Source organism: Hypanus sabinus, chromosome 2 (genome assembly GCF_030144855.1).
Source record: "Hypanus sabinus isolate sHypSab1 chromosome 2, sHypSab1.hap1, whole genome shotgun sequence".
Taxonomy (NCBI): Eukaryota; Metazoa; Chordata; class Chondrichthyes; order Myliobatiformes; family Dasyatidae; genus Hypanus; species Hypanus sabinus.
Genome location: NC_082707.1, coordinates 94,696,213 through 94,940,005, shown reverse-complemented (window position 1 = coordinate 94,940,005; position 243,793 = coordinate 94,696,213). Strand labels below are relative to the sequence as shown.

At 44.3% G+C, this 243,793-nt stretch overlaps 2 protein-coding genes and 1 long non-coding RNA gene across 9 annotated transcripts; 1 reads left to right on the top strand and 2 right to left on the bottom strand.

The window, feature by feature from the left end:
• Positions 1-973: 973 nt before the first annotated feature.
• Positions 974-24,747, bottom strand: LOC132381233 (uncharacterized). Of its 2 annotated transcripts, none has more exons than XR_009507985.1 (5): positions 24,086-24,747; positions 22,653-22,701; positions 14,877-14,969; positions 6,896-6,954; positions 974-3,103 (listed from the first exon to the last, which is right to left on the bottom strand). It is a non-coding gene; the product is annotated as an uncharacterized LOC132381233 (long non-coding RNA). The 2 variants fall into 2 exon arrangements; XR_009507986.1 differs by lacking the exon at positions 974-3,103 and adding an exon at positions 4,357-6,700.
• Positions 24,748-26,162: 1,415 nt separating this feature from the next.
• LOC132381197 (cilium assembly protein DZIP1L-like) lies at positions 26,163-188,196 on the top strand. 6 transcript variants are annotated; one of them, XM_059950518.1, is made up of 18 exons: positions 26,163-26,480; positions 42,223-42,311; positions 45,122-45,706; positions 53,928-54,012; positions 56,983-57,107; positions 57,912-58,073; positions 65,481-65,591; positions 65,976-66,038; positions 70,161-70,301; positions 75,131-75,161; positions 76,347-76,388; positions 77,623-77,756; positions 82,603-82,795; positions 84,168-84,342; positions 85,021-85,232; positions 87,341-87,489; positions 118,944-119,121; positions 187,757-188,196. In XM_059950518.1, the coding sequence occupies exons 3-18, from the start codon at positions 45,197-45,199 to the stop codon at positions 187,846-187,848; spliced, it is 2,403 nt and encodes an 800-aa protein (XP_059806501.1). In that variant the 5' UTR covers positions 26,163-26,480; positions 42,223-42,311; positions 45,122-45,196; the 3' UTR covers positions 187,849-188,196. The 6 variants fall into 6 exon arrangements, with proteins under 6 accessions (XP_059806501.1, XP_059806490.1, XP_059806476.1 ...); XM_059950507.1 differs by lacking the exon at positions 42,223-42,311; XM_059950493.1 differs by lacking the exons at positions 26,163-26,480; positions 42,223-42,311 and adding an exon at positions 26,586-26,721.
• On the bottom strand, positions 126,286-150,863 carry LOC132405247 (claudin-18-like). Its single transcript, XM_059989934.1, has 5 exons — positions 150,644-150,863; positions 139,151-139,315; positions 138,472-138,577; positions 136,208-136,318; positions 126,286-128,150 (listed from the first exon to the last, which is right to left on the bottom strand). Exons 1-5 carry the CDS (start codon positions 150,861-150,863, stop codon positions 127,970-127,972), a joined length of 783 nt encoding a protein of 260 aa, XP_059845917.1. The 3' UTR covers positions 126,286-127,969.
• Positions 188,197-243,793: the final 55,597 nt, after the last annotated feature.

The window sequence follows — 243,793 nt, the reverse complement described above, 5'->3', positions numbered from 1 at the left end:
AATGTTCCCATTTGGTTGAAGCCCAAATCATACTGACGCTAGACATATATTGCTGATGCAAGATGGTTTTCTCACTGCTGAATCACGTGGCTGTTAGCAGAGTTAGCTAATGAGCCAAGTTTGTATACGAGCTCCCGTGAGATGGTTACAACTATATGCAACTGAATAGAAAAACATTGAAGGGAAGTAGGAAATATCTTTTTACATTTTGTATGAATGAAATTATCTGTTTCATATTAGCATCTCAAAGTATAACTCATGGTGACTCAAATTTCACCATGATAATTCTTGATGTTATCTTTAATGCAGTTACATCTGAGTTTGTGGTACCAGTTAAATTCAGACCTGCATCAGTAGTTAAGTTTGTTTTGTAGAGCATAGATGAAATTTGTGAAGGTCTGTGGCTTCAAGGATATGTTATCTACACCCAGAGAGATAGCACTGTATGTGATCAGGCACCAAGAGCAAATGAATCCTGTATATTTCTGAAGAAGATTGCTACTGTGCAAATAATGAAATGTGAACCAAAAAGTTTCCTTCTGTATTGCTCAACACCACACCTGATGATATGTTAATTCTCTGTCTCTATGTAGCTCAGGAAACCAGCTTGGTTGGCATGGATAAGTTGTGCTGAAGGGCTTGTTTCCAAGCTGTATAGCTCTAGCACTCTAAATGGAGTCTAACCTTCTGAATCGTATACATAAAGAGATACGTCATTGAAACTGGCCCTTTGGCCAACTGAGTCATTGATGACCATTAAACACTTATTTTCACTAACCTTAAATTATCAGCATTTTTTATTTTCCCCTGATGTTCATTAACTTTCCCCCAGACTCTACCACCCAGCTTCACACTAAGGTTAACTGCAGTGGCTAGTTAACTTACCAAACCATCTTCGTGATGTTGGAGGAAATGAACCCCTGGAAGAAATTCACACGGTCACAGAGTGAACAGATAACCTGTGCAGAGAAAACATTAGAGGCCAAGATTGATCTGGGTTTCTGGTGTTGTGATAACCACCCCACTGTGCTGTAATTTATATAGTTCATATATTTTCTGTTTACATTACCTAACATTTTCTCCAACAGCTAAAGTCCTTCTTTGAAACAGTGAACACCAAGCCAGTTGGCCTAACATCGACTGCCTTGAAAATGATTCATTCTTTATTAAGAAAGTCACAATAGAACACTTCAAACATAGTTTGTAAAATCAGGATAATAGTACGAAAGAGAAATTGTGCTTAGCAGGTTTATCAAAGTTCTATGAAGATTTAAATGCAAGCCAATATTGGTCAAAGGTGATAGATTTGGTAGGAAGACCAAAAAACAGAGTATCCTTTGAGTGGTGTGCAATCATTAAATGTCGATGCTCAGAGAGAGCTGAGTGACCTTTCACATAAAACAGGGAAAATTGAACAGTACAGCACAGTATAGGCGATGATTTCTGACCTTTTAACCTACTGTAATATGAATCTAACTGCAGCGTTCTTGCTTGGGTGTAATGAAACGCCGAATTAAATGCCGAGATAAACCGTAGTCAATGAAACAAGGTCGCAGTAAGATTAACCATTTACTGTTCACTCTTCACATTAACGTATGGTGAAAACTGTTGATAAAACAATATAAGATTGATACAGTATTTGTTCCCTTCTTGATATCACATTTACATTGTAAATACTTGTAAAAGTAAACTACAACTACATTGCATTAAAGTGCAGCATACAGTCAGTGTCGACCTACGCCATGGACCGCTTTAAATACACTTCAACACAAACTATCCGCAACTCTTTAACTAACGAAAACATAAACCTCATCGGCCGTCGTTACTTTTAACGGGATTGGCGTTAACATTTTAATTCAATATATCGATTATTAACTCAGAGCGTTGCTCTCACTGTGATTTCTAATGCTTACAAACAACTTCTTGCGTGGGTCTGCCTCGTGCGAGCCCCCGCCCTTGCGTTGATCCCAAACCGGTATTTTCCCTCAAGACGCGGCGAAACCAGATGTGACGTCATCGCATGCCGATATATTTTACAGGCAATGAATATACTTTAAACAATTCTAATTCTAACTAGAAAATACTAACAAATGAATTACTAAGCGAAAATATTATAAACTAAATAACTGCCATAAAGGCAACACACTAACTCTTCCCACCCCATAACCCTCTGCTTTTCTTTTATCCATATGCTTATCTGAGATTCTCTAGTGTGTCTGCCTCTACCACTATTCCTGACAGCACGATCCACTCACCTGCCACTGCTCCAGCTTTAAATCCACAAATGTTCCTGACTTCTGGTGTTCCAGCCGCAGACTCACACTGGGACATACCTACCTGCATTCTGGATGTCCAGAAGACAATGACTGATCTAGATGCCATACTATCTGGATTTCCATACCAAGGGAAGCCAGCTTTTCAGAGTTTAACTGTAACACTCTAACACACTTCTAATTCAGTTTTGTTTTAGATGTTATGCGATAATGTAAAACATTTTTTTTCAGTGAAGCTAGTTCATTCAAAGGGAGCCCTGGTGAGTTTAAATTATGCATGGGAATCAAATTCAGGTGTATTTCAAAGGAGCTTGCCAAAGAAGGCCCCAGTGATGCTAAAGGAAAATGGAAACCAGCCCTGGTGAATTTCAAAGTAATGCAAAGGAACATGGGCCCAGGTGTGTGTGCAGGAACCAGGGTCCTAGTGTACTAAAGACAGAACAATAATCAGGGCCCTGATGAGTCATATGTTGAACCATCAAGATTTCCAAAAGATACTATAACAGACTGTTTTTAGAAATCTACCATTAAATCATTGTAATGGTGTAGCAAGAGTCTGTTAGGAGGGTAAAATATACTGCTGGTTAATATTTATATTTTTATAAACAATATAACTTTTAGGAATGAAGGGTCTCAACCCGAAAATGCCGACTACTTACTCTTTTCTGGACATGCTACCTGACCTGCTGAGTTCCTCCAGCATTTTGTGTGTGGTGCTTTGGATTTCCAGCATCTGCAGATTTCCTCAGGTTTATAACTTTCATAGTCTAATGCATTTCTTTGAAGGAGCATCAGGATAGGGAAATTCATTTTGATTTCATCAACAGCAACTGGTACAGACAAGAAGGGCTGAATTGGCTTCCGTAAACAGATTCTGTGATTTGAGTATTTTTCTGAAGCAATCTTAATTCCTGAACAGTCAAATGAAAGTAAGAAATGTATAGAGAAAAAGGAGAGGCAGATGTATAGCAAACAATCTGTAGAAACAAAAGGATTATGACAGAGATATCCAATGATGAAAATTGCAGGAGGGGCGTACCAGGAAAGTAGCAACTCACAACCAACAGGAATTAGGATTTTAACAGCCCTATTGGTAGAAATGGAATTGTTTGAATCGGAAGTCCAATTTATTTGTGACCCATGTTTTCCATTGAAATGTGTATTTGATAATAGGGTAGATATAATTTTATATACCTCAGTTCAATCTCCATTTTTCCATATTACCTTTATAAAATACCAGGCCCTCTGAGCCAATGCCAACTCTTAGAACATTCCCCATAATTCCACTTCCCTCTAATGTCCTTGTTTAGAAGCTGTAAATGTAAATAATTATCCTTACCTCTGATGAAAGGTTTATTCATGAAGCTGCTAATTATCTTTGGAGCTTTGACAAGCCTGAGGATTTCCCACTGTATTGTACCGGAGCTGGGATGATTGACTGACGATCACCTCAGTTATCTTTCTATGCACAAGGTGTGTACTTCTCCATTGGATATCTATTCCTTAAGCCTATTGACCTCTTTTTTTTACCAGGGAAAGCATTCTCAATTTACCATTGGAAGTTTTTTGTCCATGTTTACATTAAGGCTTTAACAAGGTGAGGTCCTGTGAAACCAAAAGTAAAAAGGTGCCAGTTGACTACGTCCTAATACTTTGCTGATGATTCAGTATGGACTGATTAGGCAGTAATTAGTTGGATTTTATTTATCCCGCTGCTTGTATTGGTTATGGTATTGGAATTGGTTTATAATTGTTTCATGTACCAAGGTACAGTGAAAAGATGGTCTTGCATACTATGTACTCAGATCAATCCATCACATTGCACTGAGCTAAATAAAGCAAAACAATAACAATGCAGAATAAAGTGTAAAGCTACCAAAAATGTCCGTGTTCATTTTCAAGTTTTAATTGTCATTCAACCATACATGAATACCAATGAATACAACCAAATGAAACAGTGTTACTCTGGGGCCAAAATGCAAAATACAGCACCAAAAGTCATACACAGCATAAGGCACTTATAGTACATATAAGACAGCAGTAAGATACAGTCGCACATAAAAGTATAGTCCAAGTCCCTGAGTCCATGAACATTGCAACTGTCTACAGGTGAATACAATACAGCTTGTCTTCTGTGGAGTAAACACTGGGGGATAGCACTGACTCCAGCATGGAAGCTGTACCACACTGCCCCCAGCACTCTGGTGGAGCACCCGATTTCGATGCCTCCCTCTGGGTGGATACAAGCAGGTAACACTGTGGCTTTGGCCTAGTCCTCACTAAGACCAAGACCATGCAGCTCTCCTGCTGTTCTCCAATAAACCAATGTATTGGACATAGACCGTGAGACATAGGGGCAGAATAAGGTCACTTGGCCCATCGAGTCTGCTCCACCATTCAATCATGGCTGATCCCTTTTTTCCCTCCTCAGCCCCACTCCCCAGCCTTCTCCCCGTAACCTTTGATGCCATGTCCAATCAAGAAGCTATGAAGCTCTGAATTAAATACACTCAATGACCTGGTCTCCACAGCTGCCTGTGGTAATAAATTCCACAAATTCACCACCCTTTGGCTAAAGAAATTTCTTCACATCTCTGTTTTAAATGGATGCCCCTTTATCCCGAGGCTGTGTGCTCTGGTCCTTGACTGCCCCACTATGGGAAACATCCATTCCACATCTACTCTGTCTAGGCCTTTCAACATACGAAAGGTTTCAATGAATTCTTCTAAATTCCAGTGAGTACAGATCTAGAGCTGTTAAATGTTCCTTATATGATATCCATTTCATTCCTAGAATCATCCTTCTGAACCTCCTCTGAAACTTCTCTAATGCCAGAACACTTTTCTTAGATGAGGAGTCCAAAACTGTTCACAGTGTTCAAGGTGAGGCCTCACCAGGGCCTTATAAAGCCTCAGCATCACATCCCTGCTCTTGTATTCTAGACTTGCAGCATTCCACACCACCAATGTCCAACAGGGTCTTGCGATTACAAGAAGAATGACTAAGACTCGCTGTTATACTGCACACCTCCTTCACTCACCAATGCCTCTCTGACGCAAGCAGCATTATGGCCTGCAACAAGTCCAGCTCCTTCAGTTTCTCCACCAATGAACAACTCGTTGATGGGATAGACCTGCAGTACTTTAAGTTCTTAATATCCAGCAGTGTCTTGTGGTTGTAAAAAATATATTTTATAGGACGATAACACCTTTGGTTGTCCTTAAAGATGCCACTGCTTCTGAGTGCACTGTCATCTTACTGGTGCAGGTAAATAATAAAGTAGAAAATCATAACGACATAGATTATGAGGTCAAGAATTCATCTTATGGTACAAGGAGTCTGTTGTGCACTATTTTCTGCATTGGCAGCTGGATATCAATATAGCTACACTATAGGATCAGCTTGGATGGAGGCATGGCTTTTTCATTACAAGGCTGGGATCTTTTCTGCCCTTAGCCTGATTTGTATCCATTGCTTTCATATTTTTCTTGCTATCATGCAGAGTGATTCAAATTGTCTAAAGATTGTCTTCTGAATGTTGGGGGTGTTAAAAGGATAATGTGATGGGTCATTCACTCCACACTTCAGCCTAACAATTGTTGCATTTGTACAGGCCTTAAGACCAGTGGTGCTCCTGGAGCCGTTGCCTAACCTGAAGTTTAATTAGATTAGATGTGACTATGAAGCTTTGATTTGTTGGTTGTAGGATTGATTACTGCATGTTGGTCTTATTGTTTAGGGCACATGTAGTCCTGTGTTAGTGCTTTGCTAGACTTTCCTCATACTTCCCACCTGGCTTCATGGTTCTGTTGTCAACATTTTAGCCTTCTTTATTCTGCCTGTATTGTCAATTCCAGTTACTCTCTTCTGACAGTAGGACTAGGCACACCCAGGGAATATAGTGAAGGAATTTGGCACAATATATAGGAGCAGAATTAGGCATTCAATCATGGTTGACTTTTATTTCCCAACCCCATTCTTCTGCTTTCTCCCTATAACCCTCAATCCCTTACCAATCAAGAACCTATAAAACTCTGTCTTAAATACACCCAATGACTTTGCCTTCACAACTCTATGGCAATGAATTCCACAGATACACCATCCTCTGGATGAAAAAGTCCCTCCCTAGTTTTAAAGGAATGTCTTCAGTGAATGGGGATGGGAAAAAAATCAGCTATGACTGAATACACAAGCAAAATTGCCAATGCCAGAAATCTGGAGTAACACATACAAACTGCTGGAGAAACACAATAGCTGAAGCAATATCTACAGAGGGAAATTAACGGTTTCGGGGCAAGACCCCTTATCAGGATTGGAGAAGGCGTCCCTCAGTCTAATGAATGGTCTTCTTCCAAAGCGTCGACTGTCCATTTTCTTCTTTTGATGCTGCTTGACCTGCTGAGTTCCTCCAGCATTTTGGGTGTGTCTTGAGCCATGATTAAATAGCGAAGCAAACATAGAAGGAAAAGGTAGAAATGATTTGTGGATAAAATCACACAAAGAGTCTATACTTAAAACTAGACAGGCTACCTGGTCCTGCTCTAAGTGGCCAAATGGAATGCATTATTGTTTGCTGAGAGATTTAATGGTGGATATAACAAAGGCTTTATCAATCACTCACTAGTCTTCCTCAGATATGGCCATGAGTCAGGAGACTGAAGGATTGCAGATGTCCCAATGCTGTTGGAAAAAAGAGGATGTAGATCAGTAGCTGAACCAGTGGTACAAATTTAGGGAGATTAATCCAGGACAAAATTAGTTATCACTTGCAGAACATAGATAGATCTACTACAAATCTTGAGGTTTGTATTCACTGGAGTTAATAAGAGGGAGGGGTTGGCATAATTACACAATGTAAGACACAAGAAACTGCAGGTGCTGAAAATGGGAGCGACAAACAATCTACTTGAAGAACTCAGTGGGTTAAGCTGTATTGGTGGGAGGAAAGAAATTTCCACCATTTCAGCACTCTTCCTCAATCCCAACTGACTGGTCCTTCTCAACTGGGAGGATGAAGCCCAAAACAAACTGGAGGAGAAACAAGTTATATTTTGTCTTGGTCATCTACAACCTATTTTCATGAATACTGAGATTTCCAATATTAGGTAAACCACCCCCTTCTTCTGTTCCCCTCCCACTGTGCTCCCCCACCTTCTCCTTCTGATGATCTGGTCCTCTCATGTTTGACCCTCCTTTATGCTTCCCCAAGCCCCTTTCACCAGCTTTGTCCCTTCTTCCTCCTCCATCCACCTAATTCACACAAAGGTTTGTCCTCACCACCTCCCACCTGTTTCCAACTTTTCCCTTTTCTTCTAATGGTCCTATTCTCACCTCCTTTACTTATCAGTATCCAGCACTGATGTTCCTGCTTAACTCCTTCCAGCAGCAGTCTCCCTTTTCACACTCCACTCTCCCACCTTGCTCCAGTGATTGTATTTTCTCGCTATCTGTCTGCCTCCATCTATCATTCACCTCTCCTGCAGGGCACACCCCTTCATGGTACAAGCAGACTTTGAATATTTTTAAGCTAGAAGCATATTGAATTTTGGTAGGCAAAGGGGTGAAAAGTGAGCAGGGGAGAATTCAGAGTTTTTGTTGCAATTAGTGTTGATCTTATTCAATGGTAGAGTCCCCCTCCTGATCCTTATTTGTATGTTTCTATATTTACATAATACAGTTTAGCTAGTCGTCTCTCATAGATAAAAAAAACTTCAGTCCTTACATTTTCATAAACCTCCTCTGTGTCCTCTTGATTGCTAATAAATCCCCCTCAATCTAGCATCTAGGACTATGAACTATAGTTTATCATTGGCCCAATGAGTGTTCACGCAGTGTAAACCATAAACTACTTGTTAAAATTTCAAGGGAGCTAAAGAAACTGAGAGATATGATGGTTTAAGGGTGGCAAGAATCGCAGACTGTGGTGATTGGCAAAAATAACCAGAGAGTAAGAGACATACAGTTAGTTGCTATTATCTAGAATGAATTGCCCCAGGGCTGGTGGATGCAAATTCAATAATAACTTTTAAAAGGGAATTGGATTCATTGATGGGGAATAAATCTGGTGCCAAAAAGAAAGAATGGGTGAATGAGATTAAATAGATACTTTACAACAAAAACACAAGAGGTTCTGCAGATGCTAGAAATCCAGAGTAACACACACAAAATGCTGAAGGAACTCAGCAGGTCAGGCAGCACCTATTGAAAAGAACAGTCAACATTTTAGGCTGAGATCCTTCATCAGGACTGGAAAGGAAGGGGGAAGAAGCCAGAATAAGGAGGTTGGGTAGAGGCAGGAGTACAAACCAGAAGGTGATAGGTGAAGCCAGGTGGATGTAGGAGGAGGGTTGAAGTGAGAAACTGGGAGGTGGTGGGTAGAAAAGATAAAGAACTGAAGAAGGAATCTGAAGAGAAAGGAGAGTGGACCCTGGGAGAAAGGGTAGGAGAAGGGGGCACCAAGTTGAAGTGATAGGCAGGTGAGGAAAAGAGAAGAGGTAAAAGCTAATACAGGCAAAAAGGGGTGATTGGCCTCCTTCTGTGATTATTTTAAATCATGGAATGGAATTTAATATATTTTTAACATAGGTGGTTAAAGATTAACTATTTGAAATGTACATCAAAACATGTCACTGTATGAAAACCTGCAGATGTTGGACCTCCCTCACTACCACTCACGGCCCCAAACAGTCCTTCCAGGCGAGGTGACACTTCACCTGTGAGTCTATTGGGGTAATATACTGTATCTGGTGCTCTCAGTGTGGCCTCCTGAGATCCGACGTATATTGGGAGCACCAGAAAAACAGGGATCACCCAGTGGCCACTCATTTTAATTCCACTTCCCGTTCCCGTTCCCATGTTAATCCATGGCATCCTCTGCTGGCGCGATGAGGCAGCACTCTGGTTGGAGGAACAACACCTTATATTCTGCCTGGGTAGGCTCCAACCTGATGGCATGAACATTGATTTCTCAAACTTCTGGTAATGCCCCCCCCCCCTCACCGTTCCTGTTCTCCTCCCTCATCTTATTTTCATCTTGTTCATCACTTCCCTCTGATGCTCCACCCCCTTCCCTTTCTTCCATGGTCTTCTACCCTCTCCTGTCAGAATCCCCCTTCTCCACCCTTTTATTTCTTTCACCAATTTCCCAGCTCTTTGCTTCACCCCCCTCCCAGTTTCGTATATCATCTACTACTTTGTACTTCTTCCTCCCTTCCCCCCACCTTCTCATCTTTTTTCCCAGTCCTGATGAAGGGTCTCAACCCAAAACATCGACTGTTTACTCTTTTTCCTATATGCTGCCTGGCCTGCTGAGTTCCTCCAGCATTTTGTGCGCATTGCTTGAAAACATACAGTGAAATGTGTAGCTTGCATCAGTGAAGACTGTGCTGGGCAGCCACACTTCCGGCACCAACATTGCATGCCCACAACCCTAACTGTACATCTCTGGAATGTGGGAGGAAAACAGTGCACCCAGAGGAAACCCATGTGGTCACATACTAACTCCTTACAGACAGCAATGGGAGTTGAACCCTGATCTTACAGCTGGTGCTGTAAAGCATTGTGCTAACTGCTATGCTACCATGCACAGGGATGTGTTCTTAATATGACGATTACATTGTAGAAAGTGTATATGTATTGGGGCTCTGATGAATTTAAAGTGAGAGTGAGATTTCACACACAGCTTTAAGCAATAAAATTGCCATAGATTTATTCACTCCAAAATACTTCTCATCTTTTATTTCCCTTGCTGGTAATCTTGGCTGAATTCATGCTAGTTTCAATTTGAAGGTTCTCTGTTGCCTTTAAATATGAGACAACAACTGCACTGAATGCAGAACCTGAAACATATGATTTCTCATGCATCTGAAGATTCTCGTCCGGGGGTCTCGTATTAAAAGGCAACAGAGAACCTTCAAATTGAAACTAGCATTTGTGATACAGGTTGTTTGTTGATCGTCCTATTAGGCTGCTGGGATGACAGAGACATGATGAGAAAAGGAGGTGAGGGGTGAGAGAATAGGTATAGCCAGGGTGGCCTCACAAGGTGATAAATAGTTCAGGGAACAGCAGCCATAAGCCAGTCTTTCTGAGGAATAATGCAGGTGGAGACTGAGGTTCTGGAAAATACATCTACTTCATATTGCAGAACAGAATTACAGTTGTTGATGCTGGAGAGAGTGCAGAGGAGATTCCCCAGGACAGGCAGTTGTGGAGGCCGGGTCATTGAGTGTACTTAAGGTGGAAGTTGATAGGTTCTTTATTAGTCAGGGCATGAAAGGTTATGGGAAGAGAGAATGGGATTATTTCAGCCATGGTGAAATGGCAAAGAAGACTCAATAGGCCAAATGGCCTAATTCTGTTCCTATTTCTTATGGTCTTATGTTGTCCGGTCTGGAGGATTTAGTTAGGAGAAAGTATATAAGGTGAGCTCTTTTTCCCTGGAGTCAAAGAGACAAAGTGGGTAACTTGACAGAAGTATATAAGATTATGAGTCAAAATAGGTGGGATAGGTAGTAAATTTCCTTATATTAGTGATGCACCATCAATAACTCTCAGAGACGTGAGGCGAGATATAGGCTTTTATTGGTTGGAAGAAAGAACAAGCAGCAAATGACCACCACACTACATCCTGGAGATTGAGACCGGGACGGTGTCCCCAATCGCCTTTATACCGGGGTCAGTGGGAGGAGCCACAGGAGCAGTCAGTTGGGGGGGGGGGCATGTCCAGACAGGTATATGTAGTTCACCACAATTAGGAGTATCAAAAATAATGTGAGAGGAAGGAGTTTAAAAGGGGACTTGAGTTTTTCACAGAAAGAGTGTAAAAAAAATTGGCTGGTGATCCTAATGTCAGTAGTGGGTAAATTATTGGAAGGTATTCTAAGGAATAGGTTATATAAATATTTGGGGTAGACAGGGCCTGATTAAGGTCTAGTCAACATGGCTTTGTGCATGGCAGGTCATTTCTAACCAATCTTAAAGAGTTTTTTGAGGAGGTTACTGGGAAAGTTGATGAAGGCAAGGCAGTGGATGCTGTCTACATAGACTTTAGCAAAGCATTTGACAAGCTCCCACATAAGAGGCTGGTCCAGAAGTTTCAGTCACTTGGCATTCAGGACAAAGTATTGAATTGGATTCAACATTGGCTTAGCGAGAGAAGCCAGAGAGTGGTACTGAATGCTTTCCTCTCTGACTGAAGGCTTGTAACTAGTGGTATGCCGTAAGGATTAGTACTGGGTCCATTGTTGTTTGTCATTTATATTCATGACTTAGATGATAATGTGGTAAACTGGATCAGCAAATTTGTAGATCAGACTAAGATTGGGGGGGCATAGTAGACAACGAAGAAGGTAGTCAAAGTTTGCAACAGGATCTGGAGCACTAGAAACATGGGTCAAAATATGGCGGATGGAATTTAATGCAGACAAGTGTGAGGTGTGGCACTTTGGGAGAACAAACCAGGGTAGGTCTTACAGAGTGTGGTAAAACAAAGGGATCTGTTTCTAAAAACACTCAAATGTTTGACCTCAGCTAGGATTAAGCACCTTATCCATTACCCCGATCATTCCTTTTTTGTTCTGCCACCCCATTATGACTGACATGTATGTCGTTTACAAAATGCATTACTCAATTCACCAAGGATTATTTGAAAGCATCCAACAAACCTGTAATATCAGTCATTCAGAAGTACGAGAAGCTACTGTATAATTAGATCACTCTGTCCTGTTAAATAGATCTCTGATTCTCAATTGTCACTGGTAAAACCTGACCAGACTGTGAGATCATCCTCACCATAGGCATGGAAGTGGATCTAAAACTGATTCACTACCATTTTTGGAAGGCTACTTAGATGATTAGGATCATTAAATGCTAACCTAGAGCTCCAAATGAATATAAAGTTCTCTAACATCCACATCTTTTATTCTTTGCCTTTGATTATCTCTATCTCACAACACTTCATGAATACAAAATAGAACCAAGTCATGATTTCAAACTGTACTTATACATCTGGTCAAAACCCATTGATGGTCAATTATCCTAGTAGTGCTCTTGCGTCTAAGATGCTGGAAGGTTACTCTCTTTTAGTGGAGTTGGTTGCAGATGGTCCTGATAAACATATGTCTTTACAATGCAGGGATAAGGCATCCTTGATATTTAATGATGTATGCAGTGTTATTCTTCAAACATGTCACCTGTCCTTTTCCAATTTATACATCTTAATGAGGTTAGATTGACCTTACTTAACCTGCATAGCCATCCATTTTTGATCAAAACAGTTGGCTTTTGATTAAATTGTTCTTACACTTATTTCAGTTTCTTTATTTTCTTCCCTCATTGGGGTTTTTTGCACAAAATTCTACAAGAGTGAACATACTAGGCAGAATTATGAGACTTTCTATGTAGAAAGTGTTCACCATCTCAGACTTCAACCAGACAGTATTAGGCTATGTCAATACAATAGCCATATATGTTTTTAATGTTGAAAAGGATTGTCAGCCAGCCAACAATTATTATGTTATTGCATTAGTTCTTACTTACTGTAAGTATCCTTGTGGAATATAGAAGAAGTGGGTGTGATGCTTGCTTTACACAACTTTTACTTTCTACTGATGTCAACAGAGACCAACTTAGGACAATGTATAAACCCAGATTTCTACACAACTGTATTACTATTCTAGCAATGGGCTAGGTTAAAACCATTACCTAAATCTGAATCCCAGCCATTGATAGTCATTATAACTAAAAACATACAAAGGAAGGAAATACTGACAATAGACATAATCACAATATGTCCCAAATCATTTTAAGCTATTCAAGTACTTTTTTAAACTTAAGGTGGCAGACAATTTTTACATAGCATGATCCCAGAAAGAGAAATGTAATATATATTCCTGTTTTAGACGTTACTGAGTATGTTATGACATCTTCTGGTTGTATGTGCATATAGTGTATTTTATTTCTGTGATCTGTTTTGGACAATGGGTTGTTAGACATCTCTTCTTGAACAGTGTTATGGGAACTTTACACCTCACCTTGGGGAGGAAGGTGACATCTTGATTAACTTCTCCACAAGTGCAGGGCTTGAAAATAATTGCATAACCATGTAATGATAGTCCATCTGAAGCTCTTTTAAAAGCATCAGAAATTTCCAGGGTGATGGTGATTTACTAGAACTGTTTAAAAGCAAAAAAAAATCCAATGGATCACAACATAGACTAGAAGATTATAGTGGGACAATCATTCAGAAAGCTATTCTGCTAATGAAGGGTTCCAGCATTTCACTAAAGGCAATGCTGGAATAATTATCCCTGCTCATTTCTTCACTCTTCACCCTAGCTATTTGCTGTTTGCCAACAACATTGTAATTACATCACCACATGGGAAATGTTCACCCCTGTGAACCAAACCACATGAACCAGCTTATCATCTTCTGATTCGATTTAGCTCCTTTCGGAGTGCTGATCTGATGCTTGCACTGGGGCACATGTTCAGCTGTTTTTATCTGCTGATGGAGTACGCTCAACAGGAAGTTTGTGATCTTGTGATTTTTAATGTTTTCCCGCCTGCTTGAGTTATATATCTCGGTGGTATTGTATCTGAAGCTCATTAAATCATGGTTCAGACATTAAACCTTTACGAATGCTCCTAGTCATAATTCTACTTCTTTCCTGTCTTCCTTTAATTTTCTTGCTTCACCTTTCCTAAACTTTTCTCAGCTCTACTCTGATGACGCCAATGAGTGAATTAAATCAGTTTGTGATTATTACTTACTTGACCGTGAAAGTGTAAAATGGTGAACCTAATTCTTTCAGCCAATGTATTGCAGGCAATGAATAAAACTATTCCTGTTTCCCCCACCGCCCCCTCCACCTCATTTCCAGCTCAGGTGCATTGAAAATTGTTCTATTCTCTCAAACTATACTTTAGCTAAGGTCAACTAATGGGAGAGATTAAAGAGCTTCTTATGGATGTACTGCTCTCAATGATGAGACATTAATCAACCATTAATGATCTTGGGATGATTAGGGCTACGTTCAGAACAGCAGAACCATGCACCAAATTTAGAAATAGCTTGCCTTCCTGTATTTGATCACTCTTGAGGTAATTCTACAGCAAAGAGGTAGCTGAAACCTTGACAAAATAAAATTATTTCTTTCCTAATGAAACCTTCCTTTAAATTATATAAACTATTATTTAATTCATTTATACAGTCATTTTTGAAGGAAGCTTTGCAGAATCAAGTCTATGTAATCAGATCCAATTTCACATTGAATGTTTTAGTGAAATAAGGGTTAAGTTTCAAAAATGCCAAATGCACAGTGACCTATGTATTTAAATTGACCCATGATCAGTTAACTATTAGGAGTAATCACTGTGTATGGGACAGTGTGAAGAAGTCATTCACAGTACCCATTTTTCCCCTTTTTAATATTAAATATGTTAGTTAAACATTTTTAATCAACTCTAATAAATATGACCTTAACTATGTTTATCCAGTTACAGGTATCAATTATTTGCCTGCCATTAAAGCATTTTCAGCCAGAATGTGAACACTAAGATTTCTAACTCTTGTCTAATTCTACAAAAGTTTGATTGAATACCTTATGACACATGCAAATAATCTTCTTTCTTTCCATCAGTCTGACAACTTTATGGTTTCTACTTTTCCAAAGGCATTGATTGCTGAAATAGAACTTAGAATGATAAAACCTATTATTATGTGAAATGCTAAACACTATAAGTCAATTTTTAAATAGATAAAATTAAAACAATAAACAATGGCTATTATAAGCTCATGAGGTTGCAGTCTTGCTGAATTACCTTTAGTATTTTCAGAGACTGAGACAAAGGAGGTTGTTGACAGTTGTGTGTGTGGTGTTCTTATATTCTAGAAAAGATTTTGAGATGCATTGCTGTGGAAATTAAGTAAAGAATGTTGATGTCAGTGGAAATATTTTGCAAATGACATGCAATTAGGCAGTGGATGGCAATATGAAGTCAACTTAGAACCAGTAGGATATGGAATTTGGTTTTAGACTTTCTTAATTTATGTCTTTCTATACTATCCTGAGCTCTAAATCACAAGCTCAGTGACATGTCTGGAAGCCAATCAGTCAGTCAGCCATGGTGGGTGACCTTACGTCCTTAAGAGCCCAGCTGTGAAATGGTTCAAATTTGCTGCAGAGTATTCTAGCCCAGTGAGTTGAGTAGCATTGGCCACATTTTTAAAGGATTCACCCAAGGTTATCAACTTAATGCAATCAGTGGAAAATGCAATTGTTAATAACACCACAATGAATGATTAACAATGGCAAAGACATGACCATTGTATTATCATTCACTTGTCTGGATTATATATTTATTTACTGCAGCAAGGAATAACCCCTTCAGTCCCTTCAAGCCATATTGCCCAGCAATCCCTGGATTTAATCCTAGCCTAATCACGGGACAATTTGCAATGACCAATTAGCCTACCAACTGGTACACCTTTGGACTGTGAGAGGAGAACCCAGAGGAAATGCACGCAGTCATAGGGAGAACGCATAAACTCTTTACAGACAGTGTTGGGAATTGAACCACGGGTTGCCTGTACTGTATAGCTTTGTGATAACCAGTACGCTACTGCGCTGCCATTTTAAGGAACAGGTGCCACATAATGAAGAAAAAGAACATTTGTGAAACCAGCTGTGAGCTTCAGACATCTCTCAGTTTTTATCTGCCATTTTAAATTAAAGCAAACAAGTGAATATGTTAACTAGAATGGTATTTAGGATCATTGATTCCTGTGAGTTAATTTTAAAAAATGCAACTATTTCTTTAATAGCTTTCAAGAGTTATGCGCTTGAAATTAAGAAAGCAGACAAACTAAAAAAAAGATAATTGCGGACTATGTTGCTGTAACCTTAAAGGATAAAAAGGTTATTTAAGCTTACAAATTCCATGAGCATTGTGTTATAATTGTTGGTTTGGTTGTATGTTGCATTTTTTTGTTTCATCAAGAGGTCAATTCTGAACTTCCTGTGCTCAAGTGTTTGTTGAGAACACTGTTTGATCTGTTTTCATCTGCCTCTATGCAAGCCAGGATTAAAGAAGTTGTTTCCAGCATATGGAGCAGAACCCTAACTACTACAGTTTAGCAACAATAGACTCCTTTATGTTCTAATTATGTCCTTTCTTGTAAAAACTCTGTTTGATTTATGGTTAACTTGCTTTTTCTTGTGAATGCTGCTCATATGCTGCGATGTGCCTGTGATGCTGTGCAAGTGAGTTTTCATTGCACCTGTGCACGCATGTATTCCTACATGACAATAAACTTGACTTTGAGTTTGACAGACAAGTTTAATAGTGGGAAAGTGAAGATAGAGAGAGAAGGAATTTAGTAGGTAGACATATGCCTAAGTTAAGAAATACCCATTTCCTGCAGGCAATGGGAGAGAGGGGGCAGGATACTTCAAAACCCATGACATCTTCCTTGTTATGAAGAATTCAAGATTGAGAGTGGGAAATGGAAGTGACTCTTTAGCCTATTGTTGACTGGAGAGATTCCCAAGTACCAAAACAGAATTGTAATGTATTTCAATGCAAGGGGTATTGTAGGAAAGGCAGATGAACTCCAAGCATGGTAGCCATTCGTGAGACTTGATTGCAGGAGGGGCAGGACTGGCAACTCAATGTTTGGGGGTTCAATGTTTCAGATATTACAGAGGGGGGAAGGGGTATTACTCATCAGGGAAAATATCACAGCAGTGCTGAGACAGAACAGACTGGAGAGCTCATCTACTGAGACAGTGTGGGAGAAAATGAGAAATAAGAAAGGGATAATCACATTAATGAGCCTATGTCATAGAGTTCCAAATAGAGGGATTTAGAGGAGCAAATTTGTATAGAGATGGCAGACAGTTGCAAGAGATATAAGATTGTGATAGTTGGTAATCATAACTTTCCAAATATTGACTGAGACTCCAATACTGGAAAGAAATTGGATGGTATTGAAGTTTGTCTAATGTGTTCAGGAAAGTTTCATTAATCAATATGTAGAAGTCTCAACTAGAGAGAAAGAGCGATACTGGATCTCCTCTTAGGGAACATGACAGAGCAGGTGACAGTGACAATGAGTGTGCAGAATCTAGTGATCATAATTCCATTAGTTTCATGATAATTAAGGAGAAGCATAGGATGGGTCATTGGGTTGAAATTCTAAATTGGAGTGAGGGCAATTTTGATGTCTTTAGAAGGGATCTGGCAAGCTTCGATTGGGGTAGGCTGTCTTCTGGCTAAATGATGTTTGCTAAGTGGGAGGTTTTCAAAAACTAAAATATTGTGAGTAAAACTCGTGTTGGAATAAAAAGCAAGGCTATTATTTTTTTAGAGAGCCTTGATTATAGAGAGGTAGTGAGACCCTAGTAGAGAACAAGAAGGAGGTGCATATCAGGTACAGGCAGTTAGGAGCCAAGGAGGCACTTGAAGAATAAAAGAAATGCAAGAGAATATTAATGAGAAAGATCATACAAGCTGAAATAGGACACAAGATTACTCTGGCAGGTAAGGTGAAAGAGAATCCCATGGGTTCCTTTACTTATATTAAGCGTAAAATGATAGCAAGGGACAAAGTTGGTCCTCATGAACATTAGTGTGGTCATCTATGCATAGAGCCGAAAGAGATGGGGGAGATCTTAAATAATTTTTTCACATCTGTATTTATTCAGGATACAGACACAGAGACTATAGAACTGAGGCAAAAGGGTAGTGAGGTCATAGGCTATATATGGATTATGCAAGAGGAGGTGCGGCTGTCTTGAGGCAAATTAGGGTGGATAAATCCACAGGGCTTTACGAGGGTCTTCTAACACTCTGTGGGAGACAAGTATCGTAGTTACAGGGGTGCTGGCAGAGATATTTAAATTGTCCCTTGCCACGATTGAGGTGCTGGAGGACTTGAGGAGGACTGGTTGTTCAAGAAATGCTCTAAGAATAGTCAGCAAATTACAGACCGGTCAGCCTGACGTCAACCATGAGTAATTTATTGGAAATATTCTAAGGGAATGGATATTTGAGTAGCTGGATAGATAAAGCCTGATTAGTGATAATCAACATAACTTTGTCCATGGTAGGTTGTGTCTAATCAATCTTAATGAATTTTTTGAGGAGGTTACCAAGAAAGTTGATGAAGGAAAGGTACTGGATGTTTTCGACACGGACTTTGATAAAGTTCCATATGGGATGCTTATCCAGAAGGTTAAGTCACTTAGCATTCAGGAAGAACTAGCCAGTTGAATTCAATATTGGCTTGGCAGAAGCCAGAGTGTGGTAGTAGATGGTTGTCTTTTTTTAAATTTTTTTTTATTAGTTTTTCAAAACATTTTACAGATTAAAAACCCCAAATCCCAATGAGGAACATTAAAACAGTGCAAAATTAAGCATACAATAAGAATATGCTACAAGGGAAGAGAATTAAGCAAAAAAAAAACACCTAAATTAAAGACAAGTAAGCTTAGTGTCCTCCCCAAGCCCCACAACACAAGAAAAAACAACAGCAACTCCAGACCAACCACAACACAATATAGAGAGTATAAGTCAGGACAGCCAAACTCCCAGACTGTGAATACACTCGGCAACAGAGGATAATAATGCCTTCTACCAGAAATAAAAAGGAGCTGAAAACAAGGGACCAAAAAGAAAAAAAAACCCTAGTCAAGAGGAAGGTTATGAAAGTACTCGATAAAAGGTCCCCAGACCTTATGGAACTTTAGATCTGAATTGAGAACTGAATAATGAATTTTTTCGAGGTCCAAACAGGCCATGATGTCGTTAAGCCATTCAGCATGAGTGGGCGGGGCAGCATCTCTCCATCTGAGGAGGATCAAGCGTCTAGCCAGGAGAGAGGCAAAGGATAATATTCGGCATTTGGTCGGACCCAGACACAAATCTGTCTTGCCCCAAAAACCGAACAGAGCAATTAAGGGGTTTGGTTCTAGGTGCTGATTCAGAATATACGATAACGTAGTGAAGACATCTTTCCAGAATTTCTCCAAGCTAGGACAGAACCAGTACATATGGATGAGAGAGGCCACGCCCCTCTTGCATTTATCACAGAGCAGACTAACGCTAGGGTAGAATCGAGATAGTTTAGATTTAGACATATGGGCTCTATGAACAATCTTAAACTGTAAAAGGCAGTGGCGAGCACAAAGAGAGGTTGAGTTAACCGATTTGAGAACTGAATCCCAGCTCTCCTCAGATAAGGAGATATTTAAATCCTGCTCCCAGGACATTTTGATTTTATCCATGGGGGCCCGTCGTAAGGCCGCTAGTTTATCTCGGATGATTGATATTAAGCCTTTACCTAGTAGATTCATGGAAAGAAATAGGTCCATAGCATTTTTCGCAGGCATTTCAGGGAAGTTAGGAATTAAAGGAGCAATAAAGTGTCGGATTTGGAGATATCTGAAAAAATGAGCATTGGGCAGATTGAACTTAACAGAGAGCTGCTGAAAAGAAGCGAAGCGATTATCAATGAAAAGATCTTCAAAATGTCTAATGCCCTTCCTATACCAAACCTGGAATGCTGAATCGTATGTAGTAGGTAAAAAAAGGTGATTATGAGCAATAGGGCTGGAAACGGAAAACCCCTGGAAACCATAGCATTTCCTGATCTGAGCCCATATACGCAAAGTGTGTCTAACAAGAGGATTAGCTATTGATCTGGGTAACTACTAGGGAGTGCAGAGCCAAGAAGTGCAGAGATAGATAATTCTTTGGTGGAGCTCAGCTCCATCACCACCCAGTTAGGGCACTCGGGTTGGCCATGGAAGAAAGACCAGAAGGTAACACAACGTATATTAGCTGCCCAATAATATAAACGAAAGTTAGGTAAAGGTTGTCTCTCTAAATGGAGTCCAGTGACTAGTACTGTACTGCAGAGTCTGGTGTTGGGTATGTTGTTATCATCTATATTAATGATAAGCTCTATCCTCAAATTTGAGGATGACACCAAAATTGGGGGCATAGTGGACAATGGAGAAGGCTATCAAAACTTGCAGTGGGAGCTGATGCAGTTGGGAAAATGCTAAAAAATGGCATATGGAATTTAATGCAGACAACTGTGAGGATTATGGTCCAGGTACAGGTAGATGGGACTAAATAGAAGTTCAGGTTGGCATGGACTAAATGGGCCAAGGGGCCTGTTTCACTGATGTAGTATTCTATAACTCTATATATAAGGAATTCTGGATTTTTGCTGCAAAGAGGGAAGAATGTTATAAATTTGTTTATAATTTGTAGAATTATCACTGTGTTACCATAGTTTTTTAATTCTCTCACCATCTTTCACAGATTTATCGTGCCCAGTAAATTTTCACATAACACACACAAAATGCTGCAGGCCAGGCCAGGCAGCATCTATAGGAAGAAGTACAGTCGATGTTTTGGGCCAAGACCCTTTGTCACATCCAGCTTCTTTGTTCATGTATCAATGGCTTTCTTCTGCCCACCAGCACCCACAGCTGAGATTTGAAAATTCTTTTCAAGATTCATAATTCCAAAAAAATTGATAACAAGATTAACCATTCAAAGGTTAATTCTACAAATTGAAATTGCTTCCATCAGTGTTAACGTGTGGGAAATGTATACATATATGGTATTTGATTTCCTTATTTATTAATTAATATTATTTTCTCTATATTATGTATTGCATTGAACTGCTGCTGCTAAGTTAACAAGTTTCACAACACGTGCTGGTGATAATAAACCTGATTCCGAGAAACCAGACCATTATGTCAATGTGTCTCAGTGATTCCCCTTCCTCTGGCAACTTTTGAGGTTTGCTAGGCTTTCTACATTCCCCTATTCTGTAATTTGTTGACTGTGTCTGCCCACTCTCTCAATCATTGATTCAAAGTAAAGAAGTGACTTGTCTTATCTTGCTCAGTCCAGATAAGTCATTTCACTTGCATTCTGTAGCCTCTAATTTAAACATGGCTGCAGTTTTATGCCAAGAGACTCAGAACAGATTTCTTCCTGTTGGTTTTGCATCAAGGATGTTGACAAGGATGGAGAAGACATATAATGCCTGAAGCAGACATTTATTTGCTTTGTTTTGGCATTTTAACCTTTATTTGTGATCTACAGTTGCTGAGTTTTTTACTCTGTTTGTACTTACTCCTTTGACTGTCCTAATCTGATATTTGTTTCCTCTGGCACAATGAGCTGTTGGATATTGTTCCTGGTGACATGATTCTTACCTGAATAAATCAGTCTTTCTATCACCAATTTTATATGATCTAGTGGGATGGAGGTGGGGAAGGGTGATATATCATGCTCAATTGAACAAGTTATCCTGTTCTGAAGGAACTACTGTAACATGTTAAAGATAGTTGTCATTGTGAAATGATCAGAAGATATGTTGTCTGAACTCCCAACCACGTTAGTAGTCCCATTTTCAGCTCAATGATACCCAGCTCACTGAGTTTTGATTGTTCTCTTTAGCTTCTCAATAACATTTGGTCAGGTGATGCCTATAGTTAACACCAACCTCCATCTCCCCCACTTCCCTGTTTCTATCAGGTTAGCATGAGACTGGCATTAAAATGCAACTGCAGACATTGAAAATATGAAGTAAAAATGGGAAATGCTGAAAACACTTAGCAGCTCAGGTAGCATATGTGGTGAGAAAAACAGAATTAACATATTTTTGCCCCAGTTTATTTATTATTTCCTTCTTTACATTTGTTCAGTTAGAACAGTAGGGATACTAGACAGGATAGTTGAATGCTCCTCTTGTGGGAGGTGTCAGGGAGACCTCCAGTGTCCCTCATGACTTCACCTGCATTCAGCTGCAGCTTCTAACATTCTAGGTTAAGGAGGTGGAGCTGGAACCAGATGAACTTACCAACCCATTGAATCCCTCTTTAACTCTTTTTAACAATTAAACTACCAGCACGTCTTTGGAATGTGGGAGGAAACTGGAGCACATGCGGGAATTGAATGAGTTATGGAGAGAACATGTAAACTCCACAAAGTCTGAACTGGAGATCAGGAAATCCAGTGGGCCTGTGTAGTTTTAGTCAGCAATCACTGTGCCATTTCAGATGGCAATACCAATTTTTATAGTCACAGGGTCATACAGCATGAAAGTAGGCTCTTTGGCCCAACTCATCCATGCTGAGAAAAATGCTCTTCTCAGCTAGTCCCATTTGCCTGTGTTTGACCAATGTCACTTCAAATTTTTTGTATCCAGGCACCTGTCTAAACGTGCTTTTTTTCAGATCTCAGCCCAAAACGTTGACTGTACTTCTTCCTATAGATGCTGCCTGGCCTGCTGCGTTCCACCTGCATTTTGTGTGTGATGCTTTTTAAAAAAAAAATTTTTGTTATCTTACCTCCCTCAATCTCTTCCTCTTACAGCTCGTTGCATCGACGTATCACCCTCTGTGTGAAAAAAATTTGTCATTCAGGTTCCTATTAAATCTTTCCTTTCTCACCTTAAACTTATGCCTACTATTTCTTAATTCCCCAAACCTGAGCAAAAGATAGAGCAATCATCCCATCTGTGTTTCTCATACACCTTGGTCAGATCACTCCTCAGTATCCAATACTCCAAGGAATAAAATCCTAGCCTGTACAAAACTGATTTGTTAGGGACACTGCCAAATGGAACTGGAACAACCCAGATGTATTAATCAGGTATGCAGAACCCTACATTTAACAGCAAGAAGAATCACTCATTTCTTTCACTATTTCAAAAGAATCTTCAGTGATGGAGAGGTTCATTGCAAGAAGAGTTGGTTGGGGAGAAGTGGTGCTCTACGTTTTATAAATAACAACAAAGTTTCAGGAGTCTTGAGGGAGTCCTGTAAAGAGAGAACAACTTTCTTCTGTCTATAGTGTAGTGTATTTAGTAAAAAAAAAGAATCATCAGCATTTTCTGCAACAGTTTGCAACTGCACTGCCTACTTTGATACTGACTCACATGGGTCCTGAAAGGTCGCCAGTTTATGCCTCACTTTTTTCAGTTATGTAGGCTTAATTGTTAGAAGTTGGATCACTGGAGTTAGGTAAAGAACTCCTGGAGAAAAGAATTAATCAAGGTTTGTATTCTTGCTCCCGGTATAGAAGATCCTGAGAATTGTTTGTGTGTACATGCTGTATGCAGGCAGGTTCTGACTTGGCTATGATTCAATGCTTGCAAAATGTATGCACAACTATTGCAATTTGGCTGCTTTTCAAACAACACATTATATAGATATGTACTGCAGATATGTATGGTTGTGTTAAATGATTATTAAGTGGGGAGGGGGAATACACAAGAGTTCTGGCTCACCCTCCTCACCGGGCTCTTTGCTTGCTGATAGGCTTTCTATCTCTGGTCACAATATTTCAATATTTCCTCTCTTCATCTCATCCTTCATTGTCTATTGCTCTTACTTACCACCATACTCCATCCCTCATAGTCTCTATTCCTTCCTCCCACTCTGCCCCACATACACTCACATGCTGTCCATCCCTAATACCCCTCCTCAATCCCCCTTTCCCAATAGCTCCCTTTATTCACCTCTCTCCATAATCATTTTCACTGTCCTCTTTCCATCCATCTCCCTTCCCTTAAAGTGCACTTTTTAACTCCCTAGCTCTCCTTATTCTCCCTTTTCAACCTTCACTATCACTCTCATTTCTCTCTGCCTCTCCATCTTACTTATTGAGATACAGCACGGAACAGGCACTTCTGGCCCTTTGAGCCGTGCTGCCCAGCAACCCCCTGATTTAACCCTAGCATAATCACAGGACAATTTACAAATACCATTAACAAACTAACCATACGTCTTTCGACTGTGGGAGGAAACTGGAGCACCAGGAGGAAACCCACGAGGTGACACTCCTTACAGACAGCAGTGGGAATTGTGCTAACCACTACGCTACCCTGTCCATCCCCTTCTCTTTTCTCTCATTCGTCTTTATCCATCCTTAGTGTGATTCTATCAAACCCAGTCTGTCTGCTTTTTCCTCTCCACCCACCTTATTATCCTCCATGTGTCCACTCTCTGTCTATATTCACATTCATTAAGCTTCCCTCTTCCTGCCTCCACCCCCCTCTAGCCCCTCACTGCATTTGCCATCTATTCTATACCTTCATCTTCTCTTTGCTTCCTCCAGTCCCTCTTCATTCCTGCTCTCTACCCCTTCCTCACCATCTCTGCTTTCCAATTCTCTGTTCCACTCTCCATTATCCATCTCACCTTTCTCTATCCTCCTTATTCCATTCAGACTTTCTCTCATGCCTTCACCCCTTCTCAATCCACAGCCCACTCCCCTTCATTCCCTTCTCTCTCCATCCCCCTTTCTCCACCAACCCTTTCACCCCATCAAAACTTTTTTCTCATTCCCCCATTATTCTCCAGCCTCTCTTTCACTCTTTGAACATCTTCCTGTCTCCTTCCCTCATAGTCCCCTTTCTCTTCCTCTTTCCCTCAACTCCACTCCCCTTCCACCCATCCTCCCCATCCCCTCACCTTCCCTCCTCTCCCACTTCCTCCCCACTACCACTTCCCTGCCCTACTCTCCCTCTTCCTATTCTCATCTCATTCTCTCTCCTCCACCCTACACTTCCTCTTCCTTTACCCTCCATTTCTCTCTCCCACCCATTCTCTCCCATCAACCCCCTTCCTTTCAACCTTCCATTCCACTCCCTTGCCTCTATATCCTCCATTTTCTACTTTCCCTTCTCACCTTTCCCCTCATCCTGTCTGCCTCAAATGCCTTCACCACCCTGCTGCACCCCTCCCCTCCTTCCCCTCATCCTCTCCCCTTCTGCCTCCTATCCCTCCCCTGCACCCTCCCCACCCCCTCTCTCTCTTCCCCTTCCCTTCCTCCTCTCCCCTTCCCCTCACCCTCTTCCCTTTTCTTTCCCCCTCTCACCCTCTCCCCTTCCCTCCCTCACCCTCACCCCTTCCCCACCCTCCCTTCCTCTCCTTCCCCTCCATCTCACCCCCTCCCTCCGTCCCCTCACACTCCCCTTCCCCTCTCCCACCCACTTCCCCCCTCTCGCACCCTCCTTACTCCCCCTTTCCCCTCTGCCTCCCCCTCCTCCTCCCCTCTCCCACCCACTCATCCTCTCCCTTCGCCCACTCACCCTCTCTCTTCACCCACTGCCCCCTCCTCCCCATCACCCACCCTCTTCCTCCCCCTCTCCCTCCCCTTCCCCTCTCACCCTCTCTTCCCCTTCCTCTCTCTCTCACCCTCTCCCTCCCCTTCCTCCTTCCCCTGTACCTCCCTCTCTACCCCCTCACACCCTCCGCCCCCTCCCCCTTTACCACCCCACCCTCTCCGTCTCCCTCCCCTTTCCCTCTCCACCCACTAACCCTTCCTCCCCATCTCCTCACCCTCCCTCCCCTTCCCCTCCATTGCCCTCTCCCTCCTCGCCATCTCCTTCCCCTTCCCTCACTCCCTCCCCTTCTGACTCTCCCTCACCCCCTCCTCCCCTTTCTCTCCTTCCCTCTCTACCCCTTCACACCCTCTGCCCCCTCCCCCTTTACCACCCCACCCTCTCCGTCTCCCTCCCCTTTCCCTCTCCCACCCACTATCCCTCCTCTCTCCGCTCTCCCTTCCCATCCCCTCTGATCCCCTCCCCTTCCCCTGTTCTCCCCACCTCCCCCTCTATCTGCTCCCTCTCTACCCCCTCACATCCTCCGTCCCCTCCCCTACCCCACCCTCTCCCTCCCCCTTCACCCACTAACCCTTCCTCCCCCTCCCTTATCCTCTCCCTCACCCCTTCTCCCCTCTCCTTCCCACTCTCCGTCACCCCTCCTCCCCCTTTATCACTCCCACACTACCCCCTCACACTCTCCGTCCCCCTCCCCTCCCCTCTCTCCCTCCCTCTTCGCCTCTTCCCCCTCCCCGCTCACCCTTCACCTCTCGCCTTTCCCCTCACCTCTCCCTCTTCTCCCCTTATTCCCTCCTGTCTCTTTGTCTTCTTCCCTCTCTCTCTCCCCGTTTCCCCGGCGCCCTTCCTTCAAGTTCTCCATTATTCTCTCCTTTCTCGTTTCCCCCCACCCGGCTTCTTCTCTTCCCCCTCTCATCCCCGGCTGCCTCCGCTCTCCGGTTGCTGAGCTCACTTCCTGTCGCTGGGTGAGCAACAGTGGTCGGGATCGGGATCCGAATCCGGATCGGGAGGAGGACTGGAGAGCGGTCGGGATTGGGACAGGTGCTGAGTGGTGAGGATCGGAAAGGAGGGAGCGCAGGATACGGGTGGTCGGGTTCAGGAGCGGGATCGACGCCGGGACTGTAGGATGAGAGTGGTCGGGATCGGAAAGGAGGGAGCGCAGGATACGGGTGGTCGGGACTGTGATCGGAATGGGGTAGGGTTTCCCGTTCGAGATTGTGAGACGGGAGCTCCAGCAGCGGCGGGCTAAGAGGGAGCTCCCGGGGTCCGCTGCGAGTTGCACAGGCGCCATGGTAATGCGTTTGTTGCCAATTCTCTTACTGCCCTCCTTTCCCTTGCCCCATCTCCTCCCTCACCCCTCCCCTTCCCCTCCCCTCCTTCCCCTCCCCTCCCCCTCCTTCCCCTCCCCCTCCCCCTCCTTCCCCTCCCCCTCCTCCCCCTCCCCCTCCTCCCCTCCCCCTCCCCCTCCTCCCCTCCCCCTCCCCTCCTCCCTCCTCCCCCTCCCCCTCCTCCCTCCTCCCCCTCCCCCTCCTCCCTCCTCCCCCTCCCCCTCCTCCCTCCTCCCCCTTCCCCTCCCCTCCTTCCCCTCCCCTCCTTCCCCTCCCCTCCTTCCCCTCCCCTCCTTCCCCTCCCCTCCTTCCCCTACCCTCCTTCTTCCCCTCTCCTCCTCCCCATCTCCTCCCTCCCCATCTCCTCCCTCCCCCTCTCCTCTCTCCCCCCTCCTTTCTCCCCCTTACCCCTCCCCACCCTTTTCCAACCCACTCGCTCCTCTTCCCTGGAGTAAGAAAAGCTGGAAATTTACTGTATGTCTGGGGTGAGGTGTAGCCCTTCATCGGAGGCTACACCAAAACTCTTGGTGTGAGATAAGTTACAAACTTCATGGTCGCAATTGTGGGCTGGGATTTATATGGGCGTGTGTGACTGGTGTCTTGAATTGAGAAGTTAGTAGGTAAGGTGGTGTGTCTGATTAATTGGAAATGCTGAGTGGCTATAGTGATTGGTGTAAACAACATCTGGTGTTGTACTGTTTGTCCGGCCCTGATCGGACTGAACCTCTTCTTGTATTCATGGATTAGTAACAGGTTTGTGGCTGTTTTACTTCTTTCTATATGCTTTATCTCAGTGAATATTGTCTCCCAACCTTTATATTCTACCTCCCAATCCAAGTGTCAGTTTCCATTGTTGCTATGACAACATAAATTGAAACTATCCTGGAGTGTGCCAGAAAGGCTAATCAAGTTTGTCAGCTTTTTTGAAAAATTACTAATTTTTGTTATAACTCCAAGCAGAATGGCAGTAAATGGATACCTGCCCTTTAAAGGCTGCCCCAGAGCTGTCCGAATTCAGTGGTAGTTTCCAAAATGGAGGAAATTGTTTGTATGTATCAGAAAGAAATGACTGGAACAGACTGTGGAGACACAGGCCTGGTGGTTTTGCCCCATCAGCTCATGGATCAGTGAGTCCCCCTGCTTGATGAGCTGATGAGTGATGCAATTTGATTTCAGGATTGACAATAGTTGCTGTTTGCAGCCTGTAGTCACAGCGATGTGAGTTTATCCTCATTTCCTGCCAGATCATTATAGTTGGTTGATTACTTCCTGTATACTCTGAAATACATTGACCTCTGCTCTCTCATCCTGCCTGATCTGAAAGGATTTATCTGGAATTGGCTCCATAGACCCCTTTGGCCCATTGAGTGAGTCAACTCTGACCATGAACTACCCATTTCCACTAATTCCTTGATATTCTCAGAATCAGAATCACAGTCAGGGTTATTGTCACTGGCATATGTCATGAAATTTGTTGTTTTGCAGAAGCAGTACATTGCTAATAAACTATAAATTACAATAAGAAGTATAAAAAAGAAAAATAAGTAGTGCAAAAGGAAGAAAAAAATACTGACCACCAACAGGAAAAAATCTGCGGATGCTGGAAATCCGAGCAAACACACACACAATGCTGGAGGAACTCAGCAGGCACAGGCAGCATCGATGGAAAAGAGTACAGTCAACGTTTTGGGCCGAGACCCTTCAGCAGGACTGCAGAAAAAAAGCTGAGGAGTAGATTTAAAAGGTGGGGTTGGGGGGAGAGAAACATCAGATGATGGGTGAAACTGGGAGGGGGAGGGATGAAGTAAAGAGCTGGGAAGTTGATTGGTGAAAGAGAGACAAGACCACGGAAGAAAGAAAAGTAGGGTAGAAGCACCAGAGGGAGGTGATGGGCGGGCAAGGAGAATAGGTGAGAGAGGGAAAAGGAGATGGGGAATGGTGAAGGGGACATTACTGGAAGTTTCAGAAATCAATGTTCATGCCATTAGGTTGGAGCCTATCCAAACGAAATATAAGGTGTTGTTCTTCCAACCTGATGTAGCCTCATCCCGACAATGGAGGAGGCCATGGATAGATATATCGGAATGGGAATAGGAAGTGGAATTAAAATGTGTGGCCACTGGGAGATCCTGCTTTTTCTGGCAGAGTGTTTGGCAAAGTGGTGTACGAAGGAGTGCTGAGGTAGTGTTCATGGGTTCATTGTCCATTTAGAAATGTTGATGGTGAATGGGATGAAGCTGTTTCTGAAAAGTTGAAGCTCCTGTACGTCCACCTTGACAGTAGCAATGAGAAAAGGGCATGTCCTCTTCACATTCTTACCCACCCACCCCCACCACCCCTTTAGATTTTACACGACCTAGCAAACTGCACGAGTTTGGAACGTGGAGGAAATGCACGTGGTCACGGAGTACGTGTGAACTCCACACCAACAGCACCCGAACTCAGGGTTGAACCTTCATCGCTCGGCCTTGAGGCAGCAACTCTTCTACTGCTTTGTGTAGAAGTTTGCAAATAAATCTGAACTAGCCCCTGACTTATATTTGGTGTTCCTGCTTTCTAACATGTAAAGATGTATTGTATATGGTGAGGGCCTTCCTTTAGTTTGCAGGTCAGGCAGCATGTGTGGAGAGAGGAATAGAGTTAACATTTCATTTTGCCTATTCCTCTCTCTATTGATGCGGCCTGACCTACATTCCCTATTTTTTGCCCAGTTTTATGGTATCTGCAGCTTCCAAAGCCAAGTTATAGACATGCCCAGACGTTTGAGAACACGTTGGATGAACCGTGGTGGGACAGGGATTGTTATCGACATTTGGTGTCAACAGTAGGAAGCCAGAAATGAATGAAACCTTCACACCCCCTCCTTTCCGGCAGTCTCTACATCGGGGGTCACCAGGTGGAGTTGGCACTGAAGCTCCCTCAAATTCCACCAGCTCTCCTCGTCAATTCTCTTTGAAATGTGCTATAAAACTGGAGGCACGTTGGAGGTTGAGGGACTGCTATTGTACGTAGCCAGGCTGTCAGTGATATTCCCCACCCTTGTCTGTAAGTCAGCATTTGAAGAGATCTTTGGAGGAGAATTTCACCTGGAAGGATTAAGACCAGGAATTGGCCACTTGAGCATTCAAACCTGCCTTAGAGTTACAGGTCCTTCATTCCATTATGTCCATGCTGCCCATCTATTACCTATCCCCTTTACCCGTGTTAGGTCCATAGCTTACTCTGCCTTGGTGATTCAAGTACTTGTCTTGATGCTTTTCCACCCCATCTTCAGACAGTATATAATCAGCTTCCAACCACCCTTTGGGGGAAAAATGCCTCCTCAGAAACCCTCTGAACCTGCTGCTCCCTTGTGCTACCAGGGGGCAGAAAATCACTAGCTATCTACCCTATCAATCACTCTCATAAATAAAGAGAATTCTTAGAAGGTGCTATTCACAAGCATATTGAACTGGATACAATTTACAAACCTGTGCTTCTGCGGGATCAGGACTGAAGGGTGAGCTGTGGACACTCGAGGAACCACGCTCACAACGGCCGATAACCAGGGATACGGGCCAGCGGCCATCACTCTGCTATCCAGTTGGCCAGGGCCCAGTGGAGACTAGTGGCCAGTGCTGCAGCTAATCAACCGGAACAACAAGTTGGAGCAGTATAAATGCGAGCACTCTGCAGAAACAACACTCAATTGCACACTGATGATATCGCCTCGACTGGCGACGAAACGTTTGCGACATATACTCCAGGCTTGGCGAACAACCTTGTAAGCAGGCACTCTCATAATCTTGTAAGTTCATCACTCCAAGTGATGGAGTGGACTCTCCCACTCCAAGGAAATCAAACTCAGCCCAACCAGTTTGTCCTTACAATTGAAACATGCTAAACCGGGCAACATCCTCTGCTCCCTCTCCAGAACAATCGCATCTTTCCCATATTTTCCCTTGGCAACAGCTGACCTTATAAGTGACATATACGTATTTCCCTCTTATCTACAGTAGAGCCCTGGAGAGTGTTGGAGAACAGAGAGATCTAGCAGTGAAGGTACATAGTTCTTGAAAGTGCAACAGTTTCTTCCCCCAAGCCACCAGACTCCTCAATAGTCTAGACTGACATCTACATAATTTATTATTATATTGTAATTTGTCCTCTACTGTGCCTATTGTCCTGTTTATTAATTATTGTACTGCCCTGCACTGTTTTATGCCCTTTATGTAGTCCTGTGCAGCTCTGTGGTCTAGTGCAGTTTTTATGTTGTTTTACTTGTCTAGTGTAGCCTTGTGCTGTCTCAGATAGTCTAGTGTAGTTTTGTGTTGTTTCATATAGCACCAGGGCCCTGGAGGAATGTTGTTTCATTTTAACTGTGTACTGTACCAGCAATTTATGGTTGAAATGATAATAGACTTGACTTGACCTGTAGACATTGTGGTAGAGAAAATGTTTGGCAGGCTTGCTTTCATTGGTCACACTATCGAGTACAGGAATTGAGACAGCTGCACAAGATGTGCGTAACACCAAATCTGGAGTACTATGTACACTTCTGGTCACCCTGCTTAGGAAGGATGTTAAACTGAAAAGGGTATAAAAAAAGATTTACAAAGATGTTGATTGGTTCTGTAGGGTTTAAGATATAATGGATAGGCTAGGCAACAACACAAAATGCTGGAGGAACTCAGCAGGCCAGGCAGCATCTATGGCTGCTTGCTGAGTTCCTCCAGCTTTTTGTGTGTTGCTTGGATTTCCAGCATCTGCAGATTTTCTCTTGTTTCTGAACAGATAGGCTAGGACTATTATTCCTGGAGTGTTGGAAGTGGAGGGGTGAACTTGTATCATAAGGGGCATAAGTAAAGTGAATTGCCAGTCTTTTCCCCAGGGTTGTGTAGTTCAAAACTAGAGGGCATAGGTTCAAACAGAGAGAGTAAAAGTTTAAAAGGGACTTAGAGGCAACAGTACGTCCATGGAATGAGCTGCCAGAGGAAGAGATAGAGACAGGTCCATTCACAATGATTTGAGAGTTGGGCCTGATTGAAATGGTCAGGGAGGTGGGGTCAGAGGGGAGAGATGGGCAGGTTGGCCCATTGCTCTGCAGGGTTTGCTGTTATCTGTGCTGGACTCGGGATGCGGCCTGCAACTAGTGGACTTCTGAAATCGCTGCAGTGATGTCTGGTGTTGTGAGCCTCAGTTCTGAATGCTGTTTGCTTGCTTTATAGTTTTCACAATTTGTTTTTTGTTTTTATTTCTCTTTGCACACTGGCATCCCTTTTTGGTTCTATTGGGTTTTTGTTACGTGGCTGCCTGTAAGCAGACAAATCTCAATGTTGTATAAAGTATACATACTTTGATAATAAAATGTACTTTGACTATTTAACAGAGATTTAGACAGGTACATGGATGGCAAAAGTTTAGGTGGATAAGTAATACACAGGCAAATGCCGTTAGTTTGGTTGGCAAGGACAAGTTGGGCCCAATAGCTTGTTTTTTTTTGTGCTGTGTAATTCTGTAACATTTGAAACTCTTGACTAATGGAAGCCTTGATGGATGTTGTTACTCTTGTATCTATCCCTGGGGAATGAGTTCTAGGTTCTAAAATATGTAAGGAAAACGTGCTTTCTGATGCCCTTGCTGAACAAGCTCCTTTCTTACTCAGATTCCCCTACAGAGGAAATTCATCCCAGGGCTCTGGCTTTAAACATGTTTGTTGTAGCGGTCACAACTCTTCCAAACTGCTCTTACTGACTTTGCTGGAATTGAATTTTAGAAATGGAATTACGACTGCATGGGGGCTTTTAGCAGTACAGGGTAGAGCTGAATTTCCGGACAACTCTGTCAACTTTATCGATGATAACACCTTAACCCTTATAAGTTACACGCAAGGCCTTAGTTGGAGGATGCTCTTCTGTTCATTCAACCCCAACTTACCATCAAACCCACAACAAGTGGGTGGTGTTGTAGTGTGTTGGACTGTCTTCTACCTTGCAGAGGCCAGGCGGCAACTCTGAGACGCCTCTTCATACCTACCCCATGAAAAGGAACCCACTCTGGACCATCAGGCCACTGTCTGCCGCACCATCACTAACCTCATCAACCCTGGAAATCTCCCATCTACTGCCACCAAACTCATAGTCCCTTCTGCCACACTCTACGGTATGGGTCCTACCCAAGATTCGCAAATCTGACTCTCTAGGTAGGCCCATTGTATCTGCCTGCTCCTGCCCCACTGAACTTGCGTCCTCATACCTCAACTCCTTTCTATCACCCTTCATCCATGACACTTCTCATGCTGTCGATTTCCTCGACAGCTTTCAAATTCCCTGGCTCTGATCACCTCATCTTCACCACAGATGTCCATTCCTACAATCTGTCCCCAATAAAGAAGACCTGAAAACTCTCTGCTTCTCTCTCAATAGAATACCCAAACAGCTCCTCTCAAGAACCACCCTCCTCTGGCTGGCAGAACTGATCTCCACCCTCAACAATTTCTCCTTTGGTTCTACCCACTTCGTCCAAACTCAAAGGGTAACCATCAGCATAGGCATGGGCCCCAGCTATGCCTGTCTTTTTGTTGGTTATGTGGAACATAGTCTATGTTCCACGTTTTCCCTGGTAATGTTCCCAGACTCTTTCTATGCTACATTGACAACTGCATTGGTGCTACTTTAAGCACCCATGCTGAGCTTGTCAATTTCATCAACTTTGCCTCCAACTTCCACTATGCCCTTAAGTTCACTTGAACCATTTTTGACACCTCTTTTCCCTTTCTTGGTTTTTCTTTCTCCATCTCTGCGACAAATCGTCACAGACTTCCTTTATAAACCTACCAGTTCCCACAGCTATCTTGACTGTATCTTTTCCTACCCTGGCTTTTGTAAAAATGCTATTCCCTTTTTTCAGGTTGCTTGACTCTGCCACATCTGTTCCCAGGATGAGGCTTTCCTTTCCCCTCCTTCAAAGAACAGTGTTTCCCATCCTCCACCATTGACGTTGTCCTCACCTGCATCTCCTCCATTTCCCAGACATTTCACTCACCCCATCTTTCCGCCACTTTAACGGGGATAGAGTTCTCACCTTCCACCCCATAAGCTTCCGCATCCAATATATCATTCTCCACAATTTCTGCCATCTTTGGTGGGATCCTACCACCGAGCACATCTTTACTCTCCCTGACACCCCCCGCCATTCTCTGCATTCCGCAGGGATTAATTCCTTTGTGATTCCCTTATTAATCTGTCCTTCTCCACTAATCTCCCTCCTGGCACATATCCCTGAAAGTGGCCAAAGTGCTACACTTGCCCATTCACCACTTCCCTCACCTCCATTCAGGCCCCAAACAGTCCTGCCTGGTGAGGCACCTGTGTATCACCTGCCTATCTGCTTTTTTGTCTACTGTGTCCAACTTGGTGCTCCTGATGTGGTCTTCTCTACACTGGTAAGACCCGAAGTAAATTGGAGGACCGCTTTGTCGAGCTGCTTCTCTCCATCTGCTAAAAGCAGAATTTCCCAGTGGCCAACGCTTCCTATTTATTTATTTATTTTGTGACGCAGTGTGGAAATGGTCCTTCCAGCCCTTTGAGCCATACCGCCCAGCAACCCCACAACCCTAAGCTAACCTCCGGACAATTTATAATGACCAGTTAACTTACCAGTACGTCTTTGGCCTGTGGAGGAAACCGGAGCACTCGGGGAAAAGCCACGCATTCCACGGGGAGGATGTACAGAGACTCCTTACAGAACAGCGCTGGAATCAAACTCTAAACTCCAGAACACCCCGCGTGTAATAGCGTCACGCTAACCGCTATGCTATTGTGGCTTTCAATTAATTCCTATCCCCGTTCCTGTTCCGACATGTCAGTTTATGACCTCTTCTGATGACACTGACAGGGTGGAACCTCATGTTCTGTCTAGGTAGCCTCCAGACTGATGGCATGAATTTTGATTTCTCATTTCGGTAATTTTTCTTTCTTTTTTCCCCTCTCACTTCCCTTTTCTTCTATTCTCCACTCTGGTCTCATACTTTCCTCAGCTGGCTACCACCTGCTTCTGGTGCGCTTCCTCCTGCCCTTTCTCCCATGGTCCACTCTCCTCTCCTATCAGATTCCTTCTTCTCTAGCCCTTTACATTTCCCACCCACCTGAATTGACCTGTCACCTGGCTTCTCCTCCTTCCCCTACCTCCACCTTTTTATTCTGATGTTTTCCCTCTTCCTTTCCGGTTCTGAAGAAGGGTCTCAGCCCGAAACGTTGACTGCTTATTCAATTCCATAGATGCGAGTTCCTCCAGCGTTTTGTGCGTGTTGATCTGACAGTTTCTCACAGTCCAGGTAGGTTTCACATTTAAAGGGACATCTAATAGTGTTACTCTCTCTAAAACATTTAGCTTACGTTTTCATATTTGAGCCCTGGTTTTGCATGTTGTTAAATGCTTTTACGTGTGTGTGATTGTTCTGAGCAGGGGACAAAGATTTGGGTGTGTCCAAGCACATAGCTCCCTTGTTTCCAGGCACTAGGTAACTGATACAAATAGCCACACTGAGGAGGGAGTTTGTGCTGTTTGCTGCATTTGGAAGCTTTCAGGTTTTTTGATCGGAGTGTGTGGTAGATATGGTAAGCACTGGATAATGGACTGTGGATTTATGTGTGTAGTTTGACTGCTAGCTGTTATGTACAGGTCAAAAAGCAACTGCAAGCCACTTAAAACAGTAGGATATACAGTATTGTGCAAAAGTCTTAGGCAGCCTAGATTTTTTATATGGTTTCAGGTGGTATGGCCTCCAAAGAGCCCTGTTTTGAACATCTTTGTGGCTGTCTGGGGTTACCTGGAGCGACAGAAGTAAGCGAGACAGCCAAAGTTTGCCGAAGAATTGTGGCAAGTTCTCCAAGGTGCTTGGAACAACCTCTCAGCCGATTTTCTTACAACATTGCACAAAAGTGTTCAGAGCATTGAATATAGGAGTTGGGATGTAATGTTAAACGTACAAGGCATTGGTAAGGCCAAATTTGGAGTATAGTGTACAGTTCTGGTCACCGAATTATAGGAAAGATATCAACAAAATAGAGAGAATACAGAGAAGATTTACTAGAGTGTTACCTAGGTTTCAGCACCTAAGTTACAGGGAAAGGTTGAACAAGTTAGGCATTTATTATTTGGAGCGTAGAAAGTTGAGGGGGGACTTGATAGAGGTATTTAAAATTATGAGGGGGATAGATAGAGTTGACGTGGATAGGCTTTTTCCATTGAGAGTAGGGGAGATTCAAACAAGAGGACATGAGTTGAGAGGGGGCAAAAGTTTAAGGGTAACACGAGGGGGAATTTCTTTACTCAGAGAGTGGTAGCTGTGTGGAACAAGGTTCCAGTAGAAGTGGTAGAGGCAGGTTCGGTATGGTCATTTAAAGTAAAATTGGATAGGTATATGGACAGGAAGGGAATGGAGGGTTATGGGCTGAGTGCGGGTCAGTGGGACTAGATGAGAATAAGCGTTTGGCACGGACTAGAAGGGTGAAGATGGCCTGTTTCCGAGCTGTAGTTATATGGTTAAAAGTGTACCCAACAAAATTGATGGTGGTCACATCAAATATTGATTTGATTTAGTTTTTATTGCTTACTGCTCTTTATAGTAAGCTTTTTGATGTTTAGAAACTCTTCATTTTATTATTTTCGAAAGCATGTTTGCTTAACAGAATTTATTTAAATGTGCCTAAGGTTTTTGCACAGTACCGTACCACACATATCCCTCCTGTCGTTTTCATCTATCAGCATAACCCTCACTTCCCTTCTCTTATGTGTGCTTCTCCAAGTCCCCCTTAAATGCATCTTTATTATTTTCTTCAACCGGAACATGCGAGTGAGCTCCACATTCTCAGCATGAGAATTTCCTCTGAAATCCCTTGGATTTCCTGGTGACTGTTCTATATGGACAGCCGTTTATTTCCTCTTCCCAGAAATGGAGCTATTCTCACTGCATTCACCATTGAAGCCAGTCATCATTGTGAAGACCTCCATTGTGTTAATTCTTGGCCACACCTCTCAAGGGTAAAAGAGTCAGTACATTTGTCCTTTGTGTACCCTGACATTTCTTTCCTGCAATGTTGTTGTACCAAGAGAGGATAGACAATTTGGGTTGTATTCCTTGGAGTTTAGAAGAATGAGAGTGGCGTTTAAATGTATAAGATCCTAAGAGAACTTCTGGGCATATGGGGCTCATCAGTCATGGTTGGCATCTCATCTAGAAGGAAAACTCTGATCCCAACCCACTTATGGGGAAGGCTTTGGGGGTAAACCCCAAGGAAAAATCCGGTGATGGAGTCCCTTAGGCAGTATTACATTGAGTTCAATGTTGACTGGCAACTCCTGTAGTGCCACTGGTGACAAACTGTATCAGTCTCTGTAAATCATTTGGATTTGTCAGCTGCTTGAAGAAGGTGCGCCTGTTGCATGGGCAATAGCTTGCTTTCCATATTGTACTGCCCTGGCCTGCTTATTGATTGTGTAGGTAGGTAGGACGTAACATCCATGGTCGACTCTTGACTAATGGAGGGCCTCAGAACGGAGTGTGACAATGTAGAGGTTTTCACCAGTGGGAGAGTCACAATAAGGGCAGGAAGACCCTGATTGGGGTTATTTACAGGCCTGTGAACAGAGGATTGGATGTGGTCTACAAATTACAGCAGGAGATAGAAAAAGCATTTCAAAAAGGCAATTTTACGTTAGTTATGGGAGATTTCAATATACTGATAGATTTGGGAAATCAAGTTAATGCTGGATCTGGAGAGAGAGAATTTACGGAATGCCTCTGAGATGGCTCTTTGGAGCAGCTTGTGGTCGAGCCTACTGGGGGATCAACAATTCTGGATTGTGTAACACACACAAATTGCTGGAGGACTCAGCAAGCCAGACAGCATCTATGCAAAAAAATATAGTCGACGTTTTGGGCTGAGACGCTTTAGCAGGACTGAGCCTGAAACATCGACTATGCACTTTTCCATAGATGCTGCATGCTGTGTGTTACTTGGATTTCCAGCATCTGCAGATTTTCTCTTGTTTGTGATTCTAGATTGGGTTTGTGTAATGAACCGGATATGCTGAGGGAGCTTAAGGTAAAGGAACCCTTTACCATAATGTAATAGAGTTCACCTTGCAATTTGAGAGGGAGAAGCTAAAGTCAGATGTATCTGTATCACAGTGGATTAAAAGGATTTTCAGAGGCATGAGGGAGGAGCCAGCAGAAGTTGATTGGAAGGGGACACAGGCAGGGATGACAGCAGACCAGGAATGGATGAAGTTTCTGGGAGCAATTCGGAAGGTGCAGGTCAGATATATCCCAAAGAAGAGAAAGTTGTCTAAAGGCAAGATGATGCAAACGTGGCTGACAAGGAAAGTCAAGGCCAACATAAAAGCAAAACAGAGGATATATAATACAGGTAGTCCCTGAGTTACAAACGTCTGACTTACAGACAACTCGTACTTACAAACTGAGGAAGGAGAACGCCGTCCACCATTTTAAGTCAGATCCTGACACCGTCCTCCATTTTAAGTCGTTGCCGTTGACGCTGTGTTGAGTGGTTAACTTTGTATTTAGCTTAAAATTTTCTTAGTAAGATTCACTCTGATCCCCCCCCCCCCCCCCCCCCCCCCCCCACCGTTCTGGTCGGCTGGTGGCGCAGTGAGATCAGCGCCGGGATCGAGAAAGGAGGTTTCTGAGTTCGATCCAGTGACAGACCACTCCCATGCCGGGTTGATGTCGATCCAGTGACTTCCGTACCATCTGTGCCGGGTTGATATGGAGTTCACAACTTGACCTGCCACCTCCAGTTTAAACGCGGAATATTGTGGATGATCAAATACCCAAACCCAGCACAGCCCCACTTGTCCCATTCAGCCTGTCTCAGCACGGTGGTCTTTAGGACGCAATGGAATTCAGGAGCCGGCGGAGTTCGGGACCAGCTGCCCACAGTGTTTCTCTTCCATTGACGGTGTGCGGTGGTCGTTAGGACCCAGCGGATCTCGGGAGCCGAAGGAGGTCGGGACCTGATGACAGCAGTGTTTCTGTACCATTGACGGTGTGCGGTTGTCCTTAAGATCCAGCGAACTTCGGGAGCCGGCAGAGGTCGGGACCCGACGCTCGCAGTGTTTCTGTACCATTGACGGGAAGCGAACACGATTGAAATTAAAGTGGAAATAATAAAGCGTTTGGAAAGAGGTGAAACGCCATCGGTCATTGGAAAAGCATTAGGCTACAGTCGGTCAACGATCGGAACAATTTTAAAGGATAACGGATAAAGTGAGAATAATGGAGCGTGTGAAAGGCCCTGCCCCGATGAAAGCTACAATTGTTACTAAGCAATGCAGTGGTTTAATTATTGGAATACATACGTTTCTTAAATGTTTTATATGCATAGAAAGGTAAAATATATACTAAGACAAACATTTGACTAACTGTCGCTAAATAATACTGGATGTACTTGTTCTGACTTACGTACAAATCCGACTTAAATACGGACTCAGGAATGGAACTCGTACGTAACCCGGGGACTGCCTATATAGCAAAAATTAATGGGAAGTTAGAGGATTGGGAAATTTAAAAAAACCAACAGAAAACAACTAAAAGAAAACATGAGGTGGAAAGATGAAATATGAAGGTAAGCTAGCCAATGTTAACAAAAATTTTTCCAGATATACAAGAAGTAAAAGAAAGGTGAGAATAGATATTGGACTGCTGGAAAATACCGCTGGAGAGATAGTAACGGGGGCAAGGAACTGACAGACAAACTAAATAAGTATTTGGTTCAGTCTTCACTGTGGAAGACAATAGTAGTATGCCAGAAGTTTGAGAGTGTCTGGGGACAGAAGTGAATGCAGTTGCTGTTACTAAGGAGAAAGTGCTTGGGAAACTGAAAGATCTGAAGGTAGATAAGTCACCTGGATATGATTGTCTGCACCTCAGGGTTCTAAACGAGGTGGCTGAAGGGATTGTTGAGGCATTGGAAATAATCTTTCAAGAATCACTAGATTTTGGAATGGTTCCAGAAGACTGGCAAATTGCAAATGTCACTCCACCTTTGAAGAAGGGAGGGAGGCAGAAGATAGATTATAGGCCAGTTAGCCTGACCTCACTGGTTGGGAAGATTTTGGAGTTAATTGTTAAGGATGTGGTTTTGGGGTACTTGGAAAGCACATAACAAAATAGGCCAATATCAATATGGTTTCCATAGGAGAAAATCTTGTCTTACAAACCTGTTGGAATTCTTTGAAGAAACATGAGCAGGATAGACAAAGGAGAATTGGAGGATGATGTATACTTGGATTTTAGGAAGGCTTTTGACAGGATGCCACACATGAGGCTGCCAAACAAGATAAGAGCCCAGGGTATTACAGGAAAGATACTAACATGGATAGAGCATTGTCTGCATGGCAGGAGGCAAAGAGTGGGATTAAAGCGATCCCTTATGAATTGACTGCTGGTGACTAGTGGTGTTTCACAGGAGACTGTGTCGCAACCACTTCCTGCTATGTTATATGTCAGTGCTTTGGATGATGAAGTGGGTGGCTTTGTGGCCAAGTTTGCGGACGATATAAAGCTAGATGAAGGGGCTGGTAGTGTTGAAGAAGCAGAGAGGCTGCAGAAGGATTTAGATTAGGAGAATAGGCAAAGAGGTGTCAGATGGAATACAGTCTTGACAAGTATATGGTCATGCACTTTGGTAGAAGGAATAAAAGCATTGACTATTTTCTAATTGGTGAAAAAATTCAAAAATCCGAGGTGCAAAGGGACTTGGGAGTATTCATACAGGATTCCCTGAAGGTTAATTTGCAGGTTGAATCAGTGGTCAGGAAGGCAAATGCAATGTTAGCATTAATTTCAAGAGGACTAGAATATAAAAACAAGGATGTAATACTGATGTTTTATAGGACATTGGTGAGATCTCAGTTGAAGTATTGTAAGCAATTTTGGGCTCCTTGTTTAAGAAAGTATGTGCTGACATTGGATAAAATTCAGAGGAGGTTTACAATAATGATTCTGGCAATGAAAGGGTTATCATAAGAGCAGTGATTGAAGACTCTGAGCCTGTACTTGTTAAAATTTAGAAAACTAAGGGCGGATCTCATTGAAACCTATTACATGTTGAAAGGCCTGGATAGAGGGGATGTTAAGAGGAGATTTCCTTTGGTGGGTGAGTCCAGGACCAGAGGGCACAGTCTCAAAATAGAGTGACAGTCATTTAGAACAGACATAAGGAGGAACGAGGTGGGTGGTAAATCTGTGGAATTCGTTGCCACGGTTGGCTGTGGAGGCCAGGTCATTGGGTGCTCTTAAGGTGGAGGTTGATAGGTTCTTGATTAGTCAGGATGTTAAAGGTTATGTGGAGCTGGCAGGAGAATTGGCTTGAAAGGGAAGTGGTCTAAGTGACATCTACTTTTGGACCTTTCAGCTTTCCAAGTATCTTATCCTCCCTTCTGTTCCCCCCCCCCCCTCCCCCGGACTCTTTTGAATTCTGGCATACTTCTAGTGTCTTCCACAGAGAAGATTGACACAAAATACTTATTAAGTTCATCCGCCATTTCGTTGTCCCCTATTACTCTTCTTCAGTGTCATGATCCAGCTTTCTGATATTCACCATCACCTCTCTTTTTCTCTTTGTATAACTGAAAATATTTTGGTATCCGCTTTGAAATTATTGGCCAGCTTACCTTCATGTTAAAACTTTTCTCTCCTTATAGATTTTTTTAGTTGCCTTCAGTTGTTCTTTAAAAGCTTCCCAATCCTCTAACTTCCCACTAATTTTTGCTTTATTATATACCATCTCTTTTGCTTTTAATTAATCTTTGACTTCCCCGTCAGCCACAGTTTCCTCATCCTCCCTTTAGAATACTTCCTCACCTTTGGGATGTATCTAAATTGTGCCTTTATAGTTCCCCGCAGAAACTCCAGCCAATCTATTCTGCTATCATTCCTGCTAGTGTCCCCTTGCAATCAGCTAATTGAACAAGACATGATAATCTGATAGCAAACATGAAGAAATCTGCAGATGCTGGAAATTCAAACAACAACACACGCAAAATGCTGGTAGAACACAGCAGGCTAGGCAGCATTGAAGGATCTCGGCCCGAAACGTCGACATCGCTTCTCCCTATAGATGCTGCCTAGCCTGCTGTGTTCTACCAGCATTTTGTGTGTCTTGATGATAATCTGATAGCCAGTTTGCGGTTTGCATATTGTCATGCTCTTTGCATCCTGCGGGAATGATGCACACTACTTAGAAATTGCAATGCCACCTCTCAGAATTTATGTTTATGGGAAAAACTTGTCCCTTGCTTTCCCTACTAGAGTTTTTATTACATGGTTTTAAGAAATTTAACAACAGTATTAAGTAAACTTTATTACATTTTTATTTTATTTGTTTTCTTATGCCTCTAAAAGTGAGCAAATTGCCAGTCTGCTCCTAACTGTATTTTCTCTTTCTAAACCTTGGTGAGACTGGTGACCCTAATAGAAGAAAAATGCCCAAAAGCAATTAATAGAGTCTGAACTGGACGCGAAGCAAAGTGGAGAAAAGTTGTGGGAGGTGAGTGATTTGTGGTTAAAGATGCAGATTTTGAGCAGGTTCCTATCCGTGAAATAAGGAAGTAGGGTTTAGTGCTTGCTGCAGATGGATTCAACATGTGCACCAAATGAGTCTGATAACTAGCGGATGAGTTATGTGGGTGATTGTGGGCAATAGATGGTATGTGAAGACATGCCTAGAGAGGTTGTAAAAATAGGGAGTGATTAAGACATGGAGGAGGTTGTAAAGACGTGGAGGGGGTAAGCAAATGGAGGAGATTTGGGAAAATAGGGAACAATTGAATTTGACATTTTGTGCCAATTAGAGTTGACAAGGTCAAGGACCAAATGGGAATAAGCCTTAATTCAGGATTGCTGCAGATGAGGGAATCCTTGTATTGCATATGATTAAGCTTTTGGCAGTCTGGAGATTGACACAAGGATGATGGTGGAAAAGAGACTGGTGGTCTTGTGGTAGTGATGCTGGGCTAAAAGTACAGTTACTGTTGCTAAGATGAGTTTGAAGGTCCACCCGGTCCAAGAGAATGTTGCGGTTGGGATGCAAGGAAAGGAGCAAACGTAGTGTCCGGAATTTTACTGGAAGTTGGAAAGGAAGGTTGGTCAACTTGGAGATTTTTGTTCCTAATTCAAAGCAATATCAAACTTGCCACTGGGTAGAATGTGACTTTGATGGCGAAGTAGAGCTGTTGTCTGATGTATTTTGTGGAGGGAGCAGAGTATCGACAAGGACCATCATGAGAAAAGAAAATATATTAGCGCTCTTTACTTAGATGGTTGCAAGACAGAGGAAGGTTGGCTGAAGGAGACAATTTCATTGTGATGAAGAGTTTGAGATCTTCCTTACTTCCGAACAGGTATCCAGAGCAGAAGCATGATTTCTCGGTTTTAAACATACGGAAAATGCTGGAGAAACTGTGGAGAGAGCAACAATTGTTAATGTTTTGGCCCTGGGACCAGTCTTCTTTATTTGTTTTCCATTATAGTTTCTCTGTGGCATGCCAGTAGATCACTAAATGGTTTTGCACATTGGTTGTTTGTCAATCTTTGATGTAGTTTTTCATTGTTTCTATTGTATTTCTCTATTCTACTGTGATGTCTGTAAGAAAATGAATCTCAAGGTATTACGTGGTGACATATACATATATTCATAATGAATTTACTTTGAACTTTGGAATATGATCCAGCCAGATAGAGTAACGAACAAGCATACCACCATTGCAACCTTCAGTTTGTAGTCTTTACAGCCAGTAACCTTTTAAAATATGTGCATCCTTTAACTGTATTGAGTATTACTATGAGTATAATGAGTATATTATGAGTATAAACGTGCTTAACAAGGGTGAAAAATACTTTATTGTTAGTAGCTTCAACCAACAGAATTCAGCATTCACCAGTATCAAGGAAGTGGAGTTCCTTTGCTACTGGTCCCAATACTACCATCCCTTCCCCCTCTGCACAAATCCACTGCCCCTCCACAAAGGAGGACTTCCCACCTGTGCAAAGCTCTCAGCATTGAGAACAGAATGAAACTGATGACAGCAACACTAAATCATTGTTGATTACTGTCCGGGCTTTAGAGCTCCTTGCAGGCAAAGGCAGTTGAATGAATTAATTTTCTTGGAGCAGCTGTAAGTGAGAGGTGATAGAGACAAGGACCGTCTATTGGTTTAAGCTGTTCAAAGGGATGAATAGGTGTCTTGTGACTTCTTCTGTTATCATATCAAACAGCGCAGTGATCTTCCTGTGTCCTGCTGAAGGGTTTCGGCCTGAAATGGCAACTGAACTTTTTTCCATAGATGCTGCCTGGCTTGCTGAGTTCCTCCAGTATTTTGTGTGTGTTGCTCGGATTTCCAGCATCTGCAGCTTTTCTCTGGTTTGTCAGTGATCTTCCTTGTTTTCCTGCCTCCTCTCTTGAGCACCTCAACTTATTGCCTTCTTTTCTGGGAAGCACCTACTGTCCATTATTTGCTGCCTTCCTGTGGGAACTCATTTGTCCTCCCATTTAGTTCCCAATTGGTGATTTCCCTCTCAACACTACTTCTTTGGCCCCTCTGGCAATTTTTCTGTACTCCTGTAGTGACTCAGTCTTCTCCCCACACCATCCCCTGCCCCAAACTTGCTTCCTTGCCATACTTTGCCTCAAAAGACTATATTTATAAAGAATCCAGCTGCACTTCTGACTTGTGGTGCCAAGTAATGGGATTGTCGTGGAGTCGAAGTGAGATACAGAATGGAAACGAGCCCTTCTGCCCACGGAGTCAGTACTGACTCTTAAGCATTTGCACTAATCCTACAAACCCTTCAAAAATCACCCGGAATTCTACCTCTCATCTGGGGACAACCTACCTACCCACAAGCGAAGTTTTACAGTGGCTAGTTATCCAACCAGCCCACATGTTTTTAGAATTTGGGAAGAAATCAGATCATCTGAAGGAAGCCCACACAGTCACAGGGAAAACATATGAACTCTGCACAGAGTACTAGAGGTCAGGATTGAACCAGGTCCCTGGTGCTGTAAGGCAATGGCTCTATTAGCTATGTCACAATGTCATCCACAGGTCTTGTCGGTGCGGATGGTTCATGAATTGTGCAGCGCAATTTAAGATTAGACGTAAAGAAATTCTTGCGTGCAGCCTCCTTAATGGATGGGGATGAAAGGTGAAGTATTGCCAAATGCTGATTGTTTTTCTGATTGGGAAAATAAATGATTAGGTAGCTTGTGAGAATGGGGTGTGTTATTCATGGGTCCGTGGAGATGGTAGTCTTAAAACAGGAGGGTTTGATAGTGATGTTTCCTTTTGTTCTCCACAGCCTTTCCTCAGCAATGTCTATTACCGACCTCAGTTCCACCGCCTGACACCACAGCTTTATCACCAAGCAGAGTTAATGATATCATCGCAGAGCCAGTACACGGGATTTGGAATGGGCTTTGGGAACTTGCCATTGGGCACTGGTGGGTTGCCCGCCTTCAAATTCTGTTCAAGACATGAAAGCATAGACTGGAGGCGGTTCAGTGCTATAGATGTGGAGCGAGTGGCCAGGGAACTGGATATTTCTGCCCTCCAGGAGAACATCATGAGTGTGACCTTCTGTAACCTGGACTCTGAAAGATGTCCCTGCTGTCAGAACCCGGTTGACCCAGTCTTATTGAAGGTATTCAAGCTAGCCCAACTAAACACAGAATACCTTCTTCACTCTCAGGACTTCTTCACAAGCAGCATTCAAGCACTGGAGGAGCAGCTGCAGTTAACCTTGGAAGAGCTGGGGAAGAGCAGGGAGGAAATAGCTAAGAAGACGGAGGAGCTGAAGGCAGTGAAAGAGGAGGGCCGACGTCGCAAGAAGATGATTGCCACTCTTCAGCTGCTTGTACAGGCAGGAGCCAATAACTATCATAAGGTACTTGTGCCTTCAATCTCAGTCCTATTTGTAAAGATTTGCCTGTTTGTGCGTGAGAGTAGGTCACTGGCTCCTCAAGCCTTCACCACCTTTCAATATGATCTTGGCTGATCTGCCCCAGGCCTTAACTCCTCTACTTAGCCATTTGCTCACAATTCCTTGGTCTCGGAACAATCTACTTCCTTTAAATACACCCAATGATCCAGCTTCCACAATCCTCCAGGACAGAGAATTTCAGAGATTCACCACCTGCTGTGAGAAGAAATTCCAGCAGACCTCAGTTTTAAATGACATCCCCCTGTCATAACTGTGTACCCTCCTTCGTCTAGTGGAAACACTTCCATATCTATCCTGTTCCTTAAGGATATCCCAATAAGATCAGTCTCATTCTTCTAAATTGGAAAGGATACTGATCTCATTTCTTTAGCCACTAATGATTGGACAGCCTTCTTATCCCTGAATATAGCCTAGTGGATCTGTCAGAAAGAAAGAAGGAAAGATTCACTTTATTTTTCTCTTATAGACTGTGTCCAATGATGTACACCCTTATGCCTTTTCCGAAATAAGGGGACCAAAACTGCACACAGTACTTCAGACGTGGCTTCACTGTGTACATCCCAACTTCAAAACAACAATCCTTTCAAGATAACCACAGTTGTTTTTCTTACTAACCACTGGATGCACCTGCAAGTGGTCACTTTTTTTGCAGCTTATGAGCAAGAACATTTAGGTTGCCTTGCACATTACTCACCCCCGTTATTTCTTCATTTGGATAATATGAAAGTTTATTTCAAATCTGGCTGATGCCATGGTTAATAGTAGGGGTCCATGGCATGTGAATGACTGGGAATCCCGGCAGTAGAGCCTTGACAGGATTGCAAGAAGCAGTGTCTCTGGGATGGAAAGCAGTTAATGTTTTAGATTTGAGACTCTAAATCAGAGCTATCAGACTCAGGAGTAATATTACCATGTATTGTGACATTTATTGTCTTTGTGGCAGCAGTACAGTGCAATATATAATAATAGAAAAAAATCCATGAATTGCAGTTAACATATGTATGTGTGTGTGTGTATTTTTGTTGTTTAACATTTGACTAAAAAATAGTTAAATAAGTAGTGCAAAAATAGAAATAAAAAACTCGTGAGGTAGTGTTCATGGGTTCAATGTTCATTCAGAAACTGGATGGCAGAGGGGAGGAAGCAGTCCCTGAATCGCTGAGTGTGTGCCTTCAGGCTTTTTGATGGTAGCAGTGAGAACAAGCCATCACCTGGGTGATGGGGGTCCTTAATGATGGATGCTGCTTTTTTGAAGCATCACTCCTTGGAGATGTCCAAGACACTATGGAGGGAAGTGCCCGTGATGGACCTGATTAAGTTTACAACTCTCTGAGCTTCTTTTGATCCCGTTCCATAGATGCCCCCTCCCGTACCAGATGGTGATGCAGCCAGTTAGAAAGTTTTTAAACCTTTTCTCACAAATGCTGCCTGATGGTGAGTGTTTCCAGCATCTTTTGTGCCGATTCACAAAATTGTCTGCATCCTTGGCTTTATTTTTGATTCCCAGCAGTGTTATGTGAGCTTGTTGCCGGCTGTGCTTTGGCATAGAGCAGTAAAACAAAGATGAATAAGTGCTTAAAGAAGATTGCAACAGTCTTGTTCTATTATTTTTCTTAATTTGGATTCTGACCTATTACCCAGTTTTTTATGTTTCTATTACAGACAGCCTTTCCTTGTGAAGCATTCACTTAAAGGTGCTGTTCCAGTAAAAAAAACCCATGCCAATTCCATAGAATGTTTGTGCTCCAAGCTGATGTTGTATGCTGCTTGCAGGTGTAATTAGGTAACCTAGCAGCCAAATAGCACACTGCAAACTCTCATTAGCAGGGATGTTAATTATCTGACTCTGTTGTTTGAGCAAAGATACCAGCTGGGTGTCTTGGGAAATTTGCCTCTCTAGATAGAGTCACATCTACCCAAGAGGACATTATGTCATCTAACAGGCATCATCTTTGACAAGGTCTCCTCTGGGATTCTGACTTGGATTACATTCTCATGTTTCTGGTTTAAGACATGATGCCGCAAACAGTTGCTTGGTAAAACAGTTTTGAAGCACGAAATTTAGAAGGACATTATTGTTAAACCATTTCTGTTTACTCAGGGGATAGAACCGGCCAACACTAGAGAACTGAGAGAAACTGGACCCAACAAATTTGCTCCATGTGGTATATCTTTGGATGCTTGAAGCTACAAGTGTAGATGTAGAAACTTTGTGAAGAAGTGGGGGAAAAACTGAAGCCTATTTGGGTAAAACCTATAAATTATATTTCTTGCCCCTGAGTTAGAGCACAGGGAGATTGCATAAATGAAATTCAATAGGTTCAATAGGTACATTCAACGTCAGAGAAATGTATACAATATACATCCTGAGATTCTTTTTCTTTGCAACCATCCACGAAAACAGAGGAGTGCCCCAAAGAATGATTAAGAGTTAAATGTTAGGACCCCAGTTCCCCCCTTTTATGCACAAGCAGCAGCAAGGCAACAACCCCCCCCCCCCCCACCAGCAAATAGACATTGACGTCCTCCACCGAGCACGCAAGTGTGCAGCAAAGCATCAATAAAGACACAGACTTGCAGCACCCCAAAGACTACTCATTCACCTGGTAATTGGACATACCACAGGCTCTCTCTCTCTCTAATAAGGAAAAAAGAGGTGTCCCTGATTTTACAGGGAGAGGGGAGACATAACAAACAGATCGCCGGTTTATAATGTTAAAAGTCTGTTGTGTCACTTTTTCTGAGCAGCTGTTTGCCCAGAGAATTGGCCCCAAGGCTCTAGTCTCTGGACACACAACCACTGGCAGCTAACTAGCTGCTCTCGATGTTCTGTGTTCTCCCGTAACGCCGCTGTCATAGGCACCGGCCTTGAATCAGCCCGTCTCCAGAGGCACGAAAATCCAGCACCCTGAAGGCCCAAGTCTTCCAGGCCGCGTCCTTGGGATATCAAGAAGTGTCCAGTCGTGAGACCCTGAGAGCGGGTCTCATTCCTGCAAAGAGCCAAAGTAAGGGTGTAACTCCAGGTCAGGGTCTTCAAAAGACACTGGAAAAGGGAAAAAGAGATATCAAAGTTAGAAATAGGGCTGTTTCCGAAGGAGAAAGCAGAGGAGTCACCGTTTCGAGGCATCTTGACTTTGCTCTTCACTCTGATTGATAGAGTTTCTGCTGTTCTGAAAATTAGACCTTAAAATGCCCACCTTTAATATCCCAGTTATACAGTACATGCATGTGGAAAAACACAATAGGTAGTACTGTAACTGCTTTTACACTGTGAGCCCTGTACAGCTCCCAGCGGGCTAGAGAGCAGTTTTTGGGATGTTCAAACAATGAGGCCATAAGACCATAGGAGCAGAATTAAGCCATTCCTCCCATCGAGTCCGCTCCACCATTCCATCATGGCTGATCCATTTCCCTCTCAACCCCTATTCTCTTGCCTTCACCCCATAACCTTTCACACCCTGACTAATCAAGAATCTTTCAACCTCTGCCGTAAAAGCATTCAATGATCTGGCCTCTACAGCCGTCCGTGGCAACGAATTCCACAGATACACCACTCTCGCGCTAAAGAAATTCCTCCTTATATCTGTTCTAAATGGATGTCCCTCTGTTCTGAGGCCGTGCCCTCTGGTTCTAGACTTCTGCACCAAAGGAAGCAACCTCTTCATGTCCACTCTATCTAGGCCTTTCAATGCTCGGTAAGTTTTAATGTGATCCCCCCCATCCTTCTAAATTCCAGCAAGTACAAGCCCAGAGTCTTCAATTGCTACTCATAAGATAAACCTTTCATTCCTGAAATCATTCTTGTGAACCTCCTCTGAACCCTCTCTAATGTTAGCACATGCTTTCCTTAAATAAGGGGTCCAAAACTGCACTCAATACTCCAAATGAGGCCTCACCAATGCTTTATAAAGCCTCAGCATTACCTTTTTGCTTTTCTATTCTAGTCCTCTTGAAATGAATCCTAACGTTGCATTTACCTTCTTGACCACTGATTCAGCCTGCAAATTAACGTAGGGAATCTTGCACAAGGATTCCTAAATCCCTTTGCACCATGGATTTTTGAATTTTCTCTTCATTTAGGAAATAGCTTAAACTTTTATTCCTTCCTCCACAGTGTATGACCTGTCAGTGTATTCCATGTGCCACCTCTTTGCCTAATCTCCTAATCTGTCTAAATTCTTTTGCAGCCTCTATGTTTCCTCAACACTACCTACCCCTCTGCCTATCTTCATATCATCCACAAACTTGGTCACAAAGCTTTCAATTTCATCATCTCAATCTTTGACATACAACATAAAAAGAAGTGGTCCCAACACTGACTCCTGTGGAATATCACTAATCGCTAGGAGCCAATCCGGAAAGGATTCTTTTATTCCCACTCTTTACCTCCTGCCAATCAGCCAGTGTTCTATCCATGATAGTATCTTTCCTGTAATATCCTGTGTTCTTACCTTATCAACAGCCTCATGTGCAGCACTTTGTCAAAGGCCTTCTGAAAATCCAGGTGCTCAACGTCCTCTGTTATTAGCTCTCCAGTGTCATTTTCCAGCGGTCCAATATTTTACTCTTTATATATCTGAGAAAACTTTTGGCATAATTTTTGATTTTATTAGTTGGCTTACCTTCATATTTCATCTTCACCCCCTTTATTTTTTTTAGTTGGTTTCTGTTGGTTTTTAAACATTTCCCAATCCTCTCACTTCCCACTACATTATGCTGTGCTCTCTTTCTTTTATGTTGGCTTTGAGTTCCCTTTTCAGGCGGGTTGCTTCTTTGAGATGTATCTAACCTATGCCTTCTGAATTACTCCAGAAACTCCAGCCATTGCTGCTCTGCCATCATCCCTGTTAGTATTCCCTTCCAGTCGACTTTGGCCAACACCTCTCTCATTGCTCTGTAATTCCCATTACTCCACCAGCTGTAGTACTGATACATCTGACTTCAGCTTCTCCCTCTTAAGCTGCTGGGTAATATCTATAATATTATGATTATTGTTTCCTAAGGGTTTGTTTACCTTAAGCTCCCTAATCATATCCAGTTCATTACAGAACACTCAATCCGGAATTGCCTTTCCCCTAGTGGGCTCAGCCACAAGCTGCTCTAAAAAGCCATCTTGGAGGCATTCCACAATTTCTCTGTCTTGGGATCCAGCATCAATTTGATTTTCCCAATCTATCAGTATATTGAAATCCCCCATGACTAATGTGACATTGTCCTTTTGATGTGCTTTTTAAATCTCTTTCTGTAATTCATTGACCACATCCTGGCTATTGTTCAAAGGCCTGTAAATAATTCCATCAGGGACTATTTACCCTTGCAGTTTCTTAACTCTGTGCACAATATTCTACATCTTCCAATCCTATGTCACCTCTTTGATTTAATTTTTTTTACCAGCAGAGCCACTCCTCTGCCTACCTGCCAGTCCTTTCAATTGATTGTGTACCCTTGGATATTAAGCTCCTAACTACAATCGTCTTCCAGCCGTGATGAATTCATGATACCCACAATGTCATACCTGTCAATCTCTAACTGTGCTACAAGATCATCTACCTTACTTTGTGTACTGTGTACATTCAAATATGACACATTCAGTCCTGTATTTGTCACCCTTTTCAATTTTGTCCCTCCTTTTACACTGCAGCTCATCCCACTGACTGCAATTTTGCATTATCATCAGCCTTTCCTTATTGACAATCTCACTATCCACTACCTCTGCTTGTAAGCCAATATCCCTCTCCTCAGCCCTATCACTCCGGTTCCCATCCCACTGCCAAGTTAGTTTAAACCCTTTCTAAAAGTTCTCGCAAACCACCCAACAAGGATATTGGTTCTCTTTGAGTTCAGGTGTAGCCTGTCCCTTTTGTACAGGTCACACCTTCCCTGGAAGAGATCCAATGATCCATAAATTTGAATCCCTGCCCCCTGCACCAGCTCCTCAGCCACGCATTCTGTTCTTGTGCATGGCACAGGCAGTAATCCAGAGATTGTTACCCTGGAGTTCTTGCTTTTCAGCTTTCTACCTAGCCCCCTAAATTCGCTCTTTAGAACCTCCACTCTTTTCTTTCCTATGTCATTGGTACCAATATGTACCAAGACATCTGGCTGCTCACTCTCCCCCGTTTGAATGTTGTGGGAATGATCCGAGATGCCCCTGATCCTGGTACCTGGGAGGCAACATACCATCTGGGTGTCTCTATCGAGTCTACAGACTCTTGTATCTACTCCTCTGACTATGGAAACGCCTATCACTACTCCAGCCCTTCTCTACTCCTTCTCTCTGAGCCACAGTGCCAGACTCAGTGCCTAGGGCCCAGTTGCTGTAGCTCTTCCCGGTAGTTTGTTCCCTCCCCACGGTATCTAAAACAGTATGCTTGTTATTGAGGGATATGGCTAGAGGAATACTCTGTACTGGCTACCTATTTCCCTTCCCTCTCTTGACAGTCACCCATTCACCAGCTTTCTGCAACTGAGGGATGACTACCTCCATGCATCTCCTATGTATCATCTCTTCAGTCTCCTGTATGAGCTGAAGGTCATCGAGTTGCAGCTCCAGTTCTTTAACATGTTCTCTGAGGAGCTGCAGCTCAGTGTAATTAGTGCAGGTATGGTTATCTAGGAGATTGGAGCTATCCCAGGATTCCCACATCTCACACACAGAACAAGACACAGCGCCTGAAGCCATTTCAATCCCGTAACTCTACACTAACAGATGAAGAATGAGCAAGAAAAAGCTTACCAGATACTTACATTGCTCACGCCTGTTTTTGCCCGAGCCTGTTGAGCTGAAGCTGGAAGTTTTCCTACTCTAACACTGTCCCACTTCAACAATAGCCACTCCGCTTACCTCTGCCTTATTTTTATTTGACCATGCTAATGAATCCTCAAACTCTGGATGGCCACTGTTCAAGCTCCACAAAAAAAGGTTACGAAGCGTTGATTTTTAAAGCTCTCTCCTCGACTTGTGTGAAGTCACCTCTGAACTCTGATTGGTTGCTGTTCAAGCTCCGAAAAAAATCAGCTAATGGTTATTAGACTTTCTACTGATTTGTATCAGTGAACAGCAACTGGATAAACCAAAAACACAAAATGCTGGCAGAACTCAGATTGGTGAATCTGTAGTTAATGATGGAATCATGTAGCTTGGTTTAAAAAAGGAATTTTAAACACAATCAGTTCCAAACTTTTTAATATAACTTTTCCTGAGAGAGAATGTGGTCATTGATACGTGATTGAAGATGGATATTAGTTTTATCAATTTAGAAGAAATGAAGGGAAGCTCTTTTCAAGTAAAGTTTTGAGCCAAATGATGTAATTTGATTGGATGTATCTGTTTTTAAGTAAACAATACAGTTTTCATAATTTTTGATGTAAGTGTGGGAAAAAAATCAAATCTGAAATGTAGTCTTTAACAATTGGGAAGAGTATTAGTTAATTATGCTAATCTGGAAGTGATGAAGTGAAGCTCCTGGAGTTGAAGACATGAAACAAGACAATTAACCAAATTAATCTTTGAATGTACATAAATGTTTTTACCAATAAACCAATACGTAATTCTCCAATTCTGGCACAAAGGCTTTTCTTGTAATGAGTTTGTATAGTATTAATCCAGCAATGATTTTGCATTGATTTACAGCTATTAATTCTATTTTAAGTTGGCATTACACCGGGGAGTTTTCAGGACGGTTGGTGTGAGAGTAAGTGACAGTTGGGTGTATTTTACTGGGATTTGCATTTAACCATGTTGATTCTGAACTGGAGATAGCCGATGTTTAGATTGTATTCTTGAATTGGTGGCACAGTTATGAGAGCTGCTACCTCATGGTGCTAGTGATCTGGATTTAATCTTGACATTGGGTATTATCAGTGGAGTCTGCCCATCCTCCCACATATCTAAGATGGTTGGTAGGTTGATTGGCTGGAGTAAATTGCCCCTCGAGTGTAGGTAAAATCTGTGAGGAGAGTTGATGGGAATGCAGTGAGAATGAGTGTGGGGGATATTAATGGGCAGACTACATTGTTAGGTGAACCACACAACCTTGATAGACTGAATAGTCACCTTCTATGTTGTAAGTGAGTATGGATATATGAAAATGGTTCCATTGTCCAGCTTAACTCGATGAGCATTACATAAATCCCAGTTTCTGATTCAGTTTCTTCTTTGCAGTGCCGACTCTGCGACAAGGCATTTGTGAACTATTCCTTCCTGCAAGGACATGTCGAGCGGCGCCACCCAGAGGTCACTCATGCTGGTGAGGAGTCTTTCTCAGCTTTCCAGTCAGGATCTAAAACCGGAACCAAACGTGCTGGAATTGTTTGGCATATGACCTACGGTTCCAGGACGCATTGAGCTTTCCTCAGGATTCCTATGGTTTTGTTTGCTTACTCTTTCCATTTGGAATTCAATAGATGAACTGCTGTTACTTACTCACTGCCCAGCACGCTGCTGTGTTTGTTCTCCCCCTCTTGTTGTGTTCAGAGCTTCCTTCATGGTGTCAGTGGCTTCTTCTCGGTTTTCACCACTGTCAGCCATGCACGTTCTGGGTAGAGACTCAGCAATACCCTCACACTCAGATATAGAAGGATTCTTCATTGCTGTTTCAGTAACAAATTTGTTTTGCCAGTCAGTGATGTTAGCCCTGAGCAGAACCCCTGAACCTGGAGGACTGGGGGACTTATTCTGGCCTCATTGGTATGGGTGACCCGATTAAGAGCCAAAGCATAAATCCCTGACTCCAGCCAGCATAGCTTTCTGGATCATTGAGGTATGCAAACCTCCAAACCACGTCATGCTTGTGGTCCTCTTGGAGGATGAACTGTTGTCGTTGCCATTTAATAGCTTCCTGAAAATTGGTTCTAGAGATGTTGTTGAGACAGGAAAAAAAATAGTTGTGGAATCATAGAATAATACAGCATAGAAACAGGTCCTTTGTCCCAGTTTGTTCAGGGTGATCAAAATGCCCATCTAAGTTAGTCCCATTTCAACACACACAAAATGCTGGAGGAACTCAGCAGGTCAGGTAGAATCCATGGATGCCTATTTGCTTGCATTTAGCCCATGCCCATTTAAACCTTGACTATCCATGTACCTGTCCAGATCATAGTTACCTCAACTATTTACTCAGGTAGCTCGATCTATATATGCACCACCATCTGTGAAAAGATGTTGCCCCTCTAGTCCCTTTAAATTCTTTCCATGGATTTCACCTTAAATCCATGCCCTCTAGCTTTTGATTCTCCTTCGCTGGGAAAAAACGATGGTATACATTTACTCTGCCCATGCCTTTCGTGATTTTAAACACACTCCTGCACTCCACTGTCCTGGGCTACCCAACTTGCCCTGTAACTCAGGGCCTTGACCCCATCTACATTCAAAGAACACTTATTATCAAAGTCTGTACACAGAATTCAACCCTTGAGATTTGACCTACCGTGGGCAGCCACAAAACGAAGAAGTACCTTGGAACCTGTTCAGGAAAACATCATACAGCCAACGTGCGCAAACAGCAATAAGTGAACGAACAACACATAGAATATCAAACGTCAATCCAGGATTCCAGGAGGATTCAGTTGAGCTCAGTTCATCACTGCCACCAGCCCACTACCTGCTGCAGGGCATTCTTTGCTGAAGTGCCTCAGTCTGTATTGATTAAACAACTCGAAAACAGCAAAATAAAAGAGTAGCCAGAATTCAAGAACCAATGTATCATGAACCTCAAAGTCCCCCACAGCCTCGCCAATCAATCTTTGAACTGTGGATCCCAGGACTGCTGCATTTTGCCAGCAGCTAGTGAGAGGGAGTGGAAGACCGGTTAAACACAGGCAGATGGCACTGTCAGTCCTCCACCCTTGTCCTCAACGACTTCAACCTTGCTCGACGCCTGAATTGAAGTGAAGCAATGGAGTCGATCATGGGCTCGTACCTTCAATGCCCCAGTCAGAGAGAAGCAATAGAGTTGATCAAGGGCTTGGACCCTCAGTGCCTCAATCAGTGAGAAGCAATGGAGTTGATTTAACATTTAATATGTAGTGGGAGCTTATCTCCACTACCCCCCTCTCCCACCCGGCTATTACAGCCTTAGGAGCCTTATTTACCTATACTCATCCCATTTACCCTTTTATGTCTGTAGCCTTATATGCATAGGTGATTCAAGTACCTGTCTAGAAGTTCCTTAAATGTTATGAGAATACCTGCCTCTACCACCTCTTCAGGAAGCTAACTCCAGCCGCCCTCTGTGAAGAATCTAACCCTCCTACCTCTCACTATTTATCAATGTCTTCTTATTTTAGGCACCACCATGGGAGGTAGGTTTTTATGATCTATTACCATCATAATGTTACTACCATGTCATCCCTCAGTCTCTTCTGCTCTCTCATATCATCCCTCAGTCATTCCTGCTGTGTCATATCATCCCTCAGTCATTCCTGCTGTGTCATATCATCCCTCTGTCATTCCTGCTGTCATATCATCCCTCTGTCATCCTGCTGTGTCATATCATCCCTCAGTCATTCCTGCTGTGTCATATCATCCCTCAGTCATTCCTGCTGTGTCATTATCATCCCTCTGTCATCCTGCTGTGTCATATCATCCCTCTGTCATCCTGCTGCGTCATATCATCCCTCTGTAATCCTGCTGTGTCATATCATCCCTCAGTCATTCCTGCTGTGTCATTATCATCCCTCTGTCATCCTGCTGTGTCATAGCATCCCTCAGTCATTCCTGCTGTGTCATATCATCCCTCTGTCATCCTGCTGTGTCATATCATCCCTCAGTCATTCCTGCTGTGTCATTATCATCCCTCTGTCATCCTGCTGTGTCATAGCATCCCTCAGTCATTCCTGCTGTGTCATATCATCCCTCTGTCATCCTGCTGTGTCATAGCATCCCTCAGTCATTCCTGCTGTGTCATATCATCCCTCAGTCATTCCTACTGTGTTATATCATCTCTCTGTCATCCTGCTGTGTCATATCATCCCCCAGTCTCTTCTGCTCTCTCATATCACCCCTCAGTCTCCCTGTTCCAGGAACATGAAAACAAACTTATCCAGTTCCTCCTCATAACTGAAACAGTACATGCCAAAACATCTGAGTGAACCTTCCCCGTGTAATCAGATTCTTCCTGTGGTGTGGTGATTTGCCTGGCCTTTATTGGATGTGACGAATACAAGGTCTGTCGGCAGGATCTTGCTTTTGACATATTTGTGTTATGTTGTCCTCCCAGAAAGGAAGACGAAGCAGCAAACCGAGCAGATCGTGGATGAGATCGAGGAGCTCAGGGAGCGGTTGCGCATCAGCCAGTCACAGCTGGAAGTCGAACGGGAGGCTGATTCTATCAGGCGAAGCCAGGTCAGTGCCTGTCAAAAAATATATAGTGGTTGAGGTCTTGTCATGCTGGGCTGCGACAACAATGATGTTGAGATGTCCATGATACCACAGAAATAACTCACTATATTCTACTGGGTCATATTCAGATTCAGCTGGAGGAGAGGACTTTATGATTGGAACTAGCTTGGGTGAAGGGAAACTTAACGGAACAAGTCATAGATTCACATGGTATGGAAACAGGTCCTTTGGGCCTCCTTGCCAATGCCAGCTGTTATGTCCACGTCTGTACTGTGTGTTGCCTATTCAAGTGTTTGCTCAGATGCTTCTTAAAGATTGTGAGATACCTGCCTCCACCACCTTCCCAGGCGGTGCATTCCAGATTGCCCCGTCATGTGGCTTGCAGTATCAGTCCTATTAGTGGACCATTGCCAAATGATCATTTGACTGATAGCTGTGTCGCTTGGTTAGGGAGTTAACTTACAGTTCAGTGACTCTACTGAAGCAGTGCCCAGGATTGTTGAAACTTGAATTGCACATGATGCTGTTTATCCTTGAAGCTCAAGGAAGGTTGGATTGTTAATCCCTGGCTCTGCAACTGTTCCATCCCTCCATACCAGTGATGGGGTGGTCAGGGAACTTGGCCCGGCACATGGCATGACGTATTACAGCTCCACATTGCACATGGATGCTGGTGGAGTCATGGCTGTCCATGTGATCAGATCCACGATGGTGGTCCTTCCACTGAAGTTACCCATTACTGTTGACTTTAAATGAATGAAGCCATTTGAGTTTGATTTAGAGAAGTGGTCCATGTGTCTCAACCAGGAATCGGAAAATATCCGTAGGAGAGAGGAAGAACTGAGGAAGGAATTTGAAAGTTGGAAAGAGGAAGAAAGGAAAAAGATCTTTCAAGAAATGGATAGCCTGCGACAGCAACTTCTAATGGAGTTCCAGGGCGTGGCATCAAAGAACCTGTCTATTGAAGCAGTAAGTGAAATGTCTTTGCAAAAATTTGTTGCATTTGGTGCGACATTCCATGAATGCACTGGGTACATTACTGCATTGGGTGTTAAAGGTCAACAGCACAGAAAAGGGTCTATGTTAAACATGCTTCATACAAAAACAGGAATGAGCCATTTAGATTCTTGTACTTGCTCTGCCATTCAAGAATATCATGGTTGACTCTTTTGCCAAATGACACTTTTCGGCACCAACCACACAACCCTTAATTCCCTTGTATCCAGAAGTCATTGACGGGTCTCTGTCTTCTGAGCCTTTGGAGCACACCCAGGACGAGAGTGCAAAGGTTCATTACCCTCTCAGTAAAGACATTTTTTCTCATCTCTCTCTTGAATAACCAATCCCTTATTTTGAGACTGTGACCCCTGCTTCTTGACATCCTAGTCAAGGCAAATGTCATCCCTGCATCTAGGCTGTTAAGCACAGTGACACAGTTGGTAGAACCTCCCCCTCAGAGCTCCAGCAACTAAGGCTCAATATAAACTCAATGAGATTTTTGCATCAGTCTTCATTGTGTAAGGCGCCAAAAGTTTGCCAGAAATTTGAGTGTGACAGGGGCAGAGTGAGTAAAACCGTCATTACTAAGGAGAAGGTGCTCTTGAAGCCAAGAGGTCTGAAGGTAGATAGGTCACCCAAACCAGATGGACTACACCCCAGGGTTTTGAAAGAGATAGTTGAAGAGATTTTGTGGATGCATCGGTAGTGATCTTTAAAAAGCCACTAGATTCTGGAATGGTTCTGGATGACTGGAAAATTGTAAATGTTACTCCACTTTTTAGGAAAGGAGGGAAGCAAAAGACAGGAAATTATAGGCCAGTTAGATGGACATCAGTGGTTGATAAGGTGTTGACTCCATTATTAAGGATGAGGTTTTGGGGTACTTGGAAGAACACGATAGAACGGGCCAAAGTCACCCTGGTTTCCTTTAGGTGAAATATATGTGACAAATCCAAAATCTCTGGACAGAACCTGTGGTCAATGGAAGTAGAAAGGCTTTAGTTGAGAACTGGTTATGAGTGATTAATGAAATTAGAGCTGTATTCTTTACCATTGGAAGATTTACAGGTGATCTTATTGAAACGTATAAGATCCTGTGGGAGCCTGACAGGGTGGGCGTTTCCACTAGTGGAAGAATCTCGAATGAGGAGATAGTTACAGAATACTGTGGTAATTATATAAAACTCCTGTCAAGCAGTTCAGACAGAGACTGATGGGTTTTCTGTCCCAGGGAGTTGCAGAGGCTAGATCAGGCATGGGCAAACTACGGCCCACGGGCCATATGCGGCCCGTTAAGCTTTTTAATCCGGCCCGCAGAACTTGATGAAATTATATTAATAAACCTTGTTAACGTTTTTTCCCCGCAATACTGGCGTTTTCCCAATAGATGACGCACTCTATATACATTTGTGGCGACCCATTTCCTGGCACATTCGAACCAGCTCACAATTAGCCAGCATTCCGGCTAAGGGAGATAGCCTGCGGGGATTTGCGAACACAGAGTTTTGGAGCCTCTGCGCAGGGGGGCTGGTTGAGGGAGGCTTAAAAGTGAGGCTGGGGATTTCGAATAAAGTTTTTTTCTTCGACTGCAGTTACCGGCTCCGTGTCGTAATTTTAGTGTTGCATGTAGCACACCGCTACACATTGACCTTTGTTGAGGTGCAGCGTATTACTCCACATTTGCGCTTTACTCTTTGTTCGGCTCGACCTATTTGTGTGAACAGGTGTTCAGCGTCATGAACATCAACAAAGCCAGCCACAGATCCAAGTTAACTGACCAATACCTCAGATCCATCCTGAGAATCGCCACAACAAAACTAAATCCAGACTTTGATGCGCTGGCTAAAAAGGGAGACCAACAACACTGTTCCCACTGAAATTAAAAATGAGTTTCTTCGTTGTGTTATGTAAAAAATGCATTTGAAAATATTTTTTTCAATAAGCCTTACATGTTACATGTCATTTCTGTTAAGTGATGGACATGAGTAGTGCGCAGGTGCACGTACGTTCTCAAAATAAAAAATGCGCTCCAGATCAAATAACGCGCTCCGCATACTGGCGCGCTGTCACTGTTCTGTCCTTGTGCTGGTTGTTGTTGAGTTTTGGCACAGGGGACAATTGAATAAGAAGGAGCAGGACAAGTAGACCTGCACCTCCTACCGTTTTTGAAATAAAGACAGTCAGGAGGAGAGTGATGATGATAATATCTTGAAGGATAACATAATTTTCAGTGCTTTAAAATAATAAATGTTACTATTAAAAAAAGCTGTATTTTATTCATTTAATTTTCAGTGTTTTAATAGTCATTTCAATAAATAGCTAAATACCATGGGACTTCAAAGACAGATATTTTGTTGTAATGCATTTGTTCATTTTCAATTGAAATTAAAGCACATGTTTTCTACATATCCCATGATATTTTATTTTCTCTTATGAGGTGTATTACCAAAACACTCCGTCCATCTGCTCCTGGTCCGGCCCCCCTGTCAAATTTTAGAACCCTTTGTGGCCCTCAAGTCAAAAAGTTTGCCCACCCCTGGGCTAGATGATAAGGGTAAGTTAGAGAGGAAGTAGATAGATTTTTGGATGATCGTGAAATTGAGGGCTTAGGGAAAATGCACAGAAAAGAGGAGATGAGGCCTGGGGCAGATCAGCCATGGTTATATTGAATGGCAGAGGAGGCTTTAGCAGACCATTGGCCTACTACTCCTATTTTCTTTTGTTCTTGAATGGTGGCTGACTCGAGCTACTGAAATACATGGTCATCTTGACACCTCTCTGTTCATTCTATCTAAGCATTCCATCTGTTACTAAAGAGTCCTACAAGATATTAGACTTCATTCTCTTCATGGATATAAATTGACAATGTTATATTGAAAGTGTATTGGTACCACTGGAGTTGCTCTGTAATTCCAGTGGGAGCCCTGAATCCAATACTGTCATTGTTTGCTATATTTACTATTGTCAGTCATTCAATCAGTGTTGGAGGGCTGTGTAGTCAGTCAGTGACAACTGAAGACCAGTGTTTGACCCCTGTACATTTGACCTGTCTTCTGTTGTGAGGCAGACTTGTAATGAAGATTAGGAGTGGCCAGTAAGCAAGGAACAGTAGTCCATGAGTGGTGACTAGGCCTCAGGGGGTGGATCCTGCAGCCAGTTCTTTAATCTGCCCTGCCAGTCTTTGACAGACATGTTGAGAGCCTTTTGAAGTGCTATACAACGTACCTTTAAAAATAATTTAGTCTATTTATATAATTATATTTAAAAAATGATATATCTATTTGACAAAAACGTTTTATTGACAGAAACATTAACATTAATTAGAATCATTAATACTAATTAGAATCATAATATTAATTGGAGAAGTTAGCCCAGACTTAGCTTTTCCATTTAGTTTGGTGACACCAATTCAAAGGCCCTGTTGGACACTCTAAGCTTGAAGTGTGATGGGTCCTCAAAGCTGAGGGGTCAGATGTGAAGTGTGTCGGGTTCCTAAAGCTGAGGGGTCAGATGTGAAGTGTGTCGGGTTCCCAGAGCTGAGGGGTCAGATGTGAAGTGTGTTTGGTCCCTAAAGCTGAGGGGTCAGATGTGAAGTGTGTCGGGTTCCCAGAGCTGAGGGGTCAGATGTGAAGTGTGTTTGGTCCCTAAAGCTGAGGGGTCAGATGTGAAGTGTGTCGGGTTCCCTAAAGCTGAGGGGTCAGATGTGAAGTGTGTCGGGTTCCTAAAGCTGAGGGGTCAGATGTGAAGTGTGTTTGGTCCCTAAAGCTGAGGGGTCAGATGTGAAGTGTGTCGGGTTCCCTAAAGCTGAGGGGTCAGATGTGAAGTGTGTCGGGTTCCTAAAGCTGAGGGGTCAGATGTGAAGTGTGTTTGGTCCCTAAAGCTGAGGGGTCAGATGTGAAGTGTGTTTGGTCCCTAAAGCTGAGGGGTCAGATGTGAAGTGTGTCGGGTTCCCTAAAGCTGAAGGGTCAGATGTGAAGTGTGTCGGGTTCCCTAAAGCTGAGGGGTCAGGTGTGAAGTGTGTCGGGTTCCCTAAAGCTGAGAGGTCAGATGTGAAGTGTGTTTGGTCCCTAAAGCTGAGGGGTCAGATGTGAAGTGTGTCGGGTTCCCTAAAGCTGAAGGGTCAGATGTGAAGTGTGTCGGGTTCCCTAAAGCTGAGGGGTCAGATGTGAAGTGTGTCGGGTTCCCTAAAGCTGAGGGGTCAGGTGTGAAGTGTGTCGGGTTCCCTAAAGCTGAGAGGTCAGATGTGAAGTGTGTTTGGTCCCTAAAGCTGAGGGGTCAGATGTGAAGTGTGTCGGGTTCCCAGAGCTGAGGGGTCAGATGTGAAGTGTGTCGGGTTCCCAAAGCTGAGGGGTCAGATGTGAAGTGTGTCGGGTTCCCTAAAGCTGAGGGGTCAGATGTGAAGTGTGTCGGGTTCCCTAAAGCTGAAGGGTCAGATGTGAAGTGTGTTTGGTCCCTAAAGCTGAGGGGTCAGATGTGAAGTGTGTTTGGTCCCTAAAGCTGAAGGGTCAGATGTGAAGTGTGTTTGGTCCCTAAAGCTGAGGGGTCAGATGTGAAGTGTGTAGGGTCCCTAAAGCTGAGGGGTCAGATGTGAAGTGTGTCGGGTCCCTAAAGCTGAGGGGTCAGATGTGAAGTGTGTCGGGTTCCTAAAGCTGAGGGGTCAGATGTGAAGTGTGTCGGGTTCCCAGAGCTGAGGGGGTCAGATGTGAAGTGTGTTTGGTCCCTAAAGCTAAGGGGTCAGATGTGAAGTGTGTCGGGTTCCCAGAGCTGAGGGGTCAGATGTGAAGTGTGTCGGGTTCCCAGAGCTGAGGGGTCAGATGTGAAGTGTGTCGGGTTCCCAGAGCTGAGGGGTCAGATGTGAAGTGTGTCGGGTTCCCAGAGCTGAGGGGTCAGATGTGAAGTGTGTTTGGTCCCTAAAGCTGAGGGGTCAGATGTGAAGTGTGTCGGGTTCCCAAAGCTGAGGGGTCAGATGTGAAGTGTGTCGGGTTCCCTAAAGCTGAGGGGTCAGATGTGAAGTGTGTCGGGTTCCCTAAAGCTGAGGGGTCAGATGTGAAGTGTGTCGGGTTCCCTAAAGCTGAGGGGTCAGATGTGAAGTGTGTCGGGTTCCCTAAAGCTGAGGGGTCAGATGTGAAGTGTGTCGGGTTCCCTAAAGCTGAAGGGTCAGATGTGAAGTGTGTTTGGTCCCTAAAGCTGAGGGGTCAGATGTGAAGTGTGTTTGGTCCCTAAAGCTGAAGGGTCAGATGTGAAGTGTGTTTGGTCCCTAAAGCTGAGGGGTCAGATGTGAAGTGTGTAGGGTCCCTAAAGCTGAGGGGTCAGATGTGAAGTGTGTTGGGTTCCCAGAGCTGAGGGGCTCAGATGTGAAGTGTGTTTGGTCCCTAAAGCTGAGGGGTCAGATGTGAAGTGTGTAGGGTCCCTAAAGCTGAGAGGTCAGATGTGAAGTGTTTTGGGTCCCTAAAGCTGAGGGGTCAGATGTGAAGTGTGTCGGGTCCCTAAAGCTGAGGGGTCAGATGTGAAGTGTGTCGGGTTCCCTAAAGCTGAGGGGTCAGATGTGAAGTGTGTCGGGTTCCCTAAAGCTGAGGGGTCAGATGTGAAGTGTGTCGGGTTCCCAGAGCTGAGGGGGTCAGATGTGAAGTGTGTCGGGTTCCCTAAAGCTGAGGGGTCAGATGTGAAGTGTGTCGGGTTCCCTAAAGCTGAGGGGTCAGATGTGAAGTGTGTCGGGTTCCCTAAAGCTGAGGGGTCAGATGTGAAGTGTGTCGGGTTCCCAGAGCTGAGGGGGTCAGATGTGAAGTGTGTTTGGTCCCTAAAGCTAAGGGGTCAGATGTGAAGTGTGTCGGGTTCCCAGAGCTGAGGGGTCAGATGTGAAGTGTGTCGGGTTCCCAGAGCTGAGGGGTCAGATGTGAAGTGTGTTTGGTCCCTAAAGCTGAGGGGTCAGATGTGAAGTGTGTCGGGTTCCCAAAGCTGAGGGGTCAGATGTGAAGTGTTTTGGGTCCCTAAAGCTGAGCGGTCAGATGTGAAGTGTGTCGGGTCCCTAAAGCTGAGGGGTCAGATGTGAAGTGTGTCGGGTTCCCAGAGCTGAGGGGTCAGATGTGAAGTGTGTCGGGTTCCCAGAGCTGAGGGGTCAGATGTGAAGTGTGTTTGGTCCCTAAAGCTGAGGGGTCAGATGTGAAGTGTGTCGGGTTCCCAAAGCTGAGGGGTCAGATGTGAAGTGTTTTGGGTCCCTAAAGCTGAGGGGTCAGATGTGAAGTGTGTCGGGTCCCTAAAGCTGAGGGGTCAGATGTGAAGTGTGTCGGGTTCCCAAAGCTGAGGGGTCAGATGTGAAGTGTGTTTGGTCCCTAAAGCTGAGGGGTCAGATGTGAAGTGTGTTTGGTCCCTAAAGCTGAGGGGTCAGATGTGAAGTGTGTTTGGTCCCTAAAGCTGAGGGGTCAGATGTGAAGTGTGTCGGGTTCCCAAAGCTGAGGGGTCAGATGTGAAGTGTGTTTGGTCCCTAAAGCTGAGGGGTCAGATGTGAAGTGTGTCGGGTTCCCAAAGCTGAGGGGTCAGATGTGAAGTGTGTTTGGTCCCTAAAGCTGAGGGGTCAGATGTGAAGTGTGTCGGGTTCCCAAAGCTGAGGGGTCAGATGTGAAGTGTGTTTGGTCCCTAAAGCTGAGGGGTCAGATGTGAAGTGTGTCGGGTTTCCAGAGCTGAGGGGTCAGATGTGAAGTGTGTCGGGTCCCTAAAGCTGAGGGGTCAGATGTGAAGTGTGTCGGGTTCCCTAAAGCTGAGGGGTCAGATGTGAAGTGTGTCGGGTCCCTAAAGCTGAAGGGTCAGATGTGAAGTGTGTTTGGTCCCTAAAGCTGAGGGGTCAGATGTGAAGTGTGTCGGGTTCCCTAAAGCTGAGGGGTCAGATGTGAAGTGTGTCGGGTTCCCACAGCTGAGGGGTCAGATGTGAAGTGTGTCGGGTTCCCAGAGCTGAGGGGTCAGATGTAAAGTGTGTCGGGTTCCCAAAGCTGAGGGGTCAGATGTGAAGTGTGTCGGGTTCCCAGAGCTGAGGGGTCAGATGTGAAGTGTGTCGGGTTCCCAGAGCTGAGGGGTCAGATGTGAAGTGTTTTGGGTCCCTAAAGTTGAGGGGTCAGATGTGGTGTGCCTGGTCTCTAACGTCAGTATGATCAGGTGCTGTCCCCGGTTTTGAAGCTGATCTCAGTGGTGTAGCTGAAGGTCCAGTGTGGCAAAATTAGTTTGCTTGTTTCTGAATTGCTGCCTGAAGGTCAGTACGTTTCAGATCTGAGCCAATTACTCTGTCACTATATACCACTTCCCTTTACCATGTTAAAATAGCACCCTAATAAACATTGTACCAATGAGACAATTTGAGCTTAAAGTCAGATTTTTTCTGTTTGTTAGAAACTGCAGGAGATTCAGTCAAGAAGTCCAGTTATTTCCAAAGTGGAGACGTTTCATGAGAAGGATCAAACAGATGAACTGAGAAACTTGAAGGAGAAATATGAGAAATTGGTAAGTGGGTACAATTTGAAATATTTCCGGGGCAGCTGTACTGCCCCTGAGAGCCAGTAAATGTGCTGTTATTGGGAAGATGTACCACTGGGAAGCTATGGTACGATTGGAAATATGTACCTGTTACCGTTGGAAATATTGTATGCACCTCAGGGTGACTGTGGGCACCACTGGAAAGATCTGCCACCGGGTGACTGTGACACCACTTGGTGACTATAGTAACACTGGGTGCCTGTGGTACCATTGAGAGTACTGCAGGCCATTGGGCAGCTGCTCCCACTGGGAATCTGTATGTTTGGGTGACAGTGACCTTACAACACTGCTGAGTCATTCATTTGGATCACAAAGTAAAGTTGTAAAAGATGAGTTATTTTTTACTTCCAGAAAAAGGAATCCAAAAAAAAACTCAAAGAACTTCAAGCTGAGCATGTGACTGAACAGGAAGAGGTATGTGTAAAATTTGTACTTGAAAGTTTATTTGCTAAATTATTTTTATTGTTGTACCTGGCAAATGGTACCATACGGCTAGAAGATGATCTTTGGGTAGTTAGACCTTCATCTTGTGTTGAGGGCAAAGCTGTGACCTGAAGTAAATGTGGGGTATGACTAAAACTGCAGTCCAAAACAATCACATGCTCAAACCCTTGGAAGATCTTCAAGGCTGTATGAGAGCTCCCTTGATTATTTTTAATTTGGATTCCAGAGCCACCTTTACATTTTGTTTCCATTCAGCACTACCTTTCCAGTGTGGTATTGGTTATAACTCACCACATTTGGGAGCATTTCTTCAACTTGAGGTTTTGATATCTACACTTTGAGGCTCTGCATTAATTATTATGCTATTACTCTGCTAATCTGCTCCCCCATTGTTTGGAAATCTTGACGGTTCGGCATATGATTCTGTGGATTCCCTGTGGTCTACTGAGTTTAGTATATGCCTGTATATATCTATATCTATATATGGCTGTATATAGTATATATCTTTTATTTATTACACTAATGCATAACATGCAAAAATGTAAATAATGTTAGGTGTTAAAGAGTTTTCTGTATTTAGTCAGAAAATCTGCCTGTCCAGTACTACCAACATCCTGACGATGCTGGATTATTCGGGATTTGCTAATAATCTCTAATTAATGCAATTGTTTTGCTGTACTTTTGTGTTGAAGTGTTATTATGCTGCACCAAAGTATCGAAAGAATGGTGCTGAAAGATATCAGATGGAAGGTAGCTCTGGATATCAGCGAGTAACTATAATTGTTTATTCTTGCTGGTCTGTGGTGAAAGGGTGGAAAATGAGATTAACGCATGGCTCTTTCAAAAAGTTCATTACAACGTTTTAAACTGTTTGTTCTTCTCTGCTACAAAGAGTTTTGAAGGGTGTTGGGAGAATCAGTGTACTGTTTGGAAGTCTCCAGGAGAGAACTGATGTGTGTCAGTCAGCACTGGGAATCATAACCCCCTAAAACATGGATCATAGACCAGAACAAGCATAGGAACAGGCCTTTCAGCTCAAAATATTGTGACAAGCAATTAAGATAATTAAGTGCCTTAGTAAGATAATTTTTCTACCTACACAATGTGCTTATTCATGTGCTTATCTAAGTGCCTCATAAATACCTCTGTCACATTTGCCTTCATTATCATTCCTCGCAGCACATTCTCATAACTTTGTAGAAAGACTTGTCCCCCACCTTGGAAATAACCCCTCTCACCTGAAATGCATGCCCTCTAATATTTCAAACCTGGGGAAAAGATACTGGCTGTTATTCAATCTATGTCTCTTGTAATCCTATAAACTTCTATCAGATCTCTACTGGCCTCCGCTGCTCCAGAGAAAGCAATCCAGGTTTATTCAACCTCTCCTGGAAGCACACGTCCTCTAATCCAGGCAGCATCCTTGTAAATCTCTTCTGGCCCCTCTCCATCTATAGTCGACTGTATCCATGGCAACCTTCTAGCTACCCACAATCACAACCAGAATCAGGTTTATTATCACTACATACTTTGTGAAATTTGTTGTTTTGTGGCAGCAGTATCGTACAATCCATAAAATATACTATAAATTGCAATAAGAAATATATATTAAGGATAAATAAAGTAGAGCAGAAAGGGAGCAAAATGCCGAGGTAGTGTTATAGGTTCATTGTCTGTTCAGAATTCTGATGGAAGAAGCTGTTCCTGAAACATTGAATGTGTGTCTTCAGGCTCCTATACCTCCTCTCTGATGGTAGTATGGAGAAGAGGGCATTCCCTAGGTGGTGACGTCCTTAATGACGGATGCTCACTTTTTCAGGCACTGCCTTTTGAAGATGGCCTTGATGATAAGGAGGCTAGTCCCCATGATAGTGCTGGTTGAGTGTACAGCCCTCTGCAGTATTATCCATTCCTGTGCAATAACCCCTCCATACCAGACAGTGATGTAGCCAATTCGAATGCTCTCCACGGTACATCTGTGGAAACTTGTTAGAGTCTGTAACATCCACATGGGCCCGAGCTATGCCTGCCTTTTCGTTCGCTATGTGGAACAATCCTTGTTCAAAGTCTTCCCTGGTCATGAACCTGTGCTACGTTTATATCTGCTTCATGCAGCTATGCTGAACTTGTCAACTTTGCCTCCAGCTTCACCTTGCCATTAAGTTTACTTGGTCCATTTCTGACACCTCTTTCCCCTTTCTTAATTTCTGTGTCTCCATCTCTGGAGATAAACTGTGCACAGACTTCTTTTACAAACCTTCCGATTCCCATGGATATCTTGACTATATCTCCTCCCACCCTGTTTCCAGTAAAAACTTCTTTTCCCTTTTTTCAGTTCCTTTGCCTCTGATGCATTTGATCCCTTTCCAGGACATCGGAGATGTTCTCCTTCTTCAAAGAATGGGGTTTCCCTTTCTCCACCATTGATGCTGCCCTCACCCACATCTCTTCCATTTCCCACACATCTGCACTAACTCCATCTTCCCACTGCTTTGACAGAGATAGAATTCTTCTTGCCTCATCATGTACAACTGCAGTATGACATCCCAACGTCCATACTCATTGTCTTGAGTGATGAAAGCCAGCAAGTCAAGAGCCTTTTTCATCATCCTGCCTACCTGTGACACTACTTTCAGGGAACCACATGCTTATTTATCATTAAAGCTCCTTGTCCAGAGTGTGCATTCTGGTGCCATTGTATGCTGATTTGTTGCTATTCCAACAAACTTTGAGAGGGCATCTGGTAGAGTAGGTTCAGGGGAAAGGTAGCCAAGACACTGGTTAGTTATAATTAATTTTAATGATAGATGATGTTAGGGCTTTTTTTGGGGGGTTAGCAAATAACTTCAGCCAGCAATCTGAATATGGATTGTAGATTAAATTTAAAATGCAGCTCTGAACAATGGGTTCCTGAAAGTCGTGAATCACAGTTAATGGAAAGACCAGACAATGCTAATTAAAATTCATTCAGATGTTTTTGGTGTGGGTGCAAAGTTTGTATGTACTCAAAGGAAGCAATGTGGGTGCATTGTAAATATGGAATTGTCCTTTGATCTTTAGCAGATAAAATGTCATGGGTCAGGCAGACCTCTTGCTCTGAAAGGGTCTCAGTATGATACCTGCCTTGTCTCATTTTTTCCAATAAAGAAACTACTTCATGTCTACCAATACTTCTCTGTTAACATTGTTCAAATGACAACAGATGACAGTAATGTAATTAAATTTGCTGTTGACCCAGTGATGTGGGAATCAGAGCTGAGGGGTAGGCACAAAGGGTGTGCAAGGGTATATGAAGAGATTCAGTAATAAAATGAAATGTGGAGCACCGTGTGAGGGTATTTCATTTGGAGGCAAGAAGGTAAAATATTGAGGATGAACATTGGAATGTTGGCATTTATCAATATACTCTAGGGATTTGGAAGGACATTGGCATTGAAGGATATTAATGAGAAAAATAATCAAATCTTATTGAAATTCTATAACTGCACTTTGCGTTTGGTCAAAGGAAGGAGAGTCATGAGCTTAGGGATACTGCAATAAAGGTTTACAAAACTGAATGTGGAAACAAGGTGTGTTCTAATTTTGAAGCATTAAGAAGTTTGGGACTTCATTCACTGTTAAAGAGGTTTTGAGATAATGAAATCTGCTAAACAAATGATAAAAAGACTAAGCTACTCAATGTTCGATTGAACATAACACAAACTAAAAACTTTGCCTTAGTAACATTGAAGGACACAATTTAGGTCACACTGTATTGAACTCTGCATGTTACTCCTTTGTAACATCCACTTTCTAAAACCCTCAAACCTCTCCATATATGCATGTCTCCAATTGCCACTATCCTAGTATTAGCAGCAGTTGACTAACAAGGCGGGAGAGAGGGAGAAGATGGAGGGAGAGGGAGAGGGAAAGGGAAATGCTGTGACAGTGGGAGAGTGGGCAGCCATGAAGAAATGGGAATATGTTGTAGGTGAAATATTCATGGCTGCTTTGTGATCAGATCTTGTTGAAGAAGCAATCATAAGTGGAAATGAATGTTAAATTTTAGATGTTGATTGAGGTTCTGAAGTTGGTTTAATCTTCCCCTCACAGATGAGGACTGAAAATGAGAGGCTGAGGTCTACTTTATCAGAAGACCAGCGAGCAATGTCGGATTATTTCCAGAAACAAATCAATACGCTCTCTGCAAAGGTCAAAGAACAGGGTGCGGTCATCTCATCTCAGAAGAATCAGGTAGTCCCTTTACAATATCTGCTTGACATTTTTCATCTGTCTTTGAGATTTAAGCACCACTAGCTTGACCACATTTAACCACAGACTCACACAACAGGGAAATGAACCCATTAGCCCACTGAGTCTGGGCCTCTTCTGACCGATCTGCTCGTTCCACTTTCCCATTTGCTCCCTCCCCATATTCTGCCACTTACCTCCATTTTAGCACAATTTACTGTGTCCAGTTAATCTTTTTTTTATTATTTTTTTATACATTTTCTACATAGTTACAGATAAAAAACCCCAGATCAAAATGAAAAACATTGATACAGTGCAAAAAAAACCATACATATGATACAAAGAAAGATAATTGAGAAAGCACCCAAATTGAAGACATGTAAACTTAGTATCTTCCCCAAGCCCCGCAACAAAAAAAAAACTCCAGACCAACCACAACACAATATAGAGAATATAAATCAGGTCAATCAAACCCCCAAAACTGTAAATACACTTAGCAACAGAAGCTATTAATGCCTACTACCAAAAAAAAGGAGCTGAAAGCAAGGGACTGAAAGATTCAATCCCTTTACATTCCAGCTCACAAATTTAAGTGTATTAACCATTATCAATTATTAGTGCATAGAAGGCAGCAGGCATATAAAAAGTCAAGCAGTACAATAACAGTCTGGGAGCAAAAATGTAAACATGGATTCGTAGAATCAAAACAGAAACATGTCCTGAGTAACAAAGGAAAGCAAAAGAAACAGTGTGTAGTGTTGGAACTGGAGAATCCACTCCACCCTCGCAACCCAAAACTAGACGGCTACAAAAAAAAAGCAGATAGCTCTACCAAAAAAATTAACCCAAGTATGACTTCCAGTTCTGTGTCGTTAACAACAGTTCCGTATAAATACTATAGCAAATGGTAACTAGTTTATGCACTAGAAAACATAATTACAAATAGGAACAACTTCAACAGAAGTATAAAACTTAATACAAAGAAAATCAGAAGAAAACCAAAACTAACCTACCTGTGAAAAATTATAGAAGATTAAAAGAAAAAAAAGGGAGTGAGAAAAGGGGGAAATTATAGATTCGAAGAGAGTACTTATTAACCATTTACAGAAAAAAAAGAAGCAAAACTTAAACTATGAATCAACCAACAGGGAGGCCTTCAATAAAAACTCCAAACCTCCAAAACAAGATTGAGTCAATTGTAGATCTCTATAAATAAAGTTATACAAGAATAAAATAGATTACACTAGTACAATCTAAATGTCCACAGGGAAACATTAAACTCAGATTATCTATTTAGGAAAAACGCACCAAGTCCAGGGAGAGATTGTCTACAGCCCTTAGAGTTTCAATAGATAATGTCTGAATTATTCAAGTAAAGTCTGAGTCTGGAAAAAATAGCTTTACTACGAGAGGTACTTATCCACCATTTTAAAAGGTCAGACCGGGTTCCGAAAGAGAAGGGATGACCGGGAGACTTCCAACAAATGCCTCAGCCTCCTTCACTGATTTAAACCACTTATATTCTCCAGTAGTAAGCGTAATTCGAAGATCGGCTGGGTTTCAAAGGGAGGGTCTGAGGCCGCGATCAAAAAGCACTGTCATTACACCTTTAAACTCAGCACGCATCTTCAGAACCTGGGGGGCAAAATCCTCCACAAAATGAATGACTGTATTTTGAAAAGCAAAAGTACCTCTGCGGCGTGCCTCCATAATCAAACGGTTTTTCACCTGGTATTGATGAAAGCACAAAATTACCGGCCGTGGGCGGGAGCCCAGAATTGCACGGGAACGTAGATCCTGTGTGCCCTTTCAAGCTCAGGTGGAGTCGGAAGAAATTCTTTCCCAAAATTCTCACAGAGGAAATCGGAAAAAAATTTCATGGGAGAGCCCTGTTTGGTGGCCTCTGGCAAACCAAGAATTTGTAGATTGCAACGTCTGCTCCGGTTTTCAAGATCCACCATTTTGGAAAAAAGTTTACAATTCTTCTCCTCTAGGCTGGAACAGAGAGTTTCAAGAAATTGAACGCGGAGTTTTAAATCTTCAGAAGTTGAGTCGTTGCGAGATAAATGTTCAGCATGTTTGTCCACTCTAGCGTTGATCCGATCCAATTTGACATCCAGCTGGTTGAGAGAAGTTCTAAATTCCTTTAAAATATCTTGTCGATGCTGTTCCAAAGCAGTGAGAATGTCAGCCGGCAAAGCCGTAGAAGTTTCCTTTTTCCGGGTTTTGGTACTTTTGGTAGCCATTATAAAATAGATGTGTTCGCAGGCAGGTAAAAGAAACCTAATAAAATACCTAACTAAGGTTTAAGAATGGTGACATATAGTGCAAAGATAGGGAGAATGACGGAGCAAAAGTTCAGAGCAGCTAAACAATCGCCTTCTTACCGGAAGTCGATGCCCCGTGTCCAATTAATCTGACCAGCTGCCTGTCTTTGGGAGGTGGGAGGAAACCGTGGAATCATGCATGCGGTCACAGGGTGAAAGTGCAAACTCCACAGACAGCACCGAAGGTCAGGACTGAACCCGGGTCTGTGAAGCTGCAACACTCTGCTGCTCCTTGTCTGATTGAGCCTCAGGTAGGATTTGCCAAATTTCTCTTTCTTTCTTTCTTTGTAGAACTGAGTGGTTGGCTGGGTCTCATCACTGGGCATTGAGGGTCAGTGTGACTTGAATTATGTGCAATTTTGATTAATAAAGGGTAGTGGGATATTGTTCCAGTGAGTCATTAGTCAACAAAGTTGTTTATTTCATGTATCCCTGCTGGAACTGATTTCCTTTAACTTCCTATTTCCATCCAGCACCTCTTTCCCATGGTTCCCTGTCCCTTGCCCCATGTCCTTTATCTTATTTCCTTCAGCCAATCCCACTAAGTCTTCCCCTGCCCCATATATCACTTGACCCTTTCCTCACCAGACATTTCCCAATCCACTGCTCACTCTACCTACTTCCCATTTAACACTTTACACACTTACAATAGAATTGGTCCTATATCCCCCTTTCCACTGCACCCCCACACTGCCTACCAAGTCTGGGTGGCTCTCAAACCATCCTTGGCGAGATCTCTTGTCATTTGCTTCCACACAGCCTGTTGTCTTTCGTCCAAACCTCCTTCTGCCATGCTTGTGACTTGGCTGTAAAGATAAAGACCATATTGCCATTACTCATTCCTGGCATTGTTGCTTGCACTTCAGGGTTCTGCTTTTGGGGAAACTGGATCCCTGTACTGGTAACTATTCTGGATGTTACCCAAATGTCATGTCCACTTCTTTTAAAAGCTTTGCCTGAATTCTCTCATCAGCTGGTCCACACTCCAAATGATCCTGTGACTTATAAGCTGAAATGATGTTGAAATTGTACCTAGTCCCACTGCTCTTTGCTCAACTGCATTTTCACCAGCTTTCTCCTCTAGTCCCTGGTTGCTGGTGTGTGAGGTACAGTAGCTTTTTTAAATCTTTAAAGATATTGGATTAAACTGCCACTTCAGAGTTTTTACTATGCTCTCCTTGCTGCCACTTGTCCTGCATTCCCTCTTGTTGCCTCTTGGTGGAAATAATAAAGCGTTTGGAAAGAGGTGAAACGCCATCAGTCATTGGAAAAGCATTAGGCTACAGTCAGTCAACGATCAGGACAATTTTAAAGGATAACGGATAAAGTGAGAATAATGGAGCGTGTGAAAAGCCCAACCCCGATGAACGCTACAATTATTACTAAACAATGCAGTGGTTTAATTGTTAGAATACATATATTTCTTAAGTGTTTTATATGCATAGAAAGGTAAAATATATACTAAGACAAACGTTTAATTAACTGACGCTAAATAATACCAGATGTATTTGTTCTGACTTACGTACAAATCCGACTTAAAGACGGACTCAGGAACGGAACTCGTATGTAACCCGGGGACTGCCTGTACAGAACAAAGACACTATCCAGCAACACCACTTTGTAGAGAGTTCACCAATAAACTGAAGAAGCATACAGACAAAGCAGGCAAACGCCATTTAACCTAGAGGAGTGAAGTTACACCTTTTGAAATGAATAGTGAGAACCAACATAAGCTAAATGCTTCAACGTTAACGGAATGGAGGAATTTAAAAGCTTGTGGTGGTCACATGAAAATATGTGTATGACTTTTTAAAAAAAGGCTTAATCCATTCTTTGCAAATCGGTTGCAAAGCTAGGAATTGATGTGCCGTTGTAGATCACTTGGCTAGGTTATATGGTTCCCTTCCAGCAAGCATATTTTAACATGGATATTGTGTGGTTACAAGGGAGACCCATGAGAACAATGTATACAGGATGAGGATATGTGGTATGATCCATTTTCTAATAGAGAAGATTAAGGAGAAAACTGTTAGTGTTCAAACTCTTTTCAGAAGTGGTGGAATTATTGACAACAGAAAAATAGCTTAAACTACTCTAACCTGTTGCAGTCTTGCCCCAGATGTGCTTGGTGGGATTATGTGGAAACAGCTTTATATTGCAGCCAACCACACCTCTTGAGAGAACAAAGAGAGGCTTTTACTCCAATTTTAACCCATGGTTTACCTGTTGTAGGTAAGTCTGGTTTGGATAGATCTGAACTCTGACCTGGCTTAACTGGAACACCATGGAATTAAACAGCTGAAAAGGAGGTTACCAATTCAACGGTGCTTGTGACTGAATCCTTTCAGGCGATGCATCACTCAAAACTCCTTAAAAACTATTCACCTTCCCGTTTACCTTGATTTCCTCCTTATAGGGAAAGAACTGTAGGAATCTCAACGTGTAGTTTGTATTGACAAGGTGATTAAATTTCAAGTTGTGACTTTCTGAATTGTTTTATTGCAGATCAAGAATCTTTCTACTCGACCAATTCAAGGTAAGAATTAAAATTTTCTGTCTGAGTCCTTACCTGTTTGTCCTTCCATCCCACTGTATGTATGGGCTGAGGGAAAGTTAGAGCCGGGAGCTGGACACTCTGGTTCACCACCTGCCTTCCTTTACTGCATTCACATGTTTCCAAGTATTAATAAAATTCTCCCTTGACCAGCTACCTATGAATGGGTACCCCAAATTGTAACCACTCAATTCATAAAGCCACATTTCTTTCACGGCAGCTTTGATCCATTTTCTATTCACTCAAATATTTCCCTGTAGTTGTTGGCCTTTCTGTCATTGAGGACAGTTTCCCTTTACTTATTCAATCTGAAACTGATTTTAAATAGCTTTCTTGTCTGTCCTGATGACCTTCCCTGATCTACAATATCCCTAGTTACCATCAGGAAGGAGGTATAGAAGTTTGAAGGCACACGCTCAATGATTCAGGAACAGCTTCTTCCCCTCTGCCATCCAATTTCTGAATGGGCATTGAACCCATGAACACTACCTCACGACTTTTTCTTCATTTCTGTTTTTGCACTTATAGTACTTGTTTTAATCTAACTATTTAATATATAAACACATGCACACATATACATATATATTTACTGTAATTCAGTTTTTTCTATATGATGAATTGCATTGTACTGCTGCCACAAATTTAAGAAATTTCATACGCATACTGGTGATATTAAATCTGATTCTGATTCCTTATGTAACTGGAATTTCTCGTTTATAGTCTCATTCTGGTGAATCCCTCTCATCCTTTTTCAGAGGCCATTGCATCCTTCTGGTGGATATGAACTGATGCGCTATTTTAGCACAACCTCCTCCCTCAGGATCCCATCATCTCTGTTAACTGCTGATTTAACTTCTGCAGACTTTAGCTGTTACCTCTGGCCTTCCCTCTTGAACACTGTTTAAAATTGAACTGCTATCTTTTTCCACTTTAACCTCAGTTGAATCAGAGCTGGTAACCGGTGATTATTAGAGCTGGAAATGGGCAGGCTTTGTAATGGAGTGCAGCATTAGTCAGAAGCTCATCTCAGTGTCAAAGGGAGAGTTCACAGCTAGCAGAGTGGTGATCAAGGGGATGGCTTCTGCTTGAAGTGGTTTAACATGGCAATGAGAGAGTTCGAATATCGTAGACTGCACGACTTTTCTAAAAATGTGCTTTATGTTTTAGCTGCTGCCGAGAGCCAAGATTCAGAATCTGAGAAAGATGATGGTAGGTTCCAGCTGAAGATATTTCCACCATCAGGGCAACCCAAGGCTGTGTGAGTGCAAGTAAGAGACAACCAGAAAGAAAGAGAGCTGTCACAATATTGATACCTGAGTATCACTCAGCAGAGAGCAGGAAGTTGGTAGAGTCAGGCTGAACTCTTCACCTGTTGCTCTCTAAAGCCACACAGTCTGCAGGACACAGCTCGTTCATCTTCCATTCTGACAGATGTTCTTCTGGCTGCTGCCCAGCAGAGTGTGCAAGTGGCCTGGTAAATCCACACCCTCATTGCCACATTGCCACTCCTGCCACCCTCAATGCCACTCCTGCTACAAGAAACACGACATCCTCCAGCAGGACCGCTCCCATGCCCCAGATCCCCTGAGCCACTCCACACAAATCACTCCCCGTGCGGCCAGGAGAGGGCGCTTTCAGGAGAGCAGGGCTATGAGTAAGTGCTGATGTAACTGTACGAGAAGCTGAAAGGAAAGCAGGCCTCTGGTTTTTTTAAAGAGTATTAATGAAAATACATATTTCAGACAAAATTATATAAATAAGTGTTGTGACAATCTTGTCAGTTCCTATTAACATATTTCATCTTCCTCCACTCTTTCACTGTCACTAATACCCATTCCCCCACTCTCTCATTGTCACTAATACCCATTCGCTCACACTCATTGTCACTAGTACCCCTTCCCCTCTCTTGTTGTCAATAATACCTATAACCCCATTCTCTCATTGTCGCTAATACCCATTCCCCCACTCTCTCATTGTCCATAATACCCATTCCCCCACTCTCTGATTGTCACTAATACCCCTTCCCTCCACTCTCTCACTGTCAATAATACCCCTTCCCCCCCACTCTCTCACTGTCAATAATACCCCTTCCCCAACTCTCTCACTGTCAATAATACCCCTTCCCCAACTCTCTCACTGTCAATAATACCCATTCCCCCATTCTCTCACTGTCAATAATACCTGTTCTCCCACTCTCACGTGCTTTCCCACTGCCCGGTTTCTCCTCAATCCCTCTCATTCTCCTACTCCTTTCCCCTGATCCTCACCTTCCCTTGTTCCACTCCCTCACCCTTGCCTTTATCTTCATCATCCTCTGCCTCTTCTTCCCTGTTCATTGAACTTCCCCCGTAACCCTGCACTGCACAACAGTTTCCTCCCTCTTCCACCTGGCTGTCTGTCTCACTTCCATTCTAACTTTACTTCAATGATGATTGTTGTACAGATTTGGAGAGTACACTAGACCGCAAGCAGCAGCTCCTGGACACCCTGAGGCAGAATCCAAAATTCATCAAACAGTTTCGCCCCATCCTGGAAGAGTCTTTACAGGAGAAGTTGGAAAGCATGGGCCTTAAAAAGGTAAAGGTGGGATTGATGAGATCAGTCTGAGAGCTGGCCTGGTGAATTGGTGAGGCATGTTCAAAGCTAGGTTAATGAAAAGGCTGTCATTGATGATAAAGAAAAATCAAAGCATTTCATACTGGAAATCTGAAATGTGTGCAGGGACTCTTAGGTACACTGGTGCTGGCTGAACTGCTGTTGTTCTCCATTAATTTCCAGTTAAATTTTTGACTCTCATTATGATGTTGCTGCAGAGTGTCAGGAGGTTTAATATTGATGTTGGGTGATGTCTGTGTGGACTTTACACGTTTTCTCTGTCACAGGGATCAGTGCTTGTTAAGTGCATTAATGGATGGTAAGTTGACACATGGCAGAAAAGTTGCTTGTGTTCTTCATCATGAGGAGAATAGTCACAGAGAACAGCATGATATTGATCATTTGGTAATAATATAGGGCATTTATTCCCCATTACAGACTTATCTGAAGGTAGAGGTCAAGGTTAGGGTAGGAGATTCAGAGGGGACCTGAGGAAGAATGTTTTCATCCACAGGGTGATTGCATTGATTAGACAAACAATATCCTGTATTCTGTCTTGGTATAAATCTGTAATGTGCTGTAATGGCTTCTCTGGAATGTTTCACTGGTGAGGTAACAGTTTCTCTGTAGTAGTAATATCTGGGTTAAGGCTAGAGAGAACAGGACTGTGGTATGCATGTTAGCCAATCGGAGATTGTTGCTTTGTCTTGTGTATCTGGAAGGATGTTGTTTCTGTGGCTTTTTTGTCAAGGAGAGATGACGCGTGTGGAGAGAGCTGGTAGACCACCGGACGGAGTGGACTCGGAGTGAGGGTCCGAAGGACAGTGACAATTGGAGGAGGTTGATTGTGAATGATTGATTTATCAATGAGCTTCAACTTTGTGTAACAGACTTTAATAAGACTGAGCCCTTTTTTTTCTTTTATTTAGTTTCTCTACTAAACATATAGTCAAAGTAAGAATTATAAAGCTTAATCGTTCAGTTGCATATTGTGTACTGTTTGTTATTTTGGGATACCGATTTGTAACAGGGTAACACCTTGTGCAACATCCTTCCAAACGAGATTTCTTAAGTTTGGCCAGGGTGGGGTTTCTTATCCCCTATATTAACCCGCTAGCCGAAGTGAGAGTTGCAATTGTGGGGGCTACGTTTGGGATTGATTCCGTTGGATTCCGTTGTGTGACTACCCTGAGCAATGAACCAGTGGGGCAGGTATTTGTACTCTGGATGAATTGTTAATTCCACTGTTAAAGTTGTGATTGGGGGTGGAGGTTTGATAAAACGGCTGTCGCAGCTCTCGTTTCAATGCGGACCAGCGCTGAGTAGTGGTAGCTGGGGGTGGAGATTTCAAAGACAGGGTTCTATCATTTCTGAGGAGTGAGCGGAAAGAGTGGTGGGATTTGGAATGTCCACGTCCCCCGGTGATGAGTGAGAATACTCCGCCCTTACCTCTCTGGCAAATAAATGGAAAAATGTCCAAAGTCCCACCTATGGCAGGCTCTGCCTGTTCTCTGGAATGACGCCCACCCCTAAAGGGGAGGAGCAGTATGAGACTTGGGTGGAGTGGACCTCTCAGTTGTCAGATGAGTGGCAGTGCTCTGACGATGAAAAGTGACAGAGATTGGTTGAAAGTTTGACTGGGCGGGCCGCTGACATTGTGAGAGCTGTCAGGTTGAAATCTCCCGTAGTGACAGCTGTCAATTACATTCAAGCACTGGGCAATGCTTTGGCCTGACCGGAAGCCCAGTGGAGCTCCTGGTGGGGTTTCAGAACATGCATCAGGAGAAGTGGGAGAAGCTTTCTGCTAAATTGCTTGCAGCACAGAGGAGTCATTCAGGTGGCTGAAGGGGATCAGTTAAGAATGGACCAGATAGCCAGGGGTGCCCAGTCCCATGACCTGATTGCTTGGGGTCTCCAACAGTCTCGTAAGACGCACCCCCCTCCATCTTCTAGTGAGCTGATCAGAGGTACGGGAAGAGGAGAACACAGTGGAGGTGCGGGAGGACTCAGTCAGCAGGGTGCAGTCCTTGGTAGTAGTCCCCTGTGGTGAAGTGACCACCTGGGGAGCAGTAGAGGAGATCGCGGCAGAGTGGAGACTGGAGATGTGTCATCTGTTATTAGTGGGTGTGACCCCCCCTCCATATGATTGAGCTGATTTTGGGGGACGGATCCCCCAAAGGGAAGAAAAATGCGGAGGGATGCTCAGGTACCTCAGCAGGGAGAGTCATTGGGAACCCAGTGAGGGAACGGCCTGGTGTCTCTGGGGGACCATGATCCCAGCAATGTACCAAGGAACCCCTGAAAGTGAAAGGCCCAATTCCTGAATGCTTAGTGGGACCATGCTCCAGTGTGTCGCTACGGATATTTATGCTGAAAGCCATACTCGACACTGGGTCGCAGGTCACGTTGTTATACGTTTGTTTTACAACCGGTATCTGAAGCATTTACCATTGACACCATTCAGGGCACTGGAGATCTGGGGGCTTAGTGCTGGTGATTATCCATGGATAATGGATACTTGTCAGTGAAGCTGGAGTCCTCAGAGGCCGATGTGGGAGTGTCTGGTGCTGGTTTGTCCGGACCCTGTTGAGAAGGGTGGCGTTTCAATTCTGGTGGGGACCAACACCCCTCTTGTGAAGAGGCTGGTGGGGGCCTGCAAGGAGAAGACTGATGAGAGCTTTCTGGGAACATTGTCCGTGCACCCAGTGTTTCGAGCTGCTTTTGAGGAAGTGTGTGGCTGCATTGAGCCGGATACCGAATTTAGATGAGGGACTGTGCTGTTCACCCAGTCGAAGCCGATGGTGGTACGGCCCTGGGAAGTAGCGAGAGTGATGGGGTCCTCCAAGTTTCCCAGAGTGCCTGAGGGTGAGGCCCTCTTAGTGGTTGAGGAGGAGTTGAGACCATGAGGAGGAGTTGGGATTTCTGGTTGGGCTACTGGTGAGGCCTGAATTGCAGAAGCCCTCAGTTGTACAGGAACGCAGGATGGCAGTGATTGTCCGGAACACTATGAAGAGGGAGGTTACCTTCAAGCGGGGGATGACCCTGGTGCATCTCTTCCCGGTGATGGTGATGCCTAGTGCCCCTGTGAGACAGACTGGGGGGAAACTATTGGAAAAAGAAGGAAAGTTGACCGCTGAATCATTCAACTTCGGTACTCCCGGTTCCTGTGGGTTGGAAGAGGAGGCCGGTAGAGAAGATATTGATGCTGGAAGGCGTCTTTTCCACTGACGAGTTTGATATGAGTTGTTCCAAGAGCATGCGTCACACTATTGTGGTGACTGAGGGTACCCCGTTCAGAGAAAGGCCGTGGTGACGGGCCCCTGCAATGCTGGAGGACTTACGGCAGCATTTGTGTAAGCTGAAGGAAGCTGGGATCATCACGGAGTCCTGAAGCCCTAATGTGTCTCCAATAGTAGTGGTCCAAAAGAAGAATGGGAAGGTACGGATGTGTGTGGTCTATAGGACTCTGAACAGGCACACCATCCCTGACCAGTATACGGTCCTGAGGATTGAAGACACGCTGGCCTGTCTGAGTGGTGCAAAGTGGTTCAGTGTGCTGGACTTGAGGAGTGGTTATTACCAGAGCCCCATGAGTGAGGCCGATAAAGAGAAAACGGCATGATGGAATCGATGGTTTTGTTGCAAAGTTTGCAGACAATATGAAGATAAGTGGAGGGGAAGGTGATTTTGTGGAAGTAGAGAGGCTAGAGAAGGACAGACAGATTGGGAGAATGGAAAAAGAAGAGGCTGATGAAATACGTTGCTGGGACGTGTATGATCATGCACTTCATAGAAGAAATAAAAGGGTTGAGTATTTTCTAAATGGAGAGAAAATACAAAGAACTGAGGTGCAAAGGGACTTGTGAGTCCTTCTGCAGGATCCTTTAAAGGTTGAGTCTGTGGTGAGGAAGGGAAATGGGATGTTAGCATTCATTTCAAGAGCACTGGAATAAAAAACGCAAGGGTGTAATGTTGGGATTTTAAGGCATTGGTGAGGCCTCACTTGGAGTATTGTGAACAGTTTTGAGCCCCTTGTCTTAGAAAGGATCTGCTGAAACTGGAGAGGGTTCAAAGGAGGTTCATGAAAATGATTCCAGGATTGAATGGCTTGTCATATGAAGAGCATTTGATGGCTCTGAGCCTGTATTCACTAAAATTTTGAAGAATGAGGAGTGACCTATTGAATGGTGAAGGGGGTTGATAGAGTAGAGGGACGTCCTTTTAGAACGGAGATGAGGAGGAATTTCTTTAGCCAGAGGGTGGTGAATCTGTGGAATTCATTGCCACAGGCAGCTGTGGAAGCCAGGTCTTTATGTACATTTAAGGCAGAGGTTGATAGATTGTAGATTATTCCGGGCATGAAGGGATACAGAGAGAAGACAAGATATTGGGACTGAGAGGATAATTGGATCAACCATGATGTAATGGTGGAGCAGACTCGATGGGACAAATAGCCTAATTCCCCTCCTATGTCTTATGGTCTTATATAATTCCGATTAAGGAAGGTTGTGTCTGATGAGATTGATTGAAATTTTTGAGGACACAGCAAGAAAGGACAGAGAGGGTATTGTTTTTGATGCAAGTTCTTAGCAAGACTTTTGACAGGACATGGACCTGAGTTGAATAAGGGTGTGTTTGAGTTTATCCTTTGTGTGTAATTAGACTGCATTTACTCTGCACAGTCTCAGAGCCTATAGTTGTCCAAAGAGTAACTCGGAGGGTCAGCCCTGTTTTTGAGCGTAATGCTGCAATGGGAGTTTCATTTTCCTCCAACTCCCTCTCCTCACCTCGTTCACCTTTAACACAGACACTCTGGGTTCTTCTGCAGGGTTCAAAAGGAATCCCAGCTCAGACCATGAAGAACATGAGCTTGACAGTGGAGAAACAACGCGAGAGCAAGGCCAAGCACTTCCATGAGTTCACCAGCCTCCGCAAGCACTTTGCAAAGATCGTCATTGAGAAGGTTAAAGAGAAGCAACACAGTGAAGGTTACACCTCCCCCCCACTTCAGTCAGGTAAAGGTGTGTGTGAGCAAGGTGACCCATTTCACTGTTGTCTTTGGCCACACAACTATTTCCTGTCCTGTTCTGTCTGTTGTGTGCATTTGGGTGGACCTATGTTTTGTTTGGAGTTCTTCTCTGGAGACCTGTTTCCCACCTTGGTATCATCTGTGCTCTCTGGGTCACTGTTTCCTCTTCATTGTAACTGTGGTCCTGCTGGGGATGCTGAACTGAAAAACTATTTTGGTTTCCCCGCCCTCACAGAAACCAATTCAATTCTCTCTACTTGCTATCAAAAATGGTTACGAGCAATGGATGCAGCAAAGCTACTGGGACTAGGTAGCATTCCAGCTATAGAGTTGAAGATCTGCACTCCAGAACTAGCTGTGCTTCTAGCCAAGCTGTTCCAGCAGCTGCCATAATGGAATGTTGCCCAGAGAGGGTCTTTTCACAAAATGGACGAGTCTAATCCAGTTAATTACTGCCATAACAGTCCACTCTCAGTGGTCAGCAAAATGAAGGAAGGTGCTGTTGTGGTTTCAGTTGGACGGTACTTGTTCACCGGCCATCTACTCGGGAACCCCTAGACCCAGACCTCATCACAGCCTTGCTCCAAAGTTGGATTCCAGAAGAGGGGTGAGAGTGACTGCATTCAGTGTCAAGGCAGCATTTGACCAAGTGTGGAATCAAAGAGTCCTGTTAAAAGTGGACATCAAAGGGAAAACTGGCCAGTGGTATTACTTGGATAAAGGAAGATAGTCATCGTTTTAAGAGGTTGGTCATCCAAACCCAAGGAGTCAGAGCAAGAGCTTCTTAGTGTCTGGGCCCAACCACCTTCAGCTCTTTTATCATTGACCTTTCTTTCATCGTAAGGTCAGAAGTGGGATGTTTACACAATGTTCAATTCAATTCTCAACTCTTCAGCCAATGGAGCAGCCAATGCCTGTATTCAGCAGGGCTGAGACAATATTAATGAGTGGGCTGATTAACATTCAAGCCACAGATGTGCCAGGCATTGAGCATCTCCAGCTTTTCATTTTTCCTTGCCATTGCCAAGCTTCCACACCATCAACATCCTGAGGGTTATGACTGATCAGAAGCTCGACTGATTTCTAAGCATTCTAAACACCAACTATATTCACCAGTCCTTCCCGTTCTCTTCTCCAAAACTGTGGAAACTAGGGGCCATTTTAATCTCTTAAAGCTAACATCGATGGATTTTGTTAGCTAAGGTTTTTGAACAGGGTAGACTATAGGCACATTATATCAAGAAATTTCTGGGAGTGCTGGGTATCCAAGATGGGTTAAATATTGTGTATAAGCTATGATTTATTGAGGTGATGAAACAGACGTCTACTGGTCTGTCTATAACACTCTGCTCTTTTAATTACAGCGCGGAGACGCACCAGCTCATCACCGAAACCAGTGGCTAACAGCAAGCGCCCTAGGGCTGTCCTGTCAAAACCGTCTCGTGTGATTGACCCAAAGGTCTATCAGACTGAAACACCCAAGCCTGCTGCACAGCACTCAACTGCCAGTCCTTCCCATTCAGCTGCACTCAGCACCAGGTATGACTCTCCAGCTCCACTGTCACCCAACGAAGGACGCTTGGGGATCGTTTTCCCAGCTTCTCAACACAGTCCAGAGCAGACAGTTTAACTGTTTCATTCCCTTGAACCCAGTGGTGTGAATTTTCATCCTATTCAGCGGTTTGAGTACATACTCTGGCCTGAAACTTCAATGCATTTCGCAAATGGCTGCCTCCCCTTTCTGTGGTGGTTTCCATCTGTCTAGCATTCATGGGAGATACAGATGCCTATTCAGTCATCCAAGATGGTCCTCTGCCACAGTGTCGCTTCCTTGTATCCCATTTTCCCCAATCTCCAGACTTCTGTGGGTCTCCATCTTGAGTAGCTGAGCCTCCAGAGCCCTCCTGTGTAAGGAATTCCACGGATTCACTGAAATTTCCTCTCAAGTCTAGAATGGCAGATTGCTACTGTAACCTCCACTAATTGCCACAGTAAGAGGAAATATCTATGCTGCAATGCCCTTGTGAATATGAATGCCCTTGCCTACTGTCGGGCACGGAGTGACCTAGCACAACTGGAGCCCCAGGTTTTCTGCGTGGATGGATCAGTTTATTGATACAACATTCCTGAATGTAGTCACAGAACAGGAGGCGGGTGACAGGTTGCCACACTGTATTTTGCAGCTGAATGTTCTTCCCTTTTCTTCCCTTCCTGCAGCACACCTCCGTTCTCTTCTGACGATGAGTCCATTGTGGACAGCGCCTATGTCACCAGTGTGGGTGTCAAGGATGCACCAAAAGTTAACGTCATCCTGTCTAGGCAGAAGCAGAAGCAGGCTACTATGAGTGACGATGACAACTGGTCAGACACGGACGTCTCGACTGGGGCCCCAAGTCCACTTGCAGCCCCCACAGTCCGCAGCCCACCAGGTATTCTGCTGCCACGTGCCTATTGATGCTTCCTTTGAAAATCCTTCCTACCTACCCTTGTAGGATTTTGTGCAGATGTACATTCAGCGGCCACTTTATTGGGCACATTCTGTACCTATTAAACTGGCCGCTGAGTGTATGTCCGTGGTCTTCTGCTGCTGTAGCCCATGTTCAATGTGTCGTGCGTTCAGAGATGCTTGTCTGCTCACCGCTGTTGTAACAAGTGGTTATTTGAGTTGCTGTCGCTTTCCTGTCAGCGTGAACCAGTCTGGCCATTTTCCTCTGATCATTAACAAGGTGTTTTTGCCCACAGAACTGCCGCTGACTGAATGTTTTTTGTTTCTACACCATTTTTTGTAAACTCTGGGGACTGCTGTGTATATTAATCCCAAGAAATCAGTATTTCTGTGATACTCCAAAACCCAGACACCAACAATCATTCCACCGTCGAAGTCACTTAGATCGTGTTCCTTCCCCATTCTGATGCTTGGTCTGAACTACAATTGAACTTCTTGTAACAATGGAGGAACTCAGCAGGCCAGGCAGCATCTATGGAAAAGAGTACAGTTGACATTTTGGGAGAGACTCTTAAGCAGGACCGGATTAAAAAAGATGAGGAGTAGAGTTAAGAAGTGGGGCTTGCTGAGGTCCTCCAGCATTTTGTGTGTGTTTTGCCGGATTTTCTCTTGTCTGTAACCAAACTGCTCGATGGTGTCTGCATGCTTTTATCCATTGTTGCTATCACATGATTGGTTGATTAGATATTTGCATTGTGTACCTAATAAAGTGGCCACTGAGCGTATTACCTTGCTGAGTCTAGATGGCTGTGAAATAAGTATAACTTGTGGGAGACCAGTGGCTGTTCCCCAGTGAATATCTGAAATAGAACATCACTTCCTGCTGACTCACTAAGCTCTGGAGACTGGTGCGTTATTGGAATGGGCATATTACTGGCCTAGTGATCCAAAAGATTGGATTAACAATCTAAAGATTGTGAGATAAGTTCCCAGCATGGACCTCTGAGGGTTTGAATTCAATATATTAAAAAATGAATTTGGCGATGTAAAACTAGTCTCAGTGAAAGAGCAGCTCTGTGGCAGGCCCAGTAAACTGCTGCTTCACGGCGCTAGAAACCTGGGTTCAATCCTGACCCCTGGTGCCCCTAATTCCTTTAACATAGAAGAAATTTTGTGAATATGCACAGAGCCTCCTCTGTGCATAATATACCTTTAGGTAGTGAATTCCATACGTTTGCTAACTGCTGGGTGCCAAAATAAAAAAAAAATCTTATGGCTGTGCTGAATATCTAACTCCTTATTTTGAAACTGATCCATGGTTCTAGACATCCTAGCCAGGGGAATCATTTTACCCACACAGATCCCAGTTTTGAACTTTCACCTTAAAGTTTGTCTTCTAGTTTTGGAAGGTCCTACTGTGTGTATAGGCTCTGGCTATCTACCCATCTATGCCTCTTTTATGTCACTTCTCAGCCTCCTTTGCTGCAGGGAAAATAAACCTAGCCTATCCAGTATCTCATGATAATTCAAACCTTTCAATCTTGAAACATGATTGTGAATCTTTTCTGCACCCTCTCTCGTTTATTACATCCTTTTTGTTTCCTAAATAATTCCTGAGTCTATCCTGTCAAGTCCTGCAAGATTTTTTTATATCTCCATAAGAACCCCTCTAACTGTTCTATACCTGAGGGAGTATAGGCCCAGTGTTCTTAATCTCTCTTCAAAGGACAGCGCTGTCTGCTCATCAAGTCATTCTAGTGACTCCTTGCTGCGTTCCTTCCATGCGTATATCCTTCCTCAGATAGGGACACCAGACCTGTGCCTCTGGGCTCTTTGTAATTCGAGCAAGGAATTTCTGCTCTTACATCCACAACCACTTGCAATAAAGACCAACCTAAAGTTTGTCTTCCTCTTTCGTAACACAAACCGCATGTTAAATTGGACAATCCCTCTGAACACCAACACTTTCAACCTCTCACATATAGGCAATGATCATGATGGTGCCAGTGGCGATCCCATTAATTCATGTACGTTGACAATGTCACAAATGCCTTCTGTGTCTGAGGTGTTATTTTCTCTGCTGTTTTCTAGGGACTATGGTTCAAAGTTTGGCTAGGACTTTAGAGAATCAGCTGAGTTCTTCGGCGAAGAAACCCATTGGGGGTGTTAAACTCCTGCCTGCAGCACAGGCTGCCCTTCGAACCTCCCCAAAGAACAGCACCATGGTGACGAAGTTGCAGGTATTTGCTCGATTTTTACACCTCTGACACACACTGCAGTCCAGTGTACTTAATCAGGCCACTGTCAGGTTGGGGCCAACCTTCCAGCTTAGGGCTTTGTGCCTCAGCTGATCCAACAGGATGATCACTAAGTTAAAACAGAAGTCAAAACAAGTTAATGTTCATGACTGTCCTTCAGAACGGGTAAAAGAAGCTAGTTTTGTTGCAGGATACGTGGAGGGTGAAAGGTGTGGTAAAACCAAGGGAATATCTCTCACAGGGTTGAGACCAAATCTCCTTCTTTGCCCATGTTGAATGTTACTAATAGTTTATTTTCTCAATCAGAACTGTGAATGGTCTAGAAAACCTCTATCCTAACGTTTTCAACTTTGTATTTTCTACCAAGTATCCATTTTAACCCTTCTGCTCCGTGTCCAAATGTCTTGGCAAACTCCCAAACACCTGGAACTGCACATTAGCTGAGGTATAAGCAATATTTTATCCATATTTCTCTGAGCTTTATTGTTGTGAATCTAGTAATGAAGCTAAAAGAGATAGCTCTTTCAACAGACCTTCCCATTTGCCTACTACTGTAAAGTCTGCTTTTTACCGAGAGCTTCTCACCTTGAACACCTCATACATCTTTTCCCAACATACTGTAGTTACATAGAAAGAGGCCTTTTGGCGCAACCAATTTTCCTTCCCGCCTATTCTCTCCAAACTTCCATCAATTGTCCCAAGATTTTAGCACTCATCGCACACTGGTGACAGTTTGCTGTGGCCAATTACCTGCACATTCTGAGATGTGGAACGAATGTAGAGCATCCAGAGGAAACGCACTTGGTTATAGCGAGGACATGTAGACTCTACACAGACAGCAATGGAGGTCAGTCCCTGCAACTGTGAGCAGCTGCTATATGAGTTAGACTACAGCGCCACCCCAGACATCATGTCTGAGAACACTGCTCTAACCTCAAATCCAGCTGTGAATGTTGACATTGTGGATAGGTGATTAGATATTGTCACTGCTGAGGTTTAGAATTTCATTGGGGATACCATCTACACCAAGGTCCTGTTATTTTTGAATTGAAAGTTGATTCCCCAATCTTTAGTATGTCATGACTGACAGTAAGGCTTGGTACTGAAAATTAAGGGTGTTCAAGTCAAAGAGGTGAGCTACTCTGATTGCACTCCAGAGCGTAACTGCCACTCCTGACTATTCTATTCAGCTTTACTGCCACTCCTGACTATTCTAGACAGCCGTGCTGCCACTCCTTACTATTGTATTCAGCCTTACTGCCACTGCTGACTATTCTAGACGGCCTTACTGCCACTCCTCACTATTCTAGACGGTCTTACTGCCACTGCTGACCATTCTAGACAGCATTACTGCCACTCCTGACTATCCTAGATAGACTTACTGCGACTGCTGACTATTCTAGACAGCCTTACTGCCACTCCTGACTATTCTATTCAGCTTTACTGCCACTCCTGACTATTCTAGACAGCCGTGCTGCCACTCCTTACTATTGTATTCAGCCTTACTGCCACTGCTGACTATTCTAGACGGCCTTACTGCCACTCCTCACTATTCTAGACGGTCTTACTGCCACTGCTGACCATTCTAGACAGCATTACTGCCACTCCTGACTATCCTAGATAGACTTACTGCGACTGCTGACTATTCTAGACAGCCTTACTGCCACTCCTGACTACTCTAGACTACGTAACTTCCACTCCTGACAATCCTAGACAGCATTACTGCCACTCCTCACAATCTTAGACAGCGTAACTGCCACTCCTTACTATTGTATTCAGCCTTACTGCCACTGCTGACTATTCTAGACAGCGTAACCTCCACTCTTGTGTATCCTAGACAGCATTACTGCCTCTCTTGACTATTCTAGACAGCATTACTTCCACTCCTGAGTACTCTAGACATCCTTACTGCCACTCCTGTCTATCCTAGACAGCCTTACTGCCACTCCTGACTATTCTAGACACCCTTACTGCCTCTCCTGACAATTCTAGACAGCCGTACTACTAGTCGTTGTTATTCTGGACAGCCGTTATGCCGCTCCTTACTATTGTAGACAGCCTTACTGCCACTCCTGACTATTCTAGACAGTCGTACTGCCAGTCGTTAGTATTCTAGACAGATGTTATGCCACTCCTTACTATTCTAGTCAGCCTTAGTGCCACTCCTGAGTACTCTATTCAGCCTTTCTGCCACTCCTGACTATCCTAGAGAGCCTCACTGCAGCTCCTAACTATTCTAGACAGCCTTACTGACACTCCTGACTATTCTAGACAGCCTTACTGCCACTCCTGACTATTCTAGACAGCCGTACTGCCAGTTGTTAGTATTCTAGACAGATGTTATGCCACTCCTTACTATTCTAGTCAGCCTTAATGCCACTCCTGACTATCCTAGAGAACCTCACTGCAGCTCCTGACTATTCTAGACAGCCTTACTGCCACTCCTGACTATTCTAGATGGCCTTACTGCCCCTCCTGATTTTTCTAGATGGCCTTACTGCCACTCCTGACTATTCTAGACAGTCGTACTGCCAGTTGTTGGTATTCTAGACAGATGTTATGCCACTCCTTACTATTCTAGTCAGCCTTCTCCTGACTATCCTAGAGAGCCTCACTGCAGCTCCTGACTATTCTAGACAGCCTTACTGCCACTCCTGATTATTCTAGATGGCCTTACTGTCACTCCTGACTATTCTAGATGGCCTTACTGCCATTCCTGATTATTCTAGGTGGCCTTACTGCCGCTCCTGACTTTTCTAGACAGCCTTACTGCCGCTCCTGACTATCCTAGACAGCCTTACTGCAGCTCCTGACTATTCTAGACAGCCTTACTGCCATTCCTGATTATTCTAGATGGCCTTACTGCCGCTCCTGACTATTCCAGACAGCCTTACTGCCACTCCTGATTATTCTGGATGGCCTTACTGCCACTTCTGACTATCCTGGACTGCCTTACTGCCCCTCCACACTATCCTAGACGGCCTTACTGCCACTCCGACTATTCTGGACAGCGTTACTGCCACAACTGCCTCTTCTAGTCAGCATAATTGCCACACCTGACTGTTCTAGACAGTGTTACTGCCACTCGTGACTATTCTAGATAGCCTTACTGCCACTCGTGACTATTCTAGACAGCGTAACATCCACTGATGACCATCCTAAACAGCATTACTGGCACTCCTGGCAATTCTAGACAGACATACTGCCTGTCCTGACTATACTAGATGGCCTTACTGCCACTCCTGACTATTCTAGTCAGCATAACTGCCACACCTGACTATTTTAGATAGCGTTACTGCCACTCGTGACTATTCTAGACACCCTTACTGCCTCTCCTGACAATTCTAGACAGCCGTACTGCCAGTTGTTACTGTTCTGGACAGCCATTATGCCGCTCCTTACTATTCTAGACAGCCTTACTGCCGCTCATGACTATTCTAGACAGCCGTACTGCCAGTCGTTAGTATTCTAGACAGATTTTATGCCACTCCTTACTATTCTAGTCAGCCTTTCTGCCACTCTTGACTATCCTAGAGAGCCTCACTGCAGCTCCTGACTATTCTAGATGGCCTTACTGCCACTCCTGACTATTCTAGATGGCCTTACTGCCTCTCCTGATTGTTCTGGATGGCCTTACTGCCACTTCTGACTATCCTGGACTGCCTTACTGCCCCTCCACACTATCCTAAACGGCCTTTCTGCCACTCCGACTATTCTGGACAGCGTTACTGCCACAACTGCCTCTTCTAGTCAGCATAATTGCCACACCTGACTGTTCTAGACAGTGTTACTGCCACTCGTGACTATTCTAGATAGCCTTACTGCCACTCGTGACTATTCTAGACAGCGTAACATCCACTGATGACCATCCTAAACAGCATTACTGGCACTCCTAACAATTCTAGACAGACATACTGCCTGTCCTGACTATACTAGATGGCCTTACTTCCACGCTTGACTATTCTATACAGCCTTACTGAATCTCCTGACTCTTCTAGACGGCCTTACTGCCACTCCTGACTATTCTAGACAGCTTTACTGCCACTCCTGACTATCCTGGACTGCCTTACTGCCACTCCTTACTAAGCTGGACAACGTTACTGCCACTGCTGACTATTCTAGACAGCCTTACTGCCACTCCTGTCTATCCTGGACAGCATTGCTGCCACTCTGACTGTTCTGGACTGCATTACTGGCACTCCAACTGTCTGGACAGCATTACTGCCACTCCTGACTATCCTGGACAGCATTACTGCCACTCCGACTGTCTGGACATCATTACTGTCACTCCTACTGTCTAGACAGCATTACTGCCACTCCTACTGTCTAGACAGCATTACTGCCACTCCGACTGTCTAGACAGCATTACTACCACTCCTACTGTCTAGACAGCATTACTGCCACTCCGACTGTCTGGACAGCATTACTGCCACTCCTACTGTCTAGACAGCATTACTGCCACTCCTACTGTCTAGACAGCATTACTGCCACTCCGACTGTCTGGACAGCATTACTGCCCTCCTACTGTCTAGACAGCATTACTGCCACTGCAACTATTCTGGGCAGCATTACTGCAACAACTGCCTCTTCTAGTCAGCATAATTGCCACACCTGACTGTTCTAGACAGCGTTACTGCCACTCATGACTATCCTTGACACTCTTTCTGCCACTCGTGACTATTCTAGACAGCCTTACTTCCACTCCTGACTATTCTAGACAGCGTAACATCCACTGATGACCATCCTAACCAGCATTACTGGCACTCCTGACAATTCTAGACAGACTTACTGCCTGTCCTGACTATACTAGATGGCCTTACTGCCACTCCTGACTATTCTAGATGGCCTTACCTCCACTCTTGACTATTCTATACAGCCTTACTGCCACTCCTGACTATTCTAGACAGCCTTACTGCCTCTCCTCTGTATTCTAGACGGCTTTACTGCCACACCTGACTCTTCTAGTCAGCATAACTGCCACACCTGACTGTTCTAGACAGTGTTACTGCCACTCGTGACTATTCTAGATAGCCTTACTGCCACTCGTGACTATTCTAGACAGCGTAACATCCACTGATGACCATCCTAAACAGCATTACTGGCACTCCTGACAATTCTAGACAGACATACTGCCTGTCCTGACTATACTAGATGGCCTTACTGCCACTCCTGACAATTCTAGACAGACATACTGCCACTCCTGACTATTCTAGATGGCCTTACTGCCACTCCTGACTATTCTAGACAGCCTTACTGCGTCTCCTGACTATCCTAGACAGCCTTACTGCCACTCCTGTGTATTCTGGATGGCCTTAATGCCACACCTTAATTCTAGACGGCCTTACTGAAACTGCTGACTATCCTAGAGAGCCGTACTGCCTGTCGTTGCTATTCTGGAAAGCCATTATGCTGCTCCTTACTATTCTAGACAGCCGTACTGCCAGTCGTTAGTATTCTAGACAGATTTTATGCCACTCCTTACTATTCTAGTCAGCCTTTCTGCCACTCCTGACTATCCTAGATGGCCTTACTGCCACTCCTGACTATTCTAGACAGCCTTACTGCCACTCCGGACTATTCTAGATGGCCTTACTGCCACTCCTGACTATCCTAGACAGCCTTACTGCCGCTCCTGACTATTCTAGACAGCCTTACTGCCGCTCCTGACTATTTTAGATGGCCGTACTGCCAGTCGTTAGTATTCTAGATAGATTTTATGCCACTCCTTACTATTCTAGTCAGACTTTCTGCCACTCTTGACTATCCTAGAGAGCCTCACTGCAGCTCCTGACTATTCTAGACTGCCTTACTGCCACTGCTGACTATTCTAGAGAGCATAATTGCCACTGCTGACCATACTCGACGGCCTTAGAACCACTTCTCACTATTCTAGACAGCATAATTGCCACACCTGACTATTCTAGACAGCCTTCCCTCCACTCCTGCTTATCCTGCCTATTCTAGATGGCCTTACTGCCACTCCTGACTATTCTAGACAACCTTACTGCCTCTCCTGACTATTCTAGACAACCTTACTGCCTCTCCTGACTATTCTAGACAGTCTTACTGCCACACCTGACTCTTCTAGTCAGCATAACTGCCACGCCTGACTGTTCTAGACAGCATTATTGCTACTCCTGACTATTCTAGGTGGCCTTACTGCCACTCCTGGGTATTCTAGACTGCATAATTGCCACTCCTGACTATTCTAGACAGCCTTACTGCCTCTCCTGACTATCCTAGACAGATTTATTGCCAGTCTTGACTATTCTAGTCAGCATAACTGCTACTACTGACTAGCTGAGAGAGCCTTCCCTCCACTCCTGACTAATCTAGACGGCCTTACTGCCACTCAGGACTATTCTATTCTGCGTTACCGCCAGTCCTGACTATTCTATTCAGCTTTACTGCCACACCTGACTGTCCTAGACAGCCTTCCCTCCACTCCTGATTATTCTAGATGGCATTACTGCCACTCCTGACTATTCAAGACAGCCTTACTGCCACTCCTGTGTATTCTGGATGGCCTTAATGCCACACCTTAATTCTAGACGGCCTTACTGAAACTCCTGTCTATCCTAGAGAGCCTCACTGCAGCTCCTGACTATTCTAGACGGCCTTACTGCCACTCCTGACAATCCTAGACAGCCGTACTGCCTGTCGTTACTATTCTGGAAAGCCATTATGCTGCTCCTTACTATTCTAGACAGCCTTACTGCCACTCCTGACTATTCTAGGCAGACTTACTGCCGATCCGGACTATTCTAGAGAGCCTTACTGCTGCTCCTGACTATTCTAGACAGCATTACTGCCGCTCATGACTATTCTAGACAGCCGTACTGCCAGTCGTTAGTATTCTAGACAGATTTTATGCCACTCCTTACTATTCTAGTCAGCCTTTCTGCCACTCTTGACTATCCTAGATGGCCTAACTGCCACTCCTGACTATTCTACACACGTAACTTCCACTGTTGACTATCCTAAACAGCATTACTGGCACTCCTGACAATTCTAGACTGCTTTCCTTCCACTCCTGACTATTCTAGACGGCCTTACTGCCACTCATGTCTATTCTTGACAACTTTAATGCCACACCTTAATTCTAGCCGGCCTTACAGCCACTCCTGACTATTCTAGACAGCTTTACTGCCACTTCTGACTATTCTGGACAGCCTTACTGCCGCTCCTGACTATTCTAGATGGCCTTACTGCCACTCCTGATTATTCTGGATGGCCTTACTGCCACTCCTGATTATTCTAGATGGCCTTACTGCCACTCCTGACTATTCTAGATGGCCTTACTGCCTCTCCTGATTGTTCTGGATGGCCTTACTGCCACTTCTGACTATCCTGGACTGCCTTACTGCCCCTCCACACTATCCTAAACGGCCTTTCTGCCACTCCGACTATTCTGGACAGCGTTACTGCCACAACTGCCTCTTCTAGTCAGCATAATTGCCACACCTGACTGTTCTAGACAGTGTTACTGCCACTCGTGACTATTCTAGATGGCCTTCCCTCCACTCCTGACTATTCTAGACAGCCTTACTGCGTCTCCTGACTATCCTAGACAGCCTTACTGCCACTCCTGTGTATTCTGGATGGCCTTAATGCCACACCTTAATTCTAGACGGCCTTACTGAAACTGCTGACTATCCTAGAGAGCCTCACTGCAGCTCCTGACTATTCTAGACGGCCTTACTGTCTCTGCTAACTTATCTAGACGGCCTTACTGCCACTCCTGACAATCCTAGACAGCCGTACTGCCTGTCGTTACTATTCTGGAAAGCCATTATGCTGCTCCTTACTATTCTAGACAGCCGTACTGCCAGTCGTTAGTATTCTAGACAGATTTTATGCCACTCCTTACTATTCTAGTCAGCCTTTCTGCCACTCCTGACTATCCTAGAGAGCCTCACTGCAGCTCCTGACTATTCTAGACAGCCTTACTGCCACTCCTGACTATTCTAGATGGCCTTACTGCCACTCCTGACTATCCTAGACAGCCTTACTGCCGCTCCTGACTATTCTAGACAGCCTTACTGCCGCTCCTGACTATTTTAGATGGCCGTACTGCCAGTCGTTAGTATTCTAGATAGATTTTATGCCACTCCTTACTATTCTAGTCAGACTTTCTGCCACTCTTGACTATCCTAGAGAGCCTCACTGCAGCTCCTGACTATTCTAGACTGCCTTACTGCCACTGCTGACTATTCTAGAGAGCATAATTGCCACTGCTGACCATACTCGACGGCCTTAGAACCACTTCTCACTATTCTAGACAGCATAATTGCCACACCTGACTATTCTAGACAGCCTTCCCTCCACTCCTGCTTATTCTGCCTATTCTAGATGGCCTTACTGCCACTCCTGACTATTCTAGACAACCTTACTGCCTCTCCTGACTATTCTAGACAACCTTACTGCCTCTCCTGACTATTCTAGACAGTCTTACTGCCACACCTGACTCTTCTAGTCAGCATAACTGCCACGCCTGACTGTTCTAGACAGCATTATTGCTACTCCTGACTATTCTAGGCGGCCTTACTGCCACTCCTGGGTATTCTAGACTGCATAATTGCCACTCCTGACTATTCTAGACAGCCTTACTGCCTCTCCTGACTATCCTAGACAGATTTATTGCCAGTCTTGACTATTCTAGTCAGCATAACTGCTACTACTGACTAGCTGAGAGAGCCTTCCCTCCACTCCTGACTAATCTAGACGGCCTTACTGCCACTCAGGGCTATTCTATTCTGCGTTACCGCCAGTCCTGACTATTCTATTCAGCTTTACTGCCACACCTGACTGTCCTAGACAGCCTTCCCTCCACTCCTGATTATTCTAGATGGCATTACTGCCACTCCTGACTATTCAAGACAGCCTTACTGCCACTCCTGTGTATTCTGGATGGCCTTAATGCCACACCTTAATTCTAGACGGCCTTACTGAAACTCCTGTCTATCCTAGAGAGCCTCACTGCAGCTCCTGACTATTCTAGACGGCCTTACTGCCACTCCTGACAATCCTAGACAGCCGTACTGCCTGTCGTTACTATTCTGGAAAGCCATTATGCTGCTCCTTACTATTCTAGACAGCCTTACTGCCACTCCTGACTATTCTAGACAGCCGTACTGCCAGTCGTTAGTATTCTAGACAGATTTTATGCCACTCCTTACTCTTCTAGTCAGCCTTTCTACCACTCCTGACTATCCTAGAGAGCCTTACTGCCACACCTGATTATTCTAGATGGCCTTACTGCCACTCCGACTGTCTGGACAACATTATTGCCACTCCGACTGTCTGGACAGCATTACAGCCACTCCGACTGTCTGGACAGCATTACTGCCACTCCGACTGTCTGGACAGCATTACAGCCACTCCAACTGTCTGGACAGCATTACTGCCACTCCGAATGTCTGGACAGCCTTACTGCCACTCCGACTGTCTGGACAACATTATTGCCACTCCGACTGTCTGGACAGCATTACAGCCACTCCGACTGTCTGGACAGCATTACTGCCACTCCTGGCTATCCTGGACAGCATTACTGCCACTCTGACTGTCTGGACATCATTACTGCCACTCCGACTGTCTGGACAGCATTACTAGCACTCTGACTGTCTGGACAACATTACTGGCACTCTGACTGTCTGGACAGCATTACAGCCACTCCGACTGTCTGGACAACATTACTGGCACTCTGACTGTCTGGACAGCATTACTGCCACTCCGACTGTCTGGACAACATTACTGCCACTCCGACTGTCTGGACAGCATTACAGCCACTCCGACTGTCTGGACAACATTACAGCCACTCCGACTATTCTGGACAGCATTACTGTCACTCCGACTGTCTGGACAGCATTACTGCCACTCCGACTGTCTGGACAGCATTACTGCCACTCCGACTGTCTGGACAGCATTACTGCCACTCCGACTGTCTGGACAACATTACTGCCACTCCGACTGTCTGGACAACATTACTGCCACTCCGACTGTCTGGACAGCCTTACTGCCACTCCGACTGTCTGGACAACATTACTGCCACTCCGACTGTCTGGACAGCCTTACTGCCACTCCACTCTATCCTAGAAGGCCTTACTGCCACTCCGACTATTCTAGAGAGCATAATTGCAACTGCTGACCATTCTCGACGGCCTTAGAACCTCTTCTGACTATTCTGGACAGCATTACTGCCACTCCGACTATTCTAGACAGCCTTACTGCCACTCGTGGCTATCCTGGACAGCATTACTGCCACTCCTGACTATCCTGGACAGCATTACAGCCACTCCGACTGTCTGGACAACATTACTGGCACTCTGACTGTCTGGACAGCATTACTGCCACTCCAACTGTCTGGACAGCATTACTGCCACTCCGACTGTCTGGACAGCATTACAGCCACTCCGACTGTCTGGACAGCATTTCAGCCACTCCAACTGTCTGGACAGCATTACTAGCACTCTGACTGTCTGGACAACATTACTGGCACTCTGACTGTCTGGACAGCATTACAGCCACTCCGACTGTCTGGACAACATTACTGGCACTCTGACTGTCTGGACAGCATTACTGCCACTCCGACTGTCTGGACAACATTACTGCCACTCCGACTGTCTGGACAGCATTACAGCCACTCCGACTGTCTGGACAACATTACAGCCACTCCGACTATTCTGGACAGCATTACTGTCACTCCGACTGTCTGGACAGCATTACTGCCACTCCGACTGTCTGGACAGCATTACTGCCACTCCGACTGTCTGGACAGCATTACTGCCACTCCGACTGTCTGGACAACATTACTGCCACTCCGACTGTCTGGACAACATTACTGCCACTCCGACTGTCTGGACAGCCTTACTGCCACTCCGACTGTCTGGACAACATTACTGCCACTCCGACTGTCTGGACAGCCTTACTGCCACTCCACTCTATCCTAGAAGGCCTTACTGCCACTCCGACTATTCTAGAGAGCATAATTGCAACTGCTGACCATTCTCGACGGCCTTAGAACCTCTTCTGACTATTCTGGACAGCATTACTGCCACTCCGACTATTCTAGACAGCCTTACTGCCACTCGTGGCTATCCTGGACAGCATTACTGCCACTCCTGACTATCCTGGACAGCATTACAGCCACTCCGACTGTCTGGACAACATTACTGGCACTCTGACTGTCTGGACAGCATTACTGCCACTCCAACTGTCTGGACAGCATTACTGCCACTCCGACTGTCTGGACAGCATTACAGCCACTCCGACTGTCTGGACAGCATTTCAGCCACTCCAACTGTCTGGACAGCATTACAGCCACTCCGACTGTCTGGACAGCATTACAGCCACTCCGACTGTCTGGACAGCATTACTGCCACTCTGACTGTCTGGACAGCATTACTGCCACTCTGACTGTCTGGACAGCATTACTGCCACTCCGACTGTCTGGACAGCATTACTGCCACTCCGACTGTCTGGACAGCATTACAGCCACTCCGACTGTCTGGACAACATTACTGCCACTCCGACTGTCTGGACAGCCTTACTGCCACTCCTGGCTATCCTGGACAGCATTACAGCCACTCCGACTGTCTGGACAGCATTACTGCCACTCCGACTGTCTGGACAGCATTACAGCCACTCCGACTGTCTGGACAACATTACAGCCACTCTGACTGTCTGGACAGCCTTACTGCCACTCCGACTGTCTGGACAACATTATTGCCACTCCGACTGTCTGGACAGCATTACAGCCACTCCGACTGTCTGGACAGCATTACTGCCACTCCGACTGTCTGGACAGCATTACAGCCACTCCGACTGTCTGGACAGCATTACTGCCACTCCGACTGTCTGGACAGCCTTACTGCCACTCCGACTGTCTGGACAACATTATTGCCACTCCGACTGTCTGGACAGCATTACAGCCACTCCGACTGTCTGGACAGCATTACTGCCACTCCTGACTATCCTGGACAGCATTACTGCCACTCCGACTGTCTGGACAGCATTACTGCCACTCCGACTGTCTGGACAACATTACTGGCACTCTGACTGTCTGGACAGCATTACTGCCACTCCGACTGTCTGGACAACATTACTGCCACTCCGACTGTCTGGACAGCATTACAGCCACTCCGACTGTCTGGACAACATTACAGCCACTCTGACTATTCTGGACAGCATTACTGTCACTCCGACTGTCTGGACAGCATTACTGCCACTCCGACTGTCTGGACAGCATTACTGCCACTCCGACTGTCTGGACAGCATTACTGCCACTCCGACTGTCTGGACAACATTACTGCCACTCCGACTGTCTGGACAACATTACTGCCACTCCGACTGTCTGGACAGCCTTACTGCCACTCCGACTGTCTGGACAACATTACTGCCACTCCGACTGTCTGGACAGCCTTACTGCCACTCCACTCTATCCTAGAAGGCCTTACTGCCACTCCGACTATTCTAGAGAGCATAATTGCAACTGCTGACCATTCTCGACGGCCTTAGAACCTCTTCTGACTATTCTGGACAGCATTACTGCCACTCCGACTATTCTAGACAGCCTTACTGCCACTCCTGACTATCCTGGACAGCATTACTGCCACTCCTGACTATCCTGGACAGCATTACTGCCACTCCTGACTATCCTGGACAGCATTACAGCCACTCCGACTGTCTGGACAACATTACTGGCACTCTGACTGTCTGGACAGCATTACTGCCACTCCAACTGTCTGGACAGCATTACAGCCACTCCGACTGTCTGGACAACATTACTGCCACTCCGACTGTCTGGACAGCATTACTGCCACTCCGACTGTCTGGACAACATTATTGCCACTCTGACTGTCTGGACAGCCTTACTGCCACTCCGACTGTTTGGACAACATTATTGCCACTCTGACTGTCTGAACAGCCTTACTGCCACTCCGACTGTCTGGACAGCCTTACTGCCACTCCACTCTATCCTAGACAGCATTACTGTCACTCCGACTGTCTGGACAACATTACTGCCGCTCCGACTGTCTGGACAGCATTACTGCCACTCCGACTGTCTGGACAGCATTACAGCCACTCCGACTGTCTGGACAGCCTTACTGCCACTCGTGGCTATCCTGGACAGCATTACTGCCACTCCTGACTATTCTGGACAGCATTACTGCCACTCCGACTATTCTAGACAGCCTTACTGCCACTCGTGGCTATCCTGGACAGCATTACTGCCACTCCTGAGTATTCTAGACAGCCTTACTGCCACTCCTGACAATTCTAGACCTTGTAACTGCGACTCATGACTTTTGTAGATAGCGTTACTGCCACTCCTGACTATTCTAGAGAGTCTTACTGCCACTTCTGATTATTCTAGACTTCCTTACTGCCACTGCTGACTATTCTAGACAGCCTTACTGCCACTCCTGACTATCCTAGACAGCCTTACTGCCACACCTGACAATTCTAGACCTTGTAACTGCGACTCATGACTTTTGTAGATAGCGTTACTGCCACTCCTGACTATTCTAGAGAGTCTTACTGCCACTCCTGACTATCCTAGACAGCCTTACTGCCACTCCTGACAATTCTAGACCTTGTAACTGCGACTCATGACTTTCGTAGATAGCGTTACTGCCACTCCTGACTATTCTAGAGTCTTACTGCCACTTCTGATTATTCTAGACTTCCTTACTGCCACTGCTGACTATGCTAGACAGCCTTACTTCCACTCCTGACTATTGTAGACAGCTTAACTTCCACTCCTGACTATCCTGGACTGCCTTACTGCCTCTCCTAACTATTCTAGACTGCTTTACTGCCACTGCTGACTATTCTAGACAGTGTAACTGCCACTCATGTCTATTCTAGACAGCCTTACTGCCACTCCAGTCTATCCTAGACAGCCTTACTGCCACTCCTGACTATTCTAGACAGCCTTACTGCCAGTCCTGACTATTCTAGACAGTGTAACTGCCACTCCTGACTATCCTAGACAGCCTTACTGCCACTCCTGACAAATCTAGACCTTGTAACTGCGACTCATGACTTTTGCAGATAGCGTTACTGCCACTCCTGACTATTGTAGACAGCCTTACTGCCAGTCCTGACTATCCTGGACAGCTTTACATCCACGCCTGTCTATTCTAGTCAGCGTAACTGCTATTCCTGACTATTCTATTCAGCCTTACTGCCACTCCTGTGTATTCTAAATGGCCTTAATGCCACACCTTAATTCTAGACGGCCTTACTGAAACTGCTGACTATCCTAGAGAGCCTCACTGCCGATCCGGATTATTCTAGACAGCCTTACTCCCACACCTGACTATTCTAGACAGCCTTACTGCCACTCCAGAGTATTCTAGACAGCCTTACTGCCACTCCTGACTATCCTAGACAGCCTTACTGCCACTCCTGACAATTCTAGACAGTGTAACTGCCAGTCATGTCTATCCTAGACTGCCTTACTGCCACTCCAGTCTATCCTAGACAGCCTTACTGCCACTACTGACTATTCTAGACAGCCTTACTGCCACTCCTGACTATTCTAGACAGCCTTACTGCCAGTCCTGACTATTCTAGACAGCCGAACTGCCACTCCCTACTATTCTATTCTGCCTTACTGCCACTCTTGACTATTCTAGACAGCCTTACTGCCAGTCCTGTCTACCCTGGACAGCTTTACATCCACACCTGTCTATTCTAGTCAGCGTAACTACTATTCCTGACTATTCTATTCAGCCTTAATGCCACTCCTGTGTATTCTGGATGGCCTTAATGCCACACCTTAATTCTAGACGGCCTTATTGAAATTGCTGACTACCCTAGAGAGAGAGCCTCACTGCCGATCCGGATTATTCTAGACAGCCTTACTCCCACACCTGACTATTCTAGACCTTGTAACTGCGACTCATGACTTTTGTAGATAGCGTTACTGCCACTCCTGACTATTCTAGAGAGTCTTACTGCCACTTCTGATTATTCTAGACTTCCTTACTGCCACTGCTGACTATTCTAGACAGCCTTACTGCCACTGCTGACTATTCTAGACAGCCTTACTGCCACTCCTGACTGTCCTAGACAGCCTTACTGCCACACCTGACAATTCTAGACCTTGTAACTGCGACTCATGACTTTTGTAGATAGCGTTACTGCCACTCCTGACTATTCTAGAGAGTCTTACTGCCACTCCTGACTATCCTAGACAGCCTTACTGCCACTCCTGACTATTCTTGACAGCCTTACTGCCACACCTGACTATCCTAGACAGCCTTACTGCCACTCCTGACTATTCTAGACAGCCTTACTGCCACTCCTGACAATTCTAGACCTTGTAGCTGCGACTCATGACTTTTGTAGATAGCGTTACTGCCACTCCTGACTATTCTAGAGAGTCTTACTGCCACTTCTGGTTATTCTAGACTTCCTTACTGCCACTCCTGACTATTGCAGACAGCTTAACTTCCACTCCTGACTATCCTGGACTGCCTTACTGCCTCTCCTAACTATTCTAGACTGCTTTACTGCCACTGCTGACTATTCTATTCAGCCTTACTGAACCTCCTGACTATCCTAGAGAGCCTCACTGCAGCTCCTGACTACTCTAGACGGCCTTTCTGCCACTCATGATTATTCCGAGGAGCCTTATTGGCACCTCTGACTATTCTAGACATCCTTACTGCCACTCCAGACTATCCTAGAGAGACTTACTGCCAGTCATGTGTATTCTAGACAGCCTTACTGCCATTCCTGACTATTCTAGACAAAGTTTCTGCCACTCTTGACTATTCTAGACAGCCTTACTGCCACTCCTGACTATTCTCAACAGCCTTACTGCCAGTCCCGACTATTCTAGATAGCGTAACTTCCACTGTTGACTATCCTAAACCGCATTACTGGCAGTCCTGACAATTCTAGACTGCTTTCCTTCCACTCCTGACTATTCTAGACTGCCTTACTGCCACTCCTGACTATTCTAGAGAGCATAATTGCCACTGCTGACCATTCTAGACGGACTTGGAGCCACTTCTGTCTATTCTAGACAGCATATTTGCCACACCTGACTATCCTAGACAGACTTCTCTCCACTCCTGCGTTTTTCTAGATGGCCTTACTGCCACTCCTGACTATTCAAGACTGCCTTACTGCCACATCTGACTATTCTAGACAGTATAACTGCCACTCCTGACTATTCAAGACTGCCTTACTGCCACATCTGACTATTCTAGACAGTGTAACTGCCAGTCATGTCTATCCTAGACAGCCTTACTGCCACTCCTGACTATTCTAGATAGCCTTACTGCCACTCCAGTCTATCCTAGACAGCCTTACTGCCACTCCTGACTATTCTAGACAGCCTTACTGCCACTCCTGACTATTCTAGACAGCCTTACTGCCACTCCTGACTATCCTAGACAGCCTTACTGCCAGTCCTGACAATTCTAGACCTTGTAACTGCGACTCATGACTTTTGTAGATAGCGTTACTGCCACTCCTGACTATTCTAGAGAGTCTTACTGCCACTTCTGATTATTCTAGACTTCCTTACTGCCACTGCTGACTATTCTAGACAGCCTTACTGCCACTCCTGACTATCCTAGACAGCCTTACTGCCACACCTGACAATTCTAGACCTTGTAACTGTGACTCATGACTTTTGTAGATAGCGTTACTGCCACTCCTGACTATTCTAGAGAGTCTTACTGCCACTTCTGATTATTCTAGACTTCCTTACTGCCACTCCTGACTATTGCAGACAGCTTAACTTCCACTCCTGACTATCCTGGACTGCCTTACTGCCTCTCCTAACTATTCTAGACTGCTTTACTGCCACTGCTGACTATTCTAGACAGCCTTACTGAAACTCCTGACTATCCTAGAGAGCCTCACTGCAGCTCCTGACTACTCTAGACGGCCTTACTTCCACTCCTGATTATTGTAGACAGCTTAACTTCCACTCCTGACTATCATAGACAGCCTTACTTCCACTCCTGACTATTCTAGTCAGCCGTTCTGCCACACCTGACTCTTCTAGACAGCGTTACTGCCACTCGTAACAATATTTCACAGCCTTTCTGCCACTCGTGACTATCCTAGACAGTGTAACTGCCACTCCTGACTATTCTAGGCAGTCTTATTGCCACTCCTGAGCATTGTAGACAGCATAACTGCGATTCATGACTATTGTAGATAGCGTTACTGCCACTCTTGACTATTTTAGAGAGTCTTACTGCCACCTCTGACTATTCTAGACTTCCTTACTGCCACTGCTGACTATTGTAGACTGTGTAACTGCCACTCATGTCTATCCTAGACAGCCTTACTGAAACTCCTGACTATCCTAGAGAGCCTCACTGCAGCTACAGACTTCTCTAGACGGCTTACTGCCTCTGCTATCTAATCTAGACAGCCTTACTGCCACTCCTGTCTATCCTAGAGAGCCTTACTTCCACTCCTGACTATTCTAGACAGCCTTACTGCCACTCCTGACTATTCTAGACAGTGTAACTGCCAGTCATGTCTATCCTAGACAGCCTAACTGCCACTCCTGACTATTGTAGACAGCCTTACTGCCAGTCCTGACTATTCTAGACAGCCGAACAGCCACTCCCTACTATTCTATTCTGCCTTACTGCCACTCGACTATTCTAGACAGCCTTACTGCCAGTCCTGTCTACCCTGGACAGCTTTACATCCACGCCTGTCTATTCTAGTCAGCGTAACTACTATTCCTGACTATTCTATTCAGCCTTACTGCCACTCCTGTGTATTCTAAATGGCCTTAATGCCACACCTTAATTCTAGACGGCCTTACTGAAACTGCTGACTATCCTAGAGAGCCTCACTGCCGATCCGGATAATAATAGACAGCCTTACTGCCACTCCTGACTATCCTAGACAGCCTTACTGCCACTCCTGACTATCCTAGATAGCCTTACTGCCAGTCCTGACAATTCTAGACCTTGTAACTGCGACTCATGACTTTTGTAGATAGCGTTACTGCCACTCCTGACTATTCTAGAGAGTCTTACTGCCACTTCTGATTATTCTAGACTTCCTTACTGCCACTGCTGACTATGCTAGACAGCCTTACTTCCACTCCTGACTATTGTAGACAGCTTAACTTCCACTCCTGACTATCCTGGACTGCCTTACTGCCTCTCCTTACTATTCCAGACTGCTTTACTGCCACTGCTGACTATTCTATTCAGCCTTACTGAAACTCCTGACTATCCTAGAGAGCCTCACTGCAGCTCCTGACTACTCTAGACGGCCTTACTGTCTCTGCTAACTTATCTAGACGGCCTTACTGCCACTCCTGACTATTCTAGACAGCCTTACTGCCACTCCTGAGTATTCTAGACAGCCTTACTGCCACTCCTGACTATTCTAGAGTCTTACTGCCACTTCTGATTATTCTAGACTTCCTTACTGCCACTGCTGACTATGCTAGACAGCCTTACTTCCACTCCTGACTATTGTAGACAGCTTAACTTCCACTCCTGACTATCCTGGACTGCCTTACTGCCTCTCCTAACTATTCTAGACTGCTTTACTGCCACTGCTGACTATTCTAGACAGTGTAACTGCCACTCATGTCTATTCTAGACAGCCTTACTGCCACTCCAGTCTATCCTAGACAGCCTTACTGCCACTCCTGAGTATTCTAGACAGCCTTACTGCCAGTCCTGACTATTCTAGACAGTGTAACTGCCACTCCTGACTATCCTAGACAGCCTTACTGCCACTCCTTACAAATCTAGACCTTGTAACTGCGACTCATGACTTTTGCAGATAGCGTTACTGCCACTCCTGACTATTGTAGACAGCCTTACTGCCAGTCCTGACTATCCTGGACAGCTTTACATCCACGCCTGTCTATCCTAGAGAGCCTTACTTCCACTCCTGACTATTCTATTCAGCCTTACTGCCACTCCTGTGTATTCTAAATGGCCTTAATGCCACACCTTAATTCTAGACGGCCTTACTGAAACTGCTGACTATCCTAGAGAGCCTCACTGCTGATCCGGATTATTCTAGACAGCCTTACTCCCACACCTGACTATTCTAGACAACCTTACTGCCACTCCAGAGTATTCTAGACAGCCTTACTGCCACTCCTGACTATCCTAGACAGCCTTACTGCCACTCCTGACAATTCTAGACAGTGTAACTGCCAGTCATGTCTATCCTAGACTGCCTTACTGCCACTCCAGTCTATCCTAGACAGCCTTACTGCCACTCCTGACTATTCTAGACAGCCTTACTGCCACTCCCTACTATTCTATTCTGCCTTACTGCCACTCTTGACTATTCTAGACAGCCTTACTGGCACTCCTGTCTACCCTGGACAGCTTTACATCCACACCTGTCTATTCTAGTCAGCGTAACTACTATTCCTGACTATTCTATTCAGCCTTACTGCCACTCCTGTGTATTCTGGATGGCCTTAATGCCACACCTTAATTCTAGACGGCCTTATTGAAATTGCTGACTACCCTAGAGAGAGAGCCTCACTGCCGATCCGGATTATTCTAGACAGCCTTACTCCCACACCTGACTATTCTAGACCTTGTAACTGCGACTCATGACTTTTGTAGATAGCGTTACTGCCACTCCTGACTATTCTAGAGAGTCTTACTGCCACTTCTGATTGTTCTAGACTTCCTTACTGCCACTGCTGACTATTCTAGACAGCCTTACTGCCACTGCTGACTATTCTAGACAGCCATACTGCCACTCCTGACTATCCTAGACAGCCTTACTGCCACACCTGACAATTCTAGACCTTGTAACTGCGACTCATGACTTTTGTAGATAGCGTTACTGCCACTCCTGACTATTCTAGAGAGTCTTACTGCCACTTCTGATTATTCTAGACTTCCTTACTGCCACACCTGACTATTGCAGACAGCTTAACTTCCATTCCTGACTATCCTGGACTGCCTTACTGCCTCTCCTAACTATTCTAGACTGCTTTACTGCCACTGCTGACTATTCTATTCAGCCTTACTGAACCTCCTGACTATCCTAGAGAGCCTCACTGCAGCTCCTGACTACTCTAGACGGCCTTTCTGCCACTCATGATTATTCCGGGGAGCCTTATTGGCACCTCTGACTATTCTAGACATCCTTACTGCCACTCCAGACTATCCTAGAGAGACTTACTGCCAGTCATGTGTATTCTAGACAGCCTTACTGCCATTCCTGACTATTCTAGACAAAGTTTCTGCCACTCTTGACTATTCTAGACAGCCTTACTGCCACTCCTGACTATTCTCAACAGCCTTACTGCCAGTCCCGACTATTCTAGATAGCGTAACTTCCACTGTTGACTATCCTAAACCGCATTACTGGCAGTCCTGACAATTCTAGACTGCTTTCCTTCCACTCCTGACTATTCTAGACTGCCTTACTGCCACTCCTGACTATTCTAGAGAGCATAATTGCCACTGCTGACCATTCTAGACGGCCTTGGAGCCACTTCTGACTACTCTAGACAGCATAATTGCCACACCTGACTATCCTAGACAGACTTCTCTCCACTCCTGCGTTTTTCTAGATGGCCTTACTGCCACTCCTGACTATTCAAGACAGCCTTACTGCCACATCTGACTATTCTAGACAGTATAACTGCCACTCCTGACTATTCTAGACAGCCTTACTGCCTCTCCTGACAATTCTAGACCTTGTAACTGCGACTCATGACTTTTGTAGATAGCGTTACTGCCACTCCTGACTATTCTAGAGAGTCTTACTGCCACTTCTGATTATTCTAGACTTCCTTACTGCCACTGCTGACTATGCTAGACAGCCTTACTTCCACTCCTGACTATTGTAGACAGCTTAACTTCCACTCCTGACTATCCTGGACTGCCTTACTGCCTCTCCTAACTATTCTAGACTGCTTTACTGCCACTGCTGACTATTCTATTCAGCCTTACTGAAACTCCTGACTATCCTAGAGAGCCTCACTGCAGCTCCTGACTACTCTAGACGGCCTTACTGTCTCTGCTAACTATTCTATTCAGCCTTACTGAAACTCCTGACTATCCTAGAGAGCCTCACTGCAGCTCCTGACTACTCTAGACGGCCTTACTGCCTCTGCTAACTATTCTAGACGGCCTTACTGCCACTTCTGACTATTCTAGACAGTATAACTGCCACTCATGTCTATCCTAGACAGCCTTACTGCCACTTCTGACTATTCTAGACAGCCTTACTGCCACTCCTGACTATCCTAGACAGCCTTACTGCCACTCCTGACAATTCCAGACCTTGTAACTGCGACTCATGACTTTTGTAGATAGCGTTACTGCCACTCCTGACTATTCTAGAGTCTTACTGCCACTTCTGATTATTCTAGACTTCCTTACTGCCACTGCTGACTATGCTAGACAGCCTTACTTCCACTCCTGACTATTGTAGACAGCTTAACTTCCACTCCTGACTATCCTGGACTGCCTTACTGCCTCTCCTAACTATTCTAGACTGCTTTACTGCCACTGCTGACTATTCTAGACAGTGTAACTGCCACTCATGTCTATTCTAGACAGCCTTACTGCCACTCCAGTCTATCCTAGACAGCCTTACTGTCTCTGCTAACTATTCTATTCAGCCTTACTGAAACTCCTGACTATCCTAGAGAGCCTCACTGCAGCTCCTGACTACTCTAGACGGCCTTACTGCCTCTGCTAACTATTCTAGACGGCCTTACTGCCACTTCTGACTATTCTAGACAGTATAACTGCCACTCATGTCTATCCTAGACAGCCTTACTGCCACTTCTGACTATTCTAGACAGCCTTACTGCCACTCCTGACTATCCTAGACAGCCTTACTGCCACTCCTGACTATCCTAGACAGCCTTACTGCCACTCCTGACTATTCTAGACAGCCTTACTGCCAGTCCTGACTATTCTAGACAGTGTAACTGCCACTCCTGACTATCCTAGACAGCCTTACTGCCACTCCTGACAAATCTAGACCTTGTAACTGCGACTCATGACTTTTGCAGATAGCGTTACTGCCACTCCTGACTATTGTAGACAGCCTTACTGCCAGTCCTGACTATCCTGGACAGCTTTACATCCACGCCTGTCTATTCTAGTCAGCGTAACTACTATTCCTGACTATTCTATTCAGCCTTACTGCCACTCCTGTGTATTCTAAATGGCCTTAATGCCACACCTTAATTCTAGACGGCCTTACTGAAACTGCTGACTATCCTAGAGAGCCTCACTGCCGATCCGGATTATTCTAGACAGCCTTACTCCCACACCTGACTATTCTAGACAGCCTTACTGCCACTCCAGAGTATTCTAGACAGCCTTACTGCCACTCCTGACTATCCTAGACAGCCTTACTGCCACTCCTGACAATTCTAGACCTTGTAACTGCGACTCATGACTTTTGTTGATAGCGTTACTGCCACTCCTGACTATTCTAGAGAGTCTTACTGCCACTTCTGATTATTCTAGACTTCCTTACTGCCACTGCTGACTATGCTAGACAGCCTTACTTCCACTCCTGACTATTGTAGACAGCTTAACTTCCACTCCTGACTATCCTGGACTGCCTTACTGCCTCTCCTAACTATTCTAGACTGCTTTACTGCCACTGCTGACTATTCTATTCAGCCTTACTGAAACTCCTGACTATCCTAGAGAGCCTCACTGCAGCTCCTGACTTTGCTAGACGGCCTTTCTGCCACTCATGATTATTCCAGGGAGCCTTATTGGCACCTCTGACTATTCTAGACATCCTTACTGCCACTCCAGACTATCCTAGAGAGACTTACTGCCACTCAAGTGTATTCTAGACAGCCTTACTGGCACTCCTGTGTATTGTAGACAGCCTTACTGCCATTCCTGACTATTCAAGACAAAGTTTCTGCCACTCTTGACTATTCTAGACAGCCTTACTGCCACTCCTGACTATTCTCAACAGCCTTACTGCCAGTCCCGACTATTCTAGATAGCGTAACTTCCACTGTTGACTATCCTAAACCGCATTACTGGCAGTCCTGACAATTCTAGACTGCTTTCCTTCCACTCCTGACTATTCTAGACTGCCTTACTGCCACTCCTGACTATTCTAGAGAGCATAATTGCCACTGCTGACCATTCTAGACGGCCTTAGAGCCACTTCTGACTACTCTAGACAGCATAATTGCCACACCTGACTATCCTAGACAGACTTTTCTCCACTCCTGCGTTTTTCTTGATGGCCTTACTGCCACTCCTGACTATTCAAGACAGCCTTACTGCCACATCTGACTATTCTAGACAGTATAACTGCCACTCCTGACTATTCTAGACAGCCTTACTGCCTCTCCTGACAATTCTAGACCTTGTAACTGCGACTCATGACTTTTGTAGATAGCGTTACTGCCACTCCTGACTATTCTAGAGAGTCTTACTGCCACTTCTGATTATTCTAGACTTCCTTACTGCCACTGCTGACTATGCTAGACAGCCTTACTTCCACTCCTGACTATTGTAGACAGCTTAACTTCCACTCCTGACTATCCTGGACTGCCTTACTGCCTCTCCTAACTATTCTAGACTGCTTTACTGCCACTGCTGACTATTCTATTCAGCCTTACTGAAACTCCTGACTATCCTAGAGAGCCTCACTGCAGCTCCTGACTACTCTAGACGGCCTTACTGTCTCTGCTAACTATTCTATTCAGCCTTACTGAAACTCCTGACTATCCTAGAGAGCCTCACTGCAGCTCCTGACTACTCTAGACGGCCTTACTGCCTCTGCTAACTATTCTAGACGGCCTTACTGCCACTTCTGACTATTCTAGACAGTATAACTGCCACTCATGTCTATCCTAGACAGCCTTACTGCCACTTCTGACTATTCTAGACAGCCTTACTGCCACTCCTGACTATCCTAGACAGCCTTACTGCCACTCCTGACAATTCCAGACCTTGTAACTGCGACTCATGACTTTTGTAGATAGCGTTACTGCCACTCCTGACTATTCTAGAGTCTTACTGCCACTTCTGATTATTCTAGACTTCCTTACTGCCACTGCTGACTATGCTAGACAGCCTTACTTCCACTCCTGACTATTGTAGACAGCTTAACTTCCACTCCTGACTATCCTGGACTGCCTTACTGCCTCTCCTAACTATTCTAGACTGCTTTACTGCCACTGCTGACTATTCTAGACAGTGTAACTGCCACTCATGTCTATTCTAGACAGCCTTACTGCCACTCCAGTCTATCCTAGACAGCCTTACTGCCACTCCTGACTATCCTAGACAGCCTTACTGCCACTCCTGACTATTCTAGACAGCCTTACTGCCAGTCCTGACTATTCTAGACAGTGTAACTGCCACTCCTGACTATCCTAGACAGCCTTACTGCCACTCCTGACAAATCTAGACCTTGTAACTGCGACTCATGACTTTTGCAGATAGCGTTACTGCCACTCCTGACTATTGTAGACAGCCTTACTGCCAGTCCTGACTATCCTGGACAGCTTTACATCCACGCCTGTCTATTCTAGTCAGCGTAACTACTATTCCTGACTATTCTATTCAGCCTTACTGCCACTCCTGTGTATTCTAAATGGCCTTAATGCCACACCTTAATTCTAGACGGCCTTACTGAAACTGCTGACTATCCTAGAGAGCCTCACTGCAGATCCGGATTATTCTAGACAGCCTTACTCCCACACCTGACTATTCTAGACAGCCTTACTGCCACTCCAGAGTATTCTAGACAGCCTTACTGCCACTCCTGACTATCCTAGACAGCCTTACTGCCACTCCTGACAATTCTAGACCTTGTAACTGCGACTCATGACTTTTGTTGATAGCGTTACTGCCACTCCTGACTATTCTAGAGAGTCTTACTGCCACTTCTGATTATTCTAGACTTCCTTACTGCCACTGCTGACTATGCTAGACAGCCTTACTTCCACTCCTGACTATTGTAGACAGCTTAACTTCCACTCCTGACTATCCTGGACTGCCTTACTGCCTCTCCTAACTATTCTAGACTGCTTTACTGCCACTGCTGACTATTCTATTCAGCCTTACTGAAACTCCTGACTATCCTAGAGAGCCTCACTGCAGCTCCTGACTTTGCTAGACGGCCTTTCTGCCACTCATGATTATTCCAGGGAGCCTTATTGGCACCTCTGACTATTCTAGACATCCTTACTGCCACTCCAGACTATCCTAGAGAGACTTACTGCCACTCAAGTGTATTCTAGACAGCCTTACTGGCACTCCTGTGTATTGTAGACAGCCTTACTGCCATTCCTGACTATTCAAGACAAAGTTTCTGCCACTCCTGACTATCCTAGACAGCCTTACTGCCACACCTGACTATTCTAGACCTTGTAACTGCGACTCATGACTTTTGTAGATAGCGTTACTGCCACTCCTGACTATTCTAGAGAGTCTTACTGCCACTTCTGATTATTCTAGACTTCCTTACTGCCACTGCTGACTATGCTAGACAGCCTTACTTCCACTCCTGACTATCCTGGACTGCCTTACTGCCTCTCCTAACTATTCTAGACTGCTTTACTGCCACTGCTGACTATTCTATTCAGCCTTACTGAAACTCCTGACTATCCTAGAGAGCCTCACTGCAGCTCCTGACTACTCTAGACGGCCTTTCTGCCACTCATGATTATTCCGGGGTGCCTTATTGCTTTATTGGCACCTCTGACTATCCTAGACAGCCTTACTGCCACTCCTGTGTATTCTAGACAGCCTTACTGCCACTCCTGACTATCCTAGACAGCCTTACTGCTAGTCCTGACAATTCTAGACCTTGTTACTGCGACTCATGACTTTTGTAGATAGCGTTACTGCCACTCCTGACTATTCTAGAGAGTCTTACTGCCACTGCTGACTATTCTATTCAGCCTTACTGAAACTCCTGACTATCCTAGAGAGCCTCACTGCCCCTCCTGACTTTTCTAGATGGCCTTTCTGCCGCTCCTGATTATTGTAGACAGCTTAACTTCCACTCCTGACTATCATAGACAGCCTTACTTCCACTCCTGACTATTCTAGACAGCCATACTGCCACTCCTGACTGTCCTAGACAGCCTTACTGCCACACCTGACAATTCTAGACCTTGGAACTGCGACTCATGACTTTTGTAGATAGCGTTACTGCCACTCCTGACTATTCTAGAGAGTCTTACTGCCACTCCTGACTATTCTAGACAGCCTTACTGCCACACCTGACTATCCTAGACAGCCTTACTGCCACTCCTGAGTATTCTAGACAGCCTTACTGCCACTCCTGACAATTCTAGACCTTGTAACTGCGACTCATGACTTTTGTAGATAGCGTTACTGCCACTCCTGACTATTGCAGACAGCTTAACTTCCACTCCTGACTATCCTGGACTGCCTTACTGCCTCTCCTAACTATTCTAGACTGCTTTACTGCCACTGCTGACTATTCTATTCAGCCTTACTGAACCTCCTGACTATCCTAGAGAGCCTCACTGCAGCTCCTGACTACTCTAGACGGCCTTTCTGCCACTCATGATTATTCCGGGGAGCCTTATTGGCACCTCTGACTATTCTAGACATCCTTACTGCCACTCCAGACTATCCTAGAGAGACTTACTGCCAGTCATGTGTATTCTAGACAGCCTTACTGCCATTCCTGACTATTCTAGACAAAGTTTCTGCCACTCTTGACTATTCTAGACAGCCTTACTGCCACTCCTGACTATTCTCGACAGCCTTACTGCCAGTCCCGACTATTCTAGATAGCGTAACTTCCACTGTTGACTATCCTAAACCGCATTACTGGCAGTCCTGACAATTCTAGACAGCTTTCCTTCCACTCCTGACTATTCTAGACTGCCTTACTGCCACTCCTGACTATTCTAGAGAGCATAATTGCCACTGCTGACCATTCTAGACGGCCTTGGAGCCACTTCTGACTACTCTAGACAGCATAATTGCCACACCTGACTATCCTAGACAGACTTCTCTCCACTCCTGCGTTTTTCTAGATGGCCTTACTGCCACTCCTGACTATTCAAGACAGCCTTACTGCCACATCTGACTATTCTAGACAGTATAACTGCCACTCCTGACTATTCTAGACAGCCTTACTGCCTCTCCTGACAATTCTAGACCTTGTAACTGCGACTCATGACTTTTGTAGATAGCGTTACTGCCACTCCTGACTATTCTAGAGTCTTACTGCCACTTCTGATTATTCTAGACTTCCTTACTGCCACTGCTGACTATTCTAGACAGCCTTACTGCCACTGCTGACTATTCTAGACAGCCTTACTGCCACTCCTGACTATCCTAGACAGCCTTACTGCCACACCTGACTATTCTAGACCTTGTAACTGCGACTCATGACTTTTGTAGATAGCGTTACTGCCACTCCTGACTATTCTAGAGAGTCTTACTGCCACTTCTGATTATTCTAGACTTCCTTACTGCCACTGCTGACTATGCTAGACAGCCTTACTTCCACTCCTGACTATCCTGGACTGCCTTACTGCCTCTCCTAACTATTCTAGACTGCTTTACTGCCACTGCTGACTATTCTATTCAGCCTTACTGAAACTCCTGACTATCCTAGAGAGCCTCACTGCAGCTCCTGACTACTCTAGACGGCCTTTCTGCCACTCATGATTATTCCGGGGTGCCTTATTGCTTTATTGGCACCTCTGACTATCCTAGACATCCTTACTGCCACTCCTGTGTATTCTAGACAGCCTTACTGCCACTCCTGACTATCCTAGACAGCCTTACTGCTAGTCCTGACAATTCTAGACCTTGTTACTGCGACTCATGACTTTTGTAGATAGCGTTACTGCCACTCCTGACTATTCTAGAGAGTCTTACTGCCACTGCTGACTATTCTATTCAGCCTTACTGAAACTCCTGACTATCCTAGAGAGCCTCACTGCCCCTCCTGACTTTTCTAGATGGCCTTTCTGCCGCTCCTGATTATTGTAGACAGCTTAACTTCCACTCCTGACTATCATAGACAGCCTTACTTCCACTCCTGACTATTCTAGGCAGTCTTATTGCCACTCCTGAGCATTGTAGACAGCATAACTGCGATTCATGACTATTGTAGATAGCGTTACTGCCACTCTTGACTATTTTAGAGAGTCTTACTGCCACCTCTGACTATTCTAGACTTCCTTACTGCCACTGCTGACTATGCTAGACAGCCTTACTTCCACTCCTGATTATCCTGGACTGCCTTACTGCCACTCCTGATTATTCTAGACAGCCTTACTGCCACTCCTGACTATTCTAGACTGCTTTACTGCCACTGCTGACTATTCTATTCAGCCTTACTGAAACTCCTGACTATCCTAGAGAGCCTCACTGCAGCTCCTGACTACTCTAGACGGCCTTTCTGCCACTCATGATTATTCCGGGTAGCCTTATTGCCTTATTGGCACCTCTGACTATCCTAGACATCCTTACTGCCACTCCAGACTATCCTAGAGAGCCTTACTGCCACTCCTGTGTATTCTAGACAGCCTAACTGCCACTCCCGACTATTCTAGATGGCCTTACTGCCACTCGTAACAATACTTCACAGCTTTTCTGCCACTCGTGACTATCCTAGACAGTGTAAATGCCACTCCTGACTATTCTAGATAGCCTTTACTGCCACTCCTGACTGTTCTAGACAGCCTTACTGCCACTCCTGACTAGTCTAGATAGCCTTACTGCCACTCCTGACTATTCTAGACAGCCTTACTGTCACTCCTCACAAATTGAGGAGGTAGTTGTAGTTTTCCTTCAGGTGGATTTTGTCTTCAAGGTTGAACGTCAGCTTCTTTTCTCACTGTTTCCATCAGGAAGGAGGTTCTGAATCCTGAAGGCACACATTCAGCGATCAGAAACAGCTTCTTCCCCTCTCCCATCAGATTTCTGAATGGGCATTGAACCCATGAGCACTACCTCTCTACCTCTTTGTTCTCTTTTTGCATGACTTATTTCATTTTTTAAAATTAAATATATATTTAATATAATTTATAAATTTATTATTGTGCATTTCAATATACTGCTGCCACATAACAAGTTTCATGATGTGACAGTGATATTGAACCTGATTCTGATTCTAAATCTCCACTGCCATCAGGTTCTTGGACTGACCTGAAAATCTGTAACACTGCCTCTGACTATGTTTCTTTCTCTCTGTTGGCTTGCATTAGTGTCTTTTAGAAGAAGGCTCTCGGCCCAAAGCGTTGGCTGTTTTCTCTTTTGCATAGATGCTGCCTGACCTGCTGAGTTCCTCCAGCATTTTGTGTGTGTCGCTGGAATTTCCAGCATCTGCAGATTTTCATGTATTAGTGTCATTATGTTTATTTTGTACCAAAGTAGACTTTTTTTTCTAACATTGTTCTCTTCTGTAAAAACAAATGTGCATGAGTTTTGTTTAATTTATATTTTCGTGTGAATGCTGCTTATATGATGTATGGTGCCTGTGATTTTGCTGCAAGGAAGCTATACTTTGCACCTGGACATACAGTGTATGTACTTATGCACAGTAAAATATAAGTTTGACCTTTTTGAGTAAGCTATGTATAACTTAATTAAATATAACTTATTTGTCATGTTTCATGTACAGTACTACTGTTGCAAATAGCTAATTTTCATGGCATTTATACTCCATGTACATATGCGATGACAATAAACTTAAACCTGAACTTAAATTATTATCAAATTGCTGAACCTCATAAGCAGTCTACCTTCATCTTTATCGTCACGATGAAGCGGATACGATAGGGTCTCTGGATATGACAGGGGCTTTAAGAGGCTTTTAGATGGGTACATGGAGCTTAGTAAAGTAGAGGGCTATAGGTAAGCCTAGTCATTTCTAAGGTAGGGATGTGCTCGGCACAATTTTGTGGGCCGAAGGGCCTGTATTGAGCTGTAGGTTTTCTGTGTTTCTTCTGTGTTCAGCTCATGGAATTTCTTGTCTTCAGGTTCCATTCTAGGAATGACTTTGGTTAGTGGTTAATCAGCACATCCATTGCTTGATTGTTCTCATCATCCCATAAGCTCATGAGCTCCTGCAGATGCTGGAAATCTTAAGCAGCACACACAAAATGATGGAGGACCTCTGCAGGTCAGGCAGCATCTCTGCAAGGGGATTGAGAGTCAATGTTTTGGACCAAAATCCTTCATCAGGACTGAAAAGGAAGGGGGCAGAAGCTAGAGTAGGTGGAGAGAGGGGATGGAGTACAAGCTGGCAGGTGATAGGTAAGTGTAGGTAAGGGGGGAGGTGGACAGGAGAGGAGTGATGAAGTACAAAGCTGGGAGGAGGTAAGTGGAAGAGGTAAAGAGCTGAAGAAGGAAGACTCTATTAGGAGAGGATGGTGGACCATGGGGAAAAGAATGGCCATTCCCCATTCTGTTATCCTCTTGCCCCTTCTCTTCTCCTCACATGCTTATTACCTCCCTCTGGTTCCTCTCCTCCTTTCCTTTTTTACATGGTCCAGATCTCCTGGCTTGTCACACACTACATTTATCTTCCCTGTTACTGCCACATCGTGCACTGTCCAACAGCCCCTCGCCGGACGTTCTCCTTGATGGTGAATCCTGAACCCTGGCACAGTACAGGAAGGCACATGACCACCTCTAGTGCCCTCCTGTATTGTGCCTTGGTATACGTGGGGAGTTTCATTGATCTTGTTACTTGTATTTCTTGTTCATCTGGAACCAGCTAAAACCGATGTATTGAAAGAAAATCTACTAATGACTTAACAGTGAAATTTGTAGATTTGACTTAAAGTTATTGATTATGTTATTTTTATTCCAAAGAAAGACTTGTGTGAACAAGTATACAGGGCAAACAGAATAAATGTAGTTCTGATACACCCAGAGTGTATCTGAGGAAGTGTGGCTGTGTCTCCTTGCTCCTTAATAGAACATAGAATAGTACAGCATATTACAGGCCCTTCAGCCCACAATGTTGTGCCGACCTTCAAACTTAAGGTAGTACATGCTCAGCAAAATGCACATGTTTTTGCCAGTTGGGGTGGTGCAGAAGTATTATGAGCAGTAGCTTTGTAAAAATACATGGCTATCTTTATAGATCTTATCTTAACTGAAGTTAAATTATTTTATACTGCAGATAAGATGGAGAGACTCTGGGCATTCATATTGGAAGTCCTAAACATTTAACAAGTATTGGACCAGGAGTTTCTAAGTATGGGAATAGTATTGGCCATGTCTTTGTTGCATTGTAATATTTCTACATATTGAAGCGTGCAGCCCTTCTCTGCCAATCCCTCAACTCAGGGGCCAGATTGTGCCAATTATACAATTAATTGTGTTAGCGTCTGATGAAGTAGTCTCCAGTAATCCCAATAATTTTTTCTATTCCTCCATCCAGTTACCTCACTGATAGTGCCACCCACATCACCCATCTCTGCTTTCTCTTTGCAGTTGTCAGACGATGAGGAGAGTGAGCTTGACATCTCATCCATTGAAGATGTGTCAGAAGAGTTTGCCTCTAAAGTGCAAACGATGAAACCTGTGCCTGTGCCAGCACCGAGGCAAAGTACTGAGCCGTCTCTTTCTCAAGGAACCAGTGTCTGGAGCTCGTTGGCCAGCAGAGGGGCAGGTTGGTAGCGAGAACTACCTGCATGCTGAACCTAACACTCAACCAACGGGAAAAGACTTTGGGGGTTTTTCTTGGCATGTTTTTTCCGCATGTTTTTTGCATGATTTGATAACAGTAATGTCAATTTTATACATTGTAATTTGCCATGGATTAAGGCATTTCTCAGATATAGGCAGTCAAAAGATTTATTGTACATATATGTGTGTTCTGAAAGAAAATTGTGAAATTTATTTTTATATAGCCTTTTTGATACTGAGTGTAATTTCCTTAAGAGATGGTGTTGTGCGACGTAATATTGCCATGTTTATTAGGAAACGTTCTCTTCCTGTCAGCTGTTCCACTAAGACACTTTGCCTTATATCTGAATCTCCAACATCATCCCCCCTTCCTGCACAAAGCTAAATTAGAGGACCTCTATCTATCTATAGCCTAGTTTCACAATGACCAATATCGTAGTGAATTTGAACCAAATTCAACAGTGCTACATGTATCTATGCCTTTTCATGACAGACTACTCTCTGGGTTGAAGATTACTCACCGGAAGGGTAGTCAGGACTGATTTCCTTCTTTCAGTATTGGTCCTTGGCCAGCATTTTCCCTCGCAGTAAGATGTTTGAGCAGTGAAATTCTCCTCTGTTTCTTCCACTGTTTTCCCACATAGGGTATTTGCAATATACCATTTATTGGAACAATATTTTTTGCAGACAGTAATTAGAAGGGTACTCTGCTGAACTTCAGCACAAAACGATAGACTGTAGTATAGGACGGTATAACTGCAAATATAGAGTAAAGATTCATACCATTACTTTAAAGTAACACACCCTATTCACTGCTTACACCTATTAATGGGTGGTTTATTGGACATATCAGATTATGAACAAAATCTTTTGGGACCAGTCGGGGAGAGGAATGTTGTTAGTTGATTGTATTACATTTTATATAAAAATTTTTGTAAAAGGTAAGTGCACTGATCCCACTGATGTTCTCATAGGGAGCAGAGGCAAAATGGAGGCTTCTATTCTTTGGGTCCATTCACCCGCAATTCTTTCCTCAAGCTTCTCTCTCCATTCTGCCCAGTGCACTTGCCCATTAAAATATTCTAAAATTGTGACTGTTGTGTGAAATAATAAAAAATGCAGCTTAATTTATTGCTGCTTCAGATGCTGTGAAAAGTAATGGTACAATTCAAGCAAATTCATGCCTGCTGGTTTAGTTGCTAGAGTAAGCATTCTAATGGTTGGAAGACTTGGACTAAAGATGTTGGAAAAACCCCATGAATCATGAACCTTTTATAAGTTTATAAAATTGTGCCTGGAATCATAGATTACCTCTGACCTTAATCATGCATTCCTACAAGATGAAAGTACACTAAACAAAAGTTAAGACTGTAAGAGATGTAACTTACTCCAATAAATCATGTGATTCAAAAATGAGGAATAAGATTCAGTCCTTTGCAAGGGGGGACATAGGATCAGGAGAAGTGGAGTTTGTGTGGATAGAATTGAGGAACAGTAAGGGTAAAAGGACCCTAATGGGTGTTGTCTACAGGCCACCAAACAGTAGCATGGATACTGGGTGCAAGTTGAATAGGGAGTTAACATTGGCATGTGGCAAAGGTAATGTCGCAGTAGTTATGGGGGATTTCAACATGCAGGTGAACTGGGAGAATCAGGTTGGTGCTGGACCAAAGGATAGGGAGTTTGTAGAGTGCCTACGGGATGCATTCTTGGAACAGCTTGTACGAGAGCTGACCAGGGACAAGACTATTCTGGATTTAGTGTTATGTAATGAACAGGATTTGATAAGCGATCTTGCAGTAAAGGAGCCATTAGGAGGTAGTGATCATAATATGATAAGTTTTTATCTGTAATTTGAGAAGGATAAGGGCAGCTCGGAGGTGTCAGTGTTGCAGTTGAACAGGGGAAACTATGGAGCCATGAGGAAGGAGCTGGCCAAAGTTGACTGGAAGGATAGCCTAGCAGGAAAGACAGTGGAACAGCAATGGCAGGTATTCTTGGGAATAATGCACGTGCAAAATCAGTTCATCCCCTGGAGAGGGAAGGATTCAAAGGGGGGAAAGGGGCCACAGTGGTTGACAAAGGAAGTCAGATGCATAGCATTTAAAAAAAAGTATGACAGAGCTAAGGTGAGTGGAAGGACAGATGATTGGGAAATTTTTAAGGAACAACAAAACTTAACTAAAAAGGCAATATGGGGAGAAAAAATGAGGTACGAACGCAAGCTAGCCAGGAATATAAAGGAGGATAGCAAAAGCTTTTTTAGGTATGTGAAGAGTAAGAAGATAGTTGTTGGACCCTTGAAGAATGAATTGGGTGAAATTGTTATGGGAAACAGAGAAATGGCAGAAGAATTTAATAAGTACTTTAGATCTGTCTTCACTAAGGAAGACACAAGCAATCTCCCAGATGTATGGATGGGCCAAGGACATAGGGTAACAGAGGAAATGAAACAGATTGACATTAGGAAGGAAACAGTGATGAGTAGACTGATGGGACTGAAGGCTAACAAATCCCCAGGTCCAGATGGTCTGCATCCTAGGGTACTAAAGGAAGTGGCCCTGGAAATTGCAGATGCATTGGTAATCATTTTCCAATATTCCTTAGATTCAGGATCAGTTCCTGAGGATTGGAGAATGGCTAATGTTATCCCGCTTTTTAAGAAAGGAGGGAGGGAGAAAACAGAACTATTGACCTGTCAGCCTAACATCAGTAGTGGGGAAGATGCTAGAGTCCTTTATTAAAGATGAAATAGTGGCATATTTAGATAGTAGTGATAGGATTGGGCCGAGCCAGCACGGATTTACCAAGGGTAAATCATGCTTGACTAATCTATTGGAGTTTTTTGAGGATGTAACCAGGAAGTTAGACGAGGGAGATCCAGTGGATGTAGTGTACCTCAATTTTCAGAAGGCATTTGATAAGGTCCCACATAGGAGATTGGTGGGTAAAATCAAAGCTCATGGCATGGGGGGAAGATATTGACATAGATAGAAAACTGGTTGGCAGATAGAAAGCAAAGGGTAGCGGTGACTGGGTGTTTCTCGGAATGGCAGGTGGTGACTAGTGGGGTGCCACAGGGCTCGGTATTCGGACCACAGATGTTTACAATTTACGTCAACGATTTAGATGAAGGCATTGAGAATAACATCAGCAAGTTTGCTGATGATACTAAGCTGGGTGGCAGTGTGACATGTGATGAGGATGTTAGGAGAATTCAGGGTGACTTGGATAGGCTGGGTGAGTGGGCAGATACTTGGCAGATGGCGTTTAATGTGAATAAGTGTGAGGTTATTCACTTTGGGAGTAAGAACAGGAAGGCAGATTATTATCTGAACGGTGTAGAGTTAGGTAAGGGAGAAATACAAAGAGATCTAGGAGTCCTTGTTCATCAGTCACTGAAGGTGAATGAGCAAGTGCAGCAGGCAGTGAAGAAGGCTAATGGAATGTTGGCCTTTATTACAAAGGGAATTGAGTACAAGAGCAAAGAAATCCTCTTGCATTTGTACAGAGCCCTGGTGAGACCACACCTGGAGTATTGTGTACATTTTTGGTCTCCAGGGTTAAGGAAAGACATCCTGGCTGTAGAGGAAGTGCAGCGTAGATTCACGAGGTTAATTCCTGGGATGTCTGGACTGTCTTACGCAGAGAGGTTAGAGAGACTGGGCTTGTACACGCTGGAATTAAGGAGATTGAGAGGGGATCTGATTGAAACATATAAGATTATTAAGGGATTGGACAAGATAGAGGCAGGAAATATATTCCAGATGCTGGGAGAGTCCAGTACCAGAGAGCATGGTTTGAGAATAAGGGGTAGGTCATTTAGGACAGAGTTAAGGAAAAACTTCTTCTCCCAGAGAGTTGTGGGTGTCTGGAATGCACTGCCTCGGAAGGTAGTGGAGGCCAATTCTCTGGATGCTTTCAAGAAGGAGCTAGATAGGTATCTTATGGATAGGGGAATCAAGGGATATGGGGACAAGGCAGGAACCGGGTATTGATAGCAGATGATCAACCATGATCTCAAAATGGCGGTGCAGGCTTGAAGGGCCAAATGGTCTACTTCTGCACCTATTGTCTATTGTCTATTTATATCGTGTAGGCATTGGCAGTATGGTTATTACTAACAGGCTGCTCTATTGCTTTGAACTTTGGAACAGCAGACTCGGGAAGCAGTATTATGAGAACAGAGCAGGTTCATCTGAGGCTCCTGTACATCTCTCTTGTACCGTTGCCACTTTTGATGGTGTAACTACCACATTTCCTGTTTGTTTCCAATGTCCCATTGCATGTTGATAAATTCCTGGATGGAGTTGTGCTATGAATTTTCCTTTGTCAGTCACAGAGATAATAAGGTTCATGGTCTGCTCATTGGGGCTTAAGGTTGTGACAGATTTTTGGGGGAGCTTTTTAATCTTTGCTGATGGTGGGGCAGTCTAATCACGAGTTCTCTGCCTGATTTCCATCACTATTGAAAGGAAAATCAAGTGCAGCATTCAGTTCACTGCCCTGTTGCACTCTGTCATTGTCTGTTCCACACTCTTTGTCTCCATGAGAAAAACAATTTTGTTTCACCCTTCCAGGTTCTTTACAAACTTATGAATTGCTGAGCCCTTTTATGGATAATTACCTTGCACAGTCCCAACTTATCTTTGACTCCATGTAAATGCCTTTCCTACCTCATCTTTCCCATCCATCATCAAACCTCCCCTTTCACCTTGGTGATGGAGAGAACGGCACAAAAGCAGGCTCTTCAGCCCATCTAGACCATGTTGACCATCAATCCCTTATTTATACTAATCCTACATTAATCCCTTCCTTTTATTCTCCCCACATTCTGATCAAATTCGCTCAGAATCTACTTCTCAGTAATTCATGTGTCTTTGGGATGTGGGAGGAAGCAAGAGTACCTGGAGGGGAATACACACGTTCTCAGGGAGAAAGTGCAAGCTCCACTCTGATGGTACCTAAGGTCAGGTCTGGGCCAGGGTTTCTGGAACTTTGAGGCAGCAGCAAACAAGAGAAAATCTGCAGGTACTGGAAATCTGAGGAACACAAACCTCTACTAACTGCCTGGCTGGATTTGTTATCTTGGTTGGTTGGAGGATACCTGGCCTTGTGTTGAGATGAGGATTCTGACTCTTAACTTCTATTTTCAGAGATGGTTAAGTGCTTCCTTCTTGATCAACACTAATGGTAGGTCAGCACTAATGGTCATTTAATAACACCATACCTGGGCTGTCATTTCCTCCACGCCTTTTCATGTAATTAAGGAACCTTGGCCAATTTTTCCCTGCCGGCTTGGCAAAGTGGCCATTTTATGATATTTCTCCAGATGAGGTGGTGCTGATTGATATCAAACCTGAAGAAGCCTTCACCGTGCCGCATCCAGTATGCTATGGTACCACGTGTCCCAGAACATTAATAACTGAGGTATGAAGCCACCCACTGCTCTTTGACTAAAGCCCCCCTTTCAAATTGTGTGATTTCACATAACGTTTGCACAATTCTCTCACTGAGGGCGATAGGAACAGGAGTCAAACAGTCACATGCCTATATTTGGAAAGAATTGCATTTGGATGGCTAATGCTTTGTTGGAACGTTGCGGGAGAGGCCCAAATACTCAACAGTGACAGTACTTCCTTAGCAACAGCTATTACGGTGCGTGTATTCGGTAGATTAGCCTGAGGAATAATTGGTGCTAGAAATAATACTATTTCTCTCGGTGCACGACCCATCAGAGGTGTTTCTCCTTGTCCTGTTAATGCTAACCTTACCTTAGACATCATCTGATTCACCCAAGCCCCACACTGCAGTTTACTGCAAGTGTTGCACAGGTTAGTGCTTGTATTAGTACCTGTAGGAGCACCACACCTGAGTCAGTAGAATGATTAATGGTGATGCATTAAGAAAACTCACATTAGTTCATTTAATGTCCTTTGTGGCTTATTTACCTTTAGCAGCAGGAACAAAAAGCAAAGCTCTTATCTAATCTCACTATCTGTTTAGCGACTAGAACCACCTAGCTGTAGCCATGGTCTCACTGATAAGCAGCAAAGCTCCGCTGAGATTGCCTGATGTTTTCTGAGGGAGTTGTGTTTGGACAGGTGTGGCCATACATGGTTGAAACTGACGCTTTGCCACTTTTATCCAGTTATATGTAATTCTGCTTTGACCAGCTTCAGGGTCTACCGAGCCAAAATGCCCCATCTCCTCTCCCTGAGTGAAACCCACTGTGAAGTTTCCTCTGATTTTATCTGTAAGGACCCAAATATAGCATCACCTTGAGAAGCTGATTTTTTACATCCAGGAATTTGATAATTTGGAACTTAAGATGCTTCTAATTCAATCTAAATCATACACTAAGTCATGTTGGAGGCTTCTGAAATCAGTGTTGAGTCACATTTAATAAGATATAACAGTACAAACTTTTAATTTTGCTCATTAAACTTGGGGTGAAAAATATTGCAATCACAAATAAAATCATCAAGTGTGTTCCATGGATACAAAGAATACAAATAAAGCATGTATTTTACAACAACTTAGAGTCCTGGAGTTTTACAGAGCAACAGGCTCTTTTTCCCACCATGTCTTGATGACTATTTGGTGCCAGTCTACAGTGATCCTGTTAACCAGTACATGGCCTGTTTAGCCTTTTATGCCCTTGGGATCAGTGCTTGTTTAGATACATCCACAATGCTATAAGAGTCTCTCCCTCTATCTGCTCTCTAGGTGTAAAAGTTTTTTTATGTTTCTCTTCCCCTGTAGCAGTGGCCATTGGTTTTGGATATACCTGCTATGGGGAAAAGTTTCTTATTATTTACACTACCTCTGCTCCTCAAGTTTAGCACATTACTAACCAATATTACTACCAACATTTGTAGAATTTCTTGAGATTATCTCTTCTAATTTTTAAATTCATTTTTGGAAGTCAAGGAATTAGTGCCTAGCTCTAGCTGTCCCTGAACAAAGTGACATGTTTAGATCATTTCAAAATCACCCATATCACCTTAGATCTGGAGCTATAGGTTGACCACAGTGGGTGAGGAAGGCAGATCTTCTTCCCTGAATGACATTAGATGGGTTTTTACAGCAGTTCAGTAGTTTAGTGATAATCATTACTCAAATTTGTTGTGCTTTTTTTTAAAATTCCAGGTTAAAAACTGTATTTAAGTTGCACAACAGCCAGGGCAGGAAGTGAATTGAGTTACCCCAATTGTAACAACACACACAAAATGCTGGCAGAACACAGCAGGCCAGGCAGCATCGATAAGGAGAAAAGTTCAGTTTTCTGCTTCACTAATCTGGTATCTTAACCATTGAGCTACCACTAATATTACTTGTGCACTCAAAAATATTTATGAATTTTAAAATAAAACAAGTATTCAGTATCATAGTTTACATTAAAAAAAAAGCACACACACAGCATTCACCCAAATGATCCCAGGGCTGAGACAAGAAAATACTCAATTTTCTAAAAGTACAGTATTAAATTGTAAAGTGATTTTGAAAAAAGTAAAACACAAAGATATGTGGATGAGTTCTGGTGTTAAGCAATGCCTACTACTGTACATTGAGGTCCTCTTAGAACTCCAGAATTATCAAAAGAACCAAAAAATTTTAACTTCGAAGGTTAAACTGCTCTTCTCACTGGATATTTCATTGTAATCGTTGTCCTTATTCCTTTGCATCCTCTGTTGACCCCAAGACATCTCGTTCGCCATTGTCTCTTTTTTTCTTTATACTATTGTTACTCATTCAGGCTAAAAAATGTTCCTTCAGTAATTTGTACAATAAAAAAGACAGAAGGGAATGTATAAGGAGGAAATTAAGTTGCACCAGAAGGTGGAGAGTCGAAAGGCAACATCGGATGGGATTTGGGGACTGGGGATTGAAGTGAAGAGATTGGAAGATACAGCTGATAACATGAAATGAATGGAATAGGAGGACAATTTTGAAAAGATGGAAAATACAGGAGCACATGGCAAGTTCAACTCTCTAGCCCAAAATCAAGAATATTATATTGGAAAGTTATTGAAGCTGGATAAAGATCACTTGATATTTGGCTGCACTTCCCTACCGGTGACTGGGTATTAATCGGTGTGGGACAACCATTCATGTTCCACAGAACTCATGACATCATGCCATCAGGATAAGGAAGAGGAAAGGCTTATTTTATCCAATAATACTCCAGGATGCATTATCCACAACATTTGCTTTGCAGCATGTTTTGTAGAACATGAGGCAGTCCAGCACAGGAACAGGCCAGACCCTTTGGCCCGCGATTTCTGTGCCAACCATGAGGCCAGATTAACCTAAACCTATCTTTCACCTTGTTTCTCAGGAAACATGTCTATTTGTATCTTGAATCTATTCAGCAACCATGGTAACCATGTTCTTATTCTCCGGGTGAAGAGTTTTACCTAACCTTTAGCTTCTATATCGTGGTTTATGTGGGAACCTTAATGTGCTGTAATCCATCCTAGGGGTTCATTGGTTAAAGATGAATTTAAACTCTAGTTTCTTTCAAAGTATCTTTGAGTTGATGTTCAACTTCAGTGGGGAAGCAGACTGGCTGGAGATGAATTGTCCTCATTGTGCAGCCTGGCTGTTCAGTCTGTGAGTGGTGGTGTATCGTAACTGGGCTAGCCAGCCACCTGAATCAACTGAAGGAAGGTATTGTGACACTTGGTACATTATAGGCATTTAAGCACATGCAGTGTGATGAGGTAAGGAGGAGGGATGAAAGTTGAATCTGGGAATTAACATTAGAACCCTGTAGAGATGGTTGCCTTTCAGACTCTCGCCCCAGGGTTACGATGAAACCATCAGATTTATACATAATCGTATTTCCCCTGTTTCGTTTCCTCATTGGTGTTGCGGTTGTAGGTGGATCTGTCGTCAGTGTAGGTCCTCTTTACTGGGGTCATTTCTGCTTCGTAGTGGGTGCTGCTTTTGTAGCCAGGCTTGTAGGGATGTCCTCGGCTTGGCGCTTTGTAAATGGTGGAATTGTACCTGCATAAGAGTATGAATGAATTTATGAGCAGGAATCGGCTGCCAGGCTCTTCGGTGTGGCTGATCTAATTGTAAGATCAATACTTTCTACCCTTGAAGAACTGGCATCTGCCAGCAGTTCCTTCTGTTGTGACTCTTGAAGATGCTGCTATTCTAAAACCGTCGATCATGATATCGTACAGGGGTGCAGCACAGAAACAGACCCCTTAGCTCATCGGGTCCATAATGATCAACAGCTGTTAATCCAATTTTGATCTCATTTTCATGTCTCCACATTGCTATTAACCATCAGATTCTATCACACCATAATCACAAAAGGAAATTTATGTAAGCCATTTGCCCTGTGAGTCTGTGGTTCTACCCACTGTGTTACTGTGCTGCCCAAATCATTTTCAATTTCAAAGCACAACCACATTGAACTTTTCTCTTATGTAGTTAAAACAAAACTCTCCAACCTGTAACCCTTCATCTTTGTTCTGTGTGAGGAGACGAACTGTTTCCTCATGGGTGGGGTTCTGTCATGGATTGCTTCCCATGGGATGGCTATGCATGCCAGTTTAAACGGAGCCACTGTAGAGGCCTTTTCAATGCTGACTGATCTAATGCCTGGATAGAACGTAGGTGCAGGGCCTGGACGGGACACCCCAGATACCGCTTCACCTGACGGCTGCTATTTGAATCCCAGATTTGGCAAATGGATGTAGTTACTGAAACACAGTAACTACAGTGCTACCTGTGAGCTTCCTTCCACCACACTCCGTTACGTGGGTGGTAGTGTCACAACTGACAGCACTGAAGACTCGAATTAAACCCTGCCCTCAAGTGTTGTGGTCGCACGTGACCGTGTGGTATTCCATTTTCCTCCTACTCCTCCAAGATGCACATGTTGGCATCCTGGTGTGAGGGAGAATGGTAGAATCCGGGTGGGAATAGGTTACTAGGAAGATTGTTTGTGAGATGGGATTGCTCCAGGAACCAGCACAAATATAAAGGGCTGAAAGAGCTCCCATTATCAAAGGAAATGGGGGAGTCTCTCTGTGGATATTATTTGTCTTTAGTCCTGCTGCTTTACACCATCACTCATTCACTGCTTACCCGCCCTTCCCCATCACCACACAAGCTATATCCTTCACTGACAGAAACCCATGATGTTCATTGTGCCTTTGCGGACATTCATCCTGTTCCCTTGTACCACTGGGGATGGCATGGTAGTGCAGCGGTGAGCACAGTGCTTTACAGTACCGGCAACCTTGGTTCAATTCCTGCCGCTGCCTGTATGGAGTCTTTATCTTCTTCCCGTGACTGCTTGGATTTCCTCTGGGTGTTCCGATTTCCTCCCACAGTCTGAAGACGTACCAGTTGGAAGGTTAATTGGTTAATGTAAATCGTCCTGTGATTACACTAGGATTAAATCGGGGGATTTGCTGGGCCGTGCGGTTCGAAGGGCCAGAGGGGCCTACTCTGTGCTGTAGCTCAATAAATACATTTCACATAGTGGAATTCATTTGAATAGTAAGCTGAAGGAGAGGATGAGTAAACTAGACATACGTTATAGTGTCTGAGGTGTTTATACAATAAACTCGGATAATCCATTATCGGATTATTGGAAATCCTGATGATTTATCTTTATGTTCAGCAGTGCTGATGCCTGGGTCATGGTTAGTATCACCGAGGCCTCAGTTCTCATACTCCATCTAACACACCAATGCCCTAGTTTCTGCACTCAATTCAAATTCTCTGGGCTTATTAGAACATTTCTTATGCTACACTGTAATAGAGTAGTGAATTGAGAAGTGCGTTTAGGGATTGATGTCCATTAGTCTGGAATATCTGCTAGTCCGTCACCAACAAAATCCCAAGGGTGTTGGATTATCAGAGTTTTAATGTCTCTGAATTGAAAAAGGGAAGCTAAGTTGATAAGGTAAACCAGCAAAAGCATACAATTTACAAGTGGGAATGCAGAAGAAATAGGAACAGATGTGGGTGAGATCTTGGGTAAACTCTTTCATCACCTGCCTATTCCATATCTTTCTCCATATTTAGGTTGTGTTCAAAAATGTAAGTTTTAAAGATCTGGGGTAACAGGGCATGATCATACCTTGGAACTAGAGCAGACACAAAGCACTCGACCTTGTACACAAAGAAAATAGTCTTCACCTTGGCATTAAATAGCTACTGTCTTATTCTGAAACTGTGACCTCTATTTCAAGTTCACCAGAAGCAACTTCTCAGGATTTACATAGAAACATAGAAAATAGGTGTAGGAGTAGGCCAAACGGCCCTTCGAGCCTGCACTGCCATTCAGTATGATCATGGCTGATCATCCAACTCAGAACCCTGTATCTGCTTTCTCTCCATACCCCCTGATCCCTTTAGCCACAAGGGCCATATCTAACTTACTCTTAAATATAGTCAATGAACTGGCCTCAACTGTTTCCTGTGGCAGAGAATTCCACACATTCACCACTCTCTGTGTGAAGAAGTTTTTCCTCATCTCAGTCCTAAAAGGCTTCCCCTTTACCCTTAAACTGTGACCCCTCGTTCTGGACTTCCCCAACATCGGAAACAATCTTCCTGCATCTAGCCTGTCGAATCCCTTTAGAATTTTATACGTTTCAATAAGATCCCCCCTCAATCTTCTAAATTCCAGTGAGTATAAGCCTAGTCGATCCAGTCTTTCTTCATATGAAAGTCCTGCCATCCCAGGAATCAATCTGGTGAACCTTCTTTGTACTCCCTCTATGGCAAGAATGTCTTTCCTCAGATTAGGGGACCAAAACTGCACACAGTACTCTAGGTGCGGTCTCACCAAGGCCTTGTACAACTGCAGTAGAACCTCTCTGCTCCTGTACTCAAATCCTTTTGCTATGAATGCCAACATACCATTTGCCTTTTTCACCACCTGCTGTACCTGCATGCCCACCTTCAATGACTGGTGTACAATGACACCCAGGTCTTGTTGCACCTCCCCTTTTTCTAATCGGCCACTGTTCAGATAATAATCTGTTTTCCTGTTCTTACAACCAAAGTGGATAGCCTCCCATTTATCCACATTAAATTGCATCTGCCATGAATTTGCCCACTCATCTAACCTATCCAAGTCACCCTGCATCCTCTTAGCATACTCCTCACAGCTAACACTGCCGCCCAGCTTTGTGTCATCTGCAAACTTAGAGATGCTGCATTTAATTCCCTCGTCTAAATCATTAATATATATTGTAAACAACTGGGGTCCCAGCACTGAGCCTTGCGGTACCCCACTAGTCACTGCCTGCCATTCTGAAAAGGTCCCATTTACTTCCACTCTTTGCTTCCTGTCTGCCATCCAATTGTCTATTCACATCAATACCATACCCCCAATACTGTGTGCTTTAAGTTTGCACACTAATCTCCTGTGTGGGACCTTGTCAAAAGCCTTTTGAAAATCTAAATATACCACATCCACTGGCTCTCCCCTATCCACTCTACTAGTTACATTTTCAAAAAATTCTATAAGATTCGTCAGACATGATTTTCCTTTCACAAATCCATGCTGACTTTGTCCAATGATTTCACCTCTTTCCAAATGTGCTGTTATCACATCTTTGATAACCAACTCTAGCATTTTCCCCACCACCGATGTCAGACTAACCAGTCTATAATTCCCCGGTTTCTCTCTCTCTCCTTTTTTAAAAAGTAGGGTTACGTTAGCCACCCTCCAATCCTCAGGAACTAATCCAGAATCTAAGGAGTTTTGAAAAATTATCACTAATGCATCCGCTATTTCTTGGGCTACTTCCTTAAGCACTCTGGGATGCAGACCATCTGGCCCTGGGGATTTATCTGCCTTTAATCCCTTCAATTTACCTAACACCACTTCCCTACTAACATGTATTTTCCTCAGTTCCTCCATCTCAGTAGACCCTCGGTCCCCTACTATTTCCGGAAGATTATTTACGTCGTCCTTAGTGAAGACAGAGCCAAAGTAGTTATTCAATTGGTCTGCTATGTCCTTTGCCAAGGATCTTAATTCACTCCTACTTCCAGTCATTCTTCTATCTTTGTAATCAGCTAGTGGACCTCGACTGTACTCCATTTAAGGCAAGCATAACCCCTCTTGGGTAAAGAAGGCAAGGCAGCACCACTAGTTCAGTTCTCACAGTAACTTATACAGCAACTCACAGGATAATGTCGCATTTGCTTTTCCAACTGTGTGGTTCTGGTAAGAGCATTGCTCAGTCTTTCTGAATACAAGTGTTAGTCTCTGCTTGTTTGGTACTGGGGCAGGCTCACCTCTTGCTGATATCCCCACTCCCTGGAGTGGTCAGCTCGCTGTGCTTTCCCAGTCTTTCTGGCAAGTAAAGGATTTCTCAGTTCCCACTTTATGTCCTGTCCTCCATCTTACCTATTATACTAGTATGTATTCATTTTAAAAATTTCTTTGGTTGTTCTTTGAATTTCCTATCTATCTTACGTTGATTTATCAACCCATTCTGTTAATACTAATCCATCAATATTACTGTTTTCCAAACTTAAATTCATTTGGCACACTGCTGCTTTCCTGAGTATGGCTTGTTCATTTCTACTCTGTTTTGCAAGTGTTAACTAGTTGTTACATGTTAATTTTCCAGTGTCACAAGGAAATTATTGAGCATCTGATTAAAAGCCTTCTACTAATCTGAATCTACCTATCCAGTGGTTTCTCCATATCTCCCCTACCGGTTACAACCTCAAAAACCTTAATAAATCTTTCTCACATAAAACCACGCTGACATGATTCATTACATTGTAACCTCAATTACGGCCACAATTTCTCTACCATTTGTTTGACTCATTTCCCTGATTTCCTTCAGTTGGCTTTCTTGAACATCTGGATCCCATTTTGTACTTTCCATTGCACGGGAAGTGTTTGGGCAATGAAAACCCATACAATAGATGATATGGCAGGTGAATGTGTGGCTGAAGGTGCAGGGGGCAGAGCTTCAGATCTGTGGATCATAGAGATTTCTTCCAGGGAAGGTATGGCCTGTATAAAAAGGTTGGCTTACTCATGAACTTATGTGGAACCAATGTCCTTGTGGGTGGGTTTTCTAGAGCTGTTGTTAAGCATTTAAGTAGGCAGGAGGATGGGAGCCAGGGTGAAAGGTGAGATGGTGGAGCATTTGGTGTATAAGTGGATGCTGTCATGAGGGCAGGAGTGGCTGCTGAATGTTCTGGGGTTTAGGTGTTTCAAAAAGGATATCCAGGGATGCTAAGCAGTGATACTATCTCAGCTGCAGAAAGGGAGGATATTGTGGAGATTAAAAGATTTAGATGGAGCAGAATTTGTTAGGTAGTCCAGGAAGGATTCCTGACACAATAGGCAGACAGGCCGAGTAGAGGAGAGGCCATACTGGATCTAGTACTAGGCTAATGAACCTGGTTAGGTGACAGATCTCTCAGTGGCTGAGCATTTCTGAGACAGTGACCACAACTCCCTGACAAGGTTTAACTTAACCTTGGAGAGGGATAGGAGCAGCCGGTATAGGAAAGTGGGAGGGGGGGAATGATGATGCTGTTAAGAAGGAACTTGGAAGTGTAAATTGGGAACAAGTGCACTTGTGGAAATGTGGATGTTGTTTAGGAAGCATTTTCATGGGGTTCTGGATAGATTTGTCCCACTGAGCCAGAGAAAGGATGGTAGGATGAAGGAACTATGGTTGACAAGAGATGTGGAACATCTAGTCGAATGGAAGATGGAAACATAAGGAAGGATGTGGAGTCTTTAGAGAGAGTGCAGAGGAGATTTACCAGGATGTTGCAAGATTAGAGATCAAGCCATATAAGGAAAGGTTGAGCAAGCTGGGGCTCTTCTTTTTGGACCAAAGGAGATGAAAGATGACTTGATAGAGGTGTATAAGGTGATAAGAGGTATAGATTGAATGGTCAGCAGCACCTTTTTCCCAGGGCAGCAAAGGCCAGTGTGAGAGGGCATAACTTTAGTGACTGGAGGAAAATTTAGGCATTTGTCAGAGGTAGGTTTTTTTTTTAACAAACGAGTGCTAGATATATGTAATGCACTGCCAGGGGCGGTGATAGAGGCAGATACATTAGGAATATTTAAGAGACTATTAGGCACATGAATGAAAGGAAAATGGAGGGCTATGTGGGGGGGGGGGCTAGATTGATTTTGGATAAGGTTAAAAGTTCAGCACAACACGGAAGGCTGAAGGGCTTGTACTGTGGTGTACTGTTCTATGTTATGTTCACTGTTTTTGAAGCTGCTGCTTCTAAAGTTTTACAAAGTCTGTCGTACCCAGGAGGATTGCTGGTTTCCCCACCGATTATCTGCTGGGATATTTCTTGACCTAATAACCTCTGTGGAATAACAATAATCATCATCACATTTTCCTTCGGTGATGATCTTGAATTGAAGTTCTTTGGTTGACTGTGGAAGTAACTTTTCTGATTGATAAAAACTCTGCCTAACTTTGAATACTGCTGAACTCACCATTGGCTTCAGTTTCTCCAGTCCCTTTTCAGAAAGAAACCCTAAATTCCTGTTGAAAATCACTTCTGGCTGATCTCCAAACTTGTGTGATAATTGCTAGAAATAGGACATCAGTATGACCTCTGGTATGTAATTAAATATTTTGGCTTAATTTTAAAATGGAGACACCTTTTTTCCCTTATTAAGGAGAGAGAGAGAGAGAGCCTGTGGTATATTGAATACCAGGTGAAAGAGTAGTCTTGGGGTACTGCAAGTCTGTGTCTTTATTGATGCTTTGCTGCATACCTGAAGGCTCGGTGGGAGTACTGATGCTTTTTTGCCAGTGGGGGAGGAGGAGGAGGGGCCATAGCTTTGCTGCTGCTTGTGCATGGGAGGGGGAAGTTGGGGGGGCTTCCAGGTTCTAACATTTAACTATCATTTATTCTTTGGGGCGCTTCTCTGTTTTCATGGATGGTTGTGAAGAAAAAGAATTTCTGGATGTATATTGTATTCATTTCTCTGACATTAACTGTACCTATTAAAACATAGCTCATGGCAAAGTTACATAAATCAAAACACAAAGTGTTCTGAGAAGAAAGGATGAGTTTGAGAGAGGGTCTTTGGAGGAAGAAAAGACATATGGTGTTCCAATCACAAACAAGAGAAAATCTGCAGATGTTGGAAATCAAAGCAACATAGACAAAATGCTGGAGGAACTCAACAGGCCAGGCAGCATCTGTGGAAATGTGTACAGTTGACCTTTCGGACCAAGACCCTTCACCAGGACTGGAGAAAAAAAAGTAGATTTAAAAGGTCGGGAGAGGGGGAGAGAGAAACACAAGGTGAAAGGTGAAACCGGAAGGGGGAGGGATGAAGTAAGGAGTTGGGAAGCTGATTGGTGAAAGAGATTCAAGGCTGGAGAAGGGGGAATCTGATAGGAGGCCACAGAAGAAAGAAAAGGAGCACCTGAGGGAGGTGATGGGCAAGCAAGGAGATAAGGTGACAGAGGGAAATTCAAATGGGGAATGGTGAAGGAGAATTGTGGAGGGGGGGGAAGGATTACTGGAAGTTCGAGAAATTGATATTCACGCCATCGTTGGAAGCTACCCAAATGGAATATAAGGTGTTGTTCCTCCAACCTGAGTGGACCTCTTTGTGACAGTAGACTAGGCCATGGATTGACATCTTGGAATGGGAATAGGGTGTTCCAATGGTTTGGAGTACCACCATCTTGTAATGATGAAGACTGGTAAAGAATGGGAGGGACAGTATTGGAAAATTGTAGAGGAAGCATGAAAGGGCACAAACAATGAAAGGGTTTATTTGAAAAATCCTTTATAAGCAATTCTGAATTGATTTTTATTCTTATGGTAGGACAAACTGAGAAGAGAGAGATGAAATGGGAGAAAGAGAGTATGACATGCAGACTATTTTTTTATACTGCGTATGACTTTGCATTGCGTACACGAACAGCTACCCTTTATGTGGAATGCAAGCTCTGAATTAAGTGGAATTGACAGAGCTTATGTGTATTGCAGATTAAAGTGATATTTTACTAAAATGACGATGCACTTCCTTCTGGTTGCACTTTGGATGTCTAGTTACTCACCGAGTCTCTTCGGGTACCATCCCTTTACAGGCAATGCACATCACGATTCCACCAACAAGGAGCAGGCCTCCTGAGACCCATCCCACAAACAAGGCAGAACCAAACGTGTATCTGTGAGGAAGAATGGCCTTGTCAGTCTAAACCTGGCACCAGTAAGACATGCACAAACCTATTAAAGAAATATCCTACCAAAGCCATACAATTATGGGTAATTGATTTTTTTGTATTAAAAGCAGAAAGTGAGCTAGTTTTGTATGAAATCAGAAGAAAGTCCTTTCTCATTGGACACATGTGGAACAATTTACAATAAAAGATTTGGCATAAAGTTTAGATACGATTCTCACTAAGTCCAATCAAAACCTAAGGCTCACCTTAAAATCCATAATGGGTCAATATTGACTCTTTGAAACAAACTGAAAACTAAACCTAATCCCTGTTACTCAGAACCCATCGTGTTAATCTTTTTCAACCAATTATGTATCCAGCTCTCTTTTCAGTGAATTAGTAAACACAGCAATGTGTTTGCTCACATTAGAGCCTTTGATTGCTTTTCTTAGGAACTAGAGTGGAGGGCTGACTTGGTAACACCAATATTGAACTGTGGTCCAAAGCAAGAACCAATGACTTGTGTCTGAATCCACATTTTTTGATTGTTGTTGCAAGTTAATGAAAATTGGGGTTGTAATCTTGGTTAAGTTGTTGAGATGTGATATTTTAAATGGGGCATTAAACCAATGCCTCATCTTTCTTTAACTTAGTGTAAAGGATCTCATGAGACTGTTAGCACACAAAGGACTGGGGCTTGTTTTTTTTTGATATCTTGGGCAAAGATTTATCTTTTAATTGATATAAATAAAAATACTTATCTCATGCTGCTTCAAAGTTTAAAATACATTTTATTATCTAAGTACTTATATGTCAACACCTCCACCCCTGATAATTATTTTCCCTCAGACATACTCAGCAAATCTATAGAATAGTTACAAAACAGGACCAATGAAAGAGTAACCAGAATGCAGAAGAAAACAATCTGTAGAAACGCAAATATAAATAAGTAGCAATAAATAATGAGAATTTGAGATAAAGAATCCTTAAAGTGAGATCATTAGTTGTGGGAACATCTCAATGACGGGGCAAGTGAGTGTAGTTATCCCCTTTTGTTCAAAAGCCTGATGGTTGAGGGATAATAACTGTTCATGAACCTGCTGATGTGAGTCCTGAGGCTTCTGTACCTTCTTTCTGATGATAGATGCTGCTTTCCTGCGACAATTGTCTGTGCAAACATGCTCAATAATGGGGAGGACTTTACCTGTGATGGGCTGGGCCATATCCTGCTTTTTGTAGGATTTTCCATTCAAGGGCTTTGGTGTTTCTATACCAGGCTGTGATGCAACCAGTCGATATACTCTCCACTACACATCTATAGAAGTCTGGGAAACTACAGTAAAACTCAAACAAGCTGAGTTAGTTTAATCTGAATCAGAGTGTGCAGAGAGCCAGATGGTCTGGCATCTTACTTGATCATTAGTCTGGATTGTGAGCTGGAGGTCCAGGTGGTGAGCAGGAATTGGGCTTGGGAATGTGGGTAGGTATGATGTCAGCTAGGATCCATAATGCTGGTACATACAGTTTCACTGGAAAATATGAAAATGTATGATACCACTGTGTCACATGTAATGAAAGTGTGTTTGGGTATTAATGGCAGTAATATCTATTAGTCCAGAAAGTCTGCAAATCAGCGCCACCGAAGTCCCAAAGACATCAGATACATCAGGAGCTCTACTGTTTCTTATTTTTGAGCATTGTTTTGCAAAATCTAAATCTAAAATTGCTGAATATGTAACAAAATTTTGAAACAAAAGAAAGCCATGTAAAGAAATATAATTTCTCATGATGATGAAAGGCATTGATAGCGTGGATAGTCAGAGGCTTTTTTCTCAGGGCTGAAATGGTTAGCACAAGAAGATACAGTTTTAAGGTGCTTGGAAGCAGGTACAGAGGAGATGTCTGGGGCAAGTTTTTTTTGCAGAGAGTGTGAGTGCGTGGAATGGGCTGCCGGCGGTGGTGGTGGAGGCAGGTGTGATAGGATCTTTTAAGAGACTCCTGAATAGGTACATGGAGCTTAGAAAAATAGAGGGCTATGGGTAACCCTAGGTAATTTCTCAAGTAAGTGCATGTTTGGCACAGCATTGTGGGCTGAAGGGCCTGTATTGTGCTGTAGGTTTTCTGTGTTTTCCGCTTTTTCTTTAATTCTTGAACCCTACCTCTGCCTAGCTGGTCCTTGAGCTCCAAGCATTGATGTGTTCATCATCCAGAAGTTTGTCACCAAACTATTGGCGTAGATTGATACTCCGGCTATACAGCAAATCCCTGTGCAGGTTGAAACAAGAGGTTTTAGTCAAGTGGGAAGCTGATGAGAATATTCATGAACTCCTATTTACTCGGCTAGAGTACTGTCAGCATTCTTAGGTACTGTACTATGGGAAGAATAGGAAGTGACATTTACTCGAAATAAGGGATGTCACTTGGGTGCACTTGGTGACAGGATTGTTCTCCCTGGTGGTGAGTAGGGAAGGGGAGATTTAATCCGTTTTAACATTCACGAGGGGCTTTGATAAAGTGAATGCTTCTGCTATTAAGCGAGTCAGTAAGCAGAGTAACTGGCAAGTTGACATTAACTTTTATATTTTTTAAAGTTCCTGCCCCCCCCTTAAGTCTTTACTATGGTGTAATATTGAAAACTATTCAAATGGGACTTCTTTCTGTTTTAGTGCTTATAGTATGTGCTTTAGTATGACAGTCTTTCAGCTGACCAGTGTTGGTAGCAAAATGTCCCAGGTCAGCCAGTTCCACCCTGGATCCTGGTGCAGCCATCTCATCCATCCCACCTCGCTTCTCCCCCACAGCCCTGGCTGTGTTTGGCTGTCCTGAGGCGTGCCCTACCTGCGATGATGAACAGGATTCCAGAAGTGAGTGTGAGATTGGCCTTTGCACTATCGTCCATGGTTCCCAGTCGAATGCACTTGAGGGCCAAGATGGAGACCAGAGAAGCGATCAGTGAGAGAACGACGGAGACGACCATCAGAGCTCGGACGGCTTGGAACATAGCTGTCAGCAGAGAGTACGGGTGTGAGTACATTGGCTGTGTATAGAGTGCTTCAAAGAGCCTCCTTTGGTTGAAGTGTATCAGAATGGAGGTCATCAGTTTAGGGTAAGTAGAGGACATTTGAGGAAAAATCTTTTCCCTCAAAGGCTGGTTGGAGTCTGTAAAATATTGCCTGAGAAACTGGAGATAGTAGAGGCTCTCTCAACATTTAAAATACAACTGAGTGGCTACTTGAAATGCCAGTGTATGTTAGGCTGGGAAAAAAGTCCCGTTAATTGGGATTAGCGTAAATAAATACTTACTGGTTGGCCTGAGCATTGTGGGCCAAAGAGCTTGCTTCGGTGCATTCTGACTTGTTGAGATATCAACTGAAAGTTACCTGGCAAAGTAAATCTGCAAAAAACTTGGCAAAGAGTGCAACATGGAATAAGGAAATGATTGAGAGGTGAAAATGAACAGTGGACCTGTAAAATCACACGACTGTACTCAACAGGCAGAGTTTATAACAAATGCCTGAAGGATTCTTCTGTACCACATCCAATTTCACACTCACCTTTCAATGCCTTTATTGCTGAAGCCAATGACTTATGGTTGTGCAGTCCTTAAGGACTAGAGCTAATACATGAGCTCTACTATGTTAACTGATCTCTGAAGGACAGTAAGGATTTTCAGTCTGTCCTTTTCTCAGTCGTGCACATAATCAACTCAGTTTCTTGCTCCTGATAAATGCCCTGCAGCCTCTGTTCACAAATATAGATATCAGGATCGAATTGCACAGCCTGACAAAGTGATCTTGTCAAAATCCAACATTCATTATTGAGGGGGAACAATTTTGATGGTCAGACAACGGTAGTGATGTTGTGGAAACATAATTATTTCCAAGCTCTTCAAATCCTATACAGCCCTCTGTTTGAAAATATAACTAACAGGATGCCAAGGCTTTATAAGGCATTGGTCAGATGCACTTGGAGTACTGAGAGCACTTTTGGGCACCTTATCTAAGAAAAGCTGTTGTGGCATTGGAGAGGGTCAAGAGGAGGTTCATGAGAATGATTCTGTGAATGAAAAAGTTAATGCTTGAGGAGCATTTGATGGCTGTGGGAGCATGGAGTTTAAAAGAATGAGTAGGATATTTTGTTGAAACCTATTGAATATTCAAGGGCCTAAACAGTGTGGATGTGGAGAGGATATTTCCTACAGTGGGGGAGTCTAGGACCAGAGAGCAAAGCCTCAGAATAGAGGGACATCCATTTACAACAGAGATAAGAAGGAATTTTGTTAGCCAGAGGAAGGCCAAGTCACTGGGTATATTTAAGGAGGAGGTTGATTAGTAAGGGTGTCAAAGGTTATAGGGAGAAGGCAGGAGAATGGGGTTGAGAGGGTTAATAAATCAGCTGTGACGGGTTGGCTCAGCAGTCTCAATGGGCCTAATTCTGCTTCTAGGTCTTATTATAGAAGGTGGGCAACATATTAGCTTGCTGCCAAGGGAGACGTGCATGCAATGCTCCACACTGGAAGGGGTGTCTTGTGAAAAAAAATTCTCTCATTTTTGCAGGGTAGGTTAAAATTTGTGTGGTGGGCAGGAGTAGTTGAAAGTAAAGAGTACTGTTTTTTTTGTGAGATGCATCCTTAACTTCTCATTTCACAACCCCGGTCCATCATCTCAGTGTTTATCTCCATGACTCTGCCGCATTCTACATTCACTTCAGCTCCTGATCATAGTCATGGAGTTGTTCAGCACTGAATCAGGCCTTTCGATGACTCTCTGCCTCTCCCATCCATACTAACCCAATTGATCTGCATCCTTCTATGCCTTGTCAATTTAAATGTGTATCTAAATGTACTTTGAACTTAGTAATTGTGTCAGATTCCACCAACTCCTCTGGCAGCGTGTTCCAAATATCAGTCATAGTGTAAAAAAAACGTACCCCTTAGATTCCCTTTAGAACTCCTACTTCTCACCTTAAACCTATGCCTCTTGTTTTTGATACTCCTAACTTGGAGAAATGGACTCTGACCTCCCTACCTATGCCTTTCACAGCATTATATGCTTCTGTCAGATCACCCCTCAGTCTCATTTGCTCCCAGAAAAATAAGCCCAGTTTATCTAACCTCTCCCCATAATGGAAGCCCTCCAATGTTGTGGGATCTCCTCTGCACTCACCAGCACGACCATATTCTTTCTATATTGTAGAAGCCTGTACTGGTCAAACGTTGAGCACTTTGATTTGCCCTGGAACTGCCTAACTGAGTCACTTCAGGACAGCACTTTATCCTCCCCCTCCTCCTCTTTTACCCGGTCACACTTCCTGATCTCTCTCTGTCCCTGCCTAGCCATCAGTTTGTTTTCATTTGTTACGGTAAAGGTAAACAGCTATCTCAGTATGAAGTGAAGGCTTTTCAAGGATTATACAGATATTCAAATGCCAATTTAAGCATCAAGATGAAGGAGAGAGGGAAACTGGGCCCCAGCCAATCAGAAGGAGTCTGGAGTTTGGTGAATTAGGAGGGAGGATGAGAAACTGGCCACAGCCAATGAGGGAATGGGGGAACTGGCACCCCAATGATTTGGAGGAGAGTGTGACAACAGTACTATTTAGAGATTCAGATGCCGAACCATTGAGATTTCTGAATGTTCAGGTTGCGGGTTATTGGAGATAATAGTGGAGAAATTCATTGTAACCCTGCCCCTGCTCTCTTCTCCCCTGAAGATCGATTCAGCACGCTGCCCATCTGATATGGACCATTGGCACTACTCATTCCACAGCTCATCCCTCTGGACCAGTGTCCTGCTTGCTGAGATCAAAACACAGCATTAACACCCATGGTAGAACTGTCCTCTTAGTCTGCAGAGGACCCTGACATCAACAGCAAACATCTGGTCCTTCATGTCTGGTCCACCGTGGGCTGACCAAGCTGAAGTCAGCTGAGGGGCCTGACATGCCTGTCATGTCACAGAGTATGTCTGTGTGACTTGTGGTCTACATGGGGCAATGACAAAGACAGATTATGAGCAGAACTATGAAGAACTACTCTGGAGTACTACCTAATGCCCTTAAAAGTTGGCACTGGTGAATAGGATAGAGAGCAAAATGTGTGGGTTGGCGATGGTAAGGGAGAGATGGGTTTCAATTCATGGAGTACAGCCACCGGTGGTAGTGAGAAGGGAAGCTGCTCTATTGGGATCAGCTTCACTTGAATTAGGCTGAGACTAGTTTTCCATTTTAATTATAAGACTGAGTTTGTAGCTAAAGCGTTTTGACTGTGTGCCTAGTTGTTTCAAATCAAAGGAAAAGACTTACAATGTTATCAAAAAGAGCAATCAACCTAAGGATTTGGAACATTACAGAATTCAGCAAAGGAGCACCAAGAACTTTGAATAAAGGAAAGGTTTGGAGGGGGTATGGGCAAATGGAACTAAGATGGGAATCTTAGTCAGCAAGAACCAGTTGGACAGAAAGGTCCATTTCTGTGCTGTATGAATCTAAATTAACAAGTGAAAACAAGTTAAGAGTAATCTAGCTACAAATAAAAAACATCACCAATCTATCTATGGGAATGTAAAAGGGAACAGATTAGCCAAAGTCAATGTGAGTGCTTTATGGAATGAAATAGGAAAATTAAACTGGGGAATAAGGAAATGGAAGAGTCATTATACAAACATTTTGTATCTACCTCCATGGAAAAGACACAACACAGAAAAATTACCTGGAACAGCAGATGAAGCTGGCATTACTAAATAAATGTATTGGGAAAATGAGTGGAATGAAATGAGTAAGTATCTGGAAACTGGGAAGTACTTTTTTGAAAGATGAGATTGACAAGTTTTGGTGTGCAGAGCAATCTAGTTATATGAATTATTGAATGCTAACATAAAACAAGTGATTAGGAAGGCAAATAATTTATTTTGCAAGAGGATTTGAGTACAAGAGAAAAATATAAAGTCTTGGTGAGATTGTATCTTAAATATTGTATGCAGGTCTGATCTCCTTACCAACAGAGAGATGTCCTAGCACAGGAGAGAATGCAACAAAGGTCCATTAGAGTTATTCCTAGGTGAGAGGTTTATCTTATAAGGAAAAATTAAGCTGACTGGACCTAAGTTCCCCTCCATTTATGTATGAGAAGTTATCTCACTGAATTTTACATTATTCTAACAGAGATAGATAAGGTACACACAAGGATAAGGATACCTTTGATTGAAATGTCTAATCTAGGAGCTTCAGAATCAAAATAAGGAGTGGCTCTCAGGATTGAGGAGAGAAGATATTTTTTCACCAGACATTAAATGGATCTTTGTACTGCAAGGGATGTGAAGACTACAAACATCTAATAGATGGATAGTTATTGGATACTGAAAAAATGAAGAGATAGTAAGTGTAAAAGGTCAGATGTGAAAAATCAGACATAATCTTATTGATTGGTGGACTGAACATGAGGGACCAGAAGGTTTTTCCTGTTGAAGCTGCTAATGGGCAGGGATTTTCTGGCTATAGACCTAATAATGATAAATGACCAGCAATATAGTGGCAATTCAGCATGGACTGTGACTTGGAGAGGAAACTAGATTGGGTTGCCCTTGTATTTCTTCTGGCCATGTCCTTGGTGGCAGAATAGTAGGTTTGGGAGGTTCTGTCGAAGTCATTTGGGAGATTTACTTTGGTGTACTCTGTGGATGGAGCACATATTGCTAGTTGGGTGGCAATTAAATCCTTGCACTCAGCCACTGGAGAGTATTTTGTCACTCTCAGTGCATGTCTTGTACTTGATGGAAAGGCTTTGGAGTATCAGAAGTGAGTCTTTTACCTCTAACTTTGATTTGCTATTACAGTTGTAGAAATTAAGTGGTTGGTCCATTTGGATATTTGATCAAGGTATGTTGATTGGAAGGACTTGAAGATGATAATGCCTATGAACATTAAGACTAGGTGTTAGACTTTATTTATTTGTAGATGGTCATTGTCCAGCACCTCTGTGGAGTAAATGTTATTTGCCGCTTGTCAGACTATTCTTAATTGTTGTCTGGGCCTTGTTACATGCAGACAGGGTGCTTCATTTGCTGAGGAGTTATAGAATTGAGCATTGAGTAGTCATCAGTAAACATCCCCACTTCTGACCCCTTAATGAAGGAAGGTCAATAATGAAACAGCTGGTGTTCTGAGGAACTCCTGTAGTGATGTCCTGGGGTTGGGATGATTGACATCCAACAACCATCCCCTTTATTCTTTATGCTAGCTATGACTGCAATCTTTGAAGTGTGATTCCCCATAATTCTTCAGAGAGAATAAAGTTTGGTCATCTCTGCCTTAATAAGTGGATGACTATTTTTGCTTAGATATTGACCCTGTAGTTCTAGAGTCTGACACAAATGTAAGCATATCTATCCTGCCAAGATGACTTGGAATCTTGTATGTTTCAATCAAATCTCTTCTTCCTCTTCCGTACTCCTGGGGATTCTAGCCCAACTTCTCCAATTTTCCACGTAGGGAAGTTCCAGGTATTAATCAATTAAACCTTTCTGAATGGTTTCTTATGCATTATCATCTTTGCTTAAATATTCTTGCACAGGATTAGACCACATAGACCACTTAGCCAGAAACAAGCCATCTGAAGTCTGAAATGGAGGAAGTGCTTTGAAGTATCTAAAGATGCCAATGAACATTTGCAGAAATTCAAACATAGCTTCCATTTTAGTTGAGAGGAAAGCTCTGACATTGGTGCAGTTTATAGTATGTTAGGCACCTAATACGGTTAATGTAATATGTCACTTTATCAGTGGGAATCATTACGATATTAGATGCCCTGCTGCAGGAAAGGTCATTTGGTGTATCAATTCTATGTTGGTGTTAACTTTCATGAACAACTTATAAAGCCATAAAGTAGTACAGCATGGAAGTAGACCATTCACCCCATTGAGTCAGTGCCAACAATCAACCAAGCATTTACATTAATCCCATTCTAATTATGTTTATGCATCAGCTCCAATAGTCAGATACTATTCTTTCAGCAAATTGAATTTTGACTGTTGAGATCATTACAGTGTCTTGATGTGATTTTCACAGCAAAGGAGGTTTACCAAAGAGGTTGCTTGAATTAGAGGATATTAGCTATAGGAAGAGGCTGTACAAGCTGGGGTTGTTTTCTCTGGAGTTCTGGAAGTTTAGAGGGGATCTGATAGAAGTTTATACAATATAAAAGTTTATATGATTATAGATGGGGTAGAGCCAGAACCTTTTTCTCAGGTTAGACACCTCGAATACTAGAGGGCATCAAGGGGGAATGTTTGAACGGGATATGTGGGTTAAGTTTTTTTTGCAGAGAGTGGTAGTTGCCTGGAATATGCTACCTTGAGGTAATAGTGCATGCAGATACAACAGTGGCATTCAAGAAGCTTTTAGACCAGCACAGGAATGTGCAGGAGAAGGCATTAGTTTAATTTGGCACCATTGTTGGCACAAACCTTGGGTGGAAAGGCCTGTTCTACTTTCTGTGCTCTTAACAATTCTCTTTGTTGAACTACTTGAGCTTGGTGATCCAGGGACCATGGAGCCCAACTAGCAGTCCTAATGATCTCTTAGCTTGCTCTTCGGCAAGTTTTGAAAGCAAATTCAACAACTTCTGCTATGAAATGAATTGACCATGGACGAATACTGGATTGTGTTCAAAAACCCAACTGCTTCACTAATGTCCTTTAAGTAAGGGAAGTTACAATCTTTACCAGCCTGGCTTGAAAGTATGATTAACTCAAAGCCAGCAGGGCAAGTGGAAATGAGTAATAAATGCAGGGTAGCCATCCATATGCAGAGAGTAATTACATGTATTTGAGTCTCACTTGTTATGCTGATATTTTAACTATTTTCTGGATTTGTCATCCAGTGTATTTCTCTGTCATGACGCTAGTGTGTGGCAATACTTTAGAGAGGGGTGTTACGATTTTTGTTGGGTTTGTGGAGTTTGTTACAATAATCGTGATACAGTTGAGTACTAATGGATGTGGAAGGGTATTATAGTGGAAGGTACCACAGTTTCAATTTATATTAGAGATGATCATGGTATCAGAATGTCACAGTATTGTTGAATGTCGCCATAGTGGAGTATGTCATGGTGTTAGTGAATAATGGGATTTGTCACAGCATTGAATACCACAGTACTGGGTCTGCCACAGTAGCAGAGTGCGTCAGAGCATTGGTGAGGTTTGTCATAGTTTCGTGAGGTTTGTCACAGTTTCGGTGAGATTTGTCACTCCATTGGTTAGCTTTGTCATTGTAGTGTTCAAAGTTCAAAGTAAATTTATTATCAAAGTACATATTTGTCACCATATAAAACCCTGAGATTCATCTTCTTGTGGGCATCCTCAATAAATCTATAGAATAAAAACCGTACCAGAATCAATGAAAGAGTGCCTAACTGGGGCATTCAACCAGAGTTCGGAAGACAACAAACCATGCAAATACAAAAAGAAGAAATAATAATAATAATAATAATAATAATAATAATAATAATAATAATAATAAAAAATAATTATTATTATGGTGTGCTTTGTCACAGTATCAGAACATGTTCACAGTAATTATGGTGTTTGTAACACTCAGAGCCTGAGACAGTATTGGTGGATATGTTGTGGTTATTTTGGTAAAGTGAATTGCAGTGTGCACTGCATTTAGTCATAGAATCGTGCCGTAGAGTTGTTATGGTACAGAGGGACGCCATTTGGCCCACTGAGTCTCTGTGGTTTCTCTTTTTTTTCTTTTATCTGCCAAGTTCCCTTGCTATTTCCTCAGATGCCGGCCAGCTGATTTTTTTTCTTGAATATCAGTTCAATTTTTCTCTTCTAAGCCTCTGTTTTCGCCACCTTATTGATAATGAGTCTTGAATACCTGGTCATTTAGAATGAGTAAAACTGTTTTTCTTCATAATTCCTCTGGTATGTGTTCAAATTTTTAAATGTGCCGTCTGGTCTTGAACCATCTACTAATAGGATAATAGTCTCTGTATATATCCCTTCTAAACCATTTTGATCCTGTAAATCTGAATAAATCTCCTGCTAACTTTCCTTACTCCAAGGAGACCAAATCTAGCTTCTCTTGAAGTGGAAATCCTCATTCCTGAAACTATTTTTGTCAATTCCCTCTGTACCTTCTCTGGGACTGACTTGAGTGTGCTAACCAGCATAACATACCCATTGCAACCAAGACTGTTTTATATAACTTCAACATAAGCCCCGTGCATAAGTTTATGAAGTCTAGGATTCCATGAGCCTTATGGACCACTCTTGCAAAATGCAATGCATCTTTCAAGGATTTATACAAATATGCACTCATGTTCTCAGTTCCTACATACCCTTAAGCTACATAATTGATTTTGTCTTAGAGCCAAAGAGAATTATTTCATAATTCCTGTATTAATTTTCATCTGCCACATAAGAAGTGCTGCAAAGAGAAAACAATTGAGAAGTATAGACCAGCGAGCCTAACATCTGAGTTGGGTGCATTACTAGACAGAATTCTCAGGGGTAAGATATACATCTATTTGGAAAGGCAAAGCTTGATTAGGGGTAGTCAGCATGGCTTTATTTGTGGGAGATTATGTCTCAGGAATATGGTTAAGTTTCTTGAAGTGACCAAGAAGATCAATGTGAACAGGGTAGTAGGTGTGGTCTATATGGATTTCAGTAAGATCTTTTATTAGCTTCTGCATAGTAGGCTACTATGGAAAGTTACATTGTATGGGGTCCAGTGATAGCTGGCTAATTGGATAAAGAATTGGCTTGATGGAAGGAAACAGAGGGTGATGGTGGAAGATTGTTTATCAGACTGGAGTTTTGTAACTAACTGTGTTCTCTTGGGGTTGATGTTAGACCCATTCTATTTTAATGATTTGCATGAGAATGTACAAGGAATGTTTAGCAAGTTTGCAGGTGACACAAAAATATGTGGTGTTGCAGACAGTGAATATGGCAATCAGGATTTTCAGGGAGTTCTTGAGCAGCTGGGTAAGTGGGCTGAGGAATGGCAGATGGAGTTTATTTCAGGTAAGTGTGAGGTATTGCATTTTGGGAAGATAGAAATTTCACAGTGGATGGGGATGTTGTGGAAGAGAGGGACCTAGGAGTTGTAAGCACATGGTTCCCTGAGAGTAGCATCTCATATAGACAGTGTGGTGAAGTGCTTGCCTTCGTTTGGTGTGGCATTGAGTATAGGGGTTCGGATGTTACGCTGCTATTGTTTCCGATTGTGGAATATTGTGTTCAGCTTTGGTCACCCTGTCATAGGAAGGAGTGCAAAGGAGATTTGCGAGGATATTTCTGGGACTTAAAGGACTGAGGAAGAATGAGAGGTGATCTTACCGAGATGTGTAAAATTATAAAGACAGGTGAATGCACACAGTCTTTTTCCTAGAGTTGGGGAATTCAGATCTAGAGAGCATAGTTTAAGGTGAGAGGGGAGAGATTTAATAGGAACCTTCTCACCCAGAGGTTGGTGAGTACATAGAATAAGCTGCCAGAAGGAATGGTTGAGGCAGGTATATTAACAACAGTTAGACAGTACTTGGTCAGGTACATGGATAGAGGGATACGGGCAAATGGGACTAGCTTAGATGGGAATCTTGGTTGGCACAAACCAATTGGTCCCAAGGCCCTGTATGATTCTCTAACACATCTGCCTGTTCAACCAACCTGTCTATGCCAGACTGCCTCCTCACTAGTAACTAAAGTTCCAGTCTTCATGTCATATAATGTAGAGCGTAGGTGTGTGGAACTCTTCACACAAACAATTGCTGGGGCTGAGATCTGATATTGACCTTGTTTGTACTCTCATTACCATGGGAATTCCTACCCAAGTATTGGAACTTCCTTTTGCAGCTGAATTATAAATCTCTAACTGAGTCTCTTCAGCAAGCTGTGAAAGGATGTGGAACAAGGGCAAAAGAATGTGTTAAGGTACTCAGGATCTGATTGTGTGTGAGACTGACATTAATCTAGATGGCCTCCTGGTGTTTCTGAGTTTTTAGCCCGCTTTTGCCCGGTTAGCTTTGTAGATGAGATATGCCACCATATACTGTACATGCAGGTAATAATTGAATCTGTACTCATATCATTCACATAATCAAAACGTTCTAAGCTTTTACAGCCAATAAAGTACTTTTGAAGTGTCATCACTTTTGCAACATAGAGGAGTCACTTTATACATGAGGATCGACAACATCTCTGAGTTAATTGTTCAACTCAATCAATGTTTCGTACGTGCTTTGCTGAGGAGGTAACATGGCTACTGGAAGAACTCACTAGTCTTCATGTGACAACTGAGTACAGTTAATCCATAGAGGATGGATGGAATCTTGGTCTAAATCTCATGCAGATGACACCTCTAAAATACATTTTTCCCATAGTTCTGAACTGAAGGACCAGTACAGATTCGGCACTCAATATCTGAGAACCTCTGTCTTTCTGAGCCACAGTTACTTTTCTGCAGCAGTAGGTCTTGTCCACTTATTCTTTCAAACACAGCCTTGAATTTAGCAAAGTCTACTGCTCAAAATTCATTGCATAACCTGCTTAACTCCATCACTGAAGTCTAACTCCTTTATACATTAATGGCTCCATCCAAGCCCATCCCTTGAACAGATTAACACACTCATAAACCCAGCCCTTCCTCCCACAATGACCTTGATTGCTTGAACACGAACACACCCATCGAAACCCTTCCTTAATTATTTAAACCCACCCATCGAAACCCTTCCTTAATTATTTAAACCCACCCATCGAAACCCTTCCTTAATTATTTAAACCCACCCATTGAAACCCAAACTTATAGTCGTTCTCTCCTAGAAGCTTGTGTCTTGCACATTAACTCCCCCAACAAAGCCCCACCCTTGAGAATGTTAACATTCTTATTAATCGTCAGCCCCTTAGTCTATGAATTTCTGCTCTGCAAAAACACATTCCTTGATTACGAACAGCATTCTCTTAAAGTCATGTTGCTGGTAAAGTTCAAACATCTTCATAAGTAATCAATCTTTCTGTCCATGAACCTTTCAATTAGGGGACCTAATTTTATTTTCAAGTTGATCGGTTATTTGTTAGATTTGCCATTAATGACAGATACTTATTGCAAATATATTTCAGCAGAAAAGAAATATGAAATAACAGTGCTAGTTTATCTCAGAAGGGACATTTGAAGATTCTTTCAGCCTTTCAAATAAAAATATAAATATGGACCATTGCTTGTAAAACCGGCAGAGACGCAGTGTTAGGTACGAAAGTTCAACTAACTGCCCTTGAGAGAGTCCTCTTGTATTCCATAATTCTCGCTATTCTGAAACGCTCTTACCTGGAAGCCCTAAGACGGTAAAGAAGGGGCGACATTCTGTGAAGCCTGATGACTGTTGTACGCAGGTTTTCCACAGCCCCATGTAGTTGTACACACTAGTCACCAGGTCCTGACCCAGATCCTGAGTGCTCCACATGTTCAAGGCAGTGGCTACAATTGTCCCAGCAAAGCCCAGGGAAGCAACGGTGAAGCCCAGGCACTGGCACATTGTGGTAGCCATGGTTGTACTCTCAGCAGCAAGCGGATCCGACGCGTCTGAACTGCTGGTCTACTGCCGATCAAATGACCTAGCCCCTTGCATTCCCTAAAGACGTGGCTTGTGTGACTGGAACTTATCAGCATCGAATTGGTGAGTCATACGTATATTTACTTAAATTTGTTTTCATTGGGTGAATGGTGAAACTCAGACCAGTACTCCCATTCTGTTACATCTTTTGTTGTAAGAAATCCCCTCCACTTTCATCTCCTCCTACTTGCATGCTGCTTGTCTCTTAATGTTAAACCTATGATACATTCTAGACTGTGAACTTTTGCACCCTATCTAGAATTTTATACGTTCTCCAGAGAAGAAAACTACTCTGGAGTTATTCCAGTGTAAAGCAAAGGAAATGTTATGCAGTTAAACTGAAGAGCAAATGCATTCCCTTGGTGTTACACCAGCATTTGTCTTTAATCAACAAAGATGACCTGATCACATACTTAACTGATGTTGTTTTGCCTTGATTTAATTCTGCATGGGATGTAGTCTTCGTTGACAAGGCTGCCATTTGTTCTACTTTCCCTGAGCATGGAGGCTTTGGGTATCAGGCACAAAGGATTCATATCAAATGGTTGGACGTGCTTGAAGGGCCAAGTGACTGCTCTGGCTCTTTATTTTAATGTTCATTTCTGTGAATGTCCCTGGGACCTTGCTTCTGTTATGTCGTTTAAGTGCTCCAATGGTGCTGTTAATTAAGAAAATTAATAGGTCCACCACGACCATCACTCCCTTTGGATTCTCCACTCCCTTTGGGTTCAGCACTCCCATTGGATCTACTGCTCTCGTTGGGTCTATAACTGCCACTGGGTCCACTGCTTCCATTGGATTCTCCACTCCCACTGGGTTCACTGTTTCCATTGGATTCCCCACTCCCACTGGGTTCACTGTTTCCATTGGATTCCACACTCCCACTGGGTCCACTGCTTCCATTGGATTCTCCACTCCCACTGGGTCCACTGCTTCCATTGGATTCTCCACTCCCACTGGGCCCACTGCTTCCATTGGATTCTCCACTCCCACTGGGTTCACTGTTTCCATTGGATTCTCCACTCCCACTGGGTCCACTGCTCCCATTGGATTCCCCACTCCCACTGGGTCCACTGCTTACATTGGATTCTCCACTCCCACTGGGTTCACTGTTTCCATTGGATTCTCCACTCCCACTGGGTTCACTGTTTCCATTGGATTCCCCACTCCCACTGGGTCCACTGTTTCCATTGGATTCTCCACTCCCACTGGGTTCACTGTTTCCATTTGATTCCCCACTCCCACTGGGTTCACTGTTTCCATTGGATTCTCCACTCCCACTGGGTCCACTGTTTCCATTGGATTCTCCACTCCCACTGGGTCCACTGCTTCCATTGGATTCCCCACTCCCACTGGGTCCACTGTTTCCATTGGATTCCCCATTCCCACTGGGTCCACTGTTTCCATTGGATTCTCCACTCCCACTGGGTCCACTGTTTCCATTGGATTCTCCACTCGCACTGGGTTCACTGTTTCCATTGGATTCTCCACTCCCACTGGGTTCACTGTTTCCATTGGATTCTCCACTCCCACTGGGTCCACTGCTTCCATTGGATTCCCCACTCCCACTGGGTCCACTGCTCCCATTGGATTCCCCACTCCACTGGGTCCACTGCTTCCATTGGATTCTCCACTCCCACTGGGTTCACTGTTTCCATTGGATTCCCCACTCCCACTGGGTTCACTGTTTCCATTGAATTCCCCACTCCCACTGGGTTCACTGCTTCCATTGGATTCCCCATTCCCACTTGGCCCACTGCTTCCATTGGATTCTCCACTCCCACTGGGTCCACTGCTTCCGTTGGATTCTCATCCCCCACTGGGTCCACTGCTTCGATTGGATTCCCCACTCCCACCGGGTTCACTGTTTCCGTTGGATTCCCCACTCCCACTGGGTCCACTGTTTCCATTGGATTCTCCACTCCCACTGGGTTCACTGTTTCCATTGGATTCTCCTCTCCCACTGGGTTCACTGTTTCCATTGGATTCTCCACTCCCACTGGGTCCACTGCTTCCGTTGGATTCTCATCCCCCACTGGGTCCACTGCTTCCATTGGATTCCCCACTCCCACTGGATTCACTGTTTCCATTGGATTCCCCACTCCCACTGGGTCCACTGTTTCCATTGGATTCTCCACTCCCACTGGGTTCACTGTTTCCATTTGATTCCCCACTCCCACTGGGTTCACTGTTTCCATTGGATTCTCCACTCCCACTGGGTCCACTGTTTCCATTGGATTCTCCACTCCCACTGGGTCCACTGTTTCCATTGGATTCTCCACTCACACTGCGATCACTGTTTCCATTGGATTCCCCACTCCCACTGGGTTCACTGTTTCCATTGGATTCTCCACTCCCACTGGGTCCACTGTTTCCATTGGATTCCCCACTCCCACTGGGTTCACTGTTTCCATTGGATTCCCCATTCCCACTTGGCCCACTGCTTCCATTGGATTCTCCACTCCCACTGGGTTCACTGTTTCCATTGGATTCTCCACTCCCACTGGGCCCACTGCTTCCATTGGATTCTCCACTCCCACTGGGTACACTGCTTCCGTTGGATTCTCATCCCCCACTGGGTCCACTGCTTCCATTGGATTCCCCACTCCCACTGGGTTAACTGTTTCCATTGGATTCCCCACTCCCACTGGGTCCACTGTTTCCATTGGATTCTCCACTCCCACTGGGATCACTGTCTCCATTGGATTCTCCACTCCCACTGGGCCCACTGCTTCCATTGGATTCTCCACTCCCACTGGGCCCACTGCTTCCATTGGATTCTCCACTCCCACTGGGCCCACTGCTTCCATTGGATTCTCCACTCCCACTGGGCCCACTGCTTCCATTGGATTCTCCACTCCCACTGGGTTCACTGCTTCCATTGGATTCTCCACCCCCACTGGGCCCACTGCTTCCATTGGATTCTCCACTCCCACTGGGTTCACTGTTACCATTTGATTCTCCACTCCCACTGGGCCCACTGCTTCCATTGGATTCTCCACTCCCACTGGGCCCACTGCTTCCATTGGATTCTCCACCCCCACTGGGTTCACTGCTTCCATTGGATTCCCCACTCCCACTGGGTCCACTGTTTCCATTGGATTCTCCACTCCCACTGGGTCCACTGTTTCCATTGGATTCTCCACTCCCACTGGGCCCACTGCTTCCATTGGATTCTCCACTCCCACTGGGTTCACTGTTTCCATTGGATTCTCCACTCCCACTGCGTTCACTGTTTCCATTGGATTCTCCACTCCCACTGGGTTCACTGTTTCCATTGGATTCTCCACTCCCACTGGGCCCACTGCTTCCATTGGATTCCCCACTCCCACTGGGTTCACTGTTTCCATTGGATTCCCCACTCCCACTGGGTTCACTGCTTCCATTGGATTCCCCACCCCCACTGGGTTCACTGTTTCCATTGGATTCCCCACTCCCACTGGGTTCACTGCTTCCATTGGATTCTCCACTCCCACTGGGTTCACTGCTCCCATTGGATTCCCCACCCCCAGTGGGTTCACTGTTTCCATTGGATTCTCCACTCCCACTGGGCCCACTGCTTCCATTGGATTCTCCACTCCCACTGGGCCCACTGCTTCCATTGGATTCTCCACTCCCACTGGGCCCACTGCTTCCATTGGATTCTCCACTCCCACTGGGCCCACTGCTTCCATTGGATTCTCCACTCCCACTGGGTTCACTGTTTCCATTGGATACTCCACCCCCACTGGGCCCACTGCTTCCATTGGATTCTCCACTCCCACTGGGTCCACTGCTTCCATTGGATTCTCCACCCCCACTGGGCCCACTGCTTCCATTGGATTCTCCACTCCCACTGGGTCCACTGTTTCCATTGGATTCTCCACTCCCACTGGGTCCACTGCTTCCATTGGATTCTCCACTCCCACTGGGTTCACTGTTACCATTTGATTCTCCACTCCCACTGGGCCCACTGCTTCCATTGGATTCTCCACTCCCACTGGGCCCACTGCTTCCATTGGATTCTCCACCCCCACTGGGTTCACTGCTTCCATTGGATTCCCCACTCCCACTGGGTCCACTGTTTCCATTGGATTCTCCACTCCCACTGGGTCCACTGTTTCCATTGGATTCTCCACTCCCACTGGGCCCACTGCTTCCATTGGATTCTCCACTCCCACTGGGCCCACTGCTTCCATTGGATTCTCCACTCCCACTGGGTTCACTGTTTCCATTGGATTCTCCACTCCCACTGCGTTCACTGTTTCCATTGGATTCTCCACTCCCACTGGGTTCACTGTTTCCATTGGATTCTCCACTCCCACTGGGCCCACTGCTTCCATTGGATTCCCCACTCCCACTGGGTTCACTGCTTCCATTGGATTCCCCACCCCCACTGGGTTCACTGTTTCCATTGGATTCCCCACTCCCACTGGGTTCACTGTTTCCATTGGATTCTCCAGTCCCACTGGGTCCACTGCTTCCATTGGATTCCCCACTCCCACTTGGTCCACTGCTTCCATTGGATTCTCCACTCCCACTGGGTTCACTGTTTCCATTGGATTCCCCACTCCCACAGGGTTCACTGCTTCCATTGGATTCCCCACTCCCACTGGGTTAACTGTTTCCATTGGATTCCCCACTCCCACTGGGTCCACTGTTTCCATTGGATTCTCCACTCCCACTGGGATCACTGTCTCCATTTGATTCCCCACTCCCACTGGGTTCACTGCTTCCATTGGATTCTCCACTCCCACTGGGTTCACTGCTACCAATGGATTCCCCACCCCCAGTGGGTTCACTGTTTCCATTGGATTCTCCACTCCCACTGGGCCCACTGCTTCCATTGGATTCTCCATTCCCACTGGGCCCACTGCTTCCATTGGATTCTCCACTCCCACTGGGCCCACTGCTTCCATTGGATTCTCCACTCCCACTGGGTCCACTGTTTCCATTGGATTCTCCACTCCCACTGGGTCCACTGCTTCCATTGGATTCTCCACTCCCACTGGGTTCACTGTTACCATTTGATTCTCCACTCCCACTGGGCCCACTGCTTCCATTGGATTCTCTACTCCCACTGGGCCCACTGCTTCCATTGGATTCTCCACCCCCACTGGGTTCACTGCTTCCATTGGATTCCCCACTCCCACTGGGTCCACTGTTTCCATTGGATTCTCCACTCCCACTGGGCCCACTGCTTCCATTGGATTCTCCACTCCCACTGGGCCCACTGCTTCCATTGGATTCTCCACTCCCACTGGGTTCACTGTTTCCATTGGATTCTCCACTCCCACTGCGTTCACTGTTTCCACTGGATTCTCCACTCCCACTGGGTTCACTGTTTCCATTGGATTCTCCACTCCCACTGGGCCCACTGCTTCCATTGGATTCCCCACTCCCACTGGGTTCACTGTTTCCATTGGATTCCCCACTCCCACTGGGTTCACTGCTTCCATTGGATTCCCCACCCCCACTGGGTTCTCTGTTTCCATTGGATTCCCCACTCCCACTGGGTTCACTGTTTCCATTGGATTCTCCAGTCCCACTGGGTCCACTGCTTCCATTGGATTCCCCACTCCCACTTGGTCCACTGCTTCCATTGGATTCTCCACTCCCACTGGGTTCACTGTTTCCATTGGATTCCCCACTCCCACTGGGTTCACTGCTTCCATTGGATTCCCCATTCCCACTTGGCCCACTGCTTCCATTGGATTCTCCACTCCCACTGGGTCCACTGCTTCCGTTGGATTCTCATCCCCCACTGGGTCCACTGCTTCCATTGGATTCCCCACTCCCACTGGGTTCACTGTTTCCATTGGATTCCCCACTCCCACTGGGCCCATTGCTTCCATTGGATTCTCCACTCCCACTGGGTTCACTGTTTCCATTGGATTCTCCACTCCCTCTGGGTTCACTGTTTCCATTGGATTCTCCACTCTCACTGGGTCAACTGTTTCCATTGGATTCTCCACCCACTGGGTCCACTGCTTCCATTGGATTCTCCACTCCCACTGGGCCCACTGCTTCCATTGGATTCTCCACTCCCACTGGGTCCACTGCTTCCATTGGATTCTCCACCCCCACTGGGCCCACTGCTTCCATTGGATTCTCCACTCCCACTGGGTCCACTGTTTCCATTGGATTCTCCACTCCCACTGGGTCCACTGTTTCCATTGGATTCCCCACTCCCACTGGGTTCACTGCTTCCATTGGATTCCCCACCCCCACTGGGTTCTCTGTTTCCATTGGATTCCCCACTCCCACTGGGTCCACTGTTTCCATTGGATTCTCCACTCCCACTGGGATCACTGTCTCCATTTGATTCCCCACTCCCACTGGGTTCACTGCTTCCATTGGATTCTCCACTCCCACTGGGTTCACTGTTTCCATTGGATTCTCCACTCCTACTGGGTTCACTGCTTCCATTGGATTCCCCATTCCCACTTGGCCCACTGCTTCCATTGGATTCTCCACTCCCACTGGGTTCACTGTTTCCATTGGATTCTCCACTCCCACTGGGCCCACTGCTTCCATTGGATTCTCCACTCCCACTGGGTACACTGCTTCCGTTGGATTCTCATCCCCCACTGGGTCCACTGCTTCCATTGGATTCCCCACTCCCACTGGGTTAACTGTTTCCATTGGATTCCCCACTCCCACTGGGTCCACTGTTTCCATTGGATTCTCCACTCCCACTGGGATCACTGTCTCAATTTGATTCCCCACTCCCACTGGGTTCACTGCTTCCATTGGATTCTCCACTCCCACTGGGTTCACTGCTCCCATTGGATTCCCCACCCCCAGTGGGTTCACTGTTTCCATTGGATTCTCCACTCCCACTGGGCCCACTGTTTCCATTGGATTCCCCACTCCCACCGGGTTCACTGCTTCCATTGGATTCCCCATTCCCACTTGGCCCACTGCTTCCATTGGATACTCCACTCCCACTGGGTTCACTGTTTCCATTGGATTCTCCACTCCCACTGGGCCCACTGCTTCCATTGGATTCTCCACTCCCACTGGGTACACTGCTTCCGTTGGATTCTCCACTCCCACTGGGTACACTGCTTCCGTTGGATTCTCATCCCCCACTGGGTCCACTGCTTCCATTGGATTCCCCACTCCCACCGGGTTCACTGCTTCCATTGGATTCCCCATTCCCACTTGGCCCACTGCTTCCATTGGATACTCCACTCCCACTGGGTTCACTGTTTCCATTGGATTCTCCACTCCCACTGGGCCCACTGCTTCCATTGGATTCTCCACTCCCACTGGGTACACTGCTTCCGTTGGATTCTCCACTCCCACTGGGTCCACTGCTTCCATTGGATTCCCCACTCCCACTGGGTTAACTGTTTCCATTGGATTCCCCACTCCCACTGGGTCCACTGTTTCCATTGGATTCTCCACTCCCACTAGGATCACTGTCTCCATTTGATTCCCCACTCCCACTGGGTTCACTGCTTCCATTGGATTCTCCACTCCCACTGGGTTCACTGCTCCCATTGGATTCCCCACCCCCAGTGGGTTCACTGTTTCCATTGGATTCTCCACTCCCACTGGGCCCACTGCTTCCATTGGATTCTCCTCTCCCACTGGGCCCACTGCTTCCATTGGATTCTCCACTCCCACTGGGCCCACTGCTTCCATTGGATTCTCCACTCCCACTGGGCCCACTGCTTCCATTGGATTCTCCACTCCCACTGGGTTCACTGTTTCCATTGGATTCTCCACCCCCACTGGGCCCACTGCTTCCATTGGATTCTCCACTCCCACTGGGTCCACTGCTTCCATTGGATTCTCCACCCCCACTGGGCCCACTGCTTCCATTGGATTCTCCACTCCCACTGGGTCCACTGTTTCCATTGGATTCTCCACTCCCACTGGGTCCACTGCTTCCATTGGATTCTCCACTCCCACTGGGTTCACTGTTACCATTTGATTCTCCACTCCCACTGGGCCCACTGCTTCCATTGGATTCTCCACTCCCACTGGGCCCACTGCTTCCATTGGATTCTCCACCCCCACTGGGTTCACTGCTTCCGTTGGATTCCCCACTCCCACTGGGTCCACTGTTTCCATTGGATTCTCCACTCCCACTGGGTCCACTGTTTCCATTGGATTCTCCACTCCCACTGGGCCCACTGCTTCCATTGGATTCTCCACTCCCACTGGGCCCACTGCTTCCATTGGATTCTCCACTCCCACTGGGTTCACTGTTTCCATTGGATTCTCCACTCCCACTGCGTTCACTGTTTCCATTGGATTCTCCACTCCCACTGGGTTCACTGTTTCCATTGGATTCTCCACTCCCACTGGGCCCACTGCTTCCATTGGATTCCCCACTCCCACTGGGTTCACTGTTTCCATTGGATTCCCCACTCCCACTGGGTTCACTGCTTCCATTGGATTCTCCACTCCCACGGGGTTCACTGTTTCCATTGGATTCCCCACTCCCACTGGGTTCACTGTTTCCATTGGATTCTCCACTCCCACTGGGTTCACTGTTTCTATTGGATTCCCCACTCCCACTGGGTTCACTGTTTCCATTGGATTCCACACTCCCACTGGGTCCACTGCTTCCATTGGATTCTCCACTCCCACTGGGTCCACTGCTTCCATTGGATTCTCCACTCCCACTGGGCCCACTGCTTCCATTGGATTCTCCACTCCCACTGGGTTCACTGTTTCCATTGGATTCTCCACTCCCACTGGGTCCACTGCTCCCATTGGATTCCCCACTCCCACTGGGTCCACTGCTTACATTGGATTCTCCACTCCCACTGGGTTCACTGTTTCCATTGGATTCTCCACTCCCACTGGGTTCACTGTTTCCATTGGATTCCCCACTCCCACTGGGTCCACTGCTTCCATTGGATTCTCCACTCCCACTGGGTTCACTGTTTCCATTTGATTCCCCACTCCCACTGGGTTCACTGTTTCCATTGGATTCTCCACTCCCACTGGGTCCACTGTTTCCATTGGATTCTCCATTCCCACTGGGTCCACTGCTTCCATTGGATTCCCCACTCCCACTGGGTCCACTGTTTCCATTGGATTCCCCATTCCCACTGGGTCCACTGTTTCCATTGGATTCTCCACTCCCACTGGGTCCACTGTTTCCATTGGATTCTCCACTCGCACTGGGTTCACTGTTTCCATTGGATTCTCCACTCCCACTGGGTTCACTGTTTCCATTGGATTCTCCACTCCCACTGGGTCCACTGCTTCCATTGGATTCCCCATTCCCACTGGGTCCACTGTTTCCATTGGATTCTCCACTCCCACTGGGTCCACTGTTTCCATTGGATTCTCCACTCGCACTGGGTTCACTGTTTCCATTGGATTCTCCACTCCCACTGGGTTCACTGTTTCCATTGGATTCTCCACTCCCACTGGGTCCACTGCTTCCATTGGATTCCCCACTCCCACTGGGTCCACTGCTCCCATTGGATTCCCCACTCCACTGGGTCCACTGCTTCCATTGGATTCTCCACTCCCACTGGGTTCACTGTTTCCATTGGATTCCCCACTCCCACTGGGTTCACTGCTCCCATTGGATTCCCCACCCCCAGTGGGTTCACTGTTTCCATTGGATTCTCCACTCCCACTGGGCCCACTGTTTCCATTGGATTCTCCACTCCCACTGGGTCCACTGCTTCCGTTGGATTCTCATCCCCCACTGGGTCCACTGCTTCCATTGGATTCCCCACTCCCACTGGATTCACTGTTTCCATTGGATTCCCCACTCCCACTGGGTCCACTGTTTCCATTGGATTCTCCACTCCCACGGGGTTCACTGTTTCCATTTGATTCCCCACTCCCACTGGGTTCACTGTTTCCATTGGATTCTCCACTCCCACTGGGTCCACTGTTTCCATTGGATTCTCCACTCCCACTGGGTCCACTGCTTCCATTGGATTCCCCACTCCCACTGGGTCCACTGTTTCCATTGGATTCCCCATTCCCACTGGGTCCACTGTTTCCATTGGATCCTCCACTCCCACTGGGTCCACTGTTTCCATTGGATTCTCCACTCCCACTGGGTCCACTGCTTCCATTGGATTCTCCACTCCCACTGGGTTCACTGTTTCCATTGGATTCTCCACTCCCACTGGGTCCACTGCTTCCATTGGATTCCCCACTCCCTCTGGGTTCACTGTTTCCATTGGATTCTGCACTCTCACTGGGTCAACTGTTTCCATTGGATTCTCCACCCACTGGGTCCACTGCTTCCATTGGATTCTCCACTCCCACTGGGCCCACTGCTTCCATTGGATTCTCCACTCCCACTGGGTTCACTGTTTCCATTGGATTCCCCACTCCCACTGGGTTCACTGTTTCCACTGGATTCTCCACTCCCACTGGGTCCACTGTTTCCATTGGATTCTCCACTCCCACTGGGTCCACTGCTTCCATTGGATTCTCCACTCCCACTGGGCCCACTGCTTCCATTGGATTCTCCACTCCCACTGGGTTCACTGTTTCCATTGGATTCTCCACTCCCACTGCGTTCACTGTTTCCATTGGATTCTCCACTCCCACTGGGCCCACTGCTTCCATTGGATTCTCCACTCCCACTGGGTTCACTGTTTCCATTGGATTCCCCACTCCCACTGGGTTCACTGTTTCCACTGGATTCTCCACTCCCACTGGGTCCACTGTTTCCATTGGATTCTCCACTCCCACTGGGTCCACTGCTTCCATTGGATTCTCCACTCCCACTGGGCCCACTGCTTCCATTGGATTCTCCACTCCCACTGGGTTCACTGTTTCCATTGGATTCTCCACTCCCACTGCGTTCACTGTTTCCATTGGATTCTCCACTCCCACTGGGTTCACTGTTTCCATTGGATTCTCCACTCCCACTGGGCCCACTGCTTCCATTGGATTCCCCACTCCCACTGGGTTCACTGTTTCCATTGGATTCCCCACTCCCACTGGGTTCACTGCTTCCATTGGATTCTCCACTCCCACGGGGTTCACTGTTTCCATTGGATTCCCCACTCCCACTGGGTTCACTGTTTCCATTGGATTCTCCACTCCCACTGGGTTCACTGTTTCTATTGGATTCCCCACTCCCACTGGGTTCACTGTTTCCATTGGATTCCACACTCCCACTGGGTCCACTGCTTCCATTGGATTCTCCACTCCCACTGGGTCCACTGCTTCCATTGGATTCTCCACTCCCACTGGGCCCACTGCTTCCATTGGATTCTCCACTCCCACTGGGTTCACTGTTTCCATTGGATTCTCCACTCCCACTGGGTCCACTGCTCCCATTGGATTCCCCACTCCCACTGGGTCCACTGCTTACATTGGATTCTCCACTCCCACTGGGTTCACTGTTTCCATTGGATTCTCCACTCCCACTGGGTTCACTGTTTCCATTGGATTCCCCACTCCCACTGGGTCCACTGTTTCCATTGGATTCTCCACTCCCACTGGGTTCACTGTTTCCATTTGATTCCCCACTCCCACTGGGTTCACTGTTTCCATTGGATTCTCCACTCCCACTGGGTCCACTGTTTCCATTGGATTCTCCATTCCCACTGGGTCCACTGCTTCCATTGGATTCCCCACTCCCACTGGGTCCACTGTTTCCATTGGATTCCCCATTCCCACTGGGTCCACTGTTTCCATTGGATTCTCCACTCCCACTGGGTCCACTGTTTCCATTGGATTCTCCACTCGCACTGGGTTCACTGTTTCCATTGGATTCTCCACTCCCACTGGGTTCACTGTTTCCATTGGATTCTCCACTCCCACTGGGTCCACTGCTTCCATTGGATTCCCCACTCCCACTGGGTCCACTGCTCCCATTGGATTCCCCACTCCACTGGGTCCACTGCTTCCATTGGATTCTCCACTCCCACTGGGTTCACTGTTTCCATTGGATTCCCCACTCCCACTGGGTTCACTGCTTCCATTGGATTCCCCATTCCCACTTGGCCCACTGCTTCCATTGGATTCTCCACTCCCACTGGGTTCACTGTTTCCATTGGATTCCCCACTCCCACTGGGTTCACTGTTTCCATTGGATTCTCCACTCCCACTGGGTCCACTGCTTCCGTTGGATTCTCATCCCCCACTGGGTCCACTGCTTCCATTGGATTCCCCACTCCCACTGGATTCACTGTTTCCATTGGATTCCCCACTCCCACTGGGTCCACTGTTTCCATTGGATTCTCCACTCCCACGGGGTTCACTGTTTCCATTTGATTCCCCACTCCCACTGGGTTCACTGTTTCCATTGGATTCTCCACTCCCACTGGGTCCACTGTTTCCATTGGATTCTCCACTCCCACTGGGTCCACTGCTTCCATTGGATTCCCCACTCCCACTGGGTCCACTGTTTCCATTGGATTCCCCATTCCCACTGGGTCCACTGTTTCCATTGGATCCTCCACTCCCACTGGGTCCACTGTTTCCATTGGATTCTCCACTCCCACTGGGTCCACTGCTTCCATTGGATTCTCCACTCCCACTGGGTTCACTGTTTCCATTGGATTCTCCACTCCCACTGGGTCCACTGCTTCCATTGGATTCCCCACTCCCTCTGGGTTCACTGTTTCCATTGGATTCTGCACTCTCACTGGGTCAACTGTTTCCATTGGATTCTCCACCCACTGGGTCCACTGCTTCCATTGGATTCTCCACTCCCACTGGGCCCACTGCTTCCATTGGATTCTCCACTCCCACTGGGTTCACTGTTTCCATTGGATTCCCCACTCCCACTGGGTTCACTGTTTCCACTGGATTCTCCACTCCCACTGGGTCCACTGTTTCCATTGGATTCTCCACTCCCACTGGGTTCACTGCTTCCATTGGATTCTCCACTCCCACTGGGTCCACTGTTTCCATTGGATTCTCCACTCCCACTGCGATCACTGTTTCCATTGGATTCCCCACTCCCACTGGGTTCACTGTTTCCATTGGATTCTCCACTCCCACTGGGTCCACTGTTTCCATTGGATTCCCCACTCCCACTGGGTTCACTGCTTCCATTGGATTCTCCACTCCCACTGTGTTCACTGTTTCCATTGGATTCTCCACTCCCACTGGGTCCACTGCTTCCATTGGATTCCCCACTCCCTCTGGGTTCACTGTTTCCATTGGATTCTCCACTCTCACTGGGTCAACTGTTTCCATTGGATTCTCCACTCCCACTGGGTCCACTGCTTCCATTGGATTCTCCACTCCCACTGGGCCCACTGCTTCCATTGCATTCTCCACTCCCACTGGGCCCACTGCTTCCATTGGATTCTCCGCTCCCACTGGGTCCACTGTTTCCATTGGATTCCCCACTCCCACTGGGTTCACTGTTTTCATTGGATTCTCCACTCCCACTGGGTTCACTGCTCCCATTGGATTCTCCACTCCCACTGGGTCCACTGTTTCCATTGGATTCTCCACTCCCACTGGGTCCACTGTTTCCATTGGATTCTCCACTCCCACTGGGTCCACTGCTTCCATTGGGTTCCCCACTCCCACTGGGTCCACTGTTTCCATTGGATTCCCCACTCCCACTGGGTTCACTGTTTCCATTGGATTCCACACTCCCACTGGGTTCACTGTTTCCATTGGATTCCCCACTCCCACTGGGTTCACTGTTTCCATTGGATTCTCCAGTCCCACTGGGTCCACTGCTTCCATTGGATTCCCCACTCCCACTTGGTCCACTGCTTCCATTGGATTCTCCACTCCCACTGGATTCACTGTTTCCATTGGATTCCCCACTCCCACTGGGTTCACTGCTTCCATTGGATTCCCCATTCCCACTTGGCCCACTGCTTCCATTGGATTCTCCACTCCCACTGGGTCCACTGCTTCCGTTGGATTCTCATCCCCCACTGGGTCCACTGCTTCCATTGGATTCCCCACTCCCACTGGGTTCACTGTTTCCATTGGATTCCCCACTCCCACTGGGCCCATTGCTTCCATTGGATTCTCCACTCCCACTGGGTTCACTGTTTCCATTGGATTCTCCACTCCCACTGGGTTCACTGTTTCCATTTGATTCCCCACTCCCACTGGGTCCACTGTTTCCATTGGATTCCCCACTCCCACTGGGTTCACTGTTTCCATTGGATTCTCCACCCCCACTGGGTTCACTGCTTCCATTGGATTCCCCACTCCCACTGTGTCCACTGTTTCCATTGGATTCTCCACTCCCACTGGGTCCACTGTTTCCATTGGATTCTCCACTCCCACTGGGTTCACTGTTTCCATTGGATTCTCCACTCCCACTGGGCCCACTGCTTCCATTGGATTCTCCACTCCCACTGGGCCCACTGCTTCCATTGGATTCTCCACTCCCACTGGGTTCACTGCTTCCATTGGATTCTCCACTCCCACTGCGTTCACTGTTTCCATTGGATTCTCCACTCCCACTGCGTTCACTGTTTCCATTGGATTCCCCACTCCCACTGGGTCCACTGTTTCCATTGGATTCCCCACTCCCACTGGGTTCACTGTTTCCATTGGATTCTCCACCCCCACTGGGTTCACTGCTTCCATTGGATTCCCCACTCCCACTGTGTCCACTGTTTCCATTGGATTCTCCACTCCCACTGGGTCCACTGTTTCCATTGGATTCTCCACTCCCACTGGGTTCACTGTTTCCATTGGATTCTCCACTCCCACTGGGCCCACTGCTTCCATTGGATTCTCCACTCCCACTGGGCCCACTGCTTCCATTGGATTCTCCACTCCCACTGGGCCCACTGCTTCCATTGGATTCTCCACTCCCACTGCGTTCACTGTTTCCATTGGATTCCCCACTCCCACTGGGTTCACTGTTTTCATTGGATTCTCCACTCCCACTGGGTTCACTGTTTCCATTTGATTCCCCACTCCCACTGGGTCCACTGTTTCCATTGGATTCCCCACTCCCACTGGGTTCACTGTTTCCATTGGATTCTCCACCCCCACTGGGTTCACTGCTTCCATTGGATTCCCCACTCCCACTGTGTCCACTGTTTCCATTGGATTCTCCACTCCCACTGGGTCCACTGTTTCCATTGGATTCTCCACTCCCACTGGGTTCACTGTTTCCATTGGATTCTCCACTCCCACTGGGCCCACTGCTTCCATTGGATTCTCCACTCCCACTGGGCCCACTGCTTCCATTGGATTCTCCACTCCCACTGGGCCCACTGCTTCCATTGGATTCTCCACTCCCACTGCGTTCACTGTTTCCATTGGATTCCCCACTCCCACTGGGTTCACTGTTTTCATTGGATTCTCCACTCCCAGTGGGTTCACTGCTCCCATTGGATTCTCCACCCCCACTGGGTTCACTGTTTTCATTGGATTCTCCACTCCCACTGGGTTCACTGCTCCCATTGGATTCTCCACTCCCACTGGGCCCACTGCTTCCATTGGATTCTCCACTCCCACTGGGTCCACTGTTTCCATTGGATTCCCCACTCCCACTGGGTCCACTGTTTCCATTGGATTCCCCACTTCCACTGGGTCCACTGTTTCCATTGGATTCCCCACTCCCACTGGGTCCACTGTTTCCATTGGATTCTCCACTCCCACTAGGTTCACTGTTTCCATTGGATTCTCCACTCCCACTGGGTTCACTGTTTCCATTGGATTCTCCACTGCCACTGGGTTCACTGTTTCCATTGGATTCCCCACTCCCACTGGGTCCACTGTTTCCATTGGATTCCCCACTCCCACTGGGTTCACTGTTTCCATTGGATTCTCCACCCCCTCTGGGCCCACTGCTTCCATTGGATTCTCCACTCCCACTGGGTCCACTGCTTCCATTGGATTCTCCACCCCCACTGGGTCCACTGCTTCCATTGGATTCCCCACTCCCACTGGGTTCACTGTTTCCATTGGATTCTCCACCCCCACTGGGTTCACTGCTTCCATTGGATTCCCCACTCCCACTTGGCAATTAGTTTGCAGATGTTTCATTGCCAGTCAGTGCGCAGTTGTTGGTGTTTCTCTGTGGGTGTGCTCATGTTTATATAGGCCCCTGGTCACTTGTCTCGGTCCTGATTGACTACCCCTTCAGTTGACATTTGATTTCTATTTGCTTGCATTTCTTCGCCTCTTAGGGATTTGTAGATGGCATTTATTTCGATATTTTTATTTATGGAGTTATCAGAAGAGAACCACATGTTTAAAAGTTCTTGTGCCTGCTTCGTGTTAGGCTGCACCAGAACCTCTGTGGTGTCCCAGTTAAAGTGGTGTCTTACTCGGACTTCATGCACTGATAGTCATGTCTCTGTGCTGCCAGTGTGTGTTCTCGTAAATGAGTTGAGAGTTTATGTCCTATCTGGTCGGCGTGGTTCTTGTTGCAGTCTCCACAGGTGATCCTGCACACCACATTGCTTTTGTCGGTTGTCTTTACTGGTACCTTGGCTCTTGAGACAAGCCTCCTTAAAGTCACCATTGGTACTGTATCTGGGAACACAAACTGGCAATGCAGAGACATGATCCAGTGTCGCTGACAACCTATTGAAACTGACGCCATCTATGAATCCCTAACAGCCAAAGAAACGCAAGTCAATATTATTCAAAGGTCATCGGAAGGGGTTGCCAGTCAAGGCCGAGGCAAGTGAACAGGGGCCTATGTGAACGAGAGCACTCCCACAGGAAAAACACCAGCAACTGTGCAGTGTGTGGCAGCCCGACTGGTGATGAAACATCTGCCAGCTGATTGCCAAGCTCAGCGAACAGCACATCAAGTTCCAGTCATTGGACAATGCTCACCTGTTTCTTTTTCTCTGTCCTGTTCCTTGCACTGAGACATAATAATGTGGATTATGTATTTGTGTTTCAGAGTTATACAGTAGGCCTTTTATTTTAGATGAGATTAGATTAATTTATTGTGATATACACCAGGGTGCAATAAGATGCGTGAAACTCACAGAGTAACCCCATACATGGTAGTAATATATACAATAAATACAACAATGAGGGCAAAACAGTGCAAAGATTGTAGTGGACTATTGCATCATGTTACCCAACTATAGTATTTTTGTGTTATCTGTCTCTTACTATGTAGGGGATCCTTTATAATCTGTCATCTCATTGCCACTAGCTCTCTCATTTGATCAAGCCATTGAAATTACATGAAGTTATTCCATTATTTCAAGGCATCCCATTTAATTTCACTATCTCATCACAACCATTCAACTTGTTGCTAACTTTCTAGTTAGCCTGACCATCTCCTTAGATCTAGCCATCTCAGCTGCAGGAGGTTCTCAGGTGAGTAGCTAGGACTAACCATCTCAAATAGTGTGCTTCCATTAGCTAAGGATCTTTGATGCCAATTACACGGTGTTCAATTGCACTTCCAACTTCACAAGTAACAAAGTGACCATGCCTGTATGCAGCAAGATGTAGATATCATTCAGACGTGTTCAAGTTGTAACGATGACTGTTCTGACAAGAGAAAGCTAATAAGGTTATTTTGATCTCCCCATCATTTGGAATCAACGTCCTGGAGAAACTGACTGTCAGAGTAAGTGCTCTGTACTTCCACTGAGCAATTATCTGGACTGACAGATGAATGATCTTGAACTGAATCTTTGGCTGTCCATTTTCCTCCACAGGAAACCCTGGAGCTCACCAAATGGATTCCAGTGGTTTGAGAAGGTGGCTTCTCACCACCTTAACGGTTGGGGAATAAATCCCGACCTTATTTGTGACTTCTGTATTCTGTGACGTAGGGACTGTTTGCTCAGCAGCAGTTCTGGAGATAATTGTTAGTTAGCTGCAGTGAGTTCAAAGCTGGAGCAGATGTAATGCAACAGAGAGCTCTCTACACCAGCTGTTGATGGACCTTGTAGGGTGTTTGAATAAGCTCCTGTCCAGCTGAAGCACCTTGAGCCAAATTATGGACTGTTCAGTTCCCTCCATGGATACTGCCTGTTCCACTGGCTTCTTACAACTTTTTGTGTGTTGCTCCAGATTCCAGCATCTAGTCTCTTGTGTTCTCTCTGAAATTATGGACTGGTTGGTTTTTTGCTCTTTTCCCCATTTGTTTGATGTTACTAGTCATGGAGTTAGAGTTAATCAGGACAAAAACAGGCTGTTTGGTACACTAGCCCTACTCCAAACATCAAGCCGCCACTTACAATGGAGGCATCAGATAATGAAATATGGAGCAAAATAAAACAAACTGCTGGAGCAATTCAACAGGTCAGGCAGCATCTGCAGAGGGAAGTGGGCAGTGGATGTTTAAGCTCAAAACCCTCCATCTGGATTCAACCCAAACCATTGACTGTCCATATTCCTCCACAAATCTTCCCTTACCAAAGAACAACCCATTTTTTTCCAACTACTTGCACTAATCCTTTATTTTTCCTACAAAATCCCACCCCTCCAGTCTCTGCTTTCCACCCACTCACCCACGCACTAGGGGCTAATTTACAGTGACCCGATGACCTTCCAATCTGCACGTCTCTGGGTTGTAGGAACTTAATTAGAAACAGATAGAAGTGAAGGTGAAGAATTGGCCTGGCTGGGAGAAGTTGAGTGGCAGGAAGCAGAGCAAGAAGTGATTAAAAGTTAAAAGCAAGGCTCTGTGTTATTCATCACATTTCAAAATTACTCATATAGAAATCTGCATGTTTATATTTGCCAATGATGCAAAAAGTAGTGTAAATGGCATTATTGGCAAGCTTGGAAATATTATAAAGCAAAACTACTGGTTTAATTGAAAGGGAAAATCTCTATAAAGCTGATCTGAGCACAGACAAATATGAAGTTACCCACTTTGAACTGAAAAAGGGAAGTATGCGTTACAAAAAGTGAAAGACAGAGGTATTAGAAGGTCAGGGAAGGTGTGTGAGAGTATTGGTGGGCTTTAGGATGTGGGGAGAATAAATGGGTGGTGGATGCCTGGTGTGGCCAAGTGCCCATTGTGTGATGTAATGACTATGAGTGGAATTGGGAAGTGGATATGGATTCGATAAAACTCTGAAGTCTTTCAGGTTTGCTGTGGGTAGGTCCTGATGCAACAGCAGAGGTTTCACGTCTGGATTGCGGCACCTGATTTACAGATGCAATGGCTCGAGAGCATTTGCAATTTTATATCACTTACATTTCCTCTCCCTTTCTGTTTCTTGATCTTGATTTTTGGTTCAGAGAAGAGACTTCTCTTCAAAGAAGATATTCAAACAGAAGCCTGTAAATATCCCATTAGAATTTAGTAAATACTCAGGCAAAAAAAAAGGTGGTTTTGCCTTTCAAGACCAGGCCTGTACATGTCAGCTTTGCTGATAACATGCCACATTAAGCAGCACTGGATTATACGTACCCGTACCTCCTGGTACTAGGCAGGATTTAGTTTGGAACCTGTGACTGACAGTTTTCTTCTTATGCCGTGTTTGAAAATTTCAACTAGTTGCTAGGTGATAAGAGATCCCTGACAGGAAAAAGGACTTCTGTAACTTTATCTGCTGTGAATCAATATTTAGAATTTGTAAAAGAAATTTGAATTGTTTCTTCAGACATCTCTCTGTGTTCTAAGTAGGATTGCTTAGACAACAGTAGCAGATGGCAGTACTAATGTTAATCAGTTTTATACTTGAGACTAACAGACTTTGGCTTGAAACATTAACTGCATTCCTCTTCCCCATCAACACTGCCTGACTTGCTGAGTGTTTCCAGTGTTTTCTGTTTCATACTTCTGCCTCACAAAATTCTTCTCTCAACATCCTGAGTCACTCAGCTGGGAATGTAGAAACATTCTCTGGGAATCGCCTTTCCTTCACTTCTCCCCTTCCTCTATTCCCACCCTCGAACCTCCTTTATTTACTAATCCAAGAGCTTTTTCCCTCTATTCAGGTTCCCAACGAGGTTACATTCATGGACCCTATGGAAACAGCTCACGTAATATATCCAGTATCATGAAGAATTATTAACATCTCTCTCACTATAATACATAACTGTAATTATGCAGAATTAGGACAGTCACCATTTTTAATTACATGAGTAACCCGTTTCCTCTGATAGGGGACTAGGATATTCAAGACTTCTAAATAGATTCGCTGGAATTTCCTGGAATATGTAATGCTCACTCTGTGCTGTGTGTAGATAAGATGAATATATATGGATGACTAATGCCTCAGTTACATTGACTTCAAATCTAAAGCAGGCCAGCCAAGACAAACAGATGAGTTTCTGTTCCTAGTCATTGGAAGACGTCAAGGAGTGCAGCCCATGGTAATGGCTGTAACTGCAATACAGGGACGAAATTGGAGCTTACATTTTCTGTTATTGAAAGACATTACAGGGGTGAATGACCCTCAGCTTTTCTCCCTGGCTGAAGAAAGAAAAGACTTGAATTTCATCTCAGGAGCTCTTGGTTGTCTTGAAGAGCTATGACCAGATGGAGGAAGACCGGGTCAATGTGGCTTATATCCACTAGAATTTAGAAGGATGAAAGGGGATTTTACTCTAACAGGACATGGCAGATGAGACACAGGAGGGATGTTCCTGATGGTGGAGGCGTACATGACCAGAGGTCATGATCTAAGGTTTAAGGGATATTCCATTTAGAACTGAGATGAGGTGCACCTTGGAGACAAAAGAGACTGTGGATGCTGAAATCTGGAGCGGCACAAACAGTGCTGCAGGAACTTGGTGGGTACGGCAGCATTTGCAGGAGGGAAACTTCATCTGGTCCCAAAACGTCAATTACCTATTTTCCTCCACAGATGCTGGCTGGCTGGCTGGCCACTTGAGCTTCTCCAGAGCTTTCAGTGTTGAGAATTTTATTCACCCAGCGATGGTAGGACCTGTGGAGTTCTCTGCCACAGAAAGCAGTTGAAACCAAATGATTAAGTGTATTGAAGAAGCTAAAATTAGAATCAGGTTTATTATCGCTGGTTTATATGAGGGCAAGAGCGATCAAGGAATACGAGCAGACAGTGGGAATAGTCTACTGAATCACTGATAATCATATTGAAGGGTGAACAGGTTTGAAGGGCCAAATGGCTTATTTCTTATTTCCATGTTTCTATAGTACAATTGACAACCAGTGGGAACAAAAGAAGCATGCAAACTTGTGGTTGATAGTTGCATGCATTTAGGTTTAGGTCGATGTTGAGCTGGAGCTAAAGTCATTCATTTTCCTGAGATCGGCTAGGTAAGACTAGAATAATTCTATCACCCAGTTACATCTCAGCTCAAGGTTGGTTAATTAGTTTTAACTGATCTCAAGTTGAAGCAGGTTCTTGATCTTGAGTTAACTGCCGTACTAAGAAATGAATTTTCCATTCAGTGTAACAAAGAAGATCATTGCAAGCAGGACAAATGTGACACCTGCTCCTTCACCCCGTTCAGGGGTCTAAGCAGTCTTTCCATGTGAGGCACCACTTCACCTGCAAGTCAGTCAGGGTCATCTACTTTATCCGGTGTGGCCTCCTCTACGTTAGTGAGACCTGATGGAGATCGGGGAGTTTCAACGAGCACCTTCGCTCTGTCTGCCTTAACAGACAGGGTTTCCTAGGGGCTACCCATTTTAAATCTACTTCCCATTCTCATTCCAACATGTTGATCCTTGGCCTCCTCTACCACAATGATGAGGCCATTCTCAGGTTGGAGGAGCAACAGCTTATATTCCATCAGGGCAGCCTCCAACCTGACGACATGAACATTGATTTCTATAACTTCCTGTAAAATCTGCCTCCTCCTCTTTTTCATTCTCCATTATGGCTGCACTCTTAGACCTTCTCTTCTCTTTACCTGCCCATCACCTCTCTCTAGTGCCCCTTCTCCTTCCCTTTCTCAAGTGGTCCGCTCTCCTCTCCTATCAGATATCTTCTTCAGCCCATTCCCTTTTCCATCTATCACCTCCCAGCTCCTCCCTCACCACCCCCCCACTCTCCCCCTCACCTGGTTTCGCCTATCACCCATCAGCTTGTACTCCTTCCCCTTCCCACATCACCTTATTCTTGCTTCTGTACCCTTTCCTCTCCAGTCTCGGCTTGAAGTGCCCGACTCTTTGTTCTCTTCCAGAGGTGCTGCTTGACCTAAATTCCTCCGGAATTTTGTTTATTTTGTCCAGGTATATATTTTGTTGAACTTGGGCATTGTTCACTGCAGCAAGGAAATAAAATGGGAAAAGGCTAGATTGGTGATTAGTACAGATTTGGTGAGCTGAGAGACCATTTCTGTGCTGTATCTCTCTATGATTGGTTCATTTATTATGGTACAGGAGGCCATTTCTCCTATCGTGCCCACGCCTGCTCCCAGCAAAGTGATCCCACCAGTCTCACTCTCTCCCCTTAAACCCTTCACCATAAAATTTAGCCCTTTAACATGGATTAGTTTCACTTGTACAAAGAAAAGGAATTCACAGGATGACGTTTTGTAACCCCAGTTACCGTACTTGGAACTCCCAGTCTCATTTACTCTGCAGTCTCAATACAGTTGGGTATTTGACTTACTGATCAAACATTTCACACCCATTTCTATTTGCGCAATCAGCCATTTACCCACAAAAGAGATTACAACCAGAAATTAAAACAGTTGGTATTGGAAGCTGTGTGGGTTTGAAACTGAGAGCCAGGTTGGAGGCACAGACTGCTGTTACTGGCGAAACAGGACAAGTCTTTGGCTCACAACTAGAGCCTCAGATTCTCACCATGCTTATCGGTGACACGTGAGAGAGTTGCAAGCTGAATGATGCAGAAGGCAGCAAGAGAGGATGGAGTAATTAATTGGTCGGAGGTGTGATGGGTGGAACTCAATCTGAGGAAGGTTTGGCCCAAGAAGGACACACCTATATATGTTATAAAGGGTGAGAGATTATGAGTGGTGGAGGAGTAGGAGGATTCAAGTGTTATGTGCATAAATTATTAGAAGTGACTGGACAGTACGAAGATGAAAGAAAGTTTGTCTTTCTCCAATGATGCTGAAATACCAGAAGGAAGAATTTGTTCTTCACCAGTATTAATCCACCCATCCTAACAAACCAATCAAGTCTATAGATACCGGTAAAAATGGATTAAATGTTAATTTCTATGCTGTGTACAATATTACTTGTGCAGATTCTACACTGTGAACTGTAATTTACAAAGCAGTTGAGGCCAGTTCTCAGTCAGTCACTAGCCAGTCTTCTTGCTGTGGTCCAATGATCCATCTAATCCCAGCCCGTACTATTCTGCCACCAGGAATTTTCTCCCAAGACCCCATTTAGCCTCCTGGTTGCCTTCAAAGACAAAGCAATATCTTCCCCTTTGGATAAGGCGAGGAACTGAGGCCTGTTGCGTGGTGTGGATAGATAGGAAACATCCCTTATTAACTTTCAAGTGCCCTGGTCAACATGATTTCTCCCAGTTGTCTTCACTAGATATAGCCCTGCTGCTCGCTGAATTTATTAATTCACCCCTGTCAACCTCTCTATTACCTTATTGATTGGTTGTTAATCCTGCTGCAGCAGTAACTGTTGAATGTCCTGATAACCATTACCACACTGATTGATTCATTTGTTGCTTTGCTCGTTGCTCCATTAGTTTATTGATCTGTCGATGTGACTGGTGCTCTATGAATTTATTGATCCACTTGTGCTCACTTGGTTGTATGCCTCTGTCAGTATCCTCTCACTGCTGTTCATTAGTTATGGACTGGTAAGGCTGTGGGTGCATTAACATTAAAACCAAAACGTCACTATGCTCTAATATAAGGCTTTTGTTTTGAATTCTGATGCCCACAGTTTTACAGTCACCATGTTGTTTGAAGACCCGAGTTAAAAATCTTTTTCTGTAGTGTCACAAGGGACTGAGAAGAATATAAAAAGAACTTGGAGATGTCAGCCCCACTGTATCACATTTGCAAACCTTATCTGTCAAGTGTAAAGGCAAGCAAAAGTAATTAGCTTTTAATTTCCCTTTACATTTTGATGTTGTTTTTAATGGAGTTGAACTGTGTTGTAATATATATCAGCACACCTAGCAATTACTGAGTGACAAGTTAATGACCAACTGCTGACAATGGACAGGTGCATCCATTGAGCAGTAAGATGCTATCAGACAGTTGTTTTACTTATTCACTCATTTATTATGTGCTGGTATTACTGCTGAAACCACCATTAATTGCTTGTCACCAGTTATTTCAGACAAGGTGGTGGATAAACCATTCCAGTCATTCTGATGAAGGTTCACCCATGGCCTTGTTTCAGGATTTAGAACGTACGTTGGTGAAGAAATAGTGATGTACTTCCAAGACAGGATGGGATGCAACTAGGGAGGTAGATAGTGGTGTTACTGTCTGTGCAAGCTACTCAAAGTTCAAAGTAAATTTATTATCACAGTGCACACTTATGACACCATATACTTCCTTGAGATTTATTTTCTTCCAGTCATTTATAGGAAAATAAAGAAACACAATAGAATTTATAGAAAACTATACATATCTGTAATGCCCTGGTTAAGATTTTTACTGCTGTGCTGTAGGTATTTCATTTCTGTAAGAGCAGTCTGTTCTGCTTTCAGCTAAAGATAAGTGGTTATGCTGTTCAACTTGGGAATGTTGTGTCAGCCAATCAGGATGGTGGAATTGGGAGAAAGCTCTAGAAGAAGCTGGATGGAGAGGCTCTTGTGATGGACACTGGTGTGGGTCGAGGTCTTTTCGGAAGGAGCTGGGAGAGGGCAGGGGGAAGATGGCTGAGGATGCCGTCCCTGTTGCACAAGGTGCTTTGTGCAGATGAATGGCTTCAGGGAGGAAGGACCAGTATTTCCATGGGGGAGCCCGTTTGTTTGAGATGGATTTCAAGCACCATTCAGAAGGTTGTGTGTGCTTTCACGCAGACTATGTTAAAGACAACTTCCAGATGAGCTCCAACTTGTGTGCATATCTGGACTGGGTTAACTGTAATGGGCCCTTTTTATTTTTTTCCTTTTCTTTTTCCTACTGACTGTTCATTGAAGCTGACATTTGTAAATATACTTTCTTTATATTGTATGCAGTATATGATCTGTTATTTCTTGCCAATGGCTGATTGCATGGGGGCAGTCTTTACACAGGATTCACACAGACCAGGGTTTGGGTGGCTGAGACATCCCAACTTCCCGGCTTTGGTGGGACCGGAGTCATACTGACCCTGGATGTTCAGAGTTCGGGAAAGGTGGTTTTCTCACCGCTAATCCAACGGTTGTTAGCGAGGGGCTAACGAACTGCTAGAGATGCCTGGTACAAAGGGGTTTTGTATCAAAGACCGAAAACATGCAGTGTGCAACTAATAAATAAAAAGTAAATAATTAATACTCAGAACATGAGTCCTTGAAAGTGAGTCTGTAGGTTGAGGATTCAGTTCAGCTCTCGCCCTACTTGGTGGTCGTGGCTGTGGGCTTGGGTTGTGTTGTTGGGGCAGCCTTGGTGAAAAACAACGCTGCATTTTACTGATGGCACATGCTACAAGCCAGAGATAGAATGAGGAGGGATTTTAAGGTGGTGTTTGTTCGGGTTGGGGTTCTCTGTCCTGAATGATACCAGATTTCATGAGTGTTGTTGGAGCTGCACTCATCCAGTCAAGTGGAAAGCATTCCATCACACTGTGAATACTGCAGCGGGGAAAGTGGAAAAGGCTTTGCGAGTCAGGAGGTGGCACGTTGAGGATATCAGCTTCTCATTTGTTCATGTAGTCGGGGTTCTCAGGTGGCTGGTCCTGTTGAGACTTCTTGAGTATGGTAATGTCCCAGGCTGTTAATGCCTGCCTTACAAAGAAAGCAGATGTCTCAAATTTTGGAAACCAAGCTCCTCTTCTTTGACTCCATTTGACTTTCTGCTGCCCTAAGAGAGCAACTAGCATAATCAAGTCCCCCTTGCCACTTCGCCACTCTTCTCCCCTATCCTGTCAGACTGAAGATACGAAAGCTTAAACCAGCCGACAATACGATGGCTTCTATCCTGTTGTAAATAAATATTTACAACATACAATATAAATATAAATATTCTCCTCTAATCGGGAAGCGGCCTGGTCGAGGGAAGTGCCTAGTGTGAAAAGTGCCAGTCTTTGGCTCAAGAGTCTTCGGCGAGGAGGCTGAGGGAGGAGACTACGCCAGGCACGATTGGAGAGGGTGAAGACATGACCGCTAAGCTGATTCAGTGTGCTACGTGCATGATGTGGGAGGTCAGGGACACTGATGGTGCCCCCAGCTGCTACAGCTGTGGAAAGTGTGTCCAGATTCAGCTTCTGAAGGAGCATGTTGCAGCACTGAAGAAAGAACTGGATGACCTCAGATTTATCCGTGAAAACAGGAGTTTTCTGGACAGTGAGGTTGTTGCACCGAGGATACCGGAAAAGAGAAACGGGGCTACAATGAGGACGGAAAGGATGGTTGAAGTACAGGAGACCCCAGGGGATGTACCTCTCGTAAACAGGTTCACCCTCTTGGAAGCTGTCAGGACAGAAGATACTGCCAGTCTGAGAGGCGGACAGGTCTGCGAGCCAAAAATTGGTGCAGAAGCAGAGCTGAGGATTTAGACATTAGGAAGAGCCGTGGTAGTAGGGGATTCCATAGCAAGAGGTACAGAAAGGGGTTTCTGCAGCAACAGGTGAGATTTAAGGATGGTGCGTTGCCTCCCTGGTGCTAGGATCCAGGACATCACGGACAGATTGCAGGGAATCCTCAAGGGTGAAGGTGAACAGCCGGAAGTAGTAGTGCATGTCGGCACAAATGACATCGGGAAGAAGAGGCAGGACATTCTGCAGCGGGACTTCAGAGAACTCAGAAGAAGGCTGAAAAGCAGGACTCCCAGGGTAGTTACCTCTGCTTTGCTTCCAGTTCCTCATGCTGGAGAGGGCAGGAACAGGGAGATAATGGACTTGAATGTGTGGCTGAGGAACTGGTGCAGGAAGCAAGGATTTACATTCTTGGACCACTGGGATCTGTTTTGGGGTAGGGATGAATTGTACAAAAGGGATGGGTTGCACCTTAATAGGCGGGGGACCAGCATTCTGGCAGACAGGTTTGCCACTGCTACACAGATGTGATTAAACTAAGTAGTGGAGCGGAGGGGATGAACTGGAAATATAAGGGAAAGATGAAAAATATAAGAGTTAAAGGGGAAGTGAAAATAAGAAAAGTTAAAAATGACAACAGAATCAATGGAATAGAAAGCTCAAGAAGAGATCATACAGTATGGCCAAGTGAAATAGGAATTGAAATGAAAGAAGAGGGGAGTAACAAATTAAAAGTATTTTATATGAATGCATGAAGTATAAGGAATAAAGTAGATAAGCATGAGGCTCACTTGGAAATTGGCAAGTACGATGTTGTGGGAATAACTGAGACATGGCTTCAAGCGGACAGGGCCTGGGAAATGAATATTCAAGGATATACATCTTATCGAAAGGACAGACTGATGGGCAGAGGGGATGGGGTGGCTCTGTTGGTGAGGAATGATATTCAGTCCCTTGCGAGGGTGGACATATAATCAGGGGATGTAGAGTCAATATGGACAGAACTGAGAAATTCTAAGGGTAGAAGGACCCTAATGGGAGTTATCTACAGGCCCCCAAACAGCAGTCTGGATGTAGGGTGTAAGTTGAATGAAGAGTTAAAATTGGCATGTTGCAAAGGTAATGATACAGTTGTCATGGGGGATTTCAACATGCAGGTAGACTGGGAGAATCAGAATGGTATTGGACCCCAAGAAAGGGAGTTTGTGGAGTGCCTCTGAGATGGATTCTTAGAACAGCTTGTACTGGAGCCTACCAGGGAGAAGGCAATTCTAGATTTAGTGTTGTGCAATGAACCAGATTTGATCAGGGACCTCGAGGTAAAGGAACCATTAGGAGGTAGTGACCATAATATGATATGTTTTAACCTACAATTTGAGAAGGATAAGGGAAAATCGGATATGTCAGTATTACAGTTGAACAAAGGGAACTATGGAGCTATGAGGGAGGAGCTGGCCAAAGTTCAATGGAACAATACCCTAGCAGGGAAAACAGTGAAACAACAATGACAGGTATTTCTGGGAATAATGCAGAAAGTGCAGGATTGGTTCATTCCAAAGAGGAAGAAAGATCCTAAGGGGAGTAAGGGGCGGCTGTGGCTGATGAGGGAAGTAAAGGGCAGTATAAAAATAAAAGAGAAGGAGTATAACATAGCAAAGATGAGCGGGAAACTGGAGAACTGGGAAGCTTTTAAAGAGCAACAGAAGATAACAAAAAAGGCAATACGCCAAGAAAAAATGAGGTACGAAGGTAAACTAGCCAAGAATATAAAGGAGGATAGTAAAAGCTTTTTTAGGTATGTGAATAGCAAAAAAATAGTTAAGACCAAAATTGGGCCATTGAAGACAGAAACGGGTGAATTTATTATGGGGAACAAGGAAATGGCAGATGAGTTGAACAGGTACTTTGGATCTGTCTTCAATAGGGAAGACACAAAACAATCTCCCAGATGTAATAGTGGCCAAAGGAACTAGGGTAAAGGATGAACTGAAGGAAATTTATATTAGGCAAGAAACGATGTTGGATAGATTATTGAGTCTAAAGGCTGATAAGTCCCTGGGATCTGATGGTCTGCATCCCAGGGTACTTAAAGAGGTGGCTCTAGAAATCGTGGACGCATTGGTAATCATTTTTCAATGTTCTATAGATTCAGGAACAGTTCCTGCTGATTGGAGGGTGGCTAATGTTGTCCCACTTTTCAAGAAAGGAGGGAGAGTGAAAACAGGGAATTATAGACCAGTTAGCCTGACGTCAGTGGTGGGAAAGATGCTGGAGTCAATTATAAAAAAGGAAATTACGACACATTTGGATAGCAGTAGAAGGATCAGTCCGAGTCAGCATGGATTTATGAAAGGAAAATCATGCTTGACTAATCTCCTGGAGTTTTTTTGAGGATGTAGCTATGAAAATGGACAAGGGAGAACCAGTGGATGTAGTGTACCTGGACTTCCAGAAAGCTTTTGATGAAGTCCCACATAGGAGATTAGTGGGCAAAATGAGGGCACATGGTATTGGGGGCAGAGTACTGACATGGATTGAAAATTAGCTGGCTGACAGGAAAAAAAGAGTAGTGATTAACGGGTCCCTTTTGGAATGGCAGGCTGTGACCAGTGGGGTACCACAAGGTTTGGTGCTGGGACTGCAGCTGTTTACAATATACATTAATGATTTAGATGAAGGGATTAAAAGTAACATTAGCAAATTTGCTGATGACACAAAGCTGGGTGGCAGTGTGAAATGTCAGGAGGATGTTATGAGAATGCAGGGTGACTTGGACAGGTTGGGTGAGTGGGCAAATGTATGGCAGATGCAGTTTAATGTGGATAAATGTGAGGTTATCCACTTTGGTGGCAAGAACAGGAAGGCAGATTACTATCTAAATGGAGTCAAGTTAGGAAAAGGGGAAGTACAACGAGATCTAGGTGTTCTTGTACATCAGTCAATGAAATGCAGGTACAGCAGGCAGTGAAGAAAGCTAATGACATGCTGGCCTTTATAACAAGAGGAATTGAGTATAGGAGTAAAGAGGTCCTTCTGGAGCTGTACAGGGCCCTGGTGAGACCCCACCTGGAGTATTGTGTGCAGTTTTGGTCTCCAAATTTGACAAAGGACGTTCTTGCTATTGAGGGAGTGCAGCGTAGGTTCACAAGGTTAATTTCCGGAATGGCGGGACTGTCATATGTTGAAAGATTGGAGCGACTGGGCTTGTATACACTGGAATTTAGATGAGAGGGGATCTGATTGAGACATATAAGATTATTAAGGGATTGGACACACTGGAGGCAGGAAGCATGTTCCAGCTGATGGGTGAGTCCAGAACTAGAGGCCACAGTTTAAGAATAAGGGGTAGGCCATTTAGAACAGAGATGCGGAAAAACTTTTTCACCCAGAGAGTGGTGGATATGTGGAATGCTCTGCCACAGAAGGCAGTGGAGGCCAAGTCTCTGGATGCATTCAAGAGAGAGTTAGATAGAGCTCTTATAGATAGCGGGGTCAAGGGCTATGGGGAGAAGGCAGGAACGGGGTACTGATTGCGTATGATCAGCCATGATAACAGTGAATGGCGGTGCTGGCTAGAAGGGCCGAATGGCCTACTCCTGCGCCTACTGTCTATTGAATTTCACTTAGTTTATTTTTTATCATTTTCGATTTTGGGTCCCTAATTCTATGAATTGTATTTTCTGCTATCTTTTTTTTTTCAGTTTCCACGCCAGTATTTTCATAGATTTCGATCACTTTCATAATGTCTCTGTTTCAGAAACATTAAATTTTTCCTGATTTCTTGTGTAGCCAAACTATTAATTTCATTCCTAATTCTTTTAATTTCCCCTAATGTATCCTGTGCCAAATTCAATTTGTGTTCTTTCTCTAGTTCCTTCAGCCTGTTTTGTAATTCCTCTAATGTTTTATTTCTTATTTTTTTCTTATATGAAGATAACACTATAACTTTTCCTCTTAAGACCGCTTTCAGAGTCTCCCATAAAATGGGAGGTGAAACCTTTCCATTATCATTAAATTCTAAGTAGAGACCAATTTCTTTTTTAATTTGTTCCTTAAAGTATGGATCATTGAGTAGACTTGAATTTAGTTTCCAAATAGCATTTTTTGGTTGTAGGTCAAAATCAACAGATAAATATATAGGTGCATGGTCACTTACATCTATTGTCCCAATTCCACAGGTGTTTATTTTGTTTTTGTCTGTTCCAAAGTTATGAAATAGTCTATTCATGTATATACAGAATGGGGAGCAGAATAATGAGTGTAATCCCTTCTGTCGGGGAAAAGGTCCCTCCATTTATCAATTAAACAAACATGCTCAAAAAGTGTATTAATTTTCTTATGTAAAGATTTTGTTTCATAGGTTTTTGTATTGGAAGAGTCTAAGTTTTGTTGTAATTGTAAATTTAAGTCTCCCCCACATATCAGGAGACCTTCTGTTTCTGTTACCATAATAAGAGTAATTTTCTGAATATCACTTCCTGGGGGTGCATATATATTCAATAGAGTAACTGAATTTCCGTCTATATTCCCCCTTACCAGAATATATCTGCCCTCTTTATCTCCCATTTCGAATACTTTTTCAAAATTTAGCTTACTTGAGATAAGAATAGCAACTCCTCTCCTATGTCCTGGTTTATAGGAGGAGAAAAACAGATTAGTGAAGCCCATTCTCTTTAGTTTTTTATGCTCATTATCACTTAAATGAATTTCCTGTAAATATACTACATGGGCTTGTTCTTTTTTCATTTTGGATAAAATTCTCTTATGTTTGATTGGATTTAATAGCCCATTGACATTAAAAGAAATGAATTTTACCTTGTCCTTAGCCATCTGAATTTATCTGTCAACGTATCATTGAAATTAGAATAAAACTTAATCGATCTACTCCCTAAACAAATAAGAACCAAGAAACGCAAATAATAACACAATGGCCATGAACGTAATTCAAGGCTGAGGTCTCTAGTAGATGACCCTGCGTTGAGCTAGAGGAAATGTCTAGCTGTGGGGGATAACCTCTCCTACTTGTGAGTTGATGGCCTCCATTGCAGTATTCATAAATGTCAGTGAACGAATCCATTACACAGAAAAGATTTCCCTGTGTACTCCTCCTATATATACACATATATATATATATCTGTATCTATACATGCATACACACCCACACACATGCGCACACACACACACACACACACACACACACACACACACATATATATTACACATATATGCACACATATATATTCTCATTTTGGTGGGAAAAAGGAGTAAGTGAGCGAATGAAGAATAACAACTAAGCAATATAAATTCCACATTATAATAAGTATTTCTCGAGATAGGTATATCACGTCTACTTTTGCTTCCGTTTAGCTTCTCAACATTTTTAAAGTTAGCCAAACCTTATGGCTCTTCTGAAGGGGCTGAGGACTGTCTTTGGGAAACTCCCGGTCTCTTCCTGATGTAATTCTTTTGGCCTCCTCTCGTCTCCTGTCTTCTCGATTCTCACACTATTTCCCAAGCAGAGCGGGATAATTCCTCTGCCAGGCTTTCCCTCGGTTTGGTCATGCTGACGGGCAACTCTCTGGCCTTCATGTCTGTAGTCGCCTCTTCCTCTGTCTGGTACAACCACGTCCCGTCGTCATAAAACACTCAAAGTTTAGCAGGGTATGGAGTTTAAAATCTAATCTTTTTTTGCTTTAGTACTCGCTTTACTTCAGAGTATTCTTTATGTTTCTGCAGGACCGCGGAGGGGGGGTAATCTTGGTCGAAATATATTACTTTATTATCTAAAAACACTCTCTTCTTACCCCAGACCCTTCGTTGAATCTCCGCCTTGGTGCTGTACTGAAGGAATTTAATTATTATTGAACGTGGCTTATCTTGAATAGACTTCGGGACTAGTGCACGATGGGCTCTTTCGATTTCCAGCTCCATAGTTGAGGGAAGCTCCAGCGCGTCCCGCAGCAACTTTCCGACAAACTCGGTCATAGGCAAGCCCTCCGCTCTTTCGGGAACGTTGTACATTTTGATATTTTTCTGCCGTGATCTTCCCTCCAGGTCAAGCAGTTTACCATGTTGGTGATTTGATATTTTTATTGTCTTACTCAGTATTCGTTCAACAATTTGAATGCGATCTTCCACCTTCTCAATTCGAGTCTCTGCCGCTGCTATTTTTTGATTGACGTTGGCGAGCTCTGACTTAATATCATGTAGCTGCTGCTTTATTTCTTTCTGGAACTCCCTTATCTCTTTCAGAATTTCGTTCATATTCACCGCTTTGCCTGAACGAGGCCCAGCGTCTGCCTTGCTAGCACATGGTCGGGTAGGAGAGCCACTCGCTGCACTCCTCTCGGCCGCAGGCTCCGCAGTGTCGCTTTTTTAATTTCCATTCTTTTTCCCCATTCTTGCCCCTCTTTTCAGTTCAAATATTTTTTGAAAAATATTATATTTGATGGGTTAACGGGGCTTAATACGTGTTTTTCCGGAGGAGCTAGTGACTTAAGCTGCCATTCCCAATGATGATGTCACTGGAAACCTGTGCTGCCCTGTTTCAGTTGTAATCTTTTGGGTGAGACACCACGTCTTCCCTCTCACTGAACAATGAGGATCCCATGGCACTACTGAAGGGCAGGTAGCTCTCCTGAGTGAAATTGGTCCATGATAGAGGATTGCGCTTCCATTTGGGCTGTCATATTTCCAATATTGGAACATTTCAGAACTACTTCATTGGCTGTGGGATGTACTGAACTCATAATGAAGGCGGTTGTTGTATAGGCACATTTTTTTCTTTCTTGCGCAGATGGAGAAAGCTGGAATCAGGGTTTCAGTGAATGTTATTTGACCTTCCACGTAGAGTTAATCATTAACGGAAGCAGGGAAAGGATACAGGATTAACCCTTAGGTGTTTTGCCTTTATTTCAGCCAATGTCAGAGTTCCACAGGAAATCCTGTCTCACCTTCTCCATCAGTGCAAAAAATGGTTTAAGTTTAAAGAAAGAACTTTGAGGTCCAAAGTAACAGAACCTGTGATAGTCTCTCAACATGGCAGCTTGATATCAAAGTGGGAAAATGAAGTGTTGTCACAGGGAGTTAATCTGTTATTCTTGTGTCTGCCCTTTGGAAACCGAGATCAAATAATAGGCAGGAGTGTTTATTCTGTTCCACCTTCAGCAGAGTGGATTGAAACTGTTGTGGTTTCCAGGAGGTCACTTTTATTCTCTGAACTTAGGGTATTAACCATCTGGTTAAGAGTTTTGGACCATAAGACATAGGAGCAGAATTAAGCCATTCAGCCCATCAAGCCTACTCCGCCATTTGATCACGGTTGATCTGTTATCCCTCTGAGCCCCATTTTCCTGCCCTCTCCCAGTATCCTTTGATGTCCTTTTTAAACTGAACCTCTGCTTTAAACATACCCAATGACTTGGCTTCCACAGCCACCTGTGGCAATGAATTCCACAGATTCATCATCCTCTGGCTAAATAAATCCCTTCTTATTTCAGTTCCAAAGGGCTATCCTTGTATTCTGAGGAAACATCCTCTCCATGTCCACTTGATCTAAGGTTTTCATATTCAATAGGTTTCAATGAGATCCTCCCCTTCACTCTTCTGAACTCCCGTGAGTACAGGCTCAGAGCCACCAAACATTCCTCATATGTTAACCCTTTCATTCCTACAGTCATTCTTGTGAACCTCCTCCAAAGCAAGCACATCCTTTCTGAGATGAGGACCCCAAAACTGCTCACAATAGCCCAAGTGTGGTCTCACCAGTGACATATAAGGTCTCTTTATATGGTTTGCAGTACATGGCTAGAAAAGCCAGCATTTGCCCGTGAGAAGATGGTGGTGCTTCACCTTCTGGAACTGGTGCCGTCATTGCAGTGACGATGTTCCCCCCAGTGGCACTGGGCGGGGGTTTGCAGGGTTTAGACCTAGTGATAATGAAGAAGCAATGCTTCTTGCTGCTGGAGGCAATGGGTCTAGGAGTAGCCTGGGTGAGTAACTGAGATGTTGATGAGACGTGATGTAAACACGATGCACTGGTATACAGTAGAATGAGGGCAGAGAGCAGTGAATCAGGATCAACTTTATTCATCATTTGCATTTATATGTATTGGGAATTTGCTAGGTTGTGTTGGTCAGGGCATGACCTGAAACAAAACAATGACCTTCAACAATTATAAAGAATTATATAAAAAATAAACTAGAGGTTAAAGTACTGCTATGGAATAAAATGTGCATAAATATATAAATACTAGCCTGCATTTACAACATAAACAGCATTGTAAACATTGAGTTAAAGTGATTTCAGTACGGTGATGAAATAGAGAGGGTGGGTGTGGCTAACTAAAATGGTCAATCAGATTAACTGGCTGGGGGAGGAAGGTACAAGCGAATCAGCTGCTCTGAGGAAGAGAGAGTATGCAGTTTACAGACTCTTCTGACCTCAGGCCTTCCTGGATCATTTTGAGAGCTGCCCATCCAGGCAATTTGGGGACATTTCATCACGCTCCTGGTGGAAAAGCTTTGGATGTTTCCCATACTGCAGGACATGAAGATCTTGTAGCCACCAGGAGATTAGTGCATGGCTGATGTTGCAATGTGAAACAACAAGCAGTCTGTTGGAGGAAAAGAATTGTTATAAGAACTGCATCAGGAGTCCTGGGGGTTTTTATATCGCTGGTGCTGAGCCCTAGGATATTGAAAGTAGGGATTCTGTGATTGTAGTCTGATTGGACAGTAATCTGCCAGATTAGGTTTGTTTGAAAAGAAAATGCAGTGCAATAAAACTCTGTTAATCTGGCAAACTCAAGGCTTTGGTAGTGCCAGATTAGCTAATTTTCTGGATTCGCAGATGTTACTTTATTAATGCCCCAGTACACTTTTTCAGAAAGATTACTCAACAATATTTCAGTGAAACCAGTAGGTGGGTGTGGCCAGTTGAATTAGATGTGTCTAAAAGTGAGCATGGGAACAGAGGCCCTAGTGAGTAGACGGGACATGGCAGTGATTAAAAGGCTGTTAGGTAGCTGCATGAATATGCTGGGAATTTAGGGATGTGGATCATATAGAAGCAGAAATGATTTAGTTTAATTCAGCATTGTCTTTGCACAGACATTATGGGGTAAAGGGCCTGTTTCTGCAGTCCAAAGGAGATTCACTAGGTTGGTTAATTCTTGTGATGAGAGGGTTGTCCTATCAAAAGAGCTGGGCATTCGGGATCTGTGTTCCTTGGGCTTAGAAGAAAGAATGGTGATTTAATTTAAACATTCAGTCAATGGTCCCTCTAATTTTTTTCTACAGCTGTGCGAACTAACCATTGTGCTGAACAGGAAATTTTTGCACAGCTTGAAAACTGTGCAGCACTTTATATGTTTTGTTTTGTTATATGCACATCAAGCAAACACAAACCACAAATCACAACACAAGAAAACGATGCAGGCAGTCAAAACAAATGACAGGCACAACAGCAAACACAAAATGTTTTGACTAGATGGCATCAGTGTTCATCATGGTTTATTAACAATGAACTACTGACTTCCATTCTGTGTTTATTATTACAATTTGTAACAATGTTGTAACTTGGAACAGTCAATATAAATACATTGAGGCTCTAAAACGTTTCATTGTACATTCATTATTTAGAAAGGTTGTGGATTATATTCATTAAAACATAATTATTAGGCATTTCACAATTATATTAATATAGATTTCAAAATTATTTTAACATTATATAAAAGAAAATTCCATCTGCATGGCAACAAAGGCTATGTGTGCGGGAGCATTTCAGTTACTGTGAGGCTGTACACCCATGCAGCTGAAAGGCAACAATGTACAGTGCAAAGTTCTAAGAGAGCTTGACAGGGTGGACATTGAGGTATTTCCACTAGTGGGAGAGTGATGAATAGGGAAATAGCTACAAAATAATTGGCTGGCCATTCTTTTCTGAGAGGGTGGCAAATCTTTGGAATTTTCAGCCCAGAAGATGGTGGAGGCTGGATCATTAGATATAGTTAAGGTGAAGACAGATGAATATTTGAAAGATCAAGGAATTGAGGGTTATGGGGTACTGACACAGAAGAGGAGCTAAGGTCAGCAGAGATTATCCATAATCATAGTGGAGAAGAAGTACTTGCCCAGCTGATGTTTGATGCTAGACCCACCAATGTGGTTGACTCTTAACCATCTGCTCAATCCTGAGGTAATTATAGAGTAACAATAGATGTGGTGTCTGCAGCCCAATTTAAAATGTTCCATTTTTCATACCTTCAAAGAATGCATGGGAATAAGTGACAGGGGGTTTACTGGCTTTAATAAAGAGCAGGTGGAGTGCAGGAATTGAAGGCAGTTCTGATTAGCTTCTGAGTGGATTGGATACCAAGCTGACCGGCTTTCCTTCTTTTTCCAGGGCAAAAGGAGGCCATCGTGGCAACTTCACTAAAAAGCAGCAGTTTTGCCACCGTGACAGACATCAGTGACTCCGAACTGAACTTCCCCTGACCACTGGCAGGATCGGCTTCAGTGGAGAGAACCGCTCCAGTTTGGCCTCACTCCTCCAGCAAGTGACCCCTTGGGCCCACCAGATGTGGTGGGTCTTGTGCAAAGGTGCCTCCTTGCAAACCTGCTTGTTAACTTGAGTGCCTGTTTGTCAACTCTGGTGTAGTAAATTCCTGGAGACTTCGTTAGATGAGCTCCTGCCACCAACCACCCTTCCCCACTGTCTGCTAAGCACCTTCTCCTCACTGCCTTCCTCTGCCCAGAGGAGAGCAAATGGACTTCACTGTTCAAGTTAATGATTTGATTGAGTCATAGCCCAATATTTTTATATTTAATAAATAATTATTCATTTAAAAAAACTTCTGTTTTTTTCTTTACCGTTGTTCCCAAAGTTTTCTGGAGATTAATCCTCATTAGAACAGGGTTCCAAGAATGCTGGCATTTTTGCCATTTTATTCTTCTCATTTGTCCCATACCTAACGCTGAGGATGCTTCTGAAACACAAGAAAATCTGCAGATGCTGGAAATCCGAAGCAACACACAGAAAATGCTGGAGGAGCTCAGCAGGTCAGGCCCCATCCATGGAAAAAAGTAAACCGTTGACCTTTCGGGCCAAGACCGAAAGGATGCTTCTGCCTGTCTAGTAACTGCAAGCAAACTGCTTGTGAGACTACACTGGACTGTCATGTGGAGCACATACATCCCTCATAGAGGGATCAGACGTGGAGAGAGCGAGCAGTTTCAGGTCCCTGGGTGTCAAGGCCTTTGAGGACCTAACCTGGTCCCAACATGTCGATGCAGTTAAAAGGAAGACAAGACAGCAACTATATTTCATTATGAGTTTGAAGAGATTTGCTATGTCAACAAATACACTCAAAACTTCTATGGATGTACTGTGGAGAGCATTCTGACAGGCTGTATCACTGTCTGGTATGGGGGTGGGGTGGGCTACTGCACAGGACCGAAAGAAGCTACAGGGGGTTGTAAATTTAGTTGGCCCCATCTTTACCAGCCTACAAAGTACCCAGGACATCTTCAGGGAACGGTGTCTCAGAAAGGCGGCATCCATTATTAAAGACCACCAGAACCCAGGGCATGCCCTTTTCTCACTGTTACCATCAGGAAGGATGTACAGAAGCCCGAAGGCACACGCTCAGCGATTCAGGAACAGCCTCTTCCCCTCTGCCATCCGATTCCTAAATGGACATTGAACCCGTGAACACTACCTCATTTTTTTAATATACAATTATCTCTGCTTTTTCACGATTTTAGTCTATTCAACATACATATACTGTAATTGATTTACTTATTTCTTTATCATTATTATTATTATTTTGTTTTTTCTTTATCTTCTACATTACGTATTGCATTGAACTGCTGCTGCTAAGTTAACAAATTTGACACCATGTTCTGTTGACAATAAACCTGATTCTGATTCTGAGGTTAGTAGCTAATCAGGTCTCCTTAATGCAGGCTGCAGTTTGCCATGGTTTCTGTTGATCCTCAGTCACAATGAGTGGGATCCCTGGAGCAAAGTCGCAGAAGGCCATTTGGATTGTGCCTCAGGTTCTATTGATCAGTTGCCAGGGAAACCTCTTCAGAATTCCTGGAGGTTTTAGAATATGAAATGCTCAACCAATCTATCCCTTTTAATAGATTGCAATGCAAAGCACTGTGATGCCCCTGGCCCTGCAGTTCTATTTCATTCTCTCATTGCAGAAACCATTCACATTGGCATTCCCTCCTTTGCCTCTCCTGACAACTCTTTCAATCGTTCTGATCCTGCTTGTGAGTTAATGCAAAGTTCAACCTGAAAAGATTGATTGATGACCTGAGAGCCATACTAGTGATTCTTTGAATAAAAGCAGCTTGAATGCCAGTGTTTGTTTCAGGAACAGAAGAGATTTAAGTGAGCCCTTTAATCTTTGTGACTGGATCTGTCTTTTAGTTCATCCCAGTCCACAGGGACTAATGTTTATGACGTGTTGAATACTTCCTTGCAAGGCAATAGCTTTCAAGCATGAATGTTTTGCAGATGGGGAGGTATTTGTTTCAGGCAAGGTAATGTGAAGCTCTCATGCCCAACCTCTGAGCGGAGGTTAGCGCAGCTTTTCCAGTAAAGTATTTTGATTTCTCCAGATGAAGATTTCCAGCACTTCCCTGCTCCCGGTCAGTGATTGATTTCCAGTAAGTACCACCCAATTCCTTCTGCTCCTCAACTACTTGAGTAATTTTCCCTTCATGCCTCTCAGCACCTGCTTTATCAGGGCTGCTTTATTCCGCACTGCGTCAAATGTCTCTGAGGTATCAAGGGCATTCTCAATTCACCTCTAGTTTTTAGCTCTTTGCCTCATCTGCACCAAAGCTCTGATGAAATCTGGAAGTCCTGCTGAAACCCAGACAGGAGTAAGTAACGACCTCCAATCCCACCTCCTTGTGAAGGTGCGCCCTCTTGTGTTTCATTCAAAGGAATGAAAATGTATTCCAGTCTCCTGGGTCACAGTTTGTATCTCCGGAAATGAGGTAGAGGAGAAGCTCAAGGTGGATGCACTTAGTCTGTACCAGTAGACCAAGAAGACATGCTGGTCACAGTGGTGAAGCTTGTAGAATGGCTGTCTCTCAGTGATAGGTGATCGTTAACCTCAGGTGCTGAATGTGGGGCTCATTCAGTAATCGTGCTGGTTTTCACTGCATACTCCAGTCTCCTCCCATGTCATACAGATTGGTAAATTAAGTGTGTAACCCCTTGGGTCGCCTCAGGCTCGCTCAGCTCGTTCTCGTCTAGGGGGAGCAGCCTTCGGCCCCGCCAAACTGGGTAATCAGCTGGTGTGGATGCTGTGTGATGTCCCCGCCTCGCCCAAAAACAGACAGTACACCATATGCGATTAAATGAGTACAATTTATAAAGGTTACTATAACTAAGTGATTAATAACGATACAGTATATATGAAGAGAAAATTAAAGAACAGGACCCTCCGAACTCCTCAACTCGCAGCTCAGGACCCTCCGAACTCCTGGACTCTCCAAACAGCTCAGGACCCTCCGAGTGGTCAACCAAGCACATCTAGCTTCATCCCCCCCCCCCACCGGCCTCGGACCCCCCTTTGGGGTCCGATCCTCGCCCAGCTTAGAGCATTGCGTCCTCTCTCTCGACCCCCTCACGCCGATCTGCCCAAAAGCCCGTCAACAAAAGCTTACAGACTCAGAAGAAAGAACATTAATCCCCATTTGGTTTACAAAGGAATACCATTCTCGTTATCAGTAAATTAGCATTCCTGCTAGTTAACAAAAAGAAGAAACCCTCTTTACAAGTGTCTACTGTAAATTGTCTTGAGGGGGATTAATTTAGGATTAGCGGCTGTTCACGGTCAGTGCGGAATCAAGAACTTGGAAGGCCTCTGTCCATGTTTTATGTTTGTATGTCTCTGAGGGTACCAGGCTCCTAAAAGGCATTTGCCTATGCAATACAGGGACACAAGTGACTGCAGATGCTCCAATCTGGTGTAACAAACGAAGTGCTGGGGGGATCTTAACAGGTCAGGCTGTTTCTGTGGAGGGAAATGGACAGGCAATGTTTTGGTTGAAACCCATCCGGATGAAGGATGGGAAGACCCAGTTTGTTTTTGATGCCATCTTTGCAATATTTTGCTTTAACACCAGGGGAATGGTGGGTATTAAAGAGAGGCCAGTTAACTTACCCTCTGACATATCTTTGTGATGTGGGAGGAAACCAGAGTACACAGACAGCAGCAGAATTCAGGACTGAACACCAGCCTCTAGAGGTGTGGGCCGGCAGCTCTACCAACCACACCACTGTTCCACCTGCTTTAGTTCTCATTCTTTGGTAGCAGTGCAAAGGGGTCAGGGTCCAAGGCAGCTTTATTGCCTTGTGGGCTAAATTAATTCCAGAACACGGAGAATTATTGGAGGTCTCCTCTATGGTTTCTGTCACAAGTGTGGAGGAAGGATGGATCCAAATGCAGGACACAAACATGTTTTGTAGGGTTAACTAAATAGAGTTTATTAACAATTACAGGGAAAGCCATGACGCAAGGATAGAACAGAGAGAAATCAAGGAGAGAGCAAAGCGGAAGTGGGAATAAGCGTAATGGACTAGGAACAGGACTAGGAGTGTCAAGAAAGCAAGGGAAGAGGGGAAGAAATGACGCTGGACAAGACACAGGCCCTGGACGAGACTAGGATACAGGGCCAGGACTAGGACTAGACTAGGAAAGCGGGACTTGGACGAGGAACTAGGAACTTGGAGCCTGGACAAGGACTCCGAGCCAGAGACTGGACAGGGACCTGGGACCTGGGTCTTGACTCGGGCTCGGACTCCGGATCTAGGTGAGGTCAAGACGTGGCAAGACAACAGGACTTGATGAGGAACTCCTGCACAGGACAAGAACACAAAGCTTAGACTCGGAGCTTGGACTTGATCCACGAAACCTGGACTTGGACTTGGACACAAAGAGACATTTCCCAACTCAGGGTAGCGGCAGACGGTCGGGCCTCCCCTGCGGAGGAGAGGACATGAAGAGACAGTTCCCAACTCAGGGTTGCGACCGATGGCCAGGCCTACCCTGCAGAGGTGAGGACAAGAAACACTGAGCCAGGGCTCCTCCTTGGACACAGGACAGAGTTGGGACTCTTTTTGACACAGGGTCAGGACCCTTCTAGGGCACAGGGCTGGGACCCCTTTCTGACACAGGGCATGGAGACGGAGACCACACAACGATAGACGGTACTATAACTGGGCACATGTTCGCTCCAAGCAGCGGTGAGCCCCTGACTCACCCTGGCGGGTTAACTTTGACAGACCCACTCTGGCAAGGGAAGGCGGCTTGCCGGCACTTGCTTCGGGAGGAGACTTGGCTTGCTCCGGCAAGAAACTTAGTTGGCTCCAGCAAGATGACCTTGGCTCGCACCAGCTTCGGTGACTTCATTAACACTCCATAACACTCTTGCCCCGAATGGCTGAAGCTGGAGTCTTATAAACTGCCAATTCAGTCGAGAGTAAATTGCCTTTAATCACCAAGCCCAAGGGACACAGAAAAACAGGGAATTAAAAGGAAACAAGGAGTCAACAGTCCTGATCGTAAATCAAAGTAAATTTATTTTCAAAGTATATATACACCCAGAGGCCACTTTATTAGGTGCACCTGTACACCTACTTGTTAATACAAATATCTAATCAGCCAATCATGTGGCAGCAACACAATGCATAAAAGCATGCAAGCATGGTCAAGAGGTTCAGTTGTTCAGACCAAACATCAGAATGGGGAAGAAGTGTGATTGATGTAAGCGATTTTGACTGTGGATGAGTGTTGGTGCCAGACAGGGTGTTTTAGTATCTCAAACTGCAGATCTCCTGGGATTTTCATGCACAAGATTCTCTAGAGTTTGCAGAAAATGGTGTGAAAAAGAAACAAGCAACCAGAGAGGGCAGTACTATGGGTGAGAATGTCTTGTTAATGAGAGAGGTCAGAGGAGGATGGCCAGACTGGTTCAAGCTAACATAAAGACGACAGTTACTCAGAGAACCATGTTGCAAAAGTGGTGTGCAGAAGAGCGTCTCTGAAGTGGATGGGCCGCTCCTGCAGAATACCATGAATATACAGAAATATACTCAGCGGCCACTTTATTAGGTACCTCCTGTATCTAATCCAACTCCTGTTGCATTAGTTCTGTTGACAAGATCATGCTGATTACTGGCCTGCGTCACAGAACTAGATTATCAACTGATTATTATTGGTGTTTGTCGTAGGTTTTGGTGTACAAACTGGTTGTTATTTTTTTCTGTGTTAGAATGGTATTGCAGTGGCTGTAAGATACTTTGGGACATCTACAGGTTGTGAATTGGACACCAGTGCAAGTCTTTCTAGTCTTTATTTTTCCTCAAGAGGAAAATGAAAGGAGGAACCATCATTTAAATTTGAGACAAGAGTTATCAATGAAAATGCAAATCTCCTTGGGGCATCTCCAGTGGTAACTCACAATGGGAAACACATTTCATGAGTTCTGTATTTCAGTTCAGAGAAACAGAAGATCTTTAGAAGTCAACATTTGTTCTACAATCCATTTAGATCACAACTGATCTATTATCTTTATCAACTTGCTTGGACTCCAAACCCTATACAATGTGATCAAACATCAGGATTAAAACAGGTGGCATAGTGGCTCAAAGCTGATGTCTCACAGCTCCAGAGAATGGAGTTCAATTCCGACCTCGGGCGTGCTTGTGTTGAGTCTGCGCATTCTCCTGTGATGGCATGGGTATTCTGGTTTCCTACCACATCCCAAAAATGTGTATGTTGGCATACTAATCTAATGGCTCCTGTTCATGGCCCCTTGGTGCAAGTGAGCTCTAGAATCTGAGGTGAGCTGATGGGAATGAGGGAAGAGTAAAGTGGAATTACTGTAGGATCGGTGTAGATGGGTTCTTGACTGGTGGCATGGGCTTGGTGTGCTGGTAAACCTGTTTCAGTGGTGCATGGTCACAAATAAATGTGCAAGTGCAACACCAACATTCTGGAGGAGTCAGTATGGAGTTCCACCAATCTGTGGAAAACTGATATCCCTTCTGAATGGTTTAGATCTGCACTGTAGATGTGCTCTTGCTTGACCAGAAAATGTCCTGTCCCAAGGATGGTCCTACCTCTTTCTGCTGGCTTATCCCAAATGACAATGCCTTGTATTAGCAGACACAAACTGACATTATTCTCACAACTACCTGGTCAGTTAACTCAGAAGCTCATAGCACTGGTGAGATCAGGAAACTATAAGTCCTGGGCTGGGGATTGACCAGACGTCTATAATTTAACAATGAAGTCTATGCTGGGACTCCTCCCAACCTTTTGAAGCTTACAAGAACATCCCAATGCTCACACATAACAAAATGGAAGTGTTATGGGGGAGTGTAATTATGCTGCAGACCAGATCATTAAATAAGGACATGACAAATGAACTACTGAGTATAATTGAGTTTAATGATGTTTAAGTAGGAGTATTGGCTGGTCTGTTTGTGTGTATAGTCTACTCAACCAGAGATGAATTAGGCAATTAGTCCTGTTGGAAAGTTTATACAAGTTTGATTAACCAGGCTTCCAGATGGAAGAAAAAGATTATACTTGATTAATGAAGAACTATTAGTAGACCAGAAGTCTGCTTCCCCCATGCAGTTAACTATCACAGCATTTGAATCATATTTGAGTTTCAATAATCCTATTGAGGTGCTAATTTAGGTTCTCCATTGATTGGGGTTGACCAAGCCAGAACACTACAATAAAGAGGGCAAGCTGTAGCCCATGCAGTAGGCTCCCCCTCTCCGTGCAGCTGATGAATCCAAAGGAGAATGGCAGAGACTAAAACATTTTGGCAGCAGCGGCATCGCAGGAGTTGCCATTTAGCGTTAAGCTCAACGTAGGACTGCCTTAGGGACTCCAGCTCCAGACTTTCCCTGGGGGATTTCTCCTGAAGCTTTCCCTGTGAGTGGATACGGCTGCCAGGCAGTGGAGGTTTGAGATCAGAGTTTTCCTTCTCCTAGATGAGCTGCCAACCACAGCAGATGAGCCCCATCTTCCAGAAGCAACTGGTTTTAAGGTGCCAGTAACCCACCTTTGCCCTTCTCCTGTCAGTAGAAATGGTTCCCCTGGGTTTAGTAGCTAAGCCACATGTAAAGTCTAGGAGCTGAACTTGGTTGTCAAAGACTATTTGAGATGCACATCTTCGGGAGCATTTAATAGTTAGCAGGAGCTTCTCCCCATTACTCTCCTCCTCCTGGCAATAATAAGCTGAAGGAACCAAGGAGAGAGTATACAACCGCAAAGTTCTCAGTACCTGTACCTCCAGCTGGCCTTGTTCTGTAATCTGTGAGAGAAAAAATTAAAAAGCCCTCTGTCTGAATGACTATTTGGTTTCTTTCTGAGCACTTCTTAATTTTACCCCCCAGTCTATGTGTCACCACTGATAAATGATTCTTCTGTTTGTACAGTTTTAGAGTGCATACATCAGGGGCCAAGGATGCAATGAATTTTTGTGGTTGACTATGTTTTTCCAGGATTGGGGTAACACCTCATATTGTACATTCGAGTTTAAAAGGGTTATGGGGGATCTGCCTGTGCTGGATTGGCTGTGAGAATGGAGTGCAGTGACGGGTTTGTGCAAGGTCAGTGGGTGATGAGTGTACAGGGTGCATCGGTGATGAACTTGAACAAGATTAACCAAGGGAAGTGTTTATCAAATGACATCTCTGCGTTGGATGGGCTCCGAGAGTGGAGTGCAGTGATGGTTTCTGCGGTCCAGCAGTTGGTGTGTTGGCAATGATGATAGGATGCATTTCTACAGAAGCAGTGGTGGGAAGTGCATTTGCAGGGTAAGCGGCCAGATGACTGTACACGCGACCTCTGCACAAGTCCTGTGGTCATGTGCTGTGTCTGCGCAGGACCTGTGGTGGTGCGCTGCGTCTGCACAGGATGTGTGATGGTGTAATGTGTCTGCACAGGACCTGTGGTGGTGTGCTCTGTCGGTGTAGATCCTGTGGTGTGGTATCTGTGCAGGTCTTGTGGTGGGTATCTGCGTAGGATGAGTGGTGGGGTGTGTCTGTGCAGGACCTGTGGTGGGATGGGTCAGTGCAGGATGTGTAGCATGATATCTGGTAAAATCCATGGGAACTTACACTTGTACCGGATTAGTGGTGGTACGTGTCTAGTGGGATGTATTGAATGCAATATGTTGGTAGAATGTATCAGTGCAGGTAGAGTGTCCATGGGTGAAAGCCAGCACGATTAGTTGGTAAGGCATAAGAAATGGAAGGGTATAATTTCTTCAGACTAAGAACAATGGGAAATCCAGTTGTGAGTGGACAGCCATGGGAAGTGTAAAAAAGCCATAGGTTCACAGAGAGATGTAGAACAGAAACAGGATGTTCATCCCACCAGATCTACACTGATCTTCAACTACCCATTTTCACCAAGTAAATATTAATTCCACTTTCTTATTCTCATCAACTCACCTCACACACTAGTTTTAACATACAGCAGCCAATTACAAACCAACCCATATGTCTTTGAGGTGTGGCTATTCTGAGGCTGTGCCTTCTGGTCCTAGACTCCCCCACCGTAGGAAGCATCCTCTCCACATCCACTCTGTCTAGGACTAGGTCTTTCAACATTCGATAGGTTTCAATGAGATCCCCCCCTCATTCTTTGAAGTTCCAGTGTGTACAGGCCCAGCGTCTTCAATCATTGCTCGAATGATAACCCTTTCATTCCCAGAGTCATATTTAGGAGTCTCCCCTGAATCCTCTCCAATGTCGGCGCATCTTTTCTTAAATGAGGGGCACAGAACTGCACACAATACTCCAAATGAGGCCTCACCAGTGCTTTATAAAGTTTCAACATTACATCCCTGCTTTTATATTCTAGACCTCTTGAAATGAATGCTAACCTGACCCCCTCAGATCGCAGCGTCCTCCATTCTCACTGCACCAATCCGAGCATTACCATCAAACTGGCAGACAAAGGGGGTGTTGTTGTAGTGTGATGCACTGACCTCCACTTTGCTGAGGCCAGGCAGCAACACACAGACACCTCCTTATACTTACCCTTCGAAGAGGACCCCAATCTAGACCATCGGATTATTGTCTCCACCACCATCATTGAACGCATCATTCCTGAGAACTCCCTTCCACTGCCACCAAACTTATGGTTCCCTTGGCCCACACATGTCACTTCAACCTCATACCCAAGATCCGCAAACCGGACTGTCCTGATAGGCCCATTTTCTCTGCCTGCTCCTGCCCCACTGAACCCATGTCCTCATATCTTGATTCCATTCTACCCTCCTTGGTTCAGTCCCTTCCCACCTATATCCACAGCATTTCTCATGGCCTCGATCTCCTCAGTAACCTTCAATTCCCTGGCCCTGACTGCCTCACCTTCACCACGGATGTTCAGTCCCTGTACACTTCTACCCCCCATCAAGAAGGCTTAAAAGCTCACCGCTTCTTTCTTGACAAAAGAACCAACCAATTCCTCTCCACCACCACCCATCTACACTTGGCAGAACTGGTCCTCACCCTCAACAATTTTTCTTTTGACTCCTCCCACTTTCTCCAAACTTGAGGGGTAGCCATGGCCACCTGCATGGGCCCCAGCTATGGCTGCTTCTTCACTGGATATGTAAAACAGCCCATGTTCCAAGCATTCCCTGGTAATACTCTCTGACTTTTCCTCCCTTACGTTGATGATTGCATCAACTTTGCCCCTAACTTCCACCCTGCCCTGAAATTCACTCGGTTCATCTCTGACACCTCCCTCCCCTTCCTCGATCTCTCTGCCTCCATCTCTGGAGATGAAATGTCAACCGACATTCTCTATAAATGTATAGATTCCCACCGTTAGCTTGACGGTACCTCTTCCCATTCTGTCTCCCGTAACAATGCTATTCACTTTTCTCGGTTCCTTCGTCTCTGCTGCATCTGTTCAAAAGATGTCTTCCTTCTTCGAAGAATGGGTTTCCCTCTCTCCATTATCGATGCTGCCCTCATCCACATCTCATCCATTTCCCAAATGTCCACACTCAACCCATCTTCCCACTGCCTTAACCGTGACAGAGTTCCTCTTGCCCTTACCTACTACCCCATCAGCCTTTGTATCCAACACATTATCCTCCGCAACTTCTGCCATATCCAAAGGGATCCTACCACTTAACATATCTTTACCTCCCCCATCCTTGACTTTCTGGAGGGATTGCTTCCTCCACAACTTCCTTGTCCATTCATCCCTCCCAGCACTTAGCCCCGCAAGTGCTGTAAGTGCTACACCTCCCTCACCTCCATTCAGGATCCCAAACAGTCCTTCTAGGTGAGGCAACACTTCACCTGTGAGCCTGCTGGGTTGTCTATTGTGTCCAGTGCTCCTGATGTGGCCTCCTCTGCACTGGTGATGCCCGTTGTAAATTAGAAGACCGCTTTGTCAAGCTCCTTTGCTCCATCCGTCACAAGCGGAAATTCCTGGTGGCCAAACATTTTAATTCCCATTTGCATTCCCGTTCTGCAAAGTCAGTCCATGGCTTCCTCTTGTGTCAAGATGAGTCTACCCTCAGGGTGGAGAAACAACACCTTATATTCCATCTGTGTAGCTTCTATTCTGATGGCATGAATATCGATTTCTCCTTCTGGTAAAAACAATCCCCCTCTCCTCTACTCCCCCCTCAGAAAGTAATCTGCCTATTAATTTTCCCAGGGCCCCCTCCTCCCTCTCTTTCTCCTTTGGCCCACTCTCCTCTCCTATCAGATTCCTTCTCCAGCCCTTGACTTTTCCCACTTACCTGGGTTCACTCATCACCTTTCAGCTAGCCTCCTTCTGCCTGATTTGCTGAGTTCCTCCAACATTGTATGTCTGTTGCTTTGGATTTCCAGCATCTGTAGACTTTCTCATGTTTAATATTGCATTTGCCTTCCTCGCCACTGATTCAACTTGCAAACTGTAAGGCAACCTGTAATTCAAATAAACACACATCACACACTCTGTTGTAATGTGTGGCTACTTGAGTTACTGTTGCTTTTCTGTCAGATTGAATCAGTTTGGCCATTCTCCTCTCACCTCTCTCATTAAGAAGGCATTTTTGCTCACAGAACCATCACTTATTGGATGAGCAAACATGAGGAAATCTGCAGATGCTGGAAATTAAAACAACTTTGAACACCTACTTTGAGCTTTGAAACGCTGAACACCTACGCTCGGTCCGCCAGAGAAAGCAGGATCTCCCAGTGGCCAGACATTTTAATTCCACGTCCCATTCCCATTCTGATCCATGGCCTCCTGTACTGTCAAGATGAATCCACACTCAGGTTGGAGGAACAACACGTTATATACCGGCTGGGTAGCCTCCAACCTGATGGCATGAACATTGACTTCTCTAACTTCTGTTAATGCCCCTCCTCCCCTTCTTACCCCTTCCCTGACAATATTTAGTTGTTTTTTTTCTCTCTCTCTGCCAATCACTCTGCCTGTTCTCCATCTCCCTCTGGTGCTTTCCCCCCACCTTTCTTTCTCCCGAGGCCTCCCGTCCCATGATCCTTTCCCTTCTCCAGCTCTGTATCATTTTCACCAATCACCTTTCCAGTTTTATCCCACCCCCTCCGGTCTCCTCCTATCATTTTGCATTTCCCCCTCCCCCCACTACTTTCAAATCTTTCCTTTCAGTTAGTCCTGATGAAGGGTCTCGGCCCGAAGCATTGACAGTGCTTCTCCTTATAGATGCTGCCTGGCCTGCTGTGTTCCACTAGCATTTTGTGTGTGTAGCTTATTGGCAGATATTAGTTTCTTGCACTCTAGAGACTGTCGTGAGTGAAAATCCCAGGAAAACTGCAGTTTCTGAGATACTCAAACCACCCCATCTGGCACCAATATTCATTCCATGATCAAAATCACTTAGATCACATTATTTCCCCAGTCTGATGTTTTATTTTCCAAGTAATGGAATAGTAGATAATTGAAATTTTACTGGGTAAGTTTTTAAAATAAGTTTCAGCTTGTGGAATGTAGGTTGGTACAGATGAGAATTGAATTTGAAATAACACATCTGGGTAGTGACACAGACTGTAATGTGAAAAGGAACACTGTAAAAGCCTGGGTACCCCTTTGCCATGGAAGGACATTATCTGTTGAAGTAAAGACAATAGAAACTCCAGCCATGACCAAAATGACTGCAATTTTGTCAGCATTGCTATCAAAACCAGGTCTCTCATTACTCAAGTTACATTGTGTAAAAGTGAGACATAAGGCCATAACTGAGAACTGACTGAGCACTTGAAATGCCAACATAAGATCATGCGGACTTTGTTCCTAGAAAATTAATCAAGTAAATATTCACAGCAAGTGCATTCCACCATTGGCAAACAGAAAGGGGCTTGGTATAACAACTTCTGCTCAACACCTCAAGAAATTGCAGAGAGTTGTGAACACATCACAAAAGGCAGCATAATCAAGGATCCCTCCCACCCTATTGATTCTCTCTCCTCTCCCCACTTCCATTGGGCAGAAGGTGCCAAAGCTTGAGAATACATACCACCAGGCTCAAGGGCTTCTATCACACTTATAAAGGCCATTGAATAGTCTACTTGTTAGACAAAGGTTGGTGGTGTTGTGGATAGTATAGAGGATTGTTGAAGATTGCAGAGAGACATTGATAGGATGCAGAAGTGGGCTGAGAAGTGGCAGATGGAATTCAACCCGGAGAAGTGTGAGGTGGTACACTTTTGAAGGACAAACTCCAAGGCAGAGCACAAAGGAAATGGCAGGATACTTGGCAGTGTGGAGGAGTAGGCGGATCTAGGGCTACATGTCCACAGATCCCTGAAAGTTGCCCCACAGGTAGATAGGGTAGTTAAGAAAGCTTATGGGGTGTTAGCTTGCTTAAGTCAAGGGATAGAGTTTAGTAGTTGTGAGGTAATGATGCAGCTCTGTAAAACCCTGGTTAGGCCACACTTGGAATACTGTGTCCAGTTCCGGTCACCTCACTATAGGAAGGATGTGGAAGCATTGGAAAGGGTACAGAGGAGATTTACCAGGATGCTGCCTGGTTTAGAGAGTATGTATTATGATCAGAGATTAAGGGAGCTAGGGCTTTACTCTTTGGAGAGAAGGGGGATGAGAGGAGACATGATAGAGGTATACAAGATATTAAGAGGAATTGATAGAATGGACAGCCAGCACCTCTTCCCCAGGGCACCACTGCTCAGTACAAGAGGACATGGCTTTAAGGTAAGGGGAGGGAAGTTCAAGAGGGATATTAGAGGAAGGTTTTTCACTCAGAGTGGTTGGTGCGTGGAATGCACTGCCTGAGTCAGTGGTGGAGGCAGATACACTAGTGAAGTTTAAGAGACTACTAGACAGGTATATGGAGGAATTTAAGGTGGGGGGGTTATACGGGGGGCTGGGTTTAAGCGTCAGCAGAACATTGTGGGCCAAAGGGCCTGTACTGAGCTGTACTATTATGTTCTATAATGGACTCTTGACTTCACAATCTACTTCTTCATGGTCTCACTCCCTATCGTCTACCTGCACTGCACCTTCTCTGTAACTGGAACAGTTATTCTTTCGTTGCTTTACCTTTGTACCTTGACGGACTGAAATGATGAAATGAATCACATGGATGCCATGTGATTTTTCACTGTTGCTCTATTCAGGTGATGATAACACAATCAACTTATCAATTTAATTTACCAGTCTACCAATAAGAAACCAATTACCAGTAGAAGTGAAATAGGAGGTGGCAGAACTACCACCATGGGGAGAGCCTGTTAAACTCAGGTCCATTTGGAGACCCAGCAACTGGGTCATTGGAATCTGGTGCTGACTGCACATATCGATCACCTCTGCAAACTGCATTTCTCAAAGGCGAGGATGGTTTGGCAAAGGATCAGCAGAGTTGTAGAGAATGACCAAGAGCAGCATGCATTTGTCATGGCTGATAAAGATGGATAATTAGAAGATTTATATTAAATAATTACCTTGCCTCAGTATTTATCAGTGAAATTAATATGGTGGAGGGGATATTAGATATATTTAAGATTGAAGCGAACGAGAAAATTGATTAATCAAAATTAGAAAGGATGTCAGAGACTGGAGAGATTAAATCAGCATGCATTAGAAGAAGTTGATTGGAAAAGAACACTAGCGGGGATGATGGTAGATCAGCAATTGCTGGAGTTTCTGGGAGTAATTTGGAAGATGCAAGATAGGTTCATCGCAAAGACAAAGAAACTTTCTAAAGGAAGGATGAGGCAACTGTGGTTAACAAGGGAAATCAAAGTCAGCATAAAAGCAAAAGAGAGGGAATATTACAGAGCAAACTTAGTGATAAGCTAAAGGATTGGGAAGCTTTTAAAAATCAACAGAAGATAACTTAAAAACCAATAAGGAGACAAAAGATGAAATATGAAGGTCAGCTAGAAGGTGAAGCTAATTGGTTCAACACTACATTGTAGGCTGAAGGGCCTGATCATGTGCTGTCATTTTCTATGTTCTATATAAACTGGTCAATAATATAAAAGAGAATACCGAAATTTTTTTCAGATATATAAAGAGTAAAAAGGAGGCAAGGGTGGATATTGGGCCTCTATAAAATGATACTGGAGAGGTAGCAATGGGAACAAAGAAATGGCAGATGAACTGAATAAGTATTTTGCAGCAGACACTAGCAGTGTGCCAGAAATTTGTGACTGTCAAGAGGCAGAAGTGAGTGTAAACACTAATACTAAGGAGAAGATGCTTATGAAGCTGAAGGGTCTGAAGGTAGATCAGTCACCTGGACCAGATGGACTATACCCCAGAGAGGTAAATGAAGAGATTATAGAAGCATTAGTAGTGACTGTTCAAGAATCACTGGATTCTGGAATGGTTCCAGAGGACTGGACAGTTGCAAATGCCACTCCACTCTTTCAGAAGGGAAGGAGGTTAATACAGGAAATTATAGGCCAGTTAGCTTGACTTCAGTGGTTGGGAAAAAGTTAGAGTATATTATTAAGGATAAGGTTTGGGGTATTTTGAGGCAGATGGTAAAATAGATTGAAGTAGTATAGCTTCTTTAAGGGGATATCTTGCCTGATGAGTCTTTTGGAATTCTTTGATGCAGTAACAAGCAGGTTAGATAGAGGAGAGTCAGTGGATGTTGCTTACTTGTAATTTTAGAAGGTCTTTAGCAAGGTGCCATATATGAGGCTGCTAAACAAGATAAGAGCCCATGTATTACAGGAAAGATACTAGCGTGGAAAGAAGACTAGTTACTGGCAGGAGGCAAATAGTCGGAGCAAAGGGAGACAGGGCTTTTCTGGTTGGCCGCCAGTGACTACTGGTGATATGCAGGGATCAATGTTGGGTCCACTATTTTTCACGTTACATGCTAATGATCTGGATGATGGAATTGATGGCCGTGAGGCCAAGTCTGCAGATGATACAAAGATAAGTTGAAATGTAGACATTGTGGAGGAAGCAGGGTGTCTGCAGAAGGACTTGGACAGATTAGGAGAATGGGCAACAAAATGGCAGATGGAATACCGATGGAAGTCAAAGAACAAAGAAGGCCTTTTCTGGTTGGCTGCCAGGGGCTACTGGTGGTATTTGTTAATGATCTGGATGATGGAATTGATGTATTTGTGGCCATGTTTGCAAATTACACGAAGATAGGTGGAGGCACAGGTAGTATTCAGGAAGCAGGGTGAGCCTGCAGAAGGACTTAGACAGATTAGGAGAATGGGCGAAGAAGTGGCAGGTGGAATATAGTGTAGGAAGTGTATGGTCATTCACTTTGGTAGAAAGAATAAAGCCATAGACTGTTTTTTAAATTAGGAGAAAATTCAGAAATCGCAGGTGCAAAGAGACTTTGAAGTCCTTGTGCAAGATTCCCTAAAGGTTAACTTGCAAGTTGACAGTAAGGAAGGCAAATGTCATTTTTTGCATTTATTTCAAGAGATCTAGAATATAAAAGCAAGGATGTATTTCCAGGGCTTTAAAAGGCATTGGTCAGACCCCATTTGGAGTACTGTGAGCAGTTTTGGAGGATGGAGTTCAGAAGAATGAGGTCAGGGGTGGGATCTCATTGAAACCTATCAAATATTCAAAGGCCTAGATAGAGTGGACATGGAGAGGATGTTTCCTACAAGGATTCAAAGGTACATTTAATGTCAGAGAAATATATACAATATACATCCTGAAATGCTTTTTCTTCACAACCATCCACGAAAACAGAGGAATGCCCCAAACAATGATTGACAGTTAAATGTTAGAACCCCAAAGATCTCCCAACTCCCCTCCCTCCCGTGTGTAAGCAGCAGTAGGCAACGATCCCCCCCTCCTCCCCGGCAAAAAAAAGCATCGGAACCCACCACCGAGCAGTCAAGCAACAGCAACTTGCAGTACCCCAACGGCTACTTGTTCACCCGGTGTTCAACATACCACAGGCTCTCTCACTTTCCCTAATCAGGGAGAAAGAGGTGTCTCCATTTCACAGGGGAGACATAACAAACAGCTCGCTGGTTTATGACGTTAAAAGTCTGTTGCATTGCTTTTTCTGAGCTCTGTGCCCAAATATCTCAGGTCCCTGGCCCACACAGCCTTAGATCTTTTGATTCCCATGACACACTGACCTCCTGCCTGGACACCAACATCTGACCCCCATCTCCAGACCCCCCCAAAGATGAGTGAAGCTCTCAGGCTGAGCCTCTGGCGTGCCGAACAACGGCCAGTCATGAAACCTGAGAGCAGGTCCCATTCCCGCAAAGAACCGTAGTCTGCATATAACTCCAGGTCAGGGTCTTCGAAAGAACACTGAAATGGAAAAATAGAGATATTAAAGATGGAGATAGAGCTGTTTCCAAAGATGTAAGCAAAGGAGTTGCTGTTAATCCTCCTTAACTAGTGGGAAAGTCTAGGATTAGAGGACACAGCCTCAAAATAGAAAGATGTCCCTTTAGTACAGAGATGAGAAATAATTTCTTTAGCTAGGTGGTGGTAAATCTGCAGTATTCATTGTTAAGTATGTTTAAAATAGTGAGTGATAGTTTCTTGATTAGTAAGGGTGTCAAAGGTTATGGGAAAAGGCAGGAGAATGAGGTTGAGAGGGAAAATAAATTAGATATAATTGAATGGTGAAGCAGCCTAGATAGACCAAAAGGTCTAATTCTGCTCCTATGTCTTATGGTCTTATGGTCAAATTAGTGAAGAGATCGGTAAGGCCCAATATACAGTACATGCATTATAAAAAGGAATATAGTTATTGTGGATAGCTAATATGATTCCATGACAGAGTAGAGGGAGACAGAGTAGGAAGGCTTTGTCTCGAGAGGCTTCGACGAGCAGGGGCTGAGGACGAGCTTCACCCCAAGTGAGGTAGGGCCAGGTAAGTTCCTTTAAAAGGAGAACGTTTCAAAAGTTGAGGCAACGTATTGGGTAGGTCATGGCAGCTGAGATCGGCCCCGTGGTTTGTTCATCCTGCAGCATGTGGGAAATCAGGGATACTTCCAGTGTCCCTGATGACTATGTGTGCAGGAAGTGTGTCCAGCTGCAGCTTCTGGCAGACCGTATTGAGCGGCTGGAGCTGCGATTGGATTCGTACTGGAGCATCAGCGATGCTGAGAAAGTCGTGAATAGCACATTCCGTGAGTTGGCCACATCGTAGGTAAAGGCTACACAGGCAGAAAGTGAATGGGTGGCCACTAGACAGCATAGCAGTAGGCAGGTAGTGCAGGAGTCCCCTGAGGTCATCTCCCTCCTAAACAGATAAACTATTTTGGATACTGTTGCGGGAGATGTCTCATCAGGGGAAGGCAGCAGCAGCCGAGTTCATTGCACCATGGGTAGCTCTGCAGCACAGGAGGGAAGGAAAAGGAGTGGGAGATCTATAGTGATAGGGGATTCAATTGTCAGGGGAATAGACAGGCGTTTCTGCAGCTGCAAACGAGACTCCAGGATGGTATGTTGCCTCCCTGGTGCAAGGGTCAAGGATATCTCTGAGTGGCTGCAGGACATTCTGGAATGGGAGGGTGAACAGGCAGTGGTCGAGGTGCACATAGGTACTAACGATATAGGTAAAAAACAGGATGAGGTCCTACAAGGTGAATTTAAGGAGTTAGGAGATAAACTAAAAGGTAGGACCACAAAGGTAATAATCTCTGGATTACTAGCAGTGCCATGTGCTAGTCAGAGTAGAAATAGGAGGATATTTCAGATGAATACGTGGCTTGAAAAATGGTGAAAGGGGGAGGGATTCAAATTTCTGGGACATTGGAACCAGTTCCGGGGAAGGTGGGACCAGTACAAATAGGACTGTCTGCACCTGGAGTGGACTGGAACCAATGTCATAGGGGGAGCATTTGCTACTGCTGTTCAGGTGGATTTAAGCTAATGTGGCAGGGGGATGGGAACAAGTGCACAGAGACAGAGAGGTGTAAAATGAGGTTAGAAGCAAAAAGTAGTAATTTGAAAAGTAAAAGTGGCAGTCAGGCAAATCCAGGGCAAAAATCAAAAAGGACCACTTTTCAACATAATTGTATAAGGGCTAAGAGTGTTGTAAAAACAAGCCTGAAGTCTTTGTGTGTCAATGCAAGGAGCATTCGTAACAAGGTGGATGAATTGAATGTGTAAATAGTTATTAATGAATATGATATAGTTGGGATCACAGAGACATGGCTCCAGGGTGACCAAGGATGGGAGCTCAACATCCAGGGATATTCAATATTCAGGAGGGATAGACAGGAAAGAAAAGGAGGTGGGGGGTAGCATTGCTGGTTAGAGAGGAGGTTAGCGCAATAGAAAGGAAGGACATTAGCCTGGAGGATGTGGAATCGATATGGGTAGAGCTGCATAACACTAAGGGGCAGAAAATGCTGGTGGGAGTTGTGTACAGGCCACCTAACAGTAGTAGTGAGGTTGGGGATGGCATTAAACAGGAAATTAGAAATGCATGCAATAAAGGAACGGTAGTTATTATGGGTGACTTCAATCTACATATAGATTGGGTGAACCAAATTGGTAAGGGTGCTGAAGAAGAGGATTTCTTGGAAAGTATACGGGATGGTTTTCTGAACCAACATGTCGAGGAACCAACTAGAGAGCAGGCCATTCTAGATTGGGTATTGAGCAATGGGGAAGGGTTATTTAGCAATCTTGTTGTGCGAGGCCCCTTGGGTAAGAGTGACCATAATATGGTGGAATTCTTCATTAAGATGGAGAGTGACATAGTTAATTCAGAAACAAAGGTTCTGAACTTAAAGAAGGGTAATTTTGAAGGTATGAGACTTGAATTAGCTAAGATAGACTGGCAAATTATACTTAAAGGGTTGACGGTGGATATGCAATGGCAAGCATTTAAAGATCGCATGGATGAACTACAACAAGTGTTCTTCCCAGTTTGGCAAAAGAATAAACCAGGGAAGGTAGTGCTCCCGTGGCTGACAAGGGAAACTAGGGATAGTATCAAGTCCAAGGAAGAAACATACAAATTAGCCAGAAAAAGTGGCATACCTGAGGTCTGGGAGAAATTCAGAGTCCAGCAGAGGAGGACAAAGGGCTTAATTAGGAAAGGGAAAAAAGATTATGAGAGAAAGCTGGCAGGGAACATAAAAACTGACTGTAAAATTTTTTATATATATGTGAAAAGAAAAAGATTGGTTAAGACAAATGTAGGTCCCTTACAGTCAGAAATAGGTGAAATGATCATAGGGAACAAAGACATGGCAGACCAATTGAATAACTACTTTGGTTCTGTCTTCACTAAGGAGGACATAAATAATCTTCTGGAAATACTAGGGGACCAAGGGTCTAGTGAGATGGAGGAACTGAGGGAAATACATGTTAGTAGGAAAGTGGTGTTAGGTAAATTGAAGGGATTAAAGGCAGATAAATCCCCAGGGCCAGATGGTCTGCATCCCAGAGTGCTTAAGGAAGTAGCCCAAGGAATAGTGGATGCATTAGTGATAATTTTTCAAAACTCCTTAGATTCTGGATTAGTTCCTGAGGATTGGAGAGTGGCTAATGTAGCCCCACTTTTTAAAAAAGGAGAGAGAGAAAAACCGGGGAATTATAGACTGGTTAGTCTGACATTGGTGGTGGGGAAAATGCTAGAGTCGGTTATCAAAGCTGAGATAACAGCACATTTGGAAAGAGGTGAAATCATCGGACAAAGTCAGCATGGATTTGTGAAAGGAAAATCATGTCTGACAAATCTTATAGAATTTCTTGAAGATGTAACTAGTAGAGTGGGTAGGGGAGAACCAGTGGATGTGGTATATTTGGATTTTCAAAAGGCTTTTGACAAGGTCCCACACAGGAGATTAGTGTGCAAACTTAAAGTACATGGTATTGATGTGGATAGAGAATTGGTTGGCAAACAGGAAGCAAAGAGTGGGAGTAAACAGGACCTTTTCAGACCAGCAGGTGGTGACTAGTGGGGTCACCCTAGTGAAATTCTTCGTCAGGACCTGACCTGAAGGGTCTCGGCCCGAAACGTCAACAGTGCTTCTCCCTATAGATGCTGCCTGGCCTGCTGTGTTCCACCAGCATTTTGTGTGTGTTGTTGTTTGAATTTCCAGCAACTGCAGATTTTCTCGTGTTTGCTCTTAAAATTCTAAAGGGATTGGACAGGCTAGATGCAGGAAGATGGTATTCGATTTTGGGGGAGTCCAGAATGAGGGGTCACAGTTTAAGGATAAAGGGGAAGCCTTTTAGGATCGAGATGAGGAAAAACTTCTTCACACAGAGAGTGGTGAATCTGTGGAATTCTCTGCCACAGGAAACAGTTGAGGCCAGTTCATTGGCTATATTTAAGAGGGAGTTAGATATGGCCCTTGTGGCTAAAGGGATCAGGGGGTATGGAGAGAAAGCAGGTACAGGGTTCTGATTTTGGGTTGATCGAATTATGGAGGCATTTGCTCCCTGATCAGCCATGATCATATTGAATGGCAGTGCAGGCTTGAAGGGCTGAATGGCCTACTCTTGCACCTATTTTCTATGTCTCTATGTTTTTGTATACACCGGGCAATGGAACAAGGACTGGCAGGTTTAGACCTAAAGCTTATGGTCAGCAGGAGGAAGGACAATAGAATAATTTACTAGAGATTTTGAGGAAAAACAGCTAGAAACTGACACTAAAATTGTCGGCAAACCTTTGCCAATTTCACTGAAGCTTTTAAAGGAGGAGCAGTGAGGGCAGTGTAGTAGATGTAAAGTATATGGAATTTCAACAAATGGTTTCTGTTCACATACCATATTGACCATTCAGTGCTGAATTATTGAACCGGTACATGAGTGGGATGGAAGAAACTTCTTTTTCGGCTGTCCATCGATTTTCGATGATGACTGAGGCCTGGGTAAGGTTGTATGGAAGACCTGCAGTTGCCCATGCTACAAGTCTCCCCTCTCCACTCCATTGATGTTGTCCAAGGGAAGGGCATTAAGACCCATACAGCTTGGCAGTGGTGTCGCCGTAGAGCAATGTGTGGTTAAGTGACTTGCTCAAGGACGCAACACGCTGCCTTGATCTAGTGACCTTCAGATCACTAGACCGATGCCTTTACCACTTGGCCATGTGCCACACACGTGGAAGAATAAGTAGCTATCAAACCAAGAGGAAGGTTTGGACCGATTTTGGGTTGATCGAATTATGGAGGCATTTGCTCCCTGAGAGCAGTGACTATTCCTTTTTTTTTTGCATGTTTATAAAAATATTCGAGGATTGATAATATTGTAATTGATCCCCGCCTAATGTTAAAAACTGTGAATATGACGCTATTTTTATATCTGATCATTACGCCTTTGAGTTTGTCCTTTGAATTTGATGATGTCATTTTTGCCCGTCTCAGACTTTATCGCAAAACTCTGATTTTATCAGTTTTAATGAAAACCAGATAAAGGAATTTTTTCTTTTTAATGATATTGGAGGTATGTCCAAATTAATTATATGGGATACATTTAGAGCATTTTTACATGGTCAGATTATTTTTTATTCAGCGAAACTTAAAAAACAGACTAAAGCAGTATTAGATAAAATTTCAAAACAAATTAAAGATTTAGATAATATCTATGTGACTTCCCCTAATATTGACTTATTTAAAAAAAGGGTGGAACTTCAAACCAAGAGGAAGGAACTGATGGGATGTGGTGCCCACAAAGCCAGCACCAAGACTCAACTTGACTCCAAAATTTTCTGGTAACACCAAATTGAACAAATACGTATGTTAAAGGGAGAGGAAGAGACTCATTGGGGGTCACTGGGATTTGCTTCACAGTGTGAAGATGGATTGAACAGAACTTCATCTTGCTTCCCCTCCCTCCTCTCGTCATGACAATATGCTTGTGCACTTCTCATTTTAACTGCGAGGTAGTACGCCCGGCCAGGACTCGAAGGAAAAAGACATAATGTCAGCCTCACTGTTGCACCTATCGGCTCTCTCTGGGACTTTGTAGTTTGGACCTGCTGAGTTGGAAGGCACACAGATTGTGAGACAAGTCAGAGAGCAAGGTTTGTCTCGTTAGAGAGGGAAGTTCTGTACACCAGTTTTGTAGCAGGGAGGACCACATAAGACAGTGATATAAAGAAACACACAACACATCAATTGTAAAACTGAAGGGTTATCTTCAACCCTTCCTCTTGGTTTGATAGCTACTTATTCTTCCATCTCACTCAGGTCTTGGTTTTAGGATTAGCACCAAAAGGTCAATGTGGCATGTGAGCAGAAGCCACTTGTTGAAATTCTATATACCTCTGTGTGTGTTGCTTTGGATTTCCAGCTTCTGTTAATTTGTTGTGTTAATGATATAAGGACATAGACATCGAGATGCACAGGATATGGTTAGATCTGAAAGCTGGTTTAAGACATCATTGAATGATAACAGATCTGCACTAACCAGCTACTGCCCATTTACACATTCCTCCATTTTTCATTCTCTGCCAATTCTGCTCGATTCTCCCAGACTCTACTACTCACCCTCACACTAGGGGAAATTTACTGCAGCCAATTAACTTATTGACCTGCGCATGGGAGAAGGCTGGAGCAGCTGGAGGAAACAGGGAGAACGTGCAAACTCCACACCGGCAGTGCCAGAGGTCAGGGTTGAACCTGGACACCAGAGAGGTGAGGCTGCAGTTTTACCAGTTATTGTTATATTGATGATGAGTTTCATTGATGGGAAGCTCTTGTTCATGGTTGCAATTTCAAGTGTAATGTACAGTCGGTCGTAACTGTCCAAATGTTTTTAAAGCTATCAATCTGGGTTAACTCAGTCCAGCTTCATCCTGAGGAGCTGTAAGGCTCTGTGTTGTCACATGCACAGCAGAAGCTATGAAATGTGATCCATGTCAGAGGATACTGCTGTAGCAGAGGGGGGCTGTTTTCCAGGATGTGCTGAGCAACGTCCACAACTCTCGGCAGTTTCCTGCAGTCACGGGCAGAGCAGTTCCCATACCAAGCTGTGATGCATCCAGATGTAATGCTTTCTATGGTGCATTGATAAAAATTACTAACGGCCGACAGGGACACGCCAGATTCCTGAAGCCTCCTGAGATATATATGCGAATTGGTAGGTTAACTGGCTACTATTTATTTTCCTTAGTGTAGGTGAGTGGGGAGTTAACAGGAATGTGGGCAGAATAAATAGTGATTTGTGTAGAACTGGTGTAAGTGAGTGGATTTTGGTTGGTATGGACAGTGCCCTGAAGGTCCTGTATCCAGGTTTTACATCTCTTTGACTGAAGTTCTTCCCTTCTGGGCTCCATGATATGAAGATATGGGAGAAAGAAAGGATCACAGTGGGACTGAGATGTCACAGCGGTGAGGAAATATTAAGCAGTCTGGTGCTATTTCATCTGGGAAACAGATTGAAATGTGATCCAAATCTCATCTTCAGGATTTTTATGGGATATACAGTGTGATAATAATTTTGTATTGCGAGATTAGAGGATGGTTCATAAATAAAAGATGATCAATAACACATTCATTTGGGAATTTATGGGAATTTTCCTTACCCACGGAATGGTTAGAATGCAGAACTTTTGGAGGAGTAATTGAGGTGTAAGTGTGTGAGAGAGCTGTGGGGTCTCTGCATTAAACCTGCAACACTCTCTTAAACAATGGCATGCAGACTAAGTGGATTTCTAATGTACTCTAAACCAATCCAAACACAATATTCAAGAAATCTCTATTCAACAACAGCCTCTCCATTTTTTTATTCTTTGCGTCAAAAAACCTCATAACTTTGGTCTGGAGTTGCTGTTGTTTTTTCTTGTGTTGTGGGGCTTTGGTCTGGAGTTGCTGTTGTTTTTTCTTGTGTTGTGGGGTTTGGGGAGGACACTAAGCTTATTTGTCTTTAATTCAGGTGCTTTTTTTTTGCTAAATTCTCTTCCTTTGTAGCATATTGTTATTGTATGCTTAATTTTGCACTGTTTTAATGTTCCTCATTGGGATTTGGGGTTTTTAATTTGTAATATGTTTTGAAAAACTAATAAAAAAACCCAAAAAAAACCTCATAACTGAGGTACTTGTACCTTAGTCAAATGAGAGTGGCTGATTGGATCTGCTTAAGTAGCCAGCATTCCCTGAAAACAACACGACTTTTTAACTGGACGATTACTGGGTAGGAATCTACTGACCATTCCAAAAGATTTGGTGGGTTTACTGGGTTATAAGTGGTACCTTTGCAATTCTTCTTTCCTGTGGTAACTTGAAGCAGCAACTTCAGATGTTGACCAGTTAACTGCAGTTGTGTGGGGAGAGTGCGCCTCTGTAATGTCACTGTCGACTTTGTACAGTGCTGGCGTACAGTCCATGGACTGATCAGCTTGCTGCCATTCCATTTGCAGAGCTCCCACTGCAGGTTTGGGTGTATCACATGCCCATGGCATCCATACTTCCTTTGGGCAAAAATAAGTGCTGTAAGTACTTAGCAGGCCATGCAGTGTCTGTGGAGTGAGGAACCACAATGAACTTTTTTTAAAAATCTTTTTATTAATTTTTAAACCAACATAAATGAAACATGAATACAAAGTGTTTGAGAGTACATAATTGATAGTTTAAGTAAACATTCAAATATATAATAATCAATATATATAGCCTCCCAAACTCATAGTATTTATGAACAAAAGAAACAAAAAGAAAAAAAAACCCAAAAAAAGAGAAGAAAAAAAACACTAACCAACATGGGCCATTGCATAATGTTAAATACATACAGTAGTGCCAATAACTCCGAACCTCCATCCAAATAATTAAGGATAATAAAAATAAGGTTTAGGAAAAGACAATTTAACATATGAAAATGTTGAATAAATGGTCTCCAAGTTTCTTCAAATTTAACTGAAGGATCAAAAACAACACTTCTAATTTTTTCTAAGCTCAAACAAGAGATAGTTTGAGAAAACCACTAAAATATAGTTGGAGGATTAATTTCTTTCCAATTCAATAAAATAGATCTTCTAGCCATTAATGTAACAAATGCAATCATTCGTCGAGATGAAGAGGATAAACGATTATTATCCACCATTGGTAAACCAAAAATTGCAGTAAAAGGATGGGGTTGGAAATTGATATGCAGAACTCTTGAAATAATACTGAAAATACCTTTCCAGAAATTTTGTAAACAAGGGCAAGACCAAAACATATGGGTCAATGAGGCAACATCAGAATGACATCTGTCACAGGTTGGATTAACATGAGAATAAAATCCAGCAAGTTTATCCTTAGACATATGAGCTCTATGTACAACCTTAAATTGTATTAGAGCATGTTTAGCACAAATAGAGGACGAATTGACTGATAGTAAAATTTTCTCCCACTGCTCAGTGGATATAAGACAATGAAGTTCTTCTTCCCATTCCTTCTTAATTTTTTTCTGATACATCTGGCTGTATTTTCATGATCACATTATAAATGACAGCTACTAAACCCTTTTGACAAGGGTTCAGAGCTAAAATTCTTTCCGTAATGTCCAATGGACATAGTTTTGGAAAAGACTGTAACTCATTATACAAAAAATTTCCAATTTGCAAATATCTAAAAAAAATGGGTTTTAGGTAAATTATATTTATTAGATAGCTGTTCAAAGGGCATAACACTATCATCCAAAAACAAATCACGAAAACATGTTATACCTTTTGTTTTCCATAAAAGAGAAGTTTGATCCATAAAAGAGGGCCGAAAGAAATAGTTAGATATTATAGGGCATGATAAAATAAACTTATTCAAACCAAAAAATTTATGAAATTGAAACCAAATTCGCAATGTGTATTTGACTATAGGATTAGTTATTTGTTTATTCAATTTAGATAAAGAAAAAGGAAGTGAAAATCCTAAGATTGAAAACAATGAAAAGTATTGTACAGATTTACATTCCAAATTTACCCATTGTGGGCAAGCAGCTGAAATCAATTCTTGTGTCCAAAATATTAAATATCGTATATTAACTGCCCAATAGTAAAATCTCAAGTTTGGCAAAGCCAAACCACCCTCCTTCTTAGGCTTATTTTTTGCCTAGTCTAGGATTTTTATTCTGCCACAGATACGAAGATATTTTGGAGTCAATAATATCAAAAAAAGATTTAGGAATAAAAATTGGTAATGCTTGAAATAAATATAAGAATTTGGGTAATACCATCATCTTAATAGCATTAATTCTACCAACCAATGACAAAGATAGTGGAGACCACCTGATAGCAAGCTGCTTAATCTGGTCAATTAAGGGTAAAAAGGTAGCTTTAAATAAATCTTTATGTTTTTTTGTAATTTTAATACCTAAATAAGTAAAATAATCTGTAACAACCTTAAATGGTAAATGTTTATAAATTGGAACTTGCATATTTAATGGAAATAATTCGCTTTTATTAAAATTCAATTTATAACCAGAAAAGTTACTAAACTGAGCAAGCAAGGATGAAATAGCAGGAATAGATCTTTCAGGGTCAGATATGTATAGTAACAAATCATCAGCATATAATGATAACTTATACGTCCCCTCCCCATCAGTAATACCCAAAATATTAGGTGATTCATGAATGGCTATAGCCAAAGGTTCTAAAGCGATGTCAAATAGTAAAGGACTTAAAGGACAACCTTCCCTTGTACCACGGAATAACTGAAAAAAAGGAGATCTTTGATTATTGGTAAAAACCGAAGCCAAGGGTTTAAGGTATATTAATTTAATCCATGATATAAATTTTGAACTAAAATTAAAATGCTGCAACATATTAAATAAATATGGCCATTCAACTCTATCAAATACTTTTTCAGCATCTAAAGAAATGACACATTCTGGTATTTTGGGTAAAGGAGTATAAATAATATTAATTAATTTTCTAATGTTAAAAGATGAATAGCGATTTTTAATAAATCCAGTCTGATCTTCAGAAATGATTCGAGGTAATATATTTTCTAATCTAGTAGCCAAAATTTTACTAAAAATCTTAAAATCTGTATTCAGCAAGGATATAGGCCGATAGGATGCACATTCAATAGGGTCTTTATCTTTTTTAAGAATTAAAGAAATAGAAGCTTCATAAAAAGATTGTGGCAATTTGCCTATAACTAACGCATCTTTAAAAATTTTACAAAGCCAAGGAGAAAGTAAATAGGAAAAAGATTTAAAAAATTCTGCAGAATAACCATCTGGACCAGAAGCTTTAAAAATAGCCTTTTTTATTTCAGTTTCCGTGATAGGTGTATCTAAGAATACACTATCCTCTACTGTTAATTTTGGAATATTCAATTTCCTTAAAAATTCATTTATTATAGAAGAATCCTCAGCAAATTCTGATTGATATAAGGAATTATAAAAATCTTGAAAGGCTTTATTTATCTCTTTATGGTCGATTGTCAAAGTGCCATCTTGTTTACGAATCCTAGTAATTTGTCATTTAGCCAAAGCAGTTTTCAATTGATTAGCCAATAATTTACCAGACTTATCGCCATATACATAAAACTGGGTTTTAGATTTAAATAACTGATTTTCAATCGAAGAGGATAATAACAAACTATGCTCCATTTGAAGTTCCACTCTTTCTTTATAGAGTTCTTTGCTGGGGGTCACTGAATAAATCTTATCAATTGCTTTGATTTTATCAACCAATGTTAATATTTTAGAATTAGTTCGTTTCCTAACTCCAGCCGAATATGAAATAATCTGTCCACGAATAAATTCTTTAAAAGTGTCCCATAAAATTCCACTAGAGATCTCTGCTGTAGAATTTGTTGAGAAAAACAAATCTGTAATGTTCTCCTTCGCGTGTAACTGATAACGCCGAATTCAACGTCGAGATAAACCACAGTCAATGAAAACCAGATCGCAGTAAGATTAACCATTTACTGTTCACTCTTCACATTAACATATGGTGAAAACTGTTGATAAAACAATACAAGATTGATACAGTATTTGTTCCTCCCTTAATATCACATTTCAATTGTAAATACTTGCAAAGGTGACTATAACTACATTACACTAAGGTGCAGTATACAGGCAGAGTTTACCTGCACCATTGACTACTTTAAATACACTTCAATGCAAACTATCCGCAACTCTTTAACTAACGAAAGCATAAACATTATCGACCGTCGTTACTTTTAACAGGATCGGCATTAACATCTTAGTTCAATATATCGATTATCTATTAACTTACAGTGTTGCTCTCACTATGATTTCTCATGCCTGCAAAACAACTTCTGCTCAGGTGTGCCTCGTGGTGAGCCCCCACCCTCGCGTTAATTTCAAACCGGTACTTTCCCACAAGACGCGGCGAAACCGGATGTGACGTCATCGCATGCTGATATATTTTACATGCAATAAATATACTTTAAACACTTCTAATTCTAACTAGAAAATACTATCGAATGAATTACTAAGCGAAAATATTATAAGCTAAATAACTGTCGTAAAGACAGCACACTCCCCGCTTGACCTTCGTAAGGTCATAATGAACAGAGTACAAAACTTAGTCACTTAATCAGTCATTAGGTAGAAGTAGAATAACTTCTGTAACTGGCCTTTGGTAAATTTTCACATCATCTTGGTCGGTAGTCTTCAATTCGATCTTCCTGACATGTCCATCCCCGCTAGGGAATGTAGCAGTGATTCTGGCCATTGGCCAGCTGTTGCAGGCGATTTGCTTGTCCCTGAGCAGGACTAAGTCTCCAACTTGAAGATTCCTGCGGGGTTCTGTCCACTTTTGTCTCTGTTGCAACAAAGGTAGATATTTTTGTCTCCAGCGAGACCAGAGCTGATTTGCCAGAGCCTGGACTTGTCTCCATTGCTTTGTGTACAAATCCTCGTCTGAGAAGTCTCCTGGTGGAGGAGGTGCTCCTGCCTTCTGCGTAAGGAGCACTGATGGCGAAAGTATGAAGGGGTTTTCTGGGTCAGAAGACACAGGTAGGAGTGATTGTGCGTTTATAATGGCTGTGACCTCTGCCATTAGGGTGCACAGTACCTCGTGGGCCAATCGGGTGCATTGCTGCATCTCAGGTTTCCTTTTCCGGGTTTTCCGTAAGGACGTGAACCGTTTGACTGCCTGCTCTTTGTTATCTGGTGAGCGCTGGCATGGTTCTCTGAAAGGCAATGGGGCAACCCCATTATTTGCTTCATCTCTGAAGACCTTGGTGTCCTTTGTTTTTAAAGAAATGGCATCTTGAGTTGATTGTGCAAGTTTATTTCCGTGCTCGGTTTGAACGAAAACTGACTGACCTAGCGTCTCGTCAGTTACTTTACGCTTGTTAACGTCTTGTTGTGCTTCCTTAATGCACGGGACACTCGGGCAGGGTTGAAAGATTGAATGGCGGCCACCCTCTAGCACATTGGTCTTGAGTGTGTTAACCGTCGGTTTGTGTACGTCACCGAGACACACCTCTCCTATCACCACCCAGCCCAGATCCAGACGTTGTGCAAAGGGGGCGTCGTGTGGTCCATTGACCTGCTGCCTAACCTTGTGTACCCGGATTACATCTCTTCCTAGTAGCAGGAGTATTTCCGCTTTTGGATCCAGTTCTGGGATGTGTTTTGTGATGTGGTGGAGATGTGGCTGGTGTAGCACCGCACTTGGTGTCGGGATCTCAGTGCGGTTATTCATGATTCCATTGCACTCTAAGAGCGGAGGGAGACAGATGACGACTTTACCATCCAGGGACTCGATCTGGATGCCTTCTGCCTTCCTTCCTTGGGTTTCCATGTTGCCTGAGCAAGTTCTGAGGTAGTATGGGAACTGCTCACTCTCAATGTTGAACAATTTAAAGAACTCTGGACTGACTAGTGAGCGATTGCTCTGAACATCCAGAATCACATAGGCTTTGATGGCCTTGTCTTTGGCTCCTTTAGGGTACACCCTAGTGAGGCAGATCTTGGAACAAGAACGGCTTGACTGGGCTTGACCGCAAACTTCTGTACAGTTTGAGCTGACAACTGTTGTCCTGGAGTGAGCCTCTCCCTCCCCGCCGTCCTGTTGTGGGGGTGAAGGAGCGTTGTCGGTTTGCGCTGACAGGCTGGAATGCATGGCCCCGACGTGATCCGTGCTATCACATTCCGGACACTTCACGGCGATCGTACACTCTCTGGCGAGGTGAGAGGTTGAGGAACAGCATCTAAAACATATTCTTTTCTCCTTGAGAAGGGCCGTCCTCTCTGCAAGGGGTTTTTCCCTAAACACTCTGCATCCTTTGAGGGGATGAGGTTTGTTATGCAATGGACAATACTTGCTAGGGTCGTTGTTAGTTGTAAGGGCTTCAGTCTTGAGCACTGAGACGGGTTTATCAATGTTGAAAACATTCAAAGAGGATCTACCTGGCTTGGTGTAAATCGTACTGCTTCCTGGACCCGCGAGGCTAGGGTCGTTTCGCTTCTTCGTCTCCCTGCACACAAACCTAGCGAGCAGCTCAAAGGGAGGTGGTTGATTATCGTGCTCTTCCTTGCATTCTAAAGCAACGGACAGCCACCTGTCCTGCAGCCCAAAAGGAAGTTTGTCCACGACTTGTCTAATCCCGGATGGAGTATCTAGGTATACTAAACCAGCTGAGTAGCTATCTTCTTTGGCGCCTTGGATCTCCATGAGTAAATCTCCGAATTCTCTTAACTTAATGTGATTGTGCTGTCTTTACGACAGTTATTTAGTTTATAATATTTTCGCTTAGTAATTCATTCAATAGTATTTTCTAGTTAGAATTAGGAGTGTTTAAAGTATATTCATTGCATGTAAAATATATCGGCATGCGATGACGTCACATCCGGTTTCGCCGCGTCTTGTGGGAAAACACCGGTTTGAAATCAGCGCGAGGGTGGGGGCTTTCCACGAGGCTCACCTGAGCACAAGCAGTTTTGCAGGCATGAGAAATCACAGTGAGAGCAACGCTGTAAGTTAATAGATAATCGATATATTGAACTAAGATGTTAATGCTGATCCTGTTAGAGGTAACGACGGTAGATAATGTTTATGCTTTCCTTAGTTAAAGAGTCGCGGATAGTTTGCATGGAAGTGTATTTAAAGTAGTCAATGGAGCAGGTAAACTCTCCCTGTATACTGCACCTTAGTGTAATGTAGTTATAGTCACCTTTGCAAGTATTTACACTTGAAATGTGATATTAAGGAAGGAACAAATACTGTATCAATCTTGTATTGTTTTATCAACAGTTTTCACCATATGTTAATGTGAAGAGTGAACAGTAAATGGTTAATCTTACTGCGATCTGGTTTGCATTGGCTGTGGTTTATCCGGACGTTAAATTCGGCGTTTCGTTACACCCGAAGGAGAACGTTACAGTGAAAAAGCGGCATTATCAGGTGTTTCAAGTGCTGCAATGTCAGCTCAATCCAGCATCAAGTCGACGCCGCCCAGCGACAAGGGCAGTAAACCGACATCAAGTAAGCCCACCCAGGCGTTATCAGGTGTTCCAAGTGCCGCAATGTCAGCTCGATCCGGGATCAAGTCGATGGCGCCCTGCGACAAGGGCAGTAGAACGACATCAAGTAAGTCCACACAGGCAAGAGCCAAGGCAGAAGCCGCCAAGGTGCGACTGCATTACGCCAAACAAGAAGCAGTTTTGAAAATGAAACTGGCCACCAGAGAAGCCGAAATCCAGAAAGAAAAGGCTGCCAGAGAAGCCGAAAGGGCCGCCAGAAAGGCAGAAGCCGCCAAGGTGCTACTGCGTTACGCCAGACAAGAAGCAGTTTTGAAAATGAAACTGGCCACCAGAGAAGCCGAAATCCAGAAAGAAAGGGCCGCCAGAGAAGCCGAAAGGGCCGCCAGACAAAGAGAAGAGGCTGCCAGAGAAGCCGAAGAGGCTGCCAGACAAAGAGAAGAGGCCGCCAGAGAAGCCGAAACCCAGTTGGAAATGGCAAAAATATCGACAGAATTGCAAGTGCTGCAGCGAGAAAGAGAAAAAGAAGCTGCCATGGCGGAAGCAAAGTACATAGAAGAAGCTGAAGGGTCGCGTGATCTGACCGCAGTAAGATCTACTTTAGAAAGGACCAGACTGGAACGCACAAGCGACTATGTACAATCTCAAATAGACAGGCAGGCTCGTCTCCCCTCTCCATACGTATTCGATAACTTCCCCAGCTACGAGGAACCTCAGAGAGTCACGATTGCATCACATCCATACGAGGAAGGAAATTTACCCTCACGGCTCCGTGATGAAGTCAAGAATGAAAGAACCGACAACGCTCCTTCACCCCCACAACAGGACGGCGGGGAGGGAGAGGTTCACTCCAGGACAACAATTGTCAGCTCGAACTGTACAGAAGTTTGCGGTCAAACTCAGTCAAGCCGTTCTTGTTCCAAGATCTGCCTCACTGAGGTGTACCCTAAAGAAGCACAACAATACATTACCAAGCGTAAAGTAACCGACGAGACGCTAGGTCAGTCAGTTTTCGCTCTAACGAAGTATGACAACAAACTTGCACAATCAGCTCAAGATACCATTTCTTTAAAACCCAAAGACACCAAGGTCTTCAGAGATGAAGCAAATAATGGGGTTGCCCCATTGCCTATCAGAGAACCATGCCAGCGCTCACCAGATAACAAAGAGCAGGCAGTCAAACAGTTCACGTCCTTACGGAAAACCCGGAAAAGGAAACCTGAGATGCAGCAACGCACCCGATTGGCCCACGAGGTACTGTGCACCCTAATGGCAGAGGTCACAGCCATTATAAACGCACAATCATTCCTACCTGTGTCTTCTGACCCAGAAAACCCCTTTATACTTTCGCCATCAACGCTCCTTACGCAGAAGGCAGGAGCACCTCCTCCACCAGGAGACTTCTCAGACAAGGATTTGTACACAAAGCAATGGAGACAAGTCCAGGCTCTGGCAAATCAGTTCTGGTCCCGCTGGAGACAGAAATATCTACCCTCGTTGCAACAGAGACGAAAGTGGACAGAACCCCGTAGGAATCTTCAAGTTGGAGACTTAGTCCTGCTCAGGGACAAGCAAGTCGCTCGCAACAGCTGGCCAACGGCCAGAATCACTGCTACATTCCCTATCGAGGATGGACATGTCAGGAAGATCGAATTGAAGACTACCGACCAAGGCGATGTGAAAAATTTACCAAGGGCCAGTTACAGAAGTTATTCTACTTCTACCCAATGACTGATTAAGAGACTAAGTTTTGTACTCTGCTCATTGTGACCTTACGAAGGTCAAGCGGGAAGTGTGCTGTCTTTACGACAGTTATTTAGTTTATAATATTTTCGCTTAGTAATTCATTCAATAGTATTTTCTAGTTAGAATTAGGAGTGTTTAAAGTATATTCATTGCATGTAAAATATATCGGCATGCGATGACGTCACATCCGGTTTCGCCGCGTCTTGTGGGAAAACACCGGTTTGAAATTAGCGCGAGGGTGGGGGCTTTCCACGAGGCTCACCTGAGCACAAGCAGTTTTGCAGGCATGAGAAATCACAGTGAGAGCAACGCTGTAAGTTAATAGATAATCGATATATTGAACTAAGATGTTAATGCTGATCCTGTTAGAGGTAACGACGGTAGATAATGTTTATGCTTTCCTTAGTTAAAGAGTCGCGGATAGTTTGCATGGAAGTGTATTTAAAGTAGTCAATGGAGCAGGTAAACTCTCCCTGTATACTGCACCTTAGTGTAATGTAGTTATAGTCACCTTTGCAAGTATTTACACTTGAAATGTGATATTAAGGAAGGAACAAATACTGTATCAATCTTGTATTGTTTTATCAACAGTTTTCACCATATGTTAATGTGAAGAGTGAACAGTAAATGGTTAATCTTACTGCGATCTGGTTTGCATTGGCTGTGGTTTATCCGGACGTTAAATTCGGCGTTTCGTTACACCCGAAGGAGAATGTTACAGTGATCTTTGGCTGACACCTTAGGAAAGTTTTCCAGATGTTGATATAGCGCCGCTTCAATAATTTCGGGGGCCCCATAGCCCTCCCGAAGTCTCTCCCACACTTTGCTTAAAGCTAGCTCGGGTTTGTTGATGTACACTGAACGCATGCGTCTCACCTGTTCGCGTGATTCTTTTCCCAGCCATTTCGCCATAAGGTCCAACTTTTGGGTTGCACTGAGCTGGACTCCGTCGATTGCGTTGGTGAATGTCGAGTACCATGCACAGTAATTTTCAGGTTTATCGTCAAACTGGTACAGTCCCGAAGTGACGAGATCCCGTCGTGCTAAATACTGCATCGTGGGATCGGCTGTAAGCGGCATGCGGGCTGGAGAAGTACGTTGGCGCCTATATGACTGAGAGCGTACGTTTCTCATGGAATTTGCCATCCTGGATTCGACCTCCGCGTCTCTTCACATCAAACTTTGTAAGTTTGGTGTCGAGAAGTATCGGTTGTCTGCTCTTTCATTCTTGACTTCATCATGGAGTCGCGAGGGTAAATTTTCTTCCTCGTATGGATGTGATGCAATCGTGACTCTCTGAGGTTCCTCGTAGCTGGGGAAGTTATCGAATACGTATGGAGAGGAGAGACGAGCCTGCCTGTCTATTTGAGATTGTACATAGTCACTTGTGCGTTCCAGTCTGGTCCTTTCTAAAGTAGATCTTACTTCGGTCAGATCACGCGACCCTTCAGCTTCTTCTATGTACTCTGCTTCCACCTTGGCAGCTTCTTCTTCTCTTTCTAGCTGCAGCACTTGCAACTCTGTTGATATTTTTGCCATTTCCAACTGTGTTTCGGCTTCTCGGGCGGCCGCTTCACTTTGTCTGGCGGCCCTTTCCTTCTGGGTTTTGGCTTCTCTGGCAGCCTTTTCTTTCTGGGTTTCGGCTTCTCTGGTGGCCTGTTTCATTTTCAAAACTGCTTCTTGTCTGGCGTAACGCAGTCGCACCTTGGCGGCTTCTGCCTTGGCTCTTGCCTGGGTGAACTTACTTGATGTCGCTCTACTGCCCTTGTCGCTGGGCGCCATCGACTTGATCCCAGATTGAGCTGACATTGCAGCACTTGGAACACCTGATCACGCCTGGGTGGGCTTACTTGATGTCGGTTTACCGCCCTTGTCGCTGGGCGCCACCGACTTGATGCTGGATCGAGCTGACATTGCAGCACTTGGAACACCTGATAACGCCTGGGTGGGCTTACTTGATGTCGGTTTACCGCCCTTGTCGCTGGGCGGCGTCGACTTGATGCTGGATCGAGCTGACATTGCAGCACTTGAAACACCTGATAATGCCGCTTTTTCACTGTAACGTTCTCCTTCGCGTGTAACTGATAATGCCGAATTCAACGTCGAGATAAACCACAGTCAATGAAAACCAGATCGCAGTAAGATTAACCATTTACTGTTCACTCTTCACATTAACATATGGTGAAAACTGTTGATAAAACAATACAAGATTGATACAGTATTTGTTCCTCCCTTAATATCACATTTCAATTGTAAATACTTGCAAAGGTGACTATAACTACATTACACTAAGGTGCAGTATACAGGCAGAGTTTACCTGCGCCATTGACTACTTTAAATACACTTCAATGCAAACTATCCGCAACTCTTTAACTAACGAAAGCATAAACATTATTGACCGTCATTACTTTTAACAGGATCGGTATTAACATCTTAGTTCAATATATCGATTATCTATTAACTTACAGCGTTGCTCTCACTATGATTTCTCATGCCTGCAAAACAACTTCTGCTCAGGTGTGCCTCGTGGTGAGCCCCCACCCTCGCGTTAATTTCAAACTGGTACTTTCCCACAAGACGCGGCGAAACCGGATGTGATGTCATCGCATGCTGATATATTTTACATGCAATGAATATACTTTAAACACTTCTAATTCTAACTAGAAAATACTATCGAATGAATTACTAAGCGAAAATATTATAAACTAAATAACTGTCGTAAAGACAGCACAAAATCAAATTGTTGTTTGATAAAATTGACAAAGTCTAAGTCCTGCAATAAAATAGAGTTGAACCTCTAAAATTTAGCATTAAGAGATGAATTCATTATCTTAATAGATAACTTCAAAGGTGCATGATCAGAAGTGGTAATACAGTCATATTTACAATCAATAACATCTGTAAGTAAATGGTGATCAATGAAAAAGTAATCAATTCTTGAATAATTGTGATAAACATGAGAAAAGTATGAAAGCTCTTTGTCATTGGGGTGTAAAAAACGCCAAATTTCAAAAATTGCTGAATCAGTCATAAAGGAGTTGATGAGAGAGGCCGATTTATTCGGAAGAACTTGGGTGGGCTTGGATCTATCCATCGAAGGGTTTAAACAACAGTTAAAGTCCCCACCCATTATCAGTCTGTACTGATTTAAGTTGGGAAAGGATGTAAATAGACACTTAAAAAATTCAGGACAATCAGTGTTTGGAGCATAAACATTAACTAAAACAACTTTTTGATTAAAAAGTAGACCAGTAATAAGCAAAAATCTACCTTGTGGGTCTGAAATTGTTTCATGATGTATAAAGGAGGTTGAAGAACCTATAAAAATGGAAGCACCTCTTACTTTGGCTTGAGAATTCGAGTGATATTGTTGACCTTTCCAAAACCTAAAAAAGCGTTGACTATCCACCTTCCTTACATGAGTCTCTTGTACAAAGATAAGATTAGCATTCATTCTATGGAATACTTTGAATATTTTTTTCCGTTTAATCGGATGATCTAAACCATTAGTATTCCAAGAAACAAAATTAATAATCTTATCCATATTGCCAATGTTTATTACAATTAACACATAAAGTTAAAAAAAAGATGAACTCATGAATCCGGAAGAGGGAAGTAAGTTCAAGGAGGAACCGGAAGTCACGGCACTGCACTGCAACCATTTTTGTAGCTTCATATGAGCCCATGAAGTGAAACTAAGCATAAAGCAAGCAAAAAGAAAAGAAAGAAGAAAAATCCCCCTCCCTCCACCCTCAAAACCCCAGGAAAAAAGCCAAAAAGAGGCAAGCAAGCAATCTAACACTAAAATTACCCCCATGTCTCAAGATGGCAACTCAAACAAAAAAAATTGAATAAAAGATACAAACCATCCATATTATAAGAAAGGGTTGGTATAACAAAAAATATAATATAAAATTAGTATTATATATATAAAACAAAGGATTAAAAAAATTAAAATGATAAAACCCATAAATGAATAATACTGAATTAGTGTTTTAAAAGAAAGTTTGAAACTTATTCAAACACATCAAAATGGATATGATGTTCCAAGCACTAAAGCCTTTCGGGAAGAAGAAACAACATTTTATTTAAAAAAAATCTTAATATTTAAACGTTAAAAATATAAAAAAGTGTATACAACTTAAAAGAAAACCCTAATAAATTATTTTCAAAACCAACAGATTAATAATATGAAACAATAACAAGCTCAGAATAAACCAAAAATGAACTTTTACCATGTATTGAAAATACATGTAAGCCATACATTAAAAAGCAGCATTTTATAAATGATCCAGATCTTATAAACTAATTATTAAATTAGTCAACCCGATAAAATGTTATTCTTCCAGAAAACCTTGAGCATCCGCTGGAGATTTAAACAGCCGATAAGTTCCGTCTTCGAGAGAAACTCTCAAATGTGCTGGAAATAACAACGCTTGCTTGTAGCCTTTCTGATGAATTTCCGACATGACTGATTTAAAAGCTACTCTTGCCCTTAAAACTTCAGGACTGTAGTCTTCCATGATACGGAATTTAAAATCTTGAAAGCTGATCATACCCTTTTTCCGTGCAGCCCGAATCAGATGCTCTTTGGTATGAGGATAATAGATCCAGAGAATTACTTGTCGCGGTTTCAAACTTGAATTGGAATGAAAATGAGAAATGCGATGTGCACGGTCGATTATTGGAGGGGAATCCAGTACTTCTGAGCCAAAGACATCCATTAGAAATTTGGAGAAAAAAAACAGTGAGATCGCCATTCTCAAATGTTTCCGGAATCCCGATTAACCAAAGATTTTGTCTTCGAGAGCGGTTTTCAGGATCAGTAATTTTAGACTTATAACGATCTATCTGTTGAGAAGTCGAAGTTTGTTGTTGTAGCAAAGTTTCAATTATATGATCTCTCTTACGAGCGACTTCTTCAAGAACTAAAATACTTGCTTGTTGTTTTTGTGACTCCGGTGTAAGTGCTTGAAGTTTTCCGTCAAATGCCTTTAAAATTTCATCAAACGTAGAAAGCTTTGCGGTTAATTTACTCTCCAGTTTTCCAAGTCTGTCATCCATAAGATTCGCAATTGCTTCTAAAGTTACCGGTTCTTTCGTCTGTTTTGATTCCTTTGCTTTAGACATTTCAGCGAGTTGAAAATGATTCAAACAGTTGAAAAAAGTTTCATATGTTTAAACCCCTTTAGAATAGGTATAAAAAGATTAATTAGGGTGTTTGTAGGTTAAAAAAAAGTGAAAGGTTTGGAGCAAAGCCTAAAACCGCTTCACTCCATAAGCGCCATCTTGAGACCCCCTCACAATGATCTTTCATTAGAATGGTTTGGATCTCATTATGAACCTTCAGTACTTTATGTAATAAAGAGGATTTGGCATCAATGGTTTAATGTAATATCAGAGAATGTATACAGTATACAACCTGCAATTCTTACTCTTCATAAAGGCCTCCACAGGATTGACATCTAATGTCTTTTTTTGATATTGATTTCATTCCATACAATCATCCATGATTCTACACTATAGTGCCAAACAAGGCATTGGCTACTTATGCCCAAAGGCTAAATCTCTCTGTGTATGGTCATTTCATAGAGAATACCTGGAAATGCACAATAGCAATACCCATGCTTGGCTGCTGTTTATTGATTACAGCTCAGCGTTCAACACAATCATGCCTTCAGTTCTAATCAACAAACTCTAAAACATGGGCCGCTGTACCTCCCTCTGTAACCGGATCCTTGACTTCCTCACTTGATGATCACAGTCTGTGTGGATCAGAAATAACATCTCCTCCTCATCGACAGTCAACACTGGTGCTTAGCCCACTGCCCTACTCTCTCTACACCCACGAATGCGTAGCTTGGCACAGCTCAAACAGCATCTATAAATTTGCTGACGACAGAACTGTTGTTGGCAGAATTTCAGCTGGTGCTGAGGAGATGTACAGGAGTGAGATGGATCAGCTGGTTGAGTGGTGTTACAGCCACGACCTTGCATCAACATCAGTAAGACCAAGGAATTGATTGTGGACATCAGGAAGTGGAAGCTGAGGGAACACACGGCAGTCCTTAGTGAGGGATCAGCAGTGGAAAGGGAGAACAGTTTAAGTTCCTGGTGTTAACATCTCTGTTGTAATTGGAAATCCCAGACTGAACCTAAATCAATGAAGGATGCTCGACAGCTGTCACAGGTCTTCAATGCTATCACCTCTTATGAAATGAAATTAAGTGACATAGGTGATAACACGGATTTCCTTCCAGATGAGCTCAATGCCTCCTATACTCACTTAGACAGTCAAAACATGGAGGAACCTTCAGAAGCTCTGACAGCCCCCGTTGATCCTGTGATTTCAGTCTCTGAGGCCAATGTGAGTGCATCCTTCATGAAGGTGAAGCCATAGAAAGCATCCAGTCCAGACAGGGTACCTGGCCAAGTACTAACAACCCGCCCTGATCAACTGGCTGGAGTGTTCACTGAGATCCTTAACCTCTCACTTCAGCAGTCTGAGGTACATACCTGCTTCCAGCAGTCTTCACTTCTACTGGTGCCTAAGAAGAACAAGGTAACCTGCCTCACTGACTATCGTCCAGTAGCAATTACATCTACAGTGATGAAGTGTTTTCAGATGAAACATATCAACTCCTGCCTGAGAAGTGAATTGGATCTGCTCCAACTTGCCTACTGGAGCAACAGGTCCACAGCAGATGCCATCTCATTGGCTCTTCCCTCAATCCTGGAACATCTGGACAGCAAAGATGCATACATCAGGATGCTCCTTATCAACGACAACTCAGCATTCAATAATATTGTCCCCTCAAAACTAAGCAAGAAGCTTCAAGACCTTGAACTCAATATCTCCTTGTGCAGTTGGATCCTCGATTTCCTCACTTGCAGACCCTAGTCTGTTTGAGTTTGTAGCAACATCTCCTCCACAGCCTCCATCAGTAGAGGCACAGCACAAGGCTGTGTGATCAGCCCCCTGCTCTACTCACTTTACACCTACAGCTAAGCACAGCTCCAATGCCATTTTCAAATTTGCTGATGACATTACTGTCTTCGGCTGAATCAAAGGTTGAGATGAATCAGCATATAGGAGGGAGATTCAAAATCTGGTTGAGTGGTGCCTCAACAAGAACCTTGTACTCAACATCAGCAAGACTAAGTAGCTGACTATTGACTTCAGGAGGAGGAAACCAGAGGTCCATGAGCCAGTCCTAATCAGAGGATCAGGGTGGAGAGGGTCAGCAACTTTAAATTCCTTTGTGTTTTGATTTCGGAGAATCTGTCCTGCAATTACGAAGAAAGTATGGCAGCAGCTCTACTTCCTTATGTGGAGAAGAACAACTTTAGTCTGAGTGTAGAGAAGACCAAGGAAATCACTGTGGAAGATGCAGATGTATACAAGAGAAAATCTGCAGATGCTGGACACCTGAGTAACACACACTGGAGGAACTCAGAATGGCAGGCAAAGCACAGTCAATGCTTTGGGCCGGAACTTTTCGGCAGGATTGGAGAAAAACCCTGAGGTGTAGAGTTGAAAGGTGGGGGGAGGGGAGAGAGAAACACCAGGCAGCAGGTGAAACTTGGAGGGGGAGGGATGAAACAAAGAGCTAGGAACTTGATTGGTGAAAGAGACAGAAGGCCATGAAAGAAAGGAAGAAAAAAAGAGGGGGAAGAATCAGAATCAGAATCAGGTTTATTATCGCCGGCATGTGCCGTGAAATTTGTTAACTTGGCAGCAGCAGTTCAATGCAATACGTAGTACAGAGGAAGAAGAAGAAGAAGAAGAAGAAGAAGAAGAAAATAAATAAACAGATAAATAAATAAATAAATAAATAAATAAATCGATTACAGTATATGTATACTGAATAGATTAAAGTCATGCAAAAAAGAGAAATAATATTTATTAAAAAAGTGTGGTACTGTTCATGGGTTCAATGTCCATTTAGGAATCGGAAGGCAGAGGGGAAGAAGCTATTCCTCAGTCGCTGACTGTGTGCCTTCAGGCTCCTGTACCTCCTACCTGATGGTAACAGTGAGAAAAGGGCATGCCCTGGGTGCTGGAAGTCCTTAATAATGGACACTGCCTTTCGGAGACACCACTCCTTGAAGGTGTCCTGAACACCTGAGGGAGGTGATGGGTAGGCAAGGAGATTAACGAGAGAAGGAAAAGGGGATGGGAAATGGTGAAGGGGTGGGGAGGCATTACTGGAAATTTGAGAAATTGATGCTCATGCCATCAGGTTGGAAGCTACCCAAGTGGAATATCCATGTCGTGATAAGGCTACATGTAGGTTGGAGGGACGATACCTTGTATTCTGCTCTCTCTCATTTCTTTCAGTTCTCTCAGCTGCCATCAGGTAGAAGGTACAAGAGCCTCAGGACTTGAACCAGCAGGTTCAGGAACAGTTATTGTCCTCTCAACCATCAGGGTCTTTTATCAGAGTGGAGAACTTCACTCTACTTGCTCCATTACCAAATTGTTCCCACAATCTATAGACTCGCTTTCAAGGACTCTTCATCTGATGTTCTCCGTATTTATTGCTTATTTATTTAATATTATTTTTTCTTTTGTATTTGCACAGTTTGTTGACTTTTGCACACTGGTTGTTTGTCCTGTTGGTCGTGGTTTTTTATTGATTTCATTATGGTTATTGGATTTATTGAGTATGCCCACAAGTAAACATATTTCAGGATTGTATATGGTGACATGTATGGACTTGGATAACAAATTTACTTTGAACTTTGAAGATCTATCCTGGTCCCAACATATTGATGCAATTACAAAGAAGGCAGGACAGTGCTATACGTCATTAGGAATTAGCTAACAAGGGAAGTCAACCACAACATAAAAGCCAAAGAAATTACATATAATAGAGGAAAAAGTAATAGGAAATTGAAGGATTTTGAAGTCTTTAAAAACCCACAGAAGGCAACAAAGTCATAAGGAGGGAAAAGATGAAATAGGGAGGTAAGCTAGCCAATAATATCAAATACATTACCAAAAGTTTTTCAGATATATAAAGAGTGATAGAGAGGTGAGAATACATATTGGACCCTGAAAAATGATGCTGGAGCAGTAGTATTGGGGTTAAGGAAATGGCAGACGAACTGAATAAGTACTTCGCATCAGTCTTCACTGCGTAAGACACCAGCAATATGTTCCCTCAGCTTAGAGGGAAGACCATTTAGAGCTGAGATGAGAAATTTCCTTATCCAGTGGGTGGTGAATTTGTGCAATTCATGGCCCCTGGTGGCTGTGGAGGTCAGGTCATTGGGTGTACTTATGGCAGAGTTTGATAGGTTCTTGTTTAGTCAGGACATGAAAGGTTGTCGGGAGAAGGCCTGAGAATGGGGTTGAAAGGGAAATGGATCAGACGTGATGTAATGGTGGAGCAGACTCAATGGGCCAAATGGCCTAATTCTGCTCCTATATCTTACAGTATTATGGAGTTTGAGGAGATTTGTACGACACCAAAGACTCTTGCAAATTTTCTACATGTGTATCCTACAGAATATTTGAACTAGCTGTGTCACTGTCTGGTATGGAGGGGACACTGCAGAGGGTCCAAAGAAGCTGCAGGAAGTTGTAAGCACAGTCAGCTTCATCATGGGCACTAGTCTCCACAGCACGAAGAACACCTTCAAAGGGGAATGCCTCTAAAAGGTATCATCCGTCATGAAGAACCGCATCACCCAGGGCATGTCGTTTTCTCGTTGCTAACATCAAATAGGAGCCTGAAGACAGACACTCATCGATTCAGGAACAGCTTCTTCCTCTCTGCCATCTGACTTCTGAATGGACAATGAACCCATGAATGTGACTTCACTATGTTTTTTTCTTTTTTTTGCTCTCTTCTTGCATTTAGAAAATATATTTCTTTATGTAATCTATAATTTTTTATTATGATGTATTGCGATGTACCGCTGCTGCAAAACAACAAACTTCTTGACATATGGCGATAATATTAAACCTGATTCTGATTGCTTTTCTCCTAGATTTGAGGAATAGAGTAAGATGGGATTAATGTAACAGAATTCTGAGAGGCGACTTTCCATCCAGATGGTGGTCTGTCTATGTAATAAACTGCCAGAGGAAGTGGCTGAGCGAGGTACATTAACATCTTTTAAATAATACTTGATCGAGGAATGACTGCACAGGCATGTGGATGTCAGTGAGTTAGACTGGCAGAAAGAGTATAAAAGGCAATCATTTTTTCTTTGGCGGTTTGATTGAGGAATGGCTGTGCAGGTGCGAGTTAGACTGGTGGGAAGAGTTTAAAAAGAAGACAGCTTTATACATCGGGTGACAGAATAGGAGGGCTTTGGTTCAACAGGGCTTCGGCGATAAGGGGTCGAGGTGAGGTTAATTACCTGTGAGGAATAGAAACAGGAAGTATGTCTGTGAGGCCAGTGTTCTGCACTGGACGTCAGATGTGGGAAGTCCGGGAGACTCACAGCTTCCTGGATGACCACATCCGCACCAGGTGCGTCGAGCTGCAGCTCCTTAGGGACCGGGTTAGGGAACTGGAGATGCAGTTTCATGACCTTCATCTGGTCAGGGAGAGTGAGGAGGTGATACAGGCAGGTAGTCACACCGGGGCCTTGGCAGACAGGTAAGTGGGTAACAGTCAGGAGAGGGAAGGACAAGGGTCAGATACTAGAGAGTACATCTGTGGCTGTCCCCGTTAACAATAGGTACTCCTGTTTGAGTACTGTTGGTGGGGGGAGGACAGCCTATTTGAGGGAAGCAACAGAGTCTGGTCCTGGGGCTCAGAGGGTAGGACAGGAAGAGGGTGGCAGCAGTGATAGGGGACTCCATAGTTCGGGGGGCAGACAGGTGATTCTGCGGTCGCAGGAAAGAAACACAGATGGTTGTTTCCCTTCCAGGTACCAGGGTCTGGGATATTTCTGATCGTGTCTATGATATCCTGAGGTGGGAAGGTGAACAGCCAGAGCTTGTGGTATATATTGGTACCAACAACATAGGCAGGAAAAGGGAGGAGGTCTTGAAAACAGACGACAGGGAGTTAGGAAGGAAGTTGAGAAGCAGGACCTCAAAGGTAGTCATCTCGGGATTACTGCCTGTGCCATGTGATAGTGAGTATAGGAGTAGAGTGAGTTGGAGGATAAATGTGTGGCTGAGGGATTGGACCGGGGGCAGGGATTCAGATTTCTAGATCACTGGGACCTCTTTTGGGGCAGGTGTGACCTGTAATAAAAGGACAGCTTACACTTGAATCCCAGGGGAACCAATATCCTGGCAGGGAGGATTGCTGAGGCTGTTGGGGAGAGTTTAAACTAGAATTGTTGGGGGGTGGGAACCGAACTGAAGAGACGGAGGAAGGGGCTGTTGGCTCACAGATAGAGTAAGTTTGGAAACAGTGTGTGAGGGAGGATAGGCAGGTGATAGAGAAGGGATGCACTCAGACTGATGGTTTGAGATGTGTCTGTTTTAATGCAAGAAGCATGAACAAGGCGGATGAGCTTAGAGTGTGGATCAGTACTTGGAGATATGGTATGGTGGCCATTACAGAGACTTGGATGGCTCAGGGACAGGAATCATTACTTCAAGTGCCAGGCTTTAGATGTTTCAGAAAGGACAGGGAGGGAGGCAAAAGAGGTGGGAGCGTGGCACTGGTGATCAGAGATAGTGTCATGACTGCAGAAAAGGAGGAAGTCATGGAGGGGTTGTCTACGGAGTCTCTGTGGGTGGAAGTTAGGAACAGGAAGGGGTCAATAACTCTACTGGGTATTTTTTATAGACCACCCAATAGTATCAGAGACATCGAGGAGCAGAAAGGGAGACAGATACTGGAAAGGTGTAATAATAACAGGGTTGTCGTGGTGGGAGATTTTAATTTCCTACAGCGAGGGGTTTAGATGGGGTAGAGTTTGTTAGGTGTGTTTGGGAAGGTTTCTTGACACAATATGTAGATAAGCCTACAAGAGGAGAGACTGTACTTGATTTGGTATTGGGAAATGAACCTGGTCAGGTGTCAGATCTCTCAGTGGGAGAGCATTTTGGAGATAGTGGTCACAATTCTACCTCCTTTACCATAGCATTGGAAAGGTATAGGAACAGACAAGTTAGGAAAGTGTTTAATTGGAGTAAGGGGAAATATGAAATTATCAGACAGGAACTTGGAAGTATAAACTGCAGACAGATGTTCTCAGGGAAAGGTACAGAAGAAATGTGGCAAATATTCAGGGGATATTTGCGTGGCATTCTGTATAGGTACGTTCCAATGAGAGGGAAAGGACGGTAAGGTATAGGAATTATGGTGTACAAAGGCTGTTGTAAATCTAATCAAGAAGAAAAGACAGACAGACATACCGAGGGAAATTGGGTTTCGTTACAGTCGCACCAACCAAGAATAGTGTAGAAATATAGCAATATAAACCATAAATAATTAAATAATAATGTAAATTATTCCAAGTGGAAATAAGTCCAGAACCAGCCTATTGGCTCAGGGTGTCTGACACTCTGAGGGAGGAGTTGTAAAGTTTGATGGCCACAGGCAGGAATGACTTCCTATGACACTCAGTGTTGCATCTCGGTGGAATGAGTCTCAGGCTGAACGTACTCCTGTGCCTAACCGGTACATTATGGAGTGGATGGGAGACATTGTCCAAGATGGCATGCAACTTGGACAGCATCCTCTTTTCAGACAGCACCGTCAGAGTCCAGTTCCACCCCCACATCAACGGCCTTACGAATGAGTTTTTTGATTCTGTTGGTGTCTGCTACCCTCAGCCTGCTGCCCCAGCACACAACAGCAAACATGATAACACTGGACACTACAGCCTGGTAGAACATCCTCAGCATCGTCCGGCAGATGTTAAAGGACCTCAGTCTCCTCAGGAAATAGAGACGGCTCTGACATTTCTTGTAGACAGCCTCAGTGTTCTTTGACCAGACCAGTTTATTGTCAATTCGTATCCCCAGGTATTTGTAATCCTCCACCATGTCCACACTGACCCCTTGGATGGAAAAAGGGGTCACTGGTGCCTTAGCCCTCCTCAGGTCCACCACCAGCTCCTTAGTCTTTTTCACATTAAGCTGCAGATGATTCTGCTCGCACCATGTGACAAAGTTTCCCTGTACTCAGCCTCATCTCCCTTGCTGATGCATCCAACTATGGCCGAGTCATCAGAAAACTTCTGAAGATGGCAAGACTCTGTGTTGTAGCTGAAGTCCGAGGTGTAGATGGTGAAGAGAAAGGGAGACAGGACAGTCCCCTGTGGAGCCCCAGTGCTGCTGACCACTCTGTCTGACACACAGTGTTGCAAGCACACGTACTGTGGTCTGCCAGTCAGGTAATCAATAATCCATGACACCAGGGAAGCATCCACCTGCATCACTGTCAGCTTCTCACCCACCAGAGCAGGGCGGATGGTGTTGAACGCACTGGAGAAGTCAAAAAACATGACCCTCACAGTGCTCTCCGGCTTGCCCAGGTGGGCGTAGACACGGTTCAGCAGGTAGACGATGGCATCTTCAACTCCTAGTCGGGGCTGGTAGGCGAACTGGAGGGGGTCTAAGTGTGGCCTAACCATAGGCTGGAGCTGCTCTAGAACAAGTCTCTCCAGGGTCTTCATGATGTGGGAGGTCAATGCCACCGGTCTGTAGTCATTGGAACCACTGGGGCACGGCGTCTTCGGTACAGGAACGAGTCAGGACGTCTTCCACAGCACAGGAACCCTCTGGAGACTCAGGCTGAGGTTGAAGACGTGGTAAAGTACTCCACAAAGCTGGGGGGCACAGGCTTTGAGCACCCTGGGGCTGACACCATCTGGGCCTGCAGCCTTGCTTGGCTGGAGACGTTTCAGCTGTCTTCTCACCTGTTCAGCTGTGAAGCCCACCGTGGTGGTTTCAGGTAGGGGAGGGGTGTAGTCACGAGAGCAGGGTGGGGGGCTGTGAGGAGGGGTAGGAGGGGAGAGTGGAGTATGTGTTGGTTGGGGGCCGACAACAGATGAACCATGTGGGGGATGGGCAGGGGCCACAGTGTCAAATCTGTTGAAGAACAGGTTAAGTTTGTTGGCCCTGTCCACACTGCCTTCTGCTCCTCTGTTGTGGGTTTGCCGGAACCCAGTGATGGTCCTCATCCCACTCCAGACCCCTCTCATGTTGTTCTGGAGAAGAAAAGCTTACGAAAGGTTCAATAAACTAGGCAATGATAGAGATCTAGAAGATTATAAGGCTAGCAGGAAAGAGCTTAAAAAAGAAATTAGGAGAGCCAGAAGGGGCCATGAGAAGGCCTTGGCAGACAGAATTAAGGAAAACCCCAAGGCCTTTTATAAGTATGTGAAGACCAAGCGGATAAGATGTGAAAGAATAAGACCTATCAAGTGTGACAGTAGGAAAGTGGGTACGGAACCGGAGGAGATGGCAGAGGTATTTAACGAATACTTTGCTTCAGTATGCACTATGGAAAAGGATCTTGGCGATTGTAGGGATGACGTACAGCGGATTGAAAAGCTTGAGCATATAGACGTTAAGAAAGAGGATTTGCTGGAACTTTTGGAAAGCATCAAGTTAGATAAGTTGGGACCGGATGAGATGCACCCCAGGTTACTGTGGGAAGTGAGGGAGGAGATTGCTGAGCCTCTGGCAATAATCTTTGCATCATCAATGGGGATGGGAGAGGTTCTGGAGGATTGGAGGGTTGTGGATGTTGTTCCCTTATTCAAGAAAGGGAGAAGAGATAGCCCAGGAAATTATAGACCAGCGAGTCTTACCTCAGTGGTTGGTAAGTTGATAGAGAAGATCCTGAGAGGCAGAATTTATGAACATTTGGAGAGGCATAATATGATTAGGAAACATCAACATGGCTTTGTCAAAGGCAGGTCGTTCCTTACGAACCTGATTGAATTTTCTGAAGATGTGACTAAACAAATTGATGAAGGTAGAGTAGTAGATGTGGCATATATAGATTTCAGCAAGGCATTTGATAAGGTACCCCATGCAAGGCTTATTGAGAAAGTAAGGAGGCATGGGATCCAAGGGGACCTTGGTTTGTGAATCCAGAAGGGCTGCTAGAGGTTACAGTGGTACATTGATAGGATGCAAAACTGGGCTGTGAAGTGGCAGATGGAGTTGAACCCAGATAAGTGGGATTGAATTTAAGAGCCAAGAGGTAATGTTGCAGCTATATAGGACTCTGGTCAGACCCTACTTGGAGTACTGTGCTCAGTTCTGGTCGCCTCACTACAGAAAGGATGTGGAAACTATAGAAAGGGTGAAGAGGATGTTGCCTGGATTGGGGAGCATGCCTTATGAGAATAAGTTGAGTAAGCTTGGAGGATGAGAGGTGATCTGATGGAGGTGTATAAGATGATGAGAGGCATTGATCATGTGGATAGTCAGAGGCTTTTTCCCAGGGCTGAAATGGCTAACTTGAGAGGGCACAGTTAAGGTGTTGGAAGTAGGTACAGAGGAGATGTCAGGGTTACGTTTTTTATGCAGAGATGGTGAGTGTGTGGAATGGGCTGTCGGCAACGGTGGTGGAGGTAGATACAATAGAGTCTTTTAAGAGATACTTAGATATGTAGATGGAGCTTAGAAAAATAGAGGGCTATGGGTAACCCTAGGTAATTTCTAAAGTAAGTACATGTTCGGCACAGCATTGTGGGCTGAAGGGCCTGTGTTGTGCTGTATGTTTTCTATGTTTGTATGTTTCTAAAATGCTGGAGGAACTCAGCAGGCCAGGCAGCATCCATGAAAAAGAGTATGGTCAGCATTTCGGGCCAAGACCCTTCATCAGGGCTGGAGAAATAAAGATGAGGAGTCAGAGTTAGGAGGTGGGGAGAGGAGAGGAAGAAACACAAGGTGATCGGTGGAGGGGTGAAGTAAAGTTGATCGGTGAAAGAGATACAGAGCTGGAAAAGGGGGAGTCTGATAGGAGAGGACAGGAGGTCATGGAAGAAAGGAAAGGGGGGGAAAGAGCACCAGAGGGAGGCAATGGGCAGGCAAGGAGATAAGGTGAGAGAGGGAAATGGGAAAGGGGAATGGTGAAGGGGGGCATGGGTACATTGCTGGACATTCAAGATATCAATGTTCATGCCATTAGGTTGTAAGCTACCCAGATGGAATAAAATGTGCTGTTTCTTCAACCTGAGTGTGACCTGATCATGACAATAGAGAAGGCCATAGACTGGTATGTTGGAATGGGAATGGGAAGTGGAATTAAAATGGGTTGCCACTGGGAGATCCCGGTTTTTCCAGTGAATGGAGCATTGGTGCTTGGCGAAGCAGTCTCCCAATCTACATCAGGCCTCACCGATATACAGGAGGCCACACCAGGATCACTGCACACAGTAGGTAATCCCAGAAGCCTCACAGATGAAGTGTCACCTCATCTGGAAGGACTGTCTGGGACCCTGAATGGTGGTGAGGGAGGAAGTGTAGGGGCAAGAGTAGCACTTGTTTCATTTGTAAAGATAACTGCCAGGAGAGATCTCATTGGAGAGGGATGAATGGAGAAGGGAGTCATGTTGGGAGTGATACCTGTGAAAAACAGGAAGTGGGGGTGAGGAAAAGATGGCTTAGGTAGTGGACTTGGACCAGCTGGGCTGCACGGATGCTTTATGTATGTTTCTGAGCTGTGTGGATATATGGATTTTTCACTCTCTGTTTCTATGGTATGGACAGTTCTATGGGATTTAGAGTTAGGATAGCATATATTGAGAAGTCTACTGCCCGCCTGTCAGAAGACAACAGGGCACAGTCATTGAGAGCATTGCCATTAATGGGCTGTGGCTTACTATCACTCGGACTGGGGATGGTGTACAGTGCAGAATTAACCCTAACCCTAACCCTCCACATTCCACCTCTCCCCTGCACACTGGGGATGGTGTACAGTGCAGAATTAACCCTAACCCCTACCCTCCTCATTCCACCTCTCCCCTGCACACTGGGGATGGTGTACAGTGCAGAATTAACCCTAACCCTCCACATTCCACCTCTCCCCTGCACACTGGGGAGGGTATACAGTGCCGAATTAACCCTAACCCCTACCCTCCTCATTCCACCTCTCCCCTGCACACTGGGGATGGTGTACAGTGCAGAATTAACCCTAACCCTCCACATTCCAACTCTTCCCTGCACACTGGGGATGGTGTACAGTGCAGAATTAATGCTAACCCTGCACATTCCATCTCTCCCCTGCACACTGTGGATGGTGTACAGTGCAGAATTAATGCTAACCCTGCACATTCCATCTCTCCCCTGCACACTGTGGATGGTGTACAGTGCAGTATTAACCCTAACCCTAGCCCTCCACATTCCACCTCTCCCCTGCACACTGGGGATTGTGTACAGTGCAGAATTAACCCTAACCCTTGTCATTCCACCGCTCACCTGCACTCTGGGGATGGTGTACAGTGCAGAATTAACCCCAACCCTCCACATTCCACCTCTCCCCTGCACACTGGGGATGGTTTACAGTGCAGAATTAACCCCAACCCTCCACATTCCACCTCTCCCCTGCACACTGGGGATGGTGTACAGTGCAGTATTAACCCTAACCCTAGCCCTCCACATTCCACCTCTCCCCTGCACACTGGGGATGGTGTACAGTGCAGAATTAACCCTAGCCCTCCACATTCCACCTCTCCCCTGCACACTGGGGATGATGTACAGTGCAGAATTAACCTGCTGAACTGCACGGCTTCGGAACATGGCAGGGAACCAGAAGAACTGGAGCAAACCAGTGTGGTCACAGGGAGAACCTGCAAACTCCACCCAGGCAGTAGCCACGGTTCGGATGGTACCTGGGTCTCTGGAGTTAGAAAGCTACCAGCTAGCTGTATTGCTGTCACAAGGCCAGCATCTTTGCAATGTCAGAGCTGACCTGCTCTGAAAGGACGTTTGTGGATGGTCAGGCTGATCCTTTGAAGGGTGAGGCCACTGCAACCGGCTGAATAAGCTGCACATACTGATAGTCACAGAACATGGGGTTGAGCGTCACATTTCCACAACTGACCCACCAGCACATGCCCACTTATGTAGACTGGGCCCAGAAATGCTGGCAACCAGGAAGGCTGAGTTTGCCAGCATGGAAAGACTTGACATTGTAGACTGGGTGAACAGTCCCTCCATATGTCTGATAGTAGCCACCCATGTGGTGATTACTAATGCCTTAACTAGGTCACCACCACTGATCGTTACCCAGTCCCACACATTCAGGACCTCTTGGCATGTTTTGCTAGAAAGTTAATTTTTTCCAAAGTTGATCTAGTTAGGGGCTACCATCAGGAGACTGTGTGCTTGGAGGGTATTCCTAAAACAGCTGTGATAACCCCGTTTGAGCACTTTGAGTTTCTGCGCATGCCATTTGGGCTGAAAGATGCAGCACAGACTTCCCAACGGCTGATGGACTCTGTTTTGAAAGACTTAGATCTTTTTGTTTACCTGGATGATGTACTTGTCACCAGTGCATCCAATTCCAAACACATATCCCATCTCGGCACACTTTCTGAGCGCTTAAGCCAACACGGGTTGATTATTAACCCTGCTAGATGCCAGTTTGAGTTGTCAGCCATTGCATCTCCAGGGAAGGTGCAAAACTCCTCCCATCAAAAGTAGTCACTATTATGTATTTACCACCACCTTGCTCTAATGATAAACGACACAAATTTCTATCCCCGCTTCATTCCACAAGCTGCTGAACTTATGCTTTCCCTGTACACTGTATTTAAAGGCAATACCACTAATCATGTGCTTGACTGGTCAATTGCATGACCAGGGCATTTGAAGATACCGAACAGGCCCTTTCCAACGCGACCCTACTCCACATTTGCCCCCAACTATTACTACTGAAGCCTCAGGCGATGCTGTGGGTGCAGTACTGGGAGGCACGTGGCAGCCACTTGCCCCCTCCAGCTGGCAGGCTTGACTGTGAGCTTCTCGGTCTCTATCCGGCTGTCCTCCATTTTCATTTTCTTATGGAGGGTTGCCATTTCACAGCATTCGTTGACCACAAACCCCTTATGCAGACAATGGCCAAAATGTCAGACCCTTGGTCTGCCCGGCAGCAATGCCACCTAGGTATGTTTACAACAGGTATGCAACTTGTCAAGGGGAGAAGTAATGGTGAATCATTGAGGCCATACACGTGGGGGTTGAATATGCCAGCATGGTAGCCGATCAAGCTACTGACCCAGAGGTCCAGGGTTATGGAACTGCAGTTGGCTGACAGTAATTACGGGAAAGCTGGGATTTTTCTCCTGTGTGATGTCTCAATCGGTCGTCCTCGCCCTAAAGTGCCCACAAACTGGAGGCAAGCCGTATTCGACTCCAGACATGGCCTCTTGCATCCGGGCCAGAAGGCCTCACAGTAACTGGTTGCACTACAGTTTGTTTTTTGCTCAGGACATGCATGATTGGATTGCAACTTGTGTTGAGTGCCTCTGGGCAAAAGTTAATTGTCCTGTTCAGGTGCCACTGGCATCTTTTGAGGCCTCTGACTGACAGTTTAAATGTGTCAATGTGGACCTTGTTGGTCCTCTTCCCCACCCCCTCCCCCCCATAATTTTAGACACCTCCTTATCACAGTGGTCTGTACCAGCAGATGGCAGAGGTTGTCCCTCTAACATTGACAATGGCCACAGATGTGGCTCGGGATTGTGTTGCTTGTTCTGGCACCCCATCCGACTGTTCCTCTGACCGTGGTCCCCAGTTCATATCAGACCTCTGGGCCGTGATGGCCCAGAACCTTGGTGTTAGGAAACATCACGCCATGACATATCACCCGCAGTCAAATGGCCTATGAGAGCAGTTTCACCACTCCTTCACTGCTCTGAGGGCTTCCCTTTTGGCACAATCGTCTCCCATGGGTCCTGCTGGGGCCCAGAACAGCTCCAAAAGAGGACCTGCAGTTGTCTGCGGCTGAGTTGGTATACAGGCAGCTGTTATGAGTGCCAGGTGGTTTCATTCCTGACCACCTGGTCCACCTCTCAACAGCGTCCCCCCTCCTCAGTAAATCCAATTCCTTCGCATCTATTCCTACCTCCCCCCGTGGCCCCCTGTTGACCTATATTCTGCCTCATGTGTTTTCATCTGCCATGATGCACACCAGCATCCTCTCAGACTCCTTTATGATGGCTTAATCCCCGCTTTGCAATGGAGAGAAAAGACTCTTATCAAAGGTAAGAGGGTAAACTAGTAGGTATTTCAGTAGATCGCCTTGAACTAGCCCACCAAGTTTTGGAGGATTCTGCTACCATGCCCCTGACATCACAACATGACCGCGAGTGTGTTAATACACCTCTGGACGAGCCAGAGGCACCAACTGCTCCTCCACCCATGGAACACAGGACCCGAGCCGGGTGCCTCATCTGAGCTCCAGACAGGCTCACAATGCTGGTTTTACTGAGTTCTGCAGGGGCAAACATACATCATTCACAACCACCAACATTGAGTTGGTGTTCACCTGAAGAGACTGGTCAGATAGACAGACCTTATTGATCCTGAGGGAAATTGGGTTTTGTTACAGTCGCACCAACCAAGAATAGTGTAGAAATATAACAATATAAAACCATAAATAATAATAGGTAAATTATGCCAAGTGGAAGTAAGTACAGGACCAGCCTATTGGCTCAGGGTGTCTGACACTCTGAGGGAGGAGTTGTAAAGTTTGATGGCCACAGGTAGGAATGACTTCCTATGACGCTCAGTGTTACGTCTCAGTGGAATGAGTCTCTGGCTGAATGTACTCCTGTGTCTAACCAGTACATTATGGAGTGGACGAGAGTCATTGTCCAAGATGGCATGCAACTTGGACAGCATCCTCTTTTCAGACAGCACCGTCAGAGTCCAGTTCCACCCCCACATCAACGGCCTTACGAATGAGTTTGTTGATTCTGTTGGTGTCTGCTACCCTCAGCCTGCTGCCCCAGCACACAATAGCAAACATGATAGCACTGGCCACCACAGACTCGTAGAACATCCTCAGCATCGTCCGGCAGATGTTAAAGGACCTCAGTCTCCTCAGGAAGTAGAGACAGCTCTGATGCTTCTTGTAGACAGCCTCAGTGTTCTTTGACCAGTCTAGTTTATTGTCTGACATGGTGCTGTAATTACATAAAGTGCTTTTATTTCATTTTGTGTTTAGTGTTTGGATTACAATAAATAAGTTGTTATGGTTTTTCTTAAACATAAAAACATAAACATGCCATTTTATTTGTGCAAACCTACAATACCATTCGTCCAGCATAAGGGGCTGAACGAGCTGAGCGCAGGAAGAAGAGAGCTGTCTTCCCAACACAAAAAGCACCAGGGTTGTGGCATTCGGTTCACAAAGCATGGCAATGAATGCCTGATGGATTAAATAACCTCCTCACTACTTCAGGTGGGCTTCATGAAGATCTTACCTCGGCTTATGGTAGTGATTGTCTTTGGGCATAAGACGTGGTGGTCGGAATGAGTCAGTGCCGACAGCAGAGAGCCAAAGGCTGGGAATGCTTTGGAGTAAGTGAGTGCAACGTACACTAGGTGGCAGCAGCAGTCCATGAAAAGTACCAGCTGCACACGCAAAACCATTCGAATACTTAGCAGTCAGTGTATCAAAGGCTCGGAAATCCTGAATCCTTTACCTGAAAAGCTGTGGGTACTGTGTCAATTATAATTGTAAAGTAAGTGGAGTCTTTTACCAGTATAGTAGGGGAACTGATGCAGATGTCAGTCATTAGCTAATACCTGGTAGGAGAAACTCACACAGCTGAATGACCTGCTCCTGCTCACATCACCCCATGTTCTCAAACTTGGCTGATGTTCAGAGAAAGAGAATATAGTTAAGAGGCAATTTATCCCAACATGTCCC

Coding starts and splice junctions, on each gene's coding strand:
- LOC132381197 (XM_059950493.1), top strand. Junction 66,039..70,160: donor ATGTGACTGAACAGGAAGAG/GTATGTGTAAAA, acceptor TTCCCCTCACAG/ATGAGGACTGAAAATGAGAG. Junction 77,757..82,602: donor AAAGCATGGGCCTTAAAAAG/GTAAAGGTGGGA, acceptor GTTCTTCTGCAG/GGTTCAAAAGGAATCCCAGC.
- LOC132405247 (XM_059989934.1), bottom strand. CDS start 150,863: ATGGCTACCACAATGTGCCAGTGCCTGGGCTTCACCGTTGCTTCCCTG. Junction 139,316..150,643: donor TACCGTCTTAGGGCTTCCAG/GTAAGAGCGTTT, acceptor CTCTGCTGACAG/CTATGTTCCAAGCCGTCCGA. Junction 128,151..136,207: donor ATGGTACCCGAAGAGACTCG/GTGAGTAACTAG, acceptor ACTCTTATGCAG/GTACAATTCCACCATTTACA.